Here is a 287511-nt window from a genome sequence, read left to right on the forward strand (position 1 = left end):
ATCTCATGATTTCCTTTATATCACAGAATTAAGTTAAATTAAAAGGTGGCACATGTAAAACAAAAAGATGTTTCCCCTTCACACATCAAAAAATGCATCACCCCATAAAACCAGTGAAGTCAGAAACAAGTTTAAAAAATGAACTGGACATTCATCTGAGTAGGAATCATAGCCAGGTACAGGTTCACGCAAATGTAATGTGAAAGAGAACACAGATGTCATTCATTAGGTTCTGAAGGCAAATCTTCGATCACTCACGACTAAGATCAGTCTGTGGATCTGACTAATCCTGCTCTGCTTAATGCAACATTTCTTTTGTCATTTTTTAACACCAGCCAATACTGGAATCAGAAGCCACAATCCATGCTCCCAGCAGTGAGTGAAATCTGCTTGTGATTGTTCTGTGATGTTGAGACCAACTGGATGCAGACCATTCCCTATCATACCACTAAACTTTCGGCCTCAAAAACCAAGTAGCTAGGCCACCTCTTCCGGAAATAGTGCCTGGCCCACACTAACTTAAGGGCCAGGAACTGAGGGAGATGATAACAATTGCCTCAGGCCAAAAATTTGTTAAGGGTCTTTCTAGCAATTTAACACCATAAGCATTCAAATTTTAGCATGCGCTCAGACATTGCTTAACTGACTAGCATTGACACAGCCAGAGAGACCAGAAGTGAGGTCATTATACAAGTTACTCTGCCCTAATGTTCCTGTGCTCCAGTATTTTTGTCTGCAAAGGCAATGGTTCCAGCTCTTTCATTTACGTTCCCACTAATTCTTTGACTCCGCATCCCACCAAGAGAGATAGCTGTTTCCAAATCTGCATTAAATACATACAGAGACTTCTCGTCTACCTCAATAAAGCTCTTAAAATAGTACTTTTCATCCACCCAACGTGATGGGCTTGAAAGTCTTGTTATACAAGATGCAGGATGCACGTTGATGATGATACAGCAAAAGCAAAACTGTTTGATGTTTAAATTGCAGGCATCAAAGTCTTGTAAGGGCACACAGCCAGCATTAAAACTTTTCTGAAGTACAGGGAATAAGAAGTTAGATGTAATCAATCTACTCTCTGGCCATTATTTGAAATTCAGATCATTTCTCAGGAAGAATAGGAAATGCAGAGAACCTGTAGTTTTATCTGGCTCTGAAACCTTCACTTTTGCAATGAAAACCATAGCTTAAGAGAACAAACAGACAATAGCAATTGCAGAATTAGTGTTTTGTGCATGCATGCAATTAAATCCACACTAAGAATTGTTTTCTTTACCATATATCAAAGCAGGCATCAAATCTTTTATTATTCTACTTTTATATGTAGCCCTTAACTAACTGCATTATTTTGTCTTATTTTGTTAGAACCACTCAAATTGAAAAACAGTAACCTTTCTGCCCATGTAGTCTTAGGTTAGGCATAACTCCTAATTATATCTGGAGAGGTTTGTCATAGCCTCATGAATCCCTGAGCTAGCAAAGGAAAGCATTCACAATCCCTACCATAATGGAAACCACACTTTTATGAAATGAAGTATATGATTCATTCTTCAAGAAAATTTCTGCATAGTTCAGTATCTCATTAAAATTGACAGTGACAAACTAATGATAATTATTTTGGTTGTTCCTCCTCTTGCAGTAGTTTCGAGTTTAAAATAATAGCTGAAAGGGAAAATACACTGTGATTTTTGCAATATATTTAGACACAAAAATACACGTGACTGTGCATTTATATATACATATATGAAGACCATGCAATCTTTGGCTATACTGAGAAGAAAATGAAGACCAGCACATCTTTTATGTTTTACAGAAATTGCATCAGCGCTGTTTTTGAAATAATTAGCTTCAATGCAATACAAAGAAAATATAGCAAAAAATCATTCACTGTTACCAGTCTGTTTAAAAAAATGGAACTCCGAAATAAACAAATTATGTTTATAACTAAGGAAAAAAACATTGAAATTTTATAGTTCAGAAGAAAAATCCACAAACAGATAAGATTGTTTAAGGCTACCGTACAACTGTTATCATAACAATATCAGGCAACACTCACCGAGTCACATTACACCAGGCCATACAATGCCTCTTTCTTCTAAGCTTCTGCTGAATGAAACCACAGTCCATTACCAGTGCTGTTCTCACGCTCGAATTCTACAGCGAGAGCCTAGACACAGCACACGCACCCAGGGCCCGACCTGGCTACCATTGCTTGTCAGTGCATTAGTAAGTAGCTAGATGATACTCTTCATTTGCCTTTTTATAACAGCTTTTACAAAGAAAAAGTCAGAAATATTTGACAGCCCCACAATTCAAGGATGCATCCTATGGGCAGGTGATAAGCTTCTGTACGTAGTGTTATTCTTTAAATGTATGAGATTAAAATTGACATGCTGTGCTTCAACGCTATGTACAGAGCCCCACTAGGCAAATACAAATATATCAAATAGCAAGGGGAAAACCAGCTTTATGATCCAGCTGAAGTGACAAATTGTTTATAGAAACAATTCAGGAAATAGAAAGCTTCAGTTAGCTTTTTTCTAGCAAATAACTATAAACAGTTGAATCAAACTCAAATAGTTGAATAAAACACAGGGGGACATTCTACTACTGTTTCCCCCCACCCCCCCAAAAAATCAAGCTTTTATGATCTCTCCGCCTCCAAACAGATAATTGAATCAAAAATCACATAAGTGTATTAACCAATAGCAACTGGACTAGTAAACAAATAGTTGAGAAGGATGCTTGGGTGCACAGAATAACCAGGGATGTCAGTATTTCAGAAGAAAGCTGCTTCACGATTCTGAGATTACCTAAATGGCTTTCTAGTAACCTCTTTCCAGTTTCTCAACTCTGTAAAATTACTATCTTCTGAGAAAACTTGCTAACAATCTTTTTTTGTTTGCTTTTCCTTGATATTTTAAACTGCATTTTCTCTTGTGTTCTATTTATAGTTTGCTATTATATTCCTGCTATTCAGATCCACTCCTTATTTCTTTTGGTTTTGTTCTGGATTTCTTACTGTAGTTGTTTTGTTGCACTTCAGTGTGAACCCAGTCTCAGTGCTTAGAATGATGTTGGTAAGAAAATGCCAGCATACTTATTTATGTGAGTGAAATGTATTATTAAAACACATTTGGGATACAAAGGCCTATGAAATTTACTGTGAACATGAAGGTTTAACCTATGCTCAACTTGTTGCAAAAAATTGAGCACAGACCCTCTACCTATGCATAAGCAATTAGGACTGTTAGACACTTGTCACACCAAATTAAATTAAAGCCACTGGAAAGACCAGAAAACTATGCAGGATTACAAATGTTTTCCAAGTTACAAGCAAGTAAGCAGACTTGAAAATATTAAGATGATTTTTGAAAACAGAGACTTTAAGTCTCAGAGCTCAATCAGATTCAGCCTTGTTATACTACTGCCTTTTAAAATGTAAAAATATTTAGTGGGCTGGGTTTTTTTTTTAAGTACATTTGCTTTCAGAGAGACTTAGTAAACAAACTGTATGTATGAAATATCTTTTATAGGAGTTATACATATAAAACCATTTATATAGGCTATGATTACATGAAAAGAAAGATTAAGCTTGATATAAAGGCTCTGTGCATCTAGCTCGGCTGATTTCAAGCAAGCAGGTCATGAATTTGAAAACATAAGAAACGATCAGGTTGGTTTTAAAGAAAGCAGACATTTGGAAAAGTGATACTCAGCTCTGAGCCAACCAGGGAAAACGTCCACTATCAGAAGAGGATTCCCTTGCTTTTAAGAGTTGTGTCAAATGTTGTATCAAATTGCATAATACACAGACAATAGCTTAGTCCAGCTTAAATCTGTAAGCAGCTGTATTTGTGAAAATGTAAAAGTAAATATTAAGCTTTGGATAGTCTGATTTTTATGAACGTAACAGGTTTAATGTTTGTGGCCTTTAATTAATTCTGAAATACAAAGAGCTCCCGAACAACCTCTTATTTTACCACGACTTCTATCACATCTGTTAACTAGAAGGGAAAGTAAACCTTAAAAGTGAAAAAGTTTAAAAATACAGATTGTGCTCAAGATAAGCTGTTGTTGAGGAAATGTATGGTAACAAAGACCAGTAATTAGAAAAGCCAAAAATATGCAAGTCTAATACAATTCATTTTCCATGATGAAAAATATAGGAGGGCTTTCTGTCCAAGTTTCTAATAGAGACTGTTTTAAGTGGTTCTTTCTTAAAGTAACGACAGTTAAAGTTGCTTGGTTATTTTCCATTCTCAAGGGATGACTGTTGACTGAGTAGTTACAGCAATAATCTTTTCAGCCTCTTTACAAAAGTCTTCTGCAAAATGATGTCATCAAGACCCTTTCACCTGCTTGACTGCATAGTGTTGCGTGGCCCCTAGGTCACTTTATGAATTTTATTTTTTGGAAAATTTTAGAAGACACTACAAAATGAGATGAATGAAGTCAGAGAACAAGATTAAGAACTAAGGGCAGGAAACCTAGTCTTTGGGTCACATGCTAACGAAAAGACATTCCTGGAATAACAACCTTATACAAAAAGGGAGTCACAAGTTTGACCAAACTTTCTGTACTTCAGGAAAATCCACCAAGTACCATGTCATTGCCACCACTTTGTCTCCTTGACTTCTATTCCCTTTCCATCAGACTGACTTAATGAACAGCAAAAGCTTAATAATTCATATTATCTTATGAACTATTCCTTTTCATATTAACTTGGATACGACACACCTGTCTGTTATGCTAAGAAAGAACCAGTGTGTACGTGTATGTGCGTGTATGAGCTCTTGCAATATCCACAAGGATTTTCTAATGCCATGAGCAGGCACTAAAAAAGTTCCAATATGTGAAGAGCCATAGGTATCTCAGATTTTTCCCACCTTATGTTACTTGAACTTCAAAGGACACTTTCACGTTTTCTGTTTGGAATCCCTTTAATCTATGTTACTGGCAATATTTTACAAATTTAGGTCCTGTCCTACAGTCCGGATTGTGCATCATCCCACCAGGCCAACTGAATCTATTTTTATATCTGATTTTAGACAAACAAAACATTATAATTTTTCTCTATTTGGACAAAGTCTTCCATGACTATGAAAATAAAAACCTGTATGGACATGATGACTGGTTGCCTTGAACAGCAATACTGCAATAAGCAAACATGGAAACAGCAAATGATTTAAAATTAGGTAATAATATCCAAATTATATACCTATTAGTAAATCACTAAAGTTTGGCTATGAAAATTATTTCTGTTATGTGCCAGAAATCCATCAGTTTCTACCCAAACTTTGATTTTTGTTCTTGGTGCTTTTACATTTAGTTGCACTTGTGTTTTCTAGTTAGATTCTAGTCTACACTGATCAAATGGCTCCTTGCAAAAACCAGCTTAGCTCTTCCCCCAAAATATCACTGCTTTTCTGTTCAACAAATCTACATTTACACAGCAAACTTACTTATCAATATGACTTTTCATGGGAAAATTATCAAGTACATGGATTTCTCCTGCAATGTGACAGTGCCAGTGAAATCTCATTATCAGAAATCATATAAGGACAGCATTTTGGCAGTACAAGCAAACTCATGAGGTCCTTCTCCCAATGTTCCCAGCAGTCCAGGTTTGGATGTTAATCTCTTATAGGGAAAAATCAAATTCTATATACTTCAAGGCAATTTATTGTTCATATTGATAGAAAATTTGTAATTATCAACAATAGAAAAATACAATTCCTGAATTAAAGGATTTGTTATGCCATATCTCAGCAGTCACTGAACTACAAGCATGTTGAAAAAAATCCAAACAAGTGCAGATTTCAGAAGTTTTATATGAGATAGGTACTTGGCATATGTAAGCTTTTACTCTCTCTCTTTTTTTTAAACACATTCTCTGAAGTACTCCATGGATCCTTATTGGCTCCCTGGTTCAAGAATGGAGAGTATTGTAGAAAAACAAATGTAAAAGTAGGTTCTATCTTAAAAAAAAAAAAAATGAGAAAAAATGCAAAGGTGTTCAGTAAATTCCAAATTAAGAAATTTAGAAGAACTGGTCCATTTTGAAGCCTGAACAGACTAGGATGGGAGCAATGCTAATAAGAACAGAACTAGTAAGGGAGCATTGCCAATGTGAACAGAACTTACTGCATATAACTTTCATGTAATTCAATTGTGCTCCACAGGTCCACTTCATTTTACCCATTTCCCTTCATACTTAGACTCTTACAGGTGTCTTGTTACAGAAGTTTATGGAATGGATGACAAATAGAACATTAAATTTTCATTTATATACATCAAGGTACTCATTTAATGGGAAAACTACATTTAATATCCAGATGTCTAATAAGGATCAAAAAATCTTTTACAGAAAACTTTGTATTTATATTTCATGACTTATGTACTGTGACAAAGTATATTTTTGAAATATGCACAAGTCTGAAGTATCCAGCCATAGTCAGATGTATTTTAGCATGTTTGCCCCTCACCCTGCCCTCACTTCAAAGAAACAAACCAATTTTATACATATCTATAGTATTTAATAAAGAAGTCCAAACCAGCCAAAGTTTTATATTTTTCAGCAGTTAAAATAAGGAGAAACATTTAATTTGCTCTCATGCTGACAGCAAAATTAAATGGAAATACAACAATCTTTTGAAGAAAGAATGCACTGAACTATCTCTCTTTGTGGGGAAAGGCCACATCTGAGATATGGCATAACAAAAACAACAGGTTAAATCAAGCAGGAACTATTCTTGTTTTTAAATGTGTAAATATTTGCCAGATATATCACCTGATCAATAACAAACCTGTACTTCTTTTGGAGTCTGAATTAGTGTTTTTTTAAACACACTATCAGAAGTTATTCTGATAGGATTTTATATAAATTCTTTGGCTACATATGTTAAGAAACTTAAATACAAACAAAAGCTACTAGTTACAAGTACCTTAATAAATGGTACACATTTACAGATCATACAGGGTGATGAATGTGATCATGTGATCACATGTGATGCAAATGTGATGAAATATCATTACTTCCAAGGACTAAGTTACTTACAACATCCAATTTTGCACCCCAAACAGAAGGCTGCGGACAAACTTAAATTGAGATTCTTCAGTTTAAAAGTGTTCCTGTAGAACTTCTTGGCCACCTAAGAATGCCTCACACTGAACTCTTGCTTCCTGTAGTAATCTTACCACTTTTAATTATTACTTGTAATCTGTAGTGCCTCTCATTTTCTTTTTTTTTCTTTTAAAAGAATGGTGAAGAAATTGCTCATATAAAGAACAGCAATACTGGTTATATCCCTATATGGAATTATAATGGTTTTAAATTCTTTCATGTTGTTTGAAGATCTTTCGTAAGCAAAATATGAAAGCAGAATTTCATGTCAGCTTTTAGAAAATGTTTAGAGTTATAGTGATTTCATGAAAATGCTCAATTTTCTTCTTGCAGCATTTCTTCTATTTCTTTGTCCCAGTTATCATCACGTTTTTCTGATTCTGTCACCACCTCATATTCCTGAAGCTCTTGCTGTAGTTCCTTTTCCCAATCAGCAGTCTCTTCTACAAGAGATAAATGATATGCGAGAATCAACTTGGTAATATCAAGTATCACTTTTTCTTTTTTTTTTTTTTTTAATAGAACTAGATGAATTTGCATTGAATCAATCTTATCTCCTTTGTATTCTATGGAAATTCTCATCCAAAATTAAATGATCAAGATCAAAAATTTTCTTTCAACTGACCAAAAAAGGAATGCATGCATGCATCTGGATTTCTGTGTGCATGAGATCATAGAATGGTAAGGCTGGAAGGGACCTCTGGAGGTCACTTACTCCAACCCTCAGCATAGCCCATACGGGGATTGAACCCGTGGCCTTGGCATTAGCAGCACCACGCTCTAACCAACTGAGCTGCATGCTATAACAAAGATATAAAATAAATAGGTTAAAAAAAAAAGCAACTATATGGCTTAGCTGTAAGCAGTTTTCTTTTTCAAACTCCTTTCCCATAGCGAACTCAAGTCTTTCCCTCTATTACCAACTCAGTCTCTATCAAGTCTGACCAAAAAGTGTGTGTTATTTAGGAAATGAGTAAAAGTTCGTAAGTTTGCAGAATATATTTTCCTGAAAAATCAAGACCAAATATTGTGGATGATTTAAAAAATAGGTGTTTTCTGCACTGATATTTGTAGTTAAGCAAGTTAATTTAATCAAGATTAAAGGCAATCACATTTCATACTTCTGGGCAAAACATGAGTCAGAAGGCATTTCTATGTTGTTAGTCTCCGCTTTATTTGATTATCTATCATATGCAAGAGAATGGGAGAGGAGATGGGCATCTGAAGTATTACATTATAATTATTATAATACTTTGGATATGAAGGTAGGTAATTCCATAGTCAAAGTCAATAAGGCCAGCTGAGATTTTTCTAAACAAATTGCATGTTAATGACTTAAACATTCATCAAGAAACTGCATGCAAGAAACTAATACTAATTTTTAAAATATTAAAAAAAAATGTATAGCCAAGCTCAAGTTTGGATACCCATTAGAAAAAAAAAATCAGAAAACAAGGATTTACAGCATCCAAAACATGTATACTGTAAGATGGATTTTGAAAATTGTATTATGACAAGCATCTATATATAAAAGTATCTTCTTAGTTAATAGTTTGTTGTATATAGTCAGAGTCACATCATCACAGATTGATTTTTGTGCTTTCATACTAATTACTTCTTATGAATCATTTTAAGAGTAAGCCATATTTCATTTCTTCTGATCATTCTCAAAGCTATTTGTTAAATTTTAACTGTTCCAAACACATGTAAATCTTTTTACAGCAAAGGCTTCTGTAAACCCATGGCCTACTGCAGCACTGCCTTTTCTGCTGATCTTGATACACAAGAAGAAAACATAGCCTGACTTCCAGTAATGTACCTTACTATACTTAGAAGGATGTCAATTAAAGAAGGAAAAAAAAAAAACAACAAAAAAAACCCCACATGAATGTCATGTAAGCACCTATGAAAGAACACAGAGAAGGGAGAAGGTAGACAGAAAAAATATTCCACTACTCCCTTTCATAAATGAGCCACTTTAAATTGTTAGGTTCTATGGACTTAAACTCCTCATGAATAACATTCTGCACGAGACAAGGCTTGACCGTCCTAAATAACTATCACTATTTTTTTTTGAATTAATCTATTTTAAATTACTCTACTAGAGACAGAAGGTAAGATACGGTTAAAGAAAACCCCTGCTTATTACATAGCCCTTTATAATCATAAAAAAAAAAAAAAGAAGCTACGTGGTAAAATATAAAATAGATGTCAAGATAAAGTAATTATCAGCTTTTTTTAAAAACCTTACCTTCTACTACTGAAGTCTCTTTTTTTTTGTCTAGCACTAGTTGTTCCATTTCTTTTCTTAGGTCTTCTTGATTCAAATTACAGGCATCAAAAGCATCACTCACAAATTCTGATACACCTGGACTTGTGGAGATCTCTTCCTCATCCTGTAATAAGATAGTTTTGTAGAAACTTATCCAAAACAGGGGGGAAAAGGTGCCACCAATACAAACTATCACTTGTGTGACTGTCTTTTAGACAGAGACAAACAAACAAAACAAATGCATTACAAGTGCATTTTTAAAGAGTATTTTTGTACAGACAAGAACAACAGCTGTACTAAAAACAATCTGCTTTCCTTCCTAGGCTCCTTTTAGTATTCTCTTAGAAACTTTGTGTTTTGGTAATCTTCAGGAATAATAATGAACTCATAAATAGTTTAGAACAGTAGTTATGGCTAATATTAAATTTTAAACACAATTCAATAGCAACTTCCTATACACAAATAAAATTTAAAGAAGACTGTTCTTTGGAAATATGCTTGTTTAATTTAGAGCACTATATATTATTGCCAAGGGAATACACAGCTCTACTTCTGCCAAGAGAGTTCTCTGGTATTGATTTTACATCACAGAAATGATCAAGTGTCATTAGGTGTCCAAGTTCATGTTTTTTGCAGTGTTAAGCAAAGCTCTTTTTGCTTTCACAGTAGAATAACCTTGCTACTGCTAAAGAGTTGGACAAAACACGGCACAGTGTCTCTGTGTGCACATGCACAAGAGTCTATATTTTAATGAAGCTATCATGTTTAAACACAATACAAACTTTGTAATCCAAACATGTTGGAACCACCTCACTCTTCAGAGTTAGAAGAAACAAAACCAAAAAACCCCATGTATTATTACAACGTGGAGGATACTAATGAAATTATTTATTCTTCAGATACACTACCATTTTTTTCCTACTAAAAATGAGCTTTGAAGTGTAAATACTAAAGATAAACATTCTTATAACAGAACAGCACAGGGAACAGCAGGAACAGCAGCAAGTTAGCACAGAACTGGCATCACTCAAAAGGATGTATAATTACATATTAAATGACAGTTTCACATACTAAATATCAGATAAAATATAAAAGCATTTTTACCTCTTGAGATTTTAGCTGAGACTTTATTGTAACAGGTGGTGTTTTGGGCCGTACTGTTTCTAACAAGAGGAGAAAAAAAAGGCAAATCATATTTAAATAAAGATCTTATTCAATCTGCATAGCTATTAAATATACAAGAAAACACTATTTTCAATTTTAAGGAATCCTTGTGGTTAAAGACTGAACTCAGCCATGGATGAAACATTTGCACTAAAAACAAGACCGAAGACAAGTGATTTTATATGTCTAATTAATTTTAAGTCAAACTTAACAAATTATATCTATATTCTGAATCCAAATGAAACCATGGGCACTGCTCTGCCCACCTCAAAATGATCCAAATAACTATGAAATATGAACAGTTAGGAATCAGGAAAAATGTATTTTATAAAACACTCCTAGTTTGCACCATAGTGTGCAAAATCTATAATGTTATAAAGATGTAGACTTGCTTCTGAAATCCCACGGTGCTACATTGGCATGATTGTTCATATGCATGGACAGATCTTATTCTTGGTAGGTAAAGAACATTCCAGGTTTCCTTCTCCTAATGTAACTAGCAGGGTAGAGGAGTTGCCATGAAAAGCCATATGGTTGCAAGAACAATTAACATACTGGGCAGTGGTTATGTGCTTGTTTAGCAGTTTTTATTTGTTTAAACATGCAAAGCAGCTCTGAGCTTATAGCTCTGCATACTGTGATGTGCCCAGGTGGATCCCTCCTGCTTACTCAGCAATTTCTGAAGGGGGATTTTTTTTTTCATGTTTAGTTTGTAAAATTAAGATCAGCTCTAATTAAAATAATTCTTTAATTGGTGGTCCCCATTGCTTATGCAGCTCATTTACTCAATGACTCTGGTTACACCCTCTTTATTCCCTCCTCTTCCCAATGTGCAGAGCATACGTTACTGTACCCAACATCATGCCTACAGAGGCAGCTGCACCCCCAACAGAGCAGACAGCAGGACTCTTGGCTGTTTGCCAAGTACCCAAAGCACAGGGCGAGAGAACTGCCCCAAGCTCCACTGCCCTCTCTCACACAGGTGCGGCACAGCAACTTGGCACTGGGCCACATACCAGTCTGAAGTAACTAGCGTACTATTAGCACAGGTTTGGAACTGCTGGCCTAGCATCACCTCCTACAAACACCTAATTTCTAAGTAAATAGCTCCTGATATCTGGAAAAGGATTAGAAACTGGCATTTGGTTACAGAGCTTGTGCATATAGCTTCTGCTTTAGCATGTGGGATGTGTCTGATTTGTCCCTTCTTTTTTCCTCCCTTTCAACCATCCTAAAACTTTGTGAAAATATCATGTAAGGAGGAAACAGATAAAATGGAAGGCAATTAACTCTATTTTATAGACGTCAGTCAGCTTCGAGAAGAAACTCCGAACATTAGGAAGGACTCCTAGCAGACAACCACTTCTAGTTTTATTCACCAGTTAGGGTACCCAACCTTCAAAAAGGCCATTTTAATCAAAAATAAAACACAGATGATTCTCAGTCCCCAAAACCTGTTAAAACTCAGGCTCAAGTAAAGTATAGTCTAGTAAATATATCTTCGACATTATATAAAATGTAGTGCTTAGGACAGTAAACCTATCTGCATATCCTATACTGGTCTTCTGAATTGTATGAGATCCCTGACAGGCCAAAAAATATTGCATTTTGTAAACCTTTGTTGATGATATGTTTGTTTTAAGCTGTGATGGTAAGTTTTATTAACAGAACACTTCGTGTATTATCCAACAGATTCTTCTTTGATTGCAATTTCTAAGAGTTTCTAAGAGAATGACTCAAAGATAAGAGGTTTGTTCTTCAAAAGGGTGAGTTGCCCTGTTTCCCCTGCAGAGTTGAAACACTTTCATTGAAACAGCCATGTCTTGGGTTTGCAAATGTGACCTGCACACTGTACTGCTTAAAACCAAGGTTACATTGTCCTAGGAACTTACCGTTTAACACTATTCATTTAACTACACATTTAACTTGCGTAAAGGAAACATTCAGCATTGTAATTAATGACAGAAGTACTTTATTTGATGAGCCAATCAGCCACAACAGTAGCAGCTTTCTATTTTCTGAAATTGGTTTACTGAGGGAATGAGATGCAGAAAGAGAAATCAAATGAGAAGCTCTGTGATAAGGGGAAACATACTAATAGTAACCAGACTTCACAGTGAATATGCTTAAAAACAATAATGAAGAGAATTTTCTTCAGCAGAACTTACGCTTTACTAAGCTAGAGGAGATCTTTCAAAATGCTACCTTCTCCTTTACACTATGGACTAAAAGGCTCAAAGATCTATTGTAAGGCACTACAGGAACCAAAGATAGTCACTACTCCTATATGCAATATAATTCTATCAGTTGATATAATGAACATTCCAAAGGAGGAAAAAAAAAATCCATAAAAGATAAAAGAAAAAAAAACACAAAAGAAATAAATCCCCTCCTCCAAATAAAAGAATGCATTCACATGACAGTTAGTTGTTGAGGCTGACAAAATAATAAAAATGCCAGAGATTTCCTGAGTTGATGACAGCTGCATACATAAAAGAATACTGCATGTAAAAGAAAACACAGCTTACTTTTCAGAAAATGACAAAAGTGGGACCTGAATATAGGAGGAGAATAGAAGTGATATGACACGAACAGCTGAGTAGGAAATAGGAAACAGGCCTAAATGTAGTGCACTAAATGGTAAAGACAAGAACTTTGTTATGATGAAAGAGTTAATGTAGGGCATTAAAGAATAGCTCTTTCTCACATGTAACAAAAAGTCGCAGCTTACTTGAAACTGCATCTTGCAAGATTCTGAAATATCTAGTAAAAAGGGACTTTATGCTGCCAAATTCCTTGTGATGGAATCAATAACACAATTTCTCTCCTTTACCTGGACACCAAGTTACATAAAATACATGAAAAATATCTTTGAGATTGCTTTTTCCTCTCATATTGAGTTGGCATTATCCACTTGTCTCAAGCTATTCTTCCTCTATAATTGTTGGCCAGGCTATTACCTCTTGAAGAAATTAGGTTTTTGCAATTTTTTAAATCCTGCTTTTTGGCCAATATTTGAATAAGTGTAAGAAGAGCCAGTTAAGATGTGAAGGCCTTAGTTTTGCATGAATAGATTTTTTTTTAAAAAAAATCATCAGTAATACTAAACAACAATACCAGCTAACAACAATATTATTGTCCATCTTGTCAGGCTTCTAATTAAAGTAAATATAGGGAATGAATATAAAAAAGAAAGAAAAAAAATGAAGTTCACAGGTTTGGCCAAGTAAAATATAATTTGATGATAAGAAAGGATGGGAAAGGATCCTGGGAAAGGATGTTAGTCTTGCATGAAAATACAGAACTAGATGACACATTCACATTAGAGGGACAGATTTACTAGCTACTGTTTTTAAAAAAAGGGGGGGAAGAAAAGGGAAAAAAAAAGAGTACAATTCTGGGGCTATATATACAGTTAAGATTAGACAAGAACACGAGTGCAAGTGGACAGGCATAGACAACCAAAGACAGACTCCTACAGCATAGCATAAAAGGGCAGGAGTTTATCCACTGAAAAAAATTACCACAGAGGCTGGCAAGGTGGGATCAAAAGAGAGCACCTTTAGTAGTGTCAAAATGATTTATGATAGTACAAATATGTGATATATACTCCATTGGCCAATATGGGCCAAGAGATTGTCACCATTTTTGTTAAAAAATGCAGCACAAGAAAGCAACACAAAAAACAGAAGCAACAATTTGGAACAATGTTCATAAATGGTACATACAAGGCATATACGGCAAGAGAAAATGAAAACAAAATGGTAACTGGAGAGGAACAAAAGGTCAAAGATGTCTTTTTTCAGGATATTTTATCTACTGAAAAAAACAATAATTGAATAAAATTTTTAGAAGCATGCATGGGTAGGTAACCAAATAAATAGATTAATACATAAAATAAAGACAAGCCATTGATATACATCAGGTATTAAAGGGACACTGCCAACAGAAGTATTCACTGTAAAATGGAAGTAACTTGAAGTAACTCAGGAAAACTCAAATATTTTAAACATTTTCTAACAATTCTCTCAGTTGTTTCCCTATATAATCATATTTTCTCCATTGCTGTTCTGTTGTATAAAGAAAAAAAAAAACATGCTCACAAAACTCCCTAAACAGTAGGAATATTCACTGTCATGTAACTTGCAACTTCATTTTTTTGTAACTGGCCCATTTTTAAACTAAAGTTGCAGAATAAAATACACAATAAACTATACATAGGAGAAGAATGAAGTAATTACAGTAAATGGATAAATCATGTTGGGCTATTTCTATACTGTCTTTGTTGATCTCCCCAGAGAAAGAAACCCTGGTCCTTACAGCCCGCTGGTGTGAGCTAACAGTTACTCCGCTCGAGGGCTAGCATCTTCTGGAGTGCACTGCCTGTGGTCACATTGCATAGATTTGGCCTAGATCTCCTCTGCACTCCATGTAATACTATCACGGGCCATAATTTCTTTTTTAGCTTACAAATCTAAAATAGTTACGAGCAGTGTTTTTATGATTGAGAGAGTGCTGTTCAACATGGGGATATACTGCAATGTTTGAGTATACATGCTTGTTGGGACAGCAGAGAACTGTTCTGGATAAAAGAAGTCAGAATTAGTACCTTCCTGTCTGGAGTAGATTCCAGAGTGAACTGTCCTGTCAGTCCTGGATTCTGACTGAGAGAAAACTACCTGATTCATTCTAGAAGGGAGCCTTGCCTGGGATAACATGCACTCACTTGAACAGACTCTGTGAGAAACAGAATTAGCCAAACTGCTGGCAAACTACAGTCAGTTTTCAAAAAGTATCTTCTGTCCAATACAAAACTCTGTAAGGCATCTTGCAGCCTTCTCCTCACCTCAAGATTCAGCTGCCTGTGGCCAAGGAGTCAAGGCCCAACTGCATAATGTCAGCCTAGACCACCGAGAAAACTGCCAAGCCGTGCAAAAACTATGAGAAAGTGTAAAAAGATAGGAAAGGTGAAATAACAAACTGAAATAGGATTACAGAGATAGGATCGTTAGTTGCACAAGGACTCAAGAGGAAAAATACCAATACAGAAAATCGTAATACACTGAGAATGTTCTAATAAAAAGGTAGAGGGTAGGAGGAATGAGTCAACTTGCCAGCCATCATTTGGTTGTCAGCCTGCCAGTGTCATCAGTGTCAACAGATTTGATGGAACATGACAACTTGGGGATCTGTGAATTTGTTGAAGGAGCAGCAGAGACTGACCTTTCTCCTTCTGCTTAATGCCTACTGGGCCAGCAAATATTCTTCAGGTGTCTTATTAGGGTGGTGAATATACCTAGCTTAAGCTAGGATTTAATGAGCTACTAGATGTCTTCTGAGTGTTAAGAGTATAAAACAGTTACTAGCTAAGTTATATATATCCTGCTTGCAGAGTGTCTTTACACATGGCTAAAGATGCCCAATGACCTAAAAGGGGGCCTATAATGATATACCATATAAACTGATAAGTATAACAGAGGAAACTGTAACAGAAAGCCACCTGAGTTATGGCGGCTTTTTCCATCTCAAGGCTGAATCTCAGCTAGCTTCATGTCCCCCCCCCACCTTTCTCCATTTCTACAATATAGTCTATCCCTCTCCATGTTCTGTACGCTTCTGTGCCTTCCCCACCTACAGTAGTCCTACTGCCACATCACCAACTTACTTTTTGGCCTGAGGTCTAAGCAAAAGAACATGTGTTGAGACAAGCCTAGAGCAACAAGCATGCCAGCAGACTGGGTTGGCTAGTGCCTCTTGTCTATCAAATGAACCAAACATAAGTCCTGCTCTCTGGTAAGTCAAAAAAAGGCTCCAGAAACCACTGGAGTTCATGTCTTGAGCTATTATAGGCCAAGGACAAAATTTCCTCTCTTGAGATTTCCAGTATTCTATGAAAATTCCTTGAAACTGGAAAATGGGTTAAAAGTGCTAGAAACACCATCTCCCCCTTGACTAGGCAAAAACATCCAGCAAGATGCCTGCTTTCATAGGAAAACCAGGATAAAAATTCTATGTCACCCAATGCATATAGTCAGAATGCATGACAGAAGTTAGACTATTCATGAGCCATGTCAAAACAAATCCTTTCCATACCTTTCAGTTGACTATCCTCTTCTCTCCCTTTGTTCTCTTCTTTCCCTACTGCTTGCTGTTGAGCAGCAAGTGCAGTGAGTTGTGCAGACTGTTTAATTAGGGACACCCTGTAGAAGTAATTTCTCCAGAAGACCTCTTCCTTTACACTAGAGAGAACAAGCAGATTTTGATGATTACATGTGGCATTGTGGTTTCTTCTACCAACCAGTGATGAAATAAAACTAAACATGTTGAGGGCAGGAGTAGGAAGAACTATCTCTTAAGTAAAAACTTAGAAATCTGTGAAATAAACACAAATTAAAAAAACATTTCTTGGGGATCTCTTACAAGATAATTACATTGGACTTGAATATATAATGGCAACAGGTTATTTGTTTAAAAAACACTTAAAAGCAGGCAGCAATGCATATTTGGAAAAATATTATCCTGTTCTATCCCTCTTTCCAAATCACGTAGACAAACCCAATAAATCAAATAGCCCTGTTCTATTTACTTCCTCTCTAAAACCTACATTTTTTCATTGTGAAAAGATATGTTCATGTACATCTTCTCTAGACCTCGGGTGAAAACGAAATCTTTGATTTATGGGCAAAAGCCGTTCTAAGATTGCAGCAAGACTATTTCACTTTCTGCATGACTTTCAGCATGCTCTAGTCTGCAAGTGCAGGAATTTCAGTAGCTAAAAACTGCCATCTAGTAAACAATCAGCTCTGGTAAGATGAAGATTATCCTATTTCCTCGGTGACATTTCCCACTGATGATTTCCCAGCAAAGTAGAGAAGACCCATTTTTAACCTAGAAGAAAGAGAAGCCAGAAAAAGCAACGCAGCTGGGTAAGGAAGCCATGTAGTTCAAGAAAGAAAGAGGAGAGACTGGAGTTACCTTTGTTTTTTAATTTTCAGGCAAACAGTGCCTACAGAGACTAAGAAAAGAAGAAAATCTATTAAGCAATGGGGTACGCTAGGCAAAAATAGCAGGACCAAAGGCAGCATCACAGCAGATTTAACAAAGAGCTAGAATGCAGGCAGAGCAGAAAGGAACAGCAGGGAAGGGGTAAATACAATGAGGAGGAAGTTTTACAGAAGGAGGAGACATAAGATAGAGAAGCTCACAAAGCTGTTTACTTTCCATTCTCAGATAAGGAGACTAATGCTGGAAACACCTACTTAACAAGAAAGGTGATCTGTGAAACAAGGTTAAGCAGCACTGTATGGAACTAGATAGGGAAGGAAAACAGGACTAGAATAAAATTGAGATTAAGAGGCCATACTGGAACAGGCTAGAAGTGCTGGCATAAAAACATTATTTATCTTTCAGTTAAGTCCACTAGAAGGCAGTCACAGCACAGAGCCTTTTTCCATAGCTTGGTTCAAAAATAGTTCTTCTTGCCTCCATTACTTCTATTATAATCTGTCTCTGTAATGCATTCTTTTGTTCTTTCTCCGGAGGGCCTCTATCTCTACTAATCTTTTGGGGTGTCAATTACAGCAGTAGATCAGAAAAGTTCTGTTGCAATATTTACCTTTCTTTAGGAAAAAATTCTTAATCAATTCAGTGCCTTGAACTCGGAAAAAATTAAGACCTCTACCATACTCAAATCTTAACAGGTCCTTAGTCCTTCTGAATTTCAAACAGAGCCACTTTTTAGCCTTTCTTTTAATTGCTAAACTGCAGTGCACCTAAAGTATTCCCTGTATTTAAAATTAGCAGATACAAAATACATACAGTGGAAATACATACCGGAAAACTAAAGGAAGTAAAAAGAAGAAAGAGTAATTTACAGATATTAAAGCAGAAGTATTACAAGTACAATGATACACAGTTACAAGCAAAAATTACTTACTGTTTAGGAACAAGATCAAACCTCATCCGATTGAGAAGTTCATCTTCTTGTAACATAACCATTGCAACAGGGTACATTTGATCAAAGTCAAAATTAAACTGAACACCGGCTGGAGGATCCCGCAGAAAATTTCGTTTATCCTTTGAAGAACATATTACAGTTGTTAACTGATATCAGAAAAAAGATACTGCATTCAACACACATGATCAGCAATCTTACTTCCCACATATTTCTAATAACAGCACAAAGCTGCATACCCTTCCAAAAAAAAAAAAAAAAAAAAATTGGGGATCTATTTCAAGTCAGTGCCAGAAGAACTCCTATTTATTCTTGCATGTTACTAATGCAGTGACAGATATCTAAAAAGACACCTATTGACAATACACAACTTAATAATACCAGACAAACTTACTTTGAAAATAAAGGAAGTTTTAATCTCTACAACAGAAAAATTCCAGATATTGCAGCAAACAAAATACTTACTGCTGATAAGGCCAGTATTTGTTGTTGAATTGTTTCTTCTTCATTGCTATCTACCCAAGGAGGCACTGCTGCTTCTATTATTAAAAGGGGGAAAACAATTACCTTTTATATTTTGTATTTAAATGTAATAAAAAACCTATCACTAAACAAAATAACATAAAACATCACATAGATCAGTATGCCAGTTAATTATGCCTTGAGCTTAGTTTAGGAAAAAGGAACAAGAGATGAGCTCTAGTAATGGATCTTTGCTTAATAAAAATAAACAAAAATTTAAATAGCTGTTGATTTCTGATTTGCTGATTTTAAAACCAGAACTTTAGGATTTTCTTCCTACTGTTCTCAGACTTGCAGTTTTTTAGCTTAGTTACTGAAGTAGCGTTGTGTAACTGGCTGAGTGGTCTGCACATAGAAATTTCTAGTTGCACTTTAAACTGTCTGATTTCTAAGTTTTCAGGATAATTTACTATTAAATCAATTTTTTGACATCCAGAAGGCTGGTGTTAGCTAAGGAAGTAACTCCTTAGCTATGGAAAAAAAGAAGTTCTAAATTCATTATAAATTACAACATGTTATACATGGAATAAGCATACTCCGGTTGATCTGATTTACGTATCTACACGGCTATTTCCAGAAGAGTTCATTGTGTAGGCCGTAATGAGAGAAAATTAACTATTCTGGATGCGCAAAAGTAATTAATCTCTTCATTGGCTATGTTGATTCAGCCTGTAAAGATATTGTGATGCATTGCTGGTAGTCTACAAATAATTCTTGTGCTCTAGAACTATTGAAGCTTGGTTTCCTATGCACCTGGCATATTTAAGATCTTTCTCCCACATGGATTCACTAATGTGCAATAGGTATGTGCTGACACTAATACTTCTTTCAGTTAAACTACCTCTCTCTCTCTTTCTCTCTTTTGTCAATCCAGCTACCTATCTTCAGGAAATTTATAGAAACCTATTTATCAACAGATGCCAAAGTTTATTAATAAAAAGAGAGACATACAGACAGCATGATCATATGAGCAGCACTGCAAGAAGAAACTAGATGAACATAGTAATTACAGACAGTATGAAAAATTTCATCATGATCCATTTAAAATTGTCTCATATTCAGTGTTTAAGAACAGAGCCACTATTTATTCAAACCTTAAAAAATTATGGCATTCAGGTTAACACGTTGAGAAGATAAGCCAATGATGAAACATAACATAGAAAAAAAATTGCTTATTAGAGTCTCAGTTAGATGACCTCATTATTTTTATTATTAAAAGATCATGGTAAGTTAAATCTGGTTAAAAAAGCAATCTACACCAACATAACACTATTACTTTACTAGTCTCCCATAAAAGTGGCATCTTCCCACAGCATACATTAAGCTCTGCTATAACTATGTTTCATTAAACAGAGTGAACTTAATTATCCAGCTTCCACTAAAACTTTAGTTTATGCGCACCCTAATAAAAAAGCACAGTACCAGATTTTTTCGTTTGCTGCTCTTGCACAAATTTCTCTTGTTCCTTCTGAAAGTCTCCAATAATTGTCTAAAATAAAAATGAAAGAGTCACAAGAAATAAAAAACTTCACCTGTTTCATGTTTAGACAGAAAATGCTTTCAAATACATTGTGATGTCATATTCTAATAATCTCAATCTTCTTTTTTGTAAACTAACCAGAGATGTTTCACATCAATCACACATTCCCTTTTACTGAGTCATTCTATTTTACCCTTAAAATCCTACCTGACAAACTCAATTTGAACATCAGCATACTATGAAATACACTTATCTCCTTACCAAATCAAATACAAACAACACAGATTATCTGTTTAGACCTATATAGAACAGCTTTTTAAAACACTATAAACATTCAAATATACCCTTGGCCTTAAAACGTGTTTTAAGGATTGACTAAGGAAATATATACATTGCAATAACAATTTTACAAGTCAAACTTAACTATGATTTTCAGTTTGACTCAGTGAATCTCTGAAATTGAATCATTTCTCCATTTATGATGCTGACAAATTTTCATCAAGGACTCACTTCCAGGAATACTCTATGTTGAGGTTTATACTAAAAATAGAGAATGGTCAAAGAAGAGCTATATGCATCACACATTTTTACAGCAGAAGATTCAGGGTTTTCAAACAAATTTCCAAAGTCAGTGTGCCATAATCTAGAAGTAACAATGTAAATGCCATTCTGTAGTAGAAAGCAAAGACAAAAAAGGAATCAAGCTAGAAGTTAAAACTATAATATTTAAATTACTAGTAAGATAAAAATTGTAAACAAAGAGATCTATTGATGAATTAAACAAGTTGCCAAGAAGCATAAAAATGCTAAGTCAAATCACAGTGAATCCCTATTAAAAAGTTTCCAGTCAAAAAACACAGCATTTCAGCATAAGGTAACATCAGTGAAAGAACTACTCTAGTGTTTGTTATGCAAATAGATCACACTGGCTCCTCCCAATCTTAAATGACATGAATGTTGAGTATTTAGAGAATAAAATACTTCACGTGGTACAGGAGAAAAGCTTTTGGATGCTATGAAAATTATAAACTGATTTCCCAGTATGCAAGCTTTTTAGTCAAAATAAGGAATTAATGTTATTCTACCTACGGTAAGCACAGAAAAAAAGAAAATGTTATTTCAGGCATAAGAAAGGGTAGCTAAGTAACCAGCAGTGTATTTTACAAGCATTATTGTTTCTAAAATAAAGAAACATTATCAAATAACCTTCTCAGTCTATTTTTCCTTTTTTTTTTCTTTCTTTTTTTTTTTTTTTTTCCAGCTGACATACAGCTGCAGTTATTCTGTGGATCAAAAGTGTGCCAGGTAGATATATTCTCTATTACACAGGATACTAGAGTCTAACTTTGCTACTATGTACAGATGGCTGTCATTAAAAAGTCAATGAAATCTGGAGACAAAATGCAGTCATAAGAGAAGTTTAAGAGTCATTTGATGATTATGTTGAAAGAGGGTATGAACACCAATTATAGCAAGAAACTTAAGCTCACTGAATTGTTTAAGGAGGAAGAAATAAGAAATAAAAATGCAAGGCTTTTTCCCCAGGCAGCCAAATCAATGAACAGCTCACAGATCCTTAGACAGGGAGGTCAGACAGAGGAGGAGGAGGAAGCATGTGGTTGTACCTCTCATCTCTGACACTCTCCCACATACATTCTCTCACTACACCTGAGTTGACTTTGGATGGTTCCCCTCCCCTTTTAAGCTGCCTTTGCCCACAAAGTGCACAACATAGACTTTTTGCTAGATTTGTTTTCTGCCACACTTGTGACTTAAGGCATTGAAAGAACAAAAGAACGTTAAGCAATGGATCCAGCAGCCAGGAACAGGGAGAGGAAGCAGAGAGAAACGGCAGGATTGGGGACAGAACAGGATAGCAGTGAGCTGTTTCACCAGCTCACTAGGCCTTATAAAACTATAACTGTATAACTCTACAGGCTTCCTAGACAATATCTATAAAGCTGACTTAATTCCGATTTTGTTTCAGAGATGCATTTAAGAGACATGTTACAGCATTTCCTCTTCCCACTTAAAAGAAAACTGAAGACAACTGCTGAAAAAAGAACCCACACCTTACTTCTCTCAGACATCCCCCAGCTGCCTGTCTCAGCAGAAAAACTACCTTAAGCAAGCAAAAAGTAGTACCTGAGCTATATCAACTTTACTGACTTAAACTTATTTTAACTGAAAAGCGCTGAAGAGCAACTTCCCTGCATCTCTTCTTAAGAAGCAAGGCAGGTATAGGCAAAAATGTCTTACCCTAGAACAGCTGAGGAAAAAAAATCTGCAGCTTCGAAAATACAGTCAGATCTTTTGGTCAACAATTACAATTGAATCTGCTTCTCCCCTATGACCCTTCAGACCTTTTGATCAGACTTAGATTAACAATAAAATTGCAACTAACCAAACTTCGGTCAAAAAAGCACACACATTCCTGTTTTACATCTTAAATGTGAATTCAAATTTAGTTAAGAATTGTAGAACTCTCAAAGCATATTAGATGTTCCATTTCATGGTTACCAGCTTACAGAGGATAACATCATATGCTTCCAATGTGGGGGACACAGTTCTATTTGCTTTTTTTTCTTTAATCACAGGACCACATTATATACCTCCCTCCGTAAGAGTTCTGTCTCACTGACTGTACCTAACTTTTCCTCTGTTGGAACTAAGGACTTTTAAAGAAGGCAGCTGTTATCAAACCAGAAGACATCTCATAAACAAGATGCAGAAGACTGCCGAGAGAGAAAGGACTGTCTTAATTCAAATAACTGAATGCAGCCCCTGAAAGCTGATTTAAATCCCCGAGCAACAGAACTGCTCTAAGTGTAGGCAATTAAACCTAATTTTTCCACAGAACTGACCTGCAAATGTGTTGAACACAAATGTGCTGAACACTCATTGCTGCATCTAAGTAGATGGCAGCCGTGTGTTTATACACTGCTATTCACTCTGGAAATTTAGAGTAGGAGACAATCTAAGTTGTCTCCTACTAAAGACTCAAATTAGTAGAATCTTCTGAAGATGCTGTAATCCTCCAGTTACACATAAATCGAAGCAATAACACAGACATTTTAAAAATGCGCATTTTCGGAGGACCCCAATGTTCATCTAATTAATTCTTTTGCTGAGACATGATTGATTTTGCCTCACAGCCACATAATTAAAGCTTTAAATCTCCAGTAACAGGAGAGTAACAGGGAGTAACACTCCCAAACTTACTTGCCTGTATCATTAGAAAGATCTTAGTTATTTTACTCAAGATTCTTTAGTAGCAAATTGTTTACTACTTTAAAAACAATCACTAGAAATGGCAGACAGTTTATCACAGACATCTTTGTTACATCCCTTCCTTAATCCTTGTAAAAAGACTAAAACAAACCCAATTCTTCCAGCCTTTCCTTCTATGTCACCATATTTAAAACTGTGTTCTGTTTTTTCTCCAGTTTATCTACATCCTGAAGGTTACTGAACACAGAAACAGTATTGAGTAAAGAAGAGAGAAGATTAACACAATTTAAGATTTCCCAGTGATACACACATACATATAGACACACACACACATGTGTGTGTGTGTATACGTATTTTTTTTACAACAGCATTCACAGACGAACAAAAATCCCCAGATGACTTCCACTAATACTGCTTCTAAATAATTTTGCCTCCTTTGAGTTTGCTTATTTTTCATCTCTTCAGTCATGACATTTCCAAAAGAGAAGCATAAAACACTGCCTTGCTGATCTTAGACATGTTTCCATTCTTATAAGGAAATCAGAATATAGTATGGAGATTCAAAATTATATTGTAACTTTTCCTACTCTGTAATAGTCTTGCAAACCTTAACTGTACTCTCTCTCCTGCAACAGTTGAGCTATAAATGCAAATATTACTTGAACTTTAGCTATTATGCTTTTAATTTGAAAGCAAACTTTTTTTAGTTTGTGTCTTTTTTAAACATAACTGCAAAGATTCTTTTTAAAAAACATAAGCTGTACCTGACTTAAAATAACTTCACCTGATCATTTTCATAAACACAGTACAAAAACGTGCACATGAAACTCACGTCACACTTCAGTCACACAATGAGGCACGGTGCTCAACATACAGACCAGATGTCACAACATGAAGAAAATTATCAAACTGCCTGCCATCTCACAACAGCAAAACTGAACTGTTTCCTACTCCTAAAACTTCCAAATGACCACTGTAAGGGACAAATGTTTTAGAAAAGTGCATGAGAAAGTTAATTGTTTTCTGATTAAAAACTTGAATGTTGTGCAGTGAACAGGGCAAAGGACCACATAATGAATAACGTGAAGAAATCCCAAACAACTCTTCAGTTAGAGAGCACTGCATAACAGTAAGCCTTCAAAGTAATTTTAATATAATAAAGAAACCCATCATGGTTAGATATATAACTTCAGTTGTTTTTATGAGTGCATATATTATTAAGCTTACAGAGAAGCTGTTCTATTAACTGCATTTTCATGTACAAGTTTCTATTAACAATCTTTTGGCACGTCTACTCTCTATGCACACTGTAGTAAAGCAGTTAGTCATGACAGGAGATATCTGTGCTTGAACCATCAAATCCTAAAGCAAATTTAAGGAAATCAAGTGTCAAGTGTCAGATTCGTTACACATTCCAATAACAGTAAGCAAGTAGATGTTACAGATAAAGTAATCTAAAAACAAAATACCTTATCAATTATACTGTCGATTTTTCCTTCTTCTACAGATTTCTTTATAGTTTGTGCTGTTTCGGCAACCGATTCAGATATCTTTTTTGTAGCAGCAGTGGCAAAATTGAAGAGATAACCTTTCACAGATGAGAAGAGAAACAGCTGAAAAATACCTCTTTACATCCAATCTTACTAGATTTCTTTTACTGTTCTACATTTGGTTACCTACTGAAAGCCTTCTTTCAGAATCATTTAACTTAGCTTCCTGTCTACAAAGAATTCCTAAAATCCTATTTATCCTTTTTTAGTTCTCGTTCTTTAGTTATGTTACGGTATATTTGATCAAAAGTTTCTGTAAATCACAAACTATCACACCATAAACTTGTTTACTAAACCAAACATTTCTAATAAACCTTGAAATGCTGCTCTCCTATCAACTTTCTGAAGCAATGTCTTTTATAACTTCAATTATTTAAGTAATACACAGATGTTAAGCAATGAAGCAGCTTTAGCAACACGAGTAAAAGTTATTTTTTAATTAAGAAAAATCAATATGCACAATAAAGTCTTATGAAGTGAGTCAACAAATACATTAAAAATTTCTGGTAGGTAAGACTTCAAATTCTTTCAGAAGTCTTAAGGTAGAGTATTGCTCTTGATACTGCTCCTTTTCTGTTTTGAACTTTTCTTTTTTTCTTTTTTTTTTTTTTTTTTTTTTTGCTTTATTAGCTTAATTCTTCTGAATGGCGTCAGAACAGCAGTAACAAATACTTTCTAAAACTCTAATTACCATCCTTTATACCAGCAGTGCAGAACTAAAGCAAGGTGGCAAGAAAAGAACTGTATAGCACAAACAGTTGTCCTGTATTGTTAGTTTTTAACTAAGGTATCAGAACACACCCGAGAAGGCAAGCACCAAGATTTAAATCATTAACCTTCAGAAACATTAAATATCAATTTATTGACAAAGTACCTTAACACAATATTGAATAAGTTTATTTCTCAGATAGTTACACGATGTCACAAGCACTGCATTAAACAGATGTATTATGTGTGTAATTTCACAATTACAGTATATACAATGTCAGTAAGTACCTTCCTTGTAGGAAGATGTAATGGTGTTTTTAAGCTGCACGGTGATTATCAGAGACAGATTTGAGGCATAAGAAAGAACGCGAAGCATGTGGGATAGCAAGGATCATTCAGCTATTTCTTGAAAATTGACTTTTACATAGGGGACTATTAAAAACAAATAGCACTTGTTAGGGGCAGGGCGGGGGAAGGAGAGGAAAGAAAACAAGTATTTTTCTTTTCAGGACCTCCCAACAATTCAAATTGCCTTTTAGGTTAAAATGTAAAAAAATAACCTTAGCATGCAAAAAAAATGTGAGTTATTTTAACACATACAGATGTTAACAACTAGCAGAATAACTTGCTCAGGAGTAGTTATGTCACTTTTTGCAAAGCTGGCTGCTGTTCTTTATGGCTTGCAAAACGTTCTTTCTTAATGATGTCACCAAATCTGTACTGAAAAATGCAGAGGTCTAGCCAGTCCTTAAGAAAGCCAGTTTCCTATACGTAAATTTCATTCATAAGTCACAGAATAGCAACAAACAGAATTCCTCCCAGGGCTTGCTAGCATCTTCTATATCTCTTACCAGGCTTTACACCGCATCACAAGCTTCATATGATATATAAAATGCCTGTCATATACTTTACCTATATGTATGTATGTGTGTGTGTGTGTGTGTATACATGCATACATATGTATGTATGTATGTATATATAGAGACACACACACACAGAGTATACTTCCTATGCAGTATACTCCCTATGATAGTAGAGGAAGCAGCAGCCTACTGGAGTGTTTCCCTGAACTTTTATTTGTTGTTTTACACAAGAAAGCTTCCAGGGATGCATATAATTGTTTCAAATGCAAAAGGTCCTCAAACATTTGTTATCACGGGTAGTGTATGTTACACTACAACACAGCAAATTTTTGGTCTAGTTGAGCAAAGTGATTTTGGCCAGAACTGAAACTAGTCTGAAGACCAAAATATTTTTTCTGTCTATCAAGGACAAGTACTCTTCTTATACCAAGGTGCTTGCGAAGCCTCAAAAGGAGGCAGTACTTGGTCTAATACACTAGTGGTGGAAAAACAGTATTTCCACTTTCAAAGGACCAAGAAAGTTTACTTCCTTTTTTCCAAAACTATGTTTGTATTAAGAGTATTTTGCAAGCAATATTTATATTTTTAGTTTATATTGACAAATACTCCAATCGCAGATGATACTATGCTCGCAATGCTGCCTTTTGTAATAACATGATAATGAACATACAAACAATATGTGCAAGATTTCAGTTTTACTAGAAGAACTCTTTATGTGCTAGGCAAATCTGTAATGTCTATCTGCATTTAAAAGACTTCTCAACCACAATCTTCTGTTGTGTTACAGACGTGGATGGACCAGGCATCCATGGATCACTAGATCAAATTCTCACTTCCAGAGCAAACTAAAAAAACTGAAATTTAATCTGAAGGATTTGCTTTTTTTACAGATTACTGTGTTTACTGTTATGGGATGGACCTTTAAATGCATAACAATCAATGCTTACTCTTCCCCTGAAAACTCAAGTCTTTTTTCCCTCCTCCACAGTCAGACTGATTACTACTGGATTAGAATCTACTTACAATGCTAACCAGACCAGCATCTATGAACAACCTACAAAGATAATCCGCTGCAGTTCAGAGAGCTCAAGGCAAACCATATTCATGAAATATTTCATGAATATTTATATTTAGCCTCTCAGGCCAAACTTTCAAAAGAGATCGATCCAATATTTCAGAGCACCAATAACAAACACTTCAGCAATGAAGTTTCACTTCATATGAATTTTATCTAAGAACCTACTATAGTAAAACAGAAGTCTTACCTACATATATTTACAACCCTATCTCATTACAGCCGACTTTAACAAAAGTTATTTTTATATTTAAAAAAATGCGAAACTCACACTTAAGTACATTATTCTGCATGCTCACATCACTTTTATAGTCAGAACAGAATAACAGATACAGAAATATTTTATCTATTTATCTGCTCATTCGATAACTTTTCTAAGATAGATAATAACTGAAGTGTTTGTAGTCAATGTCTTGATTCATATTTCAAACACCAAGAATTTTTAAAATGATTTTTGACTTTCAGGGTGGCAATATCCTTCAATAGCACACAGAATTGTTAACAATTCCCTTAAGCACTTATTGTTGTCAGTTATCTAAAAGGAATATCTTCTTATTTTGGATTTTATGAGAATCAGCTCACTTTCAAGCTTGAGCTTTATCAACTGCATGGAACTGTTTCAGAAATGTGGAGCAGATTGTAGGAAAAACTCCAGTGTGTGAAATGCACAGTAGTGATGTATGTCATAAACCATAGTTAACAAACATGATTTAAAAGAGATGCAAAACAGGAAGATATATGGGAACATCGGAGAACAAAAGGGTAGAGAAAAAAGGCTTTTACACATTCTTCATTGACTAGCTAACTTCATGTGCATTACTGCTTACATCTGGAAAGACAGACTTTTATTGCCGTTTTTGTTTTTTTAAAGAGTATTCTGGTCATCTCGTAAGGGCTGACATTTCCCCCTTTGCACTACAGAGCAAGCTACATCAAAGTTGTAGTTATCTGGATGAAAACAGAATTTTAACTTTGGTGAACTGAGAACAAACATGCTTAACGCAACTTAAAACAACCTGGTGCCTACTTAGTTCAGTTAAAAATGGTTTAAGGGAAAATTATAACCCTAAACATGCCTTAAACTAGCCTACCTTTGCTCCTTCAACCGCTGTCCTATGTTACTGTTACCATACAAAGACAGTTTTACTCCTTTAAAACCACTAGGCGTTTTGTTTGTTTGTTTTCTTTTCTTTTTAACACTAATATAAGCACTACTCCCCAGGTGAGGTGGCCAGGGCAAGACACCTTCCCCAACACGGGAAGCTATTCCTTTACTGAGACCTTTACCGTTCCCCTGACGTGAAACCCTTCCAGCAGCGCTGTGTGTGTATGGCGGGGAAAGGGGAGAGCAGCGGGGGGAGGACTACTTGGAGCGCCCTCACACCTCTCCGGTACCTCGCGGGCCGGCCCTTAGGCTACCGGTACCCTAGGTTACCGCAGGGGAGCAGAGCAAGTGCGGCAGGAACACACGAGCCGCCAGGGCCGCACGGAGAGGAGGCGCTTTTCGGTCAGGCGCAGTGCCCCCCCGGCCAGCATCAGGGCCGTGCCGCCTCCGCCCAGCTCGCCCCCCGCCGGCGGCGGCGCGGGCAGGACACTCACTGCCGAGTCCCTTGGCCTGGCTGAGGAGCGGGTCCGAGTCCGCCTGCAGCTCCACCTGCTCCTGGTTCCGCGCGCTTGGCTCCTCGCCCGCATCCGCAGGGCTGCTCCGGCCCCTCTCCTCGGCCGGCAGCAGCTTCTCCTCGCCTGCCCGCTCCAGCCCCAACCAGCTGCCCAGGCCGCGCAACATGGCGCTGGGGCGGCCGCAGCCGCGCTCGGCGGTTGCCGGACGCTCCTAAGGGCGCGGGCAGGGGGCTGGCGGTGCGGAAACCTGGGCGGCCGGCTCCTTCCGCGTACGCCACTTCCGACCGGGGAGGGGAGCGGAGCGGAGGCGAGGCGCGGCGCTCCGGCCTGCGTCCCGCACAGCCCCAAGGGGCGGGGGGAGGCGGAGCTGGCAGGCGAGGCAGGAAGAGCGCCGCTCGCGAGGGGCGGGGAGGCGCGACGAGCTGCGTGCGCGCCCGCCGCCGGGCACCTGCCCACGCGGGAGCCGCCGGCGTGTGTTCGCGCGCCCGCGCCGTTCCTCTGTATGCATCTCGCGCGGAAGGCGTACGGCAGGTAACTCCCCCTCGCTGCCACCAATGTGTTAGGGTTTCCTCAGTCTTGGCTAGCAGAAAGCGAGCGAGGCTCGTTCGCTGGTTACCCGTGGGATCTGGGTAAGCGCTTTATGCCAGAGGCCGCAGGAGTCTTCAGCCAAAGCTAGGGAGGGAGGTGGGCAGAAAGCAGTAGGTGACCCTGTATTTCTCTTCCAGTGTAACGTCTCTGGTCTTTAGAGATATGCTTCTTTCCCCCCCAAAGACTTGCTTCTGTTTGGAGATCCCCTGCTATGTGGTTACTTCAATATTTAGAACTGCCTAGAGAAGCTGGTGACCTGGTTTGTATGAGTACAAAGTTTGATTCTGGTCATGAGTGCCAATACCTAACTTTAGCGCTTTACATACGGTGGCTGAAGCCCGTGCCCCTGGGGTAAGCATTTGCATGAGGGCTTGCAAGGCTGAGGCCATAGGCTGTCATCCTATGACATATGCTAGCAGATGTCCAGACCATGCTAGCAGCCAAGGTAAATCAGGCAGTTTTGCTCTGGTTTTTGTGCCTACCTTGCAGCAGAGCTGGCAGAAGGCCATGAGTGCTTCCCCTTTGCCTCAGATGATCTGACATCTGGCAAATGCAACCGAACTGCATCCTTATGTAGCGCAGGAGGATGTTTTAAAGGTCTCAAAAAATGTTAAAACCAGATTTTTATCAGTTAGCAAAGTTGGGAAGAGAACTGTTCTATGTTTGAGGACTGAATTCAGTATGTGCTCAGAACTTCAGGCCCTGCAACCTGAAGAGCTTGAACGACAGCTGGTTTGCTTCCCAGTAATGACATCTCATCTCCAACTTCGGGCTGCTGGTTGCTTTAATTACCCATTTTTTTAAAAGCCGTTTGCCCGGGCCGTGAGCCCGCGGTGGCTCAGGTGAGAGCAGGCCCGTGCCAGCACCTTCCCGTCTCGGTTCCGCTCTCCCGCCCGAGCCGCGCGCAGGGACGGACAACGGCCGCCGCCAACGGCCGCCGCCAACGGCCGCCCTCGCGCCGACCCCTGGGGCGGGGCGGGGCGAGGCGAGGCGAGGCGAGGCGGAGCGGAGGTAACGGCCGGCCGCGCGGGCGAGGCGGGCGGCCCCGGCGCGGGGCGCGGTGCTGAGGTGCGCCGCGGCGGCGCGGCTGGGGCCCTGAGCCGCCCTCGGTGTGCCGGCGCCGCGTGGAGGCCGGGCGGGCTCGCTGCGCTGTCGGTAGCAGCGGGCTGTCGCCGCGGCGCGCTGGGCGTCCGCCAGGCCCCGCGAGGGTCCTTAGCTCTCTCGATACCGAAATCTCCAGCGATTATAAAGCATGTCCTACTTAGTGCTGTTTCCAACTCCCACCATCATCAGCAAGCGCAGAATAAATCCTTGCCAGTACGGCTATATTTTTTAGTATAGAGCAGCATGTTTGGGGTAGAGTTCTCCAAAATTTGTACTGAAGAAAATATGCTCCTGCTAGTAGGACTGCGTGGAGTAATTTGTGTTTCTGTCTTGTGCTGATTTATGATCCCCAACAAAGTGCTTGCTTCTAGTATTCTCTTTTGGCTTTTCCTCCTCAAATTCTATTAAGTTCCTTCTCTCCTTACAAGTACTGTTGTACTTGTTCTACTAGTACTACTAACATTATTACAAGTAATGGAGTCATTGGAAAGAACTGGTATATGTGTAAGTGGAGTTAAGTGAATACACAGAAATTAAAACTGCAGTGTGCATCTTAGCTACTGAAGTTGATGGAGGAAAGGCAGTAACTTGAGTTAGGCCCGGAGGAGGCTAACTGCCATCTTCAGCATCACTTGTGACTTCCCAAACAACCTTTTCCTCCTCTCTTTTATATTACAAGTAAGTGGAGTGTTTCCTTAAGCTGCTGGGCAATTTCTGTTTCTGCAAAAATTACACTTAGATTTTCATTTTGGTTCCAGTTAGTGAGGTGATAGAGTTTGCAAGCTTTGATTTGTCAAGTATTCAAGATTTATATCTGTTACTGACTAAAATACCGCTTCCCCCCCATTTTTTCTGGAAATAACTTTGAAAGTAGCTTAGAAGTTTATAAAATGCTAATATTGAGAATCTGATTTGTGAAAGAAGAGTATGAAACAAAGGAGATCTATGCCAAATCTTAAAACTTATGCTATTAAGAAAAAATAGATCTTAAGAAAAAATTAAATAGTAGGGAAAACTTAATTCCTGGTGACATAGAATAATTTTTCCTTTTTCCTGTGTAGACCACACTTTCATGTTTTATGGGTCTTTAAAATTTGTCCTAATTACTTCCTGATCTTGCTTGTTTTACGAAATTAATGCCCATTCATTTTTTATTAATGATTTGCCTTATGTTACTCTGAAATGATGTCATTGGCATGTTTGCAAATAATGAGGGGGAATACTCCTCTATTTTCTTATTTTTTCTTTTTGTTTTTCGTTAGTGTTTAGTGTGAACCCACCCGTGGCCAGTCCTGAATAAATTCCAAGGGTCCTTTTCTCCTGAGAATCACCTGTTTGTTTGAGTTGCATACTTCTCATGGCTATCATCTCCCCTTTGTCCACATGGACAAGGAAGTAATAGTTTATTAAATCATGACTTCCGGTTCTCAAGCATAAGAATGTCACTGTTGTTATGTTCTTAAACTCTGCTTTCTGAAGATCTAGGACCTTATTTACGCTACTTCAGCGTGGCTCGAGGGGGAGCTATAATGCTCATTCACCAGGTGCCGCTTACTACCAAAGTTTGAAGAACCATACAGCTTAGATTTATCCTGAGCATTGCTAGGTCATGTGGTGTTGCATGTGGTAGAAAATGTTGTCCCTCCCAGTAGGACACACTTGTTGCATTTCTTTTGAGATTAGGTAAAGTAAGGTACCTTGGTAAGGAAAGACTGTTTTTGACCCCAGGATTTCAGCTCTGTGGCATGCCGTACGGTCAGTATTTGAAAATCAGTACGAGAATTAGCGCCTGTAGACCCCTGAATGCAATGTGAATGCAGTTATGGTTAGACATCATCCTATTGTAGATGGGGTTGAGAAAAGATAGCAAAATCTGTGCACGTGTAAAAGCCAGAACAGGCTGGAGAACAGCAGAGGGAATTGTGAAGATAGCCACTGCCTAGGCTGTCCATAACTGGATGATGCCACAGAGGAAGAGCATGCTGCAGTCTGAGTTGCAGTCTGGGGCGATGTTTAGTTTCTTCCTTCCTCTTCCCAGCTGAGACCATCCCATTACTCATGTGGCTGTGAGGGAGGAGAGAGCTTTCAGGGCATGCAAAGCTGGCGAGAAGAACAGGAAGAAAGGAAGAGACAAGAGTAGGATAGAATTTTTCCTGGAGGATCCAGAAATTTCCATGCTCCATACCCCCAGTTTGCAAAATTAACTAAGATATTGTATTGAGACCATCCTTTGTTTGAGAAAATAAAGGAGGGGCTCTTTGTCTCATGCAGCCTCAACTCCACCATTTTACTGGCAACTAATGGTAGGGTTCTGTATACTGTTAGAATAGTTCAGCTAAAGTCCATTAGTGTTTTTTGGTTTTTTTTTTAGCATATATTTTGGTTATCTTTAACTACGAGGCATCTAGCAGTAGTGTTATAAACTGTGGTCTGCCAATATGATAATATTCCAAAACATAATTTGTAGTTATTTTTTTCTGGGATAGAACTGCTTTGCTAGACAGTATTTTCTTAATCTACCATGTAACTCTAGACCTTGATACATTTATAGCTGTATTTCATAATATGAACACGTATTTAAATCTTAAAGAGGCTTGTTAAAGTTTAAGAACACTTTTCTGTAGTTGTTTTGCAGTTAATACTTGAGTTCTGCACCCATAACTGTGTCTTCTGTAGGAACCTTTCTGAAGATGTCCCTTCTAAGATTTATCTTACAGGCTTGCAGAAACAATAATGTGCATTGGTTTCTGCTTTTCAGGCTTGTTTGGGATGCTGTAACACTGAGAAGGTCCCCATTGCTTGCAGCTGTGTATCAGAAAAGGTAGAGTTTCAAAATTATTTAACTTCTCAAAGTATATTCGGTAGCTCTTACTTTCTACTGTTTATATGACTTGTTGAACACTTGTAAAGGAGACACTGAAAAATGACTTTGTTTTCATGGTTCAATGTCTGGACATCTATGATTTTGTAATTTGAAAGATCTTTTCCCAATACAGGTTTGTATCTTGAAAGGTAGTCTGTTACTCATTTGCTCCTTTCCAACGTTGTGTACAAGAGCGAACCTGTTTAGTTTGTGTCTTGTTGAGGATATTAACACTATTTCATTCCATGTTTTCCATCTATCATCTAGCAAAATACTGAGTAGAATTATCAAATTTATCCTTATTTATCCTCCAAATTTATTATTTATCCTTAAAATCAGGAATTTAAATTTATCTGAAACCAAAGGTTCTTTAATTCTAAAGCAAAAAAATGTCTCAAAGTACTAAAATATCAGTGATACAGCTATGTCAATTAGAGGTGAAGTTAAAGGGCTTAGGAGTGAAATGCAGAGATACCACAAACAACATGAAGCTAAAAAACCTTTTCTGTAGACCTTTATAAGTGTAGATATATTGAAGTTTTGGACTTGCAATCTTAAAGCCCTTTTATTGTCCTGGAAGGAGAATAAACTAAATGTACTGGAATACTTGCCTCCAAGACAAGCAGAGAGTTGTCCAAAAACTTGAAAGTGGGTTCTTAATGCAAGAATTTTATTAGACATTTACTTTTGGTGGACTTAAACATTTCATAAATGAAACTAAGTAAGATTGCATGAAATGTATGTGTCTTTTTTGTTAATATAGATTTTAATGGGTAATGTACGTACTACAGTATTGATTATAATAGTTGGAGTAATCTCTGTTCAAACCTCGAAGTTCAAGTAAAGAAAATAGGCTGAAATTAGTTGTTTATTTTCAAATAATGTTAGTGATTTTTTTTTTCTAAACATAATAAGATCCAAAGTCCATTTGTAGTTTACTTTATGGAAAAGTTGGTAACAGACTAGAATAAATAACTATCTAAAGGCCTAAGCTAAACTGAAGAACTAAAGAAATGAGAGGTAATCAGTGTGAGATAGCATAGCAATTTTTCGCCTAAATCTTACGTTTTACCTAGTACCATACTAGTGATTTTTTTTTTGGGGGGGGGGGGTATAATTATCTGTGTTTTTTATAAAGAGCCAAATTTTCAAGACAGAAAGTTTCTGAATAGCTGTTGTAGTATATGCTCGTATTATTGTAAAGCATTGTGAATTATGATGATGTATCTCCTCTGGCTTTAGCACCATAGTATGCATTAACTATCGTGTCTATATCGTCAAGTTACAGTATTTGCAAGTACTCATACCTGCAGTTCTCCCTTGCAAAGAATCATTTTGAGTTACTTCCCTTTATAGATGAGGAAGATGAGACATGCAAAAGTTTATGTTCTCAGTGCTATCTAAGGTTGCAGTTCTGAAATCAAGATGCTGATACAGCTCATGACGCTTGATATTTCTCTACATTTAAACATAAACCAGATAGAACGTTGTCTTCCAGCATGTTATCAACTCCTACTCTGCAGGGTACTCCAGAGAGGCTAAATGATTCCTTTTCAGCTTTTTCTCTCATGGTAATTACTTGCAGAGGGAGAAGAGGAAGGCATATAAGGAAAAGACTCCAGGCTGATGATCATTAATGTACTCTAGTGTAAAAATGGATTTTTTTTCAGTTTTCCTTTCCTGGTCTCATGCTCCATTGATCTGTAGGATATTGTGAGACCTTTGGTGAAATACTTGATAGACTGAGTTGGACAAGGCAGCTAAAAATGGAATGGATGGTGTGAGGTTCTTATTTTGATAGGCAAAATAAGCTATAGTCACTATTCTTTGAAGGGAAAGCTACTGGAGAGAGAGCTTTAGTGTTTTGGCTAATGTGGCAATGCAGAATCTTTGAGCTAAATTCTTGGAACTCATGTGAAATGATTAACTACGTCAGTTTGGAAGGAATCAAGGATGAGATTCATCTTGCCTAACTTATGACTCTAAAAGTTAACTGCCTTTTGCTGTCACAGCAGAGAAATAGGTCAGATGAACCATCTTTCGGAAATACCTATCTTTGACATCTCCATGGGGCAGTGTATAAAAGTGATACCTGTTTTCAAATTACAATGGGGAGGACTTAAGTGCTTAACTTTGATAGTAGTGTGTAAACTGGGAGAGAGGAACCCTACTACTGGAGTCCAAAACGGTGAGAGGTGATTTTGTTTGGTTTTTTTTTCATCCCTGAAGGCCATTGAAGCTTTCATTCTTTACATATTGGCTTGTGCTCTTCCCTGGGGTGAACTGGCATTCATCACAGGCATGTCTTTGTCATTTTAGATTTCCAACTTGGGACCTATGTACTGCTGCTAGTTTTCCAATGAAGTACATCCTGGTTACTGGTGGTGTCATCTCAGGCATTGGAAAAGGGATCATTGCAAGCAGCATTGGCACCATACTAAAATCATGTGGTCTACGTGTCACTGCAATCAAAATTGATCCTTATATAAACATAGATGCTGGAACCTTCTCACCATATGAACATGGTATGTTAGACGAAAGATTGTTTTAGTCCCTTGGGAAAGACTAAATCATCTTAAAGTTTTAGGAGCTGAATTTTCAAAGCTCTTGTGATTGATGTCATTCTCCAGGTTATTACACATGGATTCGTGACTGGAAAAAAATTGCCATTGGACAATCTTACATTTAGTAGATCCTCGTTTATAATGGAGAACATCACTTTAGCTCTCTGGCATATTTATTAGTACATTCATTAAAAACAGTTGTTTTCAAAGTTCCAAAGTGCCCTCTGCTGACAGGTGTTTCTGATTCTTATATTTGTCAAATTTTGTCTGCTTGTTTATAGTACATACAAAAAATTGTGGAGCTGGAGGCAAATGTGCTTGTTTTATGTAGAAACTTTGCTGCCTCTACCAAAAGTCCATCCATTTTTTTTCTATCTCCAGAGCTTCCAACCTCCATATATACATTCTTTCCACTATTAAAAGCTAGCCAAAACCAGACAAACAAAAGAAAATCCCTGAGACAGAACTGAAAGCAGACTGCTTTGCTTCCAAAGTGGAGGAAGAGCACAGTGCACCAACCATCTCTCAGAGAGCCAAATTTGACTAATCCAGTAGTCATAAACTTTCAGAAGCATATCTGGTACAACTTAGGTGCTTGACTAGGCAACTTTTGCCTTTACCTTTGGTGGTAAAACTTCTGCAATGACTTGAGATTGTCAGAATGTATTCCCACCCTGACTCAAATGCAGGGGAAGAGAGGAAAAATGTGGCATCTTATTCCCATCTGACATTTCTTTTCTTTCAATTTGCAGAAGATTTTCTTACTACTTGTGAAAAAGCACTGACTAGCAAGCTAATACGTACAAATTAACAGAATGGCAAGCCTCTTTCATTTCATTAACTTTTCGGTGAAAATATGAGCCAAGTGATGATAATTCATGATTTCCAGTTTTCTAAAAAGATTATTATTAAAAAAAAAAAAAAAAAACTTTACGCTCCATGGGCCTGCTTATAAGAAATATTGGCTGTGCTCTGCTTCTGTTGGCTGAAATGACCATTTAGGAGTACCGAGGAGGAATCCACAGGATTAGGCATAAGTCATCCACTCTGTTATATGTGCTTTTCCTTTTACTGTTTATTGAAGCAGAATGTTGTATCTAGGTGGAGTATATATTTTCATAGGCCAGGGTAAACCTCAAGGGGAATTCTTTCTCATTTTTTCCTCTTGTGCATTAGTCCTATAGCTTGTCTAGGCATTGATTTGTTGGCTCATGGCAAAATGTTTTATGGCTCTTCTGAAGAGCTTTCCAGTCTTGCCTTAGGAGCTGGAGTAAAGGCAGCAAGTTTAATTGCTTCAGAAGTTGACAAGATTCAGAGTTTAGACAGTCCTTAGATGCTTAAGAAAAATCCGAACTCTGAAGCAAATTCCACTGCAGTCAGTGGAAGATTCTCTCTAGATTTTTCAAGGTCAGAGATAACGCTGGCTGTGGGCTTAATGAACCAAATAATACATAATGAAACAACTGAGTAAAAAGCAGTGATCATATTTGCAGAAGTATTTATGTTCATCATAACTATTCCATATCTGAGCCTTAATCATTAAAATAGATCCAAACAGCAACAGTTTATGATGAAACACTTCGAAAATGCATAGTAATTCATGCTTAGAAAAGCACAATTTTTGGCTGCTGTGTGAATTAATATGTTGTTATAATCTCATAAAGGCTGATGTTGAAATGCCTGTGAAATATGTTTAAATCACTTGAACAGCATTAAAAAAGCCTGTATGATTGCGGGATAGACATTCCTTGAACAAGTGATTATATCAGGTATTCAGTCACACAGAATGGTGATAGAGACCTAGCTGTAGCCTGTGCTTTATGATACAAAGTATTGCCCTATGTCACTCTTTCAAAAGCAAGTCTTCAAATTTAAGATATGTTTGTGGTACTCCTGCTGTTTCTTTAATAGTTTCAGAATATTTTATTGCTTTCCTATCTATTAAAATTTTCCTCCTAAGCTATCTTATGTTATTTTTAATGATTTCACTTTCTTTTTTCAGGTGAAGTTTTTGTATTGAATGATGGTGGAGAGGTTGACTTAGATTTGGGAAATTATGAGAGATTCTTGGACATTAATCTCTATAAAGATAACAACATCACTACTGGGAAGATCTATCAGCATGTCATCAATAAAGAAAGACACGGTGATTACTTGGGAAAAACTGTTCAAGGTGATGTTTTTAATTCTGTGGTTTGTTACTCTGTTCAGCCTTCACAAGAGTGCTGTAGCTAGAGAAGCTGTTCCTTGCTGTGTTGGCTTGCTCTTTCTCTCCTTTCCAGGAAATACGGTCCTGTTCTTGTGATAGGCTTCTGGATTCTGGAAAAGGAGGAATATAAAAAGGGGCTAATAGTTCCCTTTTCTCTTCCTGCTCGTTTTTTGCTCTTTCCTTTGCAGAGTGATATATAAGCCTAAAAGAAGTGCTTCACTTATTTGTTTTGCTTTGTCTTGCAGTTGTTCCACACATCACTGATGCAGTTCAGGAATGGGTAATGAATCAGGCAAAAGTTCCTGTGGATGATGACAGAAAAGAACCACAGATTTGTGTAATTGAGGCAAGTGTGGAACTTTTTAGGATATATATATCCATAGAGAGCACAAAGACCTAGCTTCCTTTCTTTTGCTGATTTGCCATAAGTAAATCATACTGAAGTTTTATGGAAAGACGCAATACAAAGAGACATGTTGTATATTATTTTTGGTTTGTTCTGGGAGTGCTATGCATGCTCTTACCCCTTTAGCTTCCGTTAACGTGACTAAATCCCTTCAAGAATACTGTTGAAAATGAATTGCTTAAGAGTCTATTAATTTATAAAAATAAAGCAGTCAGCAGTCAGTTTATTATAATTTTATTTATAAAAATAAAGCTTCAGATGCTTGTGAAGTGAAGTATCTGTCATCAGATACTGTCACCTATTCTGAAGCTATAGGTATTCTGTTAATGCTATTAAGAAAACTTGTGTAGAATCTCCAAATCTCCCAGAGTCAGTAGGATAACCCATAACATCTTAGCCAAACGTATGGCTTTAAATGCTCCGTTATGTTGCTCATGGTTTTATTTTGCAAGAATATATTTAAACACTGTATGAGTTAGCTTCTGACTTTCTGGTTTTATTTTTAAGATCTTTTAAAGTACCTTAGTTAATCATTTTACTGGTTTATGTTTCGCATTGTGGAAATAATGAGTTTCACCTATCCATGGCAAGGTGTTTCAGACAACTAGAAGAAAGGCAGTCAGTAAGTGTATTACTATTACAGTGTTAGTGGAAAATAGAGAAAAACATGATTCCTGGGAATTTGACAAAAGAATATGTCATAGATTTTAATGTCAGAAGTGACCACTGTCGTTGCTAGCGTGATAAGCCATTCTCTGTGCCCTGGGTCACAAAGTTTATTATTTCTTACAGAAAGCGAATAACTTCTGTTTGCTCTCTAGCACATAATTTTGAAAGTCATTCAGCTTTGCTATGAAGTATTAACCTCAGGTTTTGTCTTGATTAAAATATGCTTATTTTTATACTGTGAAGTATACAGGGAAACTCAAATATTTTGTTCAAAATAAATGGAAAAACCAATAAATAGAAAAATTGCATAACTTTAGCAAGTGGTGGGATTGTCAGTCCTTTAACTTAAAGCTTAATTTTTTATTTCTTTCATGTAATTTTTTTTTTCAGTATGATTCAAGACTTGTAAAAATTTGTTTTTCAGGGCTTTCGTGCTACATGTAGTTGTCTTACAATTGTGAAATACTGAAAGAGTTAGATTAAATGGGTGTGTCAAGTACAAATGTAGTTGTCAGAAGCTTTTCCAGTACTGGGTAGACACAAATAAGCAGTTCTGCCAGAAGCCACCTGGGGGCACAGGAAGACCGTATTTGAAGTATGTTTGCTCCACAGACTTGAGAGACAATTACTATTTTTAGTGGTTAGTGTCTACTACAGCTCTTTCTGTCTTTGAAAAATAACTAATTCCTGTCTTTATAAATCAGATTTGTCATGAACTTGGTCTGTATCTCCCTTCAGTTTGGTAATAAATGTTTAAATGCTTTTAAAACTTGAAATAGTGTTTCATATTGTCCATATGGCATTTCTTGATGTTGCAGGGCTATGATAATGTTGCTAGCTGTCTGTATCTTGCTGGTCCCAACTATTTATTAATCTGGCATTTGGGAAAATAAAAACAGCTTCTCTGTACAAAAGCCTTCACATCAACTAAGTAATGATAACTTGTTCACCACTTTGAAGGTAATGATAGTCATCTGAAAGCGTGTATTTTTTCAATAGCACCACATGTCTTCCTGTGCAGAATTTGTGTTTGGTGTTAAGTGAGCACAATGAGCATGGAAAGTCATGTAAGTTCTTCACAGGAAGCATAATGTGTAGAACAGATGAGAGTTGGGCTCTTTGCAGAATATACCTGCAAAAAACTTCAATTGCTCCTCTTTTTTTTTTTTTTTTTTTTCTTTTTTAAAAATAAAAATAAGAGAAATTGATGAATTAGTAAGAAGCAGACTTTGTTATGTCTTTACTTTCTGCCACTGACAGGTCCAAGCTTTCTTTTTCAGCTGGGTGGGACTATTGGAGACATTGAAGGAATGCCATTTGTTGAGGCGTTTAGACAGTTCCAGTTCAAAGCAAAAAGAGATAACTTCTGTAATATCCATGTTAGTCTAGTACCACAGGTAAGTTATTAAAATTAAACATATTTTAATTATTAGCTAACTTTTACTCTGTATTGGGTTTTATATTTGTTTACTTTGTCCCCTTCAGAAAGTATGCTGGAGGGGACTAGAGCTTAAGAGATAAGAAACTCAGCTCTACTGGGATTAGTAAAGGCCCTGGCATTTTTTTTATTAGTGAAAGAAGCTGTTTCAATGTTCCAAGTTACAAAAAAGAAGAATTTATTAATATTAATTTATCTAGAAAGTTGCATATACTTGTTTTACAAAGCCAAAAATGTTTTTTTTTAATTTTAACTCTAAATTTTACTTCACAAAGAGATTTTGTTGTTTTTTTAAGAGATAAATATTCATTGGGAAGATTTTGGTAAGCAGAGGTTTGGTAATAACATGATTGCACCTTGTATAGATAAAAAGAGAATATTAATCACTGCAGCTGATTTTCAGTGGGATTGTTTTAGTGTATTTGAGAATGGAATTACTTACTATATCTGATTATTTCCAGGTGTAGTCATTGAAGGCTTTGTGGTGTGTGAGACATATCCCATTTATTAACAGAGTCCAACTTTTGGAATTTTCGTCTTCCCCTTTTAGTCAATTATATTGGTTTTTTTTTCCCCTCTGAAAAAAAACTTCAAAACAAGCCTCCCTGAATTTGAGCCATATGTTTCTTCACAGATTTTCTAATATATGCAATGACAGTGGTGCCATTTCTGTTTCTGGCATGTTGCTGCTTTGTTTAGATGTATGCTTACATCTTGGAAGTACTGTGACTTGCAGTGACACTTCTCTTTCTATCTGTAACTGCTCTATTAATAGATACTAGTTGTTTGAACTTCCAAAATATGTCTTTCCAGCCTAATGCCACTGGTGAACAGAAGACCAAACCAACCCAGAACAGTGTTCGAGCATTGCGGGGTTTAGGCTTATCTCCAGATTTGGTGAGCTCGTGAGTTGATAAATACAGATAAATATCTATGTTTCATCTAGAAGTATCCTTGCATGAGCAGTATTTAGAGCATCTGCCCTTATTCTCCCATGGGAGATGGGAACTTTAGAAGAAATGCAACATGTAAGATGCACTGCTGCACTAAAGCCACAGGAAATTAAATTACACGAACTCACTCTAATTTAACACAATCCAGTTCCCTGCAGTGTCTTGGGACTGTAGCTATGGTCTTCCTATAAAGTGGTCTTTATAGAAAATCACTCTACCCTGCTTAAAAATAATCAAAAGTTCAGATTTCTCTGTTCACTTTGTGGGATGACTTACAATGTTTTTGGGATCAAACGTTCTTCAACAGATTTTTGTTTATGCATGATTAAAGAGAAGTAGTCCTACCTTTGAAAATCCACTGCCTTTAAAAATATTCTTGACTGGAATTGTAAAACATGGATTCATTTTCAGAGTAAGGCTCCTTGTTCCTTTTGTGTGATGGACTTGCCCTTGTGGTATAATGATTCCCAAAGCCAGCAAGTTTCAGTTTATGCCAATGGGCAGAAGATGTTAAAGGCTGAATTCCTTCCATTCTCACTCCCCAGTGCTCCTGTTAGCGAGTATGTGCTTATTCTCTGGATGCAGTGCTTGCTTCACTGGGACTTTTCCTTGGGAGCAAAGAGGAGACAGAAGTAGTTTGCAGCTCCCTGTTGTCAAATTGGCTTGCTATTGAGAAAAGAGCCTGGAGCTCACTTCAATCTGCTTGCTCAAGTGTTAGTAGCAGTGAGGTCAGGGCAGCACAGGCTTCAGATGCCAGTACAATCGCAGTTCAGACTTATACTTCACATCTTCCTGAGCAGCCAATGCAGTTGAAGACAATCTGCTTCTTCATCTCTCCCTGGAAGAGAAAAAGTCAATTTTGCTCTTTCGTGTAAGACTGCTTATTATGTCAAAGAATATTTTTTTGACTTGATTCTGGAAGCTGTCAAGCATTTTCATTTTCTGCACCATTTCTTTTCACCTAAATTCCAGTGGGAGAAAAGGCCTCTTAGCCCTTCTCAGAAATGAAAGAGCAGTGATACTGGTGTTCACTGGTTCTGTATAATAGTGATATTCTCAAAAAGCAGAAATGATTCTTAAAAGGATATTCACACAATTAAATTCTGTTGTGCTTCTTTCTGTGAATTTTTTTTTTCTTGAACATTTGCAAGAATTGGCTTCTTGGTCTGTGTGTTTTTCTAGTTGAAAGGTATCTTTTCAACTGAAAGTTGAATTAATTATTACTTAATAAGCATGGCATATAGGGCATCTTTTTTCTTTCTCTTTTTTTTTTTCTTGTTTGTAGAGGGAAAACCTGATCTATTAATACACTGCTGCTGTACATTCCAAGCTTCGGGGCCTAAATTTCAAAATCCCTCTTGTGCTGCTAATGGCATATGGAAAGTTACACCTAATTTCTGGAGGCCATTAAGATAACTGCCAGTGCCTGATTTTCTTTTTTCTTCTAAGTCAGTTTTTAAACAGTTATTTGTTTGCTTGTGTGCTTGCGTGCATGTGCGTGCGTGTGTGTGTGTGTAATAAAAGGAAAACAAACTCCTGGGCCTGCCAGAAGGGCAGTCCATTTTTTTTAATGCTACTGTTGACCACTAAAGCATAGAGAGATTACGTTCTGAGTGGTGCCTATCTGCACTGTCCTAAACTTGCTAGGGCACTGTTTCAATAAAAACTTTGAGTGCTCTCTTGGCCAGAGGCCCAATGCACAGCAGCACGTGAGGAAGGTCTTAGGATGACAGTTAGGAGGGCTTCTTCTGTAAGCTCTGCTCCCAGGTTGTCTCATCTAAACCTGACTAGACTTGCTCTTGATAGCTACTGCCTCACTGTTTGGTCCCAGGCATCCTTGAGGTGGCATGCTGGGCCAGTCTTAAGTGTGTGCATGGAGGGGATGGCTCTCTGTGGGTGTTGTAAGAGCTTAGTGAATACACAGTGTCTGCAGGTTTAATAGACTTTGCTATGGCATTTTGAAAAATGATTGTATGCTTGCTGATGCTGCCCTGTTCAGCTGAAACCTTTCTCTTCCTTTTTGTATTCTGTTGTTTTGAGGTGCCTCTCTCAGCCAGTATAGTGACAGTGAGATTTTTTATATATGTATGTATATACATACACACACATATATATTGTTGCTGTAGTTTTGCATTATCATACTGCTTCTGATACTTCTAATTTATGTGACTCCGTTAACTCTTATTTTTTTACTTCAAATTTATCATAGCAAGATGAGTTATAGATTTCAAAGTGTATGTGATTATGTGCTCATAGTATCATGGTTTATGAATAATGTCTTCAAGCAGTACCCAATTTTTAAATACAATTACGTGTTCTGCTATGCTTAACTGAAGAGAATGTACAAGATATGTCAAAATTCTTTTTAATTATTGGAATATTTTTATAGTTTTCCCGTGCACTTGGCATTGTTTTTCTGATTCTCACATTTTTTTGCAGGGGTGGGAGAAGTTGATTAGATTTTTATCAATTTCAGTGTAACAAGTTGCATTCTAGAAGATGATCAATGATCAGCAGTAACTTTCTGAACAAAGAAAAGGCTTAATGTGTTAAGTAGTTGCATTTATTAGACAGAAGGGAAAAATAATAAATTACTATTTTAAGAGGATTGTTATATTTGAGGCAGGATTCCAAACAAATAACAAAGCTAAGTAATCTATAGATGCATTCAGACAGCACTTCAGTGTTTCTAAGTTAGTTACCTGAAGTTAGATAATGCAAAACACCTCCCAGTAAACTCCAACGCACATGGCTTATTTTCTCTGTTGGAAAAAATTGCAAGTAGTTCTTAAAATACTTGAGTTTTACTTCTGTCAGCAAAATAATCACAGAATAATTACACTAGGAAAAAAACAGAAAATTATAAAATAGTTTTTTTTTCATTTTCTGCCTTTTTAATCATGATGTGTGAATTAACAATTTCAAAAAAAGCATAGAAATACTGAAGGGGTAGAAAATACGCATGTAAACTAAGTGTTGTTGCTCTGAGCTCAATTGATAAGGTTATATTTCTTTTGATTCATTGTATTATTTGTGCTTAGAAAGCTTCTTGACTTAAAAGTGTTACAATAATGGCTACAAAAAAGGAGAATGGGAAAGCAACACTATAGGAAAAGCTATAGATAAGTAATAAAAGTAGGTCAATATGGGCAAGTATTCTTTGGGTAGTTGATTTTTCTTCAGCCTTGCTAGCAGATATTGCTAGCAGAATTGCACTAGACTCCTCAAGGAGGTGGTCTTCTTCTTGAGCAGTATTGAGGATCTTCTCCAGATTTTCCTAGAAAAGATTTGTGATTTTTCTTTCTATTATGACAGATTGTCTGCAGAAGTGCAAAGCCTATAGAAATGGCAGTGAAGGAAAAGATCTCCATGTTTTGCCATGTGGAGCCTGAACAGGTCAGTAATGAACAGTTCATTCATGATTACATACATAGGAAAGAATCCAAATATATATGCGCATTTCTGTTTTCCAGGTTTCAAAGAATAGTTGGATAAGCCTTACTCCCATTGTAGGAGGGTTGTGGCTGCGCTAATCTTTTTGATGTTGAATGAGCACATAGAGAGAGGCATGTGTACATACTTAGCTGATGAACAAAAATAAGTAAAGGATGACTAAGGAAGCATCCTTTATTTTTCGTGCCTTTATTTCTCGTGTGTATTGGGGAGAGGGCGCTTGTGGTAAGGATTCTGAATTCTACAGTCTCACCTAGGCTAAATGCAGTGAACTTAATTGCAAGCAGCTTGGACACTGCTTTATAAATATGTGTTCTTAATTAAATGACCTGTGAATGGGCTACATTCATCATTTGATTATATAATCTAATTCACTAAGAAAATCCTTTGTAATTCTATCACAATATAGATAGATCTGTTTTGTGAAGTTCCATTTGTGTTTTTTCTTTTTTTTCATTTTCTGTGAGAGAATAAAGTTTTTTTTTTCAAAGACTTCTTGTGGGGTCAGGTGTTTGTATTAAAACTGGCATGTTGATAGATATGACAAGCTGTGTTTGTACCATGTTGCAGTGAAGAAGGGGAACCCATTTTTACTTTCAGGGTAACTTTTTCCTTGTATATTTAGTAGAACCTTAAACATTGACTATATTGCCCTGCTCATTCACAGAAAAGTTTGTGAAAAGTGGAATGTATATAGGATAAAAAATGCATGTAGTATTCAAAGTGTGGAATATATGTTTTCTCTGAAAAGTGTTTAGATAACATTAATGTCACGCTTTTTTTTATTAGGTGATATTTATCCATGATGTTTCTTCTACTTACCGAGTACCAATCCTGCTGGAAGAACAAGGCATCATTAAGTATTTTAAACAGAGGCTAAATTTACCTATTGATGACCAGCCAAGCGATCTTCTAATGAAATGGAAGAAAATGGCTGATAGGTATTCTAAGTTCTGCTACTTTTTCTGGGAGTGTTTGAATTCAATCAGTTAGATTCTTAGCTTCTGTGAAGTGACCAAACTGGACTTCTGGGTTTGGTAGAGTGTTGCTGATTAGCACCTGAGGATGTTTTGGGTTTGAAAACATGGATGGTTTTGAGTTTTTGGAAAATGTTTTGTGAAGTTAAAGACAAAGCAAGCATTTGTTAAGGGGCTTTTTTTGTGAAAACTAGAGTAATAACTAGAAAAATTATTTTTTGTCAGGTATGAAAGGTTGCTGAAAGTGTGTTCCATAGCTCTCGTGGGCAAGTACACAAAACTAAGTGACTGTTACGCATCTGTTTTCAAGGCTCTGGAGCACTCGGCACTGGCAATTAATCACAAACTGGATTTAATGGTAAGGATATGTCTGATTTTGGCTTTCAGGAGTACTTTGAATACACTGTGCTAGTTCCCATCACATGAGGCAGTTTTAATTCATATTATAATTAGGAAATGAATCATGAACATAAGTACAGAATGGCTATACGTGTTTCATTTTTTAAGTCTTTAGAGTCATTTTTTTTTGAACTAAACTTTCTGAAAAGAACACTGCAGTTACCTAGCTTTGGATCTGATGAAAAAACAGACTTAACAGACTTTACCTGCAAATTTTTGTTTACCACCAAGGGTAAATTTTATTTGTTCTAATGAGACTACTTGTGTTAGTGAGATCGACCTAAGAAAGAAAAGAGAAAATAAGTAAATTAAAAAGCTGTTAAGTTTCTTATTAAAATCTGGTGTCTGAAGCTGCTGCTGCTGCTTCTGCTCTTAACCTCAGATAATATTCTGAGAGCAGTCTAATACCTTTTCATCAGGATTCTCCATGTTGTGACATGTCATTCAGTGTTTGTGGGTAATGACATCAGAATTGGGCCAGAAACTTAGTTTCTCCAAGAAGGAACCTACCTCCTTTATTAAAGGACTATTTAATGACTTAATTTACCTCTCAGTTAGAAATAGAACATTAAACTCTACATGGAAAAGTGTTAGTAGCTCTCTTACTGGTGGAACTATCTGCTTCCATTGCTGAGTTTTGCTGCTAGGGTTGGCAAGTCTGGAACAGAGAAGCAGTGCTGAAGTATGTGTAAGTATCGGTTAATGGATACAGAGGACATTTTGGTAACTTACAGTAGCAAAACAGTAGTAAGTGGTCACAAGGTATCAGTAACAACATGTTACTCTAGTATGGTATCACTACATGATTTTAGAAAAATTCATCAAAGTGGGCAGTTGTAGGCTGTACTGTACTCAGTAGGTTTTGGTCTCCGCCCTGCTCTTATATAAGCCTGTTTTTTATGTTTATACACATCAGTAACTGCTGAAAATGTCCTTTTTTTTTGATTATTTTCTTTCTGGTGATAAAAAAAGAAGATTTTAGAGTGAAGATTTCAGTGCATCAAGAGCTTTGCAGGGATGCTTAGATGATGCTTGTGTAAGGAAATCAGGCTGTTGCCACTCAGCTCTAGATTTCTTGAAGGAACAAACTGCTTTTTGACAAAGAAGGTTGTTAACATCCAGGATAGCTTAACAGGTCACTAAAGGCAGCAAACCAAACATGTAGCATTGACTCAGTCCATTCACCTTGGCAGTCCATGGCAAAAAAGGAGAGATGGGTGCACATGTTGTCTACTTCTTTAATGAAGCACAGAGTACATGGGAGTCCTGCTGACATTGATATTCCAAATGTCTTTTGAAAGAAGATGTTAAGTACCCTAAACTATGAAACAATGAGAGTACTGAGGAGGGATTTCCTCACATCAGAAACCTGGCTACATACTTCTGTTTGCTTGAGAGCACAGGTCAACAGAAATGCAGCATTTCAGGTATTTGCTTTTTAAAGTCTTTTTAAAGCAGGTGATTAGCCCTGTACCAAGACAATCCAAGTGTATTTTGTATACTGTAAGTGAGTGTATACAATCACTTCTTGGTTCTATTGAGCTGTTAATCAGATGGTGAAGGAAGTACATCAGCCCATGATAATGTAGAGTACTTTATAATGTGGCTTGCCCTATTGTAGGCTCTGAAATCAGCCAATTGTTTTCTCTGAGTATCATTCTGCCTCTTGTGGGGCACATGAGTCAGCTGCAGATCCTTCATCTTCTGCTTCTCATTTTTGTTTCCACTCCAGACCCTTTAAAAAGGGGAAGTATGTAGAGATGCACAAACAAAAGCAAATCTGAAGTATTCTTTGTGTATTTCTGTTTCAGGTTGATTTATTCTCTGGAGAGGGAGAAGGGGAACCTTCCTGTCAAAGGAAAAGGAAGAAAATTTGAAACTGCTTAGCTTAGTGGCCTACTGTTTTTATGTCCTCTATAAAGCACAGCAAGTGTCGAATAGTATGAAGATAGAGCACAGAATGACCCATCATATTAAAAAGCTAGAGGACCAGTCAGGAAAACAGGGCAAATTCATATTTAGTAAGAGTAAATACTTTTCTACATAGCAAAGAATTTATGCATCATGTTTACTGCTACAAAGTATCTCTGAAATTATAAGGAATAAACAGGATTTAAGTAAGGATTGTGCGTTTATGTGACTAAAAAGCCACTCAGTATAATGGAAAATATATTAAAAAAAAAAAACCCTCAGCTTAGGGAAGGGATAATAGCTTATATTTCAAGGCTAAAGCTTGCTTTTTTTCTTTTGATGAAAGGGAGGAAACCTTCTGTTACTAGGTGAGGTGCTCTCCTTGTGTATAGGGTTAGTACCAGGCCTATGAACTACTTAACTTTTACCTCAGTTCGATTCAGATACTTAGGGATTTACTTTCCAGGATCTCATGAGAGAGCAAAGAAGCCTAGGAGGGCTGCTTGATCTTTGAGGACAACTTCTCAAAGCATGAAAGTCAAACAGGAATGACAGAAAGCTGGCATGGATGAACGGGGAACACCTGACTGAGCTCAAATGCAAAAGCGAAGTACACAGAAGGTGGGAGTGGAGATGAGCTATCTGGGAAGAATGTAGAGACTTTGCTTGAACATGCAGGAATGGAGTTCAGCTAGAGTTGGAACGAATGACAGATGCAAAGAAGGGCAACAAGAAAGGTACATTGTCCACAAAAGGAGGGTGGAAGAAAATGTGGGCCAGCTGCTCAGTGGGGCAGGGGACCTAGTAAAAGATGTGGAAAAGGCTGAGGTACTTCATGCTTTTTTTTTGTCTTGATTTTTTTCCACTGTTCAGATCTGGCCGCTGGCCTCTTGATTCTCTTAACAGAGTTTGTGGGAATGTAGCATTACCGTAGTAGAAGAATATACAGGTAAAGAGTACTGGAATCAACTGGATGTATACAGGTCCACGGAACTGGGCAGGATGCATCCCAGGATCCTGAGAGATCTGGCTGATACCATTGAGAAGCCATTTGGCAACTGAGGTGTCATGGCAATTGTGGGAAGTTTCTGATAATTAGAAAATGTCACACCTATCTTCAAGAAAGGCAAGAAGGAGGATTGGGGAACTGTAGGTGGTCAGTCTCACCTCTTTCCCTTGGAAGATTATAGAGTAAATCCTCCTTGGCATTGTTACTAGTCATGTGAAGAACAAGAAGGTGATTGGGAACAGCCAGAATGGATGTAAAAAGGGCAGATTGTACCTGACCAATCTGATTGCCTTCTGTGATGAGATGACTAGTTGTGCGGGCAAAGGAAGAGCAGTGGATGTTGTATACATTGACTTTAGCCCAGGCTTTTGACACAGAGTCCAATAGTATCTAGTGGTCAAATTGGTGAGATAGAGACCAGATGGATGATAAGGTGAGTGGATAATTGGTTGGACTCTCAGGGTCAGTAGGTGGTGCTCAGCAAAACAAAATCCAACTTGTGTTTAGCCTACTTCATCTAATTTACATGCCTCAGGAACTGGTGCTGAGACCAATACTGACTAATGTCTTTGTTAATGACCTGGATGGAGTGCATCCTCAGGAATTTTGAGGATGTTACCAAACTGGGAGAAGCTCTTGGTATCCTAGAAGCTGATGCTATTCAGAGGGATCTTGACAGGCTGAAGGAATTGACTGACAAAAACCTCATGAAGTTCAACGAAGGCAAATTCAAAGTCCTGCATCTGGGACGCAATAGTCTCATCGCTAGTACAGAATGGGGACTGACTGGCTAAAAAGCAGCTTCCAGAAGAGGACATGGAGATCCTGATGTAATGTGAGCCAACAGTGTGCTCTTGCAGTAAAGAAGGCCAACAGCATCCTGGGCCACACTATTAGTGAGAGCGTAGGCAGCAGGTTTAGGAAAGTGACTATTCCTCTCTATTTAGGACTTGTGAGACCATGCCTGGACTGCTATATTCAGTTTTGGGCTCCCTGTACAAGATACTCACTGACATACTGAAGGTCAGGGGAAGGTCACCAAGGTCGGGGTTGAAGTGCATAACATGTGAGAAGAGGCTGGGAGAAGCGGGTTTGTTCAGCCTGGAAAAGAGGAAGCTTTCTTGGGGATATCTTAATGCTGCGTACAACTGTATATGTCTTCACTCTTCTAGAGTCAAGCTCCTTTCAGAAGTGCACAGCAAAAGGTTGAGAAGCAACAAACCCAATTAGGAACACAAGAAATTCTGACTTAATGAAAGGGGAAAAATTACCGTGAGGGTCAAACCTTGGAACAGAGGCCCAGAGAAGCTGTGAGATCTTTGGCCTTGGAAGTATTCAAATCTTGACTGGAAATGACTATGAGCAACCTGCTTTGATGTGATTTGAATAGGGTTTTGGGCTAGAATCCCAAGGCCCCTTTCAACCTGCACGATTCTGTAATTCTGAATAGTGTCTTACGCTGGCACAATGGAAAATTTTTATGATATGTAAATAACTCCATATTATACTGCTAGTATAGAGTAATAACTATTTATGGATGCTGTTACTCTGTTGCATTTTTTGATACCTTTTGGAATATTTGCTAGAAGGCAATCCTACCGTATCTGGAAGACTTCAGACAATCTTTTCCTCAGTTTCATTTCTCTGCACACAAATGAATTCTTTTTTTTTTTTTTTTATGGTGGATGGCTTATAGCGGAATGTTATTATGTTATTGTCAGAAAAAGACTGTGTCAAAGCCAGGAATCAAACCATGATCTTTTGTCCTCAATGCAGTACTTAACCACCTAATCCATTTGCTCTCTTGGTACCACTGGAGCCATGTTTGTTAATGGCAATAAAGACTGATGCAAAGTCTCCGGTATAGCATATAATGAGGCTGGCTCCCTTTGTGCCGTTGATGTTTTCAAGCTAATCCACAGTAGTGCCTTTCTTGGCAGGCTAGACGTTCTAGGTTTATCTAGTTTTACAATAACATTAGATAAACTGTGATACTCAAGAGCTGTGAAAATGAACATCCTGGCCACATCCCAGTTGGATGTCAGAATAGTGTCAGCACTATCCCTCAGTTGGTACCTTGATTTTCATAGGAAACAGATCTGGGCAGCTGTAGAGCACTCTGACAAGTCTGCTTGCCTGGAGACTAGGAGAATGAGGGCTGAGGCAGGCAGAACTTTCAGGCCACGTGCAAAGAAGCGGAGGTGGATTGCTACAACTACTCAGAGCAAATACTGGGTCCTCATTGTAGTTATTACAGGTCTGCTGGGAAATTCACTTGAAAAGTGTAGTAGGTCTGTCTTAATGCTATAGAAGTTTGTTTTATAAAAGTATGCTGCTTTTTCTGTGGAAGGAAATACTGTTTTATTGCATATTTTTCTTTCTTAGTACATAGATTCGATAGAACTTGAACGTTCTACAGAAGTTGAGAACCCAGTGAAATATCACCAAGCATGGCAAAAGCTGTGCAAAGCAGAGTAAGTGGCATCAGGTATTCTGTATACCAAACGTGGACTATGATTTAATATATATGATGTAAAATGCTTCAGTCAGTCATTTCTCAGTGCATCCAAACTTGTGTTGCTTATGGAAGCAGATGGACTTGTATGTGATAAACATCAGACATAGCAAATTGCATTGTCAGGCTGTATCCTCAAACTCTGTTTTAATCTCTTTAGACAAGCTGCAATGTTTTGAACAGGTAGGCAAAATACCTTCTTTAGAGTGTAGGTTGGTTGTCAATAATTTTTCTTTGTCAATATTTATCACAGTAAAAGGTGGTTAGATAAAAACTGCATTTGGACTAGTAAATGCTTGTGACGCCTGGCAAACCTCTTCTTCTGGATGTCATCATTGTCAGAATTTCAGTTTGTATGTGGAAGTGGATGTTGTTATCAGTAACCAAAATGCATTTATTTATTTAGATTTACTTAATAGCCATCAGATTTTGCTGTTAGGATCCTAAAGTGATGAATATTCAGCTAACTTATTTAAGCAATGTGAATTGTGCTGTAAAGGATGAGATTGGCCAGATAAGAACTAGGATGAGAAGATGAGACAGAAATCTCTAAATTTAGATCTATATTCTGTGTATTCTGTATGGTAATACAAAACAGGCATATCCATGTTGAATTGAGGAATTGGAATGTATTTCCTGCACTGTGCTTGCCTTGTTGAAACTTGAAAATATTTCTTATTGCATGGACTTCTTTTGCTGGCTTGATTTTACATGTCGGTCAATTTATATATGGCTCTCATTACAGTGGCATTTTGGTCCCGGGAGGGTTTGGAATTAGGGGAACAGAAGGCAAACTCCAAGCTATCTCTTGGGCAAGAACAAAGAAAAAACCTTTTCTTGGTAAGATAATGAAGGTTGGAAATTGTTGTGAAGGTTGGAAGTTGTTGTGTTTTGGAGATGTATAGCAAGCTAATTGATCTGGTTTTAAAAAACTGTATAATTGTAAAAACCAAAAAAAAGTCTACTGGAACAATTGAGTGGGCTTATTAAATGATGTGGTCAGTGAGTAAAATGAACTATACAAGGGAGGATTCTGTCTTGCAGAAGTAGATGACCTGTTGTGAAATCTGCCTTGTAAGTAAACGTCTGTGATCGTGTACCAAATGGCTGTACAAAGAAGGAATAAAAAGACTGTCCCTTCTGCAAAGGCTTTATTTAATGTTTTATCTAGAAAACCATTCCTTCTCAATATAATTAAAACAGCATCATTACAGTTGCTAATCATTGTAAACAAAACATAGATCTCTATGGACGTACTTGTTATATTAAATAATCCATGTTGATTTAGTGATATATCTTATTATGGTAATGTCCAAAGAACCCATCTGGCCTATGAACTGTGCTGTTTGTGTAAATGCCTCTGAAGTTTTGGCTCCTGCTTTAGATTTTTTACAATTTTATAATAATAGTGACTACTTTAGCTAGTTGCCAAAGCAGAATTTATATTTGGACATACTGAGGCTTTTGGCTTTCATTTAGCTTTACAGTAATTATTGCTAAAATTAATGGGAAGAAAAAGCTCAATATTTTTAAAGCACATAATTATGCCACATATATTCACAGTATGCCAGGTTTTAATTTTTCCAAGTGTGGATTTTACACTGATTGGCCATTTTTGTTGTTTTAACTTTCTGGAAGGTGTGTGTTTATACATTGGGTACCAAGATTTCTAAACAAAAAGTCAAGTTTAAGACAGATCAGACAGTACCTTTTCAGTCCTACTCTTTATCTTGTTAAATTCTGGGGGTTTTGTTTCCTCTTACAGGAGTTTGCCTGGGAATGCAATTAGCAGTTGTGGAGTTTGCAAGAAACTGTCTAAACTGGAAAGGTGGGTTCTGTATGCTAGCATGGATATGATTTTGCTCAGAAGAGATTTTATTGTATTTGTGCAATGTATTAATCAATCTAGTATATAGGTCTTATGAACATTAGATACTTAGCTCAAAATGACTGTGTTGCAAGAACTAAGCATTCTGTGCTACCTTTCTATACAAAGGAATAGGAACTTCTGTTACGCAAGTTGCATGAAAACTGCTCTTTGGTCTCAGAAGCATAGGTGAAAGCGTGTTTCAAGTTAACCTCTATAGTATTTCTCTGAAGCATGTGAGTGGTGTGGAGTAAAAATTGAGATGTGGTTTTCTTATTTGTCTTCACATTCTTGCATTGGTTGGAGTGGCCAAACCATAGCAGTTACAGTAGTAGTGACTGAGATCCCTGCGGTGGCTTTAAAAGTGCTGCAGCATGTGTAGTATTTCCACCTTTGAAGTTTTAGCTGGAAATGCACACAAGCCCTAAGAAGTGCCACAGAACTGTTCTGGTGAGTCTTTAATGCCTGTAGAACAATGGAAGTATATTGTGTTTGTTTTGAACTTCTGTTTCAGATGCAAATTCTACAGAATTTGACCCTGACACAAAAAACCCTGTTGTAAGTACTGATTTTTCTCTTGCATGTTTTGTGAACATACTGTTGTATTAAAAGGTAGTTAGTTACCTCTGTTTAAGTTAAAGACTCTTGAGGTATTCTATGTGTTAGGACATGAAAAGGTATCTGCTATCCTTATTCAGTAGTGCTTAAAAGGTGCTTTCTTTTGCATAGTTCCTTGCCTTCACCAGCTCAGATCTGGAGTTTGCCATAGTTTTATTTTCATATTTTTTGTAATAATTTCCTTGGTTGTAGACCAATCTTGGGACTAGAGGATAATGATTAAGTTGGCTTTACTAGAGAATGAAATATAAAGGGAAGCTGGAAATTGTAGAACAAAACTGTTATCAAAATACAAATTCATTTTTAAAAAAAGAGGTACAGGGAAAGTTATTGAAGAAAAGTTGTATTTCCTTTATATAAATAGCTTTAACTTTTATTCCCAAATTTGCATCTCACGGTCCTTTTCAGAAAAATTTCAATTCTGTAGATTTGATAGGGCTCTTTGTATGTTATGCCAGTGATGGAATTTTAGACTGGCTTTTTTCCAGATGTTTCCTAGTTCACGAGAGTGTGATATAGCATTTTTATAACGGTAAAACTTGTGAATGATTTGTAAGAGAGTTTTTGAGGAAATGAAAAAGAACAGAAAACTACATGTGTGAAATGAAGTAGTATCTTACTGTAAGATGTAATCCTCTGTTTCAGTGATTAATTAGTGAATTGCTCATGATAAACTATTGTTTCTATATCTGTTTTCTTCAAAGGAGTTTTTTGGGGGGGGGTTGAAAGTAAAAATATGTTTTTGTGTCATCTGCTTAGTTTACAAAGTACAAATGGGAGAGTTTTAAAGCATTTGACCTGTTTGATAATGTTGTTTCCATGTATTTTTTATATGTAATGGGAAAGATAATCTAGCCTGAACTTGAACGTAAATCAGAGACCTTCAGAGTATTAGTCAGTTTGAGACATGCAGCTAAAACTTGGTGAGATATGGAAATATTCTCAGATGGACAAAACACTTAAATGTGATGCCAAATGCATCAAATTGAAAGAGGTCTTTTTTCTTTGCCCTTTTTGCATGTATTGGGGAAGATATCTTTTCTTTGAAAGGGTCAACTTGTTAATAGCAATATATTGCAAAATATGGAGGATTTTGAAAACTTACTGCAAATTTTTGGGTGGTATAGAAGGCTGATTCTGGAACACCTTTGGCTGTAGTGCTTTTTGGTGCCAGTTTTAGATGCGCAGGATATTCCACTGTTGCTTGGTAGGAGAGAGCAGCATATCATCTTCTGTCAATACTATACATTTATTCAGTTGGCATACTTCACCCACTAAATAAAAAGTGACATCTTCAGTTTTTAAAGATATTTAGCCTTATTTCTCTAGTAATTCAAGTTGCTGAGCTTCAGTGGGCAATAGTTAAAACATTCTGTTGAAGTACTGATTTTTTTTTAAGCCTTTGATCAGCTGACTGGATGGGAGAGGAAAAGCATGGGTAAAGTGGAAGTTGTATTTCCTGTTATTTTTAAGAAAGAGGAAAAATGAAGTTCAAATATGCAGTTTGTCAAGGACACTCAAGGGCAACCATAGAATATGCAACTTTTTGTCTCCTTTCTTCATTTGCCAAACATTCAAATACAGAGAACACAAAAATTAGTAGATTTTATTTCAGAGTATGATTAAAGGAACTGCTGCATGTGTAAAACTTGCTGCATTATTTGCCTTTTGATTTTTAACCTCTGAAGGATGCTTTCAATTTTGCTGTGCATCTGTGGAAACTTGAAACTATTTTTTTTATTAAAACTGAGGTCATGTCATCATGTGACTCAAAATTACACAAGGAAAATACAGATATTGCAAGAACTTTGAATTGATGAGAAACGACTTTTTGGTAACTCCTCTCAACTAAAATGACACGTTATCGTACTACAGAATAACATTATCTCTTTTTGTGTGAGGTTGCTGTTGTGAATTGTTCTGTTTTGAACAATAATGAGTACACAATTACATATGCAGATGTAGTAAGTTGTCTATAACACTAATGATCTGTGTTATTTTAGCTGTTCAGTTATTTCTTGTTCTATTGACTATTATTAACAGCAACGTAACTCAGTCTGGATTCTGCAAAAGCATCCATGAGTCACTTTATACAGGAAGGAAACTCTGTAATCCTGTTTGTTTGTTTTGGAGAATACTCATAGAAATTACATCGATGTACAAACGACTGCAAGTATTTTTAGAGTTGAGGTTTAGCATACTGAGAAAAGGATGATGTACTGATGTAAAACAGCCAAAATTTTGTTTTAAATAAAATACTAGATGAAACAATATTCTGAAATATAAATACCTATGTAATGAAAACTTAGAGGAAATATAGAATATTTAGTATAGAATTTGAAAATATTTTCAAGATGTGGATTATAAGCTGTGTCTGAGAGGTCTGAAATCGATATTTTTGTGATCAGACTTATTTAGGTTTAAATTAACAATATGTACTCTGAAGAAAAAACAATGAGCTTTAATTTGACAGTATTTTTTAAGTACTTACCAGAGCATACATGTTGTAGTGGTAAAATATCAATTTAAGGTTTTGGGTCTGATTTTTCTTTTGATATAGACTTGATTTCAGTAGAGAAAATGGTATGTGAGGGCACAGCTATACGAGCACTGATCATAGTCCCCCAAATTCCTGATCTCAGCTTAGCTGATTATTTGAAGGTCGTGTTACATTATATATTTTTAAGTTTCCTGCCCCACTTCCCAGCCTTTTGGATAATAATGATAGGTATGTTATTATTGTGCTTTACTGTGAAGAAAACTCTTCAGGAAAGTAATACATCAGCTTGAGAGTAATATTTAGTGTGAATTTTATGTTGCAAATGATCATTTTTAGATTTTCTTTTAAAAATGAACTCAGTATAGTGTCTATACTGCCAATGAGCTTGATTTACTGGGTGACAGAACAAAGGGTTTTTTGTTTTGTTTTATTTCATATCCCTTCTGCTTTCTGTTCACTTTCTCTACTATTAAACTTTGATATTTCATTTTTCTGATGAACCTTTTCATTATGTTCTTTGTCAGTTTTAATGTAACTGTATATTGTTCTTGCAAAAATGAATCTTTCTGGAGATAATTCTAACATTTTTTCTAAAGAAGCTAGTTTTAATTCTGGCCATGGTTCTTCACAGCCTATTGCATCTTTTGTAGGATGATGAAATTTCAGATACTGCACTGAGTAAAATAAGTATGTTTTCTATTAACTCTAGAAATTGTGCAGAAATTGATTTTGCCAGTAGGTGACACTCTCATGACATACTTGTTTCCTGATGCCCTCTTTTTACACAGAATGTCAGTATAACCTAATTGAACTCAAAAATTTCTAATATTGTTTAATAGAAGAAAAGGAACGTATGCTCCATACTGTGGTTCTGTAGTATTACTTATGCGTGTTGAGCAGCTAAAGGAGCTGTGGAAGCAAATGCTGTGTGGTATACATAGATTTAAAATCAAAATATTGTTAACTTAAGATAAACAAAAATATCTTCATAATCTATGCAGAAGTAATAAGTATTACCACTTCTTTTTCCTTAAAGAAACATAAACTACAGAAACAGTGGAAGAATTTGTGTAGAAGTATGGTTCAGTAGGCTGTTTGAGCACTCAAAATATTGTGCTTCAGTCTCATAACCTTTGAGGTTTCTGTCTGTGCAACACTGGTGTGAAGTGGGAAGTGCTTTAATCCTCATTTTATAGAGGGAATTGGAATGTTAATATGGAGTCTCTAAGGCATTTGATACCCTTTGCAATTAATTTGAATCTTTAAGACCTCTGAGCATCTGAGTCTGATTTATCAGGGTAATGAATGATGTTCATGTTAAAATTCATTCCACAGTTTCAAGCTGTACAGCAGCATTAGTGCCTAATCCACTGTATTATATTTCTTCAAAGTCTGTGTTCTCCTATTTTTCTTCTTTTTCACTAACTTCCTCTTCATGAAGTAAATAATCTAGTAACATAATAAAATAAGTAAAGGAAATAAAATCCTATGAATTATTTTGAAAATGCATGCCTCTGGGAATTATGCAATGAAAAGGTAAAACTGTGCCACGTGTAGTGAATGTTTTAATTCTAAGCAGCTCAGTTCTTATACATACCTGTGTATTAACAGTTAAAAGAGTCATAACAAAAACAATCTGTTGCTTTTAAAGGGAAATGTATACTTAGATGAACATAATATGAAACAAACATGGAATATTACAGTCATCATGCTTAATAAAGTATGTTTTCAATAGCAGTGTAGCAATACTTTAAATATTTTAAGAATTTAAACTGCTTACCATATGGAAATATCTCCTGATGTGAATGATGAAAGTGAACTGGGCAGAGTATTAGATAGTATATACTAGGGGATAGTATCCAAATGGAGTGATGTATCTTCTTCCCTTGTATATTTTTTGGAAAATTAATTTGAATTGCTCTACAGGTCAGGATAATAACTCCAGTAACATTTTTGTAGTGTGAAATAAAAAACCATAGTTCTGCACTAATGGGGAAGCAGCTTAGCTGGACAGTACTGGATAGCCAACACGCAAGGAAAACAGTATAAGACTAATCCATTATACGGCAAATACATCTTTATTCTCTGTTTTTTATTATCACAACAAGGAAATCTGTGGGTTTAGGTGTACGTATACTGTACACGAACATGAGGCTTTTATCCTTTCAAAGCAGTGAACTTCTTGTTCTTGCAGATGCTTTACTGTCCTGTACCGGTTATCTTTTTTATAATCATCACAAACTCATCAAAGGTGACAGTTCCATCATTATTTTTGTCCAATGATTTAATTATGTTATCAAGTGAGAATGTATCCTGTTGTTTTTATAGGAAAAGAATAATAATAAAAAAAAGTAAGAACTACATATATAAACTACCACAACTGTTTTCCTATAAGGAATATTGCCAAGAAATGATGCAGTCAGTAAAAGTCAGTGTTACGTGAAAATGTTACTTGAAGTGCTGTGTTTACCAGTTTTACTGGTTGAACTAGAACTACAGTGCCTGCCATCACCTGCCAGAACTGTTAACAAAAATACAGTAACCATATGAGAAGTATGAGCTATTGTCTGCCTCTCACTTGAATTTCAATGTGTGAATGCAACCTGAGCACTCCTAAAATGTAAATTATGCTATTAAGAAATTCACATACACCAGTGCAAAATGGCAGTGCACCTGTCATAGCCAAACCACTAGGCGGGTTACTTCAGTCTCATGTAGGTAAATTTCATTTAGGTTACATTACAGAAATGAGGAAACAGAGCAGGTGGAACAGCTGCAGCATGCACATAATCACTTTTAAAAATTAATGTGCAATACCACTCACTACTTTATTAGATACTAATGCAGAGCTCATATAGACTATCTGAAAACATGTGGCTACTTTCAGTAGGCTTTGGACCAGGGCTTGACAATCTCTTTTCTTCCCCTTTCTCTCCCTTTGCTAGGAATATTGTGCTTGCTCTTGCAAAATTCTTTGCTGATGTAACATAGACTTTTAACTCCTCTTATTCATCATGTCTGGGAAGAGTATGTGTAATATTCTGATGCAGTGAGGTATTTTGATTATGTTCTTGAGCAACCTAGTTCACAAAATAATATAAAGACAGTTTTGATTATAATTTAAATTGTTTTCTTTCTTTGTATTGATGTTTTTATGTATATGTATATTTTGCAATGTCCTGCCCTACTTTTTGTTGGTCTATTCTGGTGCCATGTATTTCTGCAAACTGCGCAGAAGGTAGGCGATGTCTAACATCTAGATGAAAAAGATGAGTATTCTTTTTCTGAACGTTGACTTTTCACCAAATCTGGATTAGTTTTTGTCCTAGGCTTAAACTAACTATACCAATATGCAAAGCAGTATCTTTCTGAATTTCCCATCATATTTCCTATTAATTTGGGAGTTAACTTCTCAAAGATACGCTTTTTGAAAAGGGGCAAAAATTTAGTTTGTTTCATTATTATTATTACTATTTTTTTTTAATTTACCACTTCATGTTAGTGAAATGACTAAACTGGACTATTGTTACTCTCAGAATATGAGTGTTTACATTGAACTCCAACTTCTTTCAGACCTTTAGTAAAAATTACTTTCGTCAGCTGTCCCAAACATAATATTTAAGGGTTTGTCTAGCAAAGGAATCTAAATTCAGGAAAGGTCTGTCAGGGAACTTACATGAAGTCAGAATCAAGATTTTTTTTCTAGTGCTGTGAAATGTGTATTTCTCTCTCTAGCTAAAATGCTTGGTGGCAATCTCTCTTCTTTACTTGACATCTTTCTCCAATGGTAGACCTTTTATTTTGTAAAGGTGGGACCTAATCTAGATAGAACTTGAATTTAGATGCCGTACTTTTAAACTTGCCCTACAAGATATATTATTTAGAATGAGAAAAATTCTTTTACATGACTCAAATGCAACATTCTAGGTGAAATTTGGCTGACAAAAAGCTTTAATTTTTGCATTTCATAGAGTTTTGTTATAAAAGCCCTACTTGGATATCTATTTGAATATACTGTTCATTAATATGAATAAAGTTTCATAAACCTACCCTTATTTAAGGATCATTAATGGAATTGGTGAAATCAAGAGAGGCACAATTATCTGCCCTGCAACAGCATTACCTTTATTTCTTTTTTCCCACTCATTTCCTAGGAAGTACAGTGAATATGAGAAGAGTGAAACTTACCTTCAGGTACTGTGCAAATTGATTCTGAAGCAAATTTTTCAGTCCGCCAATGGACAGTGCACTGGTGCTACCCTCCATCAAAGCATATTGGGTGAAATACTTCAAAAGGTTATCACTGAATAAGTGTTCCATGTTCCTCTGATGCTATCTTGAAGAATATCTGAAAACAAGGCAGGCAGTAACAATTCTATACATCAAAATGTTTTGGAAATACCTCTGATGCTCAGTTCGTTGCATTACCAACAATGTATAAATGATAAATGTTTAGGCTAGAGGACAGAGAGTTTTTCTCTGTAAAACTAGCTCAGCTCTCACAGAAGAAAAAAATAAATAAGAAACAAAGATTTGAAACCGGCAATACATTTAGATCATGCTTACCTCACTCACAAAATCCAGAGCCTTCAGATGTGTCCAGCAGAAGTGAGAGTCTCAAGGTTGGAGCTACCTTTATAGTTACTTGCTTACTCCAGCTCCACCCTGATTATGAAACTAGCCTTTAGTCAGTGCACTAGTTTTATTGTTCTTTAATGGGTGAAGGAATAGGATATTTTAGCAGTAAGTATAAGTAATTTTTTTTAACATTCAAGTGAGTCACTGTCGCCACCACCAGTGCACCTGATGTCAGTTTTCCAGGTCTTTACAGGCCATCCTGGAGAGATTTTCTCTCTTCAGTTTGTGTATTTTACACTTCAAGATGTGCCATACCCAAAGTAACCTGAAAAAGGCTTCTATAGAGATATGCATCGCATTTGTTATTAAAATAGACGTTTAGAAAACACTAAATAAAAATTTGTTCAAAAAGCCCCCAACAAGCAGATTTATATCTTAAATATGAAGTTTCTACTTGTCCTTTGCATGAGCTGTTAATCACCAGCGCCAAAGCTTGTTCCCTTCAACTTTTGTGTTGTTTTTTAGCACAAGAGAACAATAAAGGTGTTCTGAGATAAAATCGTGGTTGCTAATATTAAGAATCAAAACACCCCGTGATGTGAATGGAAAAACCCTGAGCCATTCCAAAAAGGAAAGGTGAATCCAAGGTACTGAAAAACTGTTCCTTTTTGGGAGCACCTTCATAAGTGGTTATTGTGTTCTCTGAGTTCTGAAATCGTGATGGTTTGTGGGGCATTTTTAGTGATACTCTGCTCAAGTGGCTGATGCTTCATGACCCAGCAAAGGGTGAAGTAGTGCAGCTATTTTTGCATAGCGTGATGGATTGTTGGTTCTGATTTTGTCTGATGTTGTTCACAATTGTTTCCTGGTGCTTGGCTCTGGACCAACCAACTAGATCTTTGACCCTGTGCTTCCCTTGTTGAGGAGATTTTATAGCTCTACATAGTCAAGAACTTTGTGAGCATATAGGATATAGATGGGTTAACAGGTTTATGGAGCTAGTAAGGGTTTTCCTGAGAAGACTAAGCAAACTTTGCTAGATGAGCCATATATATACACCTTGAATTAGCAGCTTTTTTTGCACGTCACTTCCTAAAGAATCATGGAGAATAGAATGGTAATGGCCCTCCAGAGATCATCTAATTCATTCTTCCCCTTCCAACAAAGTGGAATTGCTGATATGGATGTTCACTGTTTGCTAAACCTATTCTTAAGTGCCTTCAGTAATGGGAACTGCACTTCCCTTATATGATCCATTCACCGTGTTTCCTTGTCCTCACTGTTAGTCCTGCTAATATCTGAATTCTTTGCTGCACTTAGGCCATTTACTTCTGTCTCCAGAGACAAAGTGAACAGATTTTCTTCCTTCCTAAAATACAATTCCTGGAGAATCCCCTGTCCATACCCTTTTTTTTGGTTCAGAAATTCTAGTTAGTTCAGTCTTCCTTTGGAAGTCCTGCTTCTTAGACCTGTTGATCTCTTGACTTTCTCCAGTTGTTGACATTCTCCTTGAATCCTATGTCCAAAGTTATACAGCGTGTTCACTACTCCGAAGGGCTTATCATGGTGCTGCAGGTGTGGATAGTGCCTGAAGCACCTGTTTGATAGAGGGAACCTGTATGCCATTTTGCAGAAAGGTGGCAGAGTGTACTGATGGCAGGTCTTTCATAGTGGTCACTATATACTGGGTTTGTTGTGGGGAGGAAAATACACGGATTTCAAATTAACTGATTTTAAATCCTGCATAAAAGCCTAGCATTAGAGTGAGGGTCTGAGATCTGTGGTCCAGCATCCCTGGATCTGTGTCTAGTCTAGCTGAGAAAGAAAGCTGGAGACAGACCACCCCCAGTGTTTGTATTTGCCTCAACAGAGAGTCAGGAGCTGTGGCCACCATTGCTAGCAGAACCTCTCCTGCTGTTGCTGTAGATGGTGGTAGCAGTGCAAGCAACGTTTGGGAGTCTAGAACTCTGTGTATGGATTAGGACTGCTCCATATGTCAAAAGGGCTGTGAACTCTGCATTCATCCATGAGGATAAGATAATAAGAAGCCCTTTGCGCTTCTCTTCCCAAACTTCCCCATAAAAAATGTTTCATTCTGCTTCAGTTTCATTTTCCACTTTTGGTAAATGATGAAATTTTTAATAGCGGTACATGAACAGATCATTTGCTAAGGATCCCACTCCCCACCTGCTAATTGCACTTGCCTAATCATCTGCCTGTGGTAGACTTAAAACACCTACTGTTTTGTCCTTCTTGGAAGCAGTGTCAGGAAGCTGGTATGCTTCATACGTACTGTTGACATTACAACAATGTATTTGTGTATTTGCAGAACTTTTTTTTTTTTAAATATACAGATTATTTGTCTTTATTTGTACCAAAGACACCTCCCTGCCACTTCTCTTGAAGATGTACTGGCTTAGTTGGGGAATTGAATGGGATTTTGAGGGATCGCAATTCAAGGAATTCAGCCCCTTAGACTTGTTAATTTGTTCAGTTGTGCAGAATAGCATAATCTATTTTACTGAAGGATCTTCCCATGGAAGTGAGAGATGGATGTCCAGAATTTTATATGATCTGATCAAGAGTCACACAAGAGTTCAGTTCATGCTTAGATGAATGTGTTTTCCTCAGATCAATCATATTCACAATGCACTGTCACCTATAAGAGGTTAACTGAATAAGACAGTGGCAGAGTTGTACTTTGATCTCCCAATTTCTTGTCCTCTTTTCTCTGTTAGACCACAGTGCCTTGTCCCATGACTTGTGTGGCGTCTCTGAAACCTGGATCAGAATCAGCAATAGGACTCGGTTTGACAGGCCCTAGTTTTGTCTTGGCCATAAGACCACTCTGTGAGACATAACTGCTGCGCTGACTTAGATACAGAATTTATGTACAACTTAGTGATGGCAGAATGATATCCAGGAGTAAGAAACTGTTATCATTGTCCAAGAAGTTGAAAAAGGTAAAAGATAAGAGTGGCAAGAGAGACATATTAGGTGATGTATGGCTATCAAGCAGCAGCATTTTTCTGTGATGAAGAACAATGCTTGTCAACCTTCAAATGATACTTATGCAAGTTAACTCCCAGTATGGATGGAAGCTGCAGTCCAGATTTGGTTGCAGTGTTGTTGCTCTTTCTTTGAAATATGAATATATGTTCATGAATATCCATGACATGGTTCAGTTGAGTTTGCTCTGGATTAGAGTACTTGTTTTAGCAAGCCACCATATCCTTTTGGAATTGACATTTGTGTTGTAGCTTAGATGCAAGCCAAAGAAGGAAGTAAACTGTGTTGTCAGTTTTTTAAGGGATGTACATCACATGTATGTCCCTGTGATGACCGTATGTTATTTTCTTTTCTGTAATGATGTCTACAGATTAAGAATTCACTCAAGATAGTGTATTGCTCTGAGTATTCCCCTCGTAAACTGGTTTACTGGCATATTTGAAGAAAGCAACTGCAATCAAATTAGAAAGTAAGAGCATTCATTTCTGTAGTTGCAGAGATGAGTGAAGCTGGGGCACCACAACTGAAGGTAGGATTGATGGAGCTATGGCATCATGGTCAGAAGGTTTTGAAGCATGTTTAATAATGGATTAAGTGGGGTAGTAACTCAGGGTCCATCTTTTTTGTTCCTGTAATATAGAGTTTGTTACTCTCTCTCCCCTGCCCCTTGCCATTTTTGATGGGTGAACAGCATGTGAATCTGTGCTAAATGTGCCAGACTAAACAGGGTTAGTCTACCAGTGGATTTCCATGCCGTTCACTGCCCCTGCTAGAGGGACAGCACTCTATTGCAGGGGTGAGGCTGACACCTGGGGCAGTTACTGTCTCAGTCATCCTGTTTAATCCTCTACTGATGTGTCAACGCCCTAACCTTCCAGTGTTTTTCCAGCTTCTCAGTTGTATTTTGCAGTAGTATTAACACTATTGGCAAATGAGACAACTAGTTTAAGGCTAGTTTAGAAACCTCTGTGAGGCTTCAAATTACACTCTGACTACAGTATAGAAACATCTGCTGTCAAAGTGAAGTTTCTTATAATTGAGAACATATTTGTGGATGTTGTGTATATGGAAAGAAAGAGCAGGGGCTGTTTTGTGCTTAGTGTTCACTGAATAAGCAGTCTTATTCAGCTGATACCTAGCTTCCAGGCAAAACCCTTTGTTAATTTTGTTATAGTCTAGATTGAAAGCGGAGAAAGATGACAAGACAATTTAAATGAGCTGGACTGGATTAGTGACTATGCGTAGGTATGTTTTCTTTCCTGATGCAGAAATCTTGCACAGCTGTCATATAAGTGTGACATTTTAGTGAGTAAAGCAACATAATAGTATTTGTTTTGACCCAACACTAGTAGAAAGAATGCACATTTTTCCATGCCCCTCGTAAAATACCAATCCCCATGCTGCACCAGGACTTAAATGTTATATATACAGTCATAATTCAACAAGAATTTTAAAATCAGTTTGTACCAGAGATAATTTGCAAATAGTAAATGGTGCAAACCATGGAGATGCAGGTATCTGTTGCTACCATAATGTGGATTCCTCTTGGCTATAAGGAGATTGGTCTTGACCGTGAGCAAAATATCAGTCGTGTAACTGCCATAGTTGTCATGTATTTTTGCCTCTTTTGCAAGAAGGAAAAGGCATTAAATATGAGGTACTGATAATCAGTCTAGTACCTGGCACCTTTTCCAAGGTGCATGCTGGCAGATGTGGGAGCTAAATCTAGTGCAGATAGGGGAGTTGCAATAAAACCTACTGTTGCCAGTACCATGGATTCTAACTATGAGAACAGGAAATAAAAGATAAATTGGGAGGTAAGGAACATCCTTACATTAAAAAACAATTTTCTAAAATTATCCAATAATTATGGGTGAGAAGTTCACTGAGAACTACACTATAGCTATTGTAGAAAACCTGACATTGCTTCAAGATATTAAACTGTTAGATGAAGTTAGATGAGTTACAGAATCCTTTCTGTGTCACAGATGATGCATCACTTATGCTAAAATTGCCATTATTTGTAAAGCCTCCAGTGGTGACTGTACAAAGGTTGTCTCATCTCACAAATTAAACTTGAAGTATATGGGTTATCCTGATGGTGAGGCAATTTCTTTCAGGCCCGCCCTCATTTTACTGTGATGTATACCTAATAATACGTTGAAGGTGTCTCCCTAAACAGGACTGGGTGTAGCTGCTACAGGGATGAACGATTTAATAGAATGCTTTGCTTGTACTCAGCTTCACATTGGTGATGTGTTATTCAATATAGCTATATGCATCAGCTTTTGTTGTCATATATACATATCTGGCAGACAACATATTATATTGCTGAATCTCCATGGGATTAGATATTCTATGCTATATGAGATGTTGTTTTGAGGAAGAATGTGTTTCAAGAAGAGGGTCTGTTCTACTTTCTGAACATCTCACTTATGCAGCAGTGCAGGAGGGTCATTACTACCACAGCTAAAAGTTAGAGTAATTACTAAAACTTTTTGTTCCTTTCTGAATTCTGATATGTTTTATGGAACTTTTAAGAATGCTTAGAAGTACATAAATCTGCAGTCCAGCAAGGCACATAAGAATTTACTGAGTGCAACAGTTTGCTGAGTTTCAGATGGTGGGAGGAATGTGAACTGTAAATAAAATAATGCTGTACAAGGGGCATTAGCAAGTTTGTTATTTTCCTGTTGAGATTAAGTCTTAGCTGTCTTCTGACCTTGGAGATGCCTGGACTCTCTAGATATTAAAGCTGTATCTCAGGACACTTCTTTCTCCTGAAAATGAAGTTGATAAGAAGAGGTAGGATCAGGTTGTCTAGTCTGTGTTTTCAAAGCATTGCTGCTCTGTACTATGCAAAGCCTGATAGATAGTTCAAAAGAGGCCTAGAGGTAGATCTAATTAAGAACATGGTCGTATAAAGTAGGAATTAGATGGAATCAAGATGCCTAGCGGTGAAAGCAATAAGAAACTCCTTTGCCCAGCTTTCTCCTTGTGCTAAAGATGTCTACATTCCCTAGTACATCATATTCTGTTTTCATGCAAATCCAGAGCTACTGTTTGTGAATGTAGTTATCTAGCACAGTCCTGTTACATAGCCAGAAATTTCACATCTGATTGTCTCAGGTCTGGAGGGGGCCTAATCCGATATCTATTCTTACAGGTTATCTAATATGGTTTGATAGAATGGGGCCTGATATAACATGCATTAGTGATTTTTGTCTTTTAAAACATGCTTAGAGCTTGAGTTGACGTTTTGTACAGTTCTATGATAGCTTGCTCTTGGTTCTCCGTTTGTGCATGTGAGGAGGATGGGGAATCTCTATCTCCGAAGATATTTTGCCTTTTATGTTAAACAGCAGGTACTAGGAGAGAGATCCTCTCTGTTAGGGTTCTGAATTTCTGACCACATATGCCAGCCTGAACTGTTGAAGAAGGCAGCAAGCTGTCTTCATACACTGGGTAGGGAGAATGAGCACTCAGCCCAATTAAAACAAAACAAAAAAAATGCTCCAGCCCCTAGAAATCAGTTCTGATAAGACTTCAGTGCCTACAGTGAGCCAGAGAGCCACTGTGACTGTGCTGCAGCTGTTCAAGCCTTATTGCTGAAGTAGGAGGAAATCCAGGAGACAGTGTCACAGTGCAGGTAAAGGGGCTTCTGCTAGGAAGTGACCTTAGCTTACCTCCAGAAACAACTGAGATGGGAAAACAGCAGCAGTCACAAGAGGTGCTCTCAGGGAGAAAGAAATAGTGGTCATTTTGTAAGGCTAAATCTCTCCGCCTAACTTCTGTGCCTTCAGCACTCTTGTGAGAACAACCAGATCGTGGTCAAACCTCTCTGACCTAGTCAGACTCAGCAGCACAAAGTGCAGAGACAAAGAAATAAAGAGCCAGGGTAGTTAGCTAGTGGAAGACTAGGGCCAAGAGAACTTAGAGCTCTCTTGGTTCAGAGAAAGAGGTGCTTATTTGCACTAGTTGAGCGACACCACTTGCTAATTCTCAGTCAGAAGTCTGCAACTGTGGTATCTTGGATAAATTCAGATTATTAGCAGTATTCTAGCTAAGTTTGAGTATCTTCTTTGACCACATGTAACAGATACTGAAAATGACATTATGGCTTTACCTTTTGCAAACAAATCCTGTGTATATTAGCACCTCTGTGTATTGGTTTTGTAGATAAAATAGATATTCACTGATTTGAATAACCTTTTCAGTCATCTCTAATAGAAGAATTTGGGCCAATGAAAGCAAAAGACTCTTTGTTTTACTCATTTGTTTTGTTTGTTCTGCAGAGTCAAGCATTGCCCTGGGGCACAAGGAGAACCAAAGAGTAAATTAGGGAGAACTAATTAGGTTTGTGAGAAGAGTGGCAATTGTCTAGCTGTGAATATTGAGTAGTCCATTGTATAAATGTTTTAGTTGTGAGGGTGGTCCATTGAATGAATGAATCTGTGGCTACTTAACACTTTTGTTGGGGGAAAAAAAAGAATAGTCAAGAAAGGATATAACTTGTGTATCTAACTTAATTTTAGCATTTCTAATTAGGTAATGTAGTTACTAAATCAAAGACAAATTATAATCACTTAACTAAGTAGCAGCAGTAGTAATTTGAAAGTTCTTAGTTCATGCAAATGCATCAAATGATTAGTTTTTATGAATTACAAAGCAGAACTTAGAAGTGGATTTGCATTTTGTTATAAACAGAAGTTAGCAAATTATTTGTGTCAGTCATAACTCATCTATTAGGTGTGCTGATGGGGAAACCATACATATCAATTAAGTTGAATCAAAGTTCAACCTCAGGGCCAATTTAGTTTGTTTCAGATTAGACTTGTGCTCAACGCAGAGAAAGGTTTTCCTTTTCTGACTTTCCGATTATATACAAAGATTCACAGCTTTCCCGTAAAAAATAGTATTAAGAAGTTTCCTAGGACTCAGAATCAAGAATATATTTAAGAAGGATTTTATGAGAAAGTTTTAATTGTCTTTTGATTCTAAGGCCCCAAGTATGTTATGGAACTTAGCCTTAAGGCTGGCAACAATTTGGAACAAACTTTTGTAAGCCTGAGGTACTTACAGTGCCCAGCCTGAGGACTGATACTACATGTCCTATGTGTGTTTGAACCTCCAAAATATCAGCAAAGGTGAAGCATTAGTTTCCCTCTGAAACATTATTAGTTTATTTCCAACCATCTTTGCACACTCACCTTTTATTTTCCCTCATTCCCACCCAAGATTGAAAAGCCATAATACCTGGCTTTGAAGAAGATGGAATTATACAACTGAAATTAATGAAAATACGTATAAAAGAATACACTTGGTGATTATTCTGTTGTGGTTAAAAATAACAGGTTTAATTAGATGCTGCTTTCAAAAAAACTGAGAACAGTACAGGTTTGGGGTTATTATTTGCCCTGGTTAATTAGAGAAAGCCTGTACAGGAATCAGGGATATAACTTGCCATGAAATTGTTAACATTGGTCTCTATTGATGAGAAGGAAGCCTAACAGTTGCCCAAGAGCCTGGCAAAAACATCAAAACCTCAATATTGCTCAATCTGTAAAATGAAAAATAAGTTTTGACAACTCATAGCAGACATGCTGTGTCTGCAAACAAAGCAGATGAGCAACCATTGCTTTCTTGCACAGCTTGGCTTTGTGCAAAGCTTTTTTGTCATATAGTAGAAAAATATTCTAAAATTTCTCAGAATAATCCATTTAAGGTAGAAGTAACTAGATTTCCTGCAAGGTGTGTATTCTCATACTTGCTGTTTCTCTTACAGTTAATGTAAAATTTTATATGATCATATACAGAAACAATATGAATTCTGTAACACTAAGTAAATTACTGTTTTTGAAATACAGTATCACTGGCACCATTATTTAGTGAATGTGTTCCTATTAGCACCTACTCACCCAACTTACCTGCTTTTTCCATGTGTAGCCAGAGCTGAAACTTAAGTGACAACATATTTAGTCATCTTTCTCTTCTTGGGGGTATTAGAGAGTCAGTACTTAAGTGAAGAACTGAAACAGACTCTAAAAGTTCTTTCATAATGAATTTATTTAATTTCTTTTTCATTCCACCATGTCCTTACAAATGCAGCAAAACCTGAAGTTCAAGTGGCAAGTGGCACTGGGAGGACCTGTATTTGAAGTTAAGAATTAAACGGAAGGAAAGAACCCAGCTTGCCTCTTAGAACCCGGATTGAACTGACGAAATATATTTATGAACTGAGCACACCTATGGTGATGTCTCAGGTGGGCAGTGAGTTTGGTGTTCTCCGTTGCACTCTACAATACCGCTTAAGAACAGCAAATTTGGATCAGACTACAGATCCATCTAGACCAAAGGCCCGTTTAGCCCAGCACCTGTCTCCAACAATGTTGTAAGTAATTATCTATGGAACAGTATAGTAGGGCACGTATGGAGTGATGCTTCCCCAGTATGTTTCCCCCTTGCCTCCAACTTACAGCTCGGATGTTTTCTGACCCAAGGTGGTAGGGAGGACATAAACTGCACAGTATAAATTGAAGCCACCATTGATATGAAAAATGTTACAATGATCTCCTCTGTTGTGATCTTTCTTCCTTTAGTAGTTACTGCTCATGTTGAATTGCTTTTGATGTTTACTGAGCACTGAGGTGACGTTTTCATAGAGCTATCTATTGTAGTCTCAAGGTCCTGTTTCTGAGTGGCAGTGGTCAGCTGAAAGCCTATAATTACAATGTGAAATTAGGATTGTGAAATTAAGGTTGTTTTATCCCCTGTGCATTGCTTTGTGTATGGCTCTGCTGAATTTCATCTGACACTTTAATCATCAGTCACTGAATTTCAGAAAATTCTTTTGTGATTCTTTGTAGTAAGCCCTCATCTTTATTATCCTTGATAGCTTATGCGTCATCAACAGACTGTCACCTACTGTTCATTTCTTTTCCTTTTTATCAAATGTGTTGAATGTACTGATCTTAGAGCCTTGAATAACCCTACTGGTGTTTTCCTCACTGTGAAAAGTGCATCTGCACCTAGGGAGAAATAACCCTAGGCACCAGTACAAGCTGGGGGTTGACGTGCTGGAGAGCAGCTCTGCAGAGAAGGACCTGCGAGTGCTGGTGGATGACAAATTGACCATGAGCCAGCAATGTACCCTTGTGGCCAGGAAGGCCAGTAGTATCCTTAGGTGCATTAGGAAGAGTGTTGCCAGCAGGTCGAGGGAGGTGATCCTGCCCCTCAACTCAGCCCTGGGGAGGCCTCATCTCGAGTTCTGTGTTCAGTTGTGGGCTCCCCAGTCCAAGAGAGACATGGAGCTACTGGAGAGAGTCCAGCGTAGGGCTACAAAGATGATCAGAGGGCTGGATCATCTGCCCTGTGAGGAACGGCTGTGAGAGCTGGGCCTCTTCAGCCTGGGGAAGAGAAGACTGGGGGGGGATCTTATCAATGTGTACAAGTACCTGAAAGGAGAGTGTCAAGGGGACAGGGACAAACTCTTTTCAGCTGTCCCATGTGACAGGATGAGAGGCAGTGGGCAGAAATTGAAGCACAGGAGGTTCCGCCTGACCGTGAAGGGGAATTTCTTCAGTGTGAGAGTGACAGAGCTCTGGACCAGGTTTCCCAGAGAGGTGCTGGAGTCTCCTTCTCTGGAGATCTTCCAGGCCTACCTGGATGCAACCCTGTCTAACATGCTCTAGGTGACCCTGCTGAGTAGGGAGGATTGGACTAGATGATCTCCAGAGGTCCCTTCCAACCTTACTGATTCTATGATTTTCTCCCACCCTTGACCCTTAGCTTTTGTTTTTGTTAATCCTGTAGCTGCTTAGCTTTTCTAAGAGCCTTTGATAATAGGCCTTATTGACTGTCTGTTAGAAGCTTAGAGTACTGTATTAACCAAATCTCCTGTATCCACATACTTCACCAAAGAACTGCAACAGCTAGGTGAGATGCAGTCTTCCTTTACAAGATCTGTGTTGGCAGTGTCCCCAACCCGTCATGCTTGCCCAAGTACCCGCTACTTACACGCCTTTTTTTTTTTTTTTTTTTAACAGTTTCTGTTAGCTTGCCCAGTATGGACAACAGATGTATCAGTCTGTAAGTTTCTGAATCTCCTCTGAAGCACTTGCTGCTTTAAAGTCTTTAGGTAACAATGCTGATAAGGAGTTATTCACCACAGTTATTAGGTTAGCTATTTCACCCTTCAGTTGCTGCAAAATTCTTGAGTGGATACCAGCTGTCCCCAGTGATTTCTTATTGTCCATTTTGTTGATTTGTTTTGTAACCACTTCTTTTAACACTTTAGTTTGAGCTGGGTGTATCACAGTCTCCTCTGAAAGTTTTTAGCATGGGAACACTTTTCCAAGTCCTTGTCAGTGAACAAAAGAAAAATGCTCTTTTTTAATGCAGTGGTCATAACTTCTGTGAGTGGGGTTTTTTTTCTTTTCTTTTTTTTTTCCTAATAAGCTGCTAATTTATTAGATTTACCATGGCAGATTTTCTCCTCCTGCTCCGCGTGAAAAATAATTCACGCTTATTTATGTCTTTTACAATTTTCTCAACATTTTTTTTTTGGGGGGGGGCATAGTGTTTTGGTGTTTATACATTTAACTTGCAAGTATTTATGTTGTATCTATGTTTGGACATAGATTTAGTTTATGTGAAATATGCTTTAGTAGTCTTCCACTTTTTTCCTTTCTTAAGGCTGTCTTTATAAGAAGGATTTTTATAACTAGAATTGCATTTTAGATTTTCAGAAAGCCTTTGATCTTTCTAGTACTTAAATAAGGAATTATGTGTGACTAATTATAAATCAAATAGGAGAGCTTTATATTGTGTATAGAGCAATTTTCTGGATGAATTGGACCCAGGTGACTATCTGTCAATGTCTGATCTAACAAGCAAAAAACACTTACTTTGTGGAGGACCGTATGCACAAGTCTGTCTTAGTAATGCTCTAGTATGTTTAAATTGTGTGGCACTTCAATATGAGCTGCGCAGCTCCAGGGAGGGTGTATATATAGGCTGACAAAATATGAATATGGAAGGGTCATTCACCACACACAGTCTTAAGCAAGCTGGTTCAGCTGTTAGGGCAGAACAACACTGCTTTCCTCATTGCCTAAATTAGAATTTCAGGCTGCTGCATTTTTTTGGTGCAATTATCAAGTCAGAATGTGTTGTCCTCTGGATGTGTTTTTCTCTGCACAGAAGGGTGCTTGGATGGCTAGCTTAAGTTAGCTGCATAAATTTCAAATAGCTAAAGTTGAGTGAGGTGATTCTCACTCACAGAGACTGACTTGGAAATCCTATGGTAGGCTGTATTTCCTCACAGCAGTCCAGTTTCCCTTTGGCAAGTTAAAAAGACAAAACTGATCAATAAGATAAAGTAGATTTGGGGGGGAGGTGTTGCCAAAAACTCCTAATCATGTGATTGCAGCACAGAGAATAGTAAGAAATCATGAAATTGTGTGTGGGAAACTACATCAAATCACCTTAGATTATATGAAAGCCAGTTTCACAACAGTGTTTCTCCTGTCTAGGTAACCGGTAAAAAATTTTATTAAGACGCTGGCCTTGTTGCAAGCCTACCTGTGAATCTGCCAGTTTGCATGGTAGTGAGACACCTTGTTAGCCATGTGACTTCTAAAATGTAGAAAAAGATTAGATGTCACAGAAGTAAATCTGCTTTAATTTTCTCATATACAAAATGGAGTTAGTGAAACATACTGGCCTTTGTAAAGTTCCTTGATACCTGCAAGGGAAAGGTTCTGTGCGGCAGTTGAGAACTTCCATCGTTTTTGTTACAGCCTTGTACACATCTAGGAAGGAAAAACTGGGATAGAGGGTGTGTCTAAGAGCACATGAGACAGAAAAACCTGAGGAATTCAGAGGAGTTGCACAGTTGCATTGGAGAGTGGATTTAATGAGATATGAGTGATCTAGTCATCATGCTCTTAACTACGTCATTTTAATTAAAAATGAAGAAAATCAGATGAAATTTTTTCTTTTAATAAATGTAAAAGCCGTCCCCACCCCTCCCCCCGTTAAGATACCTGATGAAAGCAAGGTAGAAAAATAATACACAGCTTCCCCCAAAAAAGGATTTTCTTTTAATTAAATACAAGGTTTCTTTTCCATCCTTTACTTGTATGTGATGATAAGAGATTCCATATCTCACAGTTAGGCACTGAACAACAGACCTTTATTTGCAGTGGATCCTCCAGTGACTTACTGTAGACCTGTGCTTTTCACGTTAAAATTGCTTCATATGCTTTCTGATTCCTCATTGTGTCTTTGAAGACATATAAGCTATTAGAGGTGTAAGTGAAGGATAACAATGATTTTGTATGGGCAGCATTTAATATGCAATTGTTTTGTGTTTGCAAGACTGCAACAGCTCTACGCTGCTTCATATGAGAGTTACCTGCTGTGTTAGCTGCATGTTATGTAGGATATTGTCGCATTAGGTGACACAGTCTAGAACTTTTTGCCGTGTGGCAATACTATCATTCTTTTGCTGGTTGCTTGGTAAACATTTGTGTGTAGCGTATGAGTGGATTGTTGCATTATCCATTGAATTGATCTGTACCCTGCCACCCACTCTTTTCACAGAGGGTGTTCAAAGTATGCTGGGTGTGCTCACCTGATGTCATGCTAATTAAATACCTATTTGATTTGCCGTAGTATCAAGGTGATTTCATTCCACAAATATTACTTGCTTTGAAACAATATTGGTAAAATATTTTTTATTTCCTGTAGGCTCTCACCATCTTGTTGTTAAATGAGAAATGATATAAAGATGCATTTCTCCTCCTTTCCAGCCTTTTTGCTAATGATTCTTCATGTGTGTATATATACCCTCTTTGCTTCTCTTTTTCTTCCTGTCTTCCTCTTCCTACTTTCTCATGCATGTCTTTTTCAATCTGAGGTGGATTTTATATTTTTAAAATGTATGTTTTCTTCATTTTTACAAATGAGTAAGTAGATCTGTAATTCTTACGGTTTTATGATGTGTTAGCACACACATTTCTGTACTATCATGTTGACTCTGAGCTGGAGCTCATATTTGAATCCAAGCATCTTAGTTATCCTCACTGTTGCCTTGTGTGGGGAGGAAAAAGAAGTGATTAGCGTTTGAGCTCTGCTGGTGTAGGTGGTATGGATACAGCTGGTCAAGCGATTTGACACTAAGCTCAAGTCTGAATTTGATCACAAATATCTTTATAGGCACAGTTAAGGAAAGCAAATTCAAAGCAATTAATCTCATTTGATGTTGATAAGGGAGAAAGTTAATATACCACGAGGAGGATCACAAGGAGTTCAGAGGTGCATTAAAATTTGGACAGTGATGTTTATCAGGTTTTTGGAGAAGACTGAACAGATGAAGTGAGATAAAGATACTGCTCAGAAGGAAGACATCATGATTTCTGCTTGCAATGAAAAGGATTTGGATTGTAGGTGATGAATTTTCTACCAGAGATAAGATTCGGGTAGTTCAAAGCAAGAAGATACTTGGCCAGCTGAAGCATCGCTGAGTAGAAGCAAGGAACTATTAAATGTAATGCAGAGCATGTGACTTGGAGCATTCCTGAAATGGCTAGCAGAGGTAATTAATCCCTGCCATAGGATTAATATAAATCATTCGTTTTAGTTTTCTGAAATTGATGAGAGGTGTTCTGTTGTTGGACAGATAGTAATGAAAATGCCAAAGTATTTCTTTAAGAGATAATCTGACTAGTAAAAATTAAATTTTAATTATCTCTCTATGCTGTCTCTATTTTTTTGGTTCAGTATAGTTTAGAGTATTCTTGGAAATCCGAGAATTAAAGGTCAGTGGCTCATTTACCATTATACAATATGCATCTCTTGTTGTAGTTCTTCCAGTTTGCCAGCTGGAATGAGAAAGGTTATAATGTGTGTGGGATGGAGGATAATGACCCATGAAAGTAATTTGCACTGTTGCTGTTCACTTTGTGGGGGGAAGGAAAATCCTATTACTCATTGCTGAAGAGTTTTCCATAGGACTCCATGTCCATTCTCTATAAATAATGAGATATCCAGCTTTCAGGTTGTTCTTTGCAATTTGGGAAAAGCAGCAGCCGTCACAGATCAGACAAAATCAACAGGGATCCACCAGGAGACTTCCGTTATCCCAGGAGTGCCATGGAAGATGAGTAAGAGTATTTAAAATTTCAGTGATGGAGGCCTTCTTTCCAGAAACTCCATTAGTATCTCTGTTCCCCATTAGTCCATAGGCCTATTGCTGTTATAATCTTTTAATAGTAAATTACCTAGTGGACCTCTCTGTTACTTAATGCGGTAGCCAGCTCTATAGTTCCTTTTTGTTTTGTATGCTTTTATTATGAGAAACAGAGTATTAGGGGCGAGGGAACTGACAAAACATTTAGACAGGAGTTAAACCAAACCAGAGACTTCCAAAGTGGAAGAGAGAAGGGCAATATAAAAAGGCATATAAAATCTATATAGTAGATACAAATCTCTGTTAAAACAGCTAAGTAGTCCTGCTTGCCTTCCAAAAACAGTTACTTAAGCTTGCATAGAGTTACTCCTGGTTCTAAATCTATGTGAGATGCCACTTCCAGATATGAAAAAGAAAACAAAGAAAAGAAAGGGGGGTAGAAGATAGGAAGAAGCACAACTGTACTATAAATGAGTATGAGAATTACTCTAGCCTTCATTATCTTCTCTAGAAAATTACAGTTTAAATATAAAAGAAAAAAAGAAAACAGACTTGCTCATCAGAACAAATTGCTTTGTTTAAAGTTACATTGGTTTGCCTGAGTTGATTGTTCTGTGTAGTTTTGCAGAGTGGATTCATCTGAACTGCTTGTTAAACTAATTATATTTGTTACAGTATTTTGGTACCAGGAATAGAGTAATATTTAATTTCACAGCTATCTGATATGGTTCTATACATCTAAAGTTTAATTTTTTTTTTTGCATTGATAGACAAATACCTTATAGAAGAATTTTAACGTGCTTGCTCAACAGTGTCTCTGAATCATTTCAAGATGCTCTCTCAATATCTTTTTTTTGCTTCAGTTGGTTCAGATTTTGGATTGTATTGTAGGAGATTTTTTTGGTTTTGTTCTTAGAAGTTATAAGTTAAAATAAGTTTTCTGAATAAGTATATTCTTTTCTCCTACTATTCTGCTCATTTTCATACAAGGTACATTTAACAGAGATACTAATTTAGCTTAGCTAGTAGAGACTCTTCTTTTTGATGTGTGTGTGTCAAGTTTTAAGCTCTGGTGTTCATTTTAAAGGTGATCAGTCATTAAAGTCCGTGGCCTACCACTGATCAATTTGGTCGTGGTATGAAGCCTGATATCTTCATTAGAAAGAGTAGTGGGTGGTAATGGACTTTGGTTTCTACAAATCTGTGGCACAGAACTCCTTACGGAGGTAGAATCTATTTTTATTTCATTTACTTCAAATTTTAAAGAAGGCATTTTCTTGCGGCAGTGTAAAGCAGATATATTAAGCAGTCTCTTTTTCAGTTTAAAACATCATTTTGGTTGTATATTAAATAAATGTATAATAACTAAAACTAGTTGGTGAATTCACCTTAAACTTCATGAAGTTGTTTGTTTCAGTCAAGCATATGTTGTCATGTTAAGAAAATATGATTTATCAGATTGAATCACAGAATAAAATAATTTCTCTTAAAACAGAAAAATGTGAAAAATACAGTCATGTTTAAGTGTGTGTTCTTATAACAGACAGGGAGTCCAAACTGTGAATAGCATTTGCACTACTTATTTTCTTGTGGGACTAGAACTTTTACTTGAAATTCTATATACTTTCAGTCTTTCTTTCAATACTGCAGTACAATATTGTACCATTCCCTTTTCTTTCAATAAGCTAGCCTTTGGATAGGAACTTTTTCCACCTCTGGTAAATGAAAAAAAAAAAAGCTCACAGGTATATTTTATTTCCAGTGCATGATAACTGTTAACTTTCGGCATGCACATGCCAAGATTTCAGCAGATCAGTGGCAAATGTATCTCCCCACATACATTTTAAGGCCAGACACAGAAGGAGTACTTTAAAAAAATTAATTAGAAAGAACGAACTGTGGCTTACTGTTCTGATTAGCATTTGAGAGAGATTCCCCAAAAGAAATGTTTCAGCCCATCAAGAACATTTCCAGGGATTTGTTCTCAATTCAGAAAATGCCTAGCAAATTTTATACCACAAAAAAGTACCCTCTAATTAGAATAGGACAATCTATATTTTTCTATTTGCTGCCCACTCGCTTCCTTTCTAAAAGAAATTACTCATTTTCTAGGTCCCAGATCATCAGATACAAAATTGCCACTGGGCAGATCAGGAAGGACGGACAGGATGTTGGGATGACTTGTGACACTGGTCTGTGAGAAAGATCAGTGGTTGGAATCCAGGCTTGCAAGTCTGAAAGTGGTCTGATCACGTTAGGAAATGGGATAGAAAACAGTTGCAAGTTCTCCCCATGTACCCTCTGAGGTTATTGATTTCAATAGGAAATCTTAAGAAATTTATTAACAATTACTAGGAGAGTACAGGTCGTGATATTTGAAATTCTGGTAGCCTCTTCCAGGCAATTTCATCTCAGTGAAGGTCTGGAGGGATGAGCATTTGAAGTAAGCCATGTTTTTCTGCGGTTCAACTGATGTTGAAGATGGAGATAACTGATAATGAAGTAGTCCTAACTAACTACCCTATTAATAAATGAGAAATAGATGGAATAGAGACTTGCTAATGCATGGTAACTCAGGGTAGAGAAGTACAGAACATGGTGGTCAGTTTTGAGGTAAAAATATGTTTTTATCTCTGCTAAGGACAATTTCAATCATTTCCTTGACTTCTTTGCATTGCTTAGGTAGTGACCTTGTAAAACAGTCAGGAACTATTAACTATATTGCTGTTTGGACAATCTCAAGGGGTAGGTGTTTGCTAACCTCTGTATTGTATTTTCTCTGTGACTGAGATTCTTGATGAAGAGAGCACCAGGCTTGGTCTCTCTCTTTCTGGGTTGTTTCCTCTGCTCTGGAATCCTCAGAGAGAGGAAGACTTGCTTCACAACCTCCTTTCTCTGATGTATTTCACATGGATTTAACCAAATTTGATAAGGGAATTATCTAACAATTTCAGTTGGAAAAGTCCCTCTAAAAGACACTAACAGTTTTGATTTTGAATAGCTGCAAATGTCCTAATCCTTCTGAAATGAAATCAGTGAGTATTAGGTCATTGATTATAATGTGACCTGGGCCAGTCCAAAGTCTGCAAATGCTCATCTGCTTAATTTTATTTATTCAGGTCTGTGGCAAATCCTGTACTTACTGGCCTGGCATGACCAGCACTCCAATGTATTTCCATAGGTAGCGTTGTCTAAACTTGTTCCCTTTGCTAACACTAACAGTCTGAAAATTTCTTCTTAATCAAGTCTTTAAGCTGACTCTGGGATGCATGACTGGAATAACTTGAATTAGTTCCGAAATGCTGTTAAGCAATATTTATACGGGCTTTGCATATCGACATCTTCATTAACTTTCTCAGTTCAGTACACCGTGGTTGCGAATGAGTAAGCACTGTTTGAAAAAGGAGCTCACCCTTTGTGTTTTGTCTGAAGAAAGTGTTACAAAACATTCTGTACCTGAATTTCTGCTTATTCAAGCAGAATCTTTCTTAGAGAGTTTTTAGACTTTAATTAAATAAATGCTGTAGGGCAGTAACTTAATTCTAAAATAGGAAATAACAAAATTTTGTAAGAGGATTGTCCAAACTAGAAAATGGCTGACAGTAACATGCTATGGGATGGAATTAAAAAAATATAAAAATAAAATAAAAACCCTACAAGGAGTCCAGTTACTTAGGGAATGAAGTCATGCAGGTTAATTTCCATTTTTTAAGAAACTTAAGCTAAAATTTGTTGGAATATTTGGGTTCTGTGCGATAGTTCAGTTAAGAGAGCAAAGGGCAGGTTTTTTCAAACTGGTTACTCATGTAACTGTGTAGCTGCATGAATCGGGTATTAGTGATTGCTGCTTTGAGCTTATGCACGATGGTGCTCATCTTTCTGAAAACACATTATATCAATCAAAGTAAAGGAACACTGAGCTGTCTGGCATTTTCAAGTGGCTTTATGGCAATTAGCCACATGCTGGAGGGCTGAGTGCTTCAGACAAGTGGGCAATGATGTGGTTTGCTTGGAACGCAGAGCTCTGGGGACAGGAGCGTACCTAACTTCTGTCACGTGTGCTGTTGTCACGCTTAACATTGGGGATTCTGGTGGCTGCATTATCCTCACACATTCTTTCAGTAATTGCAAATGCTAAATCCCTGATTTTGAATGAACGAGAAAGAGCATCTTTTTTATTTACTTACCAAGTTGGAAACTGTTGGCACTGCTCTTACTGTTGCATCTGTCATTTATAACTGGTGAACTTGATTTGCTTGAAGCAGATCAACCTGAATCTAGCAGATATTGATTAATCCTTCAAGGAAATGATTCCTCTAGACTGAGTCCTTGACAATTTGTATTGCTGTTTTCATTCCACAGCTGTGTGTAGCAGGGAGTAATATTCAGCAGGACCTGCTTCTGTATTCTCTGCCTCCATCAGCTTTCCCTCTGTACACGTCTTGTGTGCTCGGAGCCTTAGAGCCTCTTTTCAATGTTCAGTTAATCTTTAGAGTCAGTGTTTCTCCTGATGCTTTGTCCAGCAGTGCCAAATTGTTTGTTCACCAGGCAATGTGAATTTAAAAGGCAGAAAAACCTAAAAACCTACTTTCAAGTCTGATTTGCCAAGTAGTTATTCAAATTAAGGGATCCGTTCAGTGACAAGACAGTGCACTGTGGCTGTTGAGTACTGCTGAGTGAAAATACTAAAATACAGTATCTATCCCCTCTATGTGCTGTAAGGTAGGTCTCTGAGTATACGTAACTCAAGCTTGGCTCAGCGGCACATTCCCCTCCTGGAAACACCATTCTCAGCTGAACTCATTTCTAGATGGTAGACAGGAACAAAGATTTGAGATTTGGGTTTCAAAGGCAGAGGAAGGAAAAAAATCTGTCTTTTCCTCTCAAAAATAATTTTTAACACCACTCTCCCCCTTCCCCCAATTCCAAGATAGATGTATTCTTAAAAATGGCATTGCAAGATGTGAGGCAAAGACAAATTTTAATGGCCTGGGGACATTAGCAAAATGATATGTGGTAGGTTTCCAGGGGCTTGACTTCTATATATTGTATGTAGGCTTGAGAGGTTTTCTCATTTGCTTTTATGCATTTTCTAATAAAAATGAAACAATCCGGGCTGTAGATTTCTGAAGGAATATTGCATTTCATGGATGGTTAAAGCCGCTGTTCATCAGTAGTGTGATTTAATGCCAATCAGACTGCTTTATATCTGGAATGTGCTTTGTGTTATGTCAGAGTGATTCATTATCTGTTTCATGTTGGCTGTCTGGTGTGTAAAATGTGTGATCCCTGTAAAATCCCTGTGGTGTTGGCAGTTTTCAGAGATTGGAGTAAGAAAGATGTAATTAATTCCTCACCTCTTCTTGTATCCTCCTTTCTGATGCTTCTGTGTTGCTTGTGGTGCCTGTTGTTCTCTGCTGTTCTCTGGCTTTGAAGAACTAACATAAGAGTTGATTAATTCTGTGGCAGGAAGCATGAACTCTAAGGTCTTTGAAGAATTTACTCACTTGCACAGTTTAAAATAACCACCACTTGAAAATTCATCTTTTACCTAATCAAAAAAAAAAAAAAAAAAAAAAATCTGTAAAATATGGCAAATTTTCCCATAATATGAGTTTGCTTGCTGGTGCTCATTGCTGTTCTTTGGCAGTAGGGCCACAGTGACACTTTGCTTTCAGAAGCTTCTTAGCACGAACTTTGTTGCAGAAAAATTCACATAATAAATAAACACTGTGAGTTGTGCTATGATAGCTGCTAAAGTGGAGCAGAGCCACAGAGTGTATCAAAAAAGAAGAGCCAGAGTTAGAGTAGCCCTGAGGCATTAATTCATACAAACTCCTTTCCTCACCAGGTCTCAAAAATTATTATTTGAAGCTTGTCTATTCTCTCAGTATCATAAACCTAAAAATCTTGGGAAGACAGAGAGCTAGATTATAATGCAAATAATGCAGCTAGCAGAGAGCAACAAAACATGAGCATAAAAGCAACGTGCCCGTAATAGGTTGCAGAAAATCTGCCACTGATAGAAATGAGATTGAAAAGTTGTGTCATATAGCTTTTTCTTAAAAGATACCTCAGTTAAGACATTAGCAGACATTAATGCCAGTTTAAAGGGTTGGGCCTTCTTTCAAGTATGTGCCCCTGGCCACACTACTGTGACCATTGAGACAGGGAGGAAGGGCTTCTGAAATGCAAAGACTAATGCAAATTCTTCCCTGAGAGCCTGCTCCTGTAACGGGAATTTTGTTGGACTCGCAGCCCTGCACTGGGCTCTGACCTGAAGGGTGGGAGATGCGCTTGGTGGAGCAGATGAAGCTGGGGTTTCACACGCCGGCCATGTTCCAGGCTGTTTTCTAGAGCTGGGGAGGGACTCATGAGCATCCCGTGTTTGTTTTGTGCCTACTGGAAGAAGGGAGCACAGAGTTGAGAGTGTAGCTTTAGCCTGTTCAAACTGGTGCGTCCTACTTAATGAACAGGAGACTGTCTATTTGCGAACTGATGTTTTTGAGTCTTCCTGACGAACACTTTTAAGCGCAGTAACTTGGTGAAATCTGCTATGGATTGCATGCAGTGGGCCCCTTGGTTTAAAGGCAGTGGTCTCATGAAGGAGTCTTAAGAATTGAGCAGTGCTTCTCAGGACATTACCCTCTCCCTCATCTTTTGCCTATGCTTCCTTCTAGTCTATGTTACTCCTCTCAGGATGTTTTGATACAGAGAAGACCTCAGCAAATACTGAAAGGCAAGAAAATGGTGAAATCTAAGTTTTTTTCTAAGAAAGAGGGAAAAATAGATATAGTTATTATCGGGGTTTAGTTAGCAAAGTCAGACCAGAACTTTCTACCCACAATTTTTTGTAAGAGAAGTCTGAAGCTGAGGTCAGTGGACCTCAGGGTACCTGATATCCTATGAAGGGATATCAGATCTTGACTTTAGCCTCCAAAATTAAAAAATCTCAATCCTTGCGGTCTTTCTTGTCAACCACAAATACTCACTAGGCAGCTATTAAATTAGAATTTTCATAATTGGAGAAGAAACATGTACTTGAGACTGGAAAGCTATTTGGCACCACTTCAGCACTCATTTAACAGGAAATAGGAACATGACTTTAAGGTTATCTGTAGTCTGGATATAGGCAAGTAAATAACACCTCATAGGAAATATGTGCTTGATTTCAGGTTAACTGAGTGTATTCCATACTGTCATATACATTCTAACTGCTTCTGAAATTCTGTGCTTTTTTTTAATATAATGTTGGCCGCTGATGCAAAAGAAGAGTGAAAATAAATGGAGGGATATAAAATAAAATTAGACAGTCTTGTTATTATTGGAGCAATATGGATTCAATGAGTGTTTCCTTTGAGTTTTTGTGTGTGGGGGGGGGAAGTTGTGTGGCTTTTTATTTTTTCAGCTGAATGCTGCATGGTCCTCACCTTCATGTTTTTGGGGGGTAATTAGAGGATCTGCAATCTTCTAGTGGTTTGATCACAACTTCTGCTCATGACATTTTATAATGAGTATATAGCTTATAAATAACATTTTGAAGGTATGAGGTTATACAGAGATAATTGCACAGCTGAAATACATTGGCACAAGGCCAAAGGCTAAGCACCTTCTACCATCCCTTCTAAATTGAATAATTTCACTTTATGAAGTGTATCATCAGAAATTGTTTTTATTACTCCCAGAGGGCAAATTAAGGTTAATAAAAATCCAATTCCAGACTACCCATATGTGTGAACATTTGTATTTTTAGAACCTTTCTTTGTCAATAGCACTCCTCACTGAGTGCATGTATGCAAATATGAGCATGTAGGTCGTAATTTCATCTTATGTGTTTCTACCATTTTGAATGTGTTTACATCTCTGCGGTAGACTTTCTCTAAATATAATTGACATACCCAGCACAATTTTCAGACTGTAGTCCTTTCATCGAGCAATTGCTTGGCATATTCACTTACTGCCACCATCTTGGAATCCATTTGACTCACGTAGCAACTATTTGCCCCATATTCTTCAGTTCACAAAACCAGTATCTAAGTATGCTCTTTACTGAAAGTTAAAGTATCTTTTTCAGACAAGGCAACCTGATATTCTGTGGATTCTTCAGCAATCTAAGGAAACATTTTAGTAAAGGAGAATTAGAGGGGAAGATTCATCCTTACTCTCACAGTCATAAATTGGTTATGTATTTCATCAAAAATAGTACACACAATATGTTGAAATCACTTCTTCTAATATTCTACTTTTATAATGTTGGATTAAACTCTTGCTGCAAACGTTTTCTTCTCTTACTCCTCACTCTGCTGCCCCATGCGCTCCTCCTCTCCTCTCCCCCCCACAAAAGTGGAGTTGCCTTGTCTTAAGGCAGTTTTTTCTGCCTCTTAATGTAAGAAACAATATTAGTATATAAAGAACAGTGTAAGGAAAAATGAAAGAAATATATAATAAAATTTACCTAAGATAATCTGTCAGCCTCTATTCATCTGGTGCAGCAATTTACCATATAACAGGTATAATCTTTGGTGAATTTTTTTACTTCCATGAATTTACCTGTTTAAAAAAAAAAGATCTATGCAACTTTTAGAGCCCATAATACCTTGTGACAGAATCAGTCCATTTCTAGCATTTTGATTTTTTTGAAGTTTTTTTTTCCATCCAGAACATTTAAGGAACTCATAAATTGCTTTTATTGATCTTAACATTCGATGAAAATGTTTCACTAATATTTTTCCTCCAAGCGTTTGTAATTATGACCTTACTTTGCCTTTCCTAATGTTTTGTTTTCCTTATTGGGACTTTAATACAGTGAGTATATTACTTAACTAAATAATGTTACCATTTATGAATCTGTGCAGGCTGTTGTATGATTGTTGCATGTTTTCTTTCTTTGTTGGACAAAAGAGTATTTAAACAATTTTCCTCTAAAGGTTATTGACATGCCGGAACACAATCCTGGAGAAATGGGTGGAACAATGAGACTGGGGAAGAGGAGGACTGTTTTTAAAACACAAAATTCTGTTTTAAGTAAGTTACAGTTTTGCTATTATCATTCGCCTTTTGGATAGGAACTCTGTAACATGCCTAAGCAAAAATACCAAGGCACGTTTTGCCGAAGGACTAGAGCCTCAAACAAGCTGTTGGATGACAGCTTCCCTGAACTCATTTGTTCTGATTCTCTTTCATATACATTTGCTCTGGACAAGAATGAAAAGGAACAAATGAGAGCCTGGGACCTGGAAGTCCCAGTAAAAAAGTGAGTTAGGACTTGATGTGTTACATTGCTTTAAATAAGCAATGAGGAGACTATTCAGATAACTGAAATAAATTTTAAATGAATAATTTTAATTTTAATACTTCATTATTTTAGTAGAAGGTCAGAGTGTAAGGAAATACTAGGGATATGTCTCAAGTTTCCTTCTGATTTTCTTTGAGTTGATAGGACGTGTAAATGATGCATCGTAAGAACAGTCATATTCATCAGAGCAATGATCTATCAAGCATGTCATCTTATCCCTAGCAATAGCTAAAAGCAGATACTTGTGAAGGACTATTGGAGGAAGACATGCATGCAGCAATAATTCCTTAATATATTCTTGCAGTAAATTCAGTGTCCAGTAATTAGCAGTTATGACTTCCTGAGATGTAGAAAGTGTAGCTTTGTGCTTATGGAGTCTGATGGATATTTTTTTATTAAATTAATCTAATTATTTTCTAATCTATGCAAACTTTCAGCATCTGCATTATCTCCCGGCAGTTCTGCATTTGTGTGTGTTGTGTGAGGATGTATCTATCTATTTTTGTTTAATACAAGCCTACTTGCCAGCTATATTGTTTTATGTCTCTATTTCTTACATTAAAGCTGTTTTTTTCTATTGAGTGAAGATATAGCCATCATCATGCTGTACTTTCTGCTATCTCCAGTGTGGATCAAAGCTTCCTGTTCCTTGGAGCTTCACTACAAATCATTCCGTAGCATTGCCAATTCACCTCAGCCTTAAACGTCATCTAGCCTACTCACCTTAGTCGTCTTCTTGTTTTGACAATATTTGCTGGTCTGTATCCTAATCATAATCAGGCCCTGCTTATCTCCAGTCTCTGACCCTGCACTGTTCTGTGCCTAATCCAGCCCTGGAAACAGTGTTGTTTTGAGAAAGAAAATTATTTGTTGTAGGAAATTAAAGGAAAATTATTTGCTGTAACAGAAAGCTTCAAGAAGCAGTGTAAAGCAACCACAGCATAGAACAAATGATTCCATTTGAGCTATATGCATTTTAAAATTGCAGCAATATTTGATTCAAGTCCCCTATTAACAGGCCTATTTTTACAGTAGTAAAACAAGCAATTCTAAAAATACCTAAAATACAGTTTCTTATCCATAAATAGATACGGGTATATGTTCTGTATTACTCTGCCTTTGACATCAATCTCACAGTGAAGAAATAATCTGAGTTATTAATATATTTAGCTTTGTCAAACTTAGGAAAAATATCTCTCTGATCTTAAAAAATGGCTTTGTCAGAAGACCAAAGTGTAATACATGTGTTTAATGAAAAATCTGCCTTTACAGAGAATGTGTTTGACAGTGATCTGACTGGCAGAGGTGACAGTTCACCTATGTGTAATACAGATATGCAATCACAATGTACATTTTTTTCTTTTTGCTTTACTGTAATTGTTCTGTGTCCTTGCTACTTAATTGAAAAAAATAATTAAAAAATTACAATATGTGGTAATTTTTGTCTATTACTGTGATTTGTTTGGATGACAGTATTTGTGAAAGGCTTGTAGAAAGCTCAGATAGTCTACTCAGGAAATCTCATTCCTATTCCTCATGCTTTAAAACTTGAATGTAAATTTTGTTTTTTAAAAAGTGGTTCATTAAAATTAACACAGTTAGCTCTTTTCATAAGGCTAGAATACTATCACACTGCAATTTTGGAGATTTTTTTTTCAGTTCATTTTTCTACCAATCCAGAAGCCGGGCAGTAGTCTTAGTGACACTGGGATAAACTGAGAGCAGGGTTTGGACTGTTAATTTAAGTGAGAGCTATATTAGAATTCCATTTTAGTGCACGTCTCAAACTCACTCTTTGTTGATGGGTAATGTAGCCTTCCACATTAGGCTCAGAGGACTGCAAGAGTCATTTGGGTAAAGAGATCAGGAAAAGAGAGAAATACAGTATTCTTTATGTAATTGCTCATACTATGCCAACTGCCAGGCATAATCTGTTAAAATGGAACAGATGCAAGCAAAAGGCTGGAGTTCTTCCTTCACTGAACCTTTTGCATGCAGCTATCCTAAAATACTGCAGGGATTTTATGTTGCTTGTTCACTGAAGCATTTGTTTTGTAGCTTTGGCTTTACAATAAAGCTGGCTTTTAGATTCTGCAGTCTACCTAGGCTATTTTTTGTCTGGAAATGCTGAATGTGAATCCTGAATAAGCTCAGGTAACAAATTAAAATATACAGTCATGACTCAGAAAAAACAAAAGTTGTAGTGAAATGAGTAGTGTCCTGTTACTTATTTTCCATGTGAAATTCTTTTCAGGTTTAAATTCCACGGCATTGTAGTTCAGTGAATTGGTATTTGGAAGGTAATTCTGTAATTCCTAGGTCTTTCCTAGAAATAATTGCAAAAACCATTAAAGCCTTAATTACTTTTCTGTTGTATATTCAGGGAAACTTTATGGCGATGAAATGTTTGTAGAGGAACGACACAGGCATCGATATGAGGTAAGTACTACCAACATTCTTTGTATACTCAGAAGTTACAGCTTAAGCAAATTGTGCTTCTCCTGATAGGCTTCTCTTTGGAGCAAATGGGAGGTTTCTGACATGAAACAAGGTTTAATAATGTTTAGGTAGAATCATATAGAAAGGAAGGAATCTCTGGAATTCATTTGGTCCAGCTTCCTGATTGGAGAAGAACCAACTTCAAAGTGAGATTTGACTGCACAGGGTTTTGTCCTGTCTAATTTTGAATATCTCCAAAGATGGAGATTCCACAACTTCTTTGGACAACTTATTCCACTGTTTAACCACTTCATTCTACACTATTTTTCCTTATATTTAACTGAAGCTTTTCTTGGGCAGTTTGTATCTTACCTTTCAGCCTTTTGCTGTGTACCTCTGAGTAGAGTCTGGCTCCATCATCTCTATACCATCCCATTAGAGAGCTGAGGACAGCAGCTAGACTTTGCCCTTTGCCTTCTCTTCCATAGGCTGAACAAGCCCAGCTCCTTTAGTCACTCCTCCTATGTTGCGTATGCTCTAACCTCCTAACCATCCCGATGGCCGTCTTGTGGACTTGCTCCATTTTGCCAATCATAGAATCATAGAATTGGTAAGGTTGGAAGGGACCTCCGGAAATCATCTAGTCTAACCCTCAGCGTAACCCATACAGGAAATGAACCTGCAAACTTAGCATTAGCAGCATCATGCTCTAACCAACTGAGCTAAACCTGCCCCCAGAGGACTGTCTTGTACTGAGGAGCCTGAAACTGAACACAGAGGTGTTCTTGCAAGTGCTCTTCAGTGGGGAATAATATAGTGCACTGATCCTGTCATAGAGACAGTGTAGCATCTTAGTAAAATTGTCTTGGAAAGTGATGTTAGACATGACCTGACTTTCTGTGAAGTATTCAAAAGCTACAAGATTGTAATCCTTAAGCGTATTACTCCTGGGCTGATTAGGTTTAGTTAAGGCTTAGAATATGCTCAGGAAGTCCACATTCTTCCTTAGTCCAAAAGTACGTAAATTTCAGACATCTGCATCTCAAAGGCTCGTTCAGATCACTTGTGTCTTGATAATCATCCAGTTGGCCCCTGGTTTAAGTTTGCGCTTTCATTTGAAAACATCTGAGCAAAGGTGCTTGCGCATATTCAAAACACTGTCATCCAAAGTGATGTGGAGGAGCCAAACAGCTACAGTTAGCTCTGAGATAGTTCAGAAAGCACCTTTGTCCGTCAGTATTTCCAGGGGAGCCTGAACTATGAGGTGTGTGCATGCCACAAATTATTGAGACAACTTTAAGTTCCCTTAAAAGCTGGGCAGAGGATGTGACAGTGGTGAAGGTACTCAGAGTTTGATTAGTAACCAAATAGTTAGAATATCACTAAGGATGTGGAACAGCTACCTCCAGAGCTCCTCTCTGAAGGGTTTTGAACCACAAAGCCTGTGTCTTAGACCACTAAACTATGTGATGTTCAAAGAGAAGATCCCTGCTGTTGAAGGTGGGCCATTTCAAAAGTGAGGAATGTAAGCTGCTCTGAATCAGGAAGACAGCAAGCAAGAGAGACCTTGGATTTAGTATTTTGTGTGTATTTATTGTGAGTTTTTAAAATGCTGATTCATCTGCTATTAGAAAAGAATGCTCACTTTTACAAATTTCAAACTAGAGTTGTTAAGAAAGTAATAGTTCCCAACTTTTTTCTCAATTCTTTTCATTTTTACATACTTAGTAAATGCATTACAATAGAACGACTACTGTTTATTAAATCAAAAAATAGGTAGAACTACTATTTTTTTTTCTGATATTTCAGGTGAACCCAGAATTGATTCGCTGCTTTGAAGAGAAAGGTTTGAAATTTGTTGGCCATGATACAGAGGGGAACAGAATGGAAATTATTGAACTGGAAAGTGAGTTTCTCATTTGTTTAGCTGCACCATGAAAACTATGTAAACTATAAGTAATTAAATGACATGTAGACCCAACTCTGAGCTGTCACAACAGCCAGGGTACTGGTGGGTATTGTTGAGTCCACTTGGGTATTATAATGGATGAAGGATGAGAATATTTTAGGAGCTTTCCACTTCTCCTTCAGGACTATGAGTGCATCTGATTGTCAGAAAGACATATACTACTTTTTCAAAAGAGTATATTTCTAGTTCAGTGGCATCATGTAGTCATATATTATCACAGAATAATTCAGAAGGTAATCTAGTCCAATGCCATACTTAATATGAGGCCACTTTCAAAAACAGATCAGGTTGTTCAGAGCCGTATTCTGCCAGATTTTGAATATCTCCAAGTATACTGTTGTTTGGACCTCAAATCTCTCACCACTGCTCTTTGAATCCAGCAGTCCAACTAGTTTTGAACCCACCTCGTGGTCTACCCGTTAGTCCATGTGTCCTAACTTGGCTACTAGGAAACATATCAAAAGCTTTACTAAAGTTAAAATGATAGAGGGCCACTGCTTTCCCATCATCCACAAGCTGACAGTTCCCAATTGCCTTCCTGTCCTTCATAAGCCTGGAAATGGCTTGGAGGATTTGTCTCATAATCCTGCCATGAATTGACGTTATCCGACTGGCCTGCAGTTCCTTGGATTCTTCCTCTTGAAGATGGGTTTGACAGCTGCCTTTTTCCCATTATCCAGAACCCCTCCTGATTGCCAAAATTCTGTAAAGGTAAGGAACTTCACAAGGACATCGGCTGGCTCCTTCAGCACCCTCCAAGGCATCCAGTCTGGTCCAAGAAAATAATGTGTCCAGTTTGCTTGAGTATGTAAAGTATATATACATGTATTTAATGAAAGTATAAAACATTACTGGAATACATTACCCAAAGAGGTTGTGAAATCTCCACTGTTGTGAATATTTAAAACTTGAAAATGACAAAGCCAAGAGCAACCTGATTTAACCTTGAAGTTGGCCATGCTTCGAGTAAGAGATGGGACTAGAGACCTCCCAATGTCCCTTCCAAACTTGATTAGTTTGCGAATCCTTCCTGCCCTCCCCTTGCCCCCCCTCCCTTTAGAATCATAGAAATAATCTAAGGATAAAAATCCTATAGAAAACAAACTTGAAACTTGTTCTTTCACAGAAGTGATTCAGATAGATGAGCTTTTAAAATACCGTGGAAATTTGGTAGGTTTGTACTACTTTACCAAGTAAGGTTTGCTATCTTTCTTATGAGCTTCCAAGAAGAGCTATACTGCGTATTTGCTTGTTGAATGTTTACAAACATCAACTATTAAACAATCATTCTGGTTTTGCTTGAACCATGAACCCTTTCTTTTAAGTCTTTATTGACTAGATTGATAGTAGGCAGGAGAAGATGCAGGTTATGTAACAAGCTTTTTTTTTTTTTTTTTTTTTTTTTTTTTTAATGACCCTGACTGGCATTGTCTTAGCTAAATTCCATGTACAGAGAGAAAAGTTTGTTTTAAGAATGTGTTGACATCTTGCAGAGTTCTATTTCTGACATAAAGTTCCTAATAAATAATTTTATACTGCACAACTTGTTGAGTAACAGTGTTGTAATTTTGAACAAGGGTTTGAATACAGACAGCTACTTACCATTTCAGTAACTGCAACATTGAGAGTAAACTGAAACCAAAGAATATAGTTGAATTTGTATTAATTGTCATGGTGATCTTTGTTTAGTTTGTTCTTGATAGCATACCTCTGTTGCACATTGCTGGTGAATGGTGTCAGGAGGCTATTTCATCTGCTCTCCATAGAACAACTTGTATAGAGAGCATAGTGAAATAAATTGGGCAGGATTTTTAAATTGCATGTTACTGGGAAAAGAATAAAAGCAACAGTAAAACCTGGAATTATTTCACAGTGGGCTGCAAACAGACTCTGATTACTTGGGAAAAACAATCATCATATAGAGGAGGGTAGGATGGAGCGGAAGCACAGAAATACAGTACATCAGACTGCTTTGGCAAGGCTTTTAGCAGTTTATCCCCACAGGAAAATTTGGTGCTTTGCCATTGTCTTGTTTTGCTGCTTTAAAGAACTAAATTGCATGACAGATAGAAGGAAGTTACAAGATAAATTCAGAACCCAGGTTCTTTTTAAGGCATAGCAGAAGACGAAATAAGAATATACTAGATGATACTCATTATTTTAATTAAAAAAAAGCCTGTTTTCTTGTTATCACTTATTCTATATTACAGAGAAATTCCTTGAATGTTTGGGATTGTTTTGGAAATTGTCAAACTGGAAGAGATCTATGGTTAATTGGACTAAAGTCCAATGTCCTGGCTCTAGAAGTGGTTAATGTTAGCTCCATTAAAATGGGATTCGAAGAAGGAACAGGTGCACAGCATGGAAGAGTACCAAAACATTGTTCCTTAGTTACCCTTCCAAAGAGGATGGGAGAGAAGCTGAAGCAGCAGTAGTAGTGAAGAAGTAGTGAAGGTACTTTGATGGTTGGAGATTCAAAGAGCTAACGATGTAAGAGAAGACCAAGCAGCGTGGCTCATTTAGCTTAGCAAACAGACCTGAATGACATCATTGTCATTCTCAAACACAGAGGACAAACAGCAGGAAAGAAGAGCACCGTAGGAAATGAATATAAATTGGCTGTGAAAAAGATAGCCTGTGAATTAGGAAAAGGTTTCTAAGCAAAGGGAGAAAGTATCTCAATAGCTTTGCAGTGGCAACAAAAAATCCTGAGAGGCTTAGGGCAGAGCTTTCACCCTGTGTGAGTGGGAACTGTATGATGTGGCTGCATTCAGTAACAGGACTGGGATCCTGTTCCAGGCCTCAGTATTCGAACCTTGTTTTTCCAAATTTTTGTGTATGTTACTTCTACATTTACCTATTAGCCCATAAATAGTTGCTGTATGGTAGCACTTGGTCCTTTAGGACCTTTCTGGACCATTCCTTCAGATGTTTATGTATGCATGCATAGGTATATATTGGAGACTAACACGCTTTATGAAAATAATACGGAAAATAGCAGGATTGTTGCCTATGCAGCCTTTGTTTTTCTCCCTCTCCATGCCTGTGCTATTTTACAGTTTTATTATTCAGCCTTTAATTACATGACTGTACAGTTTAAGGTCGAATCACAAGATGATTTTTCTTTAATTTGTTTTACTAACATTCTGCCTTTCTTTTTAGTTTTAATTTGTTCCTTTTCCATTAAAGATAGTTTCAGTCTCCCCTCCACCTTAAATCCATATACACTGATCTGATTTCTAGACTCCTGTGTGAAATTTTTATTAAGCTTCCTGACCTCTGTCTTTCAGATCACCCATATTTCGTGGGAGTTCAGTTCCACCCAGAGTTTTCATCAAGGCCTATGAAACCTTCACCTCCATACCTTGGACTGCTGCTTGCAGCAACTGGGACACTCAGTGCATACTTGCAACGTGGATGTAAATTGTCTCCAAGGTAACCTTTCTTATTTGCTTGCCTGAGGATTCACAGTAACATTTTCAGAGGGATTATCCTTTCTGTCAATTCAAATATCCAGAAAAGGAAAGGGAGTTCTTCATGTACTGATTTGTTCATTTGTATCCCTAACATAAACCCTGGTTTAGAAGTGTCTGGAAGTAATGAACACAGTTCTTGACTTCTTCCTTTTCAGGGACTAATAGGAATAAATCCAGAATCATGCTTTAGCTAAAAGGAAATAAAAAATCCATAGAAAACTCAAATGAAGTTAGCTTAGCTTTCTGGCCTCCTGTGTTAATTTCTATCAGTGGTAGTTTCACAGGGAAAGAGATTTACTAGGGGATCAAGCAATTAAGTGACATTCTTATCTAATTGTATTTGAGTAATTGTAACAAAAAGATAGAAAACACTAATTTTATTTTGCAGTAGCCAGATAATTAATAGTATCTAGCAGAGAAGGGCCTGAAACAAAACAGTTAGGATTTCTTTTAAACTTAACAGAATTGTTTGAATCTAAATTAAAACTGTATGGTTCAGCCAAGCCAAACCAAGCCCAAATCCTTTGTTGCTGTTGACTTGGACACAAAGTTTTTGGTGTGTTTGTTGAATGTGGCAATACTTTTCAACCTGTGTTAATTCGTCGTATTTTTAATGATCCTATTAACGGAAGCTACCATTTCGTTCCAATAGTAGTAATAATAATAAAGAGGTTGGAGGGAAGCTTGGATAAAATAGCAATTTAAAAAAATCATAGAATGACTAAACATAATACAGAACATATTCAGCTCTATTCTTTTAGATAAATCATTAAACTTACTAGCTCTGTTTTCTTTGAGTATTGTTTTCTGTTTTTAAATTGAGCCTTTCTTTTTTTTTGAGAGAGAGAAATGTAAATTTTACTCAGGTTACAGCAGTAACAGAAAACAGCCAAACTGAGCCAGATCAGTCTGTTTTGGTACCCTGGTCTTTGTGGTAACCAGTCATCTTTCATAAATGTACTTCATCTCTGTTCATCTCTGCCAGCTGTGCAGTGATGTACATACAGAGAGAATGTCTTTCTGACTCCTGCAAACTATGGCTTCTGTTTTATAGCATGAGATTAAAATATACCTATTACCTTAGCCTGTCCTTATGTTAGTGGTCATAACATTGTCTGCCTTCTAAAATGTGTGCCAGTACATTACACAGGTCGTATCTTTGTGGTGCTTAGAAGGAGAGGAGTCTTTAAGCCCAATGATCTTCAGGCATTTCCTCTCTTGTGGGTGCTCTCTGCCTCACAGCTAGTTACTTTCCAGTTCCCAATATCCTTTCTCTTAATTCTTCCTCCCATCAGCATACGTATTTATTTGAGATAAAAAAGAATTACTTATTTTGAACTAGTGATCTGCATTTGTCCTGCTAGTTTCAATTTACATCCCTCAGTAATACAGAAAAATGTTTTCTCACCTTAATTTGGAGGTTTCAGCAGTTACTGAATGTGCTATGCACTCACTTTTTATTGATTAAATCTTAATCCAAAGAAGCATATACCCAATGTTTTTCCTTCATGTTCATACAGCAAACTCCATCCAACAGTTAAACATTTAGCAAAGAGGAAAATTTGTAGCTAAAGATCTTATATAAAAAAATACAAATGTCACCATTTGCCTTGTTACACAGCAGTCAGAGAACCCTTCTCTCTCCACCCAAGAGAAAAAGCATTGGAATTGAATAACATTTTGAGTCTAAAAGAGGAGTATTTTGCAGAGAAGAATCTTCAGGAGTGACTTTCAGTACTAATTACAGTGCATTTGCTTGCATTAGCATATCCACCTACTGAGTAGAAGATTTCCCATTTAAGCCTTTAAACCCTAGTACACTTGTGATTTCATTGAGCAGTAAGGCATATCGTAATAAGCTTTTTGAAGCAACTCTGAGAAGATTCTCTGCATACCTCACCCAGTACTGCCTACAGGAAATGTGTTTGCACTGTTGACTATGGCAAAGACATAACCTGAAAGGGAATGCATGGAAGCCAGTAAGTTGAGCAGAGTAGTACCTAATGCAGGCTATAAAAATAATAGAAGGAGGGATAATATTGAAGTCCTGAGATAAATGGAAGTACCCATTTCAGCATGAGATTATTAAGAGAGACTAGTCACTCTGGAATATTTAACAGTCCCATAATCAGGAAACTATTTTAGAACATCTAACAACTGGGAAGAAGCCCCAGCTTTTAAGCAAAGCAGAGAGTGGATTTGAAGATGCATCACACCCCTACATCCCTCAGAAAAGTATTCGAAGTAACTATGACAAATAAGCCTTCTCTTAGGTGATATTTTGTGTGTGTGTTTTTTTTTTGTTTGTTTGTTTTTTGTTTTTTGTTTTTTTTTTTTTTTTTTTTTTTTTTGAGGCTTAATCTGGTGGACACACTCTGAGAATGCTTAAACACAAGCAAAAGCATACCTGGTTTGAAACTAGAGTATACCCTCTGGTGTACATTTAGTTGCCAGGAGCTTTTGTGTTTATAGACATAATAAGGAACTGAGCAAACAATTGGAGCAGGGGAAGATACTACTAAACATTATTTAGATGCCCAACTACCACTTCAGATAACTAAGTCACTTTTGTGGCTTCAGCCTCTGGTACATTAAGACCAGACTAACTTGTAGACAAAGCCACGCACTTTGGCTCTTTGTGAATGCTTTTATAGTATTACCTTTTCCAAGTCTTTCCCTGGGAATACTGAAGTCACCATTTCATATGGAACTGAGGAAGATGAGTGGCTGCCAGTTTAAAATTTTTAAAACTATTTAACTTTAAAAGTTAAAATTTTAAAGGAGAGAGAAAACCAAATAAAAACTAGTTTATCTTTGGGAACAATGTCATATGGATTGCAAAGCCTCTGAAATGCAAGAAAGCCATGTTGCTAGGCTTTTTTGCCATAGTAAGTTTAGAAGCAGTAGGCTTCATTTCTTCTCTTCCCTCAGCTCACATCTTCATTAATGGCCTGCAAGAGTAGGTTACAGCACATAATTGGCATTTGCATATACTACATATTAAAGAAGAGCTGGAAGTGCTATTTAGGACAAAGAAATAATATAAAAAGGTGTGGAGAATTTGGAAACATGAGCTGAAAATAATAAAATGAGGTTTTACCTAGGGACAGGGTGGAGATAAATAATTTAAACACAAATGCCCAATAGGCACAGGGAAATGTGGGAAGCATTCCTGTGAGAGAAGTTCCTAGGTGAAAAGGTGTGGGCAAGTAGAGCTGTTGCCAGAAGAGATATTTGCAAGTCATCAACAAATATGCCAAGGGAAGGGACCAGTCCTACTCCATCTAGCCACAAAGTAGTCTAATAAAGTCTGGACAGTTTATTAATAAAAGATGACTGATGAGTCACATTCAGAGACAAGCAAAAAAGTGACCAAAGGACAGAAAGCCTCATATATATGTATATATTAAAAAAAAAAAAAAAAGAGAGGCTTGCCTGCATAGTGTTTATTGCATTAGCGCGGTCCAGCTGATTCCCAAATCACCTCTATGGAGATTTTTGGGGAAGCACCTAAAAACAACACAGGAGGCAGCCTTTCTGACTTGTATGACAGCCAAAGGAAGGGCAGGTAGGGTTATCTCAAATATCCCCTGTTAGTACATGGGTTCACTTTGTCTTTAAATGAGAAGATGCAATGGCTATCATGGGACTTTCACAGGATCTCTCAGAGTTGATTCAAAATTACTCTCAGGTCTATAGCACTGAAAGGGTTGGACCCCTTGAGAACTGACAGTGGTGAAAGAGGTATGATATTGACAGTTTTAAAGGGTAGAGGATGTTATTAATGAAGAGGAACTATTTAATGTTTACAAGTAGCTGTAATGGAATTCAGTTTGTAAAGGGAAAGAACGATCTGCGTCAGGAAAGAGTCAATGAGTGAGATACACTTCAAAGTAATATACTTAAAAATTGGTGTTGCTTGATACTTAATAAACTGAAATGTGTGACACACTGGACAGTGTAAGTTCATAGGACAAATGGGCTAGGAGGAACTGTCCTACTTGTTTTGAGCAATAATCCATCTGCTGTACCACTGTATCTCTGCTAGTGCCCAAAACAAGACATCGCAGAGGAAAGTGAAGGCAGTCTTGTGGCTTAAAGACTGTCAGCAGCAAGAGAGGGGCTGCCTCACAAAAGGAGGCAGGCTAGGAGCCAAGGGGAGCACCTGTACTGGCAGGGGTGGTGTCCTCACCAGCAGGATACGGTCCCCCATTCCCTGAAGAAGAGAAGCAAAGTAGGTCCAGTGAGAGTGACCATGCTCTGCATGTGGTCCAGTAATTGACCAAGAAGTTCAAAGTGGTAAGTCAGGTCTGAGGTCAATCCAGGAAGTCCAGTCAGTAAGTGAGAAATGGCAAGCTGGGTACAGGCAAGCCTATAATGTAGGTCAAGCAAAGACTAGGGGCCAAAGCTGAGATTAGAGCTCCTGGGCCCACAGGTAGAGGGTGTGGAGGCTCCAGATGAGGCTGGTCAGAGCAGTTAAGACCTGTTGGTGCCCGCAGGGCTCTGACAGAGAATGATAGAAAAAGGAAATCTCCTTCCAACCATATTGGAATTTAGCAATAAACTTGGTAATTTTTAGCTATGGTAGTTATTTCGTTTGTTTAATATTAGATGCTTACAGTGAAAACATTTATATCTGAGCTAGTCACCACAGACTTTTTGTATAGCCACTGAGTGAATATGCACTTTAGGATAAGTTGAATGAGCCTTTAAGATAAGAGTACATTAGAGGTATTATGCCCTAGAAGTGCCTCTTTCTTTCCATTGACTATAAAAGAAGCCTGTGTGTTTTGATATTTTATAATGCAGTGTCCTAATGAAAACATTATCCTACGTTCATTCTGTGAGTGCAATGTGTCTGGCAGGTTAGAAGTGGGAAGTCTTAGGTATGTGCTGAGGGGATTCACTGGTGAAATGATGTTTCATGTACGCATAGGATCATACAGAGTTAGTACATAGTACTGCTCTATAAAGATAGTTAAGGTAAAGGTCGATAAATATGTACTGAGAAATATGGTTGCCTGCAATTATAACAATTGCATGTTCAAATATATATTTATTTCAGATATTGTTTTAATAATTACAATAATTCAAAATTCTTTGTGGAGAAATAAATGTAAGTGATAGAGATTTTTTTGCTAGGTTCTAGAAAGCTATAACAAATCTATTTTTTTAACAGCCACAGTCTGTATTAAATATAGTTACGTTTTTCTGCAACTTGCATTGGGGAAAAACTGCACCTAGCTTAGCTCCTGCCTTTGCAGGGAATAGTATTACCATAACAGTTGCTTAATTTGTTTACATCTCTGGAAGAAGACCTTTTTCTCAGTTATATGTTAAAAAGGACAAAAAACCCTCTGAAACTGTGTCAAATAATTTTGTTTTTAAAGAATACATTAGAAAATCAGGATTTTCCAAACGAAACAAACAGGATTTTCAAGGAGTACCCATTTCACAGTGCCCCATGTTTCTGAATAAAAACATTTAAAGCAGGCAGTTCAGTGCTTTTGGGCAGCTGATTCAGAAATACTGATATAAAATTGATCTTGACTCTTAATTCTAGTATTTTTGCAGCTGAGATTGGTTGCTGAGGTGATGCATTTGAGCTTCAAGCCGCATGTCCCCAGCTATCAGCTGACTTCTGTGTAAGACTGATAGGAAATCTTCTCATCTTGCCACCTTCTTCATGCATTAGACTGATGAATAGCAGGGGTACATCAATACTTCTATCAGTAGAATAAAGAGGTCTGGAATGGACGTGAGTTTGGTAACAATGGAACACATGCAGGAGGATACTCTTTTTTTTTTCCTGCTTATGTCTGAGAATACAGGGATGAATGAACCTTAAAACAAAACAAAACCCCATCATGTAATACATCAACAGAAAATGTTTTCTTTGCTGCAGTCTGGAAGTAAAATGCTGTAACTCTTGCCCTAGCTACTATTTTCCTTTGCTGTGAATGTATTTCCATTTACTACAGTTAGATTAAATAAGAGTCCAAGTGACCAAAAGTCTTCATATGTATGCTGTCAGGGGACAGTCTTGAAGACTGAAGTGATTGACTAAGTGCAGTGATACCACATGCTGTGTGCTTTGTTGTTTTTCTCTTGGCTATATCCTTATACTCCAGATCCCATGAAAAGAAGGAGGGACTAGAACTACTATGGTGGCCTTACAGGTGCTCACTAATTCCTCTTTGCTGTGGGAGTCCAGTCTTGCAGTTACAAACCAGATGAGAGTCAGGATCATGCCAAAGATACTTATTAATTGATTTGTAGACAGACTGAGAGAAAACTTGATGAAGGAAAATTAAGCATATTTTTTCAGTTGAGGATTCAGTGTGAAAAGAATTTCATAAAAGAAGAGCCAGGCTTATTCAATGTTTTTTTCCTGATTTTGTAGCTGGTACATTTAAATAAGATTTAAACAACACACGTAATATTAGCAGCTGTGAGCACAAAATATCCGTTTGATTTTTATGTTTAATGTCTGTGCAGCAGCTCAGTGTAATTTGGAAGAAAGTACATATTTATTCCTAAGAGAGGTGATGACTCTTTTGTGGTTAATACCACGTAGAGTTTTTCTTCAATTTTTTTTTAGTTGAATTCAGTTCATGTTCATGTTCATTAGTTCATTCATGTTCATTCAGTTCATTCATGTTCATTCATGTTCATTCAGTTCATAGCAAATCTTTCAGCATCAGTATTGGTTTGAAGCTAAAGCACCCAGGCCCATATCTCCTATGATTCATGAGTCCCTGTTTGCTTTCAAGTTCACCAGCAGCTGCTTAGCTCTTGAAGGAGTTCAGGTTTCCTTGGAGCCTTGGTTCCTCTTGTTAACATGATGCTACAGCTTCTGGGAGTGCTAGGAGCTCTCCTTCAAGGAGATGGAGCCTCGAGAGCCCCAAGGACAGACAGTTACTGAGATAACTTCCCCTGCCTTTCTGGCCACTGTGGCCTGCTCCTATACTCTGTGCTAGGGCAGTGGGTGGTGGGGAAAAGGAGAAATGCTGTGCGTCTGTCCCATGTTTCCTTTTTCCTTAAACTGACTTAATGCCCAGCAGAGCGGCCCTAAAATAGGGGAGACTTTGAGAATGCTGCAAAATGGTCAAGAGCATAGTGGCAAGAGCCCTTCTCTGGGATGCGGAGTCAAACCTTGTACTGAATTGGGCAGAGTGGGCACATCCCCACCTTCTCCCTCCCCCAGTAAATGTTCTAGACTCTGGGCTAACGACTAATTAAATGGCCCTCAACTTACGCAAACTGGAAACAAGCCTGAAAAGTGGAGGTGGATAGGTCAGTGAAATGACAGCAGCATCCAGCATTGTGTGACTGCTGCTCTGGGTGACTGTCTCCAAAACTATACCTCGCTGAAGAGTGGTGATGAGAATACTTGGGTGGAAAGCGATGCCTAACTGCCTTCGAGAGATGAAGCCGAGCAGTTCTCAACTTACGTCATTGGTTCCTGAGCGTTTTTGATTAGGCATCTGTTTCTCCTACTATGTTGCATAGGGAGCTTTGGTGAATGTTTTGGGGCTCTGAATGTCACTGGGCAGCAAAGTCTGTAAAAAGTAAAAACGTAATGCAACATTCTGCTCTCTGAAGGCTTTAGGCCTAAACCAGGGCTATAGAGAGATTATACAACTCAGGGAAATCAGTATTTTTATTCTGTGATCTGTGGACAATTTTTGCTATTTTGCTGTGATGTAAAAATGAAGAGCTGTTTTAATAATGCTGAATTTTTATTCCATGTTTCCATGGGTACTTTCAGAAAGAAGTAAGTACAGTATCAGTGATGTTGTGTGTGTGTATGTGTGTGCATCTGGCATGCTTGATCATACCGTTAACAACACTTTCCTCACTTGAGCTCTGTAATGGTTTGCCAGCTGGTGAAATGATCAAATTGAGCATTTCTAGTTAAACTGACATGATCCACTCTTCACAAGAGCAGCATTAACAACGTGTGTGTAATGCAAAGAAAGTGCAGAATGCCTTAGGCAAAGCCTTAATAGATGTTAAAATATTTGGAATATTGACTTGGTCTTGTACAGAATTTGCTACAGTGATTTACTGTAATTGTAGGAGGCTTTCTTAGCATTCTGAGGTAGAAATTAAGCGAGATGACTGTTGGTGCCGCTTACACTGTCTCAGTCTTTTAAAATAACTATATTTTTACTTGATCTTTAATCTTCAATTATTCTTTTGCGAAGAGGAGAGGGGGAGATTCAGGCTGAAAAGCAGTGCTCAGTAAAAAGGACTAGCATAGCTGGGCACAATTTGTTCGTTATTCTAAATTACAGTCCAGATCAAAGATCTCCAGCTGTGGGGTTACATAGTTGCTCCTGAAACATTACACAGCAAGCAGTCACTACAGATCAATTGAGAGGGTTGGGGTAGGTGGGTCACATTCTGCAAAGGTAGTGGACTGGTTGTGTGCTTAGTGTCCCACTGAGAAGGACATGGCCAGAGATTGGGAGACTTACGTGACTGAGGTCCTGCTGCATGGAGTTGGAGTCTGTGATAAGAGTGGGATTTGACAAGATAGAGGCATGCAGCAGCCGGAGAAGCATTGATGCCTGAAGCTGGCACCGGCATACCCACACGAATGAAGTCTGAGACCCCTAAGTCTGTTCTGTTAACTGAACCCGGCTTTGAAGTATCGCAGAACTGACCAGAACTTGCTGCTCATGTGCACTTGTCACTTCTCTGGGCTCCCTGAGCTAGCTTCTGATCTTGGGAAATTCAAATATCTGAAAAAGAGACTGCAGAGATGAAGTGGAGTGGGATTGGGGGAGGTGTTAGCTAGGGAGTCCTCTGAGAGGTGCAGTTTGTCATTTGGAAGAGTTAAGATAAAGCTAGAGACCTGATCGACGTCACTGGCCACAGACTGCACAAGGGACTGTCCATCTTACCGAGAACATGGTTTGTGAATCATTCTTTCTTTCAGTCACTGTGGTGTTTCCCGTCCTTCACCGTTTCCTTGTTCTAGTCACTTACAAAATGATTACTTGCATGGCAGTTTCTGTCCTGTGGAAAATAGCGTACTTGTATCAGGAAATAGTCAAAGGGGATAAAACCTCAGGGAAAACTGTCAGAATGTTGCTTGGTACAATGGAAATGATTTATATTGTGACTCTAGAAGAGCATGAATTGCAATTTAAATACAAATTGAAGCTTTCTGAGTAAAGAAAGCTACCGTTGTCTTAAATTTTCCTTTGGTTAAAACAGTCATTTTTTAATCCTAAATGAGAAATTTCTTTGGCCTTATGCCGAACAGCTGCTATTCTCCATGCTGTTAATTGTGGTTGCTGGCACACAGCACCACCAATCTATAGAACTAATGTATAATATCCAAGCAAAAGAATATTGAGCATACTACTTATATGGTGGATTATTGTTTCTCATTAGTTCTTAGACCACAAACTTAAGGCCATTCCTGCTGAGGAAGGCATTCTAAAATATCAAATTTGATCATGAGCTTAAAGTAATTTCCTGGAAATAGTTTTCATTTGAGGAAAGTGTTTGTCATATGTGTCTTCTGGGTTGGAGGGTTTGAAGTAAAATACTTGTTTTAGACCCTTTTCACTGATGTATTGCTTTTAACAGTGACAGCTACAGTGACCTCAGTGATGACAGCTCTCCAGAAAAAGAGTTTCCTAATTCAGGAACGAGCTAAGATGATTGTATGAGATCATAGAAATGGATGATGCTATTGAGGTAAACTGGATCATTTTGGTACTGTTTTATGACATTTATTTCTTCTTGACTTAAAACAGCAAACACAATTATCTTTATTTTTCCTTTTTGTTTCAAATCCTGTTTGAGGGCTTATGTTTTCTTCCTTGCCTGCAGCACTTAATTGTTCTCCTCCTTTGCTGCTTAACTCTGCAATTTTATTATTAAAGTCTGCCAAGTGTTTTGGATACAGCTTATATGTAAGATGCTGTACAAAAACATGTTGTGTTACTGTTTAAAGATGCAATGAAAGTACATTCAAAAATTGTGCTTTTTTGTTACTCTAATTTGCATGTTTGGATCATTGAATACATCATATTGACATGGCTTTCTATTTTACCTTAATATTCTGCTATAACTGCATTTGATGCATTATTATAACAAAGGCATCCCAAGACAAATAGTTGGGTTTAATCTACACTGAGATAGAAACAAGTTTTATAATGTTGTAGCTTTGTTGGCTGAAGGCTTTGGCAAAGCGATATTCCTTCTGAGGTTAGTGGGTTTTTTCACCTGTAAAGATGCTAGCCGTAGGTTTCCTTTTCGTTTTGGAGATCACAGAATCAGTAAGTTGGAAGGGACCTCTGGAGATCATCTAGTCCAACCTCCCTGCTCATCAGGGTCACCTAGAGCATGTTAGACAGGATTGCATCCAGGCGGGCCTTGAAGATCTCCAGAGAAGGAGACTCCACAACCTCTCTGGGAAACCTGTGCCAGTGCTCTGTCACTCTCACAGTGAAGAAATTCCCCCTCACGGTCAGGTGGAACTTCCTGTGCTTCAACTTCTGCCCATTGCCTCTTGTCCTGTCACACAGGACAACTGAAAAGAGTTTGTCCCCATCCCCTTGACACCCTCCCTTCAGGTACTTGTACACATTGATAAGGTCCCCCCTCAGTCTTCTCTTCCCCAGGCTAAAGAGGCCCAGCTCTCTCAGATCGTGTTTACTTTGAGCTACCTGAGCTTTGCAGGCTCGTGGTCTGAATCTCAGTCTTGCTTTATTTTCCCTACATTGATTCATTAGAATTGTCACTGGTGTGGTACTCTGATCCACATGTATGTTCATGCTTTGCGGAATTTTTGAGCACTTCTTTATGCAGGATACAACTGTCCCCTCCTCTGATTTCATTCCATTCACGTGATGTAGTCACTAAGCAGCTGTGCCAAACAGGTAATTAAGGCTGCGTACAAATGATACATCTCCATCAGATGGTCTCATGATTAAAATACTGACCTGAGATGGTAGAAATCTGAGTTTTATCTTTAGCCACCTCAAAAGCTTCTTCTGTGAATCTTAATCAATTTCTTCTCTCACATGCACATCATATTAAATAATAATAAGTCCCAAAGTTATGAGACTGGAGAGATGTTAAATAATTCCATGGATTTGGTGCATTCAGACACAGTACAGATGCATGTCTTAAGAATGACCAATAAATAAATGGACAAAATGCTCCTTAGCATTTTTCCTTTTGCACAGATCCTTTCTCACCTCCAGACATCACTATGGCTTTGTCTCTGTAGACTGACATCTAGTTCATGACAGCCCCTTTAGCTTTGACCTTGCTTTCCTCAATGGAGTGTATGAATGGCAATTCTCTTTTTACTCTTGCAGTTGTGACTTTTTTGGTGTTTGGATAAATGTACTTTTATGATGCTTTAAAGTAGGTATCGGTAGTCAAGTTAAATTTCTTGGAAGATGTTATTCATGGGTACCAATTGTATTCAGCAGAGTTATTTTAGAAAGGGCTAAATAAGTAATTGCAATTATAAACATTGTAGAAGTAAGCATTAACTCATTTATTTTTATTTAAGAGATAATTCTACCCAATAATCAGAGCTGTATACACATGTAGACTATATTTAGTTTTCTATTTTTGCTTTATGCTGTTTGACCTAGATAGAAATAATTCTATGGTAAATATTCCAAGTAGGTGCATTTTAAGTTGGTCATTGGATTTGAGAGAAACTGATGTAAACATGAGGTAAACTGAGTTACAGAAGGAATTTTTATAATCATTAATTTTTTCCCTTTCTTCTTCCTTCCCGTCTCTCTTTTTCTATTTTAGAAAGTTGGAACAGAACAATATTGGATAGAAGAAGGTGGATGAGTAATCTGCTTAACTTCCTCATAATATCTTCCCCGTAGTATTTTTAAAAAATCTCTTTATGGAAGACAATTTTATTGTCCCATAACATAAACTCTTCTTTGTGAATGCGGTTTCTCTTTAAAAATGATATAAATGGCTATTTGCCTTAGCTGTTAATTGTTATTGATCTTGCCCTATATTTCAGAATGATCTTAGGTGTATATGTCTGAGTACACTAGCTCACAGCTGTTCTTGATTTGCGGGAAGGATTCTTTGCTTTCAATTAGCCTTAGAACAGTGAAACAAAATACATTCATTCCTGTGAATGAGGAGGGAGTGTACTGACAAGTTTAAGAGAAAGTTATCTTACCCATGAGCAGTAGAGAATTGTCTCAGGTTGTTTCCATATTAAGTGTGTATATATTTTTTTACTTTTTGCTGTTCATGTACAAATAAGAAATTATGTTACTCTACTTCAGTCCTTTATGATTATAATAATTAATGTTGAATATACATGTCTTTTAGCTTTACTTCTTAAGTGATTTCACTTTACAAAAGTTGTACTTTGCTCTATTTCCCCTGAAAGTCTGATAATACTGAACGTAATTCTGATCTGTCAAATTACAGAAGTGATATTAAAAGCATTTTTGTATTTGTATATGTAAGAGAGAAAGTAAATACACTCAATGAAATCTGTACATTCATATGAAAATTATAGAAGAACTGATCATAAATCTGGAGTGTAATCTGAGGTCCAGCCTTAAAACACATAACTAATATCAACAAGTAAGTATAAAGATGGCCTAAAGTTCATCCTTGCTTTCTCTGATCTGTTGGCCACTCCATGGGGCTCATTCCCCAGAACAGTGTATTTTAATTCAGAAGTCATGTGCTACTCTTCAGTTTAATAATTGGAGGGCATCCTGCAAAGCCAGGACTGCAGCCTGGACTCACTGAGACAGGAGGAGGAGACAGATGCTGTACTATGTATGAGGCTGGACCCACCAGCAGTGTGACATCAACAGGTCTGTCACTGAGTCTGGACCTCAGCTGTATGACTGAATGTCTGAAGCACCCTTTCCTAAAAAGAAAACTTCTGAAATTTGAGCTTTGTCTTTCAGTTTGTTTTGGGGATTTTTTTAATTGATCAAAAAGTAAATATGTGTACAAAAATAAAATGTATCTTGTATCCTTTACATATTTGTAGAGCATTATGTTGGCATTGCCTTAGAGAACCTCAGATTATACAGTCAATTTCTCTATTCACTTAAACAAGTGTGAATGGTAATCAAATATAAACTATACTTCTATAGCAGTGTTTTTCTCAAGTGGTTTGCAAATGTATGTCTTAGAAACAACCGGTATTAACGGAGTTGGTATCACTGTATGTCTTTGTGTCAGTGAGAGACACTGGCCCCTGGTTTGTAAAAGATTAAATGTTTCCTAATATTGTCTGTAATGTTCAAATCTATTTTCAAATATATTAAATTGTATTATTCAGAAGTATTTAGATATTATGTTAAAGAGTCATGATGCCAGTTGTGATCTGTGGAGTCAGGGAGAGAGTTTTCCATTTGGTCGTGTTCCAATTGTATTGTCTATAGAATTGTGGTCACATCTGTTTATCTGATTCGTATGTTCCTGGTTCATCAGAATGAAACAGTAGGAATTAAGACTTTCAGTATCCCAGGAAACAACTAAAATTGGTTCTGCATAGCTGTGTTGTAGAGGAGTTGTAATTTATCCAAAATACAGAGGGGGAATAAAGACATACAACTAGTGCTGTAACTGAAAACAGCACCTTGATCTCCCAGGGCCTTTACCTACCCTCTTTCTGCTAACTGTGCAACTCAGAAAACTCACTCCTGGAGATCAAACGTGTCACTGCCGCAAAGGATTCCTCTCCAAGCTGAACTGACAGAAGCAGCAGCAAGTCATTTCCAAAATTGGTTTCTATATCCTTTCACCCCTGTGCAAGGCAAGGAACGAGAGAGAGTGCTTCAGCGTTCAGTATCTTCTTCTTTTCATATAACTGCTCCTCCAAGGTTTGAGCTATTTATTTTTCTCTGCTGGTCAGCCCACATGGACTGCATGGTGGACTATCCCCAGTCTCCTGCACTAGCCCAGACCCCTTAATATCTCAGGGATGCCAGAATCTACCAACATTGCCCATCTTAGTCAATTTATTAATTTCATTTTGTGTCTGTCTCCTCTTTATGGCCTCCCTTCCATTTGCTTTCATGACCTTTATCTGCAGCTTTTCCTCTATTCTTTCCAGTCTGCCCATCTTTCCTTCATATTTTCTGTACATGCTCTCACTGCCACCCTCTGCCTTCTGACATCTGCCCTCTTCCACCAAAACATGTGGGTAACACCAGTAACACTGGCAGGTATGTCATGGCAGAAATAGCTCCTGGGTCTGTCCTGGCTCACACACAGGAGGAAGCTGGCCTCCAGCCACATGTGCTCTTCCTCTCTAGTGAATCAGGCTCAAACTGGCAGATTCCCCAAAGTCTCTGGGCCACAAGTGTGACCTAGAAAGGAGAGCTGGTTGTGCTGGGCTCCCTGGCATGGTGAAAGCAGAGCTGTCTTTCTCATCACCGGATGGGTGCAACCTAGTCACCTTAGCAAGCTGGGCAAAGGGAGCCCTGTGGGTAGATGCCACAATGTGCCTGTTACCCAAGAGTGCTGCAGGCACCTACGCAGTGGTGGCCTGCAGGCTGCCTGAGTTCTGCAGCTGATCACAGAGGGTGGCAGTACCCTAGAGGAGTCTGGAAAGGTCCTTTTTAAGAGGTCAGTGTACTACAAGGTAAGTCCATTCCAGCCATGGCCTGATTCTCCCAAGCAAGAGCCTTTCCTGATCCACTTGATTCATCAGCAGTGCCTGTTTCACAGCTCTTGTTTTTCTGCCAGAAGGCTTTATGATAGGCACCAGTTTCCAGCTAGTGGATGATCCTGCATCTGTCAGCGCCACTGAAAGCAGAAGAATGTGTCGGTGAATCTGTAGGAGCTCCTAGCTTGCGAGAAGCTGAAAAGCAGCAGTCAGTGCATGCTTCTGGAACTCGCAGTGCGACCAAAGTCATCAACAACATTGCTTCTAGCTTTGTTCTGAGCTGTTCAGCATTTGATTGTTCATATGGTGTGCTGTTTTCCACTGCCTCAAATACCCCTGGCAAAACATATGCATGGTTTATGAACTCTAACATAGACTTTGATGTGTTTAGACACTCGTATTGAAACCAATCATCTCACTACAACAATCATGTATAAGGCACTCAAGAAAATGAAAGACTTGTATAAATCTGCTTTCACTCAATTCAAACCATTTTGTTTCACCTTATGTGACTATGTAAATTTTTAAACCAATACATATTGAAATTGAAGTGGCAAGGCATTTTGTGTAGAACTTATGCTTCTGTTAGAAGAAGAAGATACATCATTTATTTTATTTAGTCCAACTTCTGAATGTGTCCTTTGGATAGAACTGCTTAAAGTTCTTTCCTGTCTAGAGTGTTGGGTGATGAGTTCAAATCCGTCAGTACTTTGAAATGAAGCATAGTAGTCACAGCCTATGGCTAGGCTTCTCCAGCTAAAGAGAGAAAAATAAATGAAAAGCCAGACCTTCCGTATTTGATTTGTGAATTCTCACAAGAATTCTCACAGTCCTAAGTCTGAAAAAGTAATTCCTAAGCATTGACAAAGGGCAAGGTTTGAATGTTGAATGTTACCTTTTTGAAACAAAATGCTTGTGAAACGGGCTTCTGTGTAATTTCAGACCTCCTATCCTGTTCCAGTAAGTACCTTCAGTGGAAATGTAATCCTTTACATTTTTATGTTTACTCTCAATACAGCACTCTAACTGAGATCAATCTTTTATTAGCACTTTGTCAGGGCAACAAAGACAGCCTGCAAATACAGAGATGCCCCCAAAGTTTATCAAAATGAGGTTGCTTATATGGATTTCATTTTCATGTGATTGAGAAATTTGGGTTCCTCTGAGGGGTTACAATGAAATATAGCAGTTTGCTTTGGGCTAGTCTCCAAAATTCGATCTGTAATGAGAGAGAGAGAGAAAGAAAAACTTATTTATTCATTAGCCCTGACCTGCTTCTCATGAGAACATATCTTGGATCCATTCTTCCCCTTTGGGATGCATGAACTGTTGAGCAGGTGATCTAATGTGTTAAACTGTCTAGTTCAGTACCGCTGATTGAAACTTCTTTGAGCACAGCAAGCTCTGAAATTTTAATTTTCCATCTTCTGGCTGATAGGTTGGCTGTAACTTAGACTCAAGGGCTATATTTATAATAATAAATAAATTAGGGCAGGGGCAATATTCTGTCTTGAGGCTACTTGGAGTAGCCAAGATTGCATCCAAACAGCTAAGCTTTCATGGACATACTAGAGCTAGTTCAGTGAAGGGCCGCAAATGTAATTAAGGTACTGAAGCATGTGTCATAGGAGGAGAGGCTGAGAGAGCTGAAACTGTTCAGCCTGCAGAGGAGAAGGCTCAGGGGGATCTTATCAATTTGTATAAATATCTGATGGAGAGGAATAAAGAAAACGGAACCAGACTCTTCTCAGTGGCACCCAGGACAAGACAGGACAAGAGACAATGGGCACAAATTGAAATACAGGAAATTCCCTTAAACATGAGAAAACATGTATTCACTGTGAGGGTGACTGAACAATGGAGCAGGTTGTCCGGAGAGACTGTGGAGTCTTCGTCCTTGGGGATAGTCAAAATCCAACTGGTCATGGCTGAGGAAACAACTTGTTCTAGCTGGCCCTGCTTGAGCAGGAGGGTTGGATTAGACAGCAGGATATATTCTAACCTCAAGTATTCTGTGATTCAGTGAAACTCACCAAAACTGCCTACTGGGAGTAGACCCTAGTTCGTGCTAACCCGTAAAAAGGCATGTAGGTGCTCTCCGGCAAGTGTTAGTTGTCGTGAGCCAAAACTGCTGCACTTTGCCAGCATGGATTATCATGTACCAGTTCTAGGCATGTACTGTGACCTTGTATTGTTCACTACATAGATAGTGCTGAGCTGCTGTGTGTAGGAAGAGCTGATGCCAGTTTTGGGATGTGTTGGAGGGTAATACACTTAAAACCTGTACTAGAAAGTAGACCTGTCCTGATACACCAACCATGCTCAGATTTTTCATAATGGAACATTTGGGAGCTTGATTGAGCTGGGCCCAAGGCTGCACTTGTTTGTAAACAAGTGAACAGCATCTGAGTTTGGCTGTGACCCTAGGGTTAGTACTACGCTTCACTGATAGCTGTAGACAAAGCCATCTCTTACTGAACATCTCTATTCAGTTATTGTATCTCAGCAGCCTCGGTCCCAACTAGTTTGACTGTAACCCTTGCGTGTGAAGTGCTCTGGTATCTCAGTAACATGCTTTAGCATGTACTTGCCTGTACTCTTAACGTAGCAAATACATTAGGGTTGTGCTGCTTGGGAATACTCAACTCTTAAGGATGTTTAGTACTTGGTGTTTAACTATGTCATACATTTCTCTGGGACATAACAATTCTTAAAGCAAATTTCATGTCTCAAACAAACCAGACATTATGGTGCAGTACATATGCCATGAGAGTCTCTAGCTTATGTGTTACCTCATTACTGACAGATATATTCATGTCTCATGAATAATAAGGCTTATGAAAGCTTAGAGCAAAGTGGCTTCATGGAAATGAGCAAGTTCTTTGCCATAAGTTTGTGGAGCCAAGATTTTGTTCCTATTTTATTTAGCAGCTAATATAATTCCTGCAGAGAGCAAATCTGATGGAGAGGTGGAGAGCTGAGTTTTCCTGAGATGCTGAGGAGGATTTGCTTGGTCAACCAGACTATTCCTTACTAGGAAGTTCTTGGGCAGGAGTGGGCCAAATCCTGCACTGTCCTGATGTATGTCTGAAGCTACTGAAATAATGCAGTCTATATATAGTAAGACAAAGCATGACTTTGTTGATTAAAGAGTAGCACAAAGAGGGCTACTTATCACCTGGGGTTCATAGGGCTCAAGCTTGGTTCTCCTAAATTCCTCTGCAGGCATCTAAGCCCCACATTACCAGGAAGACACTGGATGTTATGAACAACGGTTTGAAAGGAGGAGCTGGGTTCTCTGAAAGGCATTATCTCTATGGCAGGAACACAGCACCAAGCTAGAGGAAGGTTTTGAGGAAAAAAGAGGTGTAGTGGCATGAACAGAACAGCAGGAGATTGCAGTTTGCCTACATGAGGGGGCTGAAATTTTCAGACAAAGCAGTAAGGAGGGAATTGAAATAACATGACCCTTTGGAAGAGCACTCGGCCTCCTCCAGTATCCTGGGGAAACACTCACAGTGACATGATGGGGGGAGCCTGGGAGCAGACAGACAACACAGTCCCTTCCACACTTACAACTGAAGAATACTTGAGCCTTACACACAAGCAGGGACAGGCTCCTTCACTTGGATATCAGCATATGCATCTTGCTACACTTTTTTTTTTTTTTTTTTTTTTTTTTTTTAACTATGAGTTTCTCACAGAGCACAGAGGTGGACCAATTCTTTTGTCCCTTACTCTTACACAACTTGAGTCATCTTAAGTACTGTCTGCTTCCTTGAACAAATTGCGCTAAGTTTTGTCTGTGCTCCTGTTAAAATTCCTCATGGATTACAGGGTCTGACAGCTTAGTCTGACCTAGCTGACCTATACTGCAATTATGTGTGTTAATCAAACCTGTTTTCATTTTGTAAAAAATGATATTCTGCAATATTAATTTACACTTTGCTGATTTGCTTGTTCATGAAATATTTTCTCTCTTGTAGCATCCATAGTTGGGTGAAGCAATTGGTTGCCGTATTAGACTCTCACTAACAAGCTCTCACAGATTTGAAATCATAGCCTAGAAAAACAGCTTTGCCTGAAATGTAGGCAGTATTCTGTTTCAGGAATGTTCCTGAAAAGGTAAGCATGCTTTTTGTACCTCTGTGGGCTGTCTGGTTAAGACACTTAAGAATATGTATTAAGAAGCTTAACAGTTGGAATCTCCCAGTGAAGTCACAGCAAAGTAGTTTGGGTAACCTAGGAGTAAATCTTGGATTAAAACATAATCCAAAACTCAATATACTTGAAGGAACATTTAGGATTGCCTAGTTTGAGCTCCTGCATAACATAATCTCACCCAATGATAGCTTCATTAAACTCCTGATTTCACAGGCTCAGTTAGAGAATTGAAAATGTGAGCTCAGGTGTTACTTAGTTTGAGTACCACTTTTGCTGCCTTTGGAACATGTTCTTTACTGGCTATGTCTTAATTAGAAAATTGGAAAAGTAATGCAGTTTTGAAGCAAATTCTCTCCATTTACCATATGTGGGTTTTGTGCCCCAGACCTAGGTTCCTTTGGAAGGAAATAAAACCAGGAGATCCATTCTAAATGGGGAGTGATTTGGTTCTGAATTTAGATTTAGGAAGATTCAGCTACAGGGTCTTCCAATATGCCACTGCTGCTGCTGCTGCTGCTTTTTTTTTTTTTTTTTTTTTTTTTTTTTTTTTTTGTCATAGGCTGCAAAAAGAAGCTGGCCCAAATGTCTCACGTACCTAGGTCTGGTCAGATGAATCCTATTCCTGATGTGTAGATGCTTGATTGGGCATTAATCATTATCGTGAGCTCATCCTTTCTAATCAGCTAGATTTTGTTCACTCCCTTGTTTTGGGGGTCATCTGTTAAACATGCAGACTCACCATGGGTTAGCCTAGGCTTCCTTAAGGTGTAACCTTCATCCCTTAGTTAGGCCTCAAGTTGTCTCCATGTCTCAAGACCTTGGATTTAGAACTATTTCTTGCCTAAGCTCAGTCAGGGCCCCCTATCCATGTCCCTCTTGGTTACATGTTCTTTGAATGCCCCTGCGAGGCTAAGCTCCACACAAGGCATAGCAGCAGCAGCCACCTTCATCTGTTACATTGGCATTTAGTGTGCCTCCCTGCCTCCCCAAATAATGATCTATTTCCCTGAACGCTCCCCCAGCATGTAGAGAACTCATGACTGATTTCCTCCTGAGTTCAGAATGAAGCCAGATCTGTTCTTCTTTGGGGAGCTGCCCACTTAGCAAGGATTAAATTACTTCTGGATGGGAATGGTCATGGCTTTCCTGGTGACTTTGGGCCAATCTGCAAGAAAGACTTTCCTGTGTCAGAGAAACCCCAAGTGTACAATTCTGTAGGCTAGGCAACAGGTAGCCATGGGAGGAAGGGCACTTGAGCCTTCGGGGACTGTGTATGTATTTTATGTGAAATAGTCAATGAATGAAATGCATGTACAGTCGTTGCAGAAGAGCCAGAGCTCAGGACTCCCCTTTGTTAAGCCAACGGTATGATAATAGGCTATATGATAATATGATAAATAGGCTAAGGCTAAGGCCCTCTTGCTTTCTCTTTTTGGCCAAATAGCTCTTGAATCTTTTTCTCTAGGGTGGCACAGATTCAACAGGAAGGAGTGGCAGGGTCTCTTTTCCTCTCTAATGATTGGAATTTGCTACATCGCTGCTTTGTCCATCCAATTATTATCCCTGCTGGTTCATAACAGCCTGTGCCAACTTCTGTTGCTGCTAGTGGCAGCCTCAGGCTGGGGAATGCTTATTATCTTCTCCTCTGCTGTATGTGCTACCCATTCATCTGTCCTACCCAGTATTTTAACTGAGGTTATTCCAAAAGGGATAGCCTGTAAACATAAAAGAAAACTGTTCTCAGAGTAGTTTCAACGCAGGCACTCCTGGAAAGCGCTTTAGCTTGTGTTAACGTACCTGCCTAATAATATACCCTGTTTAAGTCTCAAAGTTTGAGAGATCTGATTAAGCATCCATATTTTTGAGCAGTCAAAACATATCAGCCTCTAATGCACATGGCTGGCTAATGTTTAGTCCTGTGAGCCTAAGGTGACATCTTTTTTTTTGCAAAATTTCTTCAGTACTGATTTGTTGTAGAGTGTAAAGCAGAGTCTCGTTTTAGAATTATTTCTTCGTACACTGTATTGAAAAGATTCCCCTATCGCACTGGTAACATTGTTATTGCTGGTAGGCTTGTGCTTACAGACTTATGAGGATACTGCTCCAGGAGGAGCATATTTCAGTTTTACGTGAGTTTTAAGGAGAAAACAGATTTGACTAACAAACATTTCTCTCTCGCTAACTGAAGACAGAAAGACCTCTTTTCTGTGCCAAGTCTGATAGCAGCGTAGCAGTGCGAGTAGGACAGTCAGGCCTCCTGAGGGGTCTGAATTAGGAGCTTTGCTACTGGCATAAGTAAATTAATTGGGGATGAGATTATACATGTAATGATCAGCTTTTTACTCAGAGAGGGTAATGTAGCTCTGGGCTCACTGGGGAATAAAGACATGATTGCTTATTGAATGGAAAAGTGTGTAGATGAAGTGCTAGGGCTATTTTAGTTCTGGGACTCTTGCTAGAACACTTCCCGGGGCAAGTTGGATTAATCAAGCAAAGCAGGTGTTTGTGTATGAGTGCTGTTATATTTAATGTTACTGTGACACAAATGTGAAAATTTTTCAAATAGCTTAAAATACAATTGTGTAAAGTAAAAAAAAATATGTACGAAATAACGTGTAAGAGGCAATTTGCTGAAACTGCTTTTTCCAAGGTGATACCTTCAACATCTGCTGGTCATTTTGTCCCGCCTGGCAGAGGAATATGCAAGTGCGAAGAGAGTATAAGGCTGTTAACCAATCTGCTTGCTCTGATTTTTAACAGTAAAGACCCTTAATTTACAAGGGTGCTAATTTATGTCTTTGTTTTGTTTCTAGTGTGCAGACTTCAGAAAATTCTAGTAATAATATTTACTGCAGTGTTCAGCAATATGAACTTGATAAAAGAACAGGTGTCTGTTGCTGTCTGAACTAATACTGTATGGTTTGTGGACTGACACATCTGCTAACTTGTCATCTATGAAGTCAGAGAGAGTTGAAGGAAGAAGTAACAACCTTCCCTAAAAGAGCAGATTTGTCTTGAAAAGCTTTGACAAGCTTTCAGGAGAGCTTGTATACCTGAAATATTGTTTGTTTTTCCCAAAAATATGACTTGGTCAAATAAAAATTATTGCTTCTCCCCTCCAAACCATGCCTCCTTTTACCCTCAGCCCATTATTTGGTGTGATAACAAAACTGCAACAAGTTTGAGATTTTGCCACAGTATTCCTCTCTGTTCTAGAGTAGTCCGCAATGTTCTATTGCCTTGTTTTTATTCTTTCAAATATTAATCGGATTTCTGTAGGTTTTTAAGTACCTCAGTTTAATTAAAAACATTAATAGATCCATAATCAGTTTCTCCTTCATGCTTGTTTGATAGATCAACACTCATCTAAAAGGTAAGTATTTACATTTGCTGTCTTTCTGTCAGTTGAAAATTACATTTCTTTGGCCAGAAAGGGATTAGTCTTATAATTGTGCAAAATAATCACTAAAGATGAATCCTTGATTCGTGGATTGCTAAGCATTTGTCAGTAAATTTTGTCCATCATTATTTTCCATGGTAGGGATGTTTTATATCTGGAAGGACAAGGTGACGTGATTCTTCATACTGAAAGACAAAGATGATCATGTCTGAAAAAGAGGAATTTTACCTGGTAATAAAACTTGACTGGACTTTTTTTGTTGTTACTCAGATTGGGTTTTAAGAGGTGTGTCAATGATGTGTCCAGCCCTACAGGTGCTTTGTTCATCCTGAGCAAGCAGAGGAACTGGGCACTGAGGATATGGATATATCAGCAAGAAAACATTGTGTTACTTTCACAGCAGGTCTGAAATAACTTTCCCACTGTGGCTGTGAATTTGTCTCTACCACTAGTGGGGTGACTTCAGCATCAGTGGGTTAGCATGGCTGTGTCCATATTCGCTGGTCAGGAGAATTTCTAAGGAGCCGGTGCTGTCAGGCTCCTACCTTGTTCCCTGCCACCGCACTTGAGGCTGCCCTGGCCTGAGGCTCGGGCAGGAAGGAGCCATAGTCCACCAGGCAAAGCACCAGCCGCTCCCTGGCGGGAAGCACCAGACAGACGAGGTGCAGTGCCATTTTGCTGCTCTCATTTGAAGAGGATTTGGTTCCTGAACTGCATGCTACTGCAGGTCTGAGATACCCTGGATCTGCTGCCCTCTGGGATTAAAAATTATTTGGCTTCTGCAGTAATGTCAGCAATTCATGAGAAACTACCACTGCAAGGTACCAGCTGCTTCAGTGTTGTTTCCTTCATCACTTAATCTGTGTGGTTTCTACTCTTCTTTCTACTATTCTACCAAGATATATGGGATCCTCTTCCTCCCCTACAAGGAATTACTGAAGACCCTCTAAGTTTTGGAATAAGGGAAAGAAATCTAAGATTCTGAGAAATTCTGAGAAATCTGAGATTTCTGTAATTCCTTTCTTTCCTGCCCCTCAGACTTGCCATGCTCCTCTTCATCTTCTGACTCTTAGCATAGCAAAGCAGGACAACCTTGTTTATTCTCCCAGGCTACTTTTGATTACAGGACTAGAGAAAATATTCTTTTACTTTAGACTCTTTTCCCAAGAATGTTCAAATATTTGAGTCGTATGGTATTTACTTCCCAAAAGATTGTGTTGTAACACTGCCTGATATGCAAGTTAGGCATATATCGAATGCTACAGGTATTTATCGAATGCTACAGGTATTTAGGTATTTATCTCATACACTTCAGGTATCTTAGCTCTCACTGTCACTGAAGTGAGAGGCCTGAGGAAGTTTTCAAAGTAAGAAGCATTTGTGATTTGACACCTAAGTATTGCTTCTGCAAAAGAATCTTACTGGAATTTCTATTTTTGACTGATTTAGTCTGAGGATTTGTTTATTTATTTATTGTTTTTAATTGCATTGTAACCAGGAGTTTTTACCTCTACTTTCCTCCAAAAAGAGTTTGAAGTCCTCTTCACTGCTTCAGCAACAGGGTATCTAATAGGCTTTCTTCCCATCTTTCTCACATGAGCCCTGTCTCTTAGTTGCCCTGCTTTGTAAGTCTATCCTGCAGTGGAGGAAATTATACCTTTCTGTCCATGCTCTCTGTGAAACGAATAAATCATTGTCAATATAGCTGTAGGTCCTGCTTCTGATTGCTGTGGTTATATGGTCACTGAGATAGCTCTTTTACAGGTGGCTTTAGTATCTCTGGTGTGTATCGCAATCCGCAGGATAGATGTAGGAATGTATCTGGCAGGCTCAGGAGAAGATGCCTTCTTACTGCAGTGCAGAAGTGAGCTTTGGGAGACCTGATTCTCTCACTGCATGACTGTAGGCAGGTGAGTTTATATGTATATGACTCAGTTTAACCAGCTGGATATAATACTTCTATCCCAAGTGGATGAAAAGTATTATATAAGTACTACGTGAGAGGAAAAAGAGGAAAACTTGCTCACAAAAGATTTGGGTTTCATGCATTATGACCTGAACTGAACGGTATTTTAGATAACAACTTTGGGTCAGATCATACATAGCTCTTGTGGATTTGAATAAGAATTTATGACTTCAAATACCAAATGAAGTTCACTCTTCTATCTTTTGCACTTACATTAATGTGCCCAAAGACAACATGTGGCCCTCTGTTTTAAGCTAAGATGAAAATGGTAGGGAAAATTTATGTTACAGTGGCATTAACGACTCAATTTTACCTTAAAGCTAAATTACACAGATGATCTGCCACTGATGACCTACAATTAAAGATTTGTGCATTATGGTGAATTGGAAAATGAAAGTCTAACTTTGGAGAGTAATCTAATATTTCTTCTTATCTACTCAATAATACAGAACCAAAATACTTACAATGGCATCCCCATTTTATTTACTTCCACATTCTTCTGAATTTCCCTTTCATTTCAGTTCCTGCCTCTAAACCATGTATTTTGACTCTATATTGCCTCCCATAGCAAAGGAGACTAGATTCTTATTCTGGCTTAATTGTAATAAAAGTGGCACTGAAACTGTGAAAAAGCAACTTCTAGATTTAAAATCTCAACACTCATTTGAATCTGAATGTGGTATAAGTGTACTGCAGACTAAAACATGGTTGCCTTGGCCTGCTTCTCATGTAATCATCACTGAATACAGTATCTACACTGAGTATCTTAGAAAAGCCCTCAGTTTGGATTCTGCTGTTCTAAAGCTGCCCTGATTCCCCTCATTTCAAGTTTGGAAAACTGAGAGCCCCATCCGTGGCAGACTGGAATGATTTCTCATGTCAGAACCTGATGGCTGGTAAAGAATAAACTCCCTCATACAGAGTTAGGCTTGTTTAGAGGATGACCTGAGAAACAGCTCCTTTTAAGCTAATAAGGCTTATGAGCACAGTACGTGATTATCTGAACTGATATCTGTGTCGCCTTGTTGTCCTGCCTGTATGGGCGCAGGGAGGCCTGAGGAGATGAAGCTTCGATGCCACCAGCTGGAGTCCAGGACCAGCCTCCCGTCCCCCAGGACAGCTCAGCTGGTTCCTGGAGGCTGCTCTGCTAGCCCATGCGTGCAGTTGGCTCGCTGATGTCTTTTGGAATATGTAGAGAGCCTTTTATTTACTTATTTGTACCCAATTTCTGCAAAGTTTGGAGGAAATTAACATTTTTGACATTTGATTGATTACACTTGATTGAAAATTTCCCAAAAGATATCAGAGAGAAGGTCACTGAAGGACAAAGGAAGAGATGGGGAAAAAATGGTGCAATGACAAAAACCTCTTTTCCTATGAAACAGGACATAAACTATTATTATCACTGTATTTTTTTAACACTCCAAGTCTCTCATCAGGATGCAGCCTTACTGCTTGCAGAAGTGACAGAGCTCTCACCTTAAAGAGCCCATAATCTATTTTAACAAGATAGACAACAGAGATAGACACAAAATTCCAAAGCAAGCACTGAACATATCACTTCAGAAACAATTGTATTTTCAGAAGCAGAGTCCTGAAGCTGCCTGCTGCCGTATGTGTTCATAGTCATTTCCTTTTAGTGCAGATTTAAAGATCCAAATATTGAATCTGGATATGTGTAATGCATTTGGGAGACGGAGGCATTAAAAAAATATCTGCAAGTGCTATGTCTACCCTATGTAAAACAATATCCCAAAGCCCAAATTACACTGTAATGTTACTTAACAATGCAATGAGCTGTAAAATAGACAATTTTTATGCAGCTGAGACCTCAAGCTTATTCTTACTTCTAAGGCACTGCTTTTTGGAAGCAAATGAGTGAAACACATACACTGTTTTCTTTAGTGTTCTTTTTGCCAATATTATTTTTGACCAGGGAGGACAGTGAGATAATCTAAATTGTATAAATCATTTGTTTTCTTCATTAATAGGAAAGATAATGAATGGATTTGTTTTGATAGCTTTATTGCCTGCAAGATAATGAAATATCCCAGCATGGATTTCATTAAGCTTTCTCTCATCTCACTATGATACACCCATTAAAAGACAGATCTCCTCTTTGATGTAAATAAATATTTCAAAAAATTTAGCACATTGTGAAAATCTGGTCACAGGTGTCACCAAAGAAGTTGCTGGGTCTTTAGATATAGGCTGACTCAGGCAGTGGGAGAAACAAAAGCACTACCGCTGCTTATGAAAGTGAAATAATTTGTAGTGCTGTAGGCATAAGGCTATGGGAGCTTTAGAATTTAAACTTCCTCATTATTTGCAGGGTTCAAGGTTAGAGAATTTCTGGTGCTTCAATATCCTAATGCTTGAATATCCCAGTGCTCACACATTTGCCTTCTTCCTCTGGCTGGTGAAGAGAACTGCCTCCTGCCTTCACCAGCAAGCCTGGTCCAGCATCAACAGAGGTGCAAGGAGGAACTTCTCAAGGGGAGGAGAGGAGAGGAGAGGGGAGAGGAGAGGAGAGGAGAGGAGAGGAGAGGAGAGGAGAGGAGAGGAGAGGAGAGGAGAGGAGAGGAGAGGAGAGGAGAAGGTTGCAATGTGTTTCAAGTGCTCAAAATTGTCTCTATTCTCATACCAAGGATGAAAGAAGGCTAGGACTGGAGAAACAAAGAAATATGAGCCTCCTGAGGTATTTTTCGGCTAAAACATCTTATTCTTGTTGTTATGAAGAGCTGCATGTTTTATTTCCACAGTGCTGGCAATGAGTACAAGACTTATACTGGAATAAAACCAGGAATTGTATGAAAACATGAATATTATCTACTTGATCCTTAAATGAATAGGAAAAGTTTGAGGATGGACACATGCAAGGCCAGAAGGTAGTACTATGCACTGATTTAAAAAATTGGCAATTTGTTGTATTTCTCTTTTTTGGCAGCTGTTTATGAGGAAAAAACAGCTCATCATAGTTCAGAGATGAGCTATGTGTTGTATCAGAGATGTAATACACACCTTCTGGATTTGGGGGAGCAGGAACCATAGAACATGACACAAAAATATGTTGCAGCAACCAAAATAAAAAGAAATGAAGGCTAAGAGAAGGATTGAGCACCAGAAGGAATCAAGGTAATGGGCTGTTCTACAGCCATTTTTTTCCCTTTTCTTCTTGTTGTCTGTGTAGTAGATAACTGTTAGCTTCTATCAGAGATTATTTTTTCCTATCAAAGTATTATAAGAATGTCCCAAATAAAAAATTGGCAACAATTCTCTTATGAATTAGTGCGTGGAAAAAAGAGTTAATAGTACTTAAAATTTCTTGCTGTAGTCTCCTTAGGGAAGGCCACACACTCTCTAAAGCACGATGTGATATACCAAGGAAAGAGGATCCTAGGAGTGATGCCTACTCAGACTTTTACCTGAGTTTTATAGGGGGCAGGTTTAGCTCAGTTGGTTAGAGCATGGTGCTGCTAATGCCGTGGGCATGGGTTCAATCCCCATCTGGGGCTATGCTGAGAGCTGGACTAGATGACTTCCAGAGGTCCATTCCAACCTTACCATTCTATGGTTCTCTCCATGGAACAACCTCAGTAGGTGACTCCCAGCCAGTCTTGATCACTGCATTCTGCTGATATTGTTAAATGCTGTGACCTGAAAAGAAGAGACTGAATGGGTTTCTGTTCTTCTTTCCCTATTTTTCTACTTGCCTGAAATTGCATTAGTCCTTTGCCCTGGCTGAACCCACAGAGGCAGCTTTCTCAAGGTGGTTGTGGAATGGTCCTTGTACCACGGCTATCCCACAAAATAAAAAAACAACTCAAAAGCTGCTGTTTCAGAGCTCCTTTCATGGCCAACCTGCCTCTCTCCATGACTGCTACAGACAGGTAGCAGTTGCATCAGCTGCTCTCCATGATTTAGGAAACAAGCAGAAGTGTAATGCCAAGTCGAACTGCTGTCTAAGCTTCTTATCAGTCACAAGCTCTGCACATCTGATGTGGTATTGCACAATGTAACCTGTTTACAAGAATTTTGAAGCCAAATTATTTTGGGATGAAAATCAGAGAGAAATTCGCCCACAATCTGAGGACATTCAGATGCTCTCCATGTGTCTGGCCTTTTCTTGTCAAAACTATGCAAATTTATGGCAATGTTACACATATTTGAATTGACTTCATTTTCCTTCATGCATTTTCAGAATTCAGATTCGCAGGACAGGTGATACAGGGCGTGCCTTCCATGGCAGCTATGTACCATAGGAAATCCTAATATGAATAAAGATTGCAAATTACTTTGTTCATCTGCAGGTGTTTTTATGGTACCCTACCAACATCTCCAGCCCAAATATTTGTTAACTGCTGTCATAAAACAACATCTGAGCCATACTCTCTTTTATTTTTTAGCCTTATGTGGACTAAACTGTGGCAGCAAACAGATGATCTGGGACAAAAGCTTTGCACTAAGTGTTTGCACAGCATAAGTTTAGATTATAGACAGATGATTCTTGCTGGAATACCTGTGATGATTTCAGATGTGATTGCTCCCCCAGCTGGAGGAAACCTGAGACCTCTTCATCAAAGTAATCCAGATTTAAGCTGGTTTAAACTGCCTTCTACTGAAAATTAAATCAATTTAGCAGATGGCAAAGGCCCAATTAAGGAGAGCTCAGACAATCAGTGCTCCTGATTCTGATGAAGCAGTATTAACCTCCAGCAGAGATGTGGTAACTTCTGTATGAGCTGTAATGTCAGTATGGTCTAGTGGTCATTTCTGCAGAACACATCTGACCATAGTTAGGATAGTCTGTGAGGCTACTACCCAAGGAAGGGGAGCCAGTCCTTGGAGGGCTGAAGTTCTTAGATAAGAAATGAAAAAACAAACCCAAACCCATAGTAAACCAGATAACAAAACGTTCTGTTTTTTCCCCTGTGGCCTGAGAAGATGATTAGAACAGATCATCAGAGTGTACTCTGACAGCTATTCCCAAACTCTTTGGGGCTTGAACAAGTTGGGAGAGAGTCCTTCCAGGTGTCCTGGTGGCGCAAAGATTGTTGGGTCTGTTCCACGGTCAGATAATGCTCACTGGCCTCCTGTGTTGGGGAGGAGTAATAGTCAACAAGCCTGTTAGACGAACAAGAGGATTAATATCTATCAGCTATTAACTGTAGCTATATAACTAATAACTATATAGTTATATAAATATTAACTGGTGCTCAAAGTATTCATTTTGCCTTATCGACTTCTTAATACTTATTGTTCCAAAATTGCTTTTAGAAGCACATTTTGTCTATTTCTAATAGTTCTTCTGTCTGGTCTTTTCCTTTCTTGTTATTTTCATTTGTATCCCCTGCTCCCTCCATCAGGTTGCCTGGGAGGCAGCTGAGGTGTAGTATAAACTCCTCATTTGTCTCAGGTAGGTCCAGCATGCCTGAGGGCAGCTGTTACAGAGAAGTTTCCCTCCGCTGCTCCATGGCCAGGCAGCCTCTGGATTGTGTCAGTGAGGGATCTGAATGCAATGCGCTTGGTGAGGGCTGGATCTCTGGACATCACAGCCATCAAACTCTCCATAGCATCTGTGGAGTGGGTGAGGACTTTGAAGCTTAGCTGAATTTGGCTAAATTTTATGGGGATGAGAAAGCCACATTCCTGATGCTAGCTTCCACTTTATACTGAATTTCAAATCCCTCCCTGAAAGCAAAGGGCAAGAATGTGGAAAGAAAAAAAGTCCTGATGAATAACAAGACCAAGCAGGATTCTATTCATTATTTTCATTCTTGGAAATGGTTGGACTTTTCTTGCTAAAATTTTCCAGAAGAATCAGTCAAAGTTAGATATCATGTATGGAATATTTCATTCCAGACAGAAGTTTTGCAAATAATAATTAACTCAAAAACTAGGTCTTCTAAGAGGAAATGTCCAGCCACTTTCATTAACAGGCAACATTACTAGCTTCAGTGTGATTAATTCTTGGTATTGATTATGTTGGCTGGTCGTTGAAAAGTAGCTTGTCTGTCTCTTGCAATTTAATTCAGTCATTTAGAGTAAATGAGTATGCCATTTGCCAGGACCACTGCCTACTTGCCTGTTTTCTCATTTCATGTGCAATCTTCCTCATGCTGCCCCAAGGATCATTAAACTATGGAATAAAGTTCTCACAAACAGAGACTGTCTTTCTATATCCTAGTGCTATCTCTTTGTTGTACCTAATTCAAATGTTTAAGTAGCACATTGTATAATTTCCAAGATTTCTGATGGGAACTGCTTGCAAAGATATACTTATTGTCTTGCAGGCATATTCTCCTGCTACCCATGGTGCTACTAATGCTGAGGGTCACACAGTACTGGGCCTTCACTTTAAAAAGGAAAAAGAAGGCTATAATGGCTGTTCCCATTTGCTTTGTGAATCAAATAATATAGAGATAAAATTTAGAGCAAATGAGAAGGAGGATTTTAAGTTTTGTAACCTCGTCACACTGCATCCTAAGCCATTCACTGCCTGGGCATGTCCCTGTTCTAATGCTGTGTTTTAAGAGTTGTCAGTCAAAGGGCATTTTAAGGCAGTGATAGCACAGGTTTTATGTTATTCTTGATTGCCCTGTTTTTCAGTTCTGGAGGCAGGGAGCTAAATTTGTTTCTGAATATTGTAGATAATGCTGCACTAAGGGCCTCTCAGTGTAGGGTCAGAGATGGAAGAAGATCTTTCTTCCCTTGCCTCTCTCCAAGGAGGAAATTTAATCAAAGTGTTATTTTGCTGTCTCTAGAAAATGGGAAACTTCCTGTGTTACTCACAAAGGGCAATGCTGATGAGGAGAGAATTTGTACAGTGAGTGCTCTGCTGGAATAGGAACGAAGGCGAGAGGACGACCCAGGATATGTCTACACACAGACATATATGTGTCTATATATAGTCATAGATATGTCTATAGTGAATGCTGGTATTCAGGACCCAGGTTGTCTCCCCACAGTGAATATTGGTATTCAGTGTTGTACTAGGAGTGCTTTTCTCCTGCCCTAATCCTTCACTCTACCATAATTCTTCTCCTCTTCTCCCAGAGACTCTGCTCTTCTCTAACTCTGGGCTGGGAGCCAGCAGAGCTGCCTTTAGGGGAAGGTAGGGGAAAGCACAACACTCCTTCTGCCCTTCCTCTGCTGCCCAGCTCTGGAAGCAGCTTTTCCAGCAGGCAGAGGATGAAGAAATTAGGAGGCACATGACCTGGGTTGTGCAAAATGCCGCTGGGCTGGGCCGGGCTGGGCCATGCTCAGTGATGCAATGCAGGGCGTAACGCCTGTGTTCTGAATATTATATATTTATTTATGAATGTGTGGCTGAACGACTTTGGGACTGTTGGTATCACATTAGTGTAAAACTGGTACAGTCATGATGTCAGATTACTGTTCCTGCCTCAATTCTGTATGAAAGCAGAGTACTTAAAAGCCTTAGTCTTTCTGAAGAGTAAACTAAATGTTCTTATTAAAACCCAGGTAACACAAGGCCAGGTGATGTTAACCCTTTGTCACAGCACATTTTATTAATGAAAATATAGCTTACGAGATCATTCTGGTCTCAACTTTCCTTACTGGTTTAACAGGTCTTTTGGCTCTATCCATGCGAGCCTCAGACAAACCACATCTCCACCTTTCCTAGATAAAGACTTTTTAAAAGTTGTTTGATGTCTAAAGCAGCCTGTCATCACAGCCTTGTGCATCCAGAGGGAAAACTGGTGACTAGCCTTGTGAAACAAAGCAAGGGCTAGAACAGGCAAAACAATCTGACAAGGACAGTAGTGATTTATAGAGTCTGAACTGAAACCTAAATTATGTTGCTAACACTTTCTGTTGTGCTAAGAATCTGTAGCCATCAGCATTCAGAAAACTACTCAGATATTTCTGAGATGACACCCAGCATCAAATATGGTTGGTTTCTCCTGGTCCCGGAGGATGCTCAGAAGACCTCAGAAAATACTTGTAATTGATGGATGTAATTTGGTTAGAGGGACCAAGTAAAGAATTTCCCAGGCAGAAGAAAACTTTCTACTGGCATACAAAGCTAAACAGTGCATATACCACCATAATCCTTCTTGCCCAGAAGATAGCTCAAAAGAAGAGGTATTACAGAAGTATAAACAGGCATTAGCCAGGCTGTGAAACTCTTAAATACTATTATGAATTATATTATGAAATATTAGGAGTCAACTCAAATGATACCATTCTAGGTATAGTACTGCAACATCTTGACAATCAAATTAACTTCTTCAAACCAAGGTCATCTCATTATTTTTATTAAAATAGAGTATTTGGTTTGATAAGGAGTAAGGAACAAGCTGACCCAAAAGCAATGTTGAACATAGCATCTTGTATATAGTTTACAGCCCATAGTTTATAGCCCATAGTTTATAAATGACATTCTCAGGACATGCACATGTGCTTCTTTCAGTGTGGGGGCCCAGGGAAGAGCAGCAGAATAGTTCAAGTGTGGAAGGGAGGAATATTGTATGAGCAAATTCATGTAACCCTGGCAACATCCTGCCTCTAAAAATCTCCAGCTTCTTGCTTTGTCTGTCTTGTCTCTCTAAAATCTAGCAACTGGGTTAAATTTTCTAGTTCTCTTATAGCACCAAATATGCATGTGAAGCTAAACTCTTCAAACAATTGTAGAAATATTAACAGGAAATGGCAATGAATATATGCTTTTTGTTTCTAGTTTTACTAAAGCAAATGTTCCTAACTGTACTGTGTATCACAGAATTGTTCCATACACGTCTCCTTACTTTTTTAAGTGTATATCCCTACGCTTGCTTGCTTGAGTGCATTTGAGTACATTAATATTTGAGTACTTCTCCAAGTTAAGAACATGTGATGAATTCCAGCCTGTAGGAGGAAGCTGACTTCTTGGGTATGGAATGAAGAACGGTGGCAATAACTGCAAGATACTTTTCCTGGATGTGGCTAGTGATGGGTTTCTTCATTATTTACCTATGTGAAAGTCCAAAGGGACCGTTAGCATGGCTTATCTGATTTTCACACCATAGGCCTCAGAGCCTTATTTTATCTGTCAGGTGCATAACTTCTGGATTAGTTATAGAATATTTTGAAAGACTCACAGGCTAGGTTTCATTGTACCTGGCTTCAGACATCTGTGATGAAGATGAAGGCTTGTTCCATACCCGCAAGCCATTTAGAGTTTCTTCAGAATCTGAGCAGAGAAACAGGCACCTGTAAGACTGATCAATGAGAAAGAAGGGCAGCAAAGAAAGTTACAGTCTGGAGATCAAGAAGATTATGACCAAAGTCAGAACTGCTAAAAATGACATTCATTTAGACTTTGTAAAGCACAGTAAAACAAATTAGGAAAGATTCTTCTGTAACATAGAAGGTCAAATAAATGTGTTTAGTAGTCTAAAGATAGCCTCACAAATAATTCAAGTTTACCTAATCTGCAGTTGAACTTGATGGTAAAATACGTAACCAAATTTGAAGCAAAATTCAGAGAACTTAATGCAGTCAAATTAGACAGAGGAGCAATATTCACCCCAAAATTCAGAAAGAATAATTAAAGGCAAAGAACTAGATGGAGAATGGGCTAAAACCTAACACAGATTTACTGACAGTAGAGTGTACCAGTCTAGTACCTATCTTTCATGAGTGAACTAATTTTCAATATAAGGCAAATACCTCCAATCTCTCTGAAGTTCAGTAAAAAATTTCCTCATTGTAAATGAGTGATTGGTCTGAGGTTTTGTATGGCAGTTAGTATGATGGCTGAGGAAATGGCCAATAAGGAGATGCAAGCGTGCATCCAGGGGAAGCGGAACTACTCAATAAGAGGAAAAAGAAGACAGGAATTCCTGAGGGTTTGGATTTGGGTGTCTTAGTGAAATAGCTTAGTGTTTGGCACAAAAAGTAAGAATGTGCTGATGAACTCTTTTGATCATAACAGCTGGGAAGCAGAATCGTACTGGAACAACAGGATGACCTTATATCTTGACATAATAGAGGAGTAATGAAATTGTAAAAGTCCAAATTACAAGGTTGCTAAGTAGCAAAAATTCCTGCTGTAAGCTGGAAATCATCATCTGGAGACAAAGGAGGAAGAAAAAAGACCTTTTTGTACTAATCAGTTGCAGGGTAAATAGCATGTAATGCAACTGTGGAAAGGCTGAAAATGAGTCTTCAGTTGGATCAGGCAAAGCACCTCTAGTGTAGACAGAAAAAGTCGTAACTACCTTGTGTGAAGCACTGGTAAGTTCTCCTCTGAAACACTGTGCACAGTCATGATGGCCTGTCCTTTCTGAAGGTGAATAGTCACTGGGGCAAAAAGGTGATCAGAAGAACGAAGAACCTCTTTTCTGACAGTTAACTAAAGGACTTTGCCTTTTTTAGCTGACCTAAACACTGATACAGTGCTGATAGAAGAAGGCCTAGATGTAAAAATGAATGAGAATAATTTCAAAGTGGAAATGACACCAAAGTTTCCAAGCAGTGGCTGATTTCTAATAAGAGCAAAATAAATGTTACATGCTTATCTCTTTATCAAAAGTTGCACATGACATGGCTGATTAAGGTGACGGAAGACTAGACTTGATCCAAGACTTGTCTTTGCTTAATCCGTCTCCTCTCATGGTCTTTCCCTAAAGAAAAAAAGAACTGAGGTAAAAAAAAAAACGTTGAGTTCTCATCTCTTTTAAATAGGCATGCCGTGGGGATGAAAAAGAGGACATAATTAATATTTGTTTAAGTATTGATCTGATTAGATATCCAGTATAATGCTTTACTCTAAAAAACTGTCCAGCCAAAATAAACCAGAACACTGTACAAAATGTATTTTTTCAGTAGCTAGTACTAACCAATGAAGAAAGGTTCTTGATATCTTTATTTAATCTAGCACTGCCCTTAATATACCAAACCTTGCTAAGGAAAAAATCTAACTTATAAAACATGGATGAGGCTGTAAATTATAGTATATAGATATGCACAGGGATATTCAATATGATTTATAGAGTAGAAACAGACCGTATAATACAGTGGCACTTATTTAGGTAATCTTAACTGTGAATCTTCTTGGAGAGAGAATCTATACCTGCCTATTTACTTGTGTGGCTCCATTTTAGACACACTGTGATACTTACGAAGCTCTGTGTCGAATGGAGTCAAATGAAAGTCCAAGTACAGAGCATGCAGGGTCAAATCATAAGAAAGGTGGTCATGCTAATAGAAAAGTTTGCTTAATACCCAAGCGGGTCACATTTGCCTTTGCGGGTTGGCCAGCCTAGTAAAGAGGGCTTTAAACTAGGTAGGAGGGGGGAGGTGGAGGTGTCATAGAGACAGGGTAGACAACAAAACACAAGTTGGGTTGGGGGACCTCCAACAGGTGCATGCACCTGGGGATGTGCATTTGGGACATGGCTATGGGGGACCCCCGTACACCCTTCCTGGGAAACCTGCAGGCATGACCACCTCTGTGAAATGCCTGTGCACCAATGCACGCAGCATGGGGAACAAACAGGAGGAGCTGGAGATCTGTGTGCGATCGCAGGACCATGATCTTGCTGCAATCACAGAGACATGGTGGGATAGCTCACATGACTGGAATGCTGCCATGGATGGATATGTGCTTTTTAGGAGAGACAGACCAGGAAGGCGAGGTGGTGGAGTTGCTCTTTATGTGAGAAAGCAACTGGAATGCATTGAGGTCTGCCTAGGTGGGGAGGAGGAGGAGGCAGTGGAGAGCTTATGGGTAAAGATCAAAGGGCAGGCTAGCATGGGGGTCACTGTTGTGGGTGTCTACTACAGGCCACCTGGCCAAGAAGAGAAAGTTGATGAGGCCTTCTATAGACAGTTGGAGGTAGCCTCAAGATCAAAGGCCCTGATTCTCATGGGGGACTTCAACCACCCTGACATCTGCTGGAGGGACTACACAGCAAGGCACAAGCAGTCCAGGAGGCTCCTGCAATGCATTGATGATAACTTCTTGTCACAATGGTGGAGGAGCCTACGAGGAAGGGTGTCCTGCTGGACCTTGTCCTTACCAACAGAGAGGGACTAGATCCTGCCCCTCTACTCAGCCCTGCTGAGGCCTCATCTTGAGTACTGTGTCCAGTTCTGGGCTTCCCAGTGCAAGAGAGACATGGAGCTACTGGAGAGAGTCCAGCATAGGCCTACAAAGATGATCCGAGGGCTGGAGCACCTGCCCTATGAGGAACGGCTGTGAGAGCTGGGCCTCTTCAGCCTGGGGAAGGGAAGACTGAGGGGGGATCTCATCAATGTGTACAAGTACCTGAAGGGAGGGTGTCAAGGGGACAGGGACAAACTCTTTTCAGTTGTCCTGTGTGACAGGACAAGAGGCAATGGGCAGAAATTGAAGCACAGGAAGTTCCGCTGAACGCGAGGGGGAATTTCTTCAGTGTGAGAGTGACAGAGCCCTGGCACAGGTTTCCCAGAGAGGTTGTGGAGTCTCCTTCTCTGGAGATCTTCAAGGCCTGCCTGGATGCAACCCTAACATGCTAACATGCTCTTGGTGACCCTGCTGAGCAGGGAAGTTGGACTAGATGATCTCCAGAGGTCTCTTCCAACCTTACTGATTCTTTGATTCTGTGAGTCTAATATAAAAGGTACGCTGAAAAAGTAGGGGTGCTGCAGGACACAGAAGTGAGGTTGCACTTGACAGAAATGTCCCTGACATCCAGCTCTTCCATGAAGCTGCTGCTTGTATTTGATGGCCTCTTGTGAGCAGCTGCATGGTTTACAAAGTGAAATACAGGCATGATGAAAGAAAAGGACTTTTATTTACTATTTGACAGATAGCACTAGTTTCTGTTTTCTGCATGATGTTGCTGCAGTTTTCACAGACTCAACAGTGTTTATTGGGTCATTTTTTCCATGAGTTTGGATACAAACCCAAAAGCTGCATTATATGGTCATACATGATAACAGAAATAACTGTCCTTTTGTATTTGTTTCTTGCTCTTTTAGTTTGTAAATGATACTAAATTACTGTTACAATTATTTCATGCCTTTGTATCTATGTAATAGCTTCTACTTGGCTATCAGGAGATCTTTATAGTAAAGACTTTTTGTTTACAAGAAGCAACAAAAGTATTGATGTTACTTCCAGGAATGATGACAAAACTGTTCCGATAAAACGATCCTATGTGCTGGTAATTGCTTTTATACTTAGAATTGGAAATGACAATCTGAAATCAGAATATTTCATTAGTGATAATGAATCTTAATTTCTGACAAGTATTTCCAAGGAAATTACAGAGGTTATTAGAATTACAGTGAATGACATGTGGATTAAGACATTTGAATAACTAAAAGCCAAGAATATAGAAAGTATGAAGGCATGATAACACAGTTTTTAATTGCCCAGTGAATCAGATTTTCAGCATAACCTCAAATTTTACTAAGTAAAAAGAGATTCAAAGACTCTGTGGGAGAATGTTAAAGAACATGTGCATTTTAGCACTTGTTTCAGTCTCTTTTTGACAAATAACAGCAATCATCAAACACACCCTGTTTGTTCCATTGTTTTTAAATTTAGGAAACATAAAATACATTTCATATCCAAAGTGTTAATGATCTGATTTCAATTTATAGTAAGAGGGCTACAGTGAAACATGTCTGTGTTCAAACAGACTTTTTTCTGCATAGGAAAGTTCACAAAGAAATCTAACAAATGGCTTACATATAACTTCAGTTGTTCTGAAGTTCTCCAAACCCAGGACAGATGAAAACCTTAGCTTAATCTGAAATTGCAATTTTTGTTTGAGACAAAGCTGAGCTTGAAACATATTTAAGATACAGTGTCTGCACCTTCTGGGCCAATATTTTTATATGAATAAGTAATAATGCAGTATCTAATTTGGTAACAGAAATAAAGTTGACTAGAGTTCCAAAAAAGAAGCTGGATCTCCAGGAAATGGCTCAGTGAGAAGACCTTTGTTCTACAAAGCCTATGGTCATATGTTTTCTGTGAAGCCCTTTGGAGATATCACATCATAGCATGAAACTCTCATTCCTCTAGTCTATGCTACTTCAAATGGGGGTCAATGAAGAAAGTCTCCAGGACAACTTCCCCCTGTCCCCATGAAAAAAATCTTGTCAGGCTTAATGCCCAGGGTGATGATGGAGCATGCACTGTGGAGTGCCTTTTGCTGATAACGCTCCTTCTTGGCTTGTTGGCTGTCCTATCCCATCCCGTCACTTCTTCTGCTCTGTGCAAAAGAACTCCCTTCATGAACTCCCTTCATGGAGTTCAGAGTTATATCTTTACAGAAGAGCTTTTGGAGTACTTTTCCCCAAGACTTAGAAGGTATGTGCTATAACTTACTGTACCTCCAACCAATAATGGTCTTCTGGTTGTGGTCCACAGATTGTGGACTGACACCCTCTTAATTTGAGCAAAGGCTCCCTGCAGGCCTCAGCAGTGAGTATTGCTTAATTCTTCTCCTTTCCCTCACAAGACAGTGGTACAAATTATGTGAAATCTTACACTGAAATCATCACACTCAAGAATTTTTTGCTGCTGCCTATCTTCAGAAGGTTCAACCTATTACATTTCTACAGCATTGCTGGTAATGACTTATCCTGGATATACTAAAGTGAAGCAGATCTATAGGAAGAACTGCAGAATAACCACTTTTCTCTCAGTCATGGAGGAAAATATACCTCAACTGCTAGGAAGATACCTAAAATTATGTAGCAGAGAGCAAGTTTGAACAGCATTAAGTACAATAATAAAACTCTCCCAGTAAATCAAGAGGGAGATGTTACTTTTCTGTCTGCGTTCAAGATACAAATTGAGAGAGGAATGCTCTTAAATGCAGCTGCTTTGTTTTGAAATAACCCAGGTGCACTGACCCTGTAGGCAGGCTACAAAAGCCATCTGGCCATGGACAGAGCTAAAACTCCTGTTCCCAGAACAGCAGAGAATGGAAAGGAGCTCTTGAGAGCGTGTGTGGCAGAGTCCCATTTTTATTTCAAGTATGGTTTCGTCAATGTTTGTGTTGCTGCTGTGATCGAGGCACTTGCGCAGAGCAGGGTGCTGGCAACTTGGGTGCTAGCCAAATACTGTCCTTGCCCTCTCGCCACTGGGCAAAATAATTAGCTGACGAGCTTCCACGGGGGAAGACACACACAGATGGGCAGGATAGTAAACAGCAACTGTGGCAACAGTAGGTGCTTTTGCCATGTCAAGTTTTCTGCAGTCACGCAACAGAAGAGAATTTGGAGTTGTTTTTGTAGAAATAGTTGTGTGCCAAAGCGCCTAAGGGTGCTTACAAATTTCAACGAAGCAGTGTTCCCTGGCTTTTGTGGAATGACAGATGCTGAAACATTGAGTGGAGAAGGACCAGTTTCTATCAAGTCACAGCAGAAACCAGGGAGACACTCAGCAGCCTGCCTGCATGCCCACGTGGCTCACTGGCAGCTGGCCTGCTGGGCTGCCAGGTCTTGGGGCTCTGGAGCGACCAAGCAGGCAAGCTGTGTGGGAGCCGCATACTCCCACATTTCCTTGTCATTAGTATTGTAAAAAAAAAAAAAAGAAAACTTCCCATTTGAAATCAAACAAAAGATTAAAAGGCTAGAATCACCCCTCCATCCGCCAAATTAACCTTTTGTACTCAGATGTCTATCTTTTCTGGGATAGCTGACAGTCATTTTGGAAATAGAACTGTATTTTAACCAGGAATCAGTCTTTAGGAGTGACTGGTGACAGAAAAACACAGGCTGAATGAGTTATTCTGTGTCACTGCTTCCTGAATGCTACCAGTATTTTCTAGTAGTATTAAAAAGTATTTTCTCTAGCAGGAAAAGACTTTTCCAAATCAGGAAATAAACTGCAAATCAAATGACCTGTCAGGTTCAGGAGAAGATGTATGTGTGTAGGGACAGTCAAAAAGCAATCAGTGTGAAAGGGAGACAGGAAAAAAGAAGACACTACCTTAATCTTGCAGCAATGCTCTGAGTGCTGTAGAGTACTTGGTACTTAATTATGCTTTGCTTGTACAAATGTTCTATCCCCATATAATCACATAAACCATTTAATTTCCTCTAAAAAGGTTTAGCCACTCCACAGCCAGTGCCATTTATGATGAAACACACTATTTTCATCGAGAGTTATGAACTATTTTTGCAGAACGGATGATACGCAGTTGTGAGATGATTATGTGACCTTGCCTCCTGGTCTCTTCCCCACTCAGCAGACCACCTTCCTTCTGTTTCCTGGCTGGGTATAGGCTGTCTAATAAATAGAGCAACTACTTGTTTAAAAAGCAGTTTATGGCTTGTTTTAATGCAATTTGACAAGTTAGCAAGGTAGGCACTGTGTGACTGGGCAGCTCTGCTCAGCACATCGGCAGCTCTCACTAGATTAGTCTGAGATCTTGTTTGCAGCAATATCCTGCCTAGCACAGGACAGCCATCTCCCGTGGAATAAATCCCACATCCTCACCCCTTAAATGCAGGCAAGAACTACTGCAGAGATGGCTGGAAAGCCTCTGGAAAGCTATTTAAGAGTCCACTTTCTTACAAGAGCTTGTGCTGACTCTTTGTTCATTTATAAAGTGCTATCCCTGGAGTGTTGTCATTGATGCATGCAATTCTGATATTCAGCTTCTGTGAATGTTGCTCTAACAAGTGCCTTTCCCTCTCATGTTCACATCAAGCAAGTACAAGAACACTGTGAAAAAAGTCAAAAAACCCCAACCCTCCTGCTGCAGGAGGCAACTACATCATACGATGCTTTTCAGAAACATGTCAGGCTCCATCTTACCGTGACTTTTTTTTTTTGGCCTCCGACAAGGAGGTTGCTCCAAAACCTCATTGCTTTGATGTCTTTTCAGCCTGATTACATGGTTATGTACAATCAAGGACATGATGATCTATATATCCTGTGGTCAATTCATTCTCAAGCATATGCTGTGCAAATCTTATCATTCTCCGATTGCCCTCAGCTCAGGCTCCTTCTGTCATCCATTATTTCAGTTGTAAGCTTGTTAGAGGCCAGACTATTGCTGCATTTGTCTAAAGTACTAGGTGTACCCAAGGAATTGAATGAATCATGTGTGTTGCACTACTGAAGTCCAAATACGGACTTTGAAAGGTCAAGTGAAATGAAATAAAACAATTGCATGGCACAACTTATAAATAAAAATGAAGCAATTTTAGTACCTACATCTTAGGAATAACATGAGTGATTATGTATTTAGGTAAGAAACACCTCAACAGATAAAAAATAAAGTAAGTGCATCAGATAGGGGCAGGTAGAGTAAATAGATGCAGAAAGACTTTTGGAAAAGAGGGAGCATTATATAAATGAAATAGGAGAACAGTTTGATATAGCTAGTAAGAGAGATGCTGAATGTTATTTTCTCATTTGTTTATTTAATTTAGAAATCATGATTGTTTACAGCCACAAAGAAATTATATCATTAATTGACAGTTTATATATCCTCAATATTTCTAAATAGCAGGCTGTTAGAAAGTGTTGAGCTTCTTCTACAGATGTTTGAGCATGGTTATGATAAATAACACAATTCTAGCACTGCAGTGGAAAGGAGAGTTGACCCAGAATTTCCTTAGTGTATTTTAATGCTTGTTTTTAAAGTTTTATTATCTGTTTGCTGCATCAGGGTTCTTTAGCATGGTCATATGTCTCAAGAAATGTTTAGGAAAATGTATCACATACCTGCAATTTGTGAAAGAAAGAAATGAACCAGAATGAAATAAAACAGTGAGACTGTATAGAAACAGCTTGCAGACCACAAGAGACAGAAATGCATAGCATACATGAATACTAAAGCTTTCATCAACAATTTTAGTTGTGGGAACTAGGCAGGGTGAGAACTAGGACACAGGAATGAGGGATCTCATGAAATAATGGGTTCCCACTGGGAACTGGGATTCTTTGGGAACTTTACTCACCAAAAATTATGAAGTTTGGTGAATTAAAATTAACAAAGAATTGAGGGAAAAAATAAATAAAAATTACCCCAATAAGTAACTGAAGCCACAAACCTAAGAAGCAGCAACTGAATCTGTATGCTTCTGCATGTGCAGCAGGGCAAGGATGGCTGATTAGCCTAACAGATTTTCCTATTAGTATGTGAAATCTGGTTGTCCCAACAATCAGCTTTATTTTTAATAGGAGTCTCTATAATAACAATTTCTACCCTTCCAAATACAAACTAATAGAAACCTGACCTGTTTTCAGGACTTCACAAGCAGCTGTAAGGGGCAATGTTTTGCTTGCCACTGGGATTTGGATAGTCATTAGCAATGAATAGTCCAGTCAATATTTTGTAAGTAAATGGGGTAAGTAAGTCTTCTTTTTAGACTCTTTGTAGATGAGTCTTCTCGGCAAAACTTCTTCATATTCTTTTGGAAATAGGAATAAAGAATGAAGGCAGAAAGAATTATGTTTTGAAAAGTCATGAGATGATTGTTTGAGTTCAGCATCCCTGAAGCAGTAGCTGCTTACTCCATCTACACATCTGAAGGAAAAGGAGTCTCCTTTGCTCACAGAGGACACTATGAACACTGGCCACACATATGCAGTACTTTTTTGTTGACTTTTCCAGCACCCATCCAAATCAGTACTGAACTAAATATACCTACCAGAAGTTTCTTGACCAGCTAATCCAGATGTTAGTCATTCACTCCTCTTCAGTGAGCTGGAACAGTTTTCTACATTCAAAGTTATGTGATTTTGGAGTCTAGAAGGTTTCTTCTTTATTATTTGTCCAAAGATGAAGAATACGTGTATTAAAGTCTTGGACTTCCAAAGACAGAGAAGCTAAAAGGAATATAGACTTTTACAGGGAGTGCATCAGTTTGGTGATACCACTATTAGCTGGTTTTGGCAACCAGAAAGGTGGCAATAGTGAAAGCTCATCTATTTATTAGTCTGGTTTCCTAAGTAACTGAGCTTATTCCAGGACACTGCACAGGTGTCTCCAGCTTCAGTTCCCTTCTCAATATCTTTCAAACCTGTTGTTCAATTTCAACCAAATTTGACAGAGTGGTGAAGGCCTCAGAGGGACTGCATTTTCACAGATTTCAAAAATATAGGCTGTGGAAAGAGAGAGAGACCTTATTAATCCCTTACTAAAGGGAAGAAACTGCATCATGAGCTCAAATCATACTAGGTGCCGGAGAATTTGTTCAGAAAAGAGGTACTCGGGCTTCCTTCATGGCCTGCTGGTGATTTGTTTCATGACTGATGTTCAACTCAACATCCCAAATGTATTAAGTGATTCTCAGCCAAGAGTTTGCTCCTAAAGGGATTCTCTGGCATTCAGTAATAAAAAAACTGTCTGACTGAAACTTTTCTCATAATTCATATTATTTCTTTCTCCTCAGTGGGTTCTGCAAAACTGACTGACACAGAGAGTTCATGCTACAGCCTTCACGTAATTCAGCTAACCATAAGATACCACTGGAAACCAGGTCCTCTGGTTCTGGAACTACTTAAAACTTTTTGTCAGAGTGATACTTTCTCTACAGCTGTTAGCAAGTTCAGTTTTAATGAAACTATTAGTTATGGCTCTTCCTCTCTCCCACCACAATTTTATATAATGAGCAATTTGTAGATTCCAAACTAGCAGAAATGTTCCTGTTTTACTCTTTTGTACAATTTGCTCATGAAAGAAGAAAAAAACAAACAAACAAAAAACCCAAACCATAACCTGACAGTGAAATTCATTGCTATAATTTAGGGAGACGATTCAGCAAAATTAATGAGGTGCCATTACCACAAGAACATGGGCTGTTTTCTGCATAATTGCTACTATTTATATAACCATTGCATCCAATGTATTATTTTCACAAGCTAGAAGCAACCATGAGGGCCCTTTGTGCTGGTGTGCATGCATAATACATTTCAGTGTCCACGCACAACCTGTAGGTAATGAATACAGAGCAGTTTAAAGTCACAGAGCAGCTGTCTATTGGTTCTCTCAACAGTGAGGAGTAAAAATACAACAGGATGTGAATTAATAAGCAATTAATTTTATTATAATTTCCCATTGTTGTTAGTCAACAATAGCTGTGCGGCAAGTTGTGAGACACCCACTTCCAAAACGAAACTGCTCCAACTCTATTGAATGTATGGGATCCTAAAAAGAGGCAGATACGGCACTGAGAGGAAAATCACATCCCCATCTACTCCTACGAGGGAAGTTTGTATCTTGTGCAGCTGAATACAGCATCACTACCTGTTGCTGGTAATGCCAATACAATTCTCTATGCTACCTAATACATATTGATGTCATCAGAGATGGTCTGCTCGTAGGCCCAAGGGCAAAATGTTCTAATACTGCCTTAAATCAAGCAGGCTAGAATTTGTGGGCAGGTGTGTGTATATGTGCTAGTCTGCATGCTTGTGGACATTTATTGAAAATGTATCTTAACCTCAGAATAAATCTTGCTACAGTTAAAAACCAAAATATCTAATTATTCTTGCTAATACAATCACTACCACCCAAAACACAGCGAAAACATTGTCAGATTTCATTCTTGTGCTGCTGACAGAATTTAACTGTGTTAGTGTGAAACACTCACAGACATTTTATTCTGCTAGTGGAGGTAAGAGAAATGCATCACCATCTTAAAAGATAGGTAACCACAGCAGGCTAGAATATGACTTTCTACTGTGAGGGGTCAGAGCAGGGTGAGAGCAGGCACTGCTTGGATGGGGTAAACTTAGCTGAGCCCTCGGAAGCTTAATGTGGGTCTGATACATGGCACCGTGAAATCAGCAATTCCCACTGACCTTAATGGGCTTTCTCTGGGCTAATATAGAGCAATTACTTTAAAAGGCACTAGTCAGACCAAACTGACACAAAATGGTAGAGCTGTCTTTTCCCCTTAGTTGCCTCTTTGCCCGACCCAAGAAAAGTGACTATCTCTTAAGTGGTTTAGAAAATCTTAACATGATTTTTCTTCACTCCATTCGATTCCACTTGATTCTGTTCATCTATGAAACGACTGCACCTCATCTATGTCGCACCCAGCAGTATACCTTCTCCCTGGGAAATCTCTGTGAACGGAAAAGGTGCCTTTTTCTCTATTTAACTGCTGACAAAAGGTTAAAGTAGAAATAAAAAGACAGTTGGAAGCTGTGAGGGACAGACTCTGTGTTGCTCTAGAGTACCTAAACCTTCTGGCTCCCAAAGAGAGAAACTCGTAACGGAAAAGAAAGGGTTGCTGATGTTAGGAAAATATTCTTAATGTGCTAACTAATGGGCTTTTCAGTGCAACTTGAGTCCACTGTCATGCATAGCCTTGATTTCCACATGAGATATCTTGTAGTACACAAATGTATTTTATCTTATTTTACTGACTGGATCTTCCAGGAGTGTACCTTGAATTCTAAGACATGCTACATAATAGCAAATGCATACAGGATTTGCAAATGGAAAAATACTTCAGGTGAAACTTCAGTTTATGGTCTTGGCCAATGGTGCTAGAAATGTCTCAGGTGGATTAGTTTTTTGTCCTTACTCACAGAAAGGAAGAGGATACAGAGATTTTGGCTTATGGTGAGGGCTATCCCTATTGGGAAGTCCCCAAAACTCTCCTACGTGTGGGCAGAGTTGGCTTCTGTGGAGCCGAGCACATCAACAACTCAGTGCCTCTCTGCCCTGTCCCACTGAATTAAGGGAGGTTCATGAGCGGGAGCCATGAGCTGGACTTGTGAATGCTCAGCAATTGGGAACAAATTCCAGGTATATCTGAGCAACTCTTGCAGCTAGATTGGGGTTGCTGGATATTGGTTAATTTTTGTAAAATATTGCATTAGGAAGACTGTTGCCAGCAGGTCGAGGGAGGTGATCCTGCCCCTCTACTCAGCCCTGCTGAGGCCTCATCTCGAGTACTGTGTCCAGTGCTGGGCTCCGCAGTACAAGAGAGATGTGGAGCTACTGGAGAGAGTCCAGCGTAGGGCTACAAAGATGATCCGAGGGCTGGAGCACCTGCCCTGTGAGGAACGACTGCGAGAGCTGGGCCTCTTCAGCCTGGGGAAGGGAAGACTGAGAGGGGATCTCATCAATGTGTACAAGTACCTGAAGGGAGGGTGTCAAGGGGACAGGGACAAACTCTTTTCAGTTGTCCCATGTGACAGGACAAGAGGCAATGGGCAGAAACTGAAGCACAGGAAGTTCCGCTGAACGCGAGGGGGAATTTCTTCAGTGTGAGAGTGACAGAGCCCTGGCACAGGTTTCCCAGAGAGGTTGTGGAGTCTCCTTCTCTGGAGATCTTCAAGGCCCGCCTGGATGCAACCCTGTCTAACATGCTCTTGGAGACCCTGCTGAGCAGGGGGTTTGGACTAGATGATCTCCAGAGGTCTCTTCCAACCTTACTGATTCTACGATTCTATGTTATTTCCAGTGAAATTTAAGACTTGTTTTGTGCACAGAAGTTTGTGAGAGTCAATCTTCATCAGAAATTTGTGTGAAATCCATTTTACCTAATTCTGAGTGCCTACCACTGACCTATATGACCTGGAGTCCTTGCTAAATGCAGTAAACCAGATGTTCTTAAGGCACTATTAATCTGATGTGTTTCAGATGTATACCTTGGAATGAGCTGACTCCCACCTTACAATTGTCCTTATTTTTTCAACTGTCTAGGAAAAGAGACTGGAGTCACTGAGTGAAATTCTGTGTTGAACTATTGAGATTAAATGAGTGTAGTGAATTTATAATCTATTAAGTTGGGAGACTTAGGATGTTAGCTCCAAGAACAGCTTGGATGGTCAGCTGTTGAAGCAGTGTACTCTGCTGGATGGGACTTAATGAGGAGCTGGATCCTATCTATCTGATGTGCTGCTGCAGGACTGATTTCCACTTTCTAGTCCCAATTTAGACTCATCAGAGGCAAACTCACTAGCTGGCCTGAGTGTCTGCTGTGGCTGTGAACTGCCTTTCTTACACATGTCCCCAGGCTGCCTCATCAAAACAGTTCCTAGGGTTTGATCCAGGAATCAAACAAGAAAGAAGGGGAAGCAGTGTGGACAGTGCAGCCTGGTGGGTATGGGACCCAGGCTGCACATGCAGAGCCTGAGGATGCACATGCTTCTACTTTGCACATTAAAGGGAGTACATGGGATAAGGCATCTGGAGAAACCAAAGCAAGAGCAACAGCTGAGATATTCACAGCAGCTGTTTGATCCATGCAATACTGTTCTGCTTTCAAAGCAAGCTGTGGCTGCCATCCTATGCTGCCACAAGGCTCCTCATCTCCGCAAGGGGCCACAGGGACAATCAGTGCTCCCATAGCAATGCCAGGGAGCCTGCAGGGCAGAGAGGAAAGTGGTGCCAGGAGATGGAAGGGGAAACAGTACTGGAACACCTGAAAGAAAGAGTGCAAGAAAAAGTCAGGATGCACCTGACTGCTGACTGCACCTAAGTGCACCCGTCTGTCCTTCTTGGGCACAGGGGCAGCTCTGACAGAGCTGCTGGTGGCCTTGAAGAAGGATTGAAGGGTGTGGGGGCTCTCAGCTGGAGGTTCCCTGTGCGTGGGGGCTGTGTTTCAGCCCTGGCCCTCGCCAGAGGCCTGCCTGTAGCACCGTCCTATGCTTGTGCCTGGCCTGCTCCCTGCCCTGGACTAGCTGCATCCATGTGCACCACGCACGATGATGCTGGCACCTGGGGATCTTCCCCATCCTCCTGTTCAGCTGCCCAAGGCATGGTGGGGTGGCACCAGAGTGCCAGGATGTGCAGAGAGCTGGTCACAGCAGCTGCAGCTATGGGGATGCCACTCACTGATCTTTTGGAAAAAAATGCTCAGGAAGGACCTTTTATGTGAAGCTGGGCAACTAATTCAATGAACATAACACATAACATAAAGCCCAACTTCCTCCTTAGTAATGGAAAACAGAGATTACTTGTGATTTTGTAAGCTTCACAGCTGGGACAACCTGATTCACTTTCAGGGAATGAAAATTGGTGTCTGCAGAAACTGCAACATGGAAGCAGCAAATACAGAGGACTAACAGCAGCTGCAGGCATTGCTTATTTGTCCAGTCAGTATACAAACCAATATACAGTGTTGATGGGCAATAACTCATCATATGTTCTTGTGACATTTCACTAAACCCCTCATTAGTCAGGTTGGAATAGCTTGCTCCAGCTATTTGGGTCAAAGGCATCTGCACAGACTAAACTCATCAACTATATATCAAGATATTACCTAAATCCATTCCCTTTGGCTGCTTGAAAATTAATAAATCAGTTTGTATGAGGTGGCAGGATTTGACAGTAACAAATGGTATTTCGAAAGTGTAGAGAATAAGACCATTTCTGTGTTTGTTTAGAATAAATGATGTGTATTAAGATGTTTAATTTCCATTTGCCAGAAGAAATGAAAAAAAAAAACCATGTTTTGTAGAGAAAACGTCTTGATTCCCTCCCATGAATTGTTTGATTTGGGAAACTTGCATAATACAAGTCATAACGTATAGACACACACTAGTACAATATCCATATATCTGCTGTTTATGTAATTGAAGTTTCTGTATATATGGATTTTCTAGGTGGCTTCTAAACAACTTTGTAGAAATTACAATGTTTAAAAAGGATTACTGAATCAATTTATCTCTTTAGAATAAAGATAAAGTATAGCTATTGTATCCTGGAGGATAACTTTTAAAATTACATGGAAATAAAATTCAACAGAAATCACCATAAAGCATGCTGAATTTAACAGAGTGCTAAAAATGTTCCCTAGGGCCCTTTTAGCTTCCTCCCAGTGAAAATCCCTCAGACTTTTCTGAAGGGTGGCTATTTTATCAAGATGGAACAGGATGAGATTCTCATTTTTCATAGCTGGAAAATGCATTTGCACAATGATCCTCTTCCTTCCGCACTTCTTACAGCTCCTGTGGCCACAGCACCTGCCTACCCCTGAGCTGTGAACAGTTCTTCCCTCCAGCTTGCCTCCAGCATACTAGACTTTTAAAGCAATACTGCCTTTTCCGAGCTCAAGTCAAAATAGCCAAATAGCCTTTCGGACCCAGACACCTCACCTGGGGAGTCCTTGGCCTTCCTAGCTGAAGCAGCAGCATCTTTTGGCAAGGCTTCCCCGAGCCGGTCTCTCCCCAGCTCGCCAGCTCAGTGTTTTGGACATCTCTCATTACTGCTTGAAATGGTTTTATAAGAGGAAAGGAAGGGCCCTGCCATGCAAACAGTTCCCTGTCTGTAAGCAGCTAGGAAATTCTCCAGCGACTGCTGGGACTTTGTGGGCCTCAATGTGAGAGAAAACTGGCCCAGCAGGTCCATCTTCACCAGCCCGGTTCATTCAGCCGCTGCCTCAGGAGGGAGGCTGTTGTAAAGAGCCACCCATTGCACTAAAATCAAGGTGTGTTAAATGTGTAAGTTCAGCTGTAAGTGGGATGTGCAGAGGAGAAAGTCTGGAAACCTGATTTGTTTGCTCTTGAAGTTGCAATTCCTGCGACTTCCCCGTGCTCCTCTGCCTGAGGCCCTGAGCCTGCAGTGGGGTGAGGAAGAGCACGTCAGTGAATGCCTGTGTGGGGCTGGACTCGCTTTGCAGGGATGCTTACGGCGTGATAAATCACTCTGCCAAGCGAGAGCGGGTGAATTGCACTGCAAACAGCAATTTCATTAACTTAGTGGATAGACAGGAACAAATGCTGAGATCAGAAAAGCAGCTGATAGAATGAGTGGCGTTTCCTTCGTTAGCCCAGAGAGCGTTACCTTTTCTTTGCACTCTCCTAGAAATTGTCCATCTCAATTTCACTGCTAAGCCATATGCCCAGCTGCTCCTGTACCCTAAAACTTCCGAGGGGCCCTGTGCTCTCTTTTGGGAATCACGGGGAAATTAGTTGGTTGCTGAAGGTCTTTGTGAAAAGGCTGAATTAGGGGCCCTAAGTAGCAGAACTGAACAGAGGTTGTTGGCTGGCAAAACCTAAGGAAAAGGGTGACACTAAGTGGGGATCTGCTACCTTCCTCCTCCTGAGGCATTGCAGGACCTTGCAGGACACAGGAACAATGTGGAAAGTCCACCTTGTCCTTCTGAACTCAATCTCCCCTTGTACCTTGCTCTCTCTGGTTTGCTACTTCAGTTAGATCAGGTTTTCCTCCCTATGTCTATACAGGTTTGGAAGGTTATAGGTGCTCATGTTTGGGGAACACACACATTTGCAGGTGAAAGCAGGAACAGAGAAATTATACACATGACTTTTGTGGCAGAAGGTTATTTACATGGTCATTTCTGGAGGGACAAGTTTCTCATGACAGCTTTCCAGCCATCTCTCACCTCCTGAGAGCTGAAGTTGATGACCTCGAGTGCTGTTGCTCTCTTTTATTCCCAGCTCTTCCCACTTAATGCATTCTTGCAGGAGGACTTCATCTTTATGTTCTTTAACCCCTCTGTAGCCCTGTGCTGTGGCTCGTGGGACGTTCTTACACTTACCTTATGTGAAGGTAGCAGCTGCTGGACAATAGGGCAGCGCAACGTTGTCTCCTGATTCAGAAAGTCATTTGAGTGATAAAGCTTTACCAGGCAGAGCTGAACGTACTTTTTAAGCATTTCATGTATATTGTAGGACTAGGCAGCATTATTTATCAACCGGGTCACAGAGTGCAGTTAGGACAATCCTCAGTCCTCCCAGGAAAGTATCGTGCAGGGTTACAGCGCAGAGCGTGCTGAGTCGCTGTAGCTCCTGCCTCCACAGATGTGAGAGACCAGCCCACAGAAGGAGCCGGCGTTTCAAGTAAGCAGAGGATAGCCCCAGCAATGCTTATTATTGTTATTATTTTTAATATGGAGATTTCTGCACTTCATTTTGCTTTCGTTGTGCTGCCATTAAGGTCTAGTTTACACCGGGCTGTCTGTAGTATTGGAGCTGCAGTGTAATATTTATCTGTAAAGGAAACCACAGTACTGTGCTGGTGGTCAAGGTAGCTCATCCCAGTTGCAAACTGGGAGGAACTCTTGTGGTTTCAGTGCAGGAACCATACTGGGGTAATTTGACCACTGCAGAGACGAGGCCTCAGCTGTGACGCTAACTTTACTGCCCAGTGTGACTGGGTTTCAGAGACTGATCCCAATTCAGGCTAGTTCTACTCCCCTGATGTTCTCTACAGCAGCCCTCCAGTAGGATTACCTGCATTTACAATCCTATATAGCACATGCTGTTTGCATGCACTCCACAGGCAGCAGCAGAGTGGCTCAGGGGGAGGTTGAGACATTGCTCATTGCTTTGCCCCACAGCGGAGAAATGGCAGACAGGCAAACCTGTGTGAAGGCCAGTCCTTCTGCTAGTAATTCTGTTTCAAAGCTTTCTTTACAGAAGAATTCTGTAAAAAAACACTTGCTTCTCTCTTCATGCTGTAGGTATTCAAATCCATAAATACGCAGCAGTACTAAGAGTTAAAAAGACATACAAGCATGTCAGCTGAGGTGATATACTGCTAGCAAAGAAAACCGTTTATTTTCAGCATATATTCGTATCTGGACTTTGGAAAAGCATATATGACACACAGTATTCTGCTGATAAAACTTGGAACACAAGTGGACTCAAAATAAGGTTATTTATTTATATCTATTAAAATGTAGAAAATTATGTGTAATGTAGCACTTGAGTATAAATCAGAATTCGTATACTTGGGAAAGAAAACTGAATATGTTTGAATCCATAGGTAGTTTAGTCCTGTCCTTCATGCAGACATGCTATATGAATTTAAATTTAAATCTCTAAACAGCAAAAACTTTCCATTTCTGAAGGAGACACTGAACATTCATTCTTTCATTACTGCAAGGACTTAGCACATGTGCAGGGAGGAATTAAATTTCAGTGCAGAAATCGGTAATGTAGGTTAGGGACATCTTAATCTTGCCATGTGTTTTTACAGGGGTAATGTGCCACTGTCGAGCCCAGAGATGATTTCTAGTAAACACCCTGCTCTCCTTATTTCCAACTTAATTCAAAATGTAATTAGTTGCTCGAAGAACAAAGTAATGTTCTCCAATTAAGGCTGGTTCTGCTATGGTGGATCTTCAGGAAGAAGAGCTACTGGGAGAGAGAAAGAAGGAGCAAGCAGAACCCTGGCGATTGCCTCCCAGTGCTCAGCGTGCTCAGAAAACAGCAGAGCTGCCGTGGAGGTGGCAGCTCGGTTTCTGCGCCGTCCTGTGACCCCCAGAGGCGGGTGGACGAGGAAGGTTCCTGCATCACTTCACGCCGCTGGCCAGAGGTGCAGATCGAGTTCAGCTTCAAATCTGATGTTATTTTGTTTCTCCTTTTCTGAGATTTCTTGAACTCATTTGTATTTTTAAATGACTGGTTATTGTTAGTGGCTGCAAACTCCATCAGGACTGAGCTCTTCTGAACCAGGTGCTGCGTGAGCCCTCAGGAGCAAACAGACCTGTGTTAGAAGACCTTGCTGGCTTGTATTTTCTGCCTGAGGTTTGATAGGGTACAATATCAGCTATTATATGAAATAAGGATACAGTAACCCTTGAGGGTTTTCCTAGTAAACTGCATGATGGTGTTTGATATCATTTCATATGATGACTGCTTTTTTGGGTCCCAGTAATTAGTGTAACTAATTAGTTATATAGCTATATATAGGTATTTGAGTAGTAAATATAGGAAGTGAGCAGCAGTCCATCATTTAAGAACACTCCACAGTAAACATCTTTTGTTTATTTGCTTGCTGATTTTCTAGAAGAGAGTGGCTTGCTTTTTCGCTACTCAATTATATGGATATTCTATGTGTACATGAGTTTATCGTGCATTTATTTTAAAAAGAATTTAAGAAGAGAAAGAGAAAAAAATGCAGTGTGCTGAAGTAGGAAATTACTAGTTTTTCTCTTCTCATTAGTTATTGCTTCCATATAATTTCTGGGGGTGACAGCACAGTGAAGAGATAGGAGCTTCTCTGTTATGAGGGATAAAGCAAACTGGATTCCCATCTGGAGATGAGAGGAAGAAGGAAGGAGAAATGGCATAAGATGCTATGCTTTAAGTATATTGTTTACAGTATATTGTCTCACATTATAGTGAAATACTCTTGTCTCTCATTATTTTGATTTTTACATCCACATTCATCTGCAACTGCAGTTTTAGAGCTGCATTTCATTTTCTCCTGCTTGCAGTTCCTTGTTCAGAAAAGCTTCCAGCGTGCCCTCTTGTCTTCAGCACGTGCAAAGCGTTGATCTTAATGGGTGAGTGCAGCCAGCTACTGCAGCTCCTTCAGAAAAGCAATATGGCTGTGAGAAAAAGAAACCACTTCAGCCCACTGCACTCCCTTGAATTTGCTTTGAAGGCATCTTTACATTGAAAGGTAATTGCTTGGTTTGTTATAGGTAAGAACTGCTGGTTACTTCAGCCGACACATCTGTACTTCAGGATGTCAAGATAGTTTTCAATTACAGGATGCAGCTGATGGGTCTTTATTTTCTAGGTGCAAGAAATCTGTACCTGTTGTAAATCCCTTATTTAATCAGTTCTAGTCTCACTGATTTTTGTGTCCTTTTTGCACAGTCCACGCAGTTTAATGTGGTCTTTTTGTTAGTTTCATAACATCTCCTCCCATTCAGTTCGATTTATTAATGTTCATACTGCCGGTTGCCATAGCAATTAAAAATAGAGATATCAGAAAGGTGCCTTAATTAGAAAAACACGTACTCCCTGCAATAAGAAGTAGCTTTTGATCTACTATGTTTTCTGGCCCGTGATGGTTTTTGTTTTCATGCTGTGAGCAGGAGGCTGGTGCAGGGGTAAGGGCATGGGTTTGCACTTGCACAGGCAGTCTGCAAAAAATCAGAGTGCTCATGCTTTATACCCACTTTGCTCAAGTCTGAAGCAATACGCGTGGAGGGGCAACTCGACCTCCCAAGGGTCCCTGGAGCACTTGGAGGCTGAGGTTTCACCTCAGGTGCCAGGACGGGAGGATTAAGCCTCTCTGTATGAAAGGTTCCTGTTTCGGGGGTGGGTTTAGCAGAGAGGCTGGAGGGATCGTAGCCCTGCGGGCCCACGCAGGGACATGTGAAGGCCCCCGGGGGGGCACGTGTTCCTGGTCACGTCTCATGAACACGTACTTACCTGAAGCAAATCGCACGACCCCTCCAGGCAACGGAATCTTATCGCTGGTCTCCGCTCTGTTTTCGGTCCCTGTTGTGAATCTGGGCTGGGCGCTGCTATCTGTGGGAGGAAATCTGCAGAATTAGATATCAGTAACGTGTTACTGTATGTTAAGGAAATGTAAATATAAATCTAGGAAATTTTTCGATGAGACACAGGAGCTGGCTGAACTGCCAGGCGCGGGTTAGTTTAGACCTCGTGGTGGATATGCGGACATCCAAACAAACTACCCCGTTGTATTTGCCTTCGTGGTTAAACCTGACTACCTGCTCGTGGTGGCAGGGACGACAGTACTGACCTAGGAAGCTAACCTCCAGAAACCTGTTGGGACAGAGTGGCGGAAGGAAGAAAAGTAAAATGGAGCTGAAATACTGTGTGATCTTGAACGATACTAACATAAAAGGAGAATATTGGAGAGATGGGATCACTTTTGAATGTGTGTTACCATTTAGAAATTATTTGTTAAAGAAGTTTATAAACAGGGGACTGTGAGCAAAGGAAGAAGTTTGCTCTCCAAAATTACACTCTGACGGGTATTTGCCTGTGGTACTTATCCATGGCACATCCTCAGCAACATTTGCAAGAGAGTCCTGACAGAGCAGATGAACAAAAGGAAACACTTCAGGGGCTGTTATCACTTGTAGATTTTCCTTTCCTTTTTTCTTTTTGTAACTTTGTTCCCAGTTCCGTAAGTGAATTGCATTGCCCCTGTCTTCTGTGACAATAAAGATGACTTTGGTTTTCCCTTAGAAGGGGTGTAGCAGTAAATATGGTTATAAGGTCAGCTGACTCTGCGGGAACCCGTGTGTACTGGCACAACAAATTGCTTAAAGGCTGCACCGCGGTATTTGGGGAGCACCGGCTGGCCACGACTCGCAGGAGAGACGCTGGGCACTTTCGTCATGCCTCAGAAGTCAGTTTGGGGATTGGTGACAGTGAATACTTCCAACTTATATACATCGACTCTCCCCGGAGTTCCCTCCAGAGTGAAGCAAATTACAAATGCCCTACGCTATGCTTGGGCACTCAGTTTGGATGTGATCCTTCCCAGTCGCAGTTACTTCAAGACCTGAGGTGAACTCTTGTCCCTGGTTTACTCACCCAGAGCTTGCTGGCTGACTTCACCGAGGCCATGTTTTTGCACTGTGCTTGCCCCTGCCATGTATCTATCTATCTATATGGAAACCGTGACATTAAGACAATGAGCAGAGATATATTAGCCCAGGGAAGGCTTTTTGCAGGGAAGCAGTCTGCATGCAAGTTCTCATCACGTCAGACACGTGACTGGTGGCTGTTCTTAGCTCTGTGAGTCGTGTTGGAGGGTTTCAGCCCTGCTGCTATTCCTGTATTCTGCAGATAATGTAGAAAGGCAAATCATAGGAAAAAATAAAAAGCGCTTTTTTTTTTTTTTTTTTTTTTTACATTAAGCATAAGCAGTGAGCTTAACAGGGAAAGGCAACGTGACTGAGTGCAGATCGGAAAAGTCTGTATTCTGTGCTGATTCAGTTGCAATAATTGTTAACAACTGTTGCACCCTACTTCTTTATTGAAGTGGCTTGCTAATGTGTGTATGCTTTGTAGGTGTAAAAACATTTGTAAATAACAGCCCACTATGGGGCTGCTTGTATCACAAACCATATTTCCCTTTCCAGCAACATATTTGTATCAATACCAGTTTTCAATTAAAAGCTATAATTTTATACATTGCAATTTCTGCATGTTAATAAACATTTTTCATCATGTAGATTACCAGAAACGTTTTGGGTTATCTGCCAAGTGAAATGACATAGTTTCCTTTTGTATGCGATAACATTAACTGCTAAGAAACACTCAAAGAAGTTATCCCTCCTTTTTACCCTTACAGTTTATATCCAGGTACCCTAAGGGGTTGGTCAGAGAATCTTCCCATAATGAACAGAATCGAGATTTTCTTCCGTGCTGCCTGCCTGAGACTCCATTGTTTCCTATAACTCAGTTTTATGAGGACAAGACCAAGAAGGGAAAAGCCACGTGGATTATAATTTGCCTCTAAACCTTGGGACAGGATCTACAAATCTGTGCCACAGTGACTACTTCCCAAGTACATATGGCCTTCAACTGTCTTTTTTTTTTTTTTTTTTGTGCTCACTGACACCTAAAGAGTGTGAAGTTTTGGAAAATGGAGTTTCTGAGGCAGAGTGAGGTGAGGTGAGGTGAGTGAGATGAGGCCCTTGCACAGAGCAAAGCAGGTTTCCAGCGGCTCCTGGAGCTCCCCTTACCTTCCTGCCTGGAGGCTGTGTTGGCACTAGCAGCTCAGCTGGGCTGGTTGGGCCTCGCTGAGACCACTGTCGGGGAAGGGAAGGGGCAGCCAGGTGGGGGCTCCAGAAGGGGCTCTGTTCTTCAACACCACCCGGAAGATAGGGAGAGAGTGGCTTCTCACATCTTGTTATGTTTTCTTTTGGATGAATTATCCATGTTTTGCCTGTGCTGCCTTGAGGAGAGTTGAACAAGATGTTGGATGAGGAGCAAGTAAACTGGAGCACACCAAATGGCTGAAGGCAACATTACTACTGGATGACTTGAAGACATCATCTCTGAGGCACCAGTTGAAATAATTGCTTTTTTTCTCAGTCTTAGAAAGAGAGGATGGGGACATCATAACAATTTTTAACGTGTAAAAGATGACTGTGAAAGGCCATTTAATTGTTTTCCATGTCCAACTGTTTTCCACTACTTACAAGGAGCAACCAGGTTAACTACAGAAAAAAAGATTTAGGTCTTATTTGAGGAAATTTTTTCAACTCTGAAGACAGTTGGTGACTGAGACATTGGCAGTGTTGGAATACTGTTCATCTGAAATTTTTAAGAACTGCCTAGGCACTGATTTGACAGGGCCCTCTCTCTGCCAGTGCTGGGCAGGGACCAGATGGGATTCTTCCTCTGGTTAATCTGAAGCAGTATTTCAGTTTCCCAAGAGCAACCCATTCCATGATAATAGCAAAATATGGAAAGTAAATAGAAGACAGTGGCACTCTAATGCAAAAATGAACAAGCTGTTAACTAGAGGGCCATCAATAGACCCTATGTAATCTTGAACCATTTTAGATTATTCTTTCGTAAGTAAAAACGTTAGTAAATAATTTTAAATGTTGGCCTTTGCATCATACCAGAGGAAAGGTAAGGGACTGCATGCACAGGACTCCATGTGCTGCAGTGTTCAAAGGCTTGGAGAATGCTGTAAGTTTCTTTGATGCAACACCAAGTTGTGCAAATTTAAATATGTCATTTTAGCTTTTGGAGAAGGTTGCTTTCTTGCTAACTTATCATGGAGATGCTGAATGGCTCTTAATGGAGCGTTGCGTACATTTCTATGCAGGGACTGTTGAACAATTTCATACCAATTATTAGGAGTGAGAGAATCTCATCAATATAGGTTGGCATCTATGTCTAAAGAAAAATGTTCATGTTATATAGGCAAGACATGATAATGAGATGGAACTCTACAAATGCTAATATAATCCCCTACTTGGACATAAATTGGGATCTAGTATTTATTAAATGACTTAGTCTGAAAATGGATTTCAAATGGGTAAAAAAGTACAATTATTCTGTAAAGGAATTCTGTATATTTGAATGGACAACATATATTTCATGCAATACTAGCTCACAAAAACCAGATTTGTTCCTGTAGATGAAAAGGAATTGCTGAATATAATATGTAATTTTAACATATATATGTTGTCCTGCTGTAAGTACTTTTGAGGCTCTTGGCGTGTGAGACCAGGTATAGCCTAGAGTTATACCGGAATGGAGGTAATTACATTTCCCTACTGCCAGTAAAAATTAACCACTCAAGGAGAAGAGAATTAAGCATTACCAACTGCTCAGTGAAAAAGAAAGCTTTAAGGGATATTGTGAAATTAATTCTTCTCCATCACCATACTGTAAATGAAGTGGATGTAATGGAACATGAATTTAATGTGCCTGAAGCAGTTCCCATTGTAGCAAGTAGAATACTTACTGATAACTTCACTGGCATTTTTTTCAGCCTACAAAAATACTTTGTAATAGTCAGAATAAACATTTTCTAAAGAATAAATGAAAAAAATGAAGCCACACAGATATGATTTTTGAGTTGCAACCACCCCTCCTTTCTTAAGAACAATTTTAAGAACAAAAGGATTATATTATTTGTGAAAATAATTATAACTGTGTAATGTAACATAATGTTGCCAGTGACAACACTGTTCAAAATCTATGAAAGGTAAAGTTTTATTAATGAACCTTGAGATACATCAGGAACACTAAGGGACAGAGGGACACCATAATAACCAAGATAGTAACTGCTTTTTTTCAAAAATAAAATGTTCTGCAGTCACCTTTTGTTTTTTGACTGTCTTTTTTATATATATTTATTTTGTTATTATTCTGTCACGTGAAAAATATACCAAACAGTACTCCTAATCCTCCTAACCATTGTAGCTTTGGCCCAGTGTTAGAGAGTTGCACTTTCTCAAACAAAATCTGGATCACATCCTGACTCCAGAGCTTAACAGCTCTGGACCTGAAGTCTCCTCAGTTCCCTCATGCTGCGTCCCCTCACTCTTCTAAAGCTCTCCACCTGCACTGGCCACTGTGGGGAAGGAAAGCATCCTTATGTATGACTTGTGCTTGGCCATCATCCATGGAAAAGCTTGACTATACCCAGACTCCTCCCAGCCACATATTTGTGAGCGTGCAGTATGAGCATTGCAGCTGCCCTCAACTCCTCTGTGAAGAGCTGCAGGTCTCTTTGGTAGAAGGTTATCCAAGCTGAGGTGGCATTGACTGTGGGGAACATCCTAACTCGGCCATCTCCACTAAGTACCTGAAGCTAATGGGATGGATTGACCTCAACATTACATTGATAGCTTTAGGTTTTGACTCTTCTTTAAAAATTGGAACCACTATGATTGAAGCCTTTTCTTCCCCTGAAGCACTTCTTTCCAAAGTGCTAGCAGTGGAGTAGTATTTTTGGATAGTGACTATCAAATACCACTCTCCCCAAATAAGAGTTGAATGCTGGGTATGTGTTCTTATTTAAAGGAGAAACTTATTTCAAGAAACAAGCAAGAAAAACATTTCAAAATCATCCAAGTGAGAGTTGAATTGGGCTAGTCCATTTTGGGAAAGGGTGTAGTCAAAGCTTTTGAGAGTTTGACTTGGCATAATTTATGAGGACGTACCTTCAAAGGTCGCATGGGGTAAGGGAACTGTTCCTGACTCCGCTCCCTATTGCCACCTCTTAAAGTAACTTCTGCTGACTTTCATGGTTTGAATGCACTTACCATTATGGTTTGCCTTGCTGCAAACAGCTTGCTAGTTCTCTTTTGGCAAGCAGAGTTATGGGGGGAATCATCTTTCTGAGCAGCTGTCACTACCACTCACTTAAGACCCCAGAGATGAAAATACTATTATGAGGTATGTACATGTTGAACAGTTTTATAAGGAGCATCAAATGACGTATTGATACTCATCTCACAAATTCATTAGATTTCAAAAATGTCCATAAAACAGAATCCATACTTAGGATAAAAAAAGGAATATAAAACATGGCATTGAATGTAAGCATCTGTTAGGAATAGAGACAGAAATAAAACACCATGAGAGACCTCTGCTGTGTATCCATCTTGAATATTATGTGTAGTTCTGGCTTCCATTTCTCAAAAAGAATAGGAAGGATTAGAGGTAAGGTGCAAGAGAAAGTTAACGAAGGCAGTGAGAGTTACAAAGTGGCCACTGCCTGTACAGTGGTTTATTATGGCTCACTAGCCTGCAAAAGAGATGATAGAGGAGCAGCTCTTGCCTCAGGGACAGTGGGGACCACCCTCAGCAGAGCTTCGCAACTCTTAGTAAAATCTAAGTTTTATTTCCCTCTTGCACTAACTGCAGGTTAGGCACCACCACATACTAGAGCAGGATGCACAAATGAAAATAGGATGTGTGTGTGCTTTTCACTGGCTGTCCCCAGATTCAAAGGAGATGGGCCAGTGGCTACTTGAGCTGAGCCTGAAAACCAGTACACAGAAGAAAATTACAATGTTTTTTTACAAGATGATATTTTTTCCCCCCTGTTTCCAATACATGACAACTAAATATTCTCATATTTTTAGTATGGCTGATGTCTGAACAATACTGTTCCTTTAAATTGCTGTTGCATAGATGTACGCATGCACACTCACAAATCCACAAAATTACCTCATTTTTTTCTGTTGAGGCTCCCACCATCCATAAAGCATTAAAGTCACCACTGCTGAAGCTGATGTGACAGAAGTTTATAAAATATTAAGTGGCATGGAGAAAGTGAAGAGAGAATAGTTGCTCACCGTATCTAATAGCAGAAGTTGGGGGCAGCAAATAAAATGAGCAAGTTGTATGATCAAAACAAACAAAATGGCTTAATTCTCCACCCAGCACCTAGTAAACACTGGAAATCTTTGCCACTGAGTATTGTAGATGCTACATTTTTTGGTTTCCAGAAGCAGTTGGACAAATGCATGAAAGAAATATCCACCTGGGAATATTAAATGTAAATGCACTGATGTTAGTTCAGGAAGTTCTGAGCCTAAATCACCAGAGCTGGGAAAATACTCTGGGGAAGTATGGCATTACATTTGCCTGGGTTTTGTATTCTTCCCTGGATACCTGCATTTGGGCAGTCTCAGAAAGGGACCTTTGGTCTGCGCTATTACAGACATGCTTATGACCCAGCACAGAGCTGACAACGCCTTACATGTCACACTTTCTCACTCGATCCTTTCACTTGGTTCTTCACCTCAGATATCTTGGAGACTTGAGGGGAGACTTTGCAAGGCTCACTGAATGGCAGAATGAAAGGATATCTAACTCTCACTGGGTGTTTAAAATGCTCTTCATTTCCCACAGGCTGGTGGGGTGATCTCTTTGGAAACAGAGACACAAAACCTGACAGAACAATTGTCTTCTGCTCTACTAGCTACTACTCAAATTTGGTTCTCCCTATGTCTAACCTCTCCCACCCAAAACAAAAGCCCATAGACCCTCAAAAACTTCCCAAAATATTGATGAAGAAACTTAAAAGGAAGGGTTATACTTTTTATTTCTGAAAACTTCATGGTCGACATAGGAGGAATATCAAGGTAGAAACACCAGTAAGACATAATGATAAATATATTTATTTTTTTCAAGCTAGTGGTACCTCCCAGGGAAAAAGTTATTATCTACATAATTTGTTGCCAATTCTATTTCTCAAATATCAGACTAAATTGTCCATTGTCATTAAACTTGTCTGTGCTTTGAGCTCAGTGAATTACCTGGTGTAACAGACAGTTGGCTGAACTGTCAAGAAAAAAATGTTTTTATATTTATGTCTAGTTGAATAAAAATAACATCCTGCGCTAATAACTTTTCTTTCTGATTTGAGATTGACAAAAACTTTCAATGCCCAAATATTTACCAAAGGTTAAAGAAAAGAGGCCCAATATAAAGTATCTTAGTCATCTCAATGTTATAGGCACTTGCTAGAAGTGAAGTTAGAAAATGAAAGAACATTCTTTTTAAAAACAAAAATCTTTCCTCCCCCATTTTTTGAAATGCAATTAATTCCTTTTTTATTTGATTTTTCCATGATGGTCTCCAGTTCAGGGATGATATGAGGACATATCAGCTTCAGTTAAATGGATGTGGCTGCAGCAAAAAGATGACTAAGTTGTAAGTTGTTCTGACTAGAACTAGAGTTTGACTTTCATTGGAGAGTAACAGAAAGCAAATAATGGAAAATCATACAAAATATGTGTGGTCATTTTTAAGGGGCATAAACTTAGGATTACGCTAAATATGTCACAGCGTGGCTAGAAAATAATTGTCAAAATTTTCACCTTTGGCCAGCATTATGTTTTTGCCCTCAAGTACTGCTAGACCTAAGGACAAATACTTCCGAGCAGTAATTTAAGACACAGTCATTTCTGCAGTTTATTTATCTTAGTTATAAAAGTGAATCAGCAATGCTAAAAATAAGCAGACAAGATCAGTTAAAAAATTAGAAAAACTAAGTATCACAGGAGTAAAATGATAGTTAGCTGTAGATGTGTTTTGTGTGGTTTGAGAATTTGACTGTATCTATATACCTGTTAGTGCATTACCTAGATACACACACAGATATATGGCATATGACTGTGTGTTTCCTGCTGGGAATTATATGGGAGTACCCTGTTTCCAGTGGTCTGATTGGGAATGTGGTCTTCAAAACCTTGGAGCAGCTCAGAAACAAAGGCCCGTGGAAGATGGTGTTCACCCACACAACTACGTGCAGCACAGGTACTAAATAGAATCATAATTAAGTTTTGATCCCACCATTTGTTCTTTGACCAGCATTTCACCTTACTCAAGACTTTCTGTAACATCACCCAATGTCTCCCCTGAGCAGGTGGAACTGTTGCGGGAAACAACTGTTGTTTCATTTGTTGGGGACCTACAAGAGGAGGGGCTGATCTGCCTTATCCTTCGTGTGCCTCCATAGCTCTGCTAAGGGCCAAGGTGGGGCTGACCAGCTTGCCATCCTCCTTGCCTTTTTGAAGAGAGATGTCATTTTCCTCTTCTCAGTGTCTGTACCGAGAGCTGGGGTCTGGCAGCCCAGCATAATAAGTGCTTTGAATTGCTTGCTGCCTTCCTGACTATGGCCACTGTGTGTGGATAGCCACTCCATCTAATGTTTTTCCTTCAGGTTACATGCCTGAATTAGGAACCAAAGGTGCTTTGTAGATCTCTGAATGACCTGCTGGGGTCTCATTACCAGTTCTGGCTCCTGAAGTTAACCCATGGGACTTCTTGCCCTTGCTAGCATCCCACTGGTCTGCTAAGGCATCCCACTAAGTGGCTGAATAGAGCCTTCAGGAATTACTAATCCATTTTCACCAACTCCTCCTTCAAAGTCCTCTTGAAAGCACACATGTAATAGAGCAGAAAATGTGAATATAGAGGAGCTTTGTGAAATTAAGACAGCTGTTGGTCTCCATATGTTTATTGATTGCATTCTTTTGGTCATCAATAGTTGGATGACTCACAGACAAGAGAGCTTAACTTGGAGAGCTCAAATGATGGCAGAACATTTTTAGAAAATCTCTGTACTTTGTGACCACAACTAAAACAAGACTTGCAAACTGAAGAGCTACAATAACCATATAGCACAACAATTTCCTCCCATGAGGTCACTTTCCAGAGGACAAGACATTTCAGAGACAGGATTTAGACACCCAAAAAATGAGAAATGAAAGCTCAGGTCAAAATGATCTCTAAGTTGGTCCCCTTGTAATATGCTTTTCAGAGTGGGAGATAAAAGGTCTGTAATAAGGAAGGATTAACAGATGCTTATACACTCGTAAAGGTCTTATGCAGAGCCACCTTAGATAATCACTCTACTACTATTTATACAGTAGAGGTCTGGCTATTCCTCTGGTAGGCACTGACCTTATGGTTCTCACCAGCTCATGTCAGCTGAGGATCTAGCTCAGAAAGCAGAGAGAGCTGTGCACTGTGCAAGCCACCTGCATGCATCATGGCTGTGCATCATAAATCCTGTAAAGCAATCTTGGCAGTCTGTGAGTGATATTACCACAATACACAGCTAATTAATAACAAGGAGTTATCAAAGCACTATATCTATATGCAACTACCTATCTAACTGCTTTCTAATGGATCACTATAAACGACCCTGGAACAGAGATGTGTGTGTGACTAAGTGGTGCAGTTAAATATCAGTTGTGTTAACAGGAAACCATAGCTTGCAGGCTGTTGAAAACCCAGGGGATAGCAAGGGCCCCAAAAACTACAAGAATGAAGTGATAACAAAGACCTTGAAAGTGCAGAGACCCAGGGTCTCGAAACATAAATCACAAGTTGTCAGCTTGTGACTACAGGAATGCAATCTACGTTAGGATCTGGGTAAAACAGGTTTTGGGGATAATAAAGAGAACAAAGGACATGCTCACATACATAAAACATATCCTGTAGAGAGGCAACAGATTCAAGGAGGATTTGCAAACCAATGAGGAAAGAGTAAATAAGCAGTCTGTGTTAGCTGACATGCAACAAAGACTCCATTACCAACATCAGATTCCCCCTCGCTGAAGAGTTCAAGATGCTGAGGATGCCTTGTAACCCCCATTCATCAAGAGGAAGATGGGTGCCACTGCCTTAGGATACAGAGGGGGAGGGTGAAGGTGATAAAACTACCACAAAGAAAGGTGGATACTATGGTTTTTATGTAGTGCAAAGTGAACTGTATTATTAACAACTTTTCTTCTGTAAGATTCATGTAACTCGGACAATAAATAGCATTATAACTGGACTAATAATGACCGTGATTAGACTTTTGAAACTTTAATTGGGCTAACAACACGTTCTTATATAAAGTGAATTGCTTTAGTCCATAGAATTTTCATGAAGTGTTTTGTCTTGAGGCTTGATTGTAATTTGGATGCACTATATCCATGTCTTCACATGCTTCAGGCAACATTCGCTGGCTTAAAATGGGCACTCCCTACTGATTTAAGGAAAGCATTAAAATCTGGTGCTTGTCAGTATTCAGCAACCTTTTCTTTGTAGTTTCTACAAAACAATTGTTTTCATCTGGCAGAAATTTGATGTCATGAGGAGTGTCATCCTTGATTTTAACACATTGGCTGTGGTGCTGTGAAGAAAGGGATCCCTTTTCCTCTTGTGAGAGAGGATATGTTGCTATTCCCTTCCCCTCTGCATTTTGCTAGTCAAGTTGCAAATGAAAATATGTTCCCTGGTGATTGGACTCTGCTAGGGTGAATGACTTTTCTCATACTCTTGCATTTTTTTCTGCTTCCTCCATATTTATTATCAGTCAGACTGGCTTCCAGTGGAAGACCCAGTGTCTTTATTTTGTTTGAAGACCACACAGCCCCCATAAGTCCTTATTTCCAGTGAAAAGTTGAAATTGTGGATTTTCCTTGTGAAGAAAAATAACCTGTCCTCCCTGCTTATCAAGGTGTAGTCCTTTCTCTGTCTATTCCATGGTGATAGTTTAAAGGCATCTGAAAGAGAACCAGGAAATAGTATCTCCCTGCTGTTGACCTGTTATTGACCATTAACACTAAGTAAGTATGAAACAATTCAGTCTTCAGTTGAATCGTTGCTACAATTACCCTGTTATTTGATCACTGCAGATTAAAAGACTTCTTTCAGCAGGAAAATGTATTTAATTTGCTCTCATATAGGGTAAATCTCAGGCCTTGTGGAACTTGCATGAGAGAGGCAAAATGGATAATGAAAGCCAAGTTTGCTAAATAATGAAAATGCCAGCACTATCTAAAAGTGTAGATAGCATCAACAGTAAACTAATCTGCAGCAACATATCAAAAGGATGGTGAAGATTTTCATCCTGAGCAGCATAAAACAAAGATAAGTTTAGATGCATGGTGGCATTCATGAACTTGCCACTTCCCCACAGCCCTTCCTACAAGCATCTGCCTGCACTGCTGATGAGAGGCAGTCACGGAGATGTCAGATGGTTGCAGAAGCTGCATAGTGGAGCCACATCCAGCGGCCCTGCTCCCTGCCGGGCAGAGCTCCTGCTCTGGGAGGCAGCGGTAGTGCACATAGTGCACCCAGTATGCTGCTGGGGTGGCTCCCTTGCTTCCCCTTCTGCAGGTTAGTGCAGGCTGGTGAAATCCCTCCAAGGATATAATCTACACAGGAGCCTCAGGGTTTGGGTGCCTGGCTCTTTTGAGGAGATGCAGCCCTTAGGTTATAGCCAGCTGCATCCCGGAGGGAAGGAGGCCTGTGCTGACTCCCCAAAGGCCTGCCCAAAGGCAGGGCTCCCTCCAGCTTCAGCAGGAGTCAAGCTGAGCCTGGACAACGCCCACCGGTATCAGCATGATCACTGTGTTCAATGAGATGGGGTTGCTCCAGTCTTTTGTGCTAGACAATCTTCTATTTTCCACTGAATATGGCAGAACTGTTACTTCTAAATGCAGTGTCCTCTGGCCCTGTCACTTAATTCCTTAGAATAATAATAATCAGTTAAAAGATCCACTGAGCAGCATGAAAGCAAGTGTAGCTCCTTTGTTCTTGTGCTCAGAAATATTTTTGAGAGCACATTCAGAAAGTACATGAGTATTTAGTGCATTAGTGCAGACAACAGGTTAATAAGTCACCTTTTCTCCTTGTTAGTGGAAAACCAAGACTCTGCACATGTGTGAATACTGTCTTTTGTCAAAACAGAAAAGAGGCTATAAATCTAAGTTACTAGAGGTAGAGTGCAGAATAGAGGTTGAACAGGGGATGCTAAGTGAATTTCCTTAATAAATGGAAACACTACAAAGATTAAGCTAGTTTTGCAACAGGCTATTCACAACAACCACAAGCCTGAGGCTTGCTGATTTTCAATTTTTTTAGAAAATCCTCAAGCTAAAGGTGGGCTCTCTATACAAGCTTAGAGGATGTGGGTGGCTCAGACACCCTCAAGTAGACCATGACTTTGTAAGGAACGGGTATCTCCTCTTGCTGTTGGTTTGACAGCCAACAGCGTTCATGATGTGCCTCAGCTACCCAGTAGAGCACTATATTAATCTGTTTGTACACAGAGAGTTTGGCATTTCCGTTTCCTCTTATGCTTGCCAAATGGAGCCCTGGCAGGAAGAGCAAGGGTCTGGTGGTACAGGAACTGGGAGCTGGGGTAGCAGCTTCTTGCAGGCTTGAGCAGAGAGATAGAATTTACCAGTTCTCCTCAACTGGGAACACCAAAGGAACTGAGTGCTGGGAATAGCACTTCACACTCATGCAAAATCCCACCTGAGTCATGGGCATCCCAGTCACATCCTGCCTTGCGTGTGGGAGGTACTCCAAGTCCAGAGGTGCTGCTCTGGGGCCAGTGAGATGGGTGTCCCAAAGAGAAGGCTGTTTTGCTCATGCCAAAGGACAATGTTTCAATCTTGAAATCTTATACTTTGAGTTTTGCAATATTTAGTGTTTCCTCATTTCTCCACTTCCGAGAGATGGGATTCACCTCACCAAGTGGGGCCCATTGTCCTTTGCAAACAGGTTGGCCAGCCTAGTAAAGAGTGCTTTAAACTAGGTAGGAGGCAGGAGGCGGGGGTGTCATTGAGACAGGGTAAACAACAAAACACAAGTTGGGTGGGGGGGCCACAAACAGGTGCATGCACCTGGGGATGTGCATTTGGGACATGGCTATGGGGGACCCCCGTACACCCTTCCTGGGAAACCTGCAGGCATGACCACCTCTTTGAAATGCCTGTGCACCAATGCACGCAGCATGGGGAACACACAGGAGGAGCTGGAGATCTGTGTGCGATCGCAGGGACACGATCTCATTGCAGTCACAGAGACACGGTGGGATAGCTCACATGACTGGAATGCTGCCATGGATGGATATGTGCTTTTTAGGAGAGACAGACCAGGAAGGCGAGGTGGTGGAGTTGCTCTTTATGTGAGAAAGCAACTGGAATGCATTGAGGTCTGCCTAGGCGGGGAGGAGGAGGAGGCAGTGGAGAGCTTATGGGTAAAGATCAAAGGGCAGGCTAGCATGGGGGTCACTGTTGTGGGTGTGTACTACAGGCCACCTGACCAGGAAGAGAAAGTTGATGAGGCCTTCTATAGGCAGCTGGAGGTAGCCTCATGATCACAGGCCCTAATTCTCATGGGGGACTTCAACCACCCTGACATTTGCTGGAGGGACTACACAGCAAGGCACAAGCAGTCCAGGAGGCTCCTGCAATGCATTGATGATAACTTCTTGTCACAATGGTGGAGGAGCCTACGAGGAAGGGTGTCCTGCTGGACCTCGTCCTTACCAACAGAAAGGGACCGGTTAAAGATGTGAAGGTTGGGGGCAGCCTTGGCTGCAGTGACCATGAGATGGTGGAGTTCAGGATCTGGCAGGGAAGAAGTAAGGCAATAAGCAGGATTGCAACCCTGGACTTCAGGAGAGCGGACTTTGGGCTCTTCAGAGACCTAATTGGTGGAGTCTCATGGGTTAAGGCCCTAGAAGGAAGCGGGGTCCAGGAGAGCTGCCTAATACTCAAAGATCACTTCCTCCAAGCTCAAGAGCGGTGCATCCCTACGAGTAAGAAGTGCAACAAAAGGGGCAGGAGGCCTGCATGGGTGAGCAAGGAGCTCTTGGCGAAATTCAGACAGAAGAAGAAAGTACACAGAATGTGGAAGAGGGGACAGGCTACTTGGGAGAATTATAGGAATGTAGTCAGAGTATGTAGAGATGTGTCGAGGAAGGCTAAGGCCCAGCTGGAATTGAGTCTGGCAAGGGATGTCAAGGACAACACGAAGGGCTTCTTCAAATACATCAGCAGCAAGAGGAGGACTGGGGAAAATGTGGGCCCACTACTGAGTGGGGCAGTTGCCCTGGTGACAAGGGATTCAGAGAAGGCAGAATTACTGAATGCCTTCTTTGCTTCAGTCTTCACTGCTAAGGGCAGCCCTTATGAATCCTGCAGCCTGGATGTGAGGGAGAAAGTCTGGAGAAGGGAAGTCTTTCCTTTGGTTGAGGAGGATAGGATTAGAGACCTGGGCAGGCTAGACACCCACAAATCCATGGGCCCAGACGGGATGCACCCACGGGTACTGAGGGAGCTGGCGGATGTTGTTGCCAGGCTGCTCTCCATCATCTTTGAAAGGTCCTGGAGAACTGGAGAGGTGCCTGAGGACTGGAAGAAAGCCAATGTCACTCCAGTCTTCAAGAAGGGCAAGAAGGAGGACCCAGGCAACTATAGGTTGGTTAGTCTTACCTCCATCCAAAGGTGATGGAACAGCTCATTCTGCATGTCATCTCCAGATGAGGAGGAGAAGAAGGGGATCAGGAGTAGCCAGCATGGATTCACCAAGGGGAAATCCTGCTTGACCAACCTGATAGCCTTCTATGATGGACTGACTGGCTGGGTAGATGACGGGAGAGCAGTGGACGTTGTGTACCTTGACTGCAGCAAGGCTTTTGACACTGTCTCCCATAACATCCTCCCAGAGAAGCTCAGGAAGTGTGGGTTAGATGAGTGGACAGTGAGGTGGATTGAGAACTGGCTGAAAGGCAGAGCTCAGAGGGTCATCATCAGTGGCGTGGAGTCTAGTTGGAGGTCTGTGGCTAGTGGCAGCCCCCAGGGCTCAGTACTGGGTCCCAGCCTGTTCAACTTCTTCATCAACGACCTGGATGAGGGGACAGAGTGCCTCCTCAGCAAGTCTGCTGATGATACCAAGCTGGGAGGAGTGGCTGACACACCTGAGGGCTCTGCTGCTATTGAGAGAGACCTGGACAGGCTGGAGACTTGGGCAGAGAGGAATCTCCTCAGGTTCAACAAGGGCAAGTGCAGGGTCCTGCATTTAGGGAAAAATAAGCCTAGGCACCAGTACAGGTTGGGGGCTGACCTGCTGGAGATCAGCTCTGCAGAGAAGGACCTGGGAGTGCTGGTGGATGACAGATTGACCATGAGCCAGCAATGTGCCCTTGTGGCCAAGAAGGCCAATGGCATCCTGTGGTGCCTTAGGAAGAGTGTTGCCAGCAGGTCGAGGGAGGTGATCCTGCCCCTCTACTCAGCCCTGCTGAGGCCTCATCTCAAGTACTGTGTCCAGTGCTGGGCTCTGCAGGACAAGAGAGATGTGGAGCTACTGGAGAGAGTCCAGCGTAGGGCTACAAAGATGATCAGAGGGCTGGAGCACCTGCCCCATAAGGAACGGCTGCGAGAGCTGGGCCTCTTCAGCCTGGGCAAGAGAAGACTGAGGAGGGATCTTATCAATGTGTACAAGTACCTGAAGGGAGGGTGTCAAGGGGACGGGGACAAACTCTTTTCAGTTGTCCCATGTGACAAGACAAGAGGCAATGGGCAGAAACTGAACCACAGGAAGTTCCACCTGACCGTGAGGGGGAATTTCTTCACTGTGAGAGTGACGGAGCCCTGGCACAGGTTTCCCAGAGAGGTTGTGGAGTCTCCTTCTCTGGAGCTCTTCCAGGCCCACCTGTATGCAACCCTGTCTAACATGCTCTAGGTGACCCTGCTAGGCAGGGGGTTTGGACTAGATGATCTCCAGAGGTCTCTTCCAACCTTACTGATTCAGTGATTTTATGATTCTATGATTCCTCAGTGTCCCAAAACTGAATTCTACTTCTTACTCCCTTTGTCTTTTGTTCTGACTATTTTCTTTCTTTGCTCTGTAACTCTAAAGTTTTCTTCCTGACGTCCTTACAAATGACTAGGCTCCTCTTAGCTTTCTCCTCCTACCAGTCTACCATCCCATTGACCTTAGCACTTCCATTCAGCTTCTCAGTTCCCCAGTGTAATTCACTCTTTTGTTGCCATTTCAAAACATGCTTTTCTTTTGCCAGTCCCATTTTTTGGGACTCTCTCCATCTAGCTATTTTTATTTTATCATTCTCTGCCATTGTAAATGCCCTACCAGAAAAGATTCTTATTTATGCATTTCCACTATATTACTTTCACCTGTAACCTCCATACATTGGCTATTATTTTTTTTAATGGAAATACTATGTCCATTTCTACCATCTATAATGCTCTTAGATCCAAGGTGGTACAGAGGTGGTTGCTACTCCTCAATCTAAACATAATTGCAGAAGTTCTGCTTCAGATATTAGAATGCAGATACTTTCTCCTAAAAGCACATACTCTTGGGAATGACTTTGTAATGCTCTTGGGGACTGGAATTTTATTTCCATTCTTTGTTAGTAAAGCATCTAATGAAACAATATCCTAATCCATGTCTGGAGTTTTATGCACTACTGCAAAAGCAAAGCAGAAAAAGGAAGGATAAAACTAGCTACCTGACATAATCATTGAAGCACTAATTACAGGCCGCTTACTGCTTTCTTTCACATCTAGATCCATATAGTCAGTTCCTTATGCACATATGTTTTGGATAATGCATGCTACAAATCATACAAATAACAGCAACACAATGTGCTTTGGCACAATAGCAGTTTACTGCTGTGCTCTGCCAGTTGTACTGATCTGGGATCTGGGATTGTGTAAAAATTAAAATACTTTTCATCACTGCCCTAGAAGGAATATACTTTTCATATGTCAAGGTAGCTAACTTGTGAAAAAAAAAATGCCTGCCTTCCAGATGCTATATTATAACCTTAGCCTCTTTGTCAAGAGCCAAAGACAAATGTGGTCTGCAGAAAGGGACGGAATTATGACATTTACTATATATTATAGTAATTTACTTTAATTATGGCTATCTGTAATTAAAAAAAATAAAGTGACATTTAGGCTTATGAAAGGTGCTGGAATGACATTTGTAGAAAATGGCTACCCACTGAACAGAGATAGCAGTGTAGCAGTGAAAGTTAGTATATGAAATGTTTTGATACAGCGCAAGCAGCAAAAGCAACCAAAAATAAAATCCACCCAGCTGCAACAGAAATCAGACCTGGACAGCCATAATATGAAGTCAATAACAAAATCAGTGCTGTCTTTGGCAGTGATGAGTGGGGCTTGGGGAAGACTGAGGAATGGGAACCACATGCAACATGACAGGGAGGAGGTGTGGGGTAAACACGAGGTGTTTCACCTCCACTGCCACTTTCCTGTGTATGAGCCCCCATGCCAGCCTCCTCTGGCTGAGCTCTGAGTTGCCCTCCAACTAGGAGGGGGAGAGGAAGAGAGAGAGGAAAGGGGGAAGCACCAGCTATGCTCAGTATAGCTTGAGCTTTCCAAAGTGGGAGTGATAGTAACAGAGAGCAGGATGGGCACAGACTGCCTTGGGAAACAGCTGTGATTTTTTTCACTGGTTATGCAGTGGGTCTTTATGTACTTAAAGTGCTGGATTTACACTACTATCTCAGATCAAATGGACTTTACATAAGTAAACGCCTCAGTGGTTCCTGAAAGCACTGCCCACCTCACACACACGTCACACTTTGGGCCTTCATCTGCTATCCTTGATGTTATCTACCCAAAATATGTGGGAAAAAGTGTGTTAGGAGCGATCTGCTGTCATAGCAGCTTGTGAAGTGACCTTAGAAATTGGTGAGTGGCTGTTTAGCTGGGCAGAAATGGCCCAGGGTTTGGCAGCTGAGCACCAGTCCTCTATGGGATGACCTGCCATGAGACCTCCCACACCCATGTCTTCACTGTTTATTTTAATACATGCCAGAACATGAGCAAAATGAGAAAAAGAACCTTAAAACTATAACCGTCATAAGATTCATGGTGTTTCAAAAACGATAAATGAGATTGAAGGAATTGGACAAATATGTGGGAAAAGGGCCATCAATGATTCTTACATATGGTGATGCAGATGTGACCTCTAGGTCACGGAGTCCTTAAAATTCTGGTTTCTAGAAGTGAGGAGGATCTGTCAGGGAATAAGAATGTTTTAACATTCTTTGCTTAAGTGTACATTGGAAAGCAGCTCTGAGACTAAAAAGACCTTTGCTCTGACTTGTCTGGATGTTTTTAAATTATTAAGAGGCATAAAAAGGCATATGTAGTACTGTGATGTATCCCACATTTACAACTCCCTCAAGCCATAAGCACAGAGCAGAGGACTTCTAGGAACTGCTCTGTGGTCAGCATGTGAAAATACCACCCAGCTTTGGGATTTTACAGAGCTATGAAATAGGCAGGGTGAGAGCTCCTTGTGGACACTGTTAATGTCATGGGGCAGAACTGTGGAGAGATAATGCAGAGCATCTTTAGAGATGAGTCCCAAAATGTGAAAGGTGATGAGTAATTAGGCAGAACACATTTGGAAACCACCATACTGGACGTAGCTGACATTAACCAGTCAGCCACCTCTCCCAGAAGCAAGCTGCTATTTCTGGAGCAGGGGAGCTGCAAAGGGGGTCACATCACTTTGCAGCTATGAAAAGAATGGCAGTGTCACCAGTACTTCTGGGTATGGACACAGAGCTTAATGGACCTGGATAAAGGGACATCCACAAGCCATCTGTGCTCCACACAGCACAGGAAAGAGAGGGAGCACATGAGTGCAGATGCGTGTCCTTCTTGCTGTTTTGAGCCTGCCTTTCTCAGACAGCTGAGGTACCAGTTCAGGAATGAGCAGAAAGAGGATCTTTTCATTTTGGAAATAGGATAATTCCTAGCTGAAGGAAAGACCTACTGCTTCCTCAAGCAGCTGGGTTCCCACTGAAATAAGTCCAGCTCTAAATCCTTCCTCCAGCTAAAAAGCCACTTGACATGATGGAAAGCACAGAGCCTCATGCCATGTAGTTTGTAAAATGGATGTATTTTGTGAAGTATTAATCAAGTCAAACCCATTAAAGATAGGCTCAAAGCCAATTACCCTTCATAGACAAACTAACAGCTATCTAATGTGAGGGTGGGATACACTTCAGAATGGCTAATGGGAATGGCTAGCTAATTTTCTTATCTGGCATATTTTATTAAATGAGAAAGGAAATATGAACAGAAGTACCATCCTCTGCACTGTTATGTAAGGTGTAAGCAGGAAATACGCTCTTAATTCTTTCTAATTTAGAGGGAAGTCACTTTAAATTTGTGAGAAGGCAGCATAATAGAATCTGTTAATGATTAGCTCACCTGGCTTACAGTTGTTTAATAATATTCTGTCTTCCTGATCTATAAACTGCATTTTAATTGCTACCTAATGAAGGAACTTGAATTTTCTTTACCTCCTGCAATGAGGACGTGTTTTTACTCCATACATTTCAATTTCATTCCTCCCTTCCACTGAACATTTTGCTATATTTTGCTTTGAACTGTACTCAAATGGTCTGGAATACATTAAAAGTGATTAGCAAGGGAAGACACTGCATCAGTCATGACATCACATAAATTACACTCATCAGTTATATAGGGCTCAGCTCTGTTGTCAGTGTTCAGTCCTGAGTTGGAGGTGGGAGAAAAACTTCCCTCAGCTCTGAGAAGTATGAAGGCTGCATTTGATGAAGTGTCACCAGCAGCCTGCCTCCTTCTTTTCTCTAGACAGGGGGCCACGCTGTTGGTCCAGCCCTCCTCCTTGATGACACACCAAGTGGAGGTGGCTGGGAGAGCTGTGCTCAGACTGACACTGATCCTCCTGATATGTCCCTGGGAGCACATGCCATGTGAAGCAGCGATGCAGCACCTGTGCTAAATTAGCTCCTGTGTTTCCCTCCCTGTGAAGGAGGGTCTGGCTGTGTTAGGAGAATAGCCATGACCCTCAATTCTCACTTCCCACCAGCCTCTACCAGAAATAAAACTACAGCTGCCTTGGCCAGTGTAGAGTCACACTGATGGCACATACATGAAGGGTTTTACAGTGTCCACGCAGCCCGATAACCTCTCCTTCACGGTAACAACCATCAGGTGTTAGAGAAAGGCAGAGGGTAAGCATAAGCACACAGTCAAACCACATTTGCAGTTGTACTTCCCCAGTAAGCTGTCTCACCCAGCAGTCTGCTGTTTAGGGACTTCTTGAGGCAGAAGTTGCAATTTTATGTTCTGGAGCATTTTCCTTTTATAAATTTGTCTAATTGTCTTAAAATCCATTTATACTTTGCATCCATAATTTTCTGCAGCAATGAACTCCATGGTTTAGCTATATAGGGGAGTTTGTCCTTGTGATTGTTTTAAACCTGCCTGCTATGTGATACTTCCACTTTATGGCTATCATTTCTCCAATTATTCCCTATCCAGCCATTTATCCCATTCCTACTATATTTCCTCTCCACTATTTATTTTTGGAGTTGAAGGATCCTGCTCTCTTTCTATATGAAAGACATCACAGAGTAATGATCATCGTTGCTACCCCCTCTGTATTTTTTCCAGTCTTCAATGTCCTTTCTGAGATATTCTGGCCTTCATCAGCAATGATAAAGAAGAAAGTGATGCCTGCTCTGGGACATGAGGTTAGCAGAGTACCTCTTTGGAAGACCTACACAGACACAATCATAGAAAGCTGTCTGGTTTTGAAATGTGGCTAAGAGCAGAGAATAAAGCCTTCACGGCACCAGCTGAAACAAGTCAGATCAGTCTGTATTGTTTTATCATACACCTTCCCATGTCACTTACTTTAACTCTCTCCTCTACATGTTTCTGTTTCTTATATTGTTACTCTTTAAGACCCAACTATCTCCAGAAGGCTGAAGTCATCAAAGTGATACCTGAAATAATGCATAACATGCAGTCTACAGTGTAGGCTCTGGAATTTACAGCTAAGCAAATGATCACGATTTGATCCCCTGACTGAATATTAATTCTTTCTTGAGGATTTACAAAGCAAATGGGAGTTTGTAACTGAATTCCTTGCTGAATGCTCTTGCCATTTGTGGAGTGCCACAAGGTGTGCACAGCCCAGGAGGAGAGCTCAGCCAGAACTGTCATTCAGCAGTGATGGCAAATGCTGCTGTCCTTTTACCATCTTCCAAATGTGTCTTGAATGGGATAGAAAATATCAGAACTGGAAAAGCAGATCCTCGTGGTTCTCACTGCTTAAAGAATTAAGGGACTGGAGCATCTATAATAGGAGGAGAGGCTGAGAGAGCTGGGAGCGTGTAGTCTGGAGAAGAGAAGGCTCAGGCAGGATCTGATCAGTGTGTTTAAATACCTAATGGGAGGACACAAAGAGGATGAAGGTAGACCCCCATCACAACTAGAAGAAATACTAGAGAACACTGCTGAACCAGGGAGAAGAGAGGGTGGCCTTCTGGCTTTGCAGCATCTCACCATTGACACACATCAGCTGTGCAAGAGCCTGATGTGCATTGCTCTGACTGCTTGGCTGGAAAAGTAGCTTCAGTTAGGGGTTTGCTAGTTACCAGAACTGTGTGAAGGGCTCTTACTGCACTCAAATCACACCAGGAGGGTTGTTCTCAAGGGAAAACACATTTATTAAAACCAAGGCATGGCGTGAAGAAGTGTTGCATGCCAGATACCTCCCATCTTCACTCTGAAAGAGTCAAAGCAGAGAGGAGGCCCCCACTTTTCAGTGGGCTGAAGACCCATTCCTTCTGCCCGCCCTGTCCTAGAGACCCATGAGGCAGATATATCCCTTGGGGAGCATCCCTTCTGTGTCCCCTGCCTGCCAGGCTAGGCTCGGGGCAGCATCTTCCCTAGATGAGTCATGCTGCTGCTTGTTCCTCCTCTCTTCCTGTGGTGGCCCTTACTGCACCCTGGGACCTTCTGACCTCTCTTGCCAGGACTCTCTCACAGCCACATGAGCCTTGTGGGCTTCTTTGGGACTTGGCAGTGTCCCACGACCATGACCTGGCCTGCTTTTTTTTGGGCGCCACAGACTCTCCTGGCTTGGCTTGCTGAGCATGTCTTGAGAGCTTGGCTTTGCTCACGCCGTCCCTGCTAGTGCTGCAGCCGTGACTGCTTCTTGCCAGGCTGGGAATGGGCTTGGGGACTGCTCGCCCTCCTCTTTCGGGAGACCCGGTGACTCCCAGCTGAGCCTGTCCTGCTGCTGCCAGGTGTGGAGGGGCTGTGGAGACCGTCCTCAGCACAAACACCAGCCATGGCCTCCATTTCTTCGTCCTGGCTCTCTGTCCTGGCACTGGGGACAGCTGCCCACAGTGGCCTCTGCACTCCTCTGTCCTCATAGGGGGCTGCCTCGTCACAGCCTCCCTGCGGCCGCCGGGGAGACCCTGTGACTGCTGTGACCTCAGCGGTGAGGGCGACCGTGGCCCTGGAGAGCTCCTCGTGCCCAGGGACTGGAGGTCTCCTGGTCCGGGACGGACCCTGTGCGGGGGCTGGCGACTGATCTGCGGCTGGAGAGCTGTTGGGGCTGGAAGAGGCCGAGGGGTGTCCCTGCGTGCCCATGGGCAAGCTGGGATCGCTGGGGGCCTGGGGAGCGACGACCGCCCCAGTGCTGACACGCCGGGCCTCGGCGATGAGCTTGCCGACGAACTGCTCCGTGCGGCCGAGCAGGAACAGCCTCAGGCCAGCCGCAAAGGCCGGGCTGCCCACGTCGTACCTCCGCACGCTGGAGATGACGGTGAACTCGACGACCGCGGCCAGCGTCCGGTGGACCCCGAAGAGGCTGCGCAGCTCCCGCTTCAGCCAGGGCAGCAGGACGTGGATCAGGGCCGGGTTGCGTCGGAAGAAGGCTGCCGGGCGGTCTGGCAGCCGGTCGCTGTTGGGAGCCGCCGGCACCTGCCACGCAGCACGGTGCCCAGGGCGGCGGGAGCTGGGGCCCTGCTCCCGCTCTGGTGCCGGCCCCCGAAAGGCTGCCGCTGGGCGCGCCGTCCTCCGGGAGCCCGGGCTCCTGCTCGGGCCTGGCCGTGCTGCCTCCCTCTGCCGCGGCACCGCCGAGCCCAGCAGCCCCGGGAGCCCGGTGCCATTCTCAGGAGGGGACGGCAGCCGTGGAGGGGAGAGATTTGGCGGCAGTGGGCCCAAGGTGGGGTAGAAACCATCTCTCCACGGCTGGAGGCCCGTGATGGAGCTGCCTGTGGGAGGCCTGACGGTGAGCTCCTGGAAATTGTCATCTGCCACCACCGAGTGCAGGATGGACCGGATGGGCCGCTTGCAAAGGGGGCACTCGGCTTTGGTGCTGGACCAGCGCTGCACGCAGCCGAAGCAGAACTGGTGCAGGCAGGGGTTCACGAACGCCACGTTGTCCAGCCTGTCCAGGCAGATGGGACACGTGGCGGTTGAAGATGCAGCTGCGGCCATGGCAGATGCAGCGGGCAGGGGAGAGCTGCCAGGGAGGAGTCGTTCGCCCTCGGTGGCACCCCAGCTGCTGCTGCCGCCCTGCTTTGGGAAGGAGAGAGACAGCGAGATCAGTGCTGACCCCGGGGAGATGCGAGGCTGGTGCCAAGGGCCAGTGGTTTTGCGAGAAGCAGAAGAGCTGAGGAAGAACATGGATAAAGAAACCTTGAAGGAAGCTAAGGAGAGGCTGGAGAATCTTCTTCTTTCCACATGAGAGGAAACATCTCAGGCACTGGTGGCCTCTCCCCAGGAGTGCACAGCTGCTGTTCTTGCTTTCTCCCAAGCTGATGCCACATGCAGCTTCTTGCCCTCTCTTACCCCTCACCTTGGCATGGGCGTTTCTCCCACCCCACCCAGCCAGGATCACTCTCAGGCTTTCGAGCAGGCTTCTCCCCGAGTGCTGCCTCTCCCCAGCCCAGTGCCCACTGCCTGCAGGACTTCTCCTAGCCCAGCTCACCTCAGCTGCAAGCGACCTCACGGAGCAGGCAGCACATCTCCTCTGTGCTCCCAGAGGCCAATCCTCCTGCTCCACTCATGCCTTGGCTGGGCCCCGGCCACGCGGGATGACCCGCAGCCCTGGCACCCAGCAGCAAGGGGGCAGAGACCAAAGGTGGCTCCTGGGTTCAGCACCGAGAGAGCTGCTGCGACCCCAAAGCAGAGATGCAAACACCAGCACCTCCACGTGGTCGGACCCTCCACGCCTCGCACTTGCGCTCGTGCTCACGCTTACGCTTGCTCGGCAGGAGCCTGGGTCGAACCGAGCTGGGCGAGACCCCGCACCTGGGGAAAAGCAGTGAGAGCCGCACGGTCACAGTGCCTGGGAGCACCTCACAAAGGGGCTCGTGCACCTCCGTCCCACTCGCCCCCGGGGTTGCCACGGCTGGAGACCAGCAACCACCCTGTGCACAGAAACGGTGCTGTGGTCCCCAAAAGCTCTTCTCCTTCCCCAGCTTTAGCTCCTCTCCTGTGAACCGCCAGAGACTCAGCAGCTCTGTCCCAGGGCTTTGCCTCTCCGCAGCCTGGGAGGCTCCTGGGCATCGTGCACCTCTCTGGACACGCAGAGCAGTAGCCTGTGGGGATGAGTTGGGAGTTGGTGCCTCCCTTTGAGCCCATGGGACAACAGGCACAAGGCTGCTCCCCCCACCCAGCTGGAGTGCTTGGCCCCTAGGCCTCCCTCAGGTTGCTGATCCTCCAGCTCTCATCCCCCTTTCCTTGCTCCCAGTGATTTTCTCCTTTCCACACTGGAACATCGCTGTGTTCCTGTCTCCAGTGCAGCACCCATGTCTTTGCTTGCTGAAGGGGGCTGTCCTCGGCCTCCCCCTGAGTCTGATCGTCCCTTTTCTGGCTGGGTGTCACTGCTGGGTGCCTGCAGCCCCCCCAGGCCTGAGAGAGAAGTTTCTCAAGGACCCCAGCTCCGATGGCTGTCAAGAGCCTGACTCAGAGCTGAGCTGGGTCCAGTGTCCTCAGCTCAGTGTTTAAAGGGTGAGACTCAGCCAGAAGTCATGCTCACTTTCCCCTGTCCCATTCAAGTGTCAGACACAAATCCTGGCATTCTTGGGGGCTGCTGGCTGCCTTGCACCAGTGCCCCAGCTGCGGAGGCCAGGTGGTGCAAAAGAAAGGGAGGCCGAGTCCCTCCTCTGGGCAGCTGGCGGGAGGAAAGGTGGGCCTCGTTTGCTCTCCAGATTTGCTTCTCTCCCCAGAAGAAGTGTCACTGCCTCCAGGCGTTATTTTGACTTGCACAAGGGGGCTGTGCTTGCCCAACCTGCTCGCGCACATCAGGGGTGTCCTGGGTGCATGCCGCCCCCTCGGGCCCGAGACAGGGGTGCCTCTGAGCTCCCACGTCACAGGCAAAGCAGTCCCGAGTTGGGTAATTCTGTCTGGCTTAACTTACTGCCCACCAACACCTCTGACCTCTGACGCAGGTATGGAGAAAAAGAAGGACACACCGCACTCGACCAGCACCTCCACAAACACCCCCTCCCAGTCTCACCTTGCCATGTTTCTGACTCGGGTTCCTCACAGTCCTACCAGGAATGTTTTCCTTGCCACCCGGCTGGCTGACCTGGAAAGGAGGAAAACGACGCCGGGGGGTGAAAAAAGCTTGCAGCAGCCATATGAGCGAGCAAAAGGCAGGGCTGGCAAGCCGAGCTCCCCGGTGAGGGCCACAGGGCAGAGGAGCAGGGGTGACATTGCTGTGGGTGTTTGCTGCAGGCTGTCGGAGAAGGAAGAGGAAGCCGCCGAGCTGCCCTCTACAGGCAGCTAGGAGGCCTGGTCCTCATGGGGCACTTTAACGACCCTGGAGGGACAACACAGCCGTGTGTAGCCTGGAGAAGAAAAGATCTTAAATGCAGTAGTGCTGTGGGGGCAGTCCCAGTGTGTCGTCCCTGGGAACCTGCTCTTGCCACCTGTGATCTGCTCTGCATTTTCCGCTGGAAATGGTGGGCCCTCTGCTCACAGGAAAGAGCGTGCTAAGCAGCAGAGATTTGCAGAATAGTATCTGATATCTGAATGTTAAATTATGCCATACGTCACTGCCAGGAACATCTGAATTAGCTGTCATTGCTGAGTTGTACATCCCACTAATACTGGTTAGGACATGTGGTCATTGGCAGCTATCTTTTGTTGCTACAGTAAGTAATAGAGGTATCTCTTCTCATCCTGCTCGTTGTAATGATACTTTTGACTCAGTGATGCTAATGAAGGAGATTTTAATTATGTCAGATTTTAAGACAATGACTACCTTAAAAATGCTGTCCCTGCCCAGCCTTCCCCAAGAGGAGAAAGAAAACAGGAGATAGGGTACAAGCATAGGAGAGATCATGGACACCCAGATCATTTGACCATGAAGTACCCACCTCTCCTGTCTGTTTTCCCAGCAGAAACAAAACTACCTCATTTTACTGGGGGCGTGGTGGGTGGAGAGATTATCAAGGAGGAAAATACAGCTGTGCTGTACGCTCAGTGGAGGTAGGAGCCTTCAGCAAAAACACGTCTGTGCTCTGTGAGGCACTGGATAACCATTTGGATGTTTTCTTCCAGTAGGTGTGACCTCACTGTACTTCATAAGGTGGGCAAGGAGAGGAAAGCACTCTGCATTGCAGGGGTAGTAGGGACCAGCTATGAGAATAGGGCAAAGGAGAGGAGCACAATGGAATGATATGTGGGTTTAGATGGAGAATAAAAATAATAATAAAAAAGGTAGGATCAGTAGAAGGTGCATCTTCGGCATATTAACATACAACACCTCTCCCTTGCTGGCTGGCAGGCAGCAGATCCAAGAAAAGAGATCTCCATCCTCTCACACAGCTGTATTGCTATCCACAGCACTGGGGCCTTGCCTGGGTGCTTCCTTTGGGACCTCTGCTGTATAGGTCTCAGTGTCATGGCATGCTGGGAGTTACTATTTTATAAAAGTTAAACGATATATCATAACTTCTTAATGTTCCACTAAAGCTATAGTGCTTTTAATGTATGGTTCCACAGAAGTGCTTCAAGGCACTTCTGACATTAAGCTCTTAGTTTTTGTAACTTAAATACTTGAAATAATAAAGCCTTTGAGGAATCAAACATAAATTTAGCATTTCCAAGAAAGAAGTGAGTGCCCCAAAGGCCATTTCTGTGACAACAGGACCTTGGAAAGGCTACAGTTTGATAAAGTGTGGGGAAATTTGATTTCACACATTCGTTGCTGAATTTCTTATGTGTTCCCTTTTATTAGCTGATTATTTCCATATTTATGAATCATTAGCATGTTGGGGTTTGTTTTCTTTTAAAAAAAGGCTTCTTGGCATTATTCTAAATTTGTGACCTACAAATACAAGTAGCTGATATGGGTCTCCCCACTGACAATTGCTTAAAATGCCTCCTCAAGGGTGTCTGTGCTGCAAGGCAGATGTGCTTGCAGCATCCCTGTCTCTTACCTTATCCGACCCAATATCTCCTGACTTCTCTCTGGAGGCACATGCAGCCCTGGCTCGTGTGTGCCTGGCTTCTCTCTGACTTCTGGCCCTGGATTTCTCTCCCGCAAAAACAGAGGCACACAGGGTGTGCTGAGCTAGACCGGAGTCAGACACTGACTCAAGTCCGTCTATTTAAACATCCCATACCGTGGTGGTAGCACTCTTTTCTCTTTCTTGGCCAGTTTACTGAGAAAAAAGTTTGAATATTCAAACAAAAGCTTCTGAAAAATGAAACGTGAAGGTGAAAAATGACTTCATCAAGGGAAAAAAAAGAAAATATTTTATTGAAAACTAAAATGAGACTAGTAAGTCAATGATGTGAAAACTTCAATAGTGGCTTCCAGAAGTTCACATATACCCGAGTATTCTTCTGTAGTAGGTTTTAAGCAAGAATATATTGATTTTTTTATATAAGAAATAGAACACATTGCACTACTTCTGACGCAAGACTAGTCTATGTTTGGGTTTTCTTTTTTTGTGAGTTATTTTTTTTTCCTTAGAAAGTGTGAGAATAAAATAAGTAGATATAATACTTAATTCCTACAGTATTGATTTAATTAAGTTAGTTTTGTTGCTCCATTCTATTACTCTAATATGAGGAGCCTGCCCTCATATTGGATTGTTCCTGCGCCAGTCATGTGTCCTGTTGCACTGATAAATGAAATAGTGGTTGCTGTTTATCTTGTATTTTAGCCCTAAAATAATTATTTTGAAGTTTCTCTTCTTTTCATAAACCTAGTTTGTTCTTTCAAATAACCACAGTTTTCTGAAATATTAGAAACTAATTAGGGAAGTTTATACTTATCAATGTTAGAAACAAGTTCTGAAGAAAAATGCGGCAGAAATGACAAGTAAAAGGTCTTTTGGTTGCCCTGCAAAATGTCCTCTGTTCGTTCTTCTGAAGCTCTGTGGTGACTAGTGCTCTCTCAGCACAGAGTCCCAACAGTGTGAGCTGGAAACGGTATGTTTGAGCTTAAGTATTTCTATCCAGTCTGCAAAAACAATAGCCTGGTGCTGCGCATAGAATGAAACCCAGACCTTTCCCCACATTTTACTTGAACATCCATGCATGGGCCTAATTAAATATGTAATGGAAAACATACTGATAGTAAGCACAGGGCTGATAGCACAATGTGGAAAAGCCCCAGAGAAAGGCAAAAAATCTCCCCAAACTCTCTTTCCACTGGGTGAAATGCACTTTCTGGCAACTGCACAAAGTCCTTGACCATTAAACATGGGCCTAATTCAAAATACTATAAAAGATACTCTGCTGGTGACCTTAGTACATAGTGGTGATATTGCAGAAAGCTTTGTATCATCACACAATGCCAAGGGAAAATATTGTTTTGAAAGTGTGTATCATCTAGCCACGGAGTGTTCTGTGCTCTCCTGGCTACGTCATCTCTCAAAACAAATAAATTGAGATGAATTAATTGTTTTAAGTATGAAAAATTAGCATTGATCATCTATAATCCTAATTCTGGAATGAAGCAGGAATAAGAATGCAATTACTCTTATATCTAATTGTACGGATTTAAATAAAAATTAAATAGTAAAATTGACAAACAGTTTTCACTTGATTTATTGTTCTTTAAAATGATTGTGTGTATTTCTCTAATTCTTTGGAGAGCGTGAGAGAAAGAAATATTTGGAAATGGAGGCTACTTGGCAACATGACAACAAAGAAAGGAATTCTTTGTTCCAGTTCTGCTGAACTTGGCTTCTCTTCCTTTTGATCTTCCTTTTGATCTTATTCTTTACCTTTCTATTCTTTACCTTTCTATTTTCTTCTATTTTCTATTCTTTACCTTTCTATTTTCTTCTTTGATTGTGAGTTGTGTGCACACACAGACAGATGCATGTACATTCAGGTAGTGCTTGTAGAAGCCCAGTGCTTGTCAGCCAAAGCAGGAGTAAACCCATGCCTCCTCACCCCTTTACCCAAAGATTTCCAGAGCTGAGAGACCCCAGAACTGGTGACTGCTCTGTTGACATCTTGGTGGTGAGAAAAGGAGATAACTGATAGGATGAATGAGCAAGTCTCAAACAAGTTTATTTTACAAAGGCATTTTCTTATGTCTGATGGACATTTCTGTTAAAGAAACAGGCATATAATAAAACAGATATATGTTTGTAATTGTATCTTGAAGTCTGCACCAGGCAACTGCTGGCTTTACTAGGTGTGCACTTGCCTAATGAAGGTGATGCCTTCTGGCATTGGGGTGCCAGTAGGGGGAGAAGGGATAAAGTCAGAGATCTGTTAGAGGTTGCTGCCACATGGGAAAAGCTATTTAAGACTCTCCTGCATGTGAAAAGATTGGACTAGTTTTTGCTTCTGTGCTTTTTGTTGCCAAAAGCTAAAATAACAGAGACTGTTGGCAAAGCTGCCGGAGCCAGAGTAATGGCCCTGCTGGCTGGTGAGGCAGAGCGGATGGAGTCATACCTCGCTGAGGCACCCCACCACCCACACGGGCAGGGAAAGCTGCATCCACCAGCCCCCCATGGGGCCCTTACCTCCCTACCACCCTGCGGGAGTGCGCTGCCTGGCAGCTGCAGCCCTACCCCAGGTGTTTGGTAGTGTATGGCTCCTTGCTTAGCTACCTTGTGGGGAATCCTTTCTTCCCTTGGATGATTTTCTGCTTATTAGGCCAACTGACTGGTGCTGGAAAGTGGAAAAAACAAGTTTGCTGGCTACCAAAATATTTGCTTTAATTTTTCCAGGTGTCTGGGTAGAGCCTCTACATCCTGTTTCAAATTTGAAAAACAGCCCTTACTGCTGCTGATCAAGTTCTGGAGAAAGGGTGATGCTTAGGACTGAGCCTTTGGACTTAAGTCTCATGTCTGCTGAGGGACTGGCATCCAAAGAAGCTGATGTCAGCCATGAACGTAACTTCCTTTCATAGTCCTCTGTCTTTCCTAACTGCTTGACGGTACTCATGCTTGAATTTTGCCTGCCATCTTCAGTGCCAGTAACAGTTTGTGAAGCTTGAGGCTCAATTTTGCAAATAGCTGCACGGGATGAACTTGGAATTTTAGCTCATCGCTTGGTGCAATATGTTCTTCAGTGTTTTCTAGGCATTAAAAAAAAAAAACCCTAGACAAAGAATTTGAAAATTGATTTAGCACAAAATGCAGTTCTATTCCAAGTGATTTCTTACTGTATTGACAAAATGCAAGTAATAAAGTAAATATCTAAATCTGGAAACAAATTCTATGCATCTAAAATTGATAGCACTAAGCACATCAAATCAGGACCATGTTGAAAAAAATGCACAAATTTATTGAATTAGGTAGTCTACATCCTGTTTCCTGTTCTGTTCAAATGCCACTGCAAAATTTTCACTGATTTCACTGATCTCAAAGCAAGTAATTTTAGGTCCCCAGGAGGTAGTTAAGGACAAGCTCATCTTTGAGAAAGAACTTGTAAACCCTATGACCTAATTTGGAGATAAGTGGGTGCTGATCTCTCCTAATGCAAGTATGTACTGAAAAGCCTGTGAAAGGTTTATGATTTTAATATCAGGCTCAGAGTTTTTAAAATCTCAGCCAAATTTTCTTGTTCTCTAGTCATTAAAATAATTATTTTAACATTTTCTTTATGTTATTTATCTTGCCCTTTGTGCTCCAGTGAGAATGGCTGGGAGATGGAGAGTGGGGGAAGAGGACAGGCACAATGTTCTGTACAAGATAACAGCATAACGATGACTCTTGTTCCTCTACTATCAGTACGCACAAGGGTTGAAAAGTCTTGGTACCGCAGCTATTTCAGTGTCAGTAAAATGTATATTGCATTATTAGAAAGAGCTTTGTGTGTAAGGAATTTAATACCTGCCTTGGCACTCTCTGACTAGGAATCAGAAATAAAAAGGATTTAGTGAATTCACAAGCAGATCAGAAAGATTATTCTTTCTTATAATATTTCATAGATGATAGTACTTGAAGATACCATATTTTCACCTTTTAGCTTATTTTAAATTTCTATTAACCTCTCCTATATACATTGTTTATTCTCAAAAAACAATCTAAATTTAGTGCTAGAGGAGGTGAGTCTACTGGATGTTTACTTAGCTTAACAGAATTAGACCTGCCTCAATTCACTGTCTTTCCACAGTAATTTGATTTGTAATTTACTTAGGTATTCTTGATTGCAATGTTTCTGCCTTTTAACAGTTGGGAAGTATCAAGAAGTGTTAAGTTTAGTAAGAAACCTTGTTCTGTAGTCTCCAAATTTGTTTTGTCTAGAAATGCTTGTCATGATTGCAGAAATGAATTTTTTGTGCCAATAATAGAGATATAACTACATGTTGTATTGGATACATTCATTAAAATTTGATTCCCCTTCTTTGAAATTAATATTAACAGAAAAAGTAGAAGACATAATAATTAATTTGAAATATTATATGAAAATCCAAAAAATCAATGAGATATTCTGCCTTTTTAATGAGTTTTCTTATTTTTGCTTTATATGCTGAGACAAAGCCGATTTATTTATCAAACAACTTAAAACCCCCTCCTTAATAAAATCCTCTATTAATTTATTGAACTTTATTAATTTATTGAGATGCTTGGGTTACATCACACAGTTGTGCTCCCCATGGTACTGGTCCAGAGATCATCATCTGACTCATGGGACCACTTGCACTGTTGCATGGCTCCTCTTAACACCTTTCAGAGGAAGTCAGGGTGCATGTATGGGCAAAGGAAGGGAGTTAATTAGTGTACCTGCATCTTCGCCCAACATGCAATCACAATTCAGGCAGTAAATGCTGGGTTGAAGAAGCTGGAAGTGGTCCTGGATGCAATTTTTTCAAGATATTCTTGTGAAAACTTAAAAACTGCAAGCTGTTCAAACTAAGGACTGATTGTGCTTCATTACTCACTGCAAAGTGTATAAAGTTGCTGACACACCTTCACAGAATGGTAAGACAGGTATATCTTAATGTGCCTACTTATTGGCAGTGTTCATTTAAAGCCACATGCGCTAGTACTAATATATTTTTTCTGCTACTCTGTTCACTTAACAATCACTTCAAGTTTTGCTCCATCCAAAGGGAAAATACACTGAAATCAATGTGCTGGAGGGCAGGCTGGCTCTGATACAGGCTATAGGCTGAATTATTTCCAGATTCTGGGCTTGTTACAGGTGCTATGTAGACAACTGCTGCTTTTCCTCTTCTACTATTTACAAGCATTTTATTTTGCTCCCTGTCCCTCCTTTATTTTGGTTTCTCTGTTTGGGTATTATTTGCAGCACTTATATCATTTCACAACGAGGTTCAGGCTGAATATTTTCTTTACTGTTTCCTATCCATCATCTTGAACTGATGTGAGTGCTGGCATCATTATCACATCACTTGTGATAAACAGGAGAAAAGCCACTTTGTGCTTTTCATTCTTCTTTACAGGTCCTAATGGGTATCCAGGCTGATTTATTATGGAAAGTTGGAGGTCCTCAGGTTAGATGGAGGTTAAACAAGGTTTTATTAACAGTTACTACTTTTGCTAGATTCAACTCTGACTAATCACACTACAAGTATTATGGACAGTTTCAACCTTTTTAAGTAGAAACTTTCTGGAAGGGAGGCTGTGTTTGCATCATTTATTACTAAAATGAAAAGGTGTCCTTACAAAGCACAACCTTGCATGCAAACTGTTATCTCATTCTCACAGTCTCCTTGGTCTGGCAGAATAGTAATGAATGATAAAAAATATGAAAGACATTGGGCAAAATGATGAAGAATTTTCTCCTTAGTCTTTTCCTTTCAGAGTCTAAACCATTGAGTTTTCATGCTCATTTTTAGATAACACATATACATTGGTTATCAGCAACTTAATCACATTTTTATTACTTTCAAATGTGTATGATTTTAGGGTCATAATGACATTACAAGTAGCTTCTCAAAATCCTAGCATCAAACAGCTTAACTTTGCCAACACTTTGTCAAAAGTCTAAGTGCACCAAAAGCTAACAAAGTAAGAACACAAGGCCTTATTGTTCTTTTTCCAGTCAACGAAACAATATAAGTCTTCTGGGATAAATGCCTGCTAGCAAAGAACCCAGTCAGCTATGTCTGCTGCACTCTCAGTTCCCCCACAGTCAAACTATTACATTCCCCCAAAGCTTTTGCATAGCCAGCAGCTTGAAGATAGATCCTGTAGGAGCCACTGGCTCAGTTCTTGCTCTTTTCCAAAACCATTATGATTAAATTACTTTTTGCCCCTTTGGTCCCTTTCAGGAAGTTTTGTTGCACCTTGTTAGCTCCTGTGCTTCCCAAGGCCCTTTGCAGTTTCTTTAAGAAATGGTACTGAGTTTGTGGAGTCTGCTGCAGGTCTGTTTCAGTCGGTGTGTAATGCCCAGCACAACCTGCCTTTAGGGACAAGAAGTTCTTATTTCTCTTTGCAGATTTCAGTCGCTGTCTTCTGTTGCTAATTGCAGTGGTGTCTGTGCAGATCTCAGAACCATCTCTACTCGGGGAGGCCTCTAAGCAGCCTGCAGCTATGGCAAAGCCTGCCAGGGCTCTGCCTGAGGCCCCTGCTTCTGAAGCTCTTTCAAGGTGGGCTGGGAGCAGACTGCGTGCTGGTGGCAAGGGCTCCAGCGGTTAGCTGACTCCCTTTTTCTGAAAGGTCTATGGGCCTTCTCACACATGACCAGACGTATACTCATCACATGCCAAAAATGTGTACATCCCCTCATCACATGTCAAATAAATGCAAGCCTATTGGATTGTATATGCTACTAGAGGGTTGCATGTGTGCTTGTGTGACAGATCATAGGAAAACAGGCAAAGCATGTATGTTGAATTATGTAGTGAGGGACTACTGCTGTTAGATGTTGAGGGGCACTGTAAGAGGCTATGTGACAAGACTTAGCAAGAAGTTTGGCCATGATTACTCTGTGCTGTCCAAAATCAGCTATGTTTTTGAATTAACGTACCTCAAGAATTTTAATGGAAACCCCAAGCACAATCCAAAGGCAATCTGAGGAAACAGTATCTCCCAAGGAAATGCTGAATGTACTTGACTTTTCTCAGAGAATGTACCACAAACCTGCTGGTGCTCAAAAAATGTAGGAAAATTCACTGCATCACTTACCTATCAAACAAATTCCTCTCTGGAGAAATAATTAGTCCTGAGCTCCTACCAGAAACTCAGGTGGCAAAAACTGAGCGATCAATGCCAGATCTTAGACTTCTGATAAACTTTTATTTAATTTTTACCTTTTTTACTGAGTCATCTATCTAAAAAGATGGTAGTTGTAGGCACCACACACAGATATAGGTTCAGATACAGTGATCTGCAGTACTCTGAAAAACTACTAAAACAATAAAGGGCAAACCTTTGTTCTACACTTTGTTGACAAACATCTCACTCTTATATTTAATTTACATGTGACACTTGATACTCAAATTTATGATATAAAATGTACAGTTTACCTCCTCTAACTTGACCCCAAAATTAAATAATCTGATGAAATGATAAATGGCTTTCAGGCTTTCCTATTGCTAATAGCAGCTTTTTCCAAAGAAATTTCATATTTTCTAATTGACACATGAATATGAAATACAGAAAATAATAAAAAAAAAAAACTTCTATCATAAGTCCAGCCTCAATAACTGGAATTGAAGCAAATTAAGGCTCACTTGAAGCTATGAATTATGGCTAAACCAAAGTATTTAGTACATTTTACTTCGTATGACGATGTAAAGTGTGAGATGTGCATGTATGACACCGCACTATAGATTCATTTGCTTCCTGCTGAGTTTCGTCATATCTTTGCATCTCTGTTATGGTTAGTGTGATCAAAGAAGATGATCCCAAAATAAAAGTAACCTTTTTTAAAAGTATCCTCTGATGATATAAAAAGCTGGAGCAGATTTACCAAGGTTCTTACAAAAAATGTATCATGCTAACTTGTGCTCCCATTAAGTGCCATTATCTGGATGCTCACAGTGAAAAACATCTCCCACATAGCAAGACTCTGGCAAACAGAATGGAAACACAATAAAATAGCTACCCTGTAAAATGAAACTAGTCCATTAACAGCTAATGAGATGGCTGCAGCAGGTAGTAAACAGTCTTGAACCCATCCTCCTCCTGCAGCTGTGACTGTCTGATGGGACAGCTGGTGTGGACCCTATGTCTTACTGACTGGTGCATGGCACCCATTGGTCTCTCTTGCCCAAACGGGATAAATATTTTCCAGAGAACCCAGTGCCTTCACTACAGCCCTTGGACTGGGCTGCAAGGACTCAGCTAAGCTGCAGATGTCAGAGCCCAAGCTTTGTCCCCCAGGGCTCAGGTCATTATTACAACATGATCATTTGGGCATTCACACTACTGAGTTTGTACCATGAGCTCTGGTCTCAGCTCCCACAACAGTCAGTGGGTTCCCAAGCAGTGGAGCCTAGAGAGTGATTCAGCCAGTCAGACTGGGGGGAATTTCCTTTGCCTAAATGTAAGAATTTAGCATCGCTTTAGGCCTCCTGATCTCTACAGCCTATCAGTATTGAATAGATCTCCCATGACCATAACGGGAGCTCATTCACCTAAATCAGGGGTTGTACATGAGAGAATTCATGCTTAATTGAGCGAGAGCTCCTACCCTTGCTCTTGCTAATCCTCTCAGTTCCACCAAACTGCCCCAGAAATGGGGCTCAGAGGTAGCCCAAATGAATCCTTCACCCACAGAAGTAGAAGCAGGTGAATGGCATCTCTTCCTCCTCCCTCTCTTGTGCTGCAGGGGCACCTTCATCTGCACCACAGACTACATCATTTGGCCCACAGGCATCTCCACTCTCTTCTCTACTCCTTACCTAAAACAAATATCGGTGTTTCAGCATCACAATGCTCAAATAGAAGGGTAATTTAATGGCACACAGGGTGTCCTTCTGCAGAAAAAAACCAGTGTGCTAGCTCCCTCTGGACAGCTCTTTAGCCCTCTATGAACTGAAGTTTTACCCTTCAGTAAAGAAATATGCTGATGAGAACAGGCAGAGACCCTCTGGTATCTAAACACGCTCAGTGGAAAGGTCTTGTTGGTGGGAAATCTATCCCCAAGAGCAAAGGAAGCTCACACCAGTGTGAACTAGAAATTTGTACCTATTGCTTAAGGGAACTGCAGAAACTCACAGGGGAAGCTGCTGCAGCTGCTGCACCAGCGTCCATCTCCCAGGTTGGGCAGCCCCAAAGGAAAATGCACAGGAAAAAGGCTGTTCTCAGTAGTGGGATGTCGAAAGAGTAAGATCAGGAAGAGCCACACGCTTCTTCTCTGCAGAAGGGGAAAATAGTAGCCCAGGTGATTACAGCCCACAACTCCTTTGTACTGTTTCTGGCTCACCCATGTGTGCAACTAGGGAAAAATTATAATTTTCTTTCAGATCTGAGTTGCTCTTCTTTCTGTTAGTAGCAGTGTACTAGAATAAGAGGAACATTTAGATGATCAGTAGTTTATGACAAGATAACAGCAAGAACAGCTGACAGTGTGGTGCAGGGGTGATTTCTGCTTCTGACTTAGACCCTAAAAACAACAGAAGAAGAATGAGACAGGAGTGTATGTTCTTGTTAGAGATTTGACTTTTCTGTAATACAGTGTTTATCTATAATGACTATGAAACAACATCCTTTATAGAGCAAGATAGAAAGAAGTAGTTTTGGGTCTGATCTCTAACCACTGAAGTCGGCAAGCATCCATGTACTGTCACCAGTAAAGTCTGGATCAGGACCTCTGTGTGTGCCCATGTCACACGGTGTAAGCTGGGGTATACTCAGCACTCCTCCTAAAACATAGGAATCTAACTAACTGAGCTAGAGGACTACTAAAGGAATTTTAAAAATTATTTCCTACTGTGCGAGTCTGGTTTCTTTACCTACACAGTCTTTTTGCCTGCACAAAACCAGTTCCCGATTGGAGTTCATCACTATAAAAATTTCCAATGCTCTCAACAATCCCATCTTTTTAAAATTAAAATTTTCTTCATTTACCTGAATCATAAAGTCTCCAGCAACAGACTCTGCTTGTCTAATCTGTAGTCTTTCATATGTACATAGCAGGGATAAATGCCTACTAAGGAAAACTAGGAATGCTCTATTACCTTCATTGACAGTGACAAAGAGGCCATAAAGGACCTGAAAGATCTTTAAAGCACAAGAACGAAAATCTTTGCACAATAATCTTTAAGCCATATTTCTGTAGACCTGCAGGGAAAGTGTATAAACATTCCGGCTATTTTACAAAATATTACCATAGCAGCTAAGGATACAGCATCTAAAGAATATTAAAAAGTCAATTTAATATTGATCTTGTTAAAAGATACAAATGTTTAAGGAGTGTTTGCTCTATATATGCTCTTACAGAAATAAACTTGAATTTCACTGAGCTCCTTGCCAATTGAATAAATTATGCAGCAGTTATGTCAAAGGTTTATGTCACATCAGCATTAATGAATACACAGTGGAGTTTTACACTAATTAATTTGTCTTGTCAAATTATGACAAAGTACTTTCCAATGAAAGTTGCTAGTCACAACCCCTGATGAGCAATCAGACTGCAATTAACAAGATACCTTAATGATTTTGTTGTGATTCCTCATCTGCAATTTCAGTATAAAAACCTGGAGTATCAGAATACACTAATTGAGAAAATAAGGCAATTTTTGGAAAAAAAAAAAAGGACTTTAAGACCAATTAAGGCGATCTTAGCAAGAATTTCTTAAATAAAAATGGGTAGTAAGTTTCATAAAATATCTTACTTTTCAGTCAGTAACTATCCTGGCATGAGGAAGAAAAAAAATAATAGAGGTAGTAAATGTATTGGGAATATCAAATGGAATATCAAAATTGGGGATGGAAAAAAGAAACATACTTTTATTTATTGTGTATTTCATCACCAGTTTCCTTTACTGGGTGACAGCAAGAAATCACAAGCATTATTTACTGGAGCTCTTTCGTATGAATGTCAAATATTTTGTCTCATTCTTTTCTTTCCAGAATTTCTGAAGTGGAATGTCAATGGCTTTGATCTCATGCTTTTATCTGGAAGGATAGTCTTATAGGAGGAAATGTGATTATTCAGAGGTTCAGCTTCAGAATTCTGTAGCACTGCTGTCATTTTAATTTCCTTACCTATTCCCCACTATTCATGCTGTTTTACTACAGATGACTTTTCCTCTTGTGTGCGCTGACTTTTCCTTTTAAGAAAATTTGCAGCTCATTTTAAGGGAAGAACAAATGATTTGCTTCCTGTCAGCCTCTAGTACAGATCACAAAGAATCGATCTGCCCAAGCTACTGCTGACCTTGTATATCCAAAGAACACACGGTTCAGTAGCCATAGGGAGCTCTTCCTAATGTTAGCACATAAATCAATGTGTTAGGTTTAAAGATCGACCGGATGTCAAAACATATATTAAGATACGAGCCCCCAAGGCTGCCTGCACTGGTACATTTCAGCATTGGTCTGATATTTCACAGTATCTTATGGGTAATAAAGAGACCAAGAGTAAAGCAGGATATTATTGCAGATGTGTCAAGCACAAACCAGTCAGGCATATGAGACTAATATGACTGTTACCCTGGGTCATTTACATTTTATTTGATGAGAGGTAGATGGAAGATGAAATTGAAAATAAACTTATTTTCTTTTCCTTTTAATTAAAATGTACCCCAGAGCGAATTACATGTACTGTGTCAAAGTAACGATATTATCTAAAACCAGAGCCGACTAAGAGATCTGAAGTCTTTAGAACCCTTTTGCTGTGCTATTATTAATGTGATATCAGTCTTTTGCTGGATGCCTTGGCAGACAAACTAGGAACAGAAGCAACTGCTCAAGTCTCCTGTTATTCAAGAAGTCCTGAATGAATGTGCTCAGTTTACAGTCACCTCTGGGGTTAACAATGTGCTTAAAATTTAGAAAATGCTCAGAGTGGAGAGGGGAAAGTATGTTTTCCCAAACTGAAACACAAAAAGATGGAGTTGGAAAAAATTATTAAGTGCAAAAATACGGACCAGATTATGGCCAAACATTGCCAGATGGTGGAGTATGACTGTGATAAAGTGGCTGCAGTTTTACCCCAGACCTTGTTCTGTAGTTGGGCCAGTGTCAGAGCGAAGCTCTGGGTTTGGGCTGCTATGGTTTGCAGTCCCCAAGGCTGTATCTCAGGTAGCTCCACGTCCAGCCCTTCAGCTGCTCTCTTTATTCTTGTCTTTTTCTGGCAGTTAATGCTGTCTGTTTTCTCCTGCAGGCACAGTACTCGGCATCTGCTGTGTCCTGTGAAAGGGAGAAATGTGCTCAGTCTGACGTACAGCTCTGAGGGTCCTCTATAAACGTCGGCTAAGCCACTAATTGTGAAGTGTGACCATATGCTATACCTACGTCTTGGTATCTTTAAAACATTTGCAGCAGACTTGTGCCTACTTAGCTTGGTTCATCCCCTTTATGCCACATTGTCTGCAAATATCTACAAATATTTCAAAGGGGGAATGCTTAGGAGAGGACTCCTGCACTGTTCTCTGTGAAAGCATCTACAATTCAGAAAGATGAGAAAAAACATTTAAAAGAGAGATGAAGGAGTAAATGTCCAAAACATTACAGATTTTGAATGATACTGGAATGACTTATCTCCTCAGGGAGTTACAGCATCTGTCCAATGAGCTTCAACACATAGCAATATATTCTGAGAGGAGTTCTGCATATTTATACAGTATAAATTGCATGTATGCAATTTCTGCTGGCCAGTGATTTCTGTTTATTTTAGCTTCAGATTAGAAAGAAAAATATTTTACAATGGGACAGTGCAATGGTCTCCGTTAAGATACAGTACGTTCATCCTACATAGCTGGTATCCATAGCACATATATCCAAAACAAAGTAATTGACTGATTTTCTACCCCTGAATCAACACTTTAAAACCTGCAAATGACTATGATTGCTGTTACCATTTGACACAGCAATCATACATGTGTGCTATGTTTGTAATTTTTTTTAATAACTTAAGATGGTCACAGATTACCTCTCTCCCAAACTCGTAGCAATAGGCCACTTAATGTGCACATGGGTGGGAGAGTAGGATCAGAGAATATAAGAGGATGCAGATGACTGTTACTGTCTTTCTGCAGCATTAGACACCTTGTCTGATGTGTCACTGTCACCAACAGCAGTATCTCCATGACTCGCCGTTAATGTCCCTCTCCTCTCCTTTCCTTTTCCTTCCACGTTCTTCTCCCTGGCCCTGGGAACAACCCCTCGCTGCACCCTGACCTGTCTCCCCCTGGGCTGGCATTGTGCCTCGGGGCTCCCTTGGAGGCTGGGGAGGGCACGTTGTCTCCTCATCCTCCACGGGTCCTGTGGAGGCTGTGGAGAGGTGAGAAAGCTCCCCAAACCAGGAAATTGCTTTGTGTGTTTGAACTTGCTTTCATTCCTAGTCACCTTAGTTTTCGTTCACATCTTACAATAAACTGGTTGGTGATGTCTTGTGTCAAGTGAAAAGACCAGTAGAAAAAGGAAACAGATATTTATTCAAAGACTGCACAAGAGTGGAAATAAACTAAAAATGCATTAACTGAATGTTTTTTAGGAAAAAAAAAAGTTTTCTCCCCCAAAGCTACTGCCTGTTCTGGAGTCTGTTTCCCTCGTGACAAATAGTCCTCTATTCTGTGGTGGTGGATACAGCTTATCTCCAAGATGTCAGAGGTTGTCAGTAATTTTCCAAGATGGGTTATATATAGCTGTGCATCATGGCACCAAAAATATTCTGAAAACTTCAATTCATCAACAAAGCATTTCAGATATTGCCTGTGCTGGCAGAGACTGCAAATGTTTTATCAAGTCATTTCTTTTTCAGACATGAGCAAGCCTATGAAATGAAAGGTAAATTGAGTTTGCCCAAAGCATTTGTCCAAACTGAGGAATTTAACACACACAGATATTCTGCATAAGAGGTTTAGATCTTTGCTGCTTTTAGAAAATATATTAACCACAGCAATACTTCAAATCTTTTTGTTAGGCAAAACTTATAGGCTTTTGTTAGCAAAAAGAACCAAGCAATGACTTGGGAAAGAGGAGTACATTTACAAATAACTTGCAGAGAAATTCAGATAAAGGGGATAAAACATATAACAGTAGCTAATGACCAGACATTAAATTAAAGTGGGTTTGTATGCTGAAAAGCAAACAAATGCGCAAAGCTGTACTTCCCTGCCAGAATTTCCTGGGGAAAAGGAGATCGTATACTTCAAGGTGTAATGCTGTCTTAGCCACAGACCTCAGAAAAGGACTACTGGAAGTTTTTAAACCCAAATATTCAAGATCCGGCTGTGGATTCCAAAGCAAACCTACACATAAGGAAGCAGCTCTTATACTTTCTCCAGGGACCTCAGCTCAGTCAAAACCCAGGTCCCATAAATCCCAAACACCTCCTTTTTCTTTCTTCTTCGTTCCACTCATCTCCTCATTCCCCCACTGCTGCAACTCATATTCTTTTCTTCAAAGCATCTCCAACACACTTTGAAGTGCTCCACTGAAATAATTGGTTTAAGATATGTTTAATTATCTACCAACCTGAACTGTCTGCTATGATGGCTTTAAGCTTTTGCTGCGGTTGACCTGACATTGCTGTCTGATGTGGCACAACTTCTTCAAAGAGCTTGTGTGACTCCCCACCAGGAGGGGTTGGAAGCCCATCACAAGGAAGCAAAATGCAGCTCCTACAGGGCGAAGGAGTGTTGCTACAGGGTTTTATAAATGTGTATTTCAGCAGGGAGCACAGACACGCTTGAGGAAGTTCCAGTGAAGTTCTCAATCCATTTACCAAAGCTGCTCTTATTCCTATTCCACAATGGAGGACAGAATTAGAAGTAGTTTATCTCTAGTTGTTTATCTGCTTTCAGGGCATTTTAGAGACCTTAATATTCAGTATAACAGTCGGGTGGACTTTTAGTCCGTGCTGACTCTCATTTTACTAGATATTCCATCAGGAATCCTACATACCCAGTATTTTTCTTTGCTTATTTATACAGCATATCAGTGAAACTTAATTCTTACGCATTTTGTCTTTTCCAGGATGGCAGCAGAATAACATTTTCAGTGTACACTCCCAGTATGCTGATAGTACTTCCTGCACTGATACCCTAGACAGCATTTTTTCACAAGTGCATTAACTTTACATCAATGTAAGTTTATGGGCGTATTTTCTTTGCAGTAGCTCTTTCATTATGCTTAAAAAGAAGAATGCCCTTGTGGATTCGTTGCAAAATTGTTTGTCACTAGAGTTGGTCAGTCCATTCCTCTTGCGCAGTCTCTGAGTGAATGTTATTTCCAAGGTACCTAGTCTAGAGACATCTAAGCAGCCGGTTTATTCCTAGTTTAGTTCATTATGTGACATTGTGACAAAATACTTGATCTCCCGTGTTACAAAGCCCTTCTGAAGCCTGATATCTTTTAAGAAGTTAAATCTGAAAGTTCATTCTATAACATTTAGTTTCTTATAAAAGTTGGTTGTTCTTTAATTCCCTGCCTGTTCTGCCTCTATAGCTTGTTAGGTTAGTGGTTCTGCTGAGCTAGCTTGAATTATTTTTGCAGGTTCTTTCACCCCTCCTGTTGTGCTTGTTACATTTTGTGTAGAACAATTAAACCGTGGTAGAGAAGAGAAGGAATCATAGAATGGTAAGGTTAGAAGGGACCTCTGGAGAACATCTAGTCCGACCCTCAGCGTAGCCCATATGGGAACTGAACCCGTGACCTATGGCATTAGCAGCACCACGCTCTAACCAACTGAGCTAAACCTGAATGAGACATAATTTCCTTATAAATTCAAAAGATAAATTTGAGAAGGCAGAGAGAGCTACTCAGGAGACCTCTGTCATAGGTGGTTAAAACGTGTTGCATCTAATACAAAATGGGGCCCTATATGCAGGCCCCTCATTCAGACTGTGGCTACCTCTTTTTTCCTGTAAGATTATCTGATGTGACAAGATAGTAATGTCTGGACCTCTGAATAAGTTTGTGGTGTCTTGCATTGGTTTGCATAGGCCTGGAAGAGGTGAAGCAGGTTTACACAGAAATCCCCAGGTGTATTTATTACACATATGGATATCACCATAACTACAGGTAAGCAAAACCAGTGTTCAGCACAATGTAGGGCACTCCCCAATGTCCTGTGTGTGAAGCCCATCAGAATACCTTTGTACATTTAGAAATATACTGGACAAGGAGACAGGAGAGCTAATTGCTGCATCCAAAAGTGATGATTCCTAAAACTGAAGCCCCACCAACCCTGCCTCTTGGCTATGTCTCAAACCACTACCTTGCCACCATGGATTTTATTTCTGAGGACTATTTCTTGATTGCCTGACTGTAAGGACTTAATCACCAAGTGCATCAGGTTTCCATGCTGCTCCTTTTTAGATATTGCAGCTAGCAGCCCACCCTCTGAATCTCACTCTTTGCTGTATCCAATCAGACACTGGACTCACTGTCTAATATACATAATTATCTCTAAACAAACAACTCTTTGTATTTTCCTATGTGCAATATGGCTGCTTCTCATGCCTGCTACCATTTTGATCACCTAAAGATTTAGCTTCCTTGATGTTTTGCTAGTGCTTCCACCCTTTGTAAACAGCACAATCATGTGGCTGGAAAGAGTAACACAGTGTTATTCCTCTGTGTTTTCCTTTTACTTTACACTCCTTTATGTAAGCTGCTCTCACCTAATTGAATTATCTAGTGGAGTAAGTTCAGTGGAGGGTCACCAGGATGGTCAAAGGTTGGAGAACTGGCTCTGTGAGGAGAGACTAGGGGAGTTGTGTTTGTTCAGCTTGGAGCAAGGACAGCTTCGGGAGCACCTAGCAGCTCCTCCAGCACCTAAAGGGAAGCAGCTGAGAAGGTGGAGCCAGGTTCTGTACTGAGATGCACAGCAGGAGAACAAGAGACAATGATCAAGAATAGATACAGGGTAAGTTCTGGCGATGTATAAGAAACAAACCTTTCATCATGAGGACAATTATCACTGGAATAGGTTTCCAGGACAGGTTATAGGATCTTCATCCTTGGAGGTTTCAGGGCCCGTTTGGACAAACCTAGTCTGATCTCATGGCTGCCTTTGCTCTAAGTTGGAGGCTGGACCAGAGAAGTCCCAAGGACTCTCCCAGCCTGAATGATGGGGGGCTGGGATTACCATTACCCCTAACAAACATCAAGGCTACTAGCCCTCTGATGCAGTGCCAGTCTTGCCCTTGGAGAGTGGCTTCTAACATGCCATTTGGGCTCTGCACTTCCTGTCCCATGTGCCCCAAGGACTCCTCCTGTACAGCATGGGTGCTTTAGGTGCCTCTGCCCTCACAGGGGTCAAACCTGTAAACCCTTCCAGATCTGACGGGCTCCCCCATGGCTCTGGAGGAGAGATGCCTGAAGCTGATGTGCAAAAGGACATATTACTGCTGCAGACATCCTGCTTCTCTGCTCTTGCATATTTACTGCTGGCTCCTCCAGCTCTGTGGCCAAGGGCCGTAGCAGCCCTCTAAGCCAAGCATGAATTCTAAACTTACCTTCTTGCCTCCTACCCTGCTTGCCCTGTAACCTGGACAGTGGGGAGGGAAAAGGGTGATTTGCCTGGCTTCCCCCACTGGTGACCTTCTGCCTGTCTCCTTGTTCCCATCAGCTGTCATTTGCTCACAAGCTGAGGAATTTGCTTCAGAAAGGCCAGGGCATGCTGCTGGCATCTTTACTTTTCTACAGAGGCAAGGCCAAGGCAATAGAGCAGGAGAAGCCACTTTGCAAAACCCTGTTGCTGTCCAAAATTAATTTTTCACAAGTCCTGTTTTGCAGAAAGATATTTGTAATAAATAAAAAAAAAGCAAGTGAGAAAGAAAAGGAAATGTGAGATAATGACATTGTCTTGCATAAAACAAAATTTAAACCAATAACCATAGGTAAGGAGGTCTGGCAGGCAGACCTAGAGATTTTACTGAAAAAGGGAATAGAGCTGTCCTGCTCACCAGCTGCCTTGGTGTGGCACAGGAGCCGCGTTATGCTTTCATGTCTTCTTTTTTGTTGTATCTGTGAAACAATCAGCTCCTGACTCTTATGCTTTTACTCTGCATACCCTCACTGTCAGCTAGGCGTCTTTCAGAGTGCTCTTTCTATAAACCTGGAATAAAACCCATTTTGCATTTGTCAGTTACTTCTGGAGGTTCTCCAAGGTCTGTTAACCATTTTACTGCGAAGCCCACCTTGTCTCTGCTGCAGTATTTTACACACTTCACAGATGGAAAGCTTGATTGCATGCAAGAATCCTTCCTAGACAAATTGGAATTTAGTGGCAAAACCCGGTTACTGAACCCGCCCTTTAATCTAATCGCTTGAAAGACTTTTTCTATGGAAATGTACAGAAATATTGCCTCCCTTCTTGACTGACTCTACTCCCTTTTCAATGCCTGTTGAAGTGTGAATGCTGGTTCATGAGATGAGAGAACTTCTGCCACAGCTGTGCCACAGCTCTGCATCCATGTTCTGGCTACATCCTACCCTGAAAGCTAGCATTTTACTGAGAGTGAGAAAATTGACAGCTCTTCAATCAAAACTGAAAGCTAGAATTTTCACTCAGCATGGGAAAACTGAGAGCTTTTCAGTCGAAGTAGGGATGTGTTAAGAGCACAGTTAATTCTGCAAATAGCATTTGGAATTTTGCAGCTTGACAGACCTCTAAGGAGAAGAGTTTTTAATAAGAAATCATTGACCTTTTATGTAGAAACATGTTTTAATTCTCTTTTCTTGTTTTTTTAAACATTTATTTTAAAGACTGAAAAATTCTACCAATTTCTACTTGCATGATGCATAATGTAGACTACCACAAATTTAATAAAGCCAGCAACCTAAATGAGCCGTACCACAGAGTCTTAATATGACTGTTGTGGCTTATTGATATACTTCAGTTCCAAAAAACTCCAATCATTTCCTGTAGTATGAAGTAATGAATCAGGCCTACTTTGATCAAAATAACATTAATGTGGGCTAGCAAAATGTATGTGAACAAATTACAACAAGTCCTGCATTTTTAAAATGAGAACTACTTGGTGTTGTGCTGTGAAGTATTATAAAACAGCGTGAAATAAAACAGAGAGTACTGTATTTAACATTAATGTCAGTGCTGGGTTAACTGTTTAGACTGTGCAAAATCTCAGTTACTTCAGCTGTGAGTGGTTATTGCTGTATATCCGAGCGCCCTGGGATTGTGCAGAATTCAAACAGAAATTAGTGAGACAGGCAAGTATCTCAAAAAGGTCTGTCCTCTAGAGCTTGATCTGCCACTAAAAGCTGTCAGTTTAGGTAGTGTCAGTGCACCAAGGCCCATTCTTTGCCTTGAGTGTTTCAGTTTATACTGGCAAGCAAGATTTTCCTCATTAGCTGCTAAAAAATAATTACACTTTTTTAGCCTGCAGGTTCCTGATGAGTTGCTGTGGTACTGCTTCAAAGGCATAAAGCTGCACTTTATTTCTAGAAACATAATGTATTTTTTAACAGCCCAGGAGTACTTTGCATGCTTTACTGCCCTTTTTGCTTTGCTGAAATACAGCAGTGGCAAGTGATTACTACTCCACAAATACCAGCTAAAACAGAAAATCAGGGAGAAATATTTCAGATGTTGGAAAATGCAAATTTTAAAAGTATTCTGGCCTCATAGTGGTAGTTTTCTCCCTGTCACTTTAGGCTAATGTTTTGTGTCCTGCAGACTTTGAATGCTGTATTTGAAGGTAAGGTTTAAAGCAGAAAATTTTAAGGGCAGGGCAAACTCTTGTTATCTGCACATGTCCAGGGCTTGAGAGAATCCTGAAGACAGCTGAGTGATGGCTGAGCCGATCCGAAACTGGACAACTGTGATACTGAATAAGAAAATACGCTCCACTCAAGACTTTTTTTTTCAAATATTTTGGGCAACGGGGCAGTGAGCTTTAGCTAGACTATGTATGTGGGATAGGGTTCTCTTTCTGTCTTGCTAACTCAGTTGTCAACCCATTGACCTCATAGAAGAAGCCAGATCCTGGGTACTTTTCATGGTGAAGGCTTGGTCCTGCTCCCCTTCCTTGTGCGCAGGACCTTCTTAGCTAGCACAATCCTCTTATTGTCTTTCAGAGGTCCATGGGGTGCTGCTGACCCAAACTCTGATGGTTCTACTCTGGCAGCTTGCTGGGGAGAGGAAGGAGTGCTGCTAAGAGGAGGCTGAAGAAAGGAGAAAGTCTGTCCTAACACCTTCCACCACAGAGAAGGTGTGGGTCCCACTGGCCCAATTCTAGGGGCAAAAGCAGAGCCACAGCAGGGTGACATGGTGCAAACCAGACCCAGGCCCTGCTGGATCCCTGTCTAATTGTATAAAATTGTTTGACCACAGGTATGTGTAGAACACACAGTGTGGGAATACTGTAATTTCTGCACCTTGTGTAAGTGCTGGGGGATAGTATTCGGACCAGTCCCTCAGTTCTCATTTGCACTACGAACTATGTGGGATAATATTGGGTCTGCAAGGAGGCAGCTGGATACAAGCAAAGCAAAACTTGTGAGGTTCTTCTGAATTGGCTTCTTGCCTCTGACAGTGGAATATGCAGAGACACAGCTGCTGTGGGTGGCAATGGTTTGCTCACAGTTGTGTAAATCAGGCTGAGAGGTTTAGGACTATACATAATATGAATGAGAGAAAACAGGGCTGAGGAAACACGTTGCAAGGTATGTTCATGTATAACATTTTGCCTTAGGATCTGATTTACTGTAGGCTGTGACTTAAGGGTTTAATTAACTCTTAATGAGGGAAGCCTGGCTCTGTTATGCACTATAAAAAGACTCAGTCTTACAAAAAGAAGAAAAAGAGAAATAAGCACAGGAAGACCTCTGAACTTTAGGAATGCATTACCAGAAGTGCCATGGCAGACAGTGGTGTGTGCATCTGCTGAAGAACAGACCCACAAGGCCTGCAATGAAGTCATAGCAGGCAATAAGAACTTTTAGGGAGGACACCTTGTTTCGCTATTCCCAGGTCCTGCACTATTTTGGTCCTATGGGAATGGTACTCATAGGTTATGCTATTTATTTAACCAGTTACTATCTGGTTAAATAGATAATACTATCTATTTTCCCATAGCTCTGTGAGTCTCTGCTCCTTTGCTAAAGTACAGACTGAAGAATAAGGAGACACAATATTTTTGAAGACACCTAAAAACTTTCCTGAAAGCAAAACAAAGATACCTTCCTCATAGTATTCACAATCATCAGTTGACACTGATAGTGGGTGAACATCATCTGAGGATGTACAAACCAGTTCAAATAATTGCAAGGTTTATCACAATCTTGTTTCAATGCAAATGATTTAGTGAGCCCCAGTCTTTGCAAGTGATGTTGGTCCATAGGGATTCTTATGGAGTTGTAGATGACAACCCTTGCTTACATCCAACCAAGCATGTATGCCCATGGAACAGCTGGTGTGAGTTCAGTGAAATACGTAGCTGTTACTTGATCATCAGAAAGCATCAGCTTGATTCAGAGTTGCTGAGTGTAGGCCTAAGCTTTGTTACTTACATGTCCAGAGGTCTACCACATGCAAAACTCAAAAATTAACAAGCAAGCAGCAGATCTGAAAACAGTTTAAATGCCTGGTGCTCTTTATGCCACTTTAACTAGAGGTTCACACAGCACAGAGCCTCACAAAATCTTTCAATATAAAGCTTATTATTCTTTTTTTTTCTAAGAAGTTTTCAGGTCTCTGGGACTCTGGGGCTAAACTTTCTGAAATGCTCTGACTCTCTCACAGTTGGTTCCTGATAAATGGAAGCCTTGTCTCTTGTTACAAATCATACCAATTTTAATGTATGTAATGAGTTTTTCACTTTCAATTTGCACAGTGATTCTCCTAGACAACAGACTAATTTGGTAGTGAAACATAAATGCACATTAAAGGGTTGATCAGGAGATTTTAACTCATGTGCCATATAAAAGTTACCTAAAATATGCCATTTTTATGTAATTATCATTTGGATCTGGCAGGAAGTTGATTGTCCAGGACAGTTTTCTCAGGGAGATCATTGTTCTTGGGGAAATTCAAGAGATTTCTGGGACACTCGAGGGTTTTGACACTCAGGGTTTTTTGATAATTGCATTGCTTTTCTTATTCTCTTTCTTAAGATCTTAAGTTGTGACTAAAATGCTAAAAGGCTATTGAAACTCTGTGGCATGGAGATTCAGAAAGCCAGTAAAGAAATAACTTCTACTCCCATACAAATGACAAAGCAACAGAGAGAAGTTGACACAGAGAATAAAAATAGAAAAAGCCTTGCTTAAAGAGCAGTGTTTGGGAAGAGCTGAAGGTTTGGTCTGTGACTGCCACAACCATTTATTTGCTGTTTCCCTCAACTCTATTGATACTCTCAGTTTCACCCATTTCGCAGTTATAAAGCTTCCTACTTTAGTTGCTGGTGAGGTGAACACAATGTGATTACTAATGCAGGATGCAACCAAATATTTCCACAGCTCTTCAAATAAATTAATGAATTTCCTTTGAAAACAAAGAAGCACGTGTCTTCCATACTATTCTGCGTGCTCAGAGCAGAGTGCATGGAGTGACTGTGGTGCAGGGAACATCTGCTGGTGTCTTTTGCTCTTTCTCCATCTTTCTCCACTGAAGGCTCCTTTGAGGTTTTTTAGCGTGGCAGAGGTGGTGGCTCCTACTGCTGTCTCTGGATCTGGTTCACATTTGGCTGTTGCTTCTTTCTCTACCAGCCACCAAGAGTAGCAGGAGGTTTTCTGACCAGTGCTAGTAAGCAACGAACAGCATTCACTATTTCTTATGTTCTCACTCTGAGCATTTCAGCCAACAGTTCAGGGAGCAAAACTGATAGTATTTAGATGCACATAATCACTAACAATCCACAGAGAGGAGGTTCCTGAAGTGAATAGCTTGGGAACAAGCCATTAGATGAAAACAGTTCAAAATTTTTGGTGTACTCTTCACGATAACAAATTCTCTGACAAATCAGGATCCATTTATGGCTGATTCACAAAAAGATTTAATTCATCAGACCGTGTATTTAAGATGAATAATTCAACCAGCTCCTGGCTGAAAATGTATCACTGTGCTAAATAAGTTTATCCAAATGATTAATGCAGGCTGACTCTCATATGTAAAGTTCAGCAAGTTCATGAATATTTTCAGGGCAATGGCTTTCACTTCCCTCTGAGACAGCCTGCAAATCTGCAAGCTTCTTTCAGCTCCTGATTTCTCTTTATGCTTTGAGCAAGATCATTATGTCTTGAGGAACATATTACCGTTTCTCAGATTGAAGACTGATCTCTCTTGAGCTGCTGTATTTCAGTTGCATGGCTATCCATTGTATTTTCATATCTAATCACCACAGCTAAAGTAATATGATTTCAAAATTTTGTATTTTTATGTAATTCTCAATTTCATTTTTCATAGTAACTATTCCTCTATTTTCCAGCACGCTGCCTGTTGTGGCTGTTACAGGAAAGAAGCGATGTCACATGTCCTCCAACTGAAGTGATTATATTTACACTTGGAGAGCCTCATATTTTTAAAACTCAAGATTTCATGAGGTAATTTTAGACTTTGGGCCAGATATGTTTTAATTGAGCTTACTTTCTGCTCAAAAGTGGCTTGAAAAAACTGCTGGAGAGTTTCAGAGTAGGTCTGACAGCAGCCTGTGGGTGCTACGGTCAGCCAGTGACTGGTTCTGATCAGGACTAGCCAACATTGTATTATGCCCCAGTTAGTCTCAAAAGCACTATTCATCTTGGTTTTAAGCAAGAATAGTTTTCAATATGCAAAGAGTCTGTAATTTGAAGCAAACACAGCCAGTAACTGTAGTTCAAGAGACTGAAATTTTGCAAGCTAGCAAATAATCCCATTCTGTGATTCTGCGATAAATGAGTGAAGGAGTAAAGGAAGAGGTATAAAGCAACTCCAAAGTTCATCATTTGTTTATTTGGTCTAAGGAAGTCCAGTTGTTAGATTAAACTTGTTGGTATCCCAATCATTTTCTTTTTGGATGTTGTGTAAAAGGATTGAGGAATATGCTCTCTCTCGGTTGCTTATCGGAAAGTTCATGAAGTGTGCTATTTCACCAGCATAGTTTGACATTCATGATCAGTACTGGGCTATATTGTAGCATATATATATTGGAGTATATTTGAATTGGTTATGAGTGTAAGCAGCTTGGCCTGCCCACTGGATCAAACCTTCAGTCATGTATTTTTGAAATCTTTTCGTCCATACCAATACAGGTATGCTGGTGTCAGATACATTTGTGGCCAACCTTATCTATTGCATCCTATTGGATGCTCTGTTTGCCCCAGCCAACTAACATTAAAAATCTGTGATAGTTATTCAGTATGTGGTTTAGAAAGGAAAATGTGTGGCCAAGTTATGATCATTGATACTCATTGATACAATTCTTCAATAGTTGCAATTGTATGTAAAGTGCAAACTGTAGATTTTTAAGTCAACTTAAATCCATTAATATCATGTCATTTTGTTAATGTCTATATTCTACATAACAGAACTGTAACTACATGGTGATGCTAAGACTTTAATCATGCTTCTTACATAACCTTTGGTGCTTTATTTTTAGTATAAGCTCAAAGAGTTTAGAATTTAGAAACATGAAATATTTTATTTAATCATTAATAAGTATAACAATGTTAGCTGTGCAAGGCTGCTGGATACTACCAAAATCATATTTCATACAATGCATTTTAAAATAAATTTCCCATTTACTCTGCCCCTCTAAATATTATATGTACAGATATAGACTTAGAAAAACAAAAGAGTGAAAGGAAAGCAATTTCTTAATATAGGACTCCATTTTATTACTTCATGTCAAAACAAAATAAAGTGCTGGTTCTATATTGAAGTTGTGGATTGGATGCCAGGTAATTAGTTAATCAGAAGTAAGATTACATGCCGAAGGTACCCATGTTCGGTGACACAGTCAGGTAGTCTAGAGGAGCAGCAGTTGGCCAAGTCCATGGGGCTGTGAATAGCGGCAGGAGTTTCTACTTTCCTCTTTCTTGTGAACCCTGCGTCTCCTGGCAGGCCAAGACAGCTCTTTCACGGTGAAGACTGTGGCACAGTGTGGCACTGCTGTGTCCTCACCCTCTCTGCTCCTGGACTGGCACTGAGCACCTCGCCTCCCCCCTTCTTCTCCCTCAGCCCCCATGCAGCAGCTCAGCAGGCCAGAGACTGCCAGGAAGGGCACAGGCAACCTCCCTCAGCTCCTTCCTTCCCAAGGCAAGAGCAGAAAATATGTGCCGGTGACAGCACCCTGCTGCACGGGCGATATATAACACAGAGCTTCGCATGCGTCCCTCGAGTATGTGAACATCTCCCCTTGATTGATTTCCCCTCTCTGTTTATTATTAGTGTCCCATCAGCTGTGTTACAGCTCCTGGGAGAGCACTCATATCCAAATCAACTCAAGTGAATTTGGAGCACAATATTTATGTGACAGGTTATCAGATACCTTACGATAATTTAAGTATGACACCCACCACTTTTTCTCTACTAATAATTTTGTTAATCCATCCAGAAAGCAATCAGGGTGGTATGACAACTGTTATCATGAGCTGCTCTTCACTCTCAGTTTCATTACTTAGTGAAAGTCTGATTTTGTTGACACATTTATTCTAATCATTTGCAAGGAATGGAAGTTAAGAGTTGATCGTGGATATCGATTCATGTCTGTCAGAGACCTAAGCTTTATAGCATGTGAAAACTTTGCTTTCATTCACTGCTTGCAACAGCAGTGATAACATTAATTGGAAGAGAACTCTTCACTGATAACTTTCTGTCACCTCCAAAATAAATATTGAAAAACATTTCTTTCTGCTTGGCCCTTGCTTTTGTATTCTCAGCTTTGATCGTGATAAGAGAACAAACACATATGCCATTAATATTTCACTAAGAAGGTCAATTCGAAATAAATCAGAAAGTGATTAATATTAAGAGGTTCAGGCTGGTGGTGAAAGGATGCCTGACTCTCAATAAACTGAATTTAACTTCCCTTTAATGCCAATGCATCCCATCTGGCTGGGGCAGAGGGAGACTGGCACAGGGACAGGGACAGGGCAGCCAGGGTGGCATTTGAATGTGCAGATACTTCCAGAGAGAAGGTTTGAGGTGTAAAGGGTCACCTCGAGGTCAGAAGACTTGCATGTAAGCCTTTTAGGACCAAATGGAGGAGAAAAATGGGGTAGGAGGGCATCAGATAGCAGAAGGCTTTTTTTCTCTTTCTCCCCCTGCCCCCCATCCCTCAGCTAGTTCATATTACAGAATTGGCAATGCAGGAAGCCAAAGGAAGGAATGCAGTAAATAAACTTACTGTTTTGATATCTTGCCTGAATTGCCCTGTCTGCAGAGTTGAAAAGCTAGTTTGCTTCTACTAACGTTGACTTCTCCGAACAGGAATTGGTTGATGTGTGGCTGGGCAGAAGGGACACTTGCCTAGTGATTTGCCCTGGGCTACAGTGGAAGTTGCTGAGGGTGTTCGCTAGCGTACTTTAAAGGAAGATGCGGATAAAAAGACATGGGTATTTTAAGGACAGCTTTTCACCGTCTGAAACAGCTGCAGGTGCAGCAGACTCCAGCCTCGTGAAAGCTACTGATGTTATCCTCCCAAGGGTTAAAGAGAGGCAGGCACATCTCTCTGGCACATCTCCCTGTGGCTAGAGTTGGGCACGTGTGACTGACTGCATGACTATAGTTTGCTTGTTCTCCTGACTCATGAGTTTTTTTCTTTTAAATGAAAATCAGTCCTGTAACACTTATGTGGACCTTGATCTCTATGGACTACTCAGTTTGTGCAGTTAGCAATAAAACACAGTACCGTGTACATTCTCTGTCCCAAAGCAGTGAGCACCTTCCGTCATTCTCTCTTCCTTAAAAACACCTCCGTTTCCTAATAGATAAGAAGCATATGAGCTTTGCTTGCTGCTCTGAAAGCTCCTTCTTCCCAGAGGAGATGTCTTCATCTTCTTGCTCCCTCTTTAGGCCCAAAGATGGCGTCACCATGCTGTCGCAAAAGGCTGGTGTGTCTCAGCAAGCCTTGCTGTCCAACTCCAGACTGAATTCTGACTTGTTTCCACAAACTTTGTTAGGAGGAATTGGCTTCCTGCTATAATCTCTGAAGCTTTTTACTCCTTGTCTTGCTATGCCCATGGCTCTAGTTTCCTTGAGATCACTGTGTCTGGTCTTTGATTTGTGTCTGACTTTCAATGAATAGATTCGATTTGCTCAGACTGAAGGTTTCCCTGGGACACTGTAACATGGCCTATTGCTCCTCTGAAGCATTCCTCTGAGAGAACCCTACTGCCTTTATCCATTCTGTAGCCCCTCAGCACTGTCAGATATCCCATGCCTTCATTAATCTTCTTTCGAATGCTGAGAATTGCTTTGTCTGGTGATGGTTGCTTCAATCCATGCATGGTACTTTGGGGATTAGAGCTCTGAACTCTATATATGCCTCTCTACCATTAATCCCTTAAATCACTGCAGAATATTTTTCATGTCTGTAACATCAGAACAGTGTTCACTGCAAACATAATGTTTGCATGGTAATTTCTAGTTGGTATGTTGTGGCAGTGTCTTCCAGGCATTGTCTCTGGTGTCTGGGGCAAGATATTCAACCACAATTCAACCTCTTACTGAGAACTCTCCCTTTTTTCCTTCTGAGAGAATCAAGATTACTATAAGGCAGCGAAAGTTGTCTTGTTTTCCTGTTAGTCCTCTAGTTAAAAACATTTTCCACATATTGTCCCTTTTCACACAAAACTTAGTACTTCAGTTCTGCACTACAATTATAGTTGGCCTGCTGAGGTAATTAACATATCAAGTGCTTTAGTATCCCCTGTTGTCATGTACTTGACTGTCTTCCTCTTTTTTTTGGCAGTCACTACTTGTGGATATAGAGTGAAAAAAACGCTTTGGCTTTCTGCAGCTGTTCTCCGGTTCCCAGCTGTAGCGGCTGCTCCATTTTTTCCCACTCAGTGTGCTCTCTTTGTTCCTGCTCCCACCGTTTTCTCAGCAATCGCTTGGTGAAGGGGTCTGCCAGGGACCTGCCTCTTTCTGTGTCTGTGTTCCAGATGCTCAGCTCTGAATTACACCTCTCTGCACAGCACTATTTCGACTTGATTCATGCCAAAACCTCTCGACTACAATGAATACATTTGCAAACTGAAGCGTTTGGGCTGATGGGGGACTGTAAACCTTGTGCCTCCAGGCTTTCAGCTTCCTCTTCATAGGAAAAGTTCAGTCAGGACTCTGCCATCATTCAAATGATGCTTTTCTTAGGGGCCCTTCAAACTATTTAAGCCTTGCCATATAGGTACTCTCAAATGAAAAATGCCTTGGCTTGTCACCAACTTCTGTGGTGTTTCCATTAGCACTAGATATGTCACTGACTGAGGACCTGCCAATTTTTGCAATTCCTCAACTTCAGGATACACCACTTCACAACAGTTACTTGACTTACAAAGTTTCCTTGTAGAGGTCCAGACAGATTTCCCAAAACAGAAAACACTAATGCAGTATCGTTACCTCTAAATGTGAAGTGATATGAGAATAATCATCATAATCTAAGAATAAGATACCAATGAACAGAAAAACTAATGCAAGTCAGAACCTGAGAGCAGTTGCTGGTTCTACTTGCCAAACTTATTGCCTTAAAGATTTAGTAAAGATCAAGATTAGAAAGTACTGAAGCAAAAGAAGCAGACAGTCGGGGAGATACATGTGGAAAAGAGTATGAGAATACAGATAAAGGCTCCTTTCTGTGAGCACACAAACATGTACGTGCATGACACACATAGGTACACACGTCCAAGCTGACTTGACTTGACTTGCCCAGTTGGTCAAATCACTGCCTTCTGCTCATAGCATTCCAGATCCTCATCTACACAATTAATCAAGTATGAATCCTCTTGCATTTCTCCTCATCCAAGCTGGTATCTTGCTTGATGTCTCCCTCCCTGCAATATACTTATCTCTCTTTCGCATTCTGACTCCTTCTTTACATCCCATCATACTTCTCTGTGGCCAAATCTGTACCTCCCTTAAGCACATCATTTCATTTTCAGCACTCCCACTACACAGGCTTCAGCCTGATAGAGAATTATTCAATTCATTCTTTCCAAGACTTGAATTTTTAAAAATCTTTTTAATATTTATCCTTCACTTATTACCCATTTCCCTGGAATTCAGCTCTCTAGTTTGATTCTTGATCTTTTTAAAGATCTTGCCCTTTGCTCTGCAGAATGAATGCCTACAGGGTCCATCTAGCTTTCATTCTTATATATGTTTGTTCCTGTCCCTTCTTACTCTTGGACATAAACTCTGAGGAAACATGAGCACATAGCTGGCTTCAGTTCTCAAACTTCCAGAAAACAACAAACCCCAAACCATCATAACCAGAGCACCTAGATTAATCTTTCCTTTATTGACAGTGGGGGCATTCTTATGGTGCCTTCAGTCACTTTGTGGAATCCACCATGACAACATTTTGTTTCAAAAACTGTGGAAGTCCAAAATTAAACATCCATCTGCAGCAGATGAGACAAGAAACTGCAAAGCTAGTGTCAGTACTGCTGGGACATAGTGGAATACTGACCTTGTAGAAAATCATGTTTCCCTGTTAAGCTCCCTCTAGAGAAGAGACCTAACTGAAATGTCAGAAATAGTAAATTCAAAGGGCTTGCTTAGGACAATGCTGAGTAACTGGAAATGCAGTCAAGAAACAAAACGAGATTGGAAAATAAATAGTAAAATTGCTGTATAAATGTATATATAAGTACAAAGAACTTGAGAACCAAACATCCCCTAATATAATAGAAATGAGATCTGATTATTAGAGGTCAGAGTGCCATGGAGAACTTTTCCTTGAATTTTGAATTAGAAATGTTCACACAATCCATGAAAAATGAATTACTGCCATTATGAACTAGGGCATTAAATATACAGTCTTACTCCTGCATAAATTTTCCATGCAGATGCCCAACACAGAATAAAATTATAGGAAATACTTGATCTAAATCTCTTTGAGAAGAGACTCTTTCCACTGATCATATTTCATGGAAAAAGAAAAAAGGTTGATTATACATTTTCTGAATGTTTTTGAATGTCATAGAAATGTAAAAATTGCAGTACTGGTTCACACTAAGAATCTATTTAGGCTACTGTCCTGTTCCTAATAGTGACCAAAAGTGCTTGGAAGCACAAGACTAGGGCAAGTATATCATGATCCCTCAAGTATTCTTCCAGACTTCAACTTTTTTTCGGCTCAGATGATGTCCTGAGTCTGATGTAGTTCATTTACTGAGTAACCCTCAGTGGATCCCTCTTTGAAATCTGGTGCAGGCATGTCTTGAACTCACGTGAACGTCTTGAATATGAAACATTCTTTGGTAAGCTGCTCCACAGAGTCTGCCATCTGTTGCATGGAGAGCCACCTACTTTACATTTATTTACACTGATTTCATCCATTATTTTACTGCCTGTTCACTGCGACAGGCTGTTCTTCTGCAGTTCTGTACTTACCTTTACTAGAACAAATTCTTATTTTCTACTCACCTCATCGCTTACCTCCTTGTCCAAGTGCTCTATGGAGATATGTAACAGCACAGGTCACAGCAGAGATCCTGCAGAAGTTGTCTTGCAACCTCTTTCTGATATATGACCTGGCATTTCCTCCTATTCTCTGTTTCCTTTCTTTTAACCAATTGTTTATTCAGGCAAAGACCTTCCCTACTTGCTGCTTAGTTTCTGTATAAGCCTTTGGTTAGACAGTTTGTGGGATGTATTTTGGGGACTTTGGTATATAACCAGATCACCGTTTCCCACAGGTGTGTTGATCCTTTCAAAAAAGTTCAAGATACTGGTCTTTCCTTTACAGAAACCATGCAGGCTTGTCCAGGAACCCTTAAAAATTTGATACCATGCTTGCTACTTTCCGGTCCCCAGAAATCAAGGAAATTTTAAGTGCATGAGAGATTACACACTGCTGGTCCCATTTCAACTATTTCACCCTTGTACTGTCTTCAAAGTGGTTGACTGGAGTTCAGTCTTGGTGATTTGCTGAATTTTGTTGGTTGGTTTCATGGTGATTTCTACTGTCACTTCAGTTTCAGAAAACTATTTTTCTAAATCTCTCAAAAGGGGTCCTGGCATGGGAATCACCACACTTTCTTCTTATGTAAAGAATTCATTTACCTTCTGCGCTACAGCCTTATCCTCTCTGAGAGCTCTGCTAACAGCCTGAGCATCTGTTGGCCCTATGAATTTTTTGTTTTGGTATGCTTGAGGACAGATTTAGTTTAAGTTTTGCTTCCTTTTGCTAGCTGTTCCTCAAATTATTTTTTGTCTTGCCTTGTTGTTTTTTTGCCAGAGTTTATCATCTTTTCTGTTTTATTTATTTGAACTGACCTTACTATTTAGCCATGCAGGCTAAACCTACAGACTTCCTTAAAAAAAAAACCAAAAAAACAACAAACAAACAAACAAAAAAAAAAAAAAAAAAAAAAAAAAAAAACATTCCCTTCCGAAGTGCCTGCTGAACTTGCTGAAATGGCACCTGGTGTTTCAGCCACAGTGAAACCCAGTCAGACTTCGCAGGAGAAAGAGTTTTTAACCCAAAATCTCACAACTGAATTGGAAGTAAATAGAGGACTATTATAACCAGTAAAAAAGATGAGTGGTTGAAGGTGTGGGGTAATAGTAGACATATGTATTTAGAGGCCACCGAGTAGCACAGTCTAGCAGCCACAACTTTCCAGTACAATTAGGGCTGTACAACAATCTATCAGTGCTCTTTTTCCTGACATTTTACCAATCTTCTAGCTACTCTTAGGTCATGGGATGACAACTGGACTAGGATTTTACCTGACATTTTTTTTTGCCTATTGTCACGTAGAGTTTTCCAGTGAGCTGCCTGGACCAATGTTCACCATTTAGAGCTTCTTACTGTGTGTCAAAGCATATCTTTTGTTTTCCTTGCTTTTATCTGTGCTTGAAATCATTTGTTACTGCTGAAAAATCATTGTTGCCACTGTTCATTCACCTCATTTTATTTGGCTTCCTCTGAAGTCCCTTAGGCTCCTCCAGTTGATGAAAGGGCAGATCCTCTGAGGTACCTTGGTTACACCTGGTGCTATGTGGTGGAGACCTTCATGCAACTTGCTCATTGGCAGGACTTCCAAAACCGAGGAAATCTGAACATATCTGCCACTCTCTACCACTGATTCTGTCCCTTCCAATTTTCCTTTCTGCTGTACCCTCCAACAGACCATCAGCTGAGGTAACTACTAGAGACAGAGGTTGATAATATGAATGAACTGCTCTTGTCCTGTCTGTCTAGGGCTCAGTGTAAGGACAATCTTTCCTGACTCATCTATCTTAGTTCTGAAACAGGCCAGCAACATCACCGTGCTCACTTTTAGCAAATTTTAAAGCTCTCTGCCGTCCGAACTACAGTGGCTGTAGGTAAACTGTACCTGCATGGGAGCTTGCCAGCATTTCCACTATCACTGCAGAAAACACCCCATCCAGCAGGACCATCCACCTCTCCAGCTCCCATGTCTGTATGTTCCAGCATATGACATGGTGCTCCAGAGGCCCACATGGTCCCTGCATAGAGGAAATTAAACTCTGCCTAGGTGCCAGACTGGAACCTGCAGAGACTATTGATAAAGGGTAGAAACACATGGAGACATTCCTTACAAAGCAGACGCTTCATTGCTGATCTGCTAGCCCTGCTCCTCAAGGAAGACCTCTCAAGTGGTTTTGTAAGACAGATCTAGGCAAGAAAATTAATAATTTCAGTGAGAAAAATGATGGAGGTGTTATAATGGAGATGCTGGTTTTACAGCTTTACAAGCCCTCCAAATAGATTATAAATTGCCTATGTAGTTCCTTCCCCTAGTGATAATAAGCCTATCATCTTTTACCCTCTCTCCTTCTGCTGTACAGGTACCAACTTTTAATAGATCCAGCTTGTATACATCCGGATAAGCTCTGAACCATTTTCTCAACTTGCATTAGCTTTGGACACCCAAAATTGTCTAACTTTGAGTTGATTTAATAAAAGATAGGACCCCTAGTACAAAACTTGTCTGGACCATGTCCTTAAATAATGGTAGCTACAGCAAAACACTTCAGTCTCTTGATGACTGGTAGTTTGAGAAAGAGCAAAGGCTTAGGGTGAATATTGTGAGAGGCAACAGGAGAAAATAAGTAAAAAAGCTGTAGCTACTGCAAGAGGATAATTTGCAAAATCATTGCCAGGGAGAGGAGAGTAAACTGGGAAAAATCCTCTGCTATAGCTGGGAGATGTGTTGCAGCAGTGAGCATCCTTATGCAGATGGTGTGGCAGCAGGAGTGACAGTCACCCCAGAGCACGCAGCTGCCACCACAGACCTTTATCAAGCAGATTTCAGAAAAAGGCAGATGTTTCAATGAACCCGTCTTTATCTTTACAATGGCAGATTGCCATTTATCTTGAGTGGCAGCCTCTCACTTTCCCAGGAGTGTGTGAGAGCCCCTGGCTCTTACTGCCGCTCCAAGCGCTGGGTCTCCTGCCTGCCAGTCCTTGGTGAGCCCCTTGGGGGAAGCTATCAGAAAGGCTGTAGTTTGTTGTGTGATATTGAAAGTGCAGTGAAGCAGGAGGAAAACTGGTGTGAGCAGGACATAAGTCATCTTGGATATAAAGGCAGCTTGAATTCAAATGACAGGTGCAAAAATTTAGGGGGAGATAAGTTGAAGGTAATCAGATAATGAGCTAAAATAAGTCACAACATTGTACATTGTCTTGCATATATTCCTTTGGTTGTTAGAGTTTTACAGAAAAAAAGGAAAAAAGTTTAGATCTCCTAGGAATTTTTTTATTGTAATATTCAAAATTACTGCAAACAAAAAGCTCATTGAAATTCTGGGGAGCATTTTATTTTAAAGGCCTGCCAGCTGAAGATATTTAGGCGTCTAAGAAAAATGCATGAAAATGAGGATTCTCCAAAGCTTCTTTAGCCTTCGAAACACTTCGAGTTTTAGCTTCAGTATCATCCTTTTAGAAAATAAAACCAACTTACTAAACCTCTGGGATTCCCAGCATACTTCCGGGTACATTATAAATGGATGAATAATTTTAACCCATGATTTTAATTTTGTTGAGTTTTAATTTCATTTAATTTTGTTGAGTACTGGAAGTGCTGGAAAGTTCATCTCATTATTTTGCATGTATCATTCAATTAATCTAATTCTGTTTGGGGTTTGAAAATACAGGCATTTGTAGCTGACTTGATGTGTCAGAAATCTGAAGAACAAATTATAAATTCTAGCTATTCAACAAAAGCTTATTTAATAGAGGATTCTTGCAGATAATTTTTCATATCCTTCTGTTTAGAAAGTTATATTTAGCTAGAGTTATTTTGAACAATGCTGAGAAAGATGAGAGCTGAATCTTTTAGATCATGTTATATTTTATAGTGTTTTTACAGTCAGTGTCTATCAAGTAGTTTAAGTCAGAAAAATTGGCTGGTACATGGGAACATTAAGTTCCTGGTTTCTGGCTATTTATTGAATGGAAGCAATGATTCATATGTAGGGCTACAGATTAGCCGGAGTGTGGAGGAGTGATGTTTTTTTGCCCATAAGCATCACCAGTATCCATCACCCCTTCCATCTACCCTGTCAAGACTGCACGGATTCTCATGCCAGTCAGCTGACCGCATGTAACGCTTAATTTCAAAAAGAACAAATCAATGGACAAAAGTGACGTTTTCATGATCTCTGTCTGTTTCTGATGTTCTGTTTTGTGTGGGTTTATGGTGGTACTCCAATTACTATAGGAGTTTGTTTGGCAGCCATTTCCTTCTCTATTTATAGTATTGATTTTCAGTCAAAAACGTGTCCATGTAGGCATATCTCTAGCTTGTCAGACAGTGTCAGCTGACTTTTCCACTGGAACAATAACAGTGATGAAACAATCTTGTGCTTTATTAAGAGGAATGGCTTAAAGTCCACTCAGTAGAAAACACGAGCACCTTTTCCTGTCCCTCTGAAAACAGAACGACTCAAAAAAATAACTTTGTTATGAAATTAGTTATGCTGTTCTCCCTGGATGGATGCTAACAGTTGGACATTTATCCTAAACTCAGTACACTGGAAATAAGTTTTTTAAAAGTAGGGCATGTTATTAGAAAGGAAAATTTCAACACTGATTAAAGGAGAATCACACAGAGGAACACCTTTTCATCTGCAGCTGTCCTGAACAAAGAAACTTTCGGAGTCTCAATCCATAAGGCTATTAAAATAATTGAAATCAGTAGTTGAATTTAGCAGGAAAAAAAGTTATTTTCCTTTGATCATTTTAAAATGAGAGACTACATTCTGGTACAACTCTGAATGAACAGAAGAGAGTTTTATTCAAGCATTCATTCATAGCACTAAGGAAGCTGAAGCAAAAGGTATCCTACTGGAAGCTCAGATTCATTCTTTATTCTTCCTTTATAGAATGTCTATTTGTTCAGTGCTATCTGTTTTTCCCATTCTCCACAGTGGCATTCACATATAAGTGTATGCTGCTACAGTGACGATACAGATTTCCTTTGGAAAAAGAGACTGAAACTTGTGACATGGTCCTCAGACTCAAACCTATAGAAAGCTGAACAAATTGTTGCTCAAACAAAAGAATGAGGAAATCAGAAAATTGTCAAGTTTTCTAGAGGTCTTACCTAAAATGCTAAAAAAAAAAAATCGTTGTCTCCATTTCATTCATTTAGCAATAGGCTATTCACAATGCTCTATTTAAAAACAGTGAAGCAGTATGTGGGGTTCTCATTCCTGCAATGCACTTTTCCAGAAATGCATTGAGCCCCTATTTCCATTTCTGGCAAGTGTAGAGTCAATTTGAGTGACATCTGCTGTGTCTCAGCCGTCTCTGTGTGGCTCTTTGGTGGCATCCTCTGCAAAGGAATGATACCATTGATAACAGTATCTTGCCTCCTGTACCTCAGAGGTGCAGTGAGGTTTGCATTAAAAGAGGTCGGTGTGAGATTTAGTCTGCCAGACCACATCATGTGCTGCTTTTCTCTTCAGATACTACCTTTGCAGAATTTCAGGAGAACTCACGTTTTTTTCCTAATGCTGTTTGATATCAGTGTAAAGATACAGATTTGTTATTAAGACAGAGATCTGTACTGAAAAGCCTGTTGCAGGTAAACATCTTGTTTTATATCTCCTTTCTTCTGGATGTCTTAGCACACATCAAATGACGAGCAGTCTAAATACCAGCTAGAGTCCTGCTTGATTTTGGCTAGCAGATTTCAGAGCTTTTCATCTCAAAAACTGTAGGCTCAATGAACTGTCATCAGCATCTGGTTGGCTTTCCACTTTTTTTTTTTTTTTTTTTTTTTTTTTCCTGAGTTTTGTGGCCTTGGCTATTTTATATGAAGGTTATTGGGAACTTCTACCACTGAAATAAGTGTATGTGCAGGTCTTCTAAGGCTCACTTTATGCTTTGTTTTTAGTACTATAGCAAACCTATCCACCCCCCACTGCTTTCCTAGCTCTCCAGATCTGATTATCATATGATTTCTTCTCAAAAATTGGCTGTGTCACTGGCAGCTGCATGCATTCCTGTGGCACTTGTATTTCTCCCTCTCATGGATAGTCTACTCTATATGGTGTTTTTTTTTGTTTTTGTTTTTGCTTTTTTCCTGTCTCAGTAGTCCATTCACCAACATTTTGCCTTAGAGTTTTCTGCCATTGGATTTCCTGCCATATGCTGCAAGTGAACCTCCCAAAGGCACTGTGGATTTGACAGTGCTCTTATGTTTATATGAGCTCTGGTTCTGCCTGTGGTCCTTACATATACCTTTGGCTGCCCAAGGGTACTTAAAGAAATTACTGGAGGAATAGAAACAGAGAGACTCACAATCTACTTGCAAATGATTTGTGAATAGGGAAAGTAGTGAAATCATCAAGCAAATTATCTACAGTGAATTACTCAAATTATAATTTGAAGTCTAAGCTGGAAAATATATAGCAGATTTCATGAAGACTTTTTTCCAGTATTCATCCTAATCAGCAGTTTACATGCACACACCTCTTCACAGAGAAGCAAATAGCTGCCATCTGCAATTACTTCATTCTTAACTGAAACTTTCTTGCATGTGTGCCTCCCCCACCTTTCCTACTTCAGCTAGAAATGTTGAAGTTCTTTCTAGTTATTCACGTATTTTGCTGATCCCCATGCCTGGGGCACAAGGGAAGCCAGGAGGCTGTGTGGAAGTGCGGGTAGGAGCAGCATTCCTCCTCAGCTGAGTCTGCCTCTCCCTGGGTCGGATATGCACAGCCACAGGGCTGGCATTTGAGAACAGTTCATGCTGGTAAACCTGTATAAAGGTGCACATATTCTGAAAATCACGGATGTCAGAGGAAATAGAGACCGTGAGAACCATCCTGACCTCTTTGATACCAAGGGCAGGTTCTATTTTGCCTCTGCACTGCCACTCAACACTCCTTGTAAGAAGTATAGTTATTTAGGTTGTATTCCTGAGAAGTGACTATTCTCTAAAATTATTTCATTTTCTTGGCAGCCTGAGTTGCTAGGCTTGAGAATTTGGTGCTATCCTTTTTTTTTTTTTTTTTTTTTTTTTTTTTTTTTTAAGCAAAATCTGGAACAAGTCTTTTTTGGCGTCTTATCTTGCAAATGTGTTTCTTAGTTACAGACCTATTTCCATTTCTAATGCTTTTGTTGCTATTGTGTCTCTAGTCTGTGTGGCTGCTGCAGAAAAAAGATGCTCTTAGAGGTTTTTATTTTAATCTATTTCATGGGGAACTGAGCTTTTCTCATTCTTTTAAACTTTATAGACTGTGTAATAGTTCCTTCAAGCTAGAGTGACAGTGAGAACACTGAATGATTAACGCTAGTGGAATATGTGTCTTCCTCACATGGTAAAACAGTTTATCAGACAGGACTTCCGTTGCAGCTATATTTTGTGCATTTTCTAGATGCAGACTAGTACTACAGCTGCGAGTGAGAGCACCAGGAGCCGAGGAAGGGTGGTCTGACCCAGCACCCATAGCTCCTCACGTCAGTGGTTGGTAGGCTAAAGCAGGCTGGCAAAGGCCAATGCTCGCCAGTCCTGGGGCAGGCTCCAGGCCACTGCATTTTTCCCAGGGCCTGCCCGATGTCCCTTGCAGGCAATAGGGCTGTTTCAGCATTGGTCTCCTGGTGCCTGGCAGCAGGATCTTGGCCTGTGAAAGCAAGACCCACAGAGGCTGCAATCTGGGCAGTGAGCCCTGGTTTCCTCTGTGTGGAAACCAGGTCAGCTTGGTTTTGTGCTGAAGAAAGGTCAGTGTATCAGCTGTGGGGAGGGAGCCTGTGAGTCTTTTGAATAAATTTAACAGCATTTGATTAGGCTGAAAAGATGACAATTAAAATACAGGTCTTTTTTTGCAGAAAACTCCATATTTGACCTTTTTGTCTCACCTCAAATTCTGTCGTGGCTGCTTTAATCTTCAAGCTGTTAGGAGAAGCTGTACTGCTAGTTCAGTCAGGATTCCTCCCAGGGCGTTTGATAAGTAACCTCTTTTTTTCTTTCACTTCCATGAAATGTTTCTTACCTGACCACACGCCACCTCAGAGAAGGCAGTCTCTTTCCTAGCCACTTGATGCTGCCATGAGCTGTGGCTGGCGGACTCACAGGAAGGAGTGCCCACCTGGGAGAGGGTGCTGTCTCCTCTGCTTAGGAGCATATTTGCTGGGCCTCTCATGTTTTAGATCTTGTTTGAAGTAACGTTACTCTCATCTAGTCTTCTTTAAAAGTATTTCAAAACTCTCTTTTCTAAGGTTCTTAAATGTTCTGAGGCACTCAAAGTACAGTCGGGGTGTCTTCTGGTAGTTGCAGTAAAGAGCTTAGCTTTTGATGCCTCTGTGATACCGAGGGATGAGCCAGAGGGACACAAAACATGAGCAAGGGCTGCAGACAAGAGAGGAGGAGAATTTGAGCCTTGCTTCTGTTTTCTATATAGAATACTCCAGGATTTTTCTCAAGTAACACCTGCCCTTTACCAGGTGCTGTAAAATGTTATCCTCATCCAATAATCAAGGGCCTAAACTATGAAATTAAGTTCCACATTTTGATTATTTCCATCACTGTTACAACAGTACATTAAATGTCAAGGACCCTAGGTGTTATATTAGTCACTGTAATGAGCTGAAAGACATGTGGTGACTTAATAACATGTGACTGGGTTGTCTACAGGTAGAATATGATTGAAATGCTCTGGTGATGGAAACTAGAGGAAAATTCAGAAAGGCAGACATTAAGGTTAAATTAGGGCTTCCATTGGTGCAAAAAAGTGAGATTATAGAAGTCTCTAATATTTTCCTGTTATAGTAGCCAAAGATGTAGCTTTGGGGATTATTTGGGGATGGACTCCTTTTAAGTTGCAACTGATACCTAAGAATTATACAAAGAGCTTCCTCTTTCTTGAAGTTAGATGATTTGGTAAAATATAACCCATACATTTCTGTGTTAGTAGACCAAATAAACAGGAACTTGTCATTTGCTGATTGTGTTTTCTGTGATTTCAGTCTATGCCAATCATATCTGCAGGTGACTTAGAGCATTTAACTTGTTTCCCAGAGCTTGTGCAGTTGCCTAGACAGTTTTGACAGCCATGCACCTATCCACATTGACCTGCAAGAGCATCTGTTCTCTCTCTGTATCTCTCAATCTCATTTTGGATTTGTACATCTCAGCTTACCACCCAGAGCTTCCCTTATAGTCACTGGAGAGAAGGAGGCATAGGGAGCATGCAATTCACCTGAGTTGTGTTAGATATCTGTTCTAAGAGGAGATGAATACAAAGAACTTCTGTATCACACAGTATGCAAAGCTGGTCTGAATAAAAGACAGCACAAGGTTTTCATTTGTACTTACTAAATTATTGCCTTTGACAAAATCCTCTGCCACCCAGCAAAGACAAAAACTGTCTGATATCCTGTCAGTTCAGCTCTTTGGTAGGTGTGTACTCAAGAACTAATACAACTTAGCAGACAGGGTGCCTCAAAGCTAGAATGTCAGGACTTTTTCTTTGCAGAGAAACACTGCATCTGTATTTTGAATCAGAAGGGAGAAAATTTTGGAAGTATTGGAACCTTCTGGGAATGGAATTACCTTTCTCTGTCTTTGCTCTGACAGGCTGGCTCTATCTTGTGTAATTACTTTGGTTAGATGCACCTGCTTCATTGCTGTTGTATCGATGGTATAGTCACTGGTATCACTCAGAAGACAGCAACAGACAGCTGGGATGCCACCAAGAACAGCAACCAGAAAACCAATGTGAAGGTGGCCAGTATACACCTGCTTGCGTTGCACTGAAACAGGGCAGAACTGGTCACAGTCTGCTGTGGGGAAGGTTATGGGAGCTATTCCTTGTGGATATCAGCCAGTTGTCCACACTCCACCCATGCTGTTTGTTGGAAGGTGCCCTCTGCAAGCAAGCCAGGAAGCACTGTGGATCCAGACTGTGAGCATGAGCAGTAGGCAGAGACAGTTAAAGCTCAGTAGCCTTGGGTTCAGCTGTAGGAAAACCTATGTTGATAAAACCTTAGGGGTATTCTTGGCCATGAAGTGATTACTCTGGAGGTTGCCCATCGGAGAGCTAGGTCTCCCTCAGATAGCTGTGACTCCACTGCATTTCAGGACAGCCAGGGTTTAGGGCCAAGCTGGTCATTTCTCCATTTAACAGGGACAGTTCTGTGCAGCCTGGGGAAAAGTACTAGCTGCAGCCTGGGCCTTAAGCATTCAGGAGTCCATTCTTCAGGCCTGGCAACCTTCATCCATACCTCCAGTCATTATAGCAACATCATGTCATTAATACTGGGCAAGACAAGATGCTCCAGTGTTCTTCCAAGAAGGGATGAAATGCCACTTCTACAAGAGCAAGAGGGGTTTGTATGCTGCCTGAACACTGGAAATCACCAGAAAGTGTTCAGGCTGGCTGTAGGACAGCTAGGAAATGTGTAGGATTCTGGGATCTCACAAAACAGGCCAAGCATTGATATATTGTACAATGCATACTGGTACAAGGATGTTAACTGTTACAGTAACGGTCTCCCTTATGAGCACAAGCAAGATAACATGACAAAGATAAAAAGCATAATGCAAAAATGGGAACAGAACAGAAGAGCATTGCAACAGCGTAAAAAGCATAAAGATGTGCCCAAGAAATCTGAGACAAAGAAAGGAGCAAGCAACCTCACTGATGTTGTGGCTGGGTTGAGATGTGGACTCTGTCATGCAGCTGAGGATGGCTAGCATTGGAATTTCTTAGTCCATATAAAGATGGATCACAATTACAGAACTGATTCTGTGTTTTGCAGCTCTTAGCCAAGTTAGAGATCATTTCTAGTCTTAGAGAGAAAAACTTACACCTTGAGGAACAAGCTTAGAACAAGTAGGAGTCCTACCTTTACGGTCACTCTGTTTTTTCCCCCATCTCTGTTGCACCCCCCGTCAATTTTTGTAGATTTTTTTTTCCCTTAGACACCAAACCATCACGCATGTGGAAAACTATACAGAGCACAACCAGGTCACTCATCCTTGGGGAATTCTGTTCAAACTGAAGTTAAATGGGCATTGAATGTGGCCAACTAGGGTACGTTTGTTCTTTCTTTTCTCTAATCCCATGAAAATATCTGTTTCAAAAGAGCTCTGACACTTCTCATGCCTTGTTTCAGTCCCTGTTTGAGCCCTCCTAATCTGGTATGACTGGAGCCAAAGCACTTATACACCTACCTGCAAGGTGAAGGGAGCCTTGTTTTAAGACGGTACCAATGTAGTTCTGTTGTTTGACCAGTGGGAGGCCTGTAGAGACCATCAAGTTGTCACAGCTACAGCATTTAAAAATAATAATTAGGATTTATACAATACTATTTATCTGCAGATCTCGAAATTCTTCAGAGAGTTGAAGGAACATCTCTGGTGCCAATTTTACAGACTAGATGTATAGATAAAGAGGAGAGGTGACTTCCCAGTCATTGTAAAGTAAGTTAGTCACAAATAATTTGAGATGCTACAGAATACAAATGATTCTTTAAAAATACATAAAAAAAGAATGAATGAGAGGGGAAGTCCTTTCCCTCACAAAAAATAACATCATGTTCATATACTTTTATCATTGTTTTCTTAAAAACTGAGTTTGCCCTAAGAGTTGCTTAAGAAAATTAACCTATACAGCAACTTCTTTTATTTATCCTCACGCACATTGCTACATCGAAGAAAAATAAGCTGTGGTTAATCTCTTTCCTTCCACACTCCTGACAATCAAATATTCAATAAAAGCACATTGTTATTTTCCCTTTGAACAGCTGCTTCAAGCATTGGGCTATTGTAACTTTCTGGATTACCCTCCCTGTTTTCAATTTGTTTTAGTAACATAGGTTTGAAACACAGAAACTCCTTGTCTAAGGCAGTCCTCTTAGCAGCTGTGATTTAACCTGGAAATGTCTGTGCAGCCTTTTAAGCCAATTTATCTGCTAATAAGAAATGAAAAACCTGCCGAGAGTTATCATCTTTTGTAAATGGGCCAAACTTTGCTCTTCAGCTGGATCCAGAAGACTTTACTGTGATGGTATCAGTCTCATATAGAACTAGAAATGGGAGAGCTCCCAATATGGATTTGGACACAAGAAAAAGGGCAGAGCCTTGGATCCCAGTCCTCTTTTGGCTGCGCTTGCTGGTGTTGCCTGGAGTCTTGGGCAAAGGTTCAGTTCAGACCGTGGGTCGCCTCAGTAGTTTTGTCCCTGCCCGGTCGGGAGGAGAAGTACAGTCACCTGCAAGACAGAAGGCAGTTTAGCATATACACCCTGGGCCAAGACTTGAGACAGACAGAGAATGGGGAAAGCCCTTCTGCACGATCGTCCCACTTGATTACTATGGAGTACTGGTGTGCATGTTTCCAGGCTTACCAACAACTGCGTGAATTGAGTACAAGCCTTATCTCCATAGCATTTAAATATTGGAACGGCTATTTTTGGTGAAATTTCACGTTAAAGGTGTACATACAGTGAAAAACTTTGTTGTTTTGGCAAAAGCAGAAGAATACTAATAACAAGGTGGTTGTTTTAGGGAGGGATAGGGAAACACTGCTTGTTTCTCCCAGACAGGCAGTAGACAATTAGGACAAAAAGGCAGATAAAAAGATGTGAAGCATGTTATGGCATAATCCTGGCACAGTACATGTGGATGGATAGATTGAAGCTCTGAGAGTGTACAGATGGTCTGAAAACTGGCTGATGTTGTGAACCTCACTTTGAATTGGAAGGATCTGTTCATTTTTTTTAAGCAGCAGGAGATTAAGGAAGGCCCTGGTCTAGGTAACATGCATGCGTGTGTACATGCACGTGGCCCTTCAAGGCATTCTCCCAGAAATCTGACTGTGAGAGCTCCAAACGGCAAAGCTAAGTTTAATATTCAGCTTTTGCACCATCTGTATATTTTCCAGCTGCTTTAAAGTGTTAGAAAGCTCACAGATGGAATGAGCTACAGAAGAATTTAAAAAAGTTATTTGTTCTATACAAAAGTTGCCGAATAAGTTTTTGAAAACTGCAACTCTAGCAGGCTGGCTAAAATGAGCATGACGTATAACATACTGGCCTTTAAACAGAGAGTATTAGCTTTTCAAATAGCAAAACTGTGACTTACTGTCAATTTAAAATACTGATACCAAGGCAAAAAGATGCCCTGTTAGTAGCCTATGATGTAATTCTTTCCTCTTACCTGGTTACAAGCTGAATGGTCCATATAGAAAGCTGGGCTGCTTAATTGCCTTGCTCCTGCAAAATATGTAAAACAGGAAACTGGATGCCAGTTTATCTCTGGACAAAATATCTGTATTCCAACTCTTGCAGAAATATCTGTATATCAAGATGATGGTAATGTCTGCATTAATCTGCTTGCCAAGTTTGAAATGCTATTTATTATTATATAAATGGAAAATGCACAGAAACAGCATTACTATGAAAAAAATACACTTTTACTGGAATAACAAAATGTTCCAAGTCCCCCTATGAAGGTATATGAAATAATTTGTGTCAGGTGAGATTAACTTTTCCTATATGCTCAAGTTACAATAAAAGTATATAAACTCATTAGAAAAATGCAGTAATGGATCGAAATTATAACTCTTTGCAGTCAAGGTGCTTGTGGAAAGTCTTGGAACGATGAACTGCAATATTAATGGTTTCTATTGACAGCCTTAGTTTGACTCTACGTATAGTAGCTGCATGATGAATTTCCAAAATTGGTTAGCAGAAGTAAAACTTACTGTTGCCTACTTAGTTAAAGCATTTAAGTCGGAACGACCTTTCTGGAAAACATAGATCTCTTTTTGCACGGTTTTTACTAGTTATGTTTCACTGTTCTTCAACTTTTCCCTTTCTGGAATAAATGACACTCCAGAGCTTTTCAGCATCCAACTGGGGAGGAAGGTTGGAAAACTTTAGAAGGGGAGGTCATGCAAAGAGGGTTGCTGGGGGGAGACGGGCAGGCAGGTTTTGCAGATTTGCTTGCCAGTGTCAACACATTCTTGCAAAATTAAGGGATTTGAGGAGGGTTTTCTTATCAGGAAACCTCAAACAGTCAATCTAGCATCCTCATTTGGTAAACTCAGTTTCACAGGGAGTGCCAGTTTTCAGATGGGTGTCCAGTGGCCAGTTGAGCCTCTTCTGCGACATGCTTTTAAGCATCTAAAGTATGATTGTGGGCAGCTAATTCCAGATACTTCCTTTAGAAAACATAATAGTCAGGGATTAATGTAAACAGCCTTGTGGGGAGCATGACAAAAGGGGGCTGGAGCACAAAAGGGGTAAAGGAAGTGAAGCCACCATCAGCCGGAATAATTCTTGAAGAGCGCAAAAAGGTTTGCAAGTGGTGATCCTTAGGAATGTCACAACTTCGAAGAGAAAAGTGAATACCCTTATGGTATCTGCTCTAAGGCTGCCCAGGTGTAGAAGCATACCACATAAAAGCCAGCAATTTAACAAGTCTGATTAGAGTTTGTAAAATGCCACAGAGATTAAAAAAGAAGACCAAGTACACAGCAGCTGACATGTTTAAACCAGTTCCTGTAGCAGGAGATTAATGCAGATGGGCTCTGCATAGTTGCTCTTCTTTTCATGCTAGGCATTCCCTGGGAGGCAGATTTATTTTGAATGGAGGAAGGAGGGCTGTGGTCTGTGAAGAACACTGCAGGGGTGAAAAACAAGAAGATCGAGATGAGAAAGTATCCTGCCAAAGAATGAGAGTGGAGGGAGGCAAGTAGCTTTGGGGACTTCCAGGCTGTTGGGAGAGGAGAAAGTCAAGATAGGAAGTACAGCAGAGGCAATCTTGGCACTGAGCAAAAGAAGAGTGTTTAATAAAGTTGTTTTTTTTCTCCTATATTGAAATAATAGAACAACAGGGCTTTTGGAAGGGACTTCAAGCAATTGTCTAGTCCATCCCTCTGTCCAAGACTGGATCAGCCAGAATTATATCCTTCTTTACCTACATTTGCCTAAACTAATCTCAAGAAAATCCTATTGTAATGAACAGAAAATGCTGATGGAGGCTATATCAAAGTGGACTAGAGGACAGGGACTATTTTGCATGTTTTGCAGGATCTTCCTATTTATACAATACTGTATGATGTCTGGCATTTTTTGCTACAGACAAATTTTTGCCCAACTTTTGTCTCATAATCGGCACTAAGTCTAATATGGAAAAACTATAGCCCAGCCAGGTACTCTGTCCTGTCTTTGTGATTATTTCTGCTTGTGTAGCAAGTGGGCTTGCCCACTAAATTTCACCATAGTTTTTCCAGGCTTTTTTCTCCAATTTGTCCTAATAATTCAGATCTTGCCCTCAAACATGTTTTTAGCCTTGCCTAAATTAGTCCGTTCTGCAGATTTCATATGGGCAAAATGTGTTGTCAGCTAAGTTATTACTGAAAGTACTTAGCAAAACCAGATCCAAAAGAAACTCCTGCTGAATCCTGGTTGTTCTTTGACAATGAATTTTTGATAGTATTTTTCTGAATACCGTTTTCCAGACAGTTTTCATCCACACATTTGCAGCTTTACGTAGACCATATATCCTTATCTAACACAAAAATCTTTACAAAAGTTAAGATATACAGCATCTAGTGCTTCCTCCCCGGTCTGCAAAGTCTTTTACCTTGTCACAGGAGGTAATTTGATTGCTTTGATACAATTTGTTCTTGACAAATCATATTTTGTTGCTGAATCATTATAAACTTGCTTGTGCATTCAAAAAACAGCAACAATTGCTTTCGTACATGCCTGCAGATTACAACTTCTTTACTTACGTTTTTGCTTTTAGATGCTTATTTTATTAAATGAGAGGCTAATGAAAGGACTTACAGGAGGTTACTGTTTTCTGTCATACACAAGCACATCTCAAGAGTCACAGGAGGTGACACACTTGGCCTTAGAATACCTCCTTTCTTTCTTTACCCTTCACACTCTCATGCTTTACTATCTGTGCTTTTATGAACTTGGTTTGGGAAGTGTAGGATTTGCATTTAATGCTTTAGCAGAAATTTTTAAGCTATGTTCAGGCATTTATCTGGTTTATACTTGTTGGAGGGAATCTTTCTTCATAAATCCAGGAGCCCAAATTCTGTACTGTTGCAGCCTATGAGACCATGCTCCCTCTGGGTCCCTTGAGGCATATGAAAACACGTGGGTTGCTCAGGGGTTCCTGGCTATGTTGTTATACCTGGATTCACAATTGCCAGATAGATGGAGTATCCTTGGTTTCACCCGATTCAACTTGTTGCACATCACAAACAGGCTTAATGATCACCCCTTCCATTCCCCCTCCCCCCCAAAAAAAAACCCAAAACAAAACCCTTTACCCCTTGTCATTATTAAAAAAGAATTGAGATCAACCTTCTGGTAAAAGGGCTGAAAAAGAGGCAAGTAAGAAACTTCAGGATAAAACGGGCTTGATAGTGGAAGGCCTGTGTAATAATTTGCTGGTTCTTCTTTGGGAATCCCCTTGATATACCCCAGACTTTTGAGCAGGGGGTCAGAGTTCCAGCCTCATCCCCATCTTCTCAATGCTGCCTTCAGTTCTGACTTTCTTCTCTGCCTTCCCTTCCTTTTATTAATTTACAAATAAATGCAAATATTTTAGGTGCAAACACCTAAATTCTATCCTGAGTCATCTTCTGCAGTGGATATAGGTAATCTCTTCCATAACTGCTAATTAATTGACCATGTAAATGTTGTTAATTACTTCTGCTAGAGCTCGGAGCCTCGGCTACCTGGCAGCTGTTATCCCTTGGTTCTTACTAGACGTGCCAGTTTACTCTTTCCTTACTCTCTCTCTGCACCATCTCTTTCATCCGGACCATTTGTGCACTTAAATCGGCTGTTATATAAATTGCTGTTTAAACATGCAAGCTTGTGGTTTCAGATGTGTTACCAGATTTCTACAGATGTGATCAGTATATGCTAACAAGTGTTTTCGCTGTGAGAGTTATCACTCCTCTCCCACCTCCTCCTGGGCGTTAGGGGGTACCTGAGGCACTAGCTGGAAGGAGCGCTTGCAGTGCCCACGGCATGGCACCAGCCACACGCTGTTCTGCTAGAAGCAAGCAGTTGCCTTACAGAATTGGACACCCTTTCTTACATGGGTAATGAGCTGGCACAGGTAAGAAGTTTTATCACAAGAAAAAAATATCCCTTGGCCAGAAAAAATCTGACTACAAGAAAAATAAGTTAGGATGTTTCACTTAGCAGAAAGAAGTGTCAGGGACCTGTTATATGACAATATGAGTTATATTTTAAAGCCTGAACTTTCTCATCTCTTTTCTGCTGTTCCATAAGGAAATCCAGCCTTTACTTTAGATAGCCTTTTGGCATATAATTTCTATAAAGTATTCAAATACTGAAATATTAGAAAATTTTCTAAAGGAAATGCTAAGTATCTTATCTACTCCCCGTTTCATGTGAATGAGATAAACTTTGGTGGCTATTTAAATACTTGAAATATATTTCTTTTGGGAGGTTTATATTAGATCTCTTTAAACAGTATTTTATTTAATAATCTCCTATTATCTTTTTTTTAAGTGATAAGATGAGGGGTGGCATGCAGTGAAGTCAGTTGAATTCTGCGGGCAATATAATTGTTACCTGACAATGCATTAGCAAATAGCTCTCCAAACTCAGCTGCAAGAAATGCTTCCCCTTGAGGCTTTTTAAGAAGAAATTCTGCTGACTTGGAAGGAGAATGGGCTGCTTTCATACTTTGCTCATAATGATCCCATTTGCTGCTACTCAACCTCATGAGGTTCAACAAGGACATGTGCAGGGTCCTGCACCTAGGGAGAAATAACTCCATACACAGGCTGACCCTCTGGAGAGCAGCTCTGCAAAGAAGGACCTGGGAGTGCTGGTGGATGACAGATTGACCATGAACCAGCAATGTGCCCTTGTGGCCAAGAAGGCCAGTGGTATCCTGGGGTGCATTAGGAAGAGTGTTGCCAGCAGGTTGAGGGAGGTGATCCTGCCCCTCTACTCAGCCCTGCTGAGGCCTCATCTCAAGTACTGCCTCCAGTTCTGGGCTCCCCAGTCCAAGAGAAACATGGAGCTACTGGAGAGAGTCCAGTGTAGGGCTCTGAGGATGATCAGAGGGCTGGAGCCTCTGCCCTGTGAGGAACGGCTGCGAATGCTGGGCCTGTTTAGCCTGGGGAAGAGAAGACTGAGGAGGGATCTGATCGATGTGTACAAGTACCTGAAGGGAGGGTGTCAAGGGGATGGGGACAAACTCTTTTCAGTTGTCCCATGTGACAGGATGAGAGGCAATGGGCAGAAATTGAAGCACAGGAAGTTCCACCTGACCGTGAGGGGGAATTTCTTCCCTGTGAGAGTGACAGAGCACTGGCACAGGTTTCCCAGAGAGGTTGTGGAGTCTCCTTCTCTGGAGATCTTCAAGGCCCTCCTGGATGCAACCCTGTCTAACGTGCTCTAGGTGACCCTGCTGAGCAAGAGGGTTGGACTAGATGATCTCCAGAGGTCCCTTCCCACCTCAACCATTCTGTGATTCTGTTTTCAATCAGAGCCTGTGCCAATACTTCAGCCACTCAAAATCACAGCATATTCTGCAGGAAGCCAAGCAGTTTTGTTTTCCTGAAGCTGTTTGTGCCTCTCCAGCAGCTCAGAAACCTCATATGGTTCTTTTGTTCAGGAAAGTGAAGATTAGACAGGAAAGTGAAGACTGCCTTACTGATTAATATGCACCTCAGCTACATCCAGCCATGCTCCTCAGTTGCTTCTCATACTGGCTTTGCTCTACACTCTGTTCGGTGTTACAAACCTTGTGTTCATATTTGGCAAATACTTTCCCTGGAAGTTGATCATACCTAGCATATATCATATATATTTTCTGTTACTAGGCCTGCAATTTACTTCTGTCTCACCGTGGCCCAACAGAGGATTCATGTCTCAGCAATGTTAGTATCCCTGCTGATAACTGATGTTTTGTACTGCTTAGTATCAGCACTTTTGGCTAAATTTCACGTGTGCTTTAACTCATCATCATGCCTAAGGCAGAATCAAACAGCAGCAAGTGTATAAAGCTATATCAGATGTAAGCCTGGAAATGCTGCATCAGAATCACCTCAAGCCCTGCAGATGCATGGACCCATTATCAAAGGCTGCTTCCTCATTCCTGCTTCCCCAGCTCCAGCTCAAGGGCTGTGCTTCACAGCTTGGAGCCATGAAGAGCTCACACTCTCAGTTTCTTATTTCTACGAAATAGTTTGAATGTTGACCTAATGCCAAACAGTAGTCATCAAAAATACTCTTACAGGGCACTGTATACCAGGAGCTGAGTTTATGAAGGAGCATTGGCATATAAACACGTTTCAGGAGGATGAAAGCCAAAGAAAACATTTGAGATTATAGATATTTAAAAAGCAAACAAGCTGCTCCCTGCAAGACCTTACAGGCTTGAACTGGCGGGGTAAGGTCTCTATAGCAATGAGGCCAGTGATGAGTCAGTAAGTGTGCATGGAGACATCTGCTTGCTGAGGGCTTGGGCTGAATTGCAGCAGCATGGGACACCCCCTTCAGCCAGAGCATTTCTGCCAGTGCGTAGGTCAAATGCTAGCGGTGCAAGGAAGAACCTGCAAAGCTCTCGCTCTGTCTCCCTCTCTCTCTCTCTTCACAAGCTGACAGAAGTTTTTTGGCTTACCTATGTCCATATTACAGATTTATCCTAGTAATAAGAGCCAGTGAAGACTTTCCTTAATCACTCTCTAGGAAAGCTATTTTCATGTCCCCTTCAGTCTCCTCGAGAAACTCTTTCTGAGGGTTGCCTTTGCAGCAGCTGTACAGTGTCATTAGAGACTGGGTAGTGCTAATGGTCCTTAGCACTCACCCTAAGACCACACTGACAGCAAACCCCTCACTCTAAAAATATACTTTTTTTTCCCCCCAGCAGAAACAAACACACGGGTTAACTCAATTTAGAACTGGTACTGGTACAAAACTTCTGATTTAGTATCAAGTCACAGTGGAAAACAGGAAGAAAAGAAACACTAAATTAACTATAGTTTCTTGTATCTCAGAAAATATTTGCCTTCAGTTCACTTATGTTACTCAGTAGAAGATTAAGTCATTTCTCATTCTGACCTGCTCGTTCACCACTAACCCATACCGTGAACTAATCTCCCAGTGAAATCTTTCCATAAACATATTATGATGTCCAAATACTAGTGCCTATAACTCATGAGTGATCAAGCCCTATGAACAAGCCACTCATACAACTGCTTTATATGTGCTGTTTCGGACTCAGAGCATCAAGCCCGGACTCTGGGCCAGATTTGCAAAGTTGTGTCAAGACCTCTCCAAAAGCCAGTGAAGATTGGGTTTACACATATATACTTACATGTGAGAATAATTACAAAGGCTGGGTATCCTTGCCACCTGTTACAATCCAGGAAATACACCTTTGAGAGCATATTATTTGATTATTGATTCACAATATCAAATCAAATTACTGATTCACAATAATATGTGACCTTCCAGGTTAGAGATTTAAGCTCCTTTTGTGCTTACAACTGTCAGGAATCTCACACAGTTCAGATGCATCAGTTTGTTTTTACTGAAGCTGAACAGGAAGTATTTTTATGCTACGCTTGTAAGATTTGAGATTAAAAAGAAACGAAGGACAAAAATCAATGATTCCTATCCAAAATGGAGGCAAAACCAAAAGTCATGCAAGAACAGAAAATCCATCCTTTTCTTTCCACCAAAACATTCAAATGATTTGATGTTAGATAATTTTCTTTTGATTTTGAACGATCTAATTTAAATTTTAAATCTAACTCTTTTCAAATAAATTCAAATCCTCAGTTCTGAGAAGGGTGAAGTAGGTTATGTGGGCAGCTTCATCTTTCTATAATGTTGTACAAATGGAAAATTCAACATTTCTGCTGAAAAGGTTGTTATAATGACAGTATTTTTGTAGAGAAAAAAAATCATCCACAAAATCAAAAAGGCTCTGTACTACAATATTTACTTTTGTATGAGTAGGATAGATAAGAGAAACAAACTGGCTACACTCATGTTGTCTATAAAAGAGTGTGTTTGTGTGGCTGTGTTTATACTGTCTAGAAAACAAAATAAATAATTTTGTCCAATCTTGGGACATATTTATGCTTTTTTATTGAAATATTCCACGATGTTGAAGTATCACCTCTATAAAGCAGCTTGATTAATTTCCAGTCAAAGGGCGTGCAACACTACAATCCAAGGTTAAAAAAAAAAGGATATTACTATAGCTATAGTTGTGGTTTAAGCTTTGGTAAAGCATTTTTTTTTTTGCCCCATGTATCTGGTAAGTTACAAATACCCATTACCCCAAAGATGTTATAAACTTTGTTTGTTGATATCATCTAACATCAGCTCAGCAAATCTACACTTTTATAGGAAACTATGAAAATACTGTCTGGTTTTCACGTGCCTTCCCAGAACAAAAATTCATCAAGATAAAATAGATGAGGGCATTAGAAGAGTGAAATTTGCCAGCGATAAATTATTAGGTGTTGATCTCTAAAACAAAATAAATCTGAGGCTAAAGGAAAAAGGTTGTCTTTAATACAATAATTCCTTTATATCTCCAAATCAGTTATACACAAGGCTGGAGCAGCCTTGACATGATTGCAGCACGTTTTTAAAAAGTAATGGACATGTAGCTGCTTCCTCAATTATAGGTCTCAGAGAGCCCCACGGGCCTGCACAGGTTTCCCTTTGCCTCTTACCTGGTACCTTGTAGGTATCTGGAATATCAGCTTTGGCTCCTCACCTTTTGCTAGCAGCTCCCAAGAAGCCTGTGAGACATTTATTGTGCGTGTACCTCTTTTTATGGCCTGACTTCTCTTAGTCGAAATCCTCCTGGGTTTCTGAAGTTGTCAGCAATGCAGATGAGTTTTATGAAGTTTGGCCACAAAAACTCTATCCATTGCTAAAGTTTTTACTCACTTAGGTTTTATAATTATGTTTATTGGATGAATGTCCTGTTATCAGGGTTTGTTATATGCTAAAAGATATTTTCCCAAATCAAGAAATCTTTGGAAAAACACTAGTAATGTGTCTCCCTCATATCTTCAAAAACAGTACTCCTGCTTTTGTGGGGAGGGTGCAGGGTTTATTGGGTTGCAAGAAAACCACCTTGAGCCCCCTTCCCCACAGTATTTTTCTCCCATAATCCTGCAGCCACTTGGCCTTCCTGTAAACCCGAGGAGAGAAGATGGAGATGTGGCTGATGCCTGGATAAGCCATGAAGCATAACCTGTTGTCTCCCACACAGGCAAGGAGACCTCCCAGTACCAGCCCTTAGACCTGCTTCTCAATGAAGAAAAGCTCAAGGTGAGAGTAGGACTGAGTTTGATGTGAGCACCAGACTAGTCACTGTGCTGGGGCCAACAGAGAAACTTGTCCTCCCTACCACAAGGGCCTACGCAACTTTCCTTCCTTCCTTTCAGTAGCCCAGAGATTTCATATGTGTAATGAACTATAAGACACATGCTGTCAGGGAGCCAGGAGACAACCTGATTTTGCCATTTGCAGAAGAGAGGAGGCATCTTCAGATCATTTGGCAATGAGCAGGTAATATTCCTTTGCACTTCCCTCATTCTCCATTGACAGAGAATAAATTAATGAGCAGATCTGGTTCTCAGACAAACCACATGGGGAAACAGAGACAGGATGTGAAGCTGTGGCTCCCAAGGACAAATACAGTGAGGTGACTCGTGTCCCTCTGACATATGTAGTACAGCTGTTAAACATAAGCAGTCTGATTTGGCATTCCTGGACATAACTCGCATACATAAAAATGTCTCCACTGGGAGACACTAACATCAAGATGGAAAATTAAGACAAATATCACTAAAATAGGGGAAAAAAAACCACATTAAAATAACCATGAAGACTTATGGCCTTTTTTTCCACTCGTCCTTGGTAATTTCCTGAAACAAACTGGAAATATGGCCTTGGATACAGTGACAGACATCTGTCAAAATTAGAGTCTAGTTTGATTTTACATTTTTCCTGTGGTATGATAATTGTCTGAAATTTCTATCAAGGCAGTTCTTCATCAGAGAATCCATGGAGAGATGAAGTTGATATTAGAGATTACAATCCTTGGGAAAAACAAACAAACAAAAAAACAGCAGTTACCTGAAATGATTTGAATCGTCCTCTGCCTGGCTAATATGCAACAAGGATCCTGGAGGCCTGTGGCTAATGGCGTCCCCCAGGGCTCAGTACTGGGACTCATCCTGTTCAATTTCTTCATCAGTGACCTGGAAGAGGGGACAGAGTGCCTCCTCAGCAAGTTGGCTGAGGATACCAAGCTGGGAGGAGTGGCTGACACACCTGAGGGCTGTGCTGCCATTCAGAGAGACCTGGACAGGCTGGAGAGCTGGGCAGAGAGGAACCTCATGAGGTTCAACAAGGGCAAGGGCAGAGTCCTGCACCTAGGGAGAAATAACCCTAGGGACCAGTACAAGCTGGGGGCTGACCTTCTGGAGATCAGCTCTGCAAAGAAGGACCTGGGAGTGCTGGTGGATGACAGATTGACCATGAGCCAGCAATGTGCCCTTGAGGCCAAGAAGGCCAATGGTATCCTGGGGTGCGTTAGGAAGAGTGTTGCCAGCAGGTCGAGGGAGGTGATCCTGCCCCTCTACTCAGCCCTGCTGAGGACTCATCTCAAGTACTGCCTCCAGTTCTGGGCTCCCCAGTCCAAGAGAAACATGGAGCTACTGGAGAGAGTCCAGCGTAGGGCTGCGAAGATGATCAGAGGGCTGGAGCATCTGCCCTGTGAGGAACGGCTGCGAGAGCTGGGCCTCTTCACCCTGGGGAAGAGAAGACTGAGGGGGGATCTGATCGATGTGTACAAGTACCTGAAGGGAGGATGGCAAGGGGACAGGGCCAAACTCTTTTCAGTTGTCCCATGTGACAGGATGAGAGGCAATGGGCAGAAATTGAAGCACAGGAAGTTCCACCTGACCGTGAGGGGGAATTTCTTCCCTGTGAGAGTGATGGAGCACTGGCACAGGTTTCCCAGAGAGGTTGTGGAGTCTCCTTCTCTGGAGATCTTCAAGGCCCTCCTGGATGCAACCCTGTCTAACATGCTCTAGGTGACCTGCTGAGCAGGGGGAGGTTGGACTAGATGATCTCCAGAGGTTTCTTCCAATCTTACTGATTCTATGATTCTGTGAAATGTTCTGTGTGGCATGAAGTGCTTTAATCTACATTTGCCAGCAATTATCATATGATAGTGTTTGAGGCTGTTGGACTAGATGATCTGCAGAGGTTCCTTCCAAACTTACTGATTCTATGATTCTTTTGATTCCATGATTTTATGATCCCTTGACCATTAAGAAAAGCAAGAACTCCCTCCACCCTCAATGGCTTCCTCACTCCCTATCTCCTGCTCTGTCAGTGGGATTCCTGGTGAACACTTTCCAGGGGGTCCTTTATGCACTCTGGGGAAGAAGAGATGCTCTTCCTAGATCGTGGTCTGCACAGTAATGTTGTAAGGATCACATTAAGTTCCTGTATTGGATGTGATTTTTCCTAACTCCTTCTCTCACTGCTTTTTATTTAACATAAGAGATTGCTTTCAAAGCCAGAGTGCTTTTGATTCTGCCCCCCTCTTTTCCCCTGGAAAGAGGTCTTCACCAGCCCAGTGGCTTGTGCCATAGTTCTTAGAGATACGCTTGTTTTTCTTCAGATCAGCTGGGAGAAGGGAAAACTGACCTCAAACACATTTCTCTGGCACTGTTGCTCTTATTTACATCTGAAATAAATGATTATCTCCATGGAGTTGCCTACAAAAGGTTCAAGCTTCACCACCTTGTAAGTATAGGTAAACTAATTAGGTCTCTTCTTCCCAGCAGTAAGAAAACGTGAAGAGAGATGCATCAGGTAAACTCACCTTCTCCCAAAATACACTTCTAAGCTCTAGATTTTTCTCCTGAGTGAGTGTCCTCAACATAGTTTTATGAACGAGTGATACTTTGCCTGTCCTTGGGGAGTCACATTGTACGAACTAAGCAACATTATGATGTTTTATAGAGCTTTTCTGGGATGAAAAATATCCGACATACAAGAAACTCTGCTTTGATGGTCTCGAAGTACAGAAAGCAGATCCTTCACTCAACTTTTTGCTACTTTTTTTCTTACTCATTGCTCTATTCCAGCATCTCAAATGTTTTGAGGTACATAAACAATTTAGAAATGAGCAGGAAAAACAGAACACTTCCATTTATAAGGAATCTGCATTAAACTGAAAAAGAATATATTGCCTGAAATGAAAATTGCTAGTTAGAGTTCATGGTTCAAATACTTCGTGGTGGGGAGCATTTGACATCCTTGTTTAACTCAGCCATATGTAAGCACTAATGCCCTCCTTTCTGCTTTCATATTCCCTACAATGCAGTCAATAATCCATATCATTCTCCCACATGACTTTTATATCAATCTGATCCTCAAAAGCAGTATGCACCCCAATTATAAAACTTTCCCAGAGAAATATCAGTAATGATTTCATATTCTTTAGACTCTGTCAGTTAAACAGATCTCAGACTGCTACAAGTGGAAAGCTGTTATGCTGTTCAGGTCACTCAAGTGTCTGACTTGGATTACAAATTTGATAAAGCTGAGATAAATATTTCTGTTTGATCTGTCTAGTCATTTTATTCAACTTCCTATGACTCTTGTGATTAAAGAGATTCCAACATTTAATTGGCAAACAATACAAAGTATAACATATTATTACATGAGACACCGAAAGAAGAGATGTTAAATTGTTTAAATTCCTTGCAAAAGAAGTAGAAAATAAATTTATGTTTCGAATTAGAAGAGCTATCTCTAATTCTCAAAGTGGTTGAAGAAGAAGTCTTAGAAAGAATTATCGAAAGAACAATAATAGTCAGGTATAGATGACATTTTTTCTGGTATTGTCAAAGAATTCAGATATAAAAATCCTGAAGTATTGGTTATGATGTGTATCTCTTTCTTAAAATAGTCTTACTACAGGGAGAACAGAAGGGCCCAAATGTGATGTCAAATTTTTAAAAAAGATTGAGTGAAAGAGAGTGTAGAGGATCACAGCTCAGGATGTCAACGTGATCAAGTAAACTGGAAGAAATTATAATAGAGATGAGAATTAGTAGACTCCTGGAAAATGTGATGAGATGGAGAAGAGTCAGGATTTTCCAGATTTCCAAGTTTTCCAGAAAAGAAAGTTTAGTGTCTCTGTTGGAATCTCTTCAGGAGTTGGTAAGATGAGATGGTATCCACTGGTTTCCAAAAAGATTTTGACACGACTCTTAAAATGGTTATAATAGGAAAGGTTCCGTCCTGGATGAAGAGTTTGTTAAAAGGCAGGAATAAAGTTAATAAAAAATCATCTTTACAGTGGAAGAGTTACTGAAAGAGTCCAACAAAGATTCGTATTTATAAATGAAATGGAAAGAAGAATGAATAGTAAGGTGACAAAGTATGTTGAGGATCAGAAATTATGCGGTAAAAAAAGAAAATGACCAAAGAGAGTCTTAGAGGATCTTCCATTATTGAGAAACTGGGTAATAAAATGGTAAATGAAATTCAGTGTTGATAAATGCACAATAGGACACATGAGGAAAACCAGCTTTAACTATATTTACACAGTTATGAGCTCAAAATTAGCTATTATCATTCAGGACAGAATTGCTGTAATTCTTCTCCATAAAGAATAGTCCAGTCTTGGCTGTGGTCAAAAGAAAAAAAAAGGCAAATTAGATGTTAGGAATGATTAGGAAAGGAATAGAGAACAAAAAAGAAAACCTTATTATTCTGTATATAAATCCATGGTGTGTCTACATTTTGAATACTGCATGCAATTTTGATCCTAACTCTCTGTGTATAGTAGAAATAAAAAAGCTACATGAAGGAAATAAAGATGATTAACAGTCCAAGTCCATTTCCTTATGAAGAAATTAAACAGACTGGGACTCTCTAAACAGAAAAGAGATGTCTGAGGGAATATAAGACAGTATACCATAAAATAATGGCTAAGGCACAGAAGTGATTAGGGGAACAGGAATTTGTTGTTTCTCACACATAAGCTCTAAAAGGTACCTGAGGAGATCATCAGGTGGCACATATAACACAAAGGAAGTGGAATATTTTTTCACAGAAAATATAATTAAACTGTGAAACTAATTACTATCAGACCTGCAGATATCAAATTTATAAATGAATTAAAATTATAATACAAGATATTAAAAATACATTAGTGACTAATAAGCTCACACAGATAGCCATCAGGTCAGGACATCCCAAAATCACAGGAGGGAGGAGAAACAGCACTATACATAAATAGATAGTCTTATTGAGACATGTAATCTGACAGATATCGAAGAATGATCACTCCTCTGATGTAGACTATTCTGTTTTAGTAAGAGTATGCAGCACCAGCTGGCTATTAGCATGCTTGGCAGAGAGTTTCTGTGACATTTTTTCCCTCTAATGCAATAATGAATTGACCACTCAGATTCAATTAATTCAAAGGGAGCCCGGATGATTTGAACTCGGCCAAAAGACAAAGATGATGCTGTAGAAAATAATAGAAATGAGAACCTGCTAAGTAGGTATTCAAGCCCAGTGACGTTCAAAGGGAACTCTAATTCCAAAACTGACTTTCACTTTGCATTCCTGAATTACTAGTTTCAGTACAGTTCCTGTAGTGCTGGGAAGACTTCAACTCAGAAGCGGATATGTGTAAAGCCTAAGGGTCTCTCTATCAGTATATTTATTTAAGGGATGTCAAAATATTATTCCTGAAGTCCCTCCAACTGGTTTCCTCTTGGCTCCCTGTGTAAGAAGATAGTAAGAAACCTTCATGCCTTTGCAGGCAGTGTAAGAGTTATGTAGGGCAGGGAAACAACCATACTACTGCAGAATTAAGACCAAGAGTGGTGAGGGTACCTCTGTGCCTCAGGAACCATCTGGTCAGGTGGGAAGTGTGAGCTGAGCTCTCTGAAAGGACGTGACAGCTGATGAGCAGCCAGGGTAGCATCCTACCTTCTGAAGCAGAGGCACACGTTTTCCTGGGGGCTCTGTCCACAGATAACAGTCAAGCAATATGGTTTGGACTGGGCTTTCTCCCTTTGATTCAGCTGAAATTCCTTTAGTAAGGTCAGGGTCACGTTTGAATAAAGATTGCAGAACCCTCCTAGTTTTTAAACATTTCAAGAAGACTTAAGCAGTGACCTGGAAAAGGAGGCAGATGTTTGAAATAGATAAATGGTGTATGTAGGGTTTCTTTAAAATAGGCTAAAAGTGGTGGAGGCTAGCTCTGATAATGCAAGGTAAATTCATGGAGCTTGAAGCAGACCAAACTAACTGTAGAAGAAACACAGCTGTCAAGATAGTTCCTTATTATAACTAACGGACACATTTGAGAAATATGTCTGAATAAAACAAGTTAGAAACAGTAGCTGGATTATTGTGTGGGTATTATTTTAGACGATCAAGAGTAAGTGTTAATTGTGCTGAGTGTCACTTAATTCTAATTAAATCTACATCTTAAAAGAATCAGTGTTATGGTACATCAGTTGCTAAGTATTCTCTGATGAGGCTTTCTGGGTCCAAATGCCATGCTGAGGTCATTATCAGCGGTAAGACATTACAAGTAACAAGACTGCCTAATTTGTGGGGCGATAGATACTGAAGTAATTTCATTATATATTAACTGGATGTTTTTTCACTACTCCCAAATACACATCAACTTTTCTTCAAATATTGGATGAAATTTTAATTTGAAAGGGTGACCATATGACCCAGTGGCTACAGAAATGAGGTAGAGGGCAGCCTGTCACTGTCTTCTGTCACTGTCTTGGCCACTGATCTAGAGTGTGACAACAAGCAAATGACTTCCCAACTCTGTGCCCTTATCTCTTCAGGGAGAGGACCCTAGGACGGGGATTTATCATGCCTCAGCTTGTTACCTCTAATGTCTTTTGAAGCAATAGAGTGAAAATGGTGTATTTGAGCCATGAATTATCTGATTTAAGTTGTGCATGATAGAAGGGGCTTAATTTCACCTTAAAAGTGCTTTTTTTCTCTCCAACATTATAGGGAGGGTGGCTTGAGGGTGACTAATTCAATGCCTACATGGTAGGTACATGTGAATAAATGAATGAATCCCACTCCCACTCTCCATACCGTGCTGTTCCAACATCAGTGACTCAGCCTCTGCAAGACAAATCAGAGAGTGGCTCAGGAATTGAGTTATACTTTTTCCTGTTGTTAGGAAACATCAGTTTCTCAGACATGAAACTTTTGGAAGGAATGTACCAGTTGTGAAGTTTCCCTTAGAAAGTTCCTCATGCCCAGGATAACATTTCAGGCTCAAATGAGAGTAACATGAGTACATCATGGACTGATCTATAGCCCAGGGGTAAGCACACTCATATGGGAGGTGAATGGCTTCAACTCAGGCCTCTACTCTGCTGGGTCTTCCACAGCATGCAGAGTGCCTTGACCACCAAACTACTGAATAAACTGGCAGTGGTGCTGGGGAAAGGGGAGGATTTTTCCCAGGTTTCCAGTGTGGAATGGACGTTTTGGGGTGAAAGCTTCAATGGACAGAAGAGAGTTTCCCACTGATTTCAGGTCATGCTTCAGTGGGAACATTGTTTCATTAAAGATAGAATTGAAAACTGAATACAGATTTCAGGACTTGACCTCATACGCATATGGTTATTTCACATACATTCTCTACAGCACAATAAAAAATAATTAGGTGTAGACTACTTTATAGGAATCAATAACTGACTTGAAAGAGTCAATACTCCGGAGAACAATTTATACCCATTAACCTGAGTCTGTCTGAAACATCCTGTTCTCTAATCATTAATGCTTAAGTAAATGAAAATGAAGATTGAAAGTAGCAGCCTTTTCAGGTGCATTTGCTAAAATATGGCACTTCTGAAAGACGCCACTGTCTGATCCTAGAAAAAGTGCTATTTAAATACAATATGCCATAGTGGCTGTACATTGCCACTTAACCACAGCAAGGTAATTTTAATTGGAAACATACTAGGTTGAAAATTCATATGATGTATATTTGTAAAGGATCCAATTTGCCATTTTTTTTTGCCTGCAGCTATATCACATTCAGTTTTCCTTCAGTCTGAACATTATCTTCTCCGTCTTTTGATCTACTCAAAAGAGCAAACAATTTGCTAAAGTGGGAACTCATTTGTAAATGTCAAGAATATTTAGACCAGTTGAGAACACCATCACATTTCATAATAATAGTTATCATGCTTTTAGTCATTTTGGGTCCAGCATTTCGAGTTATGTATAGACCCAAACCTGCAGAGAGGCCAGTGTAGCCAGAAACTTCTGGTCTTTAAGATTCATTTAAAACAGTGGATATGGCTGCAACTTCATTACATTACATTTAAAATAGCACCATACCAAGTACATTGTTACAGTTGGCCAATACATCAGTGTAGTCTTACTTGGCATGATTTACAAGAATACATAGGACAAGAGATTTCAATTTTTTTTTGATTCATATAAAATGGTTAGTGCAAAATTTGAATTATACTGTTTGCTAGCTTTTGTAAGGAAACAGAGCTTTTGGTAGTATGCTCTCTTTTGCCTATGTGACTCGCCCCTGCTGCCCAGCAATCCTGAAGCTTGCTGATAGAGTTCAGCAAAATTTCATTTTTGCTGAAAATAAAAATTTCAACCTTCTACCACCATTCCATTCTTAGTATCTAACATTTGACATAAATTCTATTATCCATTTCCGCTCCCTCATTCAAGCATTGCTGAGACTTCATACTTTCCAGACAAGGTAATTCCTTGGAAAATATTATTAAGTTCTGAAGGGACAAAAAATGAAGAAGATAGTTTAGTTGCAAAGGTGATGACAAGTAAATCAAAATATGGTGTCAGTGTCCTCCTTAAAAGCCAAAAGCTCACCTTGTTTGCCTGGATGATTCACACATAGCCAAACGTTTCACATTGGTTATAACTATAAATGCCTGTGGGCTCTGTTACGCTGTCTCCATCCTGCCTCTGTCTAGCTAACCTGGCTGTGCTGAGAGGTACAGACAGGTTTCTTTCTAATCACTTTTGGTGGGATTCCTCTCATATATCTACCGTATCTAAGAGTGATATTGAGCGGCCCTCTGAAAGTACCTATCTTCTTAGGGTACTTAGTACCTACTTAGGGAACTTAGATGACTGGCTTAACCTTGACAGGTTGCCTTTAGTGACTGTGATGCTGTGATGGAGCACAGGAGGAAGCCGTCTGGGGAGAAAGCAGGCATTGGACTGATGTCATTTGAAGATGTGTAGGAGTGGAGAATTTAATTTTGTACTTACAGAATCATTTCTTGGTTCCATTTTTGCCAGAGACTACTCCGAGGCTTAAGAAAAAGATCCAGTAGCAGAAAAAGAGGCTTAAATACATTTATTAAAAATTCAAAAGAAAGGAAAAATGCTTGAATTGCTTTTCTAACCTCTTGATGTTGCTAATAAACCTCCCTATCAGGTTAAAAGTGACAGATACACTGAAGGAAAAAAACCTTCATTTTTTGCACTGGTCTTGGTCACTCAGTCTCTCCTTAGGAAACTTGGACAGGGGAGCTGTTTGCTATGAAATTTGGCTGGGTTTCCATACAAGAGACACAGTTCTGAGCCTCCTGAATTCTGTGGCCTTTATGTCATGGATTTTAGAGCCAGCAAGTTATTGACAAAATTTATAATTTAACAGGATATCCAAGGTAGGGACAATCTCCAGTGTAGAAGATGGATTCATATATTGCAAATTTGAAATCTCTTCTGTGTGTCTGCCCTTTTATGCCACTTTTGTAGAGAAAGTATTGTACCCTACCTGTTAGTGATTTTCACAGGGTTTGTGAATTCTCTAGATTGCATTTTCACAAACATCTCTGTCTTTACTGTTTTATTTATCTAAGTACAGATGCAGAATGAATTTGAGCCCTTACCTGGGATTTAGCTACAAAAAGGTCTTAATTGAAAGCACAGGTAATTTGTGATGTGTAATGCTTACATCAGAGGACAGAACATTAGTATGAAATTGCTGAGGTCAGTCAGTGTTTGAATGCTTATTTACAAGAATAATGAATGCAGGTAGGAATACATCTATTGAACAGTTTGTGATCATGCCACAGGCTGACATTTTGTTTCAGAAAACATTCATTGAATTACTTGGCATAGCAACGAAGTGACTAAAAATCAAATTATTTGTGGATACAAAGCAAAAAATTCTGTAATCTTGCTAAATGTGTGGTTTACTGTGAATCATTCATTCAGTTCTAGTCCAAAAAAGAATTTTATGAGATAGTGATAGAAAACAACACAATTCATGCTGTAGAACAGGAGTTAAAAGAGGTGGAATGAAAATTACAGGCATATGTGCTAAAGAACTCCTACAGTCTGAGATTCTAAGATCAGGAATACTGAAAACTGCTTATCCCAGACTTCTTAAGTGTGTCCTTTTCAAACTGGATGTTTTACAAACCAAACTTTCACTTTACATTGACATCAATGTCATCATTCCTGTTTTGAAATTCAACTTTTGGCATGTTTTTGATTGCAAGAATTCCACCTGTCTCCTGAAATTCAGATTTCCCATGAGATTTTTGCATGGTTTCTCACAATCATTGCTTGCAAATTTGGTACCCTCACCATGTGACATGTTCTGGGCCCAATTCCCCTCCTATGTTAGTTTTACTCCAATTTCAGATAATTATATTATGAGTTGCCTCTGTGAGGGGGAGGCAAGTCTTGTGCCCTGGAAGGCCTGCTGTCCCATTGGCATTTGTGTATTGAGAGTCATAGGCTGATGAGCAGCTTGACTGGGAGAAAAGCTTATGTCTGTGCAGACTGGGAAGATTTTCTTTCAGTATTTCGTAGCAATGGAGAAGTGATTCAAGCTGGTTCAGCCAAATCACAAATACTCTGAATTCCCCCAGAAAATGGGATTTCTCTGGCTCAGTTTTACTGAGAATATATCCTGGAGGGACTCTGCTCACAACGGGTGTCTCTGTTTTCCGAAACAAGGGAAACACTTGCAAGTCAGAGTTTACTCAATCAGTGTAGCTGTGAAAGAAACTATCCCTGTAGCGAGCATTACTCACAGCTTTGTATTCCCCAGACTGGGAAGCCAGGTGAGCTGTTCGCAGCCATGCTCCCATGGGGGAGCAGGTCCCAAGAGATGCAGGCTCATTGCTCCCACTCTCCTGGGCTCAGCACTGCATCGTCCTAGTCTCATTGGACTGGTTACCTTCCCAACCACCACAATGTCGTACTTCGTCTGCGTAGTGTGTTCACACAGACTGTGTTCTTTTGTTCTCCTCTATTTTGCAGCAAGGTAATGCTCCACGTTACCTACTTGGCTATCAGATCCTAAAGGGAGACAAAACACTTGCTTTATGAATCGCAAGAGAGTAAGGCAAGGCCAGTATAATGCCTGCCTTACTCCAGAGCTTAATTTGTCTAGTTTACCTTGGAAAACTACAAATGCCGGTTCCTTGTCTCCATTGGATAACTGATGAATAGCAGCTACTCTGCTTCCTTTTTTTTTTTTTTTGGACAGTGAAGACATGGCAAAGGAGGGAAATTTATTATCTAAGATATTTGTCCTCTCAGCTGGAAGAAACCACCTAAATACCACATTTGGAGATTTTAGGACCATTTCTCCATGTTATGGTGTTAAGTTTATGGCTTTGGAGGAGCTAGAGTGAAAACTACTCTTGCCTTGTGAATATAAAAGAAGCCACTGGAGTAACTAAAGTCTGATCACATATTTCTGTTGCATATAAAAAAAAAAAAAAAACAAGGAACAAAAAGGTAACCTTACCTTTTTCCCACGAGGACAATGCCAGAGGAACATCAGCCTGATGGTAGAACTGGCAGTTAAAAGCTTTCTCCAACAAATTCTTCTTCTGTCATCGTTTTCCTTTCCTGAGATGGGTGTTAGCCACTTTGATCAGATGGCTTCATGTCCTGTGGTCTTTAATCCTAAATTAATTTTGGATTATGTTCAGAAATCCAGACCATAGCCCCGGCTTTTACTCATGTCCTGACAGTTGTTGTTATTGGTCTGGCATATTCCTAGGCAGATATACAGATATTATATTTACTAGCCATATTTTTAGAACTAGAGTTACTTGCCATTAACACAGCACTAGACTACTAGAAAGAGCTTAGTATAGTCTGAAAACTTTTTAGTTTGTGCTTCCTTCTTCAGATCATTGACAAAGATGCTTAATAAAACCAGTCCCAGAACTAGCCCATGGAGGACCCACTGCTGATTTCTGTCTGTCCTGAAAAGTCTTTGTTTCCTATTTTTAAAGTAGTTTTCAATTGTGAAACAGATATTCTTAATACTCTTTTTTCCTAGAGTTACTAAAAGAATTAAAACAAAAAGTTAATACGAAATGAATAGTAAGAACATCAGCGATTATGTTAGGTAGCCTTTAATGATAGCAATAAACAGCTAATGGCATTATTCTACCTCTATCAGGCACCTGGGAAGGGGAAAGAGATGATGACTTAAGATAGCTGTTCTCCCCATTGTTCTGTTTCTTCTCTTTATCTTGAAACAAAGACACTTGGTGCTTGATACTCTTCCATATCACTTTGGGCTGGCTCTACAGTCTGTTTTCCTCTGTTCATGGAATTGAAGAGCATTGAGGCCCAACACAGTGATCATAAAGTAATGCAAAGTTAACATTAAAATTGTCCATTTTAAATATAACAATAGTTAGGAACATCACAGTATACAAATTCTCTTATTACATCCGAGCACCAATTACGAGATATTACTGCAGTCATTTTATTTTTGGTTTGTGTTTTAACGATTATTTTGCTTTTAGCACTGACTTCCCTCTGGAGCACACAACGTAAGTGCTAGTCAACAGTACCCTGAATGGTCCAAAAACTCCACCAAACAAATCAAGAAGTAGTAGACAGGAGTCTGTGGTAGGTCCTGAACTGATCAAGTGTGCCTGCAGAGAAGAGCCATAAAAGTAAGTCCATTACCACACTGATGTGATTAACATTGTTTTATTTTAAAAGTAGAGAGAACAGGAGAACCTGTAGTGTTTTGATAACTAAAAGAAACCCCTCTATTTCACTGATTTTCCTGGTAGATCTGCATAGATTGCAGACTCAACTAACGGTTTTCATTCTAACAGCCTAGACCATGTTTTACTCAACCATTATCAGATGTCCTTGTCAGTAAGGATCAAACAGTTCTCTTCTGGGTCATAAAAAAACAAGGGCTTGTTTTGTTGTCTGTGTGAAAATACAAGTTTTCTTGAGACTGGTGTCACTTGTCTGGGGCTCCTTGCCAGGAGGGCATAAGGTAATATGCAGCAAGGGAACTTCTCCCCTTTTATCGTGAACTTGATGGTACCAGCCTTCAGACTTAAACTTGCAGCTTAGCAGAATGCTCTGAGATCACAAAAACTACAGAGAACTGTTTTATTTAGGTCTATCACTTCAGATGAAAAATATGTGACTACTTCCTAGTCAGTTTTTCTTGAGAAGTCTTTTGGCAGTAGATTCAAAATTCAAGATGGCACTTAAAGTTCTCCCTTTATCCTCAATCTGCTGTGCAGAATGGCTCAGAGCAGTCCCTTTCTTTATGATGATTTCTTTTTTTCTCCCCCAACCAGATCATCATGGCTCTCTGCAGGTTCTCCTCCTTTCTCCCAGTCCATAACTGTGCAGCCTGAGCTACACAGAACTCTGGCCCAGTACTGTGTGGACAAATTTGCCTTCTCTTGTTTTCTGGGATTTGATTTATTTTCCATCTGTAAAAGTTCTTCTTTGGGTATGTTTCTATTATTTTCTGAAAATTAGTGGCATCATCAAGCCTAACTTTCCTGAAAATCATATTTTTGAGATGGTTTCTGTACCTTGCAAATCGTATTTGTAATGGTTAATGCATGCACATCTTGCATAGCACAATATTTAGCTATCCCTTGACTTTTCAGACATCATCTGTGCCACAGACTTGGTATGTAGGCTTCTCCTGCTCTCCCTAGGCACCAGTCTCACCTTGTGATGACTTTGGAAGCTCCTGTCCTTCTAGTCTGCTGTGTATTCATAAAGTGCACAGCACTGTCATGTCAGCTTTATTGAAGGAAAGTTCACTGTTTTTAGTATTTGGATGTCTTCTGGAAGAAGACAAAAGAAGGGAAGAAAAAGAGTATGCATACATCCTTAAATTTCAATTAGTAAGGCTTAAGAACTTTAAACATGACACAGAAAATCAAAAAGGGGGTAAATAAATGAGTTATATATGGAAAAAGTGGCTGAAGACAAATACTGTTAAACTATACATAAAGATATTGTTAATTAGTATTTTCTTAGAATTGCAACTATAATTGTCATAATCTTTTTAATGAGGAGAAACGCTGAAAAAGAAAATTGCATAATATTGTTCAATAACAGGAAAATTAGATATATTATAGGTAGAAAAAAATTGTTGCAGTTCTAAGTAACTGTTAATGTCACATTGCTCACGTACTGAGTAGAGTCAAATTTCTATTTTGGTGGGAAGAAAGAAGATATCTAACAACTTTTATAATAATCCGGATTATTTCACGCATCTCAGTTCTTTTATACATATTAATTATTATGAATCATTGGTTTAAATGTAGTAAGGAAGAGTGGCTTTGGGAAAGTACTTGTTTTAGAAAATGTCATTGAATACATATCTTCTAGCTGACCAGAATGTTTACACATTTCACCCCTGCTTTGAGAAATTATAAACAAAAGATATTACCTGTTGTCCAGAGGCCAGCATCCTGTCAGCTCTCACAGCTTGATTTGAGAACTGATTAGATGAAGGAAAATTGCAAGACAACAGGTGGATACTGACGAACTGGCTGGGTATATGGACCTCATCCAGAAACTGTTCACTGCAGAATGAGTGAATCAGTGACTACAGTACACTTGTGGCTTCTTTAGTAAAAGCATCAAGAAACCACTTAGAAAAGGAACATTATAAAAAGAAGAACATGAAGGAAGACAAGGAAATCATTTTGAAGGCATTCAAAAAGAGCAAATTTGTAAGTGAAAGCAATGTAGAAATGTCAGTGAGATGGAAATAGGACAAAAATCTTAATTAAGTGATCAAGATGGACACCATTTATGGGGCACGGATAGGACTGTGAATCAGCTGTGTAAGAAATACTGGGCAGTAAGAGTCTTTTCTAGTGGTTATCTGTCTTAATTGATTTTCATGCCTTTACACTTTTCCAGTGAAGGTGGAGGTGGCAAATTTTATTCTTACTGACACAATGCTTGTTATCTGAATTTTTAAGTGTCTCTTGGGAGTAACCCCTGGAGCCTGGGAACAGGATTGGGGAGTGAGAGGTTAATCACAGGTTGAACAGCATGTTACAGAAGAAAGGGCAGAATTCACTGAAAGAAAAATTGATGGAGTTGTTTGTAGCAGAGAACTTGTGGAGAGAATGTGAAAAAGTTTTGGCTGCAATAAAGTTCAAGCAAAGAGACAACGCAAAGAAGAATGTGTCAGGAAAAAGAAGCAGAAAGAAATTGGGAAGAGGTAGTAGACTATGAAGATGTCAGTGTAAGAGAAGCAACTTTAAATTTGTGTTTTCTAAACAGGACAAAAGGAAGAGTATGAAGTGGCTTAGGACTAAGTGCAGGAACTCATCACCAAAAAAAAAAAAGTTAAAAAAAGATAAGAAGCAATAAAATCTTAGAAGCAATAAAATAAGTTAGGAGGATAACCAAAGGGAGGGTTGAGACATAAAAAACAAGTACAGACAAGTGTTTAACTAGAATGAGTAGGAGTGCTGAAGGCACACAGAAAAGAAGGTAAGAGCACAATACCTAAAAGCCTTGGTATGTTGCAGGCTCAGAGAAATGATGCTCTGTTTTTGATCTCCATGTTTCTGTTCTCATGAAGTATGTTTTCATAGTAATGTTTCCCAGATGAGATGATATCACCAAATTCTTGTTCCTCCAGATCTCAGAGCCAGCTGAAACCCAAATGCCTGAAATACTTGATATGATGGTACTTGCAAAAGGAATGATTCAATACTAATGCCATATTGAAAAAGATGCTTGAGCCAAAGTAGTCTTTTGTAAAAACAAAAAATACCTCATTAATCTGTAATCATTCAGAGCTGTGTAGTCTGGTAGGACTCCTGATTTCATTGTGAACGATCAGAAGGGGACCTCTGTAGAAAAACAACCACCTCTTGCAGTGACCTGCAGCCAGAACTTCTCAAAGAAGCATTAACAAGTGTTACGTTGTTTCAGAGCACTGAAATCTTAGACTATCTTGAAATCTACGTATAGTCATTTTTAGCTCTCTTATGGGAAAAGAATCAGTACAGTAACACTAGAACAGCACATTAAAAGCTATTGTAGAGGCTCTTCCTCTGTTCTCAGGCTTAATGGGAGCCTTACTTTTGGAAAAAAAAAAAGAGAATTTGAACTTTTAAATGAGTCTTTTGGAAAAAGTGGCTGATACGTGAATATCCATCTTGTATACAACATGCAAGTTAGCCTGAGTGTTAAGAGTTCTTCCCAGCTGTGTGGAGTCACGGAACAAAGAATCAAGGCTGAACTAAGCCTTGGTGTTTTTAGCTCTCTCAGCTCCTGCAGCTCCTGCTACCTTACTGGGATTTTCTGGTGCAATTATATCTATGACAGGCATCCATTTTTAATACAGATGAAATCTGTTGTGATTTTTTTTCTTGCTTTAACTGCCCTAAGAGAAAATTGGCATGTGTAGGCTCAGTACATAATGTCTAGGACGGCAGCTTGCAGTGAATTCTGTTTTCTTTTACTCACTGGCTAGCTATACAGAATTGTAAGGACATGAGGAAATTAAAACTGTAACCTGGAATGTGATATTTAATAAGATGAAAGGCAATTGATGCTTTTGGTGGCAAACAGCCCAGCCTGAATTCTCATTTAGGGAACCGCAGTCACTTGTTATAAGTAGTCAGACTAAGAAAATGATATGCTTTACTATATGTCATGCTGATGATTGCAAGTAATAGTAGACCCTGAAAGTGACAGCCTGTGCTTATATCTTATTTCACACTAACATATGGCGCTCTTGGATTTTGACTGCTACTTTGATTGCTTTTGCCTTCCAAATAAAGATCTTTTTCACTACTGAGAATCAAAATAATCTTCTTAGGATTTGAATGTCAGAATTAAACACACTGTGGCTCCCTATCCCCTCTTGTCACTTACTGCTCCGCAAGTGTCTTGCCCCTTCCCTATCATAGTACATATTCTATACTTTTTAGACTCTTATATTTGCTGTTCCCAGCTGATTCTTTGTCTCCCATTCTACCCCATTTTCCCTCTTATTCTGTTCCTCTTTTCTTCCAGATCCTGTTCCTTTGAGGATTCTCTTCATTCTCTCCCTTTCTACTCCTTCCTGCTTCTTCTTCCTATCCATTCTCACTTGTTTACACTGAATCTCTTTCATCCTCTTCTCCAGTTCCTCGCTATCGAAACTGGAAATCTCCTCAAAGTGCGCTTTCATGGCTGTTCAGATTCTCTTGCACATACGAAATATATCATATAACTGCATCAAACCTTCTGCCTCTGCTGCCTGCAGTATCTTGTTTGTAAGGCTGGACTTTGGGAGCATGCCAGAAAATTGACATCTGCAGCTGGAACCCACTAATAGAAAAGCAAAAATTGGCACTTATTCTATTTCTAGGCTTCCATAATGAAAAAATGATACATTTCCTTTTCTGATGAAATGAAAACATCTAATAGCAGTACTACACACTTTAAAAATGCATTGAGAAAGACCAAAGCTTATCTAGTTCTATCCAAATTAATTTGCTACCCCAAACACTGAATGAAAGCAATAAGAAAGAAATAAAAGATTAGACTTTATTATGTATGAAAACAAAAAACTCTTGAGTCTACATTGTCGTGAGACTTATAAGCAAAAGGTAAGTTGCAAATTACCTAGTGGCTCCATTTTGGCTGGAGCTGCTAGGTTTATTGAAGTGATTTTGGATTATTTCTGTTAAGAGGATAAAACTTATAGACTTGTCTGCTCAGACATTTCTTTGCTGTGGTCTTATTTACTTAGAAAGAGTGGGCAAAGCTCATTTCCCCAGAAGAGCAGCAAACATGATGGGAGCTGGTCTCTTTGTTCTGCAGCTCAAGCTGTCTCCCTGCCAGTGCATCACAGAAAACAAAGCTTTCTTACTCTCATTTCTCTCGCTAAGAATCGAATCCTGTCTCTTGGCTGTTCACTTTGTCCTTTTCAAATATTTCTCCTGTTCTTTTCACTCACACTGGCTCACCTACCACGAGACTGCTTCTTCTTCTCAGCGTTAGAAAACTAGGAACTCATCTGAGCAATGTTATTCACTGCTCAGGTTTGCATGCAGGTAGCCTTGGGGCCTGCTGCAACTGCCTGTTGTTTCCAGTATTATTTACCCCCACACTGAATTTTTTCCCCTTGTTTTGCCTGAACAAAAGAAAAACTCAACACCATTTTACAGATGCTGAGCCGTCAGCACAGAGCATATGAGTTGGAGCTAGGACATTTTACACAGCCATGCTCAGGAATTTGGATGTCCTTGGGACGGATAGACCTCCTGCAGGTGTTGCTCCATTATGTGTTTACTGTCAGTAAGTCTGACGTTTCTAAGAAGTGCTAGCCCTGCTCCCCAGCTGCATCAGATCTGATGTGTGCCAAACCATCAGCTATGTTGTGAGGGAGTGGTGCAGTCCCTGTAGGTATATTTGTGTCTCAGAGATGGCAGAGAGAAACACAGGAATCCAACAGCTGTGGTGCTACTGACATGCCTCCAAAGTTAGCATTACAAACTAACTAGTAACGCCACTGAAGGCTTGAGAGTGCTCCTTGTGCAGCTCATGAACTTTAGTACTCCACTGTTTGCAAGCTGTTAAGTTAATCAGGCATACGCATTTAAGGCTGCTATCTGTCTCAGTAGTGTCCTTTCTCTCGTTAGTGTATTTTAGAACATTTCTTACTGAGGCCTATTTCAGCACTATACTCGTTTTGGATGTTCCACTGAGGATGTTAAAAGAGTCCAGAACATGTCTTGGTTCTGGTTGGTTTTGTTGTTCATGGCTGTTTCCAGGATATGCAGAGGTAATCATAGTGTTACAGGGTTAAATGAAAATAAATTCAGTTTTTCTGAAGGGGTATCTCTAAAGTGCTTCAGAAATTATTGTGGCTGACCATGTTCATTTTCATCCTGGAAATAATGATTAGCTGAGGTGCTGAGTCAGGAGCAGCTAGGACACTATGTACCAGCATGGAATGATAGGCTACCTAACTTGTATCAGAGTTCTTGGAGAGAGGGAGAAACATAAAACAGAGAGTATTTACAAGATACAATTGGGAAAAAAATCAACAAGATGATATGGGCTCCAGTTTGTGCAGTAATCTGTCACACAAACATAATGAAGTTGTTAGGACAAACCATGTGAAATCTAGCTTTAAGCTAGGTGGTTCTTAAACACTTATTATGTCCTGACTTCTGCTTCCCTGCAGCTGCAGCTCCCATTCGTGCAAAGAGGAAGAATCAGAAAGGCAATTAACAGGGATGGGAGAGGAAGGAGTGACTGTAAGGCTTTTGGTGAACTCTTTGCAGTCCTTTGCTTTCTCCACAGGTTTTCTAACCACCTTATTCCTAAAATAGCACAGGAGGAGACAGGCTGATTGTTATGTGCAAATTGCAGTGATAGCTACCCACATCACTGCTGATTCAGTGCACTGGTTTGCCTAGTACTTTCCCTTGGCTGGGCCAGTGTGAGTTCTCTTTTGACACAGGATGGGCTAGTGGACTCATTGTAGCTCATCATAATCCCATAACTCACCATAATCCAGGGGAAAGTATCAGACCAGAGGCTCTCCCAATAACACTTGTGAATACTCCAGGCATGCCCTGTTCCTCACAGCCTGGGAGAAGTGATGGCTGCAAGAAATCTTCAAACCCCAAGCCAAGTAGCAGCTTATGGTGGGAAAAGATGTTTATGGACTGAGCAAGAGCTTGGAAGGACTTGGTCCTGGAAAATATGCTGGCATCCTGGATTAATTCATGAAGACAATCCAAGCTAGTGTCTGAACCGACCATGAAAATGTATTAAGTAAAACAACCACATTTAATTGTCCAAATGATAGCCCCTCTTTCCTGCTTTCCCTCCATCTGTTCTTCCACTGAATCTCACCCTGCACCCAATCTCATACCCATCATCTTCATGCTGGCCCACTTCAGATCAATGTGAATAGCTCTCTAGTAGTCAATAAGTTTTTCCCCACAGCAGCACCCACTTGACAGTCCACCCAGAAGTGATGTACATCAAACTACATCATATAGTCACTCCATGTCTAGGTGAGGGCCAAGCTGCTTACTCTGCTTGGCAGATGTGCAGTGCTGGCTTTGCAGCATGCAGTTAGTGCTGAACACACTCTATAAGAAAGATGCTTCATCACAAGGAAGGAGATGGTCCTCCTCTCAGCTTCAGCACGGGAAGCCGTGAGAGCTGAAATGGCTCTAAAACAAGCATTTAAAAAGAGAGTTAGAGTTGTCAGGATGTCTATACTCTTATTATGAAGGCACTATAGGATTTGGCTGCAGAGTGTCCTGAGAACTATATGAGGTAACTGGGGTAAGGAGAGGAGCTGGATTCAGTCCTGCCAGTGGGCACAACATTTTTTGACAGTTGATCTGCCAGGACCAGACTTTCCTTACCACATGGAGAATGAGAGAGAAAGGGACTCTAAAACCATGTGGTTTTGCCTTTTCATGATCTCTGTGTCAGGGAAGGGAAGGAGAGGTGTGTCATTAGCAGAATATTCACGAGCAGCCAGATTTGTGCCCTGATGTGGATAATTACACAAGGTGTTTCTTTTAAACAGCAATAGAGGAGCTGGGCCTGACAGTCTGCATGGGATGTCTGTGCCAGCCATACCCCAGGGAGCAGAGCCCTGTCCAGGAGTCACCCAAAAAGCTTGTGCTGGGGCATGATATCAGTGACCAGGGACAAGGAAAAGTTGACATGATACAAGAAAGCACCTGTACAAGAAAGGCAAATTTAGATCCCACTCCTACATCTAGGAGAATGAATGTGCCTGCCATGGTATCCCCTTTGCTTTGGCTATTGTCCTCCCATAGTTACAGTGAAGTCACCGCTTACTTTCACAAGGCACCCGTGCTGCTGTCTCCCAGGAGGTGCCCAATGAATCTTTGTCATATGAATCTGCGGGAAGAATCAACATTTTCCAGAAAGATTAAGGTACTTGAGGAACTTAGATTTGGCAGTCCTTGGGCATCTTTAAAAGATGAGATGGGCATGGCACTTATTGCTTTCTCTTAAAAGAACTTGGCTGCTAACTATGTCTGATACATGATATATCATTGGCTCCCTCAGCACTGCTTTATTATGGATTTCTTGTGCTGCCATGAGTTTAAGGATCCTTCAGTGCTAAGCCAGTCTCAATGCTGAGTGGTCTATGTTGCACTGATCTGCCGTATGAGATAGATCTGGTCTTTGGAAAAAATTAATTCAGAATATCTACTCCATCACTGGATGTCTTGATGTGAGGACTTATTTCTTCAACAGTCTAAAAGTGAAATACATTAAAATTACAGTGCTACAAGCTATTTTAGCAACCAAACCCATGCCAAACACTAAGATCAGTTCTACTTGGGGAGACATTCAAGTTGCAATTTTCTCTTTACTAATGGATATTCATTCTATCTCTCTGGACAGTGATTGCTGCAGCTTATTCTTATATCTGGTCATTGAAGGAAATAAAGCTTCCTTGCTTCCTTCCATGTATGCATGTGTGTGTGTGTGTCTTTCTGTCTATTCCACTCTAAACTTTTGAACTACAGGCCACTTTCAACCCACATTAGAAAACTGCATAGAAATATTACACGTTTAATGAAAATACGCAGCTGGATACGAGAGACAGACTGTTGTAGTGCCTTTATTGAAGATAGGCTATGGTTTAACACCTCCATCCAACGCAGCCATATGGAACAGATGTCAGAGGAAACTGGACACCATTAGCTCTGTTGCTCACATAACGATTTGTTTTCCATACTAAAAATCTGCAAATTATAAGTGTCAGCAGAACACGGATAAGCTCTTTCTTATGAGCACCTACACAGGGGATTTCATTAGAAGATGGTTCCAGGCAGTTGATAAGCTGACCTGCACTGGAGTGATATTAAAGGGTACCACTGTAAGCCACCTTCTGACATTTCAGTTTAGTCCTTGGGCAACACTTAGTCTTTTTGACGTTGTCAGGTGGCATTTCAGATTAACATTTCCTCTGAGAGCAGTTATATTATAAAGACAGAATTACACCATGCATGGTATAGATGCGAGATCACTTTGGATAAAATTCCAGTATAGGCATCTGGAGCCAGATGATGTGATAAGTTTAGGCCAGGTCCAGACTATTAGACAGTAACAGAACTTGGCAAGTTTCCTGCCCTCTGCTCCTCTGCTCTGTATCTTGTCTATGCTGACCTCTCCACCAAATGAGGGGAAAAAAAGTGACTTCTGTTTTGCAGCATTTTCTTCTCCTGCTGTTTCTTCCACATGAAGATGGGAGATGGGAGTTTGGAGAGCTGCACCAGGCAGCTTGGTTGGAGCACCAGGCAGGCATCACAGTGGGAAAGCCCCTCTACTCACTGCTGTGCCAGGGCCAGACTATGGAAGAAATCAGCTGCCCCACCAAGGGTGCTAGGCAGGATTAATATTTACTTGGTAGCTCTGCTTATTTCAGACCCAAGAACTCAGTGGAGATTCCCTGGTAAACAGCTCCGACAGGTGTGTGATTTTTGCCACTTACACACATCTGCTGCAAAATGTTTTGGTAACCGTTTCAAAGCATCTTCAAACCAGCTCCCTGCTGTTATCTTACTTTTGCCTTATATTTGGAAAAGTGGTCAAGGGTTTTAAATATAATAAAGGTACAGATACCTCTGTAACCAATTTCCTTCATAGATAACACAGTGACAGCTCCTTTCTGCTCAGAAAATCAGCAACCCTGCACAGTAGAAGGGAGCACTCTTTCCTTTCAAGTGCTGCTTGCTGGTGATGCTGTGCTTCCAGCACCACCACCAGACACCCGGGGGGGCCTCCACTTTTCCCAGCCGCACACTGCCTCTCTTGCACTGCTGCCAACATCAGACATAGGGCTCTCATGTGCCTGGGTATCTTAAAAGCAGTTCAGGTAGTAGGAGAACAGAAAAAAACTCAGTGTGACTCTACGCCAAGGCAGCTGGGCATTGACTAGCCTTTGCTGACTCTTTTTTCTCACATGTTTTTACTGTCAGTAACTTCTCTCCCAGAACCACTCATCTTTCTATCTCTACTGTTGTCTTTTTGCCAGCATGGCTTAATACAACCCCACCCCATCCCACAGGCCTCCTGTCTCATTCTTATTTCTCCTACATGCTTTTCTTTTCTCAGGCAATGGGAGGACAGACCCCTTTCTCCAAAATCATCTACCCTTGCCTGGTGACAGCAATGCTTTCAATAGATTAGTCTCTGTCCCACTGATAGGAAAGTCCAGCTCTGCCTATGCTTTTTTTCCCCCCAGTTGCATTCTTTATGCTTTTCTATCCCACTGATAGAGCAGAAAAATCCATGCCTTGGGATGTGGAAATGAATAGGAGAAAACAGCCAATGCCACGGTGCAGGCATCTAAAAGCTCATTATGGCTAATGTTTAAACACCAAATATTTTGGAAAACTTTTGTGCAACCGCAAGGGCAGATGTTCCTCATCATGTTACATCTGTACTATGGCCTTCATGTCAGGAAAAAAACTACTTCTTCTACAGGATATCTTTATCTAATTACTCATCTGCCTTACTACTTGGCACTAGCAAAGAAGATAAAGACCTCCTGTTGGAGAGGTTTTCCTTTAGCATTTTTGTCTCTTTCAGATGGGGGTTGTTACTCACTTTCTGCATATTGATCTTCTTATGCCTCTCCACAATGCGCATGGAAAGTTACTTGGGGCATTTTAAAGGACTAGCCTAGCCACTGCTATGGATTTCTGAGAACCTGATTACAACACAATTTGTCCCAGAGTTTTCACTGTTTTTGTCCTTTTCCAAAAAAGTGATCTTTTCAGTTCAGCTCTACCTATAACTTTTTCTTATGGCCTTACACAAATAAGATTTATAAATAATCCCCCAAACCACTTGTTCCTATTTACATATGTACACTTACCAGTACCTTCTGTCTCCGATGGCTTAGCTTTCAAAGAGATGTGTCAGCTCTTCCTCACAGAGACAAATCCAGTTTAAATTTTACTTCCATTCAAGGCTTACTTCCTTTCCTTTTTTGCAATCCTGACACCATCCCCTAGGGAAAAGTGATTTGGCAGTTACAGAGCTATGTTGTCAGAGTGGCCATTCACAGGCATGGAGGCAGCTTTTCAATATGTCCTTGAATTTACATGTTTTATTCTTTCCATGGAAACATTAAACAAATTGGGTATTTCATCAGTCATTTAGATAGAAACAAACCTGAGTGTTTACCATGTATTGACTGAGTAACATACTATGGATATTTGTTTCTTGGGCAAAGATACTCCTTTCTGTAAAGACAGAAAAGCAATGAGAGCTTAATACCTATTTTGATAGGCTTATTTTATGCTGTAAGGCCAGCATCATCAAGCTTTCTTCCAGCTAAAGAGTTCAGGTACTGCTGACTTCTGCAGCAGTAGTGTGCAACCTGATATGAGATACCTATCAGAGCATTTGAACCATTTCTCTCCTAGTTTGACATCCCACACAGCGTTTCACGTTTCCTAGCATAAATCCTAGCTAGCTTGTTGAAAGTTGGCCCAGAGTACCCTACATCAGCTGCAGTCGTAGTAATGAATGACATAATCACCGAGACCTTCTGTAAAGCAATTTTGATTTGCTGTACAGTGTGTGCAGTTGTGTAAAATGCCTTAAGCATGAGATGAAACCTCTTGGTAAGTTATCTGAAATTTTGCTTTAATCTTAAGAGATAAAAGAGGCTGAAGATGCTGTTAGTAGCAGGAAAGAGTACAGAGAATGAAAGAATGGAAAAAGAGTTTCATTTTTTTGGCCACTTTATCTTAGGAACATATTGGGTTATGAAGGATTCTCTTGGGTTAAGGTCAGTCCTCTGCTATTCCTGGTAACCATGTTAAAGCATCTCATCCCTTTTACACTGCACATCTCAGAGCTCATCCTGGAGAGTTGCTCTGAGCCTCACTTGTCTCTATGGCTAGAACCACCTCATAAACTCCAGCCTAAGTTTCTTTGCTACTGATTTATAACCAAGTATTCCTGGGTCAACAAGAAAAATCATCCCCTCCATATCTCTGTTCTATTACTAGTACTCACCTCTGTGATATATTTAGGCAGAGTTATCAGAACCCTTCACTTATCTGCACTAAAGCCACCCAGGTCTTCTCTTGTCTATTGTGGCAGTTTTTCAAACTTCTGTTTTTTAAATATTGATGAGTTGAACTGTATGCAATATTCTAGATGGAGTCTTGTGGAAGCTTTCTACAGCCTCTTTCGAAAATCTCTTGCTCGACTTGTCTTATGATTTCATTTGCTTTTTTTCTCAGTTTTCATGGCACTGAAGCATCCTGTAACTGATAGATAAACTCAGATTTTTCTTCTGTTTCTTTTTCAGTCATGGTCTCCTAGTAGAAATTCCAGTCATGACTTTTGAAATGTACACTCTGGTTTTTGGCACAGCTGAATTTCAACTCCTTTTTGTGACTCCAGCTCTCAAGATCATCAAGATCTCCTGTATGGTTTCCCAAATGTTCTCATAAATAGTGATGGCCTTCAACAATTTGTGACCAGTAAATTTCATTGAAAAAGTGCCATTGATGTGTCAAGTCAGTTGTGAAAATACAAGGCAGGAGAAATCTCAAGAAGTTTTTATGTCTATCTTTGAAGACTTCCCTGGTAACTTCCCAGCATGCCAGTATTTCCCTTTTTGATATTACACAAAGTTTTTTCTCTGAAATAACAAACAAACAAATAATAAAAGCAAACAAAGATGGAGAAAAAGAAACAAAAAAGCCATCTGCTTGATCACCTTATTCTGGTATTTATATTTTCTTCTCTAGCTTCAGCAATAGATTCTGATGTAGGACAGGTTGTCACTTATTCCATGGAAGTCCAGATGGATAAGATCCACTATGCTTAGAAAATCAGTTTCTTACCAAAGAAAGTTATCAATGTAGTGTAGCACAAGCCATCTCTGATAGCTCATGTTACATTTTATCCTGTTTTCCATTTGCTTATGTGGCTTTAATTATTTTCAAAAACTCAAGATTAGCCCTGTAGCTTTACTTACTACTGAAGCTGCAATATTTGCCACTGTTGCCCAAGTGATTAATCTCCTTTCCTCTGCTTTTCTCCATCTCTAGCTCCTGAAATGCTGCATTATTTGCTGTTCTTTATCATACTGCTCCTTATTAGGTAGATTTAATAGAAAATACTTAATATTCTGTGTTCTTTTCCCTCTTCTATTTCAGAATTTTGGAGTGGAAATATTCAGGCCCCCTTATTTCAGTTCATGAGTTTTTCTTCCAGATCTGTTGCACTAATTTTCATAACCTCATTCCCATTAGCTGTGAGTTCATTTAGAGCCCTTAATTTCTCAAAAAAAAAATCTTTTGGAAGTCAGAATCCTTAATTACAACATTTAGGTTTGTTTATTCTTCAATTTAATTTGACTTGAATTATCTAAGTTCCCAGAATCCCAGAATATTTTCTATAGCCAGTAATAATTAAGACCAGATAAAATAACATTGCCTCTAGCTAATGGCAGAACAGGCACAGGATTTACGTATTGAGAGTGGCAGGCAAGCATGGAGCAGATCTGTAAGTCTGCTTGCAGATGATGATGTGGAAGTGAGGGATGTGATTATCTAGAGGGAGGGTAAAAATGGAGAAGAACAAACCAAGGAGAGGACTTCATTAATAAAAAGACTCAGAGAGAAAGGTGAGGCCCACAGTCTGATCACAATATATTATTGTTGTGGGGAATAAACAACAACAAAAGCTCCATAGTAAGTATTTGATAATAAATTGAGCAATCCTAGATGACTAATGATTCCCATTGATAAAACTGAAAAACTCTTGACAAAAAGTAGGGGCAGCACACATTCCCCTATTAAATACACAGAGGAGAAAATTCTGGTGCAATTCTAGCTTGTGAATATATATCACAAGTTGTATAATTGTTACTCCCAGAGTAAATCCTAGGGTAAATTGTAGTTGTTAATGTGGAATTACATATCCTCAGCTGCCTTAAAACTGAGGAGTGTGAGTTATTGGTCACGGTCTTGAGGGGCTTAACAGAAAAAATAATGTGCCTCAGTTTGCATTACTGCACAGGTTTGCATCTGAACTCAACAGCTATGCTGAAATCCTGCCCTTTTTCTATGGGTTTTCTTCTGCAGCCTTGCTCTTGCTATTTAGTCAAAACTGATGGCTGAACACATCAGAATTCAGAGTGACCAGACTTGATGTCTAGTTATCGTATCCTAGAAATATAACATTTGATAGACTGTTCATAGCTAATTAATTAATATTCTAGTTTGTTCTTGATAGCTCAAGGAAAATCACTATGGGTCTTAAGCTGTCATGGTCAGGAATACAAGTATTTCATGAGATGGTAAAAAAAAGAGACTGATGTCTCTGTCAGAAAGCTCTTTCTTTTCAAATTATTGACAAATCTCCTGCTTTACCTTGTTGAGAAACAGTCTGCTCAGGCTTATGACAATGTGGGGAAGTATTATTGCTCCACAGCAAGTTAGCTTGCATATTAAGAAGCCTAAAGCAGTCCATTTTTTTGATAGTTTACATATTAAAGAATCTAAATTCTGAATTTGCAATTATGAATTTAAAGATACATTCCTTCAGATAGTGAGTTACTTACTTTCTTATTTCTGTTGACTTGCCTTAAAGCTGCTAAATTCACATTGGTATACTGATAAATACAAGGCAGATCAATCTGAACACTGTTTGACGTGCTGGGATATGTTTTAAGAGCAGTGGCCCTACTACTGTAAGTTCAAAATAGTAAAATTTTGCATGAATGCTGAGAATTAAACCCTATGTTCTGAAAGAACTATATGGACTTCTACTCAGTTAATAATATAAATCACATTCTTAAACAAATGGTTCACCTGGAGATATATAAAACTGTATTGGGCAAAGAAGTAGCTTCACAGCAGGCTTCACAGGTAAGAACAAAGCAAAGATCACCAGAGGGCCTGCACGAGGTGTCTAGAGAAGCCAGGCTAAACCTGCAGAGAATCCTGATTGTGTAACTTCTCTGATTTTGCATATTCTTTTAATAACAGCAACTGTTACTGATTCATATTGTTAAACCTTTGTTGCTTCTGTCATTTCCCCATTCAAAATGCTTTTGATTCCTTACCTTCTTTTCTCTGTAAGGCAATAGAAAAAAATAAAAGCATAATTAGATCTGCCAACATGTATTTCACATTTGTTCATATTTCATGTCTAATAGACGAGAGGGAAAAGGCAGCTAGAACAAAAATTGACTCCCCAGAGGAAAAAAGGAAGAGCTGAGGGAAAAATTTGCTCCCCAGGGTAGGCTCGCCTTCCTTTACGTGGGGAGCTTGAACTGGAAAGACAAATAATGTTTTCCTTTTAATAGAACTTGACAGTTCTAAAATTTTGCCTCTGCTTATTGTGTTTATTTCTCGCTGTCCATATTTCTTAGATTTCCATTCTTAATACTTATGCAGGACAAAGATGGAGGACCCAGAAGAAAAACTGTGCCTGCAGGGTTGGATTGCCTTTCTCCAGTAAGTGAGTGTTTAGAAATGTAAACAATATCCTTTATAGTTTTAAATGGGATTGAGTAGTGAAGGGAGGTTAATTCTTTCAAGAACACTTTGAAAGTTCTTTGCCTTTGTACACAATCCCCACAGGTCATTACATTTTTTGATATTTTTCCTGCTTTATTATGATTTAATCATAATTCAAACACACATCTCATTTTCAACACTGTATTTGTTTGCTGATAATCAGACCTGAGATCTTTGCATAGGGAAGTGGGGCATCATGAAAAATGTTGTTAATCTTAAAACAAAGAAGATAAGCAACAAAGTACCAGATCAGACCAAGCGCTCTCATTTGCACTTCAAGCCTTGTATCCTTACGTGGCCTGCGTATGAGTTGCAAATATTATGAAGCAGCAGTGGCAAAGTGTTTCTTTTGCCCTTGGAGAGAAATTGCCAAAAGAAAAGCCATCTTGTCCTATGGTTCTTATTCAAGTATCTGCAGAAGGCAGGGGATAACACAACTACTATCAATAATTCATCCAGAAGACTTATGTTCAGTATAGTTGAGACGAGGGATGGCAAAGCCATTCTGTAAACTACCTTCCGTCCTGTCTTGTCCTTTGCCAGGCAGGTCACTGTAGGTTCTTGTATGCTCAGCCATATTTTGTAGAGCAGGAAAAGAGAGTGGAAGGTATAGGGCAGTTTTCCAGCTGCTTTGCTCTGTTGCAGGAGCCAGTAAAGAATCTCAAGGCTCCACCTCCTACTTTCTGCACATGAATAAAAAACATAAGCTGATAAAGAAAAATAAGGCTACAGTAGTCTTTGCTTTCATGGTGAGCCTTATCAGCAAATATGGGCAACTCACTGCTTGCACATAAAAACTCCCTCTAGATAACCCATGTTCTAAAACTTCTAAAATTTCTACTAAACCATTTAGTAAGCACATTTTTATCTCTCTTACAGAGCAAAATCATGCTGTCAATATTTTTCCCTCTCCAATGTCATTACAATGTTATCTACAACCGTCCAAGGTCAGCAGCCTAAAAGTAGTGCTTTCTTGTAGATGAATTCCATGTTTAGCAGGTACTTATTAGTTTAACTGATTTTCAATCTAAGGGCAAAAGCCTTTTGGTAAACTTCTTGTGAAATCAGGTACAGTAAAAAAGAAAGTATTTCTTCATGCCACTTTTTAATGTGCTGTTTTCTTGGCTTGTTCCACAATAAAATTTGTTTTCTCTAGTTCTTATGCCTTGTTCAGCATTGAAAAAATAATTTTTCCATTAAAAATGAAATGACTAATTGCTATTTCTCCCCTCAGCTTTTGCCACCTGCATGGATCTATAACACACTAACAGAATGGAGTGGTATCTCATATAGTGACAATGGCAAGATCATGATTTGAGCAGCCAAAGCCTTCCCAGAAGCCTAACATGGAACAAATCCCTTTGAGACTTGATTTTTTAATTGGAGTTCATATTCACTAAAAAAGATATTAAAATAGCAAAGACATGGCCTGATGTTAAGGTAACATCTAAAGAGTGTTTCATACTTAGGATAGACTAACAATGCACACATGGAAAAATTCTGCTGAATGCTGTGACTTGGCTACCGTTAAATAACTAATGATCATCCACCTGAAGCATCAGGCAAGACAGGTTCTACTCAAACCTGGCAGATCCTGTGTCTGCTGGCTGGTCTTTAGAATATGACTGCATTCAAGGTGCAAAGCCTGATGAGGCTCAAATACTCACAGCTTCTTCCACTCAATGTGTTTTTCCCCGATGCAAGCCTTTGATAGCTCTTTGTCCCTCAGAAGAAACCAGTTACTGTTGAATTTGGTGAAACATGTTCTTTTGATGGAAAAAAAAATATTGCAGAAGGTCACAGTGGAGAGTAGAGTGGGCTTTATACCCAAATGACAGCACCTACAGAAGAGCTCATGGAGAAGAAAACTGCTACAGGATTTGTCTGGTCATCTGATTTATTCACTGTTGAGGATTCATGTTATTAATTCTCCACTCTAAAACTGCACAATCCCTTTTAATTAACTTCTGTTTTATTACTTCTTTTTATTCTTCTGGGACACAATTATCCTTTGATGTGGCGATACTTTAAAAGATGGATTCTGACATAATTTTATAGCCTTGTGGCTGTTTTGTGGATGTAGTGACTCAGCTAATTTGGTCAGAAATGGTGGGTAAGAAAGGGAGGTTTAGAATGACCTGAACTGCACTTTTTGGCATATTAAATATGTGCCAAAAACAAATCAGTCAACTCTATTCAGATCTTCTGAAAACTGTAATTTGACATGGTGCCATTTTCATCAAGCAAAAGCTGTACATTATATAAAGTGATAATTTAATGTAAATGATCTTTGATTTGATTTGATTTAAAATATGTATCACTCTGAATTGTTTACTTAGCAAGCTTGGGAGATCTTGGTTCTTTCCCTTTTAGACCTTTCACTTACCTGAAAAATATTACCAAAATGCAGTTTATTCAGGAAAACATATGAATTAAGCTTTAATGAAAAGCTTTGGCAAGAGACGCAGTTAGTCTAAAATAAGCAGTTCTCTGCTAATGACATGTCTATATTTATAAGATTTTTGCAGAAAGAGAGATTAAAATCATCCATTTGGCTAACTTAATAACCTGTATTGCTAGCAAAAGCTCAGCCCCTGCCAAAAGCCTTAAATTACTACAGACCGGGAGCTGGCAGGGAGGAAAACACACCTTGCAGGTCTAGGTGCAGTTCACTTTAGAGCTGGCAGATTTTCTGTCACTTCAGACTGGTTGTTTAGACTCCATCTCCTTTTTAATGCATGTATGCCCTTGTGACGGCCATGCTTTGTACTTCTTTCGCCAGATCGACCCTCACTCACAAGAACAGGATGAGGAACCAGTGGGAGCACAGCTTTGCTGGTCCAGCTTGCACCTACAGCTGGGGACTTGTACACATGTAGTGAAGCCGGTCAGAGCCCTTTCCTGTTTCTGGCCGAATAGGCTGAGCACTCTGGGTCTGGATCTTGATGTCTTGGCTCTCTACTTCTGCAGTGGAGGCAGCAAGACTAGGCAAAAAGCTGGATGAAGAAGAAAAACTTTCTACAGATGATAACAAATCAGTTTCTCTGGCTAGCTTTTTCAGGCTTGAAAAGTGATGCTTCATTTTTTTCATCTTTCCTACAGCACCTTCATTTTCTCCGTTTTGACTATTCAAGACTGTAAATTCTTTGGGGCAGGGATTATTTCTTACTGGCAGAGGTGCCAAGATGTCTCAGCAACAAAAGAAGAACAACTGAGGTAATTTGTTAACAGAAAATAGGAAAGAACGTTTAGTTCCATAGAAGTTATGAGTTCAAAATATAGCCAAAATTGGAATATGCTCTTTTATTCTTTAGGTTGCGTGTTACATCACACACAGTGTTTTGAATTTTATTCTGGAACAAATGACTGGACTTGCATGTATTGTTAGCCTAAAATCCAATTTCTCAGCTAGTTGTTGCTTATTCTAAATAAAATGTATCCAGCCTTACAGCTTCTCCAAATCTTGTCTCATGAAAAAGAACAAATTAGAGAATTGTGTAGTTGTGTGTGGGTGTAGTAGAGGATGTAGGGAGAGGAACAAATTTCTGTTTACTTCGTATCCCTAAATTGTCTAATAATTGCTTTCCTTTCTCCCTCCCTCTTCTCCCATGATGACAGCAAAATCAACTCTTGTCTCTTGCTATAAATTGCCGTGGTGCCAAATCAACATATGGTTATAGAATCAGATAGCTTTAATAATAGAAATTAAAGAAAGCTTTAAAATGCAGAAGAAAGGAATGTTAGCTTTTCTGCTTGGTAACAGAATGGATATTCAGCTTTTCATCAGCCAAATACTTTGAGGATAAGGCTCCTGGACAATCTGGGGAGGGTTCTTGCATATACTTCCTGACTCATCCATGCTGGAGGTGCCAATACCCTGTTGGGCTAATACCTTTAATTAAATTAACTGAGAAACAAAACAAAACAAAACAAAACAAAACTCCCTCAGCCCTGAATTATGTTAAAGTCAGAGGTGAGACAAAAATGTAAATTGAAATACTCTGTTGGATCTGGTCAGGTGTGTGCTGTTTAGTGTTATGCTGCCATATCACTCGTCATTTTCTGATTAATGAGATGAGATGGCACAGTTATTCCCATTTTACAGTGGGAAATTGGAGGAAGAAGCATCTTCAAAAACATGCTGAGCCCTCCATTGATGTCCATGCGTTCAGCTTGCCATTAGAAGCCACCTGAATCGAGCTGCAGCACGTGTGGCCCTACGCCTCCCATTTGCATGTTATTAGTGAGCACTCCTGGGGATTCACTGTGTCTGCAGGCAGGCTTTCCCATCTCTTCTCATAGTAATACAAGAAAAACACAGAGATCTTAGAAGATTTATCCAGGGTTGCAAAGGCTCTTTGCAATGGACACATGCTAGAGCTGGATGCAACCACTGTATTGAGGCCAGGGACAGCTTAGACCTCCTGCCACGTGACTCAGGGACTGCGATACACCAGGCTGGGTTAATGCAAGAGTAAGAGAAAGTAGCCTTTGTCCTTGTCCCTCCAAAGGTCCAACCTGCTTACATTTGCCGAAGGGCTGATGCCTTTTCCCCCCCCACCAAGCTCAGTGGAGCTGTGCCTACACTACAGCCCCTCAGCAGCAGCAGCCGTGCTTGGAGGTACCTCATCAGCCCCCCCGCCAAAAGACCAAGCAGCCTTCCTGGCTCTTGCTGCTTACCAACAAGACCAGTCTCTTGGGTCTGCTCTCTCCTGCAGCCCAGGGATTTGATGGGCTGGAGGAGAGTCACTATGCTGCATGGTGCCTTGTTTTGGAGAGCACAGGCAGGTATTGCCCCAGCGCCCTCCCTTCTGCCCTAGCATGGGGCACTGGTGCGGTGCTTCGTCACTGAGAAAGAGAAGCAGGATAAACTGTGAACTAAAGAGAGAAGAGGAGAAAAGGATTGAGTATTTAAAACAGGTATAAAAGAGAGCACTTCTGCTTTTGCAGCCTGCAGGCTAAACTTAGTCATGACTAGCCAGTGACTAGGCAAGTACACTCGTAAATGCCCAGGTGAGGAAAAGGAGCAGTTCACATGGATTGAAGTTGGACTGCGAAACTGGTGAGAAGAAGTTGCTCGGAGGTGCATACATAGAAAAGCTGCTGCTTCTGAGGGTTTTAGGGTGTTCTACTATTCTGTGTCTGAAATAAATATATACTTCTGTTTTGATAGGCACTGTATTGACAACATTTCACTACTACATATAATTGATGAGCTTCTCCTTGCAAGAAATTTATTTTCTCTAAATTGCCTCCCAACAGTTTCTTTAATGAACCCCAGAGCTTCTGTTTACCTACTAATGCTTGCAAAATAAATAAATAGTATTACACAGGATTCATTTCCTTTTCTTTTATCCTGCTTCCTTCTCCCCAAAAGTCAATATTCCTCACAAAAGGTTGCAAATTTAGTGCGTTCAATAGTTACTGAAGTGGAAGATTGAACAGTGGATCTGTCTAGAGGTGGGCAAAGACAATCAGCAATCCGTAGCCCTTCTAATACAGCAGAACCATTGGTATGTTATTTCATTCTTCAGTCCCTCTTGTCAAGGAAAAGAATTTAGCAGTTCTCCAGTTACTCTGCTTATTGCATGACAACAAATGCATACACAAGTAGAGGAACCAGTTGTGTATATCCCTGGGAGCAATTTTCCCAACTAACTGACCTACTTGGGAGTTGTGCAAAATAACTTTGCTACAGAAATCCACATTATTAATATTGACGTTTATTTTTAGCATTTACACAGCATAAGTGAAAGTGAAAACAGTCTCTCCTCTGCTTGCTACAAGTCAATGCCAGATGCCATGCCAGATGATCTGGTAGTCTTGCACTTGGGTTGTAAAAGTAAAGCTGTAACTCAGGGCTCACTTTTATTTATTATTATCTTCTGGCTCCTCTTCAGCCACAAAGACTGCCCTGTTTTATATCCCGTTCTTCTGATAAACAGTCCCTCATTACGTAAGAGATTTTAGCACAGTGGGTGAGTGCCAGCTGGCATAGCTTCCTATTGTAATGATGAGCACCTTCTCCACCAGTCAACACCAGCTGAACATGCCGATTTGCATGCCCTTAACACTGCAGATGAAGCTACCCGACAGATTTTTATGGAGGAAGGGAGAGAAAATGGCAGGCGCTTCAAGCTGTACCCTTTTCTGTTATGGCAGGGTGGGCTTTCTGGCCTGTGCATTGCTTATTACTGGGGTCAAAGCTTTCCAAAGCAGCTCAGCTGTTATTCAGGCTAATTTAAAAGAGCAATAAGCTCATCAGGCTTTGAGCACTTGAGAAGTCAATCTCATATGTGTAACAATCCTTCCTTGCTTGTCCCAATTCACTTGTGCCTCATTCCAAATTTAATCTAATCTGGCTCTGTTGAGTTTAGAGGAAGTACATTAGCTTGAAGCTGGAGTGAATATATGCCCTCTCTTGGGCTCTAAGTCTTTGTTTCAAGTGTTATTCTCCATATGTTAATATGGCACATGTTGAATAAAAGCACCATCGCAACTGGCACAACTTAGTAAAAATGGTGTGGGCAAAGCAATTCCACAGACTTATTAGGGCCACCCCTGGGTGCTGAGGTCAGTCTCTTGGCCTCCTGGGCCTACATCTGCATGACTGGGACCCTTTAACAGCCCATTAATTCAGTTGGGACCTGACAAGGAATCCAGAAGGCTTAAAAGCTGATTTCTGGATATATTGTGTAGGGCTGTGCTGTGGCAGGCTCATTTGTTGATCTGCCATTGCTGATCCATGTGGTCAGCGAAGGTGAGAGTTTGGCCCAGCTAAAAGCACTGGACCTGCTCAGGTACTTCATTCCTTGCCTTGGAGAGGGGCCAAGGTCCTGAGTGTGTCTTGCCTGTGACATAAATGGTAGGCAAGATTGGCAGGGAGAAGGGGAAGGGATACTCTTGAGTCCACCAATCTGAACCATTCAAGTTGTTTGAACAATTTGTATTAATATTTGGGCTTAATTAATCTTGCCTCCTGAGTTACGCTAGATAAAAACTGTAATGACGTGAATGAATCATCCCAGACTCCCTCATCGCCTCGTGGAAAGAAACAAGTACTTGCAGGCTAGGATTCATCTGACCTCTTCTTTGGGCAGAAGTGAGTCACACTGTCGAGATGCCTTTTTCTTTCCATTGACCATGCAAGGAGGCCAGGGTGACAATTTGAATGCAGGTGTCTATAATGTAAATACCTATCTCTGGTGAAATGAATCTCACAGTTAATATCAGTTTCCAGTACTAAAAGAAGTGAAAATGGCTTAAAAGAGAGAAACGCCCAATGATTTCCAAGATGAGGCTTTCCCTCTGTGTGTGTCTATGATAATCTTGTTATGTCACATTCAATGAGAGGAGCAGGGAGAAGTTTATACAGAGAGATGCACTGAGATCACAGCTGAGAAGGACAGAACAGGGGAAAGCAATAAACAGAAATCTACTGACCTTTTCATTATTTAAGACAAAACAAACCGAAACAAGGAAAGTCAAATAAGAAACAAAGGGATTGTGATTAATCACGAACTAGCCAGCTCTGATTCCTGCAGTGACCCATCAGGAGTCTGTTGTTCGGAGCTGAATCATTCTCTAAGGTCGGGCATAGCAGCACTCATTTTCACTGGACTGGTCCTGAGCATGGCTTCCAGTCTAAACATGAAAAAGAAAAATACCCTTCAGCATTGTCACTCTTCAGAAAGCCTAGAGTTATCTTTTCAAAGATACACCAAGCAGCTGCTGTTTCACTGTGCTTAATCTCCAAGTGAGGAAGGATTAGACCTTGTTTTTTTGCATTAGTATCACAATTTGTGTTGCTTAAACTACAAAAAACTGTTAGAATTATAACTCACATGCCTTAAGGAAGCCTTTGGGCAGCTCTTAGTTGATTTTTCTGACTAGAGTTTTGCTTTAGATGGATCCAAGAATATATCCATCAGCTGACTGAATTTTTTTTTACAAATTGTCACCTGATCCTTTGCTATTCATTAAGCACGCAGTACTTCACAAAAGAACCATATTGTGCTCCAGCAGAAACCACTCCAATTGCTCTCTAAAAGGTTTTCACACAGACGCATGCATTAGGTAAGGGAGCGGATTATGCATTGGTCTCCCACTGCCTTGGTAGCCATGTGTCACCATGCTATTGCTTATGTGAGTGAACAACCTGAGGATAAAACAGAGGACACCACTGCACTTCAGCTACAGCTAGAAAGAAAAGAACTGGCAAAATGATAAGCATTTTTTTTTTCTGTAGAAATGATCCTGCTGGTGTGTATCAGCTATCCGGGGGAAGCCTTTCAGAGGAGGAATGTCACAGCCCTATGTCCTGGCCAGCCTAAGGAGTGAGAAAACCTCTGAGTGCTATCTCCAGGGTGGTGGGACTAGTATGGTCAGGGGAAAGCAAAGAAATATGACAGTGAGACTCTGGCCAGACATGGCAATCCACTGGCATCTGCAGGGTCAGGCAGTAACAGAGTAAGGTTTGTCAAGACCGTATTTTGGGGCTTTGACAGTTCCAAGAGGAGCACATAAAAACCCTTTGAGCATCTGAGTATCAATCCTCATCAGGCCATGACAAGGCAGACTTGTTTTCTGCTGGAAGAAAGTAATTTTGTCAACATGATGTCCATGGGAGTGATGGAAAGTGAGACAAAGGAGGAAAGTACCGGGGACAATGCTAGTAACAAAAATGGTGGCTGCCACATCTCAGAAGCAGAGTTTTATCAGGTATTCCCAAAAGCAAATGAGCAAGGGTATTGGCCAATATCATTGGAAATGGTCACTCAAATAATTGGCACAAATGCTTTTGGACATGTGTATGACACACAAAGTTTACAAATGTTACAGTCTGCTTTTGCACAGTCTCTCCTGTGTGACTATTTCTTTGCCTAGAGTTTTTACCATGGCTATTTGATATAGTGTTTGGTATTTGCAAAACATTATTTGTCTGTGTGGAGACATAGTGATTAATACTGATAGATTTTCTTATTGCAAAAGCCTACAGCCTTTAATCAAAAGTGGTGCTAGAAGGAGGTTTTGCCCTAAGTAACAGAAGAAATCAATAACTATGTGGTAGTAGAAATAAGTATATAAGCTGTACACAGCTCCAGTATACTAGGCATGCATAGAGAAGCAGAAAGTTGGTATCTCAAGAAATCCTGTAATCTAGAAAGAGAAATATAATAAAGTTTAGTCTTTTCCTCCCGCCATGTATTTTAATGTAACTAAACACTTGTTTGTTCCAATCCATGCATCTTAACTGCAGCCTAGTCTTGCTGCTGCTACTTCATAACAGTCCAGTTCTTTGACTTACTCCTGTTTGCTGGGGTTTCTTACCTCCACTCCTGCATCAGCCTTCTCTCCTATGGAAATCTCAATTCCTTCAGCAAGTCGGTCTGGCTCCTTGGTCTCAGACAGCTACTGCTGAGGATGTTGCCCTGTGGTATGGGCACTGTCTCTTACTTCCTGATAACTGCATCTTTGAAATCTGTTACAGCATCATGGCTCAGTCCCTTCTTCATCATCTTTAGTTTGCATGGTGACTCTAAGCCATCAAGAGTGACTATACATCCTCTCTTGCCACAAATGCCTTTACTTTTTCTTCACTGATACAATACACTTCCCATTCATCTGGTCCTCCTCAAGACTTGCATTTACAATCATCTGTTTCTACAGGAGCCTGATACATACTTCAGTCTCAGTTAACTTATATTCTTGAACTGAAATTTCTTTATTACAGAGTATGTGGCTTAATTTCTACAGTTTGGGAAACAACAATCTTGTATAAGACTTGCTATAAAAATATTATGAATTAAAATACTTGGAGGAAAGATATGGGAGATTGAAGAGAAAATTGAACTGCTCACCTGAAGGTGCTCACTTTTTCTGTCTAGCGTAAACATTAGCTGTTTTTTTTCTAGTTAAGCTGATTAAATTTTTAATCTATATTTTAAATATTTTCTTCTAGAATCCAGGAATAGAGGCTAAAATTTTCAGACTGGATAGGAAACCAAGGAGTTTAATTCAACTTTATGATCACAATGTGTGTAATAAGATCAAGAAAAAGTGAGATTTTGCAGAAAATTCAGGATAAATCAGTCTTGTGTATGTGTTAATGTCCACTGTGATGTGTGGAATATTTTAAAACCCCAATGGATAGTCAAAGACAACTCTCATTTATTACAACATAGCTAGCATTGCACCCACTATTTCACACCTGTAAGTGGTGATAGTCTTTATTTCTTTCTGTTTTTTATAATTGAAAACTTGCTAGGGAAGAAGCATTGCAATGGCTAGAGGCAATGCATTGCAATTGCAATGTCTCCAGAAGAAGCTGCTGCTGTAATTCTTATCTATGCCTTATTTAATGGATTGGAATGAAGAATCCAGTTTGTTTAGATCTACAGTTTAAGTAGAGCTGCTAAATCATGACTCCTGAATAAGAAATTAGCACTTTTCCCATGTCAGATGTTTGTTAGCAGGAGAAAGCCAATGAAAGGTAGGGAAGAGTTGAAATGGGTAGCAGAGATCCTGAAGAGGTGATAGAAGGTGACAGAAGATGGAAGGAATGTGCTGGGAAGAAGTGCATGAGTAAGGGAAAGGAACAACACTGAGGCTGAGGTAGCAAAGAATCTGAAAGATGCTTCTAAATATCTTTTCGTTTATCTTGCTGTGGACTTTGATCCAAGGTGACAATCAGTTAAATGCTCTCTTATAGGACATTTCTATTGTAATTTCAAAGTCACTGCTGTACATGTGAAGTTCTTGGTTCCTGCCACACCATGGCACCTGGATTCAATCTCATCTCAGCCTCCAATCCTGTTATAAAGATATCTGCAGACACCTGGTGTCTTGGGACATGTTTATGGGCATTTTGGATGACATAGCTACCTTATAAATGGCTTTTGAAATAGCTAGGTGACATTGAATTTATGGATTCAACTCCTCAATAATCAGAGATCTGATACATCTGATGCAGTCCTTCTCAAGAAGAAATAATCATATTTTCTATGTTAGCTACTCATTTACTCGTTAGCTAGCTGCCCAAGAAAGCATGTAACTATGGTTCTGAAATGTGTCAGGGACGTCTGCATCTTTTTCATTTGAAGTTTACATCTTGCTGTCTTTTCAATGACCTTGACAGGGATGGCACTTCCTTTTCAGGTCCTCAGTCTCCCCCTCTCCTCATCACTTGCCTTGCATGCCTGCCCCATTTACAGATCACATGCCTCAAAGTCAGCTTGGCCGCTGGAGGGGTCTTCACAGGTGCCTTGCAATCCATCAAGTCATGGTTGATCATTTTATATTTGATAATTCTAGAGCTGCAATGTGCTCCTCCCTCTTAGGCATAGCTGAGTTAAACTCAGGCCAAATAATAAATAACTCTGGGCAAATAGATATTTACTAGGAAGACAGGTTCCATCTCTTACACTTTGCTGGTACTTAAAGTCTAGTAAAGCACAATTTTCCTGAGGGCAAGGGTCCATTTAATTCCAATTACAGTCGTTCCAAGCCTGTTGCACCTTGATAATGAGATCCTTGTCTTTATCGAATTGCAGAGAAAAGGGGAGATTGGAATTTTAACATTTCAAGATACACCGAAAGGAGAATGTCATGGTCAAGAGAGAGTGCCATACCTTCATCTTGACAGCTGTTTGTATAATTTATACTTAAAAATCTCCAATGACAGATCATCTTGAGAGGTTTTAGAGGCTTCATTAATTTGCTTTTCCTATTGCCATATTATTTTCCCAGTAATGTTTCCCACTGAAGTGTCCTGTTATTGTTAACAATTTACAGAATTTGTTTCATATATCCATCACTAGACTAGATGAGAGAACAGATTATCCTTAACTCTGTGTAATTTTTTATATACTTGAAGGTTTATACCTCTTAATCTCATACTCTGTAATTAGGTGAGTTCCATTCTTTCAAACTTTCCTCTTAAATCTTAATCTGTAGATCTCAAATCACTCTGCAGATGTCCTTGGAACTCTCTACTGTTCATCTGTGTGCTACTTTTACATTGAGAGTTTGCTCTTGCACCCATGAGACTCTTTCTCCGAGGAACAGTTAGCTCCCTTTAATTTCCTTTCCCTTCTCAGGTGAATTTCTGGAAGGCTAACTTTCTGAAGTCAGTTGATTTTTGTTCTTTGCTTTTTTCCTCTTTCTTTTCTTGAGAAATGTGAATTCTGTCATCTCACAGTCACCCTCACCTTAGCTGCCTTTCAGCTTCCTACCCTTAATAATCCCACTCCATTTCTAATGTTTAAAATTAATTCTGTCAGAATATTCTTTTTGTTTGCTTTTTCAGCTTTCTGTATCCAGAAGTTGTTACATATTCATACCAAGAAGTTACTGGACTGTCTGTGCCTTCCTGTATTCTATTCCTGGTAGTGGAATCAACAAAGCTATTTAGTCTAGAGCCACTAACCCCTTCTGGAAGACAGAGCTGTAGACTTCACACCTCTTTTGCATAGGTGGTAAATTAAAATGCTGCTTTTTTCACTGCAGCATATTATTACTTCTGTCTTTCTTCCCAGCCGGACTGCATTTCAGATAGCAGACCTTGCTGGCTCTCCATAACTTTATTAAACTTCAAACCATCATTGCTCATTTTTGTATTTTACTATCATAGTCTATGAGCAACGAAAGAGCTTCATTAATACCAACTTCTTGAAAAACAGGGTTAACATGGATATTCAGAGAGCACTGAAGTATGCTCTTCTCATGCTGGCCCTGAACATGTCGCTGCTAGGCTGTTATCATTCCTTCAAAACTGAAATACAGTATCTCAGTTAACGTGAATGTGATGGTGACTCCTTCAGCAGAAGAAATTTACTGCTCTGTAACTTTGTCTTTTTCCAAGAGATGCCCAGTTACAGAATACCCTTTGCAACCTACTGCATGTCAATACTTACCAGTAAGAAGAACATGCTAGTGTTGCCAGACTTACTTAACGGGCTGTGAATACTACACACCTTCTAAGGTATTTTGTGTTGGCTCACAGTCAGAGCTAGAGCTGTGTAGTAATCTCATGTGGCTAGCCAAGGTGCAAGAACTGACCAGTGTATCAGGCAGCTCTTAAACAGGGAAAAGAGGAGGCCTCTCCCCGGAAAGTTGGAGTGACTATGTTTGCTGCATGCAGATGAAGCCAAACAGACACCATGACAAGTCAAACCATCTAGGATTCAAGCCTCTGGTAAGGCTTGACTCTGGAAAGTGATATTTTCCAGAATCGTGTACAGTGCAGTTTAGAGAGCGCGTAAGCATTGGGAATTGATGAACGCTCAGTCTCCTGCAGGTGTTCAGAGGAGAAGGCATGCAACTTTGACAGTCCTTTGGCATATCAGCCTTATTTTCCATGCATCTTTTGGTGGGGGTGAAAGATGGAAACTCAAATATTTAGACTATTAACAGGTACTTTGGAAGGAGAGAAGAAAAGCATTTACAGAAATCGATTAAATCTTGCCAGTATATCATTAACTAGAGCATTTTGCTGGAACAGGATTTATTATAGAGATTGAATTCTGTTTTTGTTGTTCTGTGTATAATGTTGTATAAGAATATGTAAGTCTTGGGAGGCATTATTTAGAATTCTCTTGAATTGAAAGTTGCTAAATATTTTTCAAGCAACTATGACTCAGTTGCTTGATAAATTAAGATATTAATGGATAGCAGGACTGGAAGCGAATAAATTAATAACAAATACTGCTTTCCAATTTGGCCCATTTAATCATCCCTGAAGGAATCTTGAATTATTGTACATAATTCAGCTGGACAAAGTTTTTTTCAGGACTCTAACCTCTCCTTTTGCTTTGCTATCCTGGAGAAGAAAGAGAAAGGTAAACATTTTCTACTGAAAGTCCAACAAGGTGTTTTGACATTTTATATCACTTACACTAACCACTTTCAAATTATCACTCTGATATCTTCAAACTCTTTTTTCCTCCCAAAGGAGTTAAATGGCTGTGTGAGAATGACACTAGGGAAAAAATGGATTACTGCTATTTTGTTGTGAGAACTCCAGTGGGATTTTGAGGGAATTGATTCAACAACAATACAAAGAACAAATTTGCAGGGCCAGTAGAGAGGAATAATAGTCTCCTACCCTGCCTGTCTGTAGCATCATTGTTGTTAATGGTCTGCACTTGCATTTCTTAGATATAGTGTACCTAAGGATGGAGAACTAGCTGTGCTTTGGGATTGGGTGCATTTGGATTCGATGTTGCACTTTTACTATATACAGAATGCAAAGGAAGCTCATGCATAAATATTATTGTATCTCTGTCATTTTTTCTCAAATATTCTCAGGTGCTATGGGTATGTCCTTTTGTGCTCTCTCCTTTTCTTTTATTTTTTCTGATTTGTTAAGGACTGCCAGGGGATAATGCTGATACCCACTATGAGTTTTAATAGTTGCTTTCCTTCTGCCCATGAGTGTCAGCAGAATTTTGTTTCTCCTCTAAATCCTTTATATCTTCTGTCTTCCATTTCCACCATAACTTTGGAATTGGTTCTCCCAGACCCACGAATTCAATCTTTCATATTATTTTACACAGGAATTAGAGCTGTATGTTTTGATTATTATGAAGTACATATTTATAAGAATACATTTTTTTTACTGTGCACACAATATTCTGACGTTTTCTAATTTCAGAGGGATAATCTACATTCACATTTTTGTAATACAAGATACCTTCACTTCTATTAGCTAGCAAAGGAAGAAGCAAAATTATCAAACAGAAATCTCACAGCTCAGATTAGCAGGGATATTTGAGTGGTCACGGATCTTTTGCCATCCAAATACCATAAAAGTACTCTCAATTTTTCAGAAACTGGTATTTAGAAAAGTTTGTGTATTGATGATCTTCAGGAAAATTAGTGCTCACACTAACTTGTTAGAGTTTTATCTGTCAGGTATGCTAAAGAGGAACCTGTTTAACCCCTTCCATCTTCCCTCCCACACCCCGTAAATTTACATGCAGAACGACTTACCCTTTACGAAGAGATCTTACATGCAAATATTAAGCTTGCTCCAGCAAAGAAATGCTAAAGGTAGATGGTAAAAATGACTCCATTTGGAATGGACAAAAGATAAATGATATTATTACTCAAAAGGTAGAAACACAGCACTTTCTAATTATGGTTAGTTAAAATGAAGCTTTTAGAAAGAATAAGGCATCGGGCAGGAAGCATTAATAACTTTTGGCCCAATTGCTAATACGCCTAAACATGCACTTGAAAGCTTAATTTTGGGAAGACAATAAAAAAAAAGATAAAGCGTTATTTAAGATCTAGTTAACTAGTAACTTACATTTCTAGGACTCTAAGAATCGCTTCACTTGGTCATTTTTATGGAAAAACAAACAAACAAAAAAAAAAACCCCGCCATAGCAGATACCATTCAAAAGACTAAAGCCTGAACAATCCAAAGCACAGTCTTAGACTCCTGTAGTCTCTGTGCTGAAATTCTCACATGTAAAAACCCTCCCTTTTCTCCATATTCTACTGTAGTATCAGAAGACAAAACAATCAATAAAGATATCTCCATTTCCTTCTTTTTGGCAGTGTTCATGAACAGTAGAAATCAGGATAGCTCTTTCAGCTTCTATTTATAAATATTTACACAAAGAAAAGAGTTCTGCCTAAGTAGAGGTAGGTGTTAATTTCCAGTGAAATCAATGGGGATAAACTGGATAATTTATAGCAACCAAGAATCTAGCCTCTCTCTCTCTCTCTCTCTCTCTGCATTCCTCCTTCCTCTGCTCCTGTTGGGCCAAGTAACTTAAATGTATTAACTCCTCAGATCCTTCTTCCCTGTTCTCAGGAGAGGATGCATCAGATTGCAATGTGGAGTTTAGTATCTGCAAGTTTGGGATGCTGCTTGCTGTAGAATTTTAAACAAGAGATAAGAGCCTGCACCAAGGCAAAGCATGAAGAGAAAAAGAGTAGATTTTTTTTTCTTAAAAAAAGGGGGAAATACTTCATTTTCCATCACACTTGTAACTTACCAAACAGAACACCCTCTATAGTGAAAAAAAAAATCCCCTTTAGGCCGGAACAAAGATGTGTGGCATAAACTGTGATGTGGATTTGCTGTTGTGATTTGCAGGTAAGAGCAGCAGAAAAAAAAGAAGTCGAAGTATGTAACAGAGCTCATTAGACAAAACATAGCTTCTTAGAGTCTGCAGGGAATTATTCCACTTGCCTGCTGCCTCCTTGCAATCACGCCATCCTGCTGCCTTCTGTATGTCCTTACAAACACAGCCATTTTTGACATACTGTCACCTATAAATGCAATCATTCTGTGTCTGGCTCTGCTGCTGGAGTGTTGCTCATGCAGGAGCTGTGGCAGCACTTTTGGTGAGGGGAGTCATTCGTATGGGGGGAACCGGAGGAAAACCACGCAGAGAGGGTGCAGCTCTGAAAAACATCCCACCTTCCAGTGAGTTTAAACGACAGTGGCAATCACGACCATAGCACCCATGTGTTCAGAACATGCCCCTGTAGCGCTGCATCCTCATCTGGAGCGATTAAGTCCATTAACTTCAAAGAAACTATACAGGCTCCTCCTGCCTGGCACTCCGGCTGCCTAGATGAAAGAGGCAGAGCCGTGTTCTTTTTTTTTTTTTTTTCCTTCTGCATTATATGCTCACATTTCCATCTAATAAAGAACATTAAAGCTTTATTTCCAGTCATTTTCAGCTTATATTCATCACAGCTAACAATACTTTGTGCCCCTATAATTAATTCAGGCACATGCATGCAGTTGTTTGTCTTGGCAGGTTCACTTCATTGCACAGTAACTTGTAGCCTGAATTTCAGAAAGCTGAAGCTATACATTGAAGTCAGTAAGAACTGCAATTGCTCACTGCTTGCAAAGTCAGGCCATTAATATCACCTGGATTACAAATGTGTTTGTGTTGTCACTATTGCCAAGAGAACTTCCTCTATTATCCACTTTTACAAATTATTCATGATAACTATTATGAAGATGAGCACCGGATGAATTAATAATCAGACACATGTTTGAAAAGCACAATCTCATATTCAACAATAAAATAATAAATCAATTTTACACTTTTCTGGCAACTGTATAAATGATTACTGCTCCTATTAAGAGCCCTGCTTTTCCTCCATATAGTAAGAGCCCATTCCATCTGTAGCACTAATAAATAATTTAAATAGACCTGATATAAAAGAAAAAAAGATTTCAGCATGGATTCTCCTTAACTGGTTTACGAAATGTCATAGATCTTTATTATGCTGAATCCTGCAGACCATTTCAGCAAATCATATTTAAATTCAGAAAACAAATGATAGTGACATGTAGCTTAACACTTTCCAGATTACAAGCATTTAAAAGAACAATTATTATAAAAGCTTAAGATGACTGCCTGAATTTGGTCCACCCAATGCATCATGACTTTTCATCTGAGTTATTTTTTCATAACTACTTTTGATTAATCATTATTGAAATACTTAAAGATCAAATATGGGCATCTATAGCTAGCTTTGTTTAATGGAGAAGATTGTGCTAGCACACCTTTTTTTCTGTGTGGAGATAATAAAGGAAGTCCTCTTCCTTATTTAGGAAGAGACTTGCTCAGGCACGCTCACAAGAAAGCTTCCCCTTGAGGAAGACACCTGTGCACTGAAGGTGGTTTGGTACTCAGGCAGCTGCATGGTTTAGCCTCAGGAACAGGATGAGTGCTTTGTCGAGGTGTCAGTGCCCCCCTGAAAAAGAGGCGCACTGCCTCGGTGGAGGAAAGACAGGCGAGGTAGACCTGCAAGTGGGTGCTCCAGGTGGATTTGGTACTCTGGGGCCAGGGGACATTGACTCTTCTAAGGGTCCAGGGTGGTCAGGCTGTGCTGCTCATGGGGTTGTTGAGGCCGGAGGCACCAGCTCATGCCCAGGGGATGGTCAAGTAGGAGGCAGGTAGGCAGGCACCGCTGGACGTGTTCAAGCACTAGTAGTCACTTTTGAGTGCCTTCCTCCTTGTTTTAATTTTCAGGGTGGGAGGTTTGAGTACAGCTCCCATTGCTCCAGCTACCAGCCCATCCTAGACTTTTCTCCTCAGAGCTACAGTAGTAAGGAGCACCTGGGTACTGGTGTCTCCCATTTCATTCTGAAGGATTGCGGAGATCCTTTTAGCCAAAGCATTTTCCACAAAGGTTCTCCTCTACAAGAGCTACATACTTGTCTAGGTGCAGTCCCCTCTTCAGTGGGAATACCTTCCATGCCTCCTTCTTTGTTGTATAATATGCATTTAGCTTCACCTAAATGTATTTTGCTTAATGTGGCTATTTACCAAATGACCCAATATGCTCTGTTTCTCCTGCCGTTAATGTTGTTGACCTCCTTGCTAATATCTGCTCTACCTGTGCTTTCCAGAAGTGACTGTATACCTGCTTGCAGATTGCAGATGAAGTTGCTGAGTACCACCAAACCTGGTGCTGATCCCTGAGGAAGACAAATTCAGTGACTTCCCTACTGACAGACACTTGAGGTTTGTCAATGAGCTAATTCTTTTTCTCTTCAGCTTGTGCTTTTTTCTCTCCTTTAATTCTACGCTTTTAATCAGAATGTCATGAGTTACTAAATCAAATGGCTTTACACAGTGTAAGTCTATTATAGCTATGCAGCTATCTTTAATCATTAAATCTCTCATCTTATTATAGAATGAAATTATATTTGTTTGACAACATTTTTGTTATACAGAAAATTGTGCTGAGCAACACTAACTATATTCCTATAATTTAATTCTTTTTTAATCAAATCCCTATATTAGCTTTTCTGGTATTTTAATTGGAATTTATATCACACAGGGCTATGAGAAACTGCTCCATGGATAAAGAAAATATGATATTATTTCCCATCCCTCATTAGGCAGTTTGTCCTGCATAGAGCTGGACAATGATAAGAATTTAGGAATTCTAGAGAAATAGCTTAGTAATAATATAAAAACTACTTCATCCGAAGTAGGTGGAAGAATAGCTGGCTCTTCCATTTTTCAGATGAAATACAAGGCATCACTGTGATAAAATTTTGGATTTATTCTATTTGAAATTTGCAAAGCAAAACCAGTAACTGACTTATTAACAAATACTATTTGTTTCTATTTATTTATTTATTTAGAAGTGTTATTATAGCAGAGTTTCTTGGAAGATGCGCTGCTTTATTTCAGTCAACTATTAATGTTGCAAAGCTCAAACCCATTCAATAACTCTGCTTATCTGCTTATTTTCAAAGAAAGAACTCTGGCCTTTCCAGGACCTCTTGTCTGTTCCCCAAAGTTTCCTTTGATAAAACAAGATTTTTAACAAACTACCAAATTTTATTTAGGTGTCCTGCTGGGAAATAGAACTTGATCACCACTCAGTGTTACCTGAAGGTCTCTGGTTAATGGTGATAAATCTACATCTATCCTACTAGAGCCTCCCCTAAGCTCCCTTTGAGGTTCAGTTCCTTGAGTCTAGGACTCCGACTAGGTCTCGGATCTTTTGCAGAGCCTGAACAAGAGTCCTGGCTGAAATACTGATTGCTGCAGGGGAATATTGGGCAACAGGGCCCCTTGGGCCAGCTTTGGAGCACATGAGGTGGACAGAATGTGACCACGTGGAGGACTACCACATAGCATTTCTGCTGGAGATGGACAATATGAGAGCCAGGAACACGGTCAGAGACTGCCTTAACATCCAATTATAAGCACAGAAATACACAAATGCAGTGGTGTGGTTCTTGCACTCTCATCTCTCTCCCACGCCACTGGTTTCAACAGCCCCAGAGATGTGCTGAGCCTGGAGGCTGGCAGGTGATCTGTCTCTGCCTCTTAGCAAATACTTATCACAAAAGACCCTGCCTTATCAACTTTTGACACAGCTAACTTCTCTCCATTTACTCCCAACAGACAGGTGGAACAACATGCCAAGGGCAAGTGGAACAACTGAGACAGCCGACCACCCTGCATGCGCGTTAGAGGCATGAACACATATGTACATGGCATGGGAACAGGAATGTGTTTGATTCAGTATTGCTTGCTGCTGAGACATAGGCTTGTCCAGGTCACTATCTGCCTTGTTCCCTCCTCACTTAGCTCTTCATCTCCTCCTGCATACAACGAATTCTAAGGGTGGCAGGAGAACAAGCTGGCTCCAGGCAACAGAGGTATATCTTGTTCCAGCCTGGCCCTGCCTAGCTCAGGCAGTGAGCATGTTGCAGCAGGATAGATGGGAATGACTTGTGTTACACCTTGCACAGTTGCTCTTCTGCACAGCTCTGCTTTCCTCTCTTCCTTCGTGTTTACCTTACCCAGCTTTGGCCCAGTCACCTTTGTGATGATCTGTCCCAGCATGCCTGCCCCCACCACTGACTTTCTGTGCTCTGCTACATCCACCTCCTCTCAAGCCCATACAGATAGTTAGGCTTCTTGGGCATGGGAGCTTGGTGTAATCAAAGGGAGGAAAAGGGAGTCAGCACTTGGCTCTGAAAATGTATCTCCATCTGCTCTGCTACCCTGCTGTACACTGGGAGGTCACCTCCTGGCCCCTTGCTGCTGGCTCTTTGTGGGACTCCCATGAAGGTGTCCTGCAGCAGGATGGCATGCCTAGCAGCATTCTATGTGACTTGCTCCCACCCATGTCTGGGAATATATCAAGATGTTCTTGTGGCAACTTCTTCAGCCTGTCCTTCTTCTGAGGAGCAGCAGATACCAGCAGTATGCATGGGAACCAATCTAGCCCCATCAGGGCACTGCCTCAAACAGACAGGTGGCTTCCACACTACTACCCAGTGCCTTTTCTGAGCAGGTATTTCAGAATTACTATGTCAGGTTATGGATGTGGAGACTGGAGAACAGGACACCATGAGTGGTCAATATTCTCATCATTTATACTAGCCCCTGATCAGCTGGTCTAGTATATCCATAACAATCTTTTTTCTTCCCTCCACTTCTTACAGAAGGAGCCAGCTCATCACTTCAGGTCAATGATAGTGACTCTCAGTAGACACAAAAAAAGAGGATGTGGAGAATTACACATCAATGAGCTTAACCCAAACCCACAGAAATGATTTAGAACAAATAATCAAATATTTAGAAAGTGCCTGTAATATGAAGAAAGAGCTGAGAAGCAGGCAGTGGGGATTTGTAAGAAATAAACTGAAAATAATCTAATTTTCTTTTTCAGTAGAAAAGCAGATGTGGAACTAATCTATAGGACTTCACTTTAAGAATCCTTTTGATTTGATCTTACATGACATTCTTATAAACCAGTAAAATAAGCACAGTCTGGATGAAATTACTGGAAAGTGTATACAAAACAGGTTCTGTATCTACACTCAGAATTAGTTCAGAGCAAAACATAAAAATGCAGTGAGTGCTTTTCTAGGCGTCTTTCTGCTCTGATTCTGTTTAGTGATTGCTTTAGTGACCCTGCTCTTTAATTTACAGATCACAAGCCTGGGTAAGGCTACAAATATGATGGAAAACAGGTTTAGGTTTCAAAAGTAGCTTGACAAATTAGAGAAAAGACCTAAACAAATTCAATAAAGACAAGTGCAAGGGAGGGCTCTAAGAGATGAATGATCACCTCCATAGGGATACTATATTTAACAGTTAGTCCTGTTGCTGTTCTTCAGAAAAGGATATATGGGATTTTAATGGATCACAAGAAGATCACAGCAATGTTGTACTGTTATGAAAAAGGTAAACATCATACCAGGATATGTTAACACAAGTGGAGTTGGCAAAATGCCTAACATATCAGTAAGGCCTAAGTGGGCCACTGGATCAGTAAGTCCAGTTTTGGGCACTGTGGGTCAAGAAAGATGGAAGCCAACTGGGGATTGTCAAGAGAAGAGCAATGAGAGTATATCCATACCACTGAATCCTATTTACCCTCTAGATGTGGCTATATCCAGATAGCTCCCTAGTCTGTGCTTACTCTTCGGGTATGCCGGACTGTTCTCCAGGAGAGTGCTAGCTGGCTGAGGCCAAACTGGACCAAGGACAGAGCAACACACACACACGCACACACACACACTTGGCAAAGAGGTCCAAATTCGGACCAGGAAAAATAAGATCCTGTATTGAAACATCTACTATGCATTGTGAATACCACAGCAGCCTTTCAAACTATATCTGAGTATACTGATTTCTTTGGTATTTTCTGTTCTGAGTGACTTGTCCTGTATTGTATTAGGTCAACAGTCCCTACAGATTTTTGAAGAGCAAAATGCTGTCCCAGGGCACTGTGGGGCTCCCCTTGCTGTTATGAGTTCTTTGTTTCAGTTCTTTGCTTCTTTCAGTCCCACAGGTGGCTGGGTCCCAGTGAAGTGGTGGCTTTTAGAAAGCCTAGAGAGGGTTATCTGGGAGAGAGAGGGGAAATCCACCCCATTAAGTGTCTCCATTAGCTTTCAAATACTACTGAGACATAGCCACTCTTTGGGGACTAGCTGTGTGGACCTTTTCTTTGTCCACTGCTCCTGTGAGTGAGAAGAATTTTATTCTCTGAATGTTGCACTTTTATTGCTCTGTCATAGGATATCTTGTGCAGTACTTTGGTCTTTTTCTACTTGCATGGCCCAGGAAGGTTCTCAGATCCAGATTTGGCCAAGCTCTAGTATCACAGAGAGACATACAGACCCATGAGACATGGGTGTTCCTCAGGAATGGCCTGAGCTTTGCACCTCTGTTCCCCAGGACACTTTGATGAACCTCTAGAGTCCTGCAGAAGAGAGGGTGGCTGAAACTGTCATGTGCTGGGACCATAGCACAGAAAAGTGAATTGGCATGCTGGGAGGCTTTGACCACAGTGTCTTCAGAAAGAGAAGGGAGCCCTGTCTGCTTCATTTTTCAAATGAAAATAATAGAGTCTACATAGGGTCTAACAAAGACCCATCTAATTCTCTATCCTGTTCTTGACTGGGGCTGGTAAAAGAGGCTTAGGGAAATGGCATAACAATAGTGCATATATGAAGAGATACTTCCTGAGCCAGAGGTAGTTCCAAGATTGCTTAGCAGTCTTTGATGGGTTTTCTTCCATGTTTTTATTATTCATTTTACAAAAAAAAAAAAAAAAAAAAAAAAAAAAAAAGGACTCCCACTTTCTTTGAAGTTTTAAGTCTGCTAACCAAAAATTTCATCAGCTGACCTTTAAATATTTTGTTGTGAGAAACCATGAATGTGAATTTCTACTGAGCCTTTTCTTTCTAAGGAGGAATCTTGCAATCTCTCTAATCTTTCTTCATACTTAAGCTATTGCTTACCTTTGGTTTTCCTTGCCTTACTGCATGTATTTTCTACTTTTGTCTTCTCTGAGGATGAAAGAATCAGAACAACACATTATATTCACAATATGAGCATGCTCTATGTGCATACTGTAGCAGATCATTCTTGTTTTTTTCTCTCTCCCTTTCCTGATAATTCCTAACATTTTATTTACTTTTTTGATAAACCCTGAGAATGGCATTGAGATTTTAATAGAATTGTCAACAGTAGCTCAAAGACCTTTCCTGCATGCTGATAGCTAAATTTAGAGCCCATCACTGCTATGTATGGTTAAGAACAGTTTTGCTCATGTACAGTACTTCATATTTATCAGCATCTCATATGCCCTTTTTTGCCCAATCACTCAATATTGTGGGCCATCTGCAACATTCATAGTTGACTTTTATTTTATTGCCTTCAATAATATAGTATCATCAGCAAGTTTCAGTGCCTCATTTTTCCAGATTACGTATGAACATTTAGGATAGCATGATGCCAATCCTCTCAAAGAGCGACAAAGTGCAAAGACTATTAACCTAATGATCTGAGGATATGCAATGAGAAAAAGAAATTTCTCAGTAGGTGAGCTGTAGCTAGTCTCTCTACAATTCCCTGATTTTTTGGCTTAGTGCTGTTGCAAGTCAGGTGGAAGAGTATTATAGAGGATATCACTGAACCTTTATAAATATACTGCTTTTTACTTCTCTGACTACATCCTAGCTACAAATTTTGAAAATAATCTGCTCTGCTCTGTATTGAGGTAAGATCTCGTTTACCACTGAGTGTGTGAACTGCTGTTTTTTTCACAGCATATCATACCTGGGCTTTCTCATCACCTGATCCAATTACATATATTTTTCCTTTTCATCCTATACTCTCCACTTTTGATATCGCAGAAGTCTGTCAGCAACGCCTGTAAGCAATTGTATTTTCAAATAAGTGCTGTGAACTCAGTCATGTTTTGGCATCTGGTCTTTTATTTGCTCCATTAACTCAGCTATAGCAGAGATGAAAATTTTTCCATTCCATCATTGCCCAGGATGCAAGTCAGCCTTTTCTTCTGAATACACTTAAAGGCTACACAATAAACAACTTTTCAGAAACAACCTATCGATGATCTCTCTTACAATTAATTCATAGTCATCAACTTTTCCACTTTCCCAAGCTTCTTGCTTTATATTTAGTCAGGATTCTGATGAGCTATCAACCATATCTCAGTTTTAATGTCTGCTTTGAGACATATGCATACATAATTCCTTTCTTTTCATCATAATCTGGGGGCAGCAATTACATTTTTTCCCAGGTGGGATGCCATGGCAGTATACAGTCCCAGTTGCAGCATCAAGAAACAATATGCTTCATTTGGCCACTGAGATTTTCCTAATGCTGAGAAGAGGATGCACTCCATGAGGGGAGGCACAAGGGCATTCATTTAACACTCTCTTTGAGGTAGCTGGAGGAGGATGTTTGTGGTGTCATTCCTCTGCTGCTGCCTTCTTTGACTATGGTATTTTCAGCTCAGGAATGATTTAACACTCATAAAGGTGATCCTGCCATCCTGCAGGATCTCCTCTTATCACACCTTAGGGGAGGCAGGAAAGAAGCTTGCCTTGGTGCTTGCTTGGTGAATGGGGATTCAGCCCAGTCAGTAACACTCTTCCACATCCCTTCATCCATCAGTGCTCTCCAGCCAGCACCGATGCAGCAGGGGGAGTCAGGATGTGGCGGTGGGTTGCTCCTACATGTTTGTACAAAGGGAATAGAGCGCACCAGAGATGATGATGATTGCTGTATGCCTTTAAGGTCTGCTTGCTAGTGACAGAGCACTGCCATGGACACAATGCTCTATCAATTCTGTTTCTTGCTGATGAATTCAAAATAACTGAACTTAAGTTGGCTCTCACATGACATGTCACTGAATAAAACACACTGGGCTACATTTTTCCTCTGCAGTAGAAGTTATCCCTCTGGCTGTACTACCCAATTGCTAAAGGGGAAAGGAAATGCAGATGGTAAACTATCTCTGCGATCTTTGGGAATTTATGTTACCTATTACCATTAATTACTCACCAAAATCTTCATACTCAGAGCTTGCATTGCTCAGGGAAGATGGCGTACATGTCCCTTATCACAGAATAGATACATTCAGGCTTATGTCAAGAGGAAAGATATTAAAGCATGTGACTGGGAAGAGAAGGAGAAAGGCAGCTAAGCTAATTTGTGATGTTTCTTTAGGATAAAAAGTCTATTAAAGGCATTCATCCTGAATGGAGCCCTCTTTCTTGACAAATCAAAGTCAGAAGGAGGCTCTTAAAAGGATTCAGGGACATGACTGGTATTCCTCTTGTTTGGTGCGGTGAGGTAAGCCCTATTCCTTAGCACATAGCCTTCCTTCTCTTAAAGTGGACCAGGGTGAAGTGTGGATCAAACAGAAATCCTCCATCAGATAAAGCCACCTAAGGAGTACATCATGAGGCAGAATTAACTGTTGGATACAGAAAAGAACAGCATAGAAAGGGGGCTGACAGAATCATTGTATTCAGCTAATTTCAGGCAGTGTTGACTCATGTCTGTCCTAGAGGAGAAGTTATTTAGACCCCTTCAACACATCCTTCTGAAGCTTATCCTATTTTCTAGACTTCTCAGTTGAGTCAGTGACTGTGACAGAGAACAGCAGCTGAAAATCTTTAATGTTACAATAAATGTGACTTATAATGTGATCATTGAAGGAGCGAATAAAATCTACCGCAACTTTTTGCCCCAAATGTGTAGCACTGCTCCAGTAATACCAGGTTAATGAATAGCTGTAGGTCCTATCTTGAGTAGGTAAACAAAAAAGTAGCTAAAATATTTTTGGGGTGTTTTTGTCTATGTAATAGAGAGAAGTGATTAAATGCTACATAGGCAAAATGGAAGTGAGAAAGTTTCATTTACCAATATTGAACGCTAATATTGAGCCAACCCACTATCTGCAGCCAGCAAACTGCTTTAGTAGGACTTTTCCCCCTTTTTCCTACACCTGTTTCCCTCTGTATTCAGTGCTGTTCACCTCTATTTCTTCCCAGTTTACAGCACACTGTGTAGTCTTGTGCTCAGCATAGTCAGGTTTATGGTCTTTCCTTCTCTCACCCGCAGTCAACAGCCCGCAAAGCCCTGTCTCCAATCTCTAGAATATACTCACTTTACACCTATCATAATTTATTTGGTTCAGAGAACATCTATAAGCTGCTGGAATAATTAGACAACCAAAACACTACCTGCAAGCTTAATATATTCTTAAACGTACATAAGACATCTGAGTATCATTAATTTTTACAGAAAAATATATTAAATGATGGCATAAATGGTTTGTTTTGTGCCAGTGCGTCACAAATATATACAGTTTGCATACATATCAGCATATGTTATATAGGAGATATATACTTAATACACCCACACAATAGTATTTTCTTGTAACTATAACTATAGAAGAATAAAGAACGAGTAAATTCCCTTAGAACATAAGAAGGAGCAGCAGGTACTTGCTGGTCACATCTGTATGAACGGTCATGACAGTATGTTGGGTTTATTACATACTTTGCTGCCTTTGATCACCTCATTCTGAGGGCTCTGGCTGTGTTTCCAAGATTAGCTACTGCAGTGGAGAATGTATGTCTTTCTCTACTAAAGGAGATATCAGAAGAATTTAGGCTCCTTCTAGGCTAGGTCCTTTTGAATTAGTAATGCAGAACCTACTGCAAAGAAGCTCTTCCTTTCATGCCTATTTGCTGCTGTTTCTGTCACAGCTCTCTAAACTTCTAATTTCCTCATTCTTTCAACCTAGTCATCCAGAGTAATGAAACTGTAATGACAAACCGACTTCACTCCAAGAACACATTACCCTTCACCAATGTAAGGTAGCAAAAACTTATTACTAGATTTTTTGAGGAATCCTAGCATGAACCAAAACCCATGGGTATTTTTCCATTAGCTACAAATGCTGCTTTGAAGCATTAGATCCTTTGGATCTAACTAACATGACCAATTTCCCTTGAAGTTGGGGCCAGGAGCCCAGCTGACCTCAAGGGGAGCTGGAGCGGCGACAGAAGTCTGTATCAGATGTTGCCAAAGAGCTGGCTTTAGCATGGGAGACTTTTCCAGGAGAGAGCACTAATCTTGGATGATTAGTGGCTGTCCAAAAGGATGCTGCCAAAAATATAGAAGGTAAAGTAAAAAAATGAACATCTAGCTTCTCAAAGGGGGAAAAAAATGCACCTTCCAGGTCAAGAGAGCATTTGAGACCCTATTAGAGAGTCTATTCTAGTTCATCTGGCACAGAGGAAACAATGAATTAAGCTCTGCTTCACGATTATTATGTTCATTTGAAGATGTCTGTGATTCCACAAATACAAGCATCCACTAGGGGGACAAAAGTAATGTATATCTGTGGCTTGGCAACACACTATGAGAGTGGGAAGCTGAGTCTGCCCCTCCATCTCTTGCAGATGACTTTGAATGACAGCAAGATCTGGCAGACAAAAACATAACTGAATGGATTTTTCTCTCACTCCTTTCCAGACCACCAGTGTCTGCTGGTGGCTAGCACCTCCAGAGATATCAATACAGCAAATAATCAAGATAACAAGCGGTAAATACCCAAGATGTTTGCATTTATGCAATTATGTTAAGGACTCTAGCTCAGTGTTGTTTCTCATGGCCTAATTTCCTGTATGCTACACAAGATGCCATCATCATTTCAGGCTGATAATAATCTTTTATTTTAAAGTGCAAATTAGAATTTATATTTAAGTAAAATTTCTTATATCTATGTAGAGAGCCTTATGCAGTTGCTGACAAATTCAAAAGAGTAATTAAGTCCCAAAATACAGTTTCCAGTTTAGAATTTGTGTCTAGAGAGATTAATAAAAATTCTGGAAAGATGTGAGAGGCAGATACAAATTATAAAGTAAGAGTTTTTGTAATGGTGCATGACTGATGAGCCACCTTGAAAGGCTTGGACATGTTGGAAGGTGGCACCCAGAGCAGGCATCATGACTAAATTTATTTCCCATCTTGGACTCTCACAAAGGGCCTTAGATGTGTGCCTTCATAGTGTTACTTAATTAATCTAATGGGAATTTCAGGCACTGTGATCTACTTGAAGTATAATAAAGCATTTCTTAAGAAGACTATTATCATGGGAACTGAAATTTCCATGGCATAAGCAATAATCCATGATTTTATTAGGGGTACTATAAATCTTAAATGCAAGCATACACCCATTGAAAAATGCCCTTGAATATCTTAACTGTGATTGGTGTTTAGTGTTTTCCTTAAGAAAACTGCCATGCAAGTGAATTACTAGAAGGTAACCTAACCTAGAGTGTGAGTATACAGTGCTTTGACATAACAGATCCAACACATGCTTTTTCTTCAAGGTAAGTGTGAGATTAAGTAATCTCTTACCCCAGGACAAGAAAAGCTTATGCTTACTCATGGGGCCCTTGGGCAAAGGGCATGAGCAAGGGCTGTTGTCATGGTGCCTGCACCCAGACTGCTGCTGCATTTGCACCTCCCTGGGGAAAGGCTCCTGGGCTTTTCCGCAAGCACTGCCAGAATCAGGTCTTGAAACTGTCTTTGGAAAACACTATGACCAGCTAGTACTAGCTCTGTCTACATTTACCTCAGATTTTCATAAGGCAGGTATGCCACAAGCAGCTCTATGTAAACTGGATGCGTTGTCTGAGAGTGCTGATCACCACACAGGTAATATGGAAGTGTTTTAGAAAGCACAACTTTGTGCAAAATACAGTGTGGGAAAGAGAAGCTGGAAAAGGCTAGAAATACAGAGAGGTGTAGCAGAGTTTTTACAACTGTTAGAGTTATCCCCCATCGAGCACAAATGCTGCTCTCCTGCTCTGTAACCATCATCAGAGGCATACATTCACCAAACTACTTTGAAACTTATGAACTTATGACTAAGCCTTTAACCTTAATGACACCAACACCAAACATTAGAATGGACTTCAGTGGTATAAATTGGAGCTACCACGGGGTGCCTGGAGATGGTCTGTTCCCAACATTTGTGACTAAGAATATTCCACTTCAGGTGAGAATTTACCACTAATAAACACTCATCACAGGAATGAACCCTCATGTACATGGCTAAACCAGCCATGGTTT

General features: G+C 39.9%; 2 protein-coding genes across 3 annotated transcripts; one reads left to right on the plus strand and one right to left on the minus strand.

Annotated features, from left to right (window-relative positions):
* Nucleotides 1-4924: 4924 nt before the first annotated feature.
* Nucleotides 4925-29827, minus strand: SYAP1 (synapse associated protein 1). The gene is made up of 9 exons (XM_062600888.1): nt 29545-29827; nt 25219-25337; nt 20461-20527; nt 18982-19055; nt 18499-18638; nt 16656-16801; nt 10503-10561; nt 9378-9522; nt 4925-7569 (listed from the first exon to the last, which is right to left on the minus strand). The coding sequence occupies exons 1-9, from the start codon at nt 29729-29731 to the stop codon at nt 7442-7444; spliced, it is 1065 nt and encodes a 354-aa protein (XP_062456872.1). The 5' UTR covers nt 29732-29827; the 3' UTR covers nt 4925-7441.
* Nucleotides 29828-30013: 186 nt separating this feature from the next.
* On the plus strand, nt 30014-109769 carry CTPS2 (CTP synthase 2). 2 transcript variants are annotated; one of them, XM_062574362.1, is made up of 20 exons: nt 30014-30096; nt 34016-34078; nt 36440-36645; nt 38687-38857; nt 39139-39239; nt 41249-41365; nt 42220-42303; nt 45675-45755; nt 46602-46753; nt 47015-47147; nt 52494-52582; nt 53369-53463; nt 54389-54451; nt 55005-55048; nt 86316-86412; nt 89067-89122; nt 90932-91028; nt 94382-94526; nt 104174-104284; nt 106370-109769. In XM_062574362.1, the coding sequence occupies exons 1-19, from the start codon at nt 30068-30070 to the stop codon at nt 104241-104243; spliced, it is 1893 nt and encodes a 630-aa protein (XP_062430346.1). In that variant the 5' UTR covers nt 30014-30067; the 3' UTR covers nt 104244-104284; nt 106370-109769. The 2 variants fall into 2 exon arrangements, with proteins under 2 accessions (XP_062430346.1, XP_062430353.1); XM_062574369.1 differs by having other exon boundaries at nt 38687-38830.
* The last annotated feature ends 177742 nt before the right edge of the window (nt 109770-287511 follow it).

This window comes from Rhea pennata, chromosome 1, assembly GCF_028389875.1.
Source record: "Rhea pennata isolate bPtePen1 chromosome 1, bPtePen1.pri, whole genome shotgun sequence".
Taxonomy (NCBI): domain Eukaryota; kingdom Metazoa; phylum Chordata; class Aves; order Rheiformes; family Rheidae; genus Rhea; species Rhea pennata.

Excerpts from the sequence above, each read along its gene's own strand:
- SYAP1 (XM_062600888.1), bottom strand. The coding sequence starts at position 29,731 with ATGTTGCGCGGCCTGGGCAGCTGGTTGGGGCTGGAGCGGGCAGGCGAG. Across the intron at positions 25,338-29,544 it reads CCAGGCCAAGGGACTCGGCA|GTTATCTCTTCAATTTTGCC; the intron begins GTGAGTGTCCTG and ends CATCTGTGAAAG. Across the intron at positions 19,056-20,460 it reads GCAGCAAACGAAAAAATCTG|AAGCAGCAGTGCCTCCTTGG; the intron begins GTACTGTGCTTT and ends TTTTAATAATAG.
- CTPS2 (XM_062574362.1), top strand. The coding sequence starts at position 30,068 with ATGCATCTCGCGCGGAAGGCGTACGGCAG. Across the intron at positions 39,240-41,248 it reads CACAGATTTGTGTAATTGAG|CTGGGTGGGACTATTGGAGA; the intron begins GCAAGTGTGGAA and ends TTTCTTTTTCAG. Across the intron at positions 89,123-90,931 it reads GACACAGGCATCGATATGAG|GTGAACCCAGAATTGATTCG; the intron begins GTAAGTACTACC and ends CTGATATTTCAG.